The 227,321-nt window shown below is 41.7% G+C and overlaps 2 protein-coding genes across 2 annotated transcripts; one reads left to right on the top strand and one right to left on the bottom strand.

Moving 5' to 3' along the window:
- Positions 1-225: 225 nt before the first annotated feature.
- ASTE1 (asteroid structure-specific endonuclease 1) lies at positions 226-11,725 on the bottom strand. The gene is made up of 5 exons (XM_075271295.1): positions 11,514-11,725; positions 8,153-9,474; positions 7,145-7,355; positions 5,514-5,700; positions 226-1,741 (listed from the first exon to the last, which is right to left on the bottom strand). The coding sequence occupies exons 2-5, from the start codon at positions 9,449-9,451 to the stop codon at positions 1,441-1,443; spliced, it is 1,998 nt and encodes a 665-aa protein (XP_075127396.1). The 5' UTR covers positions 9,452-9,474; positions 11,514-11,725; the 3' UTR covers positions 226-1,440.
- Positions 11,726-11,830: 105 nt separating this feature from the next.
- On the top strand, positions 11,831-183,330 carry NEK11 (NIMA related kinase 11). The gene is made up of 16 exons (XM_075271296.1): positions 11,831-11,948; positions 22,114-22,359; positions 58,567-58,732; positions 75,103-75,221; positions 78,149-78,213; positions 83,291-83,417; positions 100,206-100,355; positions 101,333-101,411; positions 103,661-103,749; positions 106,962-107,081; positions 110,609-110,702; positions 116,920-117,052; positions 135,268-135,407; positions 142,402-142,462; positions 147,943-148,039; positions 182,866-183,330. Exons 2-16 carry the CDS (start codon positions 22,193-22,195, stop codon positions 183,068-183,070), a joined length of 1,812 nt encoding a protein of 603 aa, XP_075127397.1. The 5' UTR covers positions 11,831-11,948; positions 22,114-22,192; the 3' UTR covers positions 183,071-183,330.
- Positions 183,331-227,321: the final 43,991 nt, after the last annotated feature.

Raw genomic sequence — 227,321 nt, 5'->3', positions numbered from 1 at the left:
CCCCAGGGAGGGCGGCATTTTTGCTTCCCTAAGCCAGTCCAGGACAAGCTGTCCTGGACTGGCTTAGCACCGAGCGGTGGTTTGGGGAGGCCACTGGAGCAGCGCTGCTCCGGCAACCTCCCCTCATGCCCAGGCAGAGAGCAGGTCATCTCTGTGCCTGCGAACGGCGCTAAGCCACGCCCCCTCCTCCCGGGGGGGGGGGGGGCTTTCTGTAGTTCGCCTCGGGCTGCGAAAGGGGAAGGTTCACCCCTGCACATAGCCCCACCAGAAAATGCGTGTGAACTATAGACCTGACGCATCCTCCAGTGAAGCAGGTATTATGAAGTATGACATGCTAGAAACCCAATGTCTATGGTCACTTAATGAGGTAGACCATACAGCAGAGCATCTTTACTAACCCTGTCCAATTTTTACAGAATGTAAATTTAGACTAGACAGTCTTAGGCCAGGGCCCCACGTGTCAGAAACGCCGCAATTTTACCGACACCTGAAAAAATCGCAGCGTTTCACAGTAACTGCAAAGTGGATGGGATTCATGCCCACTTTTGAAATTTCTGTTTAAAGCGCTGCAGGAAGAACTGCGATGCGTTGCCGCCATGGTTTTTCCCCCAGCGCTTTATAGCTGCGTCCCATGGGGCCTTAGCATTAGACTTTATTCAGATCACGTTTTTTACATCAGTTTAATGGAAAATGCAAAAAATGGACATCAATGTTAAACACATACGATTTTTTTTTTTTTTAAAGACACAAAAATGTAGTACACCACACTTTTGTATCTGTCCCAAAAAAGAAGAGAGAGCAACTGATCAGTTTTTTTTTAAAAAAAACATTAATGTCTATGGAAACAGATGGCCATCTGTTTGCATCCATTTTTTATACATTTTTTGCAACCTTTAAACTGATGTAAAAATGTGATCTGAATAGAGCCTTACAATGCACCAAATTTCTCACCTTGGTTTATGCTGTATGATAATTCTAGAACACCTTCAGTTTAGTATAAGTTTATATTACCTATTAATTTTGCTTCAATTCTACTACATACTGTCACAGCTAAGCCGTACACCCATGGCAGGTAAGAAATGTGGCATAAGGCACGCAGGCCAGTTTTGTTTCCACAAATGAAGGCAGAATTCTGGGGCATTTCCCTTAGTAAATCTGTCCCGCTGTGTTACGTCTAGTGCTGGAATTGGTACATGGCACAAAAACTCTCCTTCAATCTTTGTCTCGCCACCTTGGACACTGCGTTCAATGTACATTTTCATATAGAGATTCTACATTCAGCTAATTGGTATTCTACATCCAGTGTGTCCAATGGGGACTCTGTACATATTGGGTGGCTGCTGGTAGCCAGATATCCGTAATAATTTAATTAAAAATACCCAAATAAAATATTACTTTGTTCTTTCCAAGTGTCTTTCCATCCCATTGCATGACAGTTGATCAGTCTTCCATTGACAGGCCAGCAAATCTATTGCTGAAATCACACTGGGGCTGGTTTTCCAATGTGCTGGCCAATATGAGGTTTAACCGTTTTTTGCTTGCGTTCCCTTTTTTCTTAGGCTTGGCTGATGGCGGCTTAGTCCTACTCTGGAAATAATTCTGAGGGATTGTAGACATTACAGCATGAATGGAGTCCTGATACAGCTTCTCAAGTGATGGACATGACGTAAACAAGGCTTCTGAAGAGGATGACGTCTTTAGCTTCTGAACCATATGATACACCAGAGAACCACTGTAAAGTCTAAAAAGAAAAAAAACCTGAAATGTCATATTTTAAGGCTAGGTTTTAAAAGTGGTCAAAATGGACAATTTCAACCAAAATATTTGTCCCTGAAGTAAAAAACTAACATTTTCGACCACTGATGATGAAAGACTTGCCCAATAGTTGACTGTATATGGTACAGTTACGTGAATGTTGAATGGACTAGAATGCTATCATTGGCTTAGTATCTATTTTAAAAAGAATGTGGTTGCAGGAAAGCTTGAACATGAAATTTTACAATTTTTTTTTTTTTTTAATAGTGGGCAATTCTTCCAACCATCAATTAACTTCAATCTAATGAATAAGGTTCTTGAAACGTACAAGCAGTTTACAGTATATACTCGAGTATAAGTCGACCCGAATATAAGCTGACCCCCCTAATTTTACCACAAAAACCGGGGAAAACTTATTGACTCGAGTATAAGCCGAGGGGGGAAAATGCATGACATTCTGTTTGTGCTCATGTTAATCCTAGCCGGCTTCAGGCCTATATGGTAATATCCTAGATGTCACGTGGTCTGCGATATTACAATATAGGCCCAAAGCCTGTGGTAGTAGTAATAGTCTGTTACTGCTCGCACAGGCTTTGGGCCTGTATGGCAACAGGCTGCTACTGCTACCATAATGCTTTGGGCCTGTATGATAATGCCCCAGACGTCAGTGAGCAGGCCGGGGAAAAACAAACATTAGGTTCTCATACTTACCGACCTCGCGCTGCTGCTCCCGCTGCCGCCACTGCTCATCTTCTCCCGCAGCTGCTCCTGCGTCTCAGCGTAGGGGGCGTGATGACGCCGCCTGTGCTGAGACGCAGTAAGACATCATCGACATACGCCGGGTGTGGGCCTGAGCTAACGTGGCCACGTCACCCGGTGTGTGTTGTAGCCGGGGGAGGGGGTCAGGACTGGAGCAGAGGCCCGCTGCAGCGAGTCAATACAGTCGAGTCAATTACCGTATTGACTGGAGTGGTAATTTCACTGGTCCGCAGTAAAAGACATCTGTGGGAGGCCGCTGGAACAGCGCTGCTGCCGATAGGTGGTTGGTGATGCAGCGCTGTCTCCAGGGCCGCCTTAAGATGTTTCCAAGGCAGAAAAGATGCTATGGAAACATCTTGGGGCGGTCCTGGAGGCAGCGCTGCCTCACCACTCACCTATCGCTGCTCCAGTGGCCTCCCACAGGTGTCTTTCACTGCAGACCAGTCATATGACATTTTCAATTACCGTATTTACGCGAGTATAAGCCTAGGCGCACTTTTTCAGCACAAAAACTGTGCTGAAAAACTCAGCTTATACTCGAGTATATACGGTATGTTTGTCTAATCTATGATGTTAGGGGGGAGTTCACACTACCGTTGTAAATGTCTGTTGCTGTCTTCAGTCATAGTATGACAGCAAAGGACATTAAGGCTGGTCTTACACGGCCGTAATGTAACTCCGTAAATGGTCTGCAATTGAGGGTTTTCAATTGCAGACACATTATATTCAATGTGGCCTTTTACACCACCGGATATTTTATCCGTGGTGTGGCCGGGCCACAACCGTGGTCCGCAATTTATACAACATGTCCGTAATGTCCATGAATTGCGGCACTGCACGGACTCGCCCATAGAACTCTATGGGCGAGTGCAGCAGGACACGGACATCTGCGAGCCTATGTTGCTGATCAGCAACTTGCGGACCATACATTCAATACAGTCGTGTAAGACCAGCCTAAATTGTTGCAGAGATAAGTCAATACACTGATCCTGTGTCTATTCCCATTGACACTAATGTAAACATCTTCCGTTACAAAGGTAAACAAACATGGCGGAAGCTAGCATGTTGTTTACATTAGTGTCAAAGGGAATAGACACAGATTCAGTTTGTGACTCTTCTAATGTCCGTTGCTGTCAACCTATGATGGAAGACAGCAATGGACATTTACAATTGTAGTGTCAACTCTTCCTTACACTGGAGCAAATCTACTAAAGTGTGCTAGAAATCTGACACACAATTCTGGAACAAAATATCACATCTAATATGTGGCATAAATTTCCAAGCAAATGACACAAATCTTGAGCATTTCAAAAGAATCACCCCAGGGTTGTGTCCCCCCCCCCCCCCCTCCTTGAAAAGTAGTCATGAACGTAGAATCAAAATCTACTACTGCCGATGCCGTCACCCATGTCATACTATATATCTGTCAGGACACTGTGAGGATGATGTCATGAAAGGTGTATGAACTGCTGTAGATAACATAGGGAAGGTAATTGGGTAGGCTCATTAGTGTCTGCAGGCAGTGTCTCCTGTTGGCCCAGCAATCCATGCTAGAGAAATGAGGTTACGCTGATCATGTGACCTATTGAAGAAAGTGAAAACAAGATAAGGAAAGACACTATGAGTAGACTATTATTATTATTTAGAGGATTATCTGAAAAGACAATATAATGGTAGTAGTATCTAACTACTGGACTAGTCAGTCTAAGTGCCTGATGCTGGTGTACTGTTACGGCCTCTTCACATGGCAGAATCTGCTGCTCAATCTAAGGCGGATTCTGCCCCCAAATCAGCAGCATATTCTGCCTCCCAAAGTATTGAACAGTAGGTACAGATCGCAGCAGGGCACGTAACAAAATAAGCATCCTGCTCAATCTTGCCATGGATTATACGGTTCCAAACTCCATGCTCATTAGACCCATTCACCTGGGCCTAAGCCGTGGCAGAACGAGGATGCTCTGCTTCAGTATCACGCTGCCTGGAGGTGGGAGATGAGGAGAAGATCCTCTTCATTCTCTTTAGTATGACTATACCCGTAGACGGTCTAGGTGTAGTATTGGCTTAGTAATTTCAGTGCATTTTTTGTAACATGACATCGCATCTTAAACACTGCCCTTTTTTTTTTATTTTTTATAAAAGTTGTAAAAGTATTAAACACTTGATAAACGTGGCACACAGCATGTTAGACAATTTTATGGTGCAAACTAGGACAGATTTTGTTTACTAAATCTCACCCAATAGAGTAAAAAAAATAAATCATTGGGGCTCTAGACCACGTTTATATAAATCTAAGGATTAGTAAATCTGCCTTGTGACGCTAGGACGTACTTGCACATTAGTTACGCTGGGTGTCTAGTTGGCAGTATAGTGTATTATAGCTTTAGGGGTGCTATGATGTCATTTTGTGGACCATTACTTGACTGTGAAGGCGATGTGATCAGCAAGCGGACATCATGACTAAGCTGAAGCTGCTCCCCCCACCGTGGCTACTGAGGTTACTTGGCATATGACTTCTTACACTGTCAAAGATTTATAACTTCACTTTGAAATATTACAGAAGGCACCAACGGAAAGAGAATTCCTTGATCCTATATTTGATGGAGCCAATTTATGGTGGAAAAACCACCTGACAGGTTGCCTTTAAACACTGCCAAATGCTTTGTAATGGCAGCTACCATGTCATGCCTGTAGAGTCTGACAGCTCTATAACTGTAGGATAAACTCTGAGATCTCTCCTGTGAAGCAAAGTTATATTATTAGGGCACTTTCACACTGTCACAGTTGAGGTGTAGTAAAATTGGACTGGAAAAAAAAAAAAATCACATGTATTTTTACTGCAATTTTTGCAGGTGAAACGTATAAAAAATGTGCTTCACCTGTAAAAGCTGCGACCACACAGCTTTTTTGTTCCCAGTTCTCAACCACACTGTGTAAACATACCCTTAGTGCATCAAATACCGAGCTTGGCCTATGTAATAGATTTATTCCTCTTATCTGACCTGGTAATATCAGGCTCTGGAAGAGGCCTAGACAGAAGCTGATTGAGGTGCATGAATATCTGTAAGCAGCACTGCCATTGGCACAATAGGTGGACGTCTTCCAGATTTAGTTTCCTGTGCTGGGCACCTTCAGTCCGCATTTTCCTGATCTGTTCGCACACTGATGTGAGGGCTTCTTCGTGTTCTTCTAAGGAAACAGAAATAAAGGAAAACATCTACTGTGAATTTACAAGTGACCATAAACTAGATCTCCTCCTCCTCCTCATCATCACAAAATTAAAGAATAGAGCCCTGTAAATGCATACACTTAGCTAGCAAAGCAAATCTTTAGCTGTTGCCCTGCTTCCCCCATGTAACAGTGTGGTACGGGCAGTCATAGTTGGTGAGTGACATTATCGCCTCCGGTTACCCAGACCACATGAGGAAAGTGGTAGTCTGAAGTTATGGGGACATGCATTGGCCTAGACTGCCATGTTTTGCCGATACCACAATATTCATAGTAGTATTCCTATGTAGACGTTAGCTTTGGATTGGCAAAAATTCCAAAACATGGCAGCTTTCTTGCAAAACAGCCCTACACCCGCATATGGATTTTGTCTGGCGTTGTAGATGGATTCTATCTACTAATTCAAGACACTGCTCTTCCGCCAGACACCAGCAATGCTTCTGTTTACTGACCTTTATGCTTATACATTTGGCCACATCTGTCCACACAACTTGGGAACAGATGTGGCATGGTTTTAGGAAGAAAGCAGCAATGCTTTTTTTAATCCAGGATAGGAACTTTAAAGGGATCCTATCATTGGATACCCTTTATTTCTCGACTGCACATGCCCGGGCCACAAGAAAATGGACGCTTACACTGTAAGCTATGTAAGTGGCCATTTTCTTGTGGCCCGAGCATGCGCAGTCGGCTCTGCCCGAGGCCTAGAAAATTGAAAACCCAGGATGGAAGAAGACGCATGAAGAGGCGTCGCTGGAGAGTTCTCTCGCATCATTGGGGATGCCTCCAGTGCTGTTTGAGCGCTGGGGCCCGCCCCCAGTACTGGGAGAGAACTCATTTGCATACCGAAGAAAACCTGGTTTTCTACTGAACGGCGGTGTAGAGAAGACATCTAAAGGTAGGAGACGAATAGCCTTTCTTAAGGCTATTCCGACGTGTTATCGAGAAAAAAAGGGTATCCAATGATAGGATCCCTTTAACATGAGAGCTGTGCTCAGCTATTTAATCCTAATTTATCTGGTTTCTCTGGCACGGTTCTGGCTCTCATGTCTCTAACTCCTTCTTCACATCTGTGTTTGTATTCCGTTCGGAGGAATCCCCATGCAGAATCCCATGAACGGAATACAAACGCAAATGTGAACGAGGGGTAAGACTTGCATTGAGGGTTGTTGGCCTTGGCAGAGGTGTGTAAACTTGGAACTTGAAATACATTATAATGGGTTGCATTGTTAGCAGTAACTACCGGCCCTGGACACTGAAAATGCCCCCAAAATCCTCCTGCCACATAAAATATACCACTATTGTAAATGGCACATGATAGATAAATTACAGATTTTGCATTGGGGCCCAGGAGCTTAAAGTTACGTCTCTATAAGGACACAACACATTTTTATACTTGAATATTTACCTGGTTTATTATCAATGTTAAAGGCTTCTCCGCATACAATTCCCATGATGAGAGCTTTTAGGTGATACAGTTTTACTTTTGGTTCTGCTTGTCGGATCCAATAAGACACTATAGCCAGTGTAAGCTTATAGGTAGGTGGCATCAAATCCAGATCAGTCATTTTCATATCAAGGCCCCGCAGCAACAGTCGGAAACGGGTTTCCAATGAAAGCTAAAAATGAAGGTCGTAGGTGTATATGCATTCTAAGCAAAGACATTATTGCTGCTATATTACTACATCTTTCATAGTGGGTATCCTAAATGAGCTGTCAGGATACTAGGTGTCTAACCCTGTCTGTTTTCAGCATGTAATTGTCATTTTCTTGCATTAGGAAAAGTTATGCAAATTTGCAATATACTGTGTATGAAAAGGATTATCAGCCTTGAATATTAAAGGCCTATCCTTAGGTTAGGCCATCAATATTACATCTGTAAGGAACCTACTGTGGGGCTACTGGAGACCAGACTCTTATTTGTTATCCTTTGGATAGAGGATAATTGACAAAAAGGGAAAAATTGTATAACTATTCAGTATATGAAGAGTAAAAATTGATTGCTAAAACCGGAGAATCCCTTTAGCTCATTGTGTGAGCAATATCAACATCATTATCTGTTATGCCACATATATTGCCTTTTATCTAGTCTAGGCTGATATATAAAGTTACTGCAGAACTGAATGCAACTTATAATTTAGGAAGATGCTACTTTCCATTAATAAGAACGTACGCTGAATCCCAGGGTGCTGCTTATTTGGGTATAGATAAATTCTAGAGATGAGCGAGTACTGTTTGGATCAGCCGATCCGAACAGCACGCTCGCATAGAAATGAATGGACGTAGCCGGCACGCACGTCCAAGCGGAAGTACCAGGTGCATCCATTCATTTCTATGGAGCGTGCTGTTCGGATCGGCTGATCCGAACAGTACTCGCTCATCTCTAATAAATTCACTTTTGTAATGACTGTCTTACCTGTGGAAGTTTTGAGAGGGAAAGGTCTTCACTGATATCATCAGAACTTATCTCTACTGTGGATCTTCTTAGGGTAGTCTCCAGTCTATCAAATTCATCAACCCGAAGTTCCTTGCTTCTTGGAGCCTCATGTTGTGGATCATGCGATGTATTTAGAAGCAGTGCATAAATCAATTTGCGGACAGGCCTTGTAATAAAATGTGCAGATGGCTTCCTAACATCCTCAACCTGAGAATGAAGAAACACTCTTCTCAAGACCAGAACATCACTAAGCAATGGAGACAGTTCACCTCTTGCTAAAGCAAACTGCACCCATTCAGGCACATTGAGCTTCACTGCAGTTGGTGAGATGTATAAACCTCCTACAAAATAGCTCTCAAGGTTTACAGTCTCACAAAGACTATATTCTTCCATTGCAGAATACAAGAGCTGCCTGACCATGTCCCGGTCCTTCAACCTAAGATAGTTCAGTACATTGTCCATGGCTTCTTCAACATCTGCAAACCCAGACAGCCAAATCAATAGGCCATTTATTCGAGTGTGTCTTCGTCCACCATGGCTGGTATTACCTACTGGTAAATGGACCTTACTGAAAAAGGTTTCTAAAGCCGGCAAGCTGATGTAGTCGTTCCCTGTCAGAACAGCAAAGAGTGGCAACAAAACCATGTTCATATTATTATAAAAATGGCACAATTTCTGAGCAGAGTAACATTTGGCTGGAATGTAGCACTGATGACCGTCCTTCATAGAGACAATGTTTTTCCACTGAAAGGAATTCAGAGGACAATATCCGACCTTTAAATCAAAAATGCAAAAGTCACTGTCAAAGGAGAGTATAGGACAATTCCAGAGATTCGCTAGCGCAACTATTTCTCTATCTGCTTCGAAGAAACACTGGACAAAGGGGATTTGGAGGTTTCTCAAGACCTGTATGCACACTTCTCTACTCAGCAGAGGAAGCACACTGCCACCTCTGCCCTCCGCAAGGCTTTGTGCCATGTTAATTTTGTCCCTGAAGCGTTGTTTTTGGGTTTCCAATTTCTTTTCTGATATGTCACAACCGCCATCAAACACAACATAGGCTTGTATGTTGCACACAGACAAACTTTGAAAGAATTTATTAAGGACATCAGTGAATTTGTCGTAGTCTCCACCATGCACAAGATCCAAGCCAGAATCAAAGTATAATTTGTGGTACAGATTGTTACCGTCTATAATTAATTTTGTGTCCTTCAACTTCAGTTCATGGAAGAAATTGCTATGAGAACACACAAAGCTCATAAATCCTTGAATTCCCATGTTGAGGACGAGGTCAGAGGGGTCTGTAATAGAAAGGATAAGAAGTGTTACTTTATGTTCACTTTCACCATGTATCCATAGAGATATATTAAAGGGGCTCTATCAGCAAAATCATGCTGCTAGAGCCCCACATATGCGTGGATAGCCTTTAAAAAGGCTATTCAGGCACCGTAAATGTTATATTAAACTACCCCCCCCCCCCCCCCCCCCGTTTTAAAATAAAACCCTAAAAAAGAATGTTATCTACTTACGGATCGTGCACGCTGGGCGGACATTCAGGGTCCGCCGTCTTCTTCATCCACGCCTCTTCTTCCTGCGATGTCCTCGGGTCCCGTCCTCCTCCGGCGCTCGCGAACTGACACTGATAAAAAAAAAAAATGGCCTGGGCGCCTGCGCAGTAGCTGTAGTAGAAGCCGCATGTTACTGCGCATGCGCCCAGGCCATTTTTTTTAATATCATTGTCAGTTCGCGAGCGTTGGAGGAGGACGAGACCGGAGGACATCGGAGGAAGAAGAGGCGTGGATGAAGATGAAGACAAACCCTGAATGCCCGCCCACAGTGCACGATGCGTAAGTAGATAACATTCTTTTTTAGGGTTTTATTTTAAAACGGAGGGGGGGGGAAGTAGTTTAATATAACATTTACGGTGCCTGAATAGCCTTTTTAAAGGCTATTCACGCATATGTGGGGCTCTATCAGCATGATTTTGCTGATAGAGCCCCTTTAATATTTGCCTTCCCCTGCAGACGCCGCTCTCATTTTAAAAAGGGATTTAGAGCAGGATTCTGACGGCTTTCTATGGAAAATTCTGTTCTTTTTTTTTCCTTGCACAATTTAGCATTAAAAGGGTTTTCTCATCAAAGCAACTTATGCTGTGGGTAAGTTGCAGATCGGTGGGGGGTGTCGTTGAAATGAACAGAGCGGGGGCAAACATTTATGTCTATTGTTCCACTGAAACTGGGGAGCATCTATGGTCTTGTGGCTGGTTGGACATCCATCGGTATGTAGATACGTTGCATGGGCGGGTAAACCAATTTGAACAGGTTTTTAGAAAATAATAATGATATATAGAGATGCTAGTGACCATTATGTTGTTTACATTAGTGTCAATGGGTACGGACACACAATCAGTGACAGTTTAATGTCTGTTGCCGTCATCCTATGACAAAAAACAGCAATAGAAATTAGTAACGGCAATGTGAACTCCCTCTATGAATATGCAGGACTATATAGTATACAGGACAAACTATGGTCATTTTAAAGGATTTAGTATCTAAATGTTTTTATACTATTTTCCACTTTTTGCAGCTGAAATAATAAAATCTTCTGAAGTTTATCTATCAACATTAGCTGAAGAAAGCCCGACAGGGTTGGTAGGCCTGCTCAAGATGACTTTGGGTATGTGATTTGCCAGGAGACCAGGGGTCTATCTGTATGGTAGCAGCAATATAAACAGAGAACAGATTGTACATTGGGGCTCAGGTAGATGGAGTGAAATCACTATACAACATTGGTGTGAGGCCAGGTTAACACATGACAAATTACTCTTCTGGAAATCTACAGTAATATCTATATTTGTATCAAAGATTTTGTTGCAGGTGCTACATTCAGAAAGTGACATGCTGCAGATTATATACAGCACACCAATGATCAGCTTGTTAATGTGATTTCTAAGATCTTCTCTGCTTGACTATTACTCAGGGGCGTAGCTCTAGGGCAGGGGTAGGGAATGTACGGCTCTCCAGCTGTTGCAAAACTACAACTCCCAGGATGCATACTGGCTCTGCTGTTCTGGGAACTCCCATGGAAGTGAATGGAGTATGCTGGGAGTTGTAGTTTCACAGCAGTTGGAGAGCCGAAGGTTCCCTACCCCTGCTCTAGGGGGGTGCAGTAGTGACAGTCCCTAAAATACTCCACAAGGTTGATCCCTTACAGATTATACATTACACCTCCATTGTATTCTACCTAAACCAATCTGCAACGTAACCCCGAAGGTAGGTTAGTAGCCATGTACTAGTCACACACATCACATCATAGTCACAGCCATCAGTGGTGATCTTACTATGTACTGTGCTGGAGAGAGGTGAACCTGTACTGTGAGATCACATACAAGGAGGAGGAGACGCTGTTACAGGACATGTCCCAATGGAGAGTGTACGAGAACCTGCAGAGCTTCAGGCCAAGCAGCGCTGACATCCAGGAAAGCTGACACAAGAGAACGCGGTAGGATCACATGACACCCAGCCGCCGCCGCCGCCGCCACCATGTATTACGATCAGTCAATTACCAGACCCGAGTCCCCAGCAAGAGAAGAAACATCCGTGCGCAGCTTGATGACGTCATGACAAAAGAACTCTATAGTCGCGTGTAGCAGCGGTCAGCTGACAAACGGTTTCCATGGATACTGAAGTGTAAACAAAGATCGGTGACAGCGAAGGAAACATTGCATGCTCAGGCGGAAAGTTGGCAGCTCCGGTATTACCGGGAGACTATAGAGGTAAAGCAGCTCTCTGATTATATCGCAATAGTACCCGATATTATCTGTCACAATAGACATATGTTGTTCGTCTATCTAATGGTAATCCTATTGAAGAGCCCCATAGCAAGGGTGGCTGATACCAGAGAACAATAGATTCTTCTCAACTGCATACCAAAATGGAGACATGTTATAAAGGTTCCCTATACACAAAGTAGTTTATTGTCAGATGTGCTGGGATGTCACAGCTGGAGGTTCAGCACCATATTATACTGGCTGCAATGGTGAAGCTAGCCCCTCTGCTGCCTGAGGCGACGCCCAAAAGACGCCCGTCCCCCCAGACTGAATAGCGATTGTCCGCCTCAGGCAGTGTGTGTGTGTGTGTAGGGTGGGGTGGTTGTGCTAGTGGTAACATTACAGTCAATACAATGCAGTAATATTATTTTGTGCAGTAATACTTACAGGAGACATCTTCTCACATTTCCAGGCTCCCTCATTTCCATATGTCTTCCTGTCTTCCTCTTGGACCGCCATGACTACTTCTTCCAGCTGTGACTTGAGTCTGTAAAGTTTGCAACACAGACATCTTTGACTCCTCACTTCTCCACGCGCCCAACCCAAATATATATATATATATATATATATATATATCCCACAGCGTCCCTCCACCCTATATTATGCCCCACAGTGGCAAAATAGATTGTGGGGCATAATAGAGGTTGTAGGGGGCCGCTGTGAGGCATAACAAAGGTTACAGGGGCCATAGACCCCCGAATATAATAATCAGAGACCCAGGGGAGGTGAGAGAACATAATAAACTGTTCTACTCTCCGGGATCTGATGTTACTCCCAGAAGGCCTCCGGTCTCTATGGAAATGTCCCAGACGTCATGTGGTCGTCAGATAGATAGGTTAGTGTCACAAGAATTCAGGATATCAACTCAGCCTTCAGATGTATAGGTTAGAGTCACCAGAAGCAGCATATCAACTCAGCCTGCAAATAGACAGGTTAGGGGGAGTTCACACGGAGTAACGTGCCGCATGATGTGTCACGTATACAGCGTGTGAGACTTTGAGTGCCGTATACGCTCCCATTGATTTCAATGGGAGCCTGGATTGTATACGCCGCATTATTTTGCGGCCGCAAAATCACGGCTGCAAAATAACGCGGCGTATACGATCCAGGCTCCCATTGAAATCAATGGGAGCGTATACGGCGCACAAAGTCTCACACGCCGTATACGTGCCACATCATGCGGCATGTTACTCCGTGTGAACTCCCCCTTAGAGTCACCAGAATGCAGCATATCAACTCAGCCTGCAGCCTGAAACAGATTGTTTTTGCTCCTTGTGAATCGGTGCCTAGATATCAGTATTTTTGTCAATATGCAAGTTAGCTCTTTGGAGCACTGAGGACATTTTTGCTTACTTCTTTAGAGCAATGACAATGCCCTTATTGCTCCAAAGAGTTAATTTTAATGTTGACAAAAATAGCAATATCTCAGATCTTACAAACCTTTGATTTTTGCAGAGCATAGGAGGGGACAGGAAGTCTCTTTATTTATCCTCTTCTGCGGGTGCTTTGGTTATCTGAGACGTCAGCAATTCCACTTTACTCTTGTTGCTTTTACTTAGAGTAGAGCGAGGTCGGTCATGTGACCACACTCTACAGATCTAACAATTAGAGGCGTCTTTGGCTCTCTTCTGTAGACTGTCATGTGTCGCACTGGGATGTCTAGGGCCCGACAGTGGAATTGATTCTAGGGGCCCAGCCTACCACTAGCATACCCCTGTCCCCATAATATACACTCACTTACAAAAGTATTTTTACCCCTTGAACTTTTTCATATTTTGTCACCTTACAACCACAAACTTAAATGTATTTAATTGAGATTTTAAGTGATAGACCAACACAAGGTAGCAGATAATTGTGAAGTGGAATGAAAATGATACATGGTTTTCAAAATTTTAATCAAATAAAAATCTGAAAAGGGTGAAGTGAAAAAGTATTGAGCCCCTGTACTCTGATACTCCTAAATAAAATCCAGTGCAATTAATTGCCTTCAGAAGTCACTTAAAGGGATCCTATCATTCAAACATATTTTTTTCTCACTAACACGTTAGAATAGCCTTAAGAAAGGCTATTCTTCTCCTACCTTTCGATGTCTTCTCCGCACCACCGTTCGCTTGAAATCACGTTTTTTGTCGGTACGCAAATGAGTTTTTTGCTGCACTGGGGGCGGGCCCCAGCACTCAAACAGCACTGGGGGCGTCCCCAATGCTGCGAGAGAACTCTCCAGCAACGCCTTCATCTTCCTCAGGAGCGTCTTCTTCCGGCGCAGGCGGTCAAACTTGTAGGCCTCGGGCAGAGCCGACTGCGCATACCCACAGGCCACAAGAAAATGGCCGCTTACTTACTGTGTAAGCGGCCATTTTTGTTGTGGCTGCGGGCATGTGTAGTCGGCTCTGCCAGTTTGACCGTCTGCGCCGGAAGAAGACGCATGAAGAGGATGTTCCTGAAGAAGATGGAGGCATCGCTGGAGAGTTCTCTCACAGCATTGGGGAAGCCCCCAGCGCTGTTTGAGTGCTGGGGCCCGCCCCCAGTGCTGCGAGAGAACTCATTTGCATACTGACAAAAAATGTGATTTCAAGCGGACGGTGGTGCGGAGAAGACATCGAAAGGTAGGAGAAGAATAGCCTTTCTTAAGGCTATTCCAACGTGTTAGTGAGAAAAAAATGTGTTTGAATGATAGGATCCCTTTAAGTAGTTAATAGCTGTGTGTGATTTAGTCTCAGTATAAATACATCTGTTCTGTGAAGGCCTCAGTGGTTTGTTATAGAACACTAGTGAATAAACAGCATCATGAAGACCAAGGAATTCACCAGACAGGACAGAGATAAAGTTGTAGAGAAGTTTAAAGCAGGGTTAGATTATAAAAACATATCCCAAGCTTTGAGCATCCCAAAATGGAAAAAGTATTATACAACTGCAAACCTACCAAGACATGACGTCCACCTAAACTAACAGATGGAGAAAAGAGAGCATTGGTCAGAAAAGCATCCAAGAGGCCCATGGTCATTTTGAAGGAGGAGCAGAAATCCACAGCTCATTTGGGAGAATCTGTCTACAGGACAACTATATGTTGTGCACTCCACAAATCTCTCCTTTATGGAATAGTGTCAAGAATAAGACCATTGTTGAAAGAAAGACATAAGAAGTGCCGTTTGCTGTTTGTCATAAGCCATATAGGGGACACAGCAAATATGGAAGAATGTGCTGTGGTCAGATGAGACTAAAGTTGAATATTTTTTGGCCTAAATGCAAAGCGCTATGTGTGGCAGAAAAGTAACATCACCCTGAACACAGATCATTTTTACCGAAACAGATCAGCAGTACCTAGCAGGAAAAAAAACCCCATTGAAGTCAATTGGAGGCTTTTTTTTTCAGCACTGAAATTCCACACCAAATTCCTCACCATTTTCCTTTGTGTGAATGGACCCTTAAACACAGAACACATGCATGCTTGACTATATCGAATGTTCATCTGTTGGTGAGATAGTAAGGAACAGTCATTTGCCCCACAGCTTTGGTATTTTTGAAGTAGTCATATATACACTGGACATAATAATAATACATTTTATTTATACACCGTCAAACTATTTCTGCAGCACTTTGCAATTTGTAGGGTTTAAGTACAGAAAAAAAGATACAATTACAGAGTAATAATTCACACAATGGGATTTAGGGTCCTGCTCGCAAGAGCTTACAATCTGTGAGGTAGAGGGGGTGACACAAGAGGTAGCAGGAGCGGCATCGGAGGTAGCATTGCTTATACAGTGGAGAAGACATTTTTGCAATAGAGGTTACTCTTATCACATGTAAATAAAGCTGTATGAGCCGTCACCAGTCGTGTCCTTTGATGTACAGATGGTACTTGGACATATGAAGTTACAGTCTGATACAGCATTATATCCTGTGGCGTAATGTAGGAGCGTAAACAGGGGAGAGTTTATTTTCAGGATTCTAATAGTGGAAGGGTTTACATTAGGAATTGTAATAGGCTTGTCTAAAAAGATGTGTCTTTAGTTTGCGCTTGAAATTGGGAGTTAATCTGATTGTCCAGGGTAAAGCATTCCAAAGAAGTGGTGCAACTCGGGAGAAATCTTGGATATGTGAGTGGGACGTTGTAATAATAGGGGATGCTAGTCTTTGGTCATTGAGTTAAGGGGAGCACGGCTTGGGCGATAGAGATGAGGGAGGAAGTGTAGGGAGGTGCAGCATTATGGAGAGCCTTGTGGATGATAAGTTTATATTGTAGTCTGTATTGAATCTGTAGTGACTGACACAAACCTGAGGCATTGCTGTAGCGTCTAGCCTGATAGATGAGCCTGGCTACTGAATTCAGAATAGATTGTAGAGGGGAGAGTTTAGTAAGGGACATAAAGTAGGTCTTTGGTCACGCGTCCTCACAGCAGACATATGGCTGAACCTGCCAGCTGTAACTTGCTAAAACTTTGGCCCTTTGTTTCTACTGTATGATTAGATAACCCATTGTGCTGATATCCGCGGGTTACTCATTATACAACAACCATTGTAACCCCGGGATGTAATTACAGAGCGCGCGTCTCTCCTTCGCTTCTTGTAAAATGATTTCTGAATTTACCAGTTTACCATTGTGACTCTGTAGGAGAGCGGGCGCTGACTACTTCTACTGTACAGTACAATTAATGTCACTTCATTCCATCTATAATTTACACATCTTACCCCCCGTAATGTTATTTCACCTCATTTCTGTTCTGTCACGCGCGCCAATGATTTATCTATGTAAACTCCTGTGCGTCATGGCTGCTATTAACATATCATAGAAAAAGAAGTGAAATACTTCATAAAACTCTTGTTAAAACATCAAGTTCTTTTGTCAGTTTGTAATAACTGGTTTCTGTGCTGCTCCCGTCTCTCCACAGAGTAAGTTCCTGTTAATGACTTTGTAATAGCATGCCATTAGTCTGTGACTAAATAAATCTAAACACAATGAGAGGTGCTTATTAGCCGGATAATCCAAGCATGTATTTGTGTTCAGCTGCAGCAGGATAAAACACATTTTAATAGTAAACGCCCAATACTTAACTTAATGATGTCCATGTGAACTGCGTTAATATATAGGAACATTAACGTATATAATACACTAGCAGGAGGACCCTACTTTGCACGGGTATATTTCATTTTTTGTTTGCATTAGCATCATGTGATCATGTGTATCCCAGTATGTATATCATTTAAAAACCTGCTATCAGTTGTTACCTGGAGTAAGGCTCTTCTACTTCTCTACATACACAGCTCTGCTACGTCTCTACATATGCACAGCATACCCAGCTTTGCTACATCTCTGCATAGGCACAGGATACCCAGCTCTGCTACATCTCTGCATAGGTACAGCATACCCAGCCCTGCTACTTCTATGGATAGGTACAGCATACCCAGCTCTGCTACACCTCTGCGTACGCACAGCATACCCACCTCTGCTACATCTCTGCATACTCACAGCATACCCTGCTCTGCTACATCTTTGCATATGCACAGTCTACACAGCTCTGCTACATTTCTGCAAACACACAGCATACCCAGCTCTGCTACATCTCTGCATACCCACATGGCCTTGCTACGGGTTGTGAGAGAGTGAAGGGTGTGGTCTGGGAGGACAAGTATATTCCAGCCAGGCACCTAAAGGGTGTTTGGTAAAGGCCCACACCAGGGAGGTCAGCTGGGTAATCAAGGCCTGATATAGTCTGTGTGTGAGGACTAGGAGTGTGGCACCACACTGACAGAGCTGATCTTTCCAGACCAAATCTACAAAGCAGGTACTGTGCCACCCGTTGTTGTTGCAGGAGACTGATAGCCAGGCTTCTGTATAGTCAGGAAAAAGTTTTGCAGTGTTTAAAAGTCAGTTTAGAATAGGGAAGAGGAGCAGGAAAACAGCCTAGTAAGAGCAGAAAGATGCTATTCTCTAGTTTTTATATAATCTCCTAAACTTTTCATATATGTGCAGAGTTTGTAAAAATTGTGTTCTGATCAAAGTTTGTTACTTCCATGTGGCTGCTGTTCACACTTCAAAGCAGCAGCTGAAGCAATATGGTAGCCCCTATAAACATAGAAAATAAGATTAAAAAAAATCTAAACACATTACAAAATAATCTACTGCCTTTAACAGTCATCTATTGCTCTTACATCGCATTGCTATCCCTTATAAACAATGCGCATGTCAACCCTAGTGCTGAGACAAATATCGAGTTACAGCCACAATGGGCAGGTCTGAAAAGCAACAATTTCTAGTTTGTCATTGTTTACTGCGCATGAATCTATATTTTTGCTGTTGTGTATGGGGGTGTTTGAAGAACATTTTTAATATACTTTATTAACCTACACTACTTCCTCTTACTAGAAAACGGGCTCTCAAATTCCCCCTAGCAACACTATAAATAATGTGTAGTCCATCACATATACACTACTAGCTTGTGCCCGCGACTTCATCTGCGGGTTGTTATTGGCGATGAGCTGCTTATAATTAGCCAAATGTGGTTGGCGGTGATCCGCCTGCGCCCGCGTGTCGGCTCTGCTACAACTGTGCATATGCGCAGCAGCCCCAGCTGTATTCACATACGTATGGAGAGCAGAGCAAGCTGTGGTACCGCGCTGCCTCAGTTCGGCTACATCGGGCAATTCTGTGTTAGACACAGCTGAATGGCTGCTGGTGAAATTTGATATAGTTTGCCCTTCCCCCCAGCACAGTCCGAAGACCACATGCCCCTGTGTTACGCACACAAACTGCTAGCGCGCTGTCTCAGCTCTGCTACATCTGCTGATTTAGAATACAGGCTTGTGTTGTGTGAAAGTGTCTGAGCAGCTTGTGTGTTAGACACGACTGAACGGATGTTGCTGAATTGTACAACAGTTCTCCCCCTTCTGAGGCAGAACAACAGATTCCCCGTCCTACTTACTGAAACTCTATAGCCGATATGCTCCTCTTGGCCACAAACAGCCTGCATGTTCTGTAGTCTCCTGATCTTCTATGAGACTCCATTGTGTTCAGCTTGCACACTATCCGCCTCCCTCCTGTTTAGCTCCACCCCCAAATTAGCGTGTAGCTCTGCCCACCTCATAGCATGAGCCTATGGGACGGCTGAAGGGCCTGTGATGTCATCAAAGGTCCTCAAACAGAGTGTGTGTGTAAATTCGTGCTTAACGGTCATGTAGTGACGTAATTTACCGGGATAAAAAGTAGCCTATATTTTAGTCGGGGTTCCTAATGTATGTGCCAAATTTCAGCCAAATCTGTTCAGCCGTTTTTGCGTGAATGAGGAACAAACATACAAACTTTCACATTTATAATATTAGTATAAGTATATTATATATATATATATATATATATATATATATATATATATATATCCTACTAATATTATAAATGTGAAAGTTTGTGTGTTTGGATGTTTGTGAGTTTGGATGTTTGTTCCTCAATCACGCTAAAACGCCTGGACGGATTTGCGTGCAATTTTCCACAAACATAGTTTTCCCTCAGGATTGAGTCACAGGCTACTTTTGGTGCCACTAAACAACATGGCTTCCTAGCAGGAGACTCACAAAAGCAGGACTCCTAGCCCCAGCTATAGACTCACACACACTGCCTGGCATTTCCTGCCTCAACCTGCCTGCACACTCCTTACTGTCACCTCAGGAGTAGCCCTCACTCTACTCACTCACATTTACATATAGCTTTCCACTATACATACACAATACAACACATCACATTGTAATTACATGTATCTCCTATCACTGCTATATACAGTACCTGATACATATATACTCCTGTACACAGGCTGTATATACTATATAATTACATGTATTACCTATCACTGCTATATACAGTGCCTGATACATATATACTCCTGTACACAGGCTGTATATACTATATAATTACATGTATCTCCTATCACTGCTATATACAGTACCTGATACATATATACTCCTGTACACAGGCTGTATATACTATATAATTACATGTATCTCCTATCACTGCTATATACAGTACCTGATACATATATACTCCTGTACACAGGCTGTATATACTATATATTACATGTATTACCTATCACTGCTATATACAGTGCCTGATACATATATACTCCTGTACACAAACTGTATATACTATATATTACATGTATCTCCTATCACTGCTATATACAGTACCTGATACATATATACTCCTGTACACAGGCTGTATATACTATATAATTACATGTATCTCCTATCACTGCTATATACAGTGCCTGATACATATATACTCCTGTACACAGGCTGTATATACTATATATTACATGTATCTCCTATCACTGCTATATACAGTACCTGATACATATATACTCCTGTACACAGGGTGTATATACTATATATTACATGTATCTCCTATCACTGCTATATACAGTACCTGATACATATATACTCCTGTACACAGGCTGTATATACTATATATTACATGTATCTCCTATCACTGCTATATACAGTACCTGATACATATATACTCCTGTACACAGGCTGTATATACTATATAATTACATGTATCTCCTATCACTGCTATATACAGTACCTGATACATATATACCCCTGTACACAGACTGTATATACTATATATTACATGTATTACCTATCACTGCTATATACAGTGCCTGATACATATATACTCCTGTACACAGGCTGTATATACTATATAATTACATGTATCTCCTATCACTGCTATATACAGTACCTGATACATATATACTCCTGTACACAGGCTGTATATACTATATATTACATGTATCTCCTATCACTGCTATATACAGTACCTGATACATATATACTCCTGTACACAGGCTGTATAACACATCACATTGTCTGTATCACAACATACACAATATAACACATCAAATCACATTTGCTAGCCCACCAAACTTTTTAAAGCACTTTTACAGTTTCACGTCTGTGTCCGCCCAACACTCAACTCACCGCAGACGAAGTCGCGGGTAAAAGCTAGTATATATATATATATATATATATATATATATATATATATATATATTAGTATAGTAGGAAGGGAAGGGAAGATTAGTAGGATAGGATGGATTGCCCATATGTGTAGATGCAGAAGTAACCAAAGGGGAGTCAATTTAAATTGTGTGTCATTTATATGACACCAGACCCGCTGTTCTAGTTGTGTAACACTTGAGATACAGCAATTTGAAGTGACCCAACTGCTACATCTGTAACAACAATGGCTGTAGCAGTTAAAAAAAGGGAAATAACGCTTACACTTTAACTTTTTGTTTTCTAAGGTTCATTCTTTGACATTACAGCTTTACGGTGCCCCAATCCTTGTTCCTGGCAGAGAAATTTTGATCCCACTGGTACTCTTAAGGTGATCCCTACTGCTCAACTCTGCATTGAACTCTTCCACCCTTCTCCACTCTGGTCTAGGTGATGGGTGTAGTGGTCTTCTGGGTGGGCGCTACAATATTACTAAGAGCAGAGTGGAGGATATTTGGGCAGCTCATTACACAGATCTGGGAGCACTTCAGTATTAGGAATCATCTCCAGGGCACTTACAGGAAAGGCCACGCCAGATTAAAACTTCATTCACAGTGGTGCTGATATTGAAACCATCCCCAAATGTATGCTTAAACAGCCTTCCACAACTCCTGTCTAGCACTGTCAGCAGTTTTGCAGGGTCATACCTGCTGACAGATTCCCTTCCAGCAAAAAATGTAATTTCCTTTGGCACCACTCACTACCCGGCCAATACATTTATTCATTGCTAATAGTTTGCAGTGTTATTCCCATATCAATCCGGTCTTACTCTCCATGGGTTTATCGATTTCATTGTTCTAACTATCTTATTAACCCTTGGATCGTTGCGGCCATACACTGTCCTAGGAGAGGAGGTCATCATTTTATGCTGTCGAGGACAAATAGGAAACTTCAACTTGTTTCTAATGTCTGCAAAGATTAGTGAAAGCTATAGATCCAGCAACATTCAGTGAAAGTACGTTCAGCTGACCAAGGGCTTGTGTGTGTTTTATGATACCTGTGTTCTGCCTTGCTCTATTATGCCCTTGTGCAATTCTGTAGACTCATTTAATATATTTTCTTGTCTAAGGGTCCACTCTCCTTGGAAAAAATGGACTGCACGCTGTTATAGAAATTTCCCAAAAGATTGTTTTATTAAACTTTCTATAATGCCAAACTACAAGGAATCTCAGGGGATGAATGATGCTCGACCCCTCTCCGCCTGCGCAGACACCATCATTGCAAAGAGATATTTGATACAGCAGCGGCTCGGCAGGGGAAGTTTTGGGACAGTTTATCTTGTGTTAGACAAGAAGGCAAAAGAAGAAGAACAACAGTAAGTAACTTGGAGATGCTCGTATAATGTTACTCATTGCACATGTAAAAATGTATATATGTTCTGGACCGTGCCATGTTAATAAATAATGCGTATAACCAGATATTGTCACACAGTGCCTAGGGTGAGACGGTGAAGGGAAAAGTGCTGGAGTCCCACTATATCAACCCCAGATTCCTGACTTATGTGTGGTCCAGTGCGGTTGTCCAGGATAAACCATTTATGGCAAGGAGGCCGAGGAAGGTGAAAAAAATAAACTTATACTTACCTGTCCAAGGTTCTCCGGTGTCTCTGACCGCGGTCTGGTCCTTCTGTTCTCGTTACTGCTTCTGGCGAAAGTCACCACCACATGTGACCACTGAGGCCAATCAGCGACCTAAGAAAAAGGCACGGGACATTGCAGGTGGTGTATGCGAGTGACATCCCGGTTCCTTTCCTGAGGCCAGTCAGTGGTCATGCGTGGCAGGGACTTCCACTGGAAGAAATATCGGGAGCAGCAAGACTAGACCACTGGTGAGTATGTTTTTGTTTTTTTTTCACCTTCCCCAGTTTCCTTGCCAAAAACTGTTTATCCTGAACAAACCCCTTTAATCTGCCCCATGTATTTTTTATTTTTTAATAATGTTTTAGATTTAATTTTTTTTAACAAACTTACTTTGAGGTGGCCATATCAGGGATGCACACCTCCCGATTGTCTGAGTATAGCTGGGTGGGTTTGTTTTGTGGCAGCTTAAATGCAGTAGAGAAATACATTAGACCAGTACTGTCTTCTAGAAGTGATTCTAGTCGCCTTTCCCAGAGACCAAGAAGTGACCGAGGAGATAAATACACAGTGTTATCTGTATGTGTAGTGCCCGGTGTTCTCCTTCTTTATCAACAAGAATTGCAAGGTAGGTTCTATCAGAAGTTCCTTACCATCAACAACCTACATATTGCATCGTGGCTTGCTTCAGTATTGTGTTCGCCTGGAGATTTACTTGAAACACCAATAGAACAAGATGTCTGGTTGCTCAGAATGATCTAGGTATTAGACACTAGGTAAGTGAAACATGGAAGAATTAGATGCCTGGTAACAATTAATGACAAGTATTAAGAATACATAGTAGAATATGAGAATGACTTGTACTGTACACTGCCAGATGACAGCATCTGTCTGCCCTCGGGAGTGTAATCCTGAATAAAGAATAGGAAGTTAATGCGCCACAGCCAGCTCTTCTAGCACTTCAGTGTCTACAAAGCGTTTGATTTGGTTTCCCATATGATCCATAATACATCATGCTCTTCTAATTCAGAGTCCTCTAAGCTCACAGACAGGTTTTGTTACTGGCTGCCATCTTAACTGAATACACAGCTGCTGACAGTGCCCGTTTTCCTAGAAGACTTCATTATTTCATTGTTGTTAGTCTTCAGGTTGGCAGTTTTGGATATTTCACACCAGAAATAGTCTGACTTACCTTGATCTGTTGTCCAGAAAAGAAAAGAGACTGTAGTGGGGCCAGGACCTTCAGTTTGCACCTACTTCTTCCCTCAACCTCTCACCATTTTAGGCTATAACATTCTTACTATCTCATTGACATTGATGCTTTGAAGATTATTTTTTGCTATCTTGATAGGCAGCTATGAGACATCTGAGAGTGGATGCAACTTCAGGATCAATAGTTGGAGAGTACAGTGAGGGCTTACCCTCTTAAATAGTACCCACCATGCTGCTGGGCTTGGAAAATCCTTAGTAGCCCTGTATACCTCAGAAAAAGAAGTTGAAAAAATCCACAACTATATACAAATTAGTACTCACGTGACTGCTGGGATGTGTACAGATCTTGCAAGTGTCCGGGTAAATCAGTGGTAAATCAGCTCCTCTTCCTTAGGCACCTTGCAGACGACCGTGTGTATTTTGCAATCCATAAAATACTGTTTAAAGGGGTATTCCCATGACGCTTGTTCACTAACCTGCAGGCTGTTGTGCTCTCTGCACTTCCTGCTTCTCTCGGCACATAGGTGGGCGGGGTTTCACTTGCATGGGATTGGTTGTAAATGAATTACCACAGTGTGAAGCTGATGTAGCAAAGCTGGATTTGAGTCAGTTTTCATTACATACAGAGGTAACGGACTCCCTATCTCAGCCCTTATCAGCCAAATTCAATTAAACCGACTGATAAGAGCTCAGAAATCCCGGAGCTCTCACCTCCCCTATCTGAGAAGCTCCGCTACTTATCAGACACAAACAGCTCAGAGCTGCTCCCAGCCCCTCCCTCCCCCCATGAGAGCAGGCAGCTACATCACTTGACAAATGAGCAGATAATCCCAAGGGCCATAGAAACGGAGTGTCAACAATGAAGTGAATAAATTAAGATAGCGGCCAAACAAAGCAGTTTTGATAAAGCAATGCATTTAGGAAAAGTCTTAAAGCCACATAAACTAGCAGTATAGATAGGATCCTTGTGATGGGACAACCCCATTAATGTTCAGTTTTTGTAGACTGTGTGTCATCAGTGTGTCTTCAACATCAATTCTGTATGTCATCCATATTTGCAGATTCAGAAAAATGGATGACACTCTGAAGCAAAAAAAATCCTGTGGGTAGCTAGGTAACTGTGCCACAAATACGGACGACACATGGAATACATCCGTGTGCCGTCAGTGGTTTTTACTCTGCCATGGGCTTCTATGGGCAAGTCCATGCCAAAAACACTGAACAGAATAGACTCTGGGCCCGCATACGGATCTGTGAAATACACGGTAGTGTGCTTGGGCCCATAGGAAATGAATGGTTCAATGTGCTATTCGGGAAAACATGGATAGCACCCTGAAATAGCACATGGTCGTCTGTAAGGGGCCTTAGATTGACGTGGGTGACCCTACATATGTCATCCTCAGGCTGAATATCACTCTTGTCAGTCCAGCCTAGTACAGGTACATGAGCAGTGCACTTGCTTCTGTTGCTTCTGCGCATGCCCAAGTTCTAATGTATGTCAAACATTGATGACCTGGATGTTTCATTTGGACTAGCGCTTGTGCAGAACAAGATTGATTCCTCTGTCAAGACTAGTTAAAGGGGTTGTCCACATCTTTACTATTGATATTCTATCCCTACAATAGGTCATAAATAGTAGATGATACCCCTATAGATGAATTGTTTGCCCGGGCTGCAGTGTAGCAGGACTACAGTATACAGCTCAGTACACTGTGTAGGGGCTCACCAAGTTACAGCAAGCTCATTCTCAGTTATTTGATTCTTTGGCCAGGTCATCAATCTACTATTGTAACCTATCTATCGTGAGTACAGATTAATTGTAGTAAAGTCATGGGCAACCCCTTTAACCATACTTATATGTCCCAATATGTCTACAGTCTGCAAATCAGTTGGGTGGGATCTTCATTCTTTTGTGAGAACTTGTCAAGTAGGATCTAATATCCACATTTTAATATGTCAAGAAATCTGTATTCTTAAAGTTTTGCCCAATATCCCACCATAGGCCTCCTGTGTATCATTGTAGCTTGTGCCTTACAGTGCATCCACCATAACATAACTAAGCCTTCTATCTCAGGATGGGAAGATCTAGAAACGACTAGGCACATTATCCAATATTCTCATTTCACACATTTATGGCATATGTACAGAATCCATTATTACCAGTAATAGTCATAGAGTAGCATCATTTCTGACTGGTTAACATGAGTTATTTCATATCATTCTACTACTTAGTGCCGTTCTCTGTGCCCAGAAAGCAGGTAGCTTCTTCTATGTAAAAGACAATCCTCCCATGTCCAGGCCTTGCCTATTCCAGTGATGATATGTTCACATTGTAGTGGTCTTGTGCTGAGGCGATACATGACCACTGTGAGCTCTGCAACCTGTTACTGGCTATAGAGTGACATGTCAACGCCACCAATGGTTACCGCTGCGGCCAGTGATTCCTTCCAGCCATGTCTATGTCATCAGAGGGACCCTGGAAGCTTAGTAACTGGAGCAGCAGGAGATCAGTAAGGTGTGACTTCCTAACATTATTTTATAGTATTTTGGTATTTTAGTAACCTGGGATTCGAATCCGACCAAAGACAACATCTTCAAGGCGTTTGCATATTCTCCCTGTGTTTGTGTGGGTGTCCTCCAGGTACTTCGGTTTCCTCCCACACTCCAAAGACATATTGATAGGGAATGTAGATTGTGAGCCCTATACGGGACAGTCTGTAAAGCGCTGCAGAATATGATGGCGCTATATAAGTAAGCTAAATAAAATAACATAAAAAGAATTATATAAATGAGGTGGCTGGACAATCCCTATAAGCTAAATCAGCTTGGATAGTAACTGGGGAGTTATTATATAAAAATATTTCATCTCCATGTTGTACTCGCACACCAATAATCTCATTTTCTACTGAGACCAGGATGTGTTCCTGTTCTATTGTAATCTTGCCTGTCAGAATACAGTATGTTGTATCATCGTTGGAATACAAATGCTCATTTTGTAACTGTTCTGGAAAAACCTGATTCATATAGAGTACATTTGGTTTGGAGTTAACTGGGCTAATACAGTTAGGGCCAGAAATATTTGGACAGTGACACAATTTTCGCGAGTTGGGCTCTGCATGCCACCACATTGGTTTTGAAATGAAACCTCTACAACAGAATTCAAGTGCAGATTGTAACGTTTAATTTGAAGGGTTGAACAAAAATATCTGATAGAAAATGTAGGAATTGTACACATTTCTTTACAAAGACTCCACATTTTAGGAGCTGAAAAGTAATTGGACAAATAAACATAACCCAAACAAAATATTTTTATTTTCAATATTTTGTTGCGAATCCTTTGGAGGCAATCACTGCCTTAAGTCTGGAACCCATGGACATCACCAAACGCTGGGTTTCCTCCTTCTTAATGCTTTGCCAGGCCTTTACAGCCGCAGCCTTCAGGTCTTGCTTGTTTGTGGGTCTTTCCGCCTTAAGTCTGGATTTGAGCAAGTGAAATGCATGCTCAATTGGGTTAAGATCTGGTGATTGACTTGGCCATTGCAGAATGTTCCACTTTTTTGCACTCATGAACTCCTGGGTAGCTTTGGCTGTATGCTTGGGGTCATTGTCCATCTGTACTATGAAGCGCCGTCCGATCAATTTGGCTGAATCTGGGCTGAAAGTATATCCCGGTACACTTCAGAATTCATCCGGCTACTCTTGTCTGCTGTTATGTCATCAATAAACACAAGTGACCCAGTGCCATTGAAAGCCATGCATGCCCATGCCATCACGTTGCCTCCACCATGTTTTACAGAGGATGTGGTGTGCCTTGGATCATGTGCCGTTCCCTTTCTTCTCCAAACTTTTTTCTTCCCATCATTCTGGTACAGGTTGATCTTTGTCTCATCTGTCCATAGAATACTTTTCCAGAACTGAGCTGGCTTCTTGAGGTGTTTTTCAGCAAATGTAACTCTGGCCTGTCTATTTTTGGAATTGATGAATGGTTTGCATCTAGATGTGAACCCTTTGTATTTACTTTCATGGAGTCTTCTCTTTATTGTTGACTAAGAGACAGATACACCTACTTCACTGAGAGTGTTCTGGACTTCAGTTGATGTTGTGAACGGGTTCTTCTTGACCAAAGAAAGTATTCGGCGATCATCCACCACTGTTGTCATCCGTGGACGCCCAGGCCTATTTGAGTTCCCAAGCTCACCAGTCAATTCCTTTTTTCTTAGAATGTACCCGACTGTTGATTTTGCTACTCCAAGCATGTCTGCTATCTCTCTGATGGATTTTTTCTTTTTTTTCAGCCTCAGGATGTTCTGCTTCACCTCAATTGAGAGTTCCTTTGACCGCATGTTGTCTGGTCACAGCAACAGCTTCCAAATGCAAAACCACACACCTGGAATCAACCCCAGACCTTTTAACTACTTCATTGATTACAGGTTTACGAGGGAGACGCCTTCAGAGTTAATTGCAGCCCTTAGAGTCCATTGTCCAATTACTTTTGGTCCCTTGAAAAAGAGGAGGCTATGCATTACAGAGCTATGATTCCTAAACCCTTTCTCCGATTTGGATGTGGAAACTCTCATATTGCAGCTGGGAGTGTGCACTTTCAGCCCATATTATATATATAATTGTATTTCTGAACATGTTTTAGTAAACAGCTAAAATAACAAAACTTGTGTCACTGTCCAAATATTTCTGGCCCTAACTGTACATTAAAGTCTATGCATACCTTTGTAGCATGTTTCATTATTCTACATTACCGTTCAAAGGTTATCACTCCGATTTTTCCTACGTGTAGGATTTAGCTGCCTGCTTGAAAAATCAGACATCTTTGGAAACGGACACTTAAGGACACCCACGGACAGTAAAGGACACTACATGATGTCCCATTTAAAATAATGCAAATTGTAACGGACACAGCTAGTGTCTGATGCTAAAATCTTGCGCGGACATTAGCATCGGACACTAGCTGTCGGACACCGATGCTAGTGTAAACGCCCCCTTACATGTATAATCACTGCCATATAAGCTGTAGTATACAATACAAGCTTTATTAGCTAATCTGTTAGACTGATTGCTTGGGGGCTACTTCTCCAGCCCTCCTCAGGCCCCTTCCAATTTACTTCTATGGGATGAGGCTGTAATGACATCACATGGCCACTATGAAAGAGAGGCGCTATGCAATGTAAACAGTGAAGACGTCACAGCGCTGCAGTCCCTTCATACTGGTGATAGATGACCCTCACTCATCCGAGATAACCTATCCTGAGGATGGGTTGTCACTAAAAAGGAGTTGGAAACCCCCATTACATTTTTTATAGCCCAAAATACAAAAAAAATTGTATGCAACCATGGAGAGGCCACTTTAGTTTTCAATCTGTTGTGGAGACTGGCATATTTTTCAGGCACTAGTCCCATAAAACATTGTATGTTTTATATTTCTCAGCATACCATTTTCTAGAGGGCAAAGTGTAATAATGACAAGTGATGTAAAAATAATTCATTGTAACTCACACTGGGAAATATTGCAGCAGGGCGGCAGTCACAATAAACCACTCAAACATGACTTTACCCCTATTATTGTGCAAGAATTGTTAAGGTGTCAATTCTAAGCAGCTGTAGCACTTTATGTATTTCATGAGATTAATATAAAGCTAGTGTGAGATGATGGTTGTAGCTCATGTTTTTGCCACTGGAGGGCAGTATTGTACCATTACTGAATAATGACTGGTTCTCATGTCTAAAAACCACTTTTTATCATCTTGATCAGTCCAAAATAATGTTATATTGTCCTAACACAAAACGTAATATATATATATCTATGTCTATATCTCTATCTATCTATCTATCTATCTATCTATCTATCTATCTATCTATCTATCTATCTATGCTGGTATTGTGCAAACCAACTAGATCAGGAACATTTGGCACAACCCCTGATATGTCATAGAGATGTGATCAGTGTAGTCGGGGGATTGTTGTGACTACTGTGACTGTGTACTCAGCCGGGCATACATGTGTGCTGCCACATATGAAATACCTCTCACCAAATATGTACGTGGAACTCACCCGGTGTAATGTGTACTAGGAACTCCACAGTTCATGTTGGGGGGGGGATGTACTAACATGGCAGGATATTAGCATGTGCACAGCTACAATTTGCACCAACAATTCTTGTCTTAATAAATTCCCCCATTAAAATTACAATATGCATTGGAGCAGGCAGCGGGACTTTTGTGGGTCATGTCATTTGCCCAACCTTGCCAAGTGCCAACCTGATCCTAATGTGGGATAGGGGTTAAACAGTCTTGCATTTTGTTCTTTTTTGTATGATAGTAATAGAAAACCAAACACAAAGGGATTGGCAACCTTTGGCATTCCAGCTGTTGTGAAACTTCTATTCCCATCATGCACGCTCGCTCAGCCGTTCTCGGGTAGTACCATAGAAGTGAATGGAGCATGCTGGGACTTGGCAAATAATACCATTAATAAAAATATTGCACCCACACAATGTATTTGCATAAACCAGCTGGGACAGGCTGCCAGAATACAGTTCTTATTTCTGATTCACACTTTTGGTTATTGTTGGAAATTTATATATATATATATATATATATATATATATATATATATATATATATATATATATACACACAGATACACACAGTATATACAGTAGACTACAGTCAATCTGCCGGCGTTCAAAGCTCCTCCGAACTCTCTAATCATCAGCAAATTTCTAAGACAACCTGTGAATTTGGGATCACAAAAGTGGCAGAGAAGAATTTCATGATCATAAGACAAACATTGCTTTGACTAAAATGTCAGGTTTGATGTGTTGCCTTTGAAAGTAACAACATGTTCCTACATCAATTCAGGAAAAGCAAATTAACACATGCGAAGAAACCCATTTTCTCCCCATCGCTCCTTGACTGAGCTCCTGATATTTGCCCTAGACTTCCCCCTTTAACTTTTTATTTTCCTGCTGTATTGTGCCCACTTGTGTTTAAAATGTATTATTTTTTCAGGTTTTTTTAAAATGTTTGAACCGTTTGATTTTAGCACTAAACGAATTGATTTTAGAGAAATCCTCCAAGACGATAACTATACAGAGGTATACTGTAGATGGCCACCATGTATTAGTGCCGATGGGGAGTGTGTGTGTGGGGGGGTACTATAGAAGAGAGGGAGAGGTCCTTAGCATATTGGGCACCTGTTTGATCCATTCAAAGTGAGACACTCTTCAGCAGTGTAACCCAAAGGTTTTTTCCAAAGGTCCATTCACACGGAGAAAAATGGTGCTGTATTTGGCACTGAATTTCCGCGCAGAAAAAAAAGCTTCCCATTGATTTCAACGGGTTCCACTAGCTTTTTTTTTTCACTCGTGGGGGCTATTATAAGGGTTAACTATTATTTATAATGGTGCTGTTATAAGGGAAGGACAATAATATAGGACTAATCTGAGGGGGGAACAATTACCATATTTTCCGGACTATAAGGCGCACATAAAATACTTCGATTTCCTCAGAAATCGAAAGTGCGCCTTATAGTCCGGTGCGCCTTATATAAGGCTTGAAGCGGCGGCACGCGAGGAGTTAAGCGGCGGCCGCCGGCAAAGTCTCCATGCCGCTTCCATACATTGCAATGGGAGCGCGCTATTCAAATAGTATTCGTTCATCTCTAACTATTTGAATAGCGCGCTCTCATTGTAATGTATGGAAGCGGCATGCAGACTTTGCCGGCGGCCGCTGCTTAAAGGGATTCTACTAGAGATGAGCGAGTACTGTTCGGATCAGCCGATCCGAACAGTACTCGCTCAACTCTAGATTCTACCATTAAAAGAACCTCTTCCCCCTGACCACGTCGGAATAGCCTTAAAAAGGCTATTCGTCTCTTACCTCTTCCATAGCCAGCGCCGCCTTCTCCCTGAGCTGTGTTCGCGCCTTCCGTGTCCCCGTCTGTGTTGTCGTCTTTGGGCCTCATGGATGACGCATGCGCAGTCGGCTCTGGCTGCGAGAGCCTGTTAGAGCCGACTGCGCATGCGTCATCCATGAGGCCCAAAGAAGACAGAGACGGAGCTGCGGAAGAAGGCGGCGCTGGTTATGGTAAAAAGGTAGGAGACTATTCCGACGTGATCAAGAAGGAAGAAGTTCTTTTAATGGTAGAATCCCTTTAACTCCTCGCGTGCCGAGCGCTTCCATTCATTTCAATGGAAGCGTGCCATTGAAATGAATAGAAGCGGCTGGCACGCGGGGGGTTAAGTCTGCCGGCCGCCGCTTTCAATCACATATAAGGCGCACCGGACAGCGCTGCGCCTTATAGTCCGGTGCGCCTTATATATGGACCTAGGCAGGACTATAAGGCGCTCATGGGCAATGCGCCTTATAGTCCGGTGCGCCTTATAGTCCGCAAAATACGGTATATACAATATATATATATATATATATATATATATAATATGTCATCTCTTATAATAACCCCATAAATATAGCATTTACTTCTTATATATAGTAGCCCCTTTATATATAACAGTTTCCCCTTATATATAGTAGCCCCCTTATGTATAACAGATACACCTTATAAATAATACTTCACCCTTATAATAGTCCCCCTTATATTTAGTTCCTCCGCTATAAGTATTAGCCCCCCTATAAATACTATAAATAATAATTTGCCCCCTTAGCAGGTAATCCCTTTCCCTTACAATACATCTTGTACTCACCTTACCGCGCTCCTGTGATGAGTGGAGCAGCCGAAGATTCTCCTATAGTAGCAGTACAGGTGGATCAATGCAGTGATGTCATCACACCACCTGTGCTATGGCGTCCTGCACATTTCTGTAGTTCTTCAATGACAGAGCAGGGACATTTCATCTCTCTGCTGTGTCATAGGATTAAACTGATACAACTCCCGGGATTCAAGACGTTTGGGAATGGGGGCCCTGAGCAATTGACCAATTTTACCCCCCCTGCCCCCCTAACTCCGGCCATGCATATCAGTAACATTTATGTAAAGCACTCAGAGGCCGTATTTTTCGGACTTTAAGACGCACTTTTTTTCACCAAAATTTTGGGGGAAAAGAAGGGTGCGTCTTATAGTCCGAATGTGGCGCCTGGCATCCACTGTAATAGAGAGACGGATGCCGGCAAGGGATAGATGCAGGTGCCGGGGCCTGAGACATCGCTACGCTCCTCTGCCCTGCATGAAGCCAGTAGCGGCATCGGCGATGCTATTCCGCTCCTCCGTCCCCCCGCCGCTGGCTTCATGCAGGGCAGAGGAGCGTAGCGATGTCTCAGGCCCCGGCACCTGTGCCAGCGTCTATCCCTCGCCAGCATCCGCCTCTCTAGTACAGCGGATGCCAGGTCTGTAGTCTGTACTGGCGGCCCTATCTCCCCCGGGGCCGGTCCCCACCGGCCCCGTACCTGTGAAGTTGCAGGCCGGCTCCTGCGCGACGATATCGCAAGAGCCGACCTGTTCGGGTGACAGCCGGGAGCCTAATGAGGCTCCCAGGCCTGTCACTGCTGTATTAGTATTGCGGCTGGGTCTATGACCAGCCGTAATACTAATAGACAGAATGTCCCATAGACGGCAATACAGTTGTATTGCCGTCTATGGGACTTGCAATCAAGTGACTGCAGGTTCAAGCCCCCGGGGGGGAATAAAATAGTAAAAAAAAAAAAAAAAAGCTTTAAAAATATATAATAAAAATATTAAATAAAAGTTCTAAATCACCTCCTTTCCCTAGAATATACAGTATATAACAGTAGAAAATCATATATCATAAACCGTCGGGTTTTTTTTTCAATACAAGGTGATCTAAGCAATAGATATTCCCCAAAATGGTAAACTAAAAAGTACATCTGGACCCGCAAAAAAAAAAAACACACTCTATGCGTCCCCGTACAGCTGCAGGGTCACCTGTCAATGTGGCCTTGCAGCTGTTGCAAAACTACAACTCCCATATATTAAATATTTTACCATTTTTTGCTTATAGTCTTATAGTCCGAAAAATACGGTAAATGTGATGGGCATGATGGGGTTAACTGCTATTAATATGAGGTACATGGAGTTGCTAAACTGTAATGCACGTGACCAGACTTTTTATCTGCAATTGTGGATAAAAGTACGGGCCTATACATTTCAATGTCCGGGACAAATTGAAGAGCTGCAAAATATACAGCAGGTCCTATATCTAACTACCTTATTTTGCGACATACCCATTATGTATTACATTTCCCTTTATTTAGCAGCATTACAAGGCTTAATCAGATTCTATTTGCAGGTAAAATCTGCTACGTGTGACCGTGCCTATAGAGAGCCAACACCATTTATAAGAGCCCTCCTAATAAATCCTCAGGGCTTATTCACATTGCGTTTTTGGCCTCCCTTGCCGGGATACGTTGGTAACGAGTCAGAATCAGCTGTCAACATATCCCTGCACAAAGAACTGGCCAATAAAAAAAGGGGGGCCTGCAGTTCTCCGTGCAGGGATAAGTGGGTAGCTGATTGTGACTGGTTACCAACGTATCCCGGCAAGGGAGGCCAAACACGCAATGTGAACACTCCTTTAAAGTGAAAGTCCCACCCCCAAACAGGCTGCTATTCTAGTAGCATAGCAGCCTACATCATTATTATTCTCCAGCTAAAAACTTATATATTATATATTATTGCCCCAGTTCCCTCTCTGCAGTGCCGCACACCCGATGCCCCAACAATCCCCCTTCCCCCCGTCCACCTTCTAACATCTTTCCACTGCCCCCTGTACCCATACCTTTCAACTTTTGAAGAACCAAAAGAGGGACAAAATGTGCGCCGCAGGAAATTTAGCCCCACCCACTGTTATGTTGACTCCACCCACTCATTAATTTTTCATGTGCCTGCACACTGTATAATCCTCCTACAGTCACCCGTAAATTATATGTCCCCCCTCTATCTCTCCCCCAGCTTCATATACACCCTTCATCTGCCCCCAGTTTCATGTCTCCCCCTCCATCTCTGCCCCCAGTTTCATGTCCCCTCCATCTCTGCCCCCAGTTTCATGTCCCTCCATCTCTGTGCCCAGATTCATGTCCCCCATTTCTGCCCACAGTTTCATGTCCCCCATCTCTTCCCACAGTTTCATGTCCCCCATCTCTACCCCCAGATTCATGCCCCCCATCTCTGCCCCCAGTTTCATGTCCCCATCTCTACCCCCAGATTCATGCCCCCCATCTCTTCCCCCAGATTCTTGTCTCTCCATCTCTGCCCCCAGTGTCATGCCGTCCTCTCCATCTCTGCCCACAGTGTCATGCCGTCCTCTCCATCTCTGCCCACAGTGTCATGCCGTCCTCTCCATCTCTGCCCCAGTGTCATGCCGTCCTCTCCATCTCTGCCCAAAGTGTCATGCCGTCCTCTCCATCTCTGCCCACAGTGTCATGCCGTCCTCTCCATCTCTGCCCCCTGTGTTATGCCCCCCATCTCTGCCCCCAGTTTCATGTCCCCCATCTCTACCCCCAGATTCATGCCCCCCATCTCTGCCCCCAGATTCATGTCTCTCCATCTCTGCCCCAGTGTCATGCCGTCCTCTCCATCTCTGCCCCCAGTGTCATTACATCCTCTCCATCTCTTCCCCCAGTGTCATGCCATCCTCTCCATCTCTGCCCACAGTGTCATGCCGTCCTCTCCATCTCTGCCCCCAGTGTCATGCCCCCCATCTCTGCCCCCAGTTTCATGTCCCCATCTCTACCCCCAGATTCATGCCCCCCATCTCTGCCCCCAGTTTCATGTCCCCCATCTCTACCCCCAGATTCATGCCCCCCATCTCTGCCCCCAGATTCATGTCTCTCCATCTCTGCCCCCGGGGTAATGCCGTCCTCTCCATCTCTGCCCCCAGTGTCATGCCGTCCTCTCCATCTCTGCCCCCAGTGTCATGCCGTCCTCTCCATCTCTGCCCCCAGTGTCATGCCGTCCTCTCCTTCATCTGCCCCCGGTTTCACGTTCCACATTACACTTACCTTCTCCTTCGTTCCCCCGCTGCTCTCTGCGCGCCTCTCTCTCTTACTGGCGCACAGTTGTAGACGCGATGTGACGTCATCACATCGCGTCTACACTGCCAGTAGGCGGCGTTCGCGCGCGAAGCAAGGAGCTGACCTGTGTCAGCTTCTTGCTTCAGCCGCGTATGTGATCAACTCAGATCTGCGTCCTTTGGACGCAGATCTGAGTTGAAATAGGACATATAATGACTGCTGCGGGCGCCAGGGGGCCGGCACATGGTGGCGGGCCAAAACCGGGCCCCCCCCATTTTTCAATTTGGCCGGGCCCCTGACGCCAGTAGCAGTAGTACTGGCCTATCGGTGGCCCTGCCTGTGACACCCATTAATTCCTGGCTTTGGTTTTGCTGTTGCCGCATCACCAGGAATTAAATGTGGCTGAAATTAATCCACATCACTTACAGAAAAATGAAAATACTGGCAGCCGGGGACGCGATGCAGTATCCAGGTATACAGTGTGTCACCATCCTACAGGTGTTACCTCTACCAGTCGCATACATTCACCACTAATTGCCAGGTACACATGTACTTACATCACTTCTAATGGAAAAGTACAAGTGTATCAAGGCAAATAGCGGTAAACGTATGTGGCTGGGAGCGCAGTATGACAGCACCTCTATGTTATGGTTTGTACTATATGACTTTAGTATAGGTGTTCGTTAGTATAAAAGTATTGCGCGGCACTCTGAGGACCTCATCTTTGATTTTTTAATTAAAATCAGCACACCAAACAAAAGGTTGCCTACCCCTTCTTTATGTCATTCACATTTACTTCATGTCTGTCATTACACACACACACACACGTATAATTTATATGGGTGAGGTGAGTGAGGTTATCTCCGCTTATGGGATGATAGGAACATAAAAGCCTTTCCCCACAATAGCTTACAGATGGTTTATTTATCAGGAAGCCACAATATATAAGGGAATTTACTGTTGTTTTGATGCTTTTCGTTCCCCATTGAAAAGGAGATGAGATGCAATCATTTATTGATGCCGCCACCTTGTCATTTGAGAGGAAAGGTAAATTGTGGGCGAGGTAATCGTATTTTACTAGCACAATTGGAGAAGCGACAGAAGTACACAGTGGGGACTTGTGCTTGATAAATATTCATGTCGTATTAATCTGTCCCTTAGTGGATGCCTCATGCCGAGGAGAGCTAAAACTCTTGCACTTAGGCTGCATGTGGTCATTGTGGGGTGTCAGCTCAGTTGATGTTGTGGTCCTGGGCTCAGGATGACTCCTTGGAAGCTCCTCTCATATCTACATTATTTATTGCTCGGGATTAATTATTTAGCTTATCTTATGGTAGCTAACTGCAAAAAAATTCAAGCTGGTTCAATTTATGCTTTTAAAATCTATCTATCTATCTATCTATCTATCTATCTATCTATCTATCTCCTATCTATCTATCTATCTATCTATCTATCTATCTATCCAACTATCTATCACTCTATCTATCGATAATCTATCTATCTATCTATCTATCGATTATCTATCTATCTATCTATCTATCTATCTATCTATCTATCCATCTGTCTGATATCTATCTATCCATTTATCTGATATCTATCTATCTATCTATCTATCTATCATCTATCCATCTATCTGATATCTATCTACATATTATCCATCATCTATCTACAAAATATCTATCATCTTTTTGTCTATCTATCTGCATATTATCAATCAAATCATCTGCATTTTATCTACATTCTCTCTGTCATATACAGTATGTACATATTATCTGTCATCTGTCTACAAAATATCTACTATTTATGTTTTTTTTTTTCTTTCTGTTATTGATGTATGGGTTATCTAATTTATCTAATCTATCTGTCATCTTTCCCTATATTGTGTATCTGTCATCTATCTACAAAACATCTGCCTTTCTTTCTTTCTTTCTTTCTTTCTTTCTTTCTTTCTTTCTTTCTTTCTTTCTTTCTTTCTTTCTTTCTTTCTCTGTTATCTGTCTATCTAATCTGTCATCTCTCTACATATTATTGGGAGGCACCTGGTAAAACCATTAAACTATATATTTTATTCTTCCTAACAACAAAACCGACTTATGCCTTTCAAAAACCTACCCTTGACTGTCAAATTTCAGTCTTGGATCCCCAGATATCATACCACGCCTCAGATTTGACTTCTTTACTAAACAGAACAATGCATTTTATTTATTTATTTAATTATTTAGCTAAAAAACCTCTCTAAAGTTCCCTCCAGTAGGTGTTTCTCTTCTAGCTAATTTGCTGTTCACTCACTGTTACTAGGGAAGGTCCATCTTTAGAAACAAACAGGCTCATGACAATGATGTGAAAGAGGAGGAGCAGAGCTCTCTTCACAGCCTCTACAAGTTTCCACATAGCTGTCCCTGCCTGTGGACGGCACAGAGATGAATCTGAAGCTTCTGACAGTGACTTTAAGGAAAGTTTAATGTATTTCTGTCTACTTCTGACTAGCTGCTAGTGTTTATTGCTAATGAGATGTTAGTCATAGACAGATTGTGCTTACAACTTTTTGTGTCAGTGATCTCTTTTTAGCTGCATTATTTGGAGCACAGAGTTCCTGGATCTCCTATATTGTGTTTCTTCATTAATTATTTGCTATTTTACAATTACTCCTGGCAGAATTACATGTAAAGAAACTAGTAGTAATAATGGATGTGGGAGGGGCGGGGGAAATCAGGCTCCTCCAAATTATACACTCCACCTGCCTCAAAGAGAAATCCACAATATTTTGCAGCCATAATGTGATTAAAACTGATAGAACATGATATATGAAGATTTATACAGCCAGAGAACAGACTGAAAATCAGCTACCATTTACGTCCAGTAAACCTTAGCGAGCTACCAAGCCAGGTAAAAAGCTGTGGCAACAATGCTACCCAGGGTTTATCCAGGTGTCAGTTAAATCATGTCACTTAAAGGGGATAAATCCAGTTCAAGTAAAATCTCTCTGTCAGTTTCCAAGTCTTACCCCTTCTCTGATATGACCAGATCCTGCCACATTAATTTTATCTAACACCAGTTCCAATGGACTTGTACCTAAATTTATATCAATGGAGAAGATAGGACACAGTGCAGACAGTCTGACTCAGTAATCTCCCTGCTATGGTATCTGCCCTTATTATACCTAATCATGTTCAAATACCCCTTCTTTCTATTATCCTGCCCCCACCTGCTATTATTATTTATTTTTTTTATTTTTTTTATGTAGATTGTGAGCCCCACATAGAGCTCACAATGTACATTTTTCCCTATCAGTATGTCTTTTGGAATATGAGATGAAAATCCATGCAAACATGGGGAGAACATACAAACTCCTTGCAGATGGTTTTTTGCCTTTGACGGGATTTGAACACCAGGACTCCAGCGCTGCAAGGCTGCAGTGCTAGCCACTTAGCCACCGTGTGGCCCCTACCCACCTGCTATTTGATGGCTTGTGTTGCTGGTAATCCAGTTTAGTAATTCTGTGTAATGGGGATAATGCTACTGAATGCCAATTGTTAATGGTTCTTTTATTCTACTGTTTATGTACAATTCACATTTATGATTTGCCGCTTGACTCTTTAGAAATGGGATTCCTTGTAGTGTATTCTTTTTTTTTTTATGACCATGAGCACTTTCTAGGATGTGGTCACACACGCTACACATGGAAAGACATTACATAATCCTTTACATGTGCTTGGATGTAACTGATAATAAGGAAACAGTCAGAAGCTGTCCATTCAGTATCAACAAGGAGGGACATCGGTTTTGCCACTACTCAGCATGGCCACTAGGTGGAGTAGGGGTATCACATTCTCTGTCTGATCTCCTTTAATTAGGACGGTATATGTATCTGCCCGGCAGTAGTTATATCAGGAGTTTGCCGTGTCATTTTTTTTAACTGATCAATTCATATTTATGTGTATGTGTTGTGTGAACTGTGTACAAACTCTAGATGGCGATAGTGTGCCACACACAGTCATATTCTAATATTTATGGATTGCACATTGTTTGTGCTGGGTTTACTAATCCTAATATTATCAGGTCATCCATTTAAATATGGACAGATGAAATACTCTTGCTGTGCAGTTTTATTGTGCCATTTCTCACATACACATGCATCGGAGGCTCTCTTTTCATAGTTTGATAGTTCTGCCTTCAATTTTCTCATTTATTTTCATCTTATGATTAAAAACTGAATTAGTCAAGTAAAGAATATTGAAGTAAAACAAGAACAAACTGAGCTGAAGCTGTTATAGGATGAGTGGGAGGGAGATGTTAGAGAAATAAATAGGTTACTGTCTGTAATTGACTATGTACAGTGATTTATGAAAGGCAATGGAGGAAGATGAAGGCCAAGAGGCCCGACTGTCTAAGATGGTCATTAGCAACAGAGGTGCTGCAACAACCAAGGGTGCCTTGTAAACCTGCCAAGGGGTTGCAACACTCTGGCTGGGATGATGCCCGCATACTTTCATGCAATGTTATCTGCATCCTTGTCTTTGTTAAAAATGATTTGATGCTCCTAGTAGAATATTTATTTACCAGTGTTGCCCTGAGCCCCTATTCACATCTGCGTTCAGGTTTCTGTTCGGGAAATACGTTTGGGGATCCCCCGAACGGAAACCTATGCACATTAAAAAGCGGTTACCTGAAGACACCTACAACCCCATAGACTATAATGGGGTCCGTGTGGTTTCTGCTCGTTTTCAACATGAAACATGCAGAGAGAAGTCCTGCAACTAGCACCTTTCTCTCTGCATGTTTTGTGCGGAAACCACACAGACCCCAGTACAGTCTATGGGCTCCACGGGTTTCCTTAGGTAACCATTTTCTTATGCACATAGGATTCTTTTCAGGGGGGTCCCCAAGCGAACTCCCCAAATGGAAACCCGAACGCAGATGTGAATAGGGCCTGAGTCTGAAACAGTTGGGACACACTGATCTAAGCTATGCCAGCAACCCATCACTAGTTAATAGGATAAGGCATACGTTTTAGATGGGAGGGAACCTCAACAATATACATAATAGGAGCGTGTAGCAATCTGTTTGAATGAAGCAGTGGACAGGAATGCCTATTGTACTTCATTCAGATCTATTGGCGTGGCAGAGATAGTCGAGAGCTGTTACATAACTCTCAATGGAAGACAATAGACATGCACGTCCATCAATCCATTCAGGGCAAGAGCTGCATGACACCAATAAGGGGATCCTAATAGTTGGAATCCCACTGATTTTACACTTGTCTCCCATTTATACTTCTAATTGTCAATAGTGGCACAACTTCATTAAAAGGCAGTCACTTGCCACTATAGCATGTAATGAGTTCATTTAGAAGTCACTGCTGATTGATGTGTGTTGTATGTATAATGATAATAACTCATTAAGATACAGTTTACGATTGGACTGGATGAATGTAAGGTGTAGATGAAAAGTAGGCCTGCAGAATGTTTTATCGTGAGCCCAGAAGCCCTATAGTGCCACTATAGATATGCGAATGCTTCATGCTTTTATACAAATCCAAAAATTAATTTAGTATTCTTAGAGCGATTCTATCATTGGCTCTAGTGATTTTAACCAAGCATATATTTGCATAGCCTTTAGAAAGGCTATTCCACACATACCTTGTGTTTAGTAATCCTACCAGCCGTTTTCGAATTAGCCCACTTTTATTGATATGCTGATTAGCGAGCATGGAGCACCAGAAGTTCACTGAGCACTGTCTGATGTGCTTAAACAGGGGGAGGTGAGAGCAGGGAAGGCTGATGAGTCATCAACAGCTGCAACAGCCTTCCCTGCTCTCACCTCTCCCTGTTTACACACAACACATAGTGCTCAGTGATCTTCTGGTTCTCTGGGCTAATTAAAAAACGGCTGAGAGAATTAGTAAATAAAGGCATGTGTGGAATAGCCTTTCTAAAGGCTATGCAAATACATGCTTAGTTAAAAATCACTAGAGACAATGATAGAATCCCTTTAAAAACTGTTTTATGTCTAAATGTAAGATTCTGTTCACGCAGGTACTATGATTCGTTTCCATCAGGGTTTCTAGCTTTTGCAAGGTAGCATACATGATGGACATAAATTAATGGACTTAAATCAGAAGAATCCCTGCTTAGAAGCTATAAAAAATGAATCAAAACCAAAACATACAGTATCTGTAAGGAATTCTGAAAAACTATGAGGGCAGTATTATTAAAAAATTGTCAGCGTTAGCTGCAAAATTGTGCTAATTTCAGTTACCAAAATGTCTTAGCTGTTTAATTATATTTTTAATAAATGTCAATCTAATTAATTAAAACTCTTAACAGTAAATGGTTTCTCTACTTTAGTAAATAGTGGGAAGTCCTCTGTCTTCTTTTATGGGGCAAGCAGAGAATACCTAGAAAGTTCATCTTTTGCTCTGGACAGGGGCAGATCACACAATCCACAAGGGGTTGGTGCTGAGTGGGTCAGATTCAGACAGTGAGAACCAAGCTGCATCACTGTCTGCCTCTGAGCCACATACTTCATATTTCTCCTAGTTCCTTCCCCTGCTGCCCCCACAGCATTAGAGTTGCCTTTGGACACCCCTCTCCTATGCTTGGAACTATAATTATGTGCAGTGGCGTAACTAGGAATGGCGTGGCCCCAAGGCGAATATTTGACCTGAACCCCCCTGCACAAACTGCATTCCTGCACACACAGTTATACCCCATACTGGCCCCTACACACAGTATTATGCCCCATAGTGGCTCCTGCACACACTTTTATGACCCATAGTGGCCCCTGCATACACTGTTATGCCCCATAGTGGCCCCTGAACACAGTATTATGCCCCATAGTGGCCCCAGTACACAGTATTATGGTCCATAGTGGCCCCAGCACATAGTATTATGCCCCATAGTGGCCCCTGAACATAGTATTATGCCCTATAGTGACCCCAGTACACAGTATTATGGCCCATAGTTGCCTCTGCACACAGTATTATGCCCCATAGTGGTCCCTGAACACAGTATTATGCCCCAATGTGGATCACCTATGAACAATTATTATACTCTGGGTTCTTTTCAGACTCCAGAGTATAATGATCGAGACCCAGAGGAGGATACAAACATAAAAAACAATGTTACTTAACTCTCCTGGGCTCCGGCGCACTCCTCATAGATCTCTTCAATGTTGGACCAGACATCACCTGACCCATCATTATGCATTGCAACACTGGCCTGGGCCACATGACGTCTGTGACGTCACCAAATAGGCCCAAAGCTTGTTAGCAGTATTTTGGGGGTTCGCATCTGCAGCCTTACTTACCAATCCCCGCTCTTGATCGTAGAAGGGGAAACGCAGGAGGCCAAGGGCAGGAGCAGGGATTGGTAAGTAAATAGGGCCTGTTACCTGCTGGGGTAAAAAAAAAACAGGGACTCGCTGGTTTCCTAATGTTCCGGGCCCTGTGCCAGTGGCTACCGATGCCACCCCAGTAGTTATGTCACTGATTTTATGGTACCTACAATTTACTTATTCTTCTAGTCTGCTCCTGGCTCCTAGCAGAATGGAATATGCACAAATCCTGTGTACCAGAACAAGGTCCAGGTGCTGCAATCGTGAACTGTACCAAATTCCATATAATTAATGGTTCAGACCACATTGAACAATATGTGAGGGGAGATGGGGACTAATATCTCTATTACACAGGTAATAGCATTACTTATATGGGAGGGCACTTTTACTGTATTAGTTCCCCCCCCCCCCCCAGTTCATAACATTACTTATGTAGGGGAGAGACTGTTACCTGTGCAGGCAAACTATTAGAGCTCTATTACAGTAAAAGTGCCCCCACCCAGGTAATAGCATTACTTATGTGGGATGGCACTAGTAGGGCATTTTTACTGTGGGGTGCAATTAGGACACTATTAATGTAATAGTTCCCATATTACCTGTAAGAGTATTATTAACCAATGTGAGAGGGACCTATTACGGCCCATTCACATAGTGAAAAATGAAGAATAATTCCCAAATTTACCTGACAAGTTCCCTTTAAGTATAGTTGATGATAATAGGCAGGCCATAATATAGTATAGACAATAATCTTGGGGTATATTCACATTACCATTATTACAATCTGTTGCTGTCATGGGATGGGAGCAATGGACATTTAGAGTAGTAGAGCAAATGACACAGACTTAGTGCCCTCTGTCTTCTTCCAATCCTATGAACTGTCACCCTTGCCAAAATGTAGACTCTCTCTTCAGGGATAACGTGGTTTGCGCACCTTGAAAATTTTCACATGACCATGCACAGGCTTTTCCTAAATATGGTGCACCATAAATGTAAATGCAGACAGAAAATAGTTGGGCTTCTACTAATAAATATAGACGTGGAGAATATTGTTGGTGCCCTTCTGTTATAGAAAGAAACACCCACAATGGTCACTGAAATAACTTAAAGCTGACAAAAGTCTTAGTAAATGAAAAGCAGACTACTTTATAAAACAAACTAAATAAGGGTCCATTCCAGCGATTTCTATAACTCTCAGGCTAAAGCCCCACGTTGCGGAAATGCAGTTTTTTTTGTTGCAGATTTTGTTGCAGTTTTTTGAGCCAAAGCCGGAAGTAGATTGAGCAGAAGGTAGAAGTATAAGAACTTCCTATATATTCCCCATTCCTTTTGTAGACATTCTTAGCTTTGGTTCAAAAAACCGCAACAAAATCTGCAACAAAAAAAAACTGCTTTTCCGCAACATGGGGCCTTAGCCTCAATGAGACATTTGCCCAGAAGCTTTGTGGCTTGTCAATGTGGATTTTGGCAAATTCAAGTCTTGCTTTCTTATGATTTGCTTTCAACAAATTGTCGTCTTCCGTTAAGTCCACTTTGGCAAAGACAGCACAGGATGGTGCAATCTGAGACTGATGTACCTTGACCTTGGACTTCACCTTTAATCTCTTTAGAAGTTGTTCTGAGTTCTTCGGTTACCGTTCATATTATCTTTCTCTTCAAATTGTCATCAATTTTCCTCTTGTGGCCACGTCCACAGATGTCGTCTACAATCCTGAATAATATGTACAACTATAGTAAGAGGAATATCAGGCTGTTTGGAGATGGTCTTATAAGCTTCACCTCTCCTGAGACAACTCTCTCCTTAGCTTTCCTTAGTCCATGTTGAGTGCGGTACAGGCCATGATACCAGACCGCCTGTGACTACTCTTCACCATGTAAATAGGCAGATTGACTGGTTAGAAGTGTGAAGACACCGGGGATACCACATGCAAGACACACCTTAGTTTAACATCTCTATGGCAAATTATTTTCAGTCTTTTCTAGGGGTAACATCATTCTTGTCCAGGCCACTTTATTTAGTTTTTTTTTACAATTATTCTGTTGAAATATAATTATAAAATAATGATTGATTTTATTAGTTGATTTTCAGTAAATTTTGATTACCGTATTTTTTGGACTATAAGACACATAGGACCATAAGACGCACCTAGGTTTTGGAAAATAAGAAAAAAAATCTGGATGCAAAAAAATGTGGTAAAATATTTAATACATGGTAGTTGTAGTTTTGCAACAGATGCAGGGCCACATTGACTGGAGATCCTGCAGCCGTATGGGGATGTCTTTTTTTGCGGGGCCAGATATACTTTTTCGTTATACCATTTTGGGGAATGTCTATTGCTTTGATAACTTTTTATTCAACTCGGAGGCGAAATAGCGAAAAAACAGCAGTTCTGCACTTTTGATTTTTTTTTTCCTGCTGCGATGTTCACCCTACAGGAAATTTTTTTTTTATAAGTTTGTAGATCGGGCATTTTCAGACACAGGGATACCTAATCTGTATGTGTTTCACAGTAATGTTCTACTTTTATATGTATTCTAGGGAAAGAGGGTGATTTAGAACTTTTATTTATTATTTATTTATTTTTTACTACTTTACAGCCTGCAACAAGAAAGGTACAGGACCGGTAGAGACTGGCCCCAGGGGGCTTCTTTCACACTTTAGTTGGCTCATAGGAGTGGCATTAGCTCAGGGTCTCCGCTGTACATTACAGTAGAGACCCGGCAGCTATGGCAACTGCTCTGCTGCAGTGCGGCAGCCGTAATAGCACGGCGGATGCCGGGAGTTACATACCGTAATAGCATGGCAGATGTTGGGAGGTAAACGCCACCAGGACCCTTTCAACCCAGGGCCCGCTGCATCGCCCCACTCCTCCTGCTGCCAGAACCCAGCAGTGGCAGGAGTGGGTGATGCTGCAACCCATCTCCTTCGCAACCCCTCACCCTGGCCAAAACACCCCATATTTGGACTATAAGACGCACACCCATTTTCCTCCTAAATTTTGGGGAAAAAAGTGCATTTTTATAGTCCGCAAAATATGGTAATATATATATATATATATATTTTTTATAATATTTTTATTGAAATTTTTAACAAGATTACAACATCTGGGTAAATAATACAGTAATGTAAAGAAAATAGGAAATACATTAATAAATGCATAGTAATAACAATCTACAAAATAAGAATAGCAGAGTTAACGAGTAAACAATAACGAGTAAAAATAGATAGTGGTAGGGTGAACAATAACAGTTTGCCCAGCGTTTGATTTTCCAGCAGGCCGAGCGATGCAGAGTAGGGTAAATGAAGTAAGGGGGGGGGGGGGGGGGGCCTGCCGAGCATCAATAATTAGGTAGGTAAATCCTTGTGCGCCTGGGCAAAAGAGGGATTGTGGCTCGGAACTTAAACATTAGATAAGTAAATAGGATGGAGTGGTGATGAGCAAACTTTGGAGTAATCGAGCCACTGTGAGTGTAAATGAAGGAGGAAACTGACTCTGTTAACTATTGTCAGGTACATAAATACAAATAGTAGGGGGGAGGGGGAGCAGGGGGGTAGGAAGGGGAGAGAAAAACAGGAGGGCAGGAGTGGGGGGGGGAAGGAAGCTAAGAACGTAGCGAAGCAGAGAGTATGTCAGGGGGAGAGAGGACAAAGAACCTGGGAAAGGCGGAGAGGAGGGTGGTGCGGGGTAAGGAGGGGGGGGGGGGGTGAAGGAGGGGATGTAAAGCTAGGTTGCGACCAGAGCAACCGCCATGGAGTCCAAATCTTTTCGAATTTGTGGTGGGATCTGTTTGTCCAGGACGTCAACTCCTCGAATCTGGAGATTTGATTGACTTTTCCTATCTAATCTGATGTAGTGGGAGGGTCAGGGGATAGCCACTTTAGCGGGATTAGAGAATTTGCTGCCAGTATCAGGAAGGAGAGAAGGTTAGTTCTTGAAGGTTTATAAGTGGAAGACGGAAGGGCCAGTAAGACCATAGTGTCTGCTAATTCAAATGAAGGGGAGGTGGGCTTGCGAATGACTTCTTGGATCGATAGCCAGTAAGTTTGTATCTTAGGACATGACCACCATATGTGGAGTACAGTAATACTTTTGTCCATTTTAATTTATTTCAGCAACCATTGTGGGTTTTTCTATCTTTAATGGAAGGTTACCAACAAGTTTGTCCATGTGCCTATGCCCCGTTATATGGAAAAATTGAAAATCCAGATCCCTGCAAAACATAAGCTGGAAAGCAAAGGCTTTACCTTGTTTATTCTTTGAATTGTGCGGTGCAGGGACATGACTTGTCAGAGGGCTTTCACTCTCATGATGCAACTTTGTAGTGTTTTGACAGGTCATGGTTCATGTGTTCTGGTCAGAAAGCTTTGAATTGTCCTTTCACATCTGAACAAAAAGGTGCCAAGTTAAAAGTTGAATTACGGTACATTATTCTGGATTTTACTGAGTGCAAAAACACCCAATGCTTATTATTTTCTTATAATAAACTGGACTTTAAAGACTATCACTCGAGTTTTGATCTTTAACATTTCTTTGTTTTAAATATAAAATATTTTTTAATATAATTTTTATAATTTTATGAAATATTGTTGACTCTGTTATTGAACTATGTTACATTTGCTACTGTTGATAAATTTGAAATAAACTAGGAGCAGTATATAGTAGTAGTATATACTGTATACCAAGAACGACAACAGGGATAGTAGATACATACTGTGTGAAAACTGAGAACATAGTAGCATAACACTGTTACCTTGTAGTATTGGGTTCTTGAATTTGGAAAACATCTGTATGGATTTTTTATGTTCTCCCTTTGTGTGTTTCCTTTCCTCATTCCAAAGACATACTGATAAGGAATAAAGATTGTGAGTGATACCAATATCTGTAAGGCTATGTAAAAAATAAAACAAATAAGTAATAAAAGGATATGTAATAAAGCTAACTATGGGGCTATAACATAACAAAATATCACTTACCTCTCCCTGACACTACTTTGGCCAATGACTGGCTAAGCGGGCATTTTTCTGTGAGTTAGAAGAAAGTGATGGTCAGGACATTGGAGATGGAGGTGTTGTGTAAAGATCACATGTTTAATCGTTTTAAGCCTATTTTATTCTCCCTGATAAAGGGTATTCCCATCCCAGACTTCTGGCAATGTAGATCTTTTATTACTCAGTGGCTCTCACATCCACTCACTATGCAGAGAATATCTGTTAAATGGCCACAGCTCCGTCATTATGTGGTTTGTTGGGGAGATCTTGGCAGTCGTATGACCACATCCAAGAGGTGATAGTACTGTATCCTAGTGATAAACTATCATTGTAATGGTGGGAAATCTCCTTTAATAATAAACAGGCTTTAAAGGGATCCTATCATTAAAACGCAATTTTTGGTGACTAATATGTAGGAATTATTATTATTATTATTGTTTATTTATATAGCACCATTAATTCCATGGTGCTTTACATTTGGAAGGCCTTAAGAAAGGCTATTCTCCTACCTTTGGATGTCTTCTCCACACCGCCATTCGGTAGAAATCCTGGTTTTCGTTGGTATGCAAATGAGTTCTCTCACAGCACTGGGGGCGGGCCCCAGCGCTGAAACAGTACATTCAGAAGTTTGACCCTCAGCTCCAGAAGAAGACTCATAAAGAGGCCGTTCCTGAAGAAGATGGAGGCAGTGCTGGAGAGTTCTCTCGCAACTTGGGAACACCCCCAGTGCTGTTTAAGCGCTTGGGCCCGCCCCCAGTGCTGCGAGAGTACTCATTTGCATACCGATGAAAACTGGGATTTCTACCAAACGGCAGCGTGGAGAAAACATCTAAAGGTAGGAGAAGAATAGCCTTTCTTAAGGCCATTCCTACTGGTTAGTCACAAAAAAATGCTTTTTAATGATAGGATCCCTTTAAGAGACAAAAGCAGACATAGGCTTTAACCACCAGCTAACAATTATCTACATCCAGCTGTGTTGGGAGGTCACAACTATATTACATAGTTCAAGTTGCGTCCCTCAACGCAATCCAACAGATACATTAGTTAGGGTCACCTGAAACAAACAGTGCTGGAGAGTTCTCTCGCAACTTGGGAACACCCCCAGTGCTGTTTAAGCGCTTGGGCCCGCCCCCAGTGCTGCGAGAGTACTCATTTGCATACCGATGAAAACTGGGATTTCTACCAAACGGCAGCGTGGAGAAAACATCTAAAGGTAGGAGAAGAATAGCTTTTCTTAAGGCCATTCCTACTGGTTAGTCACAAAAAAATGCTTTTTAATGATAGGATCCCTTTAAGAGACAAAAGCAGACATAGGCTTTAACCACCAGCTAACAATTATCTACATCCAGCTGTGTTGGGAGGTCACAACTATATTACATAGTTCAAGTTGCGTCCCTCAACGCAATCCAACAGATACATTAGTTAGGGTCACCTGAAACAAACAGTAGTTCCACGTATTGAATCGGTCTATTTGTTGACATGATTTCACTGTTTTTGTCACTATGTAAATGAGCTCTTTAGTATAACAAGGATGTTACATGTACACCAAAGAGGAAAATGGCAACACTCTCATTGCCCCAAAGAGTTAATTTGCATATTGACAAACACAGTGATATCTTGGCAAGTCCCAAGGGGAAAAACACTGGTAAATAGGTTAGGATTGCCTTTAATCTACCTTTTAGGACTTAAGTAACCCTGGCCTGTTACAATGCAATGAGCGCATCCCTGTTTTAATGGAAGCCCTTATTGTGGAACCAAGGCTTGCTGGGTGCTGATGCTGGCCATGTCCATTCTAGCATGTTTGGTGGCCATTACCATGCCTCTGTAGGGCAAGTATAATCTACTACATTAGATCAATAATTTGTTTATGAAAAATATCTGCAGTCGGTATTGAGTCCTCCAGTTCTTTGTAGACATTCTCCATTAACTCTTTGATAATTCTTCTAATTACTTTTATCAACCAGTTGCCCCCATATAACTCTTTATTTGTGGACAGGTCTTTCAGGATACAGAGACCGTCATGTTCCAGCACACAGCGGTGATGTACCTTTGCCTGTACACTATTGATTAATGTCATGAAATAAAATACTGTTGTTCCGACAGATTATTCTGAGAACCTTACATAGTACATTGTGCCCTCGGAGTCATTTGGTGAAATATGGTTTTAATAGTTCTATTTGTCTGCATTAAACCCTGCTCTGTACTTTTCCTGTCTTCTCTACATGCTCTTCACTAAAGAGAATGCCTTACAAATGTCAGGTACAAAAGTGGATTCATGGTCACCTTTGTTAAAAGGAACACAAGGTGATTCACTGATCACTTGAAGTATGCTCATTATTCTCCTTACAGAGGCATAGGAGGTATTCAGAGGATACGTGCCTAGTAACTGAGAATCCTGGCTCAGTAATGAAGGTATGTTATCTATCCTTTACACCACACTAGTGCATACTATACATTCCATAGGATAGCTTCACACTGCCATTATTCATGTATATTGCTCTCATCCAGGGCTGGCTTCAAGTTTGTGTTTGCCCTTGGACAACAGAGCCCCAATGGGACATCAAAGTAAAATGGAATTTAATGCTGACATATGCTTCAGATTCTTCTTTATTTTCTTCACCCAGCTCACTGTACAGAACATAACACACTGCTATATGCTCCGCAGTGGTCCCCAGACAGCATTATATGCTCCGCAGTGGCCCCCAGACAGCATTACATGCTCCACAGTGGCCCCCACACAGGATTATATGCTCTGCAGTGGCCCCCAGACAACATTATATGTTCCGCTGTAGCCCTCACACAGCATTACATGCTCCTCAGTGGCCCCCACACAGTATTTTATGCTCTGCAGTGGCCCCCATGCACATTATATGCTCCGCAGTGACCCCCTGCACAGTATTAGAGGCTGCACAGTCGCACCCGCACAGTATTATATGCCCACAGTGTCCCACACACAGTATTATATGCCCACAGTGGCCTCCACACAATATTATATGCCCACAGTGGTCCCCACACAGTATTATATGCCCACAGTGGTCCCCACACAGTATCATATGCCCGCAGTGGCTCTCACACAGTATTATATGATCCACAGTGTCTCCACACAGTATTATATGTTCCCAACCCCCCTTCCCCTTCCCTCAAAAGCTGGTGCTATTATTATACTCCAGAGTCTCCTCAGACCCCAGAGTATAATAATCAGAGGCCCAGGGGAAGTGATTAAAGATAAGAAACACTTATACTCACCTTACCTCACCTCTTCTGGGTATCCAGCAGTCTGCAGCGTCCTTCTCGCTCGTCTTCTTCCTTGCGACTGAGGTCCTGCTCCCCAGATGTCACTGCTGGGGCCTGTGATTGGGCCTCAGCGGTCACGTGGGGCGCGATGACGTCATTACACTGGCAGGCTCCACATGACGACCGGGGACCAATCACAGGCCCCACCAGTGAGGCCTGGGGAGCAACAAATCAGGGTTTTTTAAACATTGAGGTCTATGGAAGGCAGATAAAAATGGATTTCCAACAGTTAGTAATCTGTTTGTGTTTATTTTGCAATCCATTTTGCACTCTCCATTCTTCTTTGTGCATGCTCAGAATGAAGAAGGGGGCAAATTGGATTTGTAATAAACAGACACAAATGGACAATTTTGTTTTTGGACACCCGGTCACTACTCCACCAAAAAAGACAGACTATGATATGCGCTGTGTAACTGTTTTTGACTGTTTTTTTAGGTTCGTTTTTTTTTTTTTTTTTTTTTTTTTTTATACAGATTCGCAAGGAGTGAACACCAGTGACAAGTGTGAACCTGGCCTAAGTTATACTTGAAAACACAGTTGAGTTTGATTTAGATGCAGCTGCATCTGCTCCCAATCTCCATTGCGTTTTCAAGTGATGAAACGTCTGGATATAAAACATGTAGACCTGAGAATCTCCTCCTTCATACAACACCAGAATCACATTTCCACGTTTTATAATGCCCAACATGTCTTCTGCCTGAGAAACTGGACAGGAGACGGAAACAGGCAGTCAGTTTTCAAACTCATTCATTTGAATGGGTTTGCAAAGTGTCTGTCCATGAGCACCTGTGAGTGTCTTCTGGTCTCTGCGGCAAAACGTTTTTTTTTAACCGGACACAAAGGACTTTGTGTCCGGTTAAAAAAACCCGGTTTTGCCGCAGAGACCAGAAGACGCTCACGGGCACTCATGTGCGGACACTGACTGCCGGGTTTACGTCTCCTGTCGGCAGGAGAAAGCAAGGGAAAGTATAAAGAAATACAGGATTTCACAGAAAGGAGACAACATATATTAATAATAATAATAATAATAATAATAATATTATAGAATGTATTAATGACAAAAATTCTGCCATAAAAATCAGATGTTGTTTAAAAGTGTAGTTAGGCTTTAACAATGAGACAGTATGCAGCATCCCTCAGTCATCCCACTTGGGGTACTGCTGCTATCCAGGTATGGCTTGATAGCAGCAGTATAAATCAGTATTAATGCTATTTATTTGGGCCACAAATCTATGGCAATAAATTGACTCTGAGTGTGAAAAACCCTGGTCAGTTGTATTTCTCCATGATGCAGACTACTCATCCGTCAGCCATTAGCGGCGTGCTCAATACCCCTGTCAGTCTTCGGGAGCCGCTCTTGTTTTGACAGGAGAGCAGGTATCATTATTCCATTTAATCATTTCCAGGAAATCTCAGACAGACGGTCTCTGTAGCAATAATTCAAAGCCACAGTATGAAGTCTTCATATCTAGAGATGTAAAAATTACCGAGGTCATTGAGGAAAATATGGCATCCTAACAAGCCAAGCACCTGTCATATCACTAACATCATCAAAGTCAGTAACCGGCAAGGGCGACAAGCTACCCTGTCACGTCTACTTCCCCTTGCCATCCTCAGCCTGGGAAGAACACGCATTAAGTGATATTTAACAAAGGCCTCGGAGGGCTCTGCAGATGTATAAGTGACATGATCTGTGTGAAACAAGGAACAATAAAAGCCATGATATCACCCCAGATAAGGCAATCCCTGCAGATATTACCTCTTATAGCAGTATCGAAGTTGTGTATAGAAATGAATCGCTCAGCATGTTTTTCCTACATATCTGCAAATTGGCATTTTTTTCTTAAATTTGCGAAAACCTTATTTTTTTCTAGAGGAATTGGTAGTAGAAAGGAATTGTTGCTTGTTTTACCCATTTAATGGGAATCTATCAGCAATTTGTTTTTTCTAATTAAAACCAAATTCTGATGCATATTGTTTTCTTCTGATTTTATGTACAGTGGCCATATTGCCATATTAGTTACTGTGCGGGTAGGAGGTGACCTGTGACCATCACCAATTTTTAATGGTGGATCCTGTGTTATGTATATATGGGTAACATCTTCATTATAATTCATACTTGCCAACGCTCCATAAACAACTGTGAGGATGGCCTACCGAAGTCCCAGAAAAATATATCAATCTCCCGAACCCGGCTAATGCTTCTGCATCCATCAGGCTAGCTGTGTTTTCATATGTGAAGTGGCCTCTTTATGTGCCAGTCATGTCTCAAAAAAGAGACATGTCCAGCATTTTTTGTGTCCACAATCACAAAATGGAGACTTGTTGTGTCCCAAAAGGAAGCATGGCCTTGCCTATTGGGGCGTGGCCTCATCTAAAAATTTTGTGATCTGCTGTTCTTCCGGAGACTTACCTTAGTATGTGGCCAAGCATGTTGTTATCCTGTTTGTGATGATAATGACTTGACTATTGAGAAGTATTATCTACAGTAGTATTCTCTATGACCTATTATGGGACTTACTGACCAGAGTGAAAATTTCAAGATTTCAGATTTTTTTTTCTCTAACATATAGATGCCGCAAAGTGTAACTTGTTAAATACTCTGTTACAGCACATATTAACTTGACATTAACTTCATTGGCTTTTATTGAATTGCCAGTTTAAGGTTTGCTGAAACTGGCTTTGGCTCAAACAATGAAGCAAAAGTCCATAAGCAGCACTGAACATACAGGGTTTGTCTAGATATTGATGGCATATCCTTAGGATTTGACATCAATATCAGATCAGTGGTGGTCCAAGACTGTTTCTCTATCCTAAGGCCATCAGTATATAGTCTAGGACAACCCCTTTACAAGTCATGAACCTAAAATGTCTTCCTTATAGCTCATGCCACAACATTGTTATAACACAAAAACCGCCCACAGATGCTATTGAAGGACACACGGTGTCCCTGTGGATGTGTTAGGCAATGGTTGTGCCTTTGTATAGTACCTCCATGAGGCACGTGCACTCTCCATAGAAGCAATACCATTGTACAGATGTCCATCCTTACCATAGCTTGAATTTGCTATGTGTAAAGTAGATTGTAGATAAAATAAAGCATACATAAAATACATGTGCAGGTAAAGGAGCAGCTACTTCTCAGCATAGACTCCCTGTCCTGCTAGCATTACCTGCTTACCATAATACTCCGTGAAAATCATAAGACTGCTTAAAGCTATATGTGAGAACAATAATAAAACGTCTCAGACTGCTTATTGCCCCTCCTCTGGTATTTCATACTTTTCCAGACAATTGTTCTGATATTTTTCATTATAAGACCTGTTGTGCTGGAGGGTCATTGTTGCACCAATATTTTGTTGTGACGGGAAGGAATTTCTCAAAAAGTGATTACTTTACATTGCCTGCATTGAAATTCATGGGCGACTGTATGAAAAAGAGGAAAATTGATAGAACAATTCCCCATTGGTCAAATCCAATTATTGTGGTAGGATAAAAAAAATCCAGCCCAATCTTAACTATAACCATATATCAGCACATTAGAAGGTAAAGCAATAGCCAAAGTTTAGTTTCTGTAATTTCACTGAAGGCTGTAAAACATGATGGTTTAGCAGATTTGTATAGTTTGTTGTATATGGATAATTTTAAGGTTTATAAATATTTAAATCCCATTAATCTAAATGTTCTTTACATATGACCGTTGCATAGGTCAGTATCAGGGGTGTACAAAGAATCCATAGGGCCCCATAGTGAAATTCAGAATGTGTCCCACCACATATCTAGTTTTATTAGTAGGGCTCTGTTCATACCTGCGTTGACATTTTGTCAAAACCCCAGATGAATAAGTCGGGCAAGCATCACTTTTTTTTATCTGGGGACATGATGGACAGCATAGTGGAAACCTGGCGGACATCATTATAGTCTGTGAGATCTGGCACAGGACTCGTTATAGCACTCCTCTGTTCTTCTCTGGACAATCATTCTTCCAGAAGCCACATTTCTTCAAGGAAACATCAAGGACAGACTAACATGTTACAGGAGGTCTAGTGATATGAAGACCCTTCAGGCTGTTTGGGACATTTGGAATAATGGTTGTCTGGAGAAGAAAAGGTTATCGCTACCATGATCTTGTGTCATGTCAACAGTATCCTGGGACCATTTATGTGTGCAGTTGCTTTTCATCCAAGAGAGTGGTTTCACTCATAGTTTTACCTAAGACCACTGCCATGAATAAGCAATGGTATCTAAACGCAAATGCAACGTCTGCCAACCATCCAGGAACAATTTGGATGCAATGCTTTTTCCAGTATGATGGTGCAGCATGTCACAACACAGAAGTGATAACTAACTGGTTTGGTGAATAAAACATTGACATTTTGGGTCCATGGTCAGGAAATTCTCTTGACCTCCATCTCATGGAGAACCTGCCGTCAATTCTCAGAAAACAAGTAGACAAAGAAAAACATAGAAATTGCACTTTGTAGGCAACAATGGGTTATCGATCAGGATTTCGCCCAGAGGCTGACATTCTGCATGCCAGGGTGAATTACACAAGTCTTGAAAAATAAGGGTCAACACCGTAAATAAGAGTCTTTGCTTAAACTTTATGAATTAGTCAAAAAAAGTCTCAAAATGTATGAAATGCTTAGAAATGTAACATAGTGACTATGACTGAAAAAGCTAAAAACACTGAAGCAGCAAACTGAAAACCCAAATTTGTGTCAATCTTAGCTTTTGGCCGCAGCTGTACAATATACATTAAAAGAGTTGTCAGTCACATCAAGTATATGATCTCGTCTTAGGATAGCTGATATTGGGATCCATATCCACTACAGGTAGCACATTCACTATATTGTGTACTGGCCCTTCTTGGTTGATGTACAGAATGGTCTGGGGTTCTGAGTCGGCCCTCTGGACAGGATAGGGAGCTTCTGAGTTATTTGGGGAACATAATTAATATTAAAGTGGCACCAAGATAATATTGTTGATGCAACAACAATGTTGGGGATCCTTAGACCCCCAATGAGGATGACCCTGAGGGCCCCCTTTATTTATACATTATTTGTTGCTATCATTGTACATGCAGGACATACCATCTATAAGATCCGACACTGCTGAGGGAATTTCTTAATCATCCTATAAGAAGTAGAGCCTGGTGACAAGTGGTTGGTTCCAAGGTCAACTCTAAATGAGGTTGTGTCCTGCTGGATCATTGGGGTCCATTATTACATCCCATTATTGGGTCAGAGTTGGTGGACCAGTCAATCCCTTTGCAACAGTAGGATATTGATAACTCAATATAATTGAGTAATCTGAGACAAACATGAATGTGTTGCCTGAGGCCTGGTTTACATCTGCATCCGTTTGGGGAGTCTGTATGGGGACCCCCCGAACGTAAACCTATACTCATTAAAAATCAGTTAGTTAAGAAACCACACGGATCCCATATACTATAATGGGGGCCATGTGTTTTCCGCACTTTTCTCTCCGCATGATTTGTACGGACACCGCACAGAAAACATGGACCCCGTTTCTTAGGTATCCGCCTTTTAATGCGTATAGGTTTCCGTTCGAGGGGTCCCCATGCAGACTCCCCGAATGGAATACCGATCGCAGATGTGAACCAGGCATGACAACCACACAGAAAAGATTTTTGTTGTCGTCAGAAATCACTTGTCATTTGCATTTGCTTTGCACATAAAACAAAATATTTGAATAATTTCGATTTTTTCTTTCACTTTATACCTTTAGGTGGAGAACCTACAACATGCTATATTTTTGCTTGCTGTAATATAATACAGCTAATTTGCCGCTTTCTCTGGCTGCATGCTTTATTTTGATACTTTATTGACCTTTACTTTATGCTGATTTCCCAAATGAGGCATTTTACTTGGAGAAAATCCTTGTAAATATTTAAATGAATATGGGCCTTTTATCACCAGGGAAGAATGCCGCGTCTCCCTGGGTGTTTTATGCAGTCGCGCCGCTGGCTATTCCTTTCTCTCACAGAGATAACAGAACAATGCAGAACCGCGTTTCATAAATGAGACCTATTTTATAGACTTCAAGACAATTGTGCTCCCAAGTTCTACGGTGAATATATTATTCATGCCTTACATAATAGTTATGCAATTATATTTAACATTACTTTTAAGTGTTCCTCTGAATACGCCATTGACTTGCTAACAAAAGTCTGAGATTTATTTCAGGATCATTAAACATAAAATGCAATTTTCTTTATATAAAATAGAATCCGGACAATAGAAAAGTATCTTTTTTTAGTAACCTATAGCAAGCGTTTAGAGATTTGTTATAAGCCATTTCACAATAATCACTGGCCTGATAAAATAAGTTGTGAAGTTTGGTTTATCAGACTGTAAAGTAAAACCATGCAGAAAAGTTTTGATATTGGTTGATAGCAATATGACTAGGGTTGAGCGATCGGGATCGGAAAAGATCAGATTCTGATTCCTATCTTTTCCCGCGGGATCAAGGTTGGAGGTTATGTCCCACAATGCTTGGCTACTGGCCAATCATTATTAGCTTTTCCCACAATGATTGGCCAGTAGCCAAGCATTGTGGGAAATAACCCCCGACTTTGATACCGCGGGAAAAGATCGGAATGGGAATCCGATCTTCTCCGATCCTGATCGCTCAACCCTAAATATGACATAACTAATGACATCACAGTGACCTCAAAACAGGTTGGGGAGCAATGAATGGGTAAATGATCTGTAACAACCTATATCAGTAGACGTGTGTGTGACAAGGTTATCATGTTTATACCATTTAAGTCAAAAGATATAGCTAACAACATAGTGAAAAGAAATCCAACTGATATGGAGAATGTGTGGTTAAAGGGGTTGTGCACAACTCAAAAACATGGCTGATTTCTTCTTCTCAGGAAGTGACATCATGTCCATTGGTCACATGACAATGTCACATATCCATCCCATTAAAATGAATGAGACTGAGCTGCAGCATGGCCATATGACCAACGGACATAATGTCACTTCCTGATAAGATGAAAGCAGCCATTTTTTTGTCCCATGTTTCATGCTCATTTACTGTTTGTAGGGTCAGATTCCTGACTGAATCGTATCTATTTGTTGTTACAGAAAAGTTCTGAAGGAAATAGCTGTTGGGGAGCTGAACCCCAATGAAACTGTCCAAGCTAACCTAGAAGCTCAGCTACTGTCTAAGCTAGATCACCCCGCCATTGTCAAGTTTCACTCAAGCTTCCTAGAGAATGCCAGCTTCTGTATCATAACAGAATACTGTGAGGTAAGTCATCCCAATATAAACTTCACAAGAACATCTTATTACAGGTTTATTTTTACTATATGGTGCCATTTACTGTATAATTCTGTCAGATACTTCTTAGCAGCAGATGAAATACTACCAATAGCCCTAAAAGTACATGGAAAATGCCTGTCCAAATGGTCTTCTGAAGGGACTTAGCTGGGTGGGGGGAACTAGGGCATGTGGCCCAGGTGCTGTTTGATACGGAGGTAACAAAAAGCCTCTTTTATTTATTTTGATACAGACTAAGGCCTCGTTCACATCTGCGGTGGTATTCCGCTCGCGGAAATCTGCATGGGACCCCCCCCAAACGGAATACCAAACGCACTGGCAAGCGGTGTGCCAGTGAAAGCACACTACTCAATCTACTTTCCTGTCCTCATGATTCGTGCGGAGATCTCGCGGCAAGAACACAGACCCCATCATAGTCTACGTTGTCCGTGTGCTTTCAGTGCACATCGCTTGTAATTGTGTTCGGTAGTCCATTCGGGGAGTCCCCATATGAACTCCCCGAATGGATTACCAAACGCAGATGTGAATGAGGGGTAAGGCTAGTGAACTGAACCTTTACTCTGGGTGAAGAAAAGCCTAGCTATAACATTCTGATACATTATAGATACTTATAGTAAGATCCATTGGTGAAATCTGTGATCCTGAATCATAACTTATATCCAGAGCAAACAAGCTCTATATTGAGTGCGCTGCTGAGCCACTGCTCAGAAATATCATTGAAAATCTGACATAACCTTGTAGGCACAACACCACCGATTTGAGAAGCCATTTGGTTGGAAGATTGTCAGATTTTCAAAAACAGATAACCGGTGCCAAAGGGGTTCCAAAGAGCCTTTTAAGGGTACTCTATTTTGGTCCAAAAATTTAGATATCACCAATGTTCTGACATAAGTCTCTGACATAGTAAGAGAAGGTCATTTTTATTGGTATTCCGTTTTGTCATCCCGGTAAAAGTCCTTTACTCTGCATGTTTAAGATCGATAGGTGTTTATTCATCAAATTACTACACCTACTCTTACTACACCTAGAAACAGTAACCTGGTGTTTTCCTGCGGTGAAGTCCAGATCTCTGTATGGGACAGACAGAGGGTAAATGTGGTGGTGGTAAAACTCCAGAGGGCCAAAAGGGTATGCAATTAAATTCTGGGAAGAATACATTCTAACCCCTTTGGCCACCAGGTCTCTGATGTCACTTCTAACACAGAAGGGAGGGGGAACAGTTGTGCCGAAACACAGATGAAATACATGTCTGCTCATCAAGGCTGGGAAATTTTTAGGATAAATTACAAATTATAATCTTAATTTCTCAATTTCTAACTAATTTTATCTCTTTAGACAACTCCTTTAAGGCCTAAAGTTACAGCATACTTTGGTGTTCAGGCTAGCTATCGCGTGGTACAATGCACTGACATTGGTGAACAACTTTATTCATTTTATCAAGGATTTTACATTGTCTCATGTATGGCCTTGTTGACAAAAGATGACTGTGTCATAGCCTTTCCATTAACATATAAACCTTCCACTCATCACAGAAAACTAGGCATTGCCTATGAAACATAATATCAGAGGTCAGATCCATGACCACAGGAGTTATCAACAAACAATCTCACCATTTGCAGATATTCACCATCAAACTAAAAGTATGACCCGTAGCCTTCATGAAATATTAGAAGTTAGATCATATTCATGCTAATGTATCAAGGAAATAAAAATTCTAATGCAGCAAATATCCTACAATACAAAAGGCACAAACAAGTGTAAGATACATCAATGAAGGCAGCTATAGCTCATCGGGCGGAGGAGTCGCAGTGTTTGTCATTGAGCCTCTGTGCTATTTACTAAACTAGTTTATGGCTGTATGACTGCTACATTCTCACATAGTACTTTGCTCCATCTGATTAGTTTTTATTGCCTCCTCGTTCTAGTACTACATCAGCATTAACAATGTCTGAATATGGCGGCTTTACTGACTTCAAAGAGCATTGATATTTAGTGCTGCATATTGATGAGGCATTGTAAGGGTGAATTCACACTGAGTAAACACTAGCTTATTCTGAACGTAAAACACGTTCAGAATAAGCGGCGTCTAAAGCAGCTCCATTCATTTCTATGGGAGCGGGGATACGAGCGCTCCCCATAGAAATGAATGGGCTGCTTCTTTCACTCCGTGCAGTCCCATTGAAGTGAATGGGGAGTGCCGGCGTATACGGCAAGCTCTGCTCATGCCGGAGCGTACACGCCGGCACTCCCCATTCACTTCAATGGGACTGCACGGAGTGAAAGAAGCAGCCCATTCATTTCTATGGGGAGCGCTCGTATCCCCGCTCCCATAGAAATGAATGGAGCTGCTTTAGACGCCGCTTATTCTGAACGTGTTTTACATTCAGAATAAGCTAGCGTTTACTCAGTGTGAATGCACCCTAAGACTATATCTTCCATTGGAGAGCTGTAAACATTCTGCATTGCATCCAGACGTAACAGTAACTGGCTCTTGGCGAGCAAAGTGAACTGTACACATGTGCACAATGTTTGTTTGGCAGAATATTGAGTCCCTTTGGGCCTCTGGATACGGTTGGTGCTACTGTATGATTTGCCACCCCTGGCAGAATACCTGTTTAACAAGGCATGCAATGGCATATGGCACAATTTCAGCTCCTTATTGATTTTCACAGATGCTTTAAATCAGAAGCATAGAGAGATAACTTATGGGCTCAACAAGGCTGGGACCACCATAACATCGATCTGTACAGCCCTGCATGTACACTGTGGACTCAACACAGGCTGTGGGCTCGGCCGTTTTAACACATTGATTGGCCCAATGAAATGGTTTCATAAGTGCCCCCAGCCCCCTCATATGCCTCATATCTGAACCTGCCAAAAACTGGGATTTTATATGGTGACATTCAATGGGTGAAAATGTGACTGATGGAAATGTTTTATACCTTCATCTCTAGTAATAATCGTCATTGCTATTATTTTAGTGTGTAACGGATATCGCTAGAGAGGCAGTCGGAATCTTTTACTCTGTAAAGATCAGGTATGGATAGGACAGCAACAGTGAAAAAATGTAAACTTTATGATGACTTTGTGTATATGTTTGGCACAAATTTTTTGGTGATACAACATCGATGATGGTAAACGTATGAGTCACAGCGCTAATAACTTCCTGGTTATGTTTAGAGAAGTATTATATAAGAAGAATACCCCTGTGGTTAGGCTCAGAGGGGTATTACATTACCCCTCTATATGTCAATCAGATTGCAAAGGTATAGTATGCTCTCTGATTGATAGGAAAGGGTATAACATAGTCAGAAGTCCATGCTGCCCCCCTCCCCCAACCAGTCACATACAGGTTATGCAGGTTACAGCTCCTTCCTCATTCACTCAGCTCTAAGATGTTGACTGAGGCAGGAGTGAGGAAGACACTTTAGAGCCCCATATCTCAGGATCCATTAGGGCTATGACGATGACCTTGGATTCATTGTAAAGATGAGAATCCTCATGATAGCCATTAAAGATTTGGAGTGACTTGCTTTTAAAAGCGCTATCGGGAATCGAGATCTGCAATAGAATCTCAATATCGAACGTTGTTTTCATCAGCAAATTGCTTTGGATCTGTAAGTGCTATCATGATGATATTGGTAGTATTTTATAGATGAGACTCTCATCTTTAAAATTAATCCAATGTCATCTTCATAGCCCTAACTGAACCTGAGCTGTACTGATATTACATATGTCCTCTGCAACTAAAGTGTCAACCAGGGAGCTGCAGGCGCTATGTAAGTGGCGTCATCACATTGCACCTGCAACTCCCAGGGTACAGAGAATCAATGGTGAGGCAGGGAGTGGAGGCCTCCCTGTTTCATTGCTCTATGCAATTGGGGCAGCCTGGCAGGACAGCCTATGCAGGCTGTCCCAACGGGATCTCCGCTACCATAGAGCCCGATGCAAGTGCACATATGGTGCCCTGGCTGTGGGCACCATATTATCAATCTGTACAACTCTGTACATACAATATGGACTAAATACAGACTGTGCGCACCATATTATCAATCTTTTCTACACTGCACATACAATACAGACTGTGAGCACAATATTATCAAACTTTACTGCTGTGTACATACAATATGGACTCAATACAGACTGTGGGCACTAAAATATTGATTTGTATACCTCTGTACATATAATGCAGGCTCAATGCAGATTGTGGACATCATTTTATCAACCTGTGCAACTTTGAACATACAATATGGACTCAACACAGACTTTCGGCACAATATTATTGATCTGTACATACAATATGGGCTTAACACAGACTGTCAGTACCACATTATCAATCTGTATAACGCTGTGCATATAGTATGGACTAAACACAGACTGCAGGCACAATATTATTAATCTATACAGCTTTGTAATTTACAATATGGGATGAAGACAGAGGGTGGATATCATATTATTGATCCATTCAGCTCTGTACACACTGTGGGCACCATATTATCCATCTGTACAACACTGTACATACAATATGGGCTCAACACAGACTGAGGGCTTAACACAGAAACAAACAAAAAACAGGACACATAGATAAGCAACCGAAAATGTATAAAGGAATACATAGGTCCCCTAGCACCTCTGCAAGGCCCTAAATGATCAATGTCCTTACATGTACAAAATACCAACAAGCAAAAAAGTATGTATGTATGTATGTATGTATGTAAAAAAAGTTTTTTATTTCACACATATTATTTAAATACATTAGATCATATTTTATTAAATTACAAACCGTATTTAAAATTTGGACATAGAAGGAAAAATCTACATGTACAAAGAAAACTGGGTTGAGTGACGTGCAAAGATGGAAAATTGTCCCTATAGAGTCCTTTAATCTCACATAACACCAAATATACAATATTGAGGGTGTATAAATCAGCCTAAGGCTGAGTATCAACCAACATATATGATGCACACACTACAAGTATTTAGTAACCGCTTCTATAGTAAACACACAGCATGGGACTCTCACTAGGTGGGGATGTAATTACCCATACCATAGATAGCCTTGTAAGTACAGTGACATTACAGCTTACCGATTCTGGAGATGTAGATAGACTCTATCAGAGACAGACACTCACTCCCCAGTGCCCGACACTCGTGACAGCCTTCGTGAGGACTAGGGACACCACAGTATTGATCTGTTCAGCTCTGTACATACAGCATGGACTCAAGATTATGGACACCATAGTGTCTGTACAACGTGTGTCTATAATATAGGTATGTACAATAGGCCGTATCCTGTGTTCACACGAACGTTGTGGCTTCCTTTTGTTATATGGTTATGCCATGAAAAAAGTGTGTATCCCATATACATTTATTTTATTTTTTCAGCAATGGTAGTGCTACCATGAGTGGTGATGTAGATGTCAAAAACAACAGAAGCATCAATGGTGTCTCTAAGGGGCCATTTGGATTCATCAATTGACAGATTGATGTGGAACTTCCAATGCAGATGTGAAGAAGACCTAATAGTCCATGTTTCTTCCACAGTAAAGCAAGTGCACTTGATGGCAGATCCTAACCAGACATAGATCTTAATTGGAAGTCTATATTGATTAACATGATTGGAGAAATATTATAGGTAATTTGCAGGTGACACTACCAATAAGAAGTGTTTTTTAAGAAGGTAGTTTGCTATGGACACATATGATGTCATATTGATGCCACAATGATGCAAAAAATGCTAGTGATCACAATCTGTGTCTTGCCAGGTATTCGTTACATACTATATAGATCACCAAACCTGGTTGTCTGGATAAGTATGGGTACAAGAAAGTCATCTGTCATGAACACCCGTGCACTTTGTACACTCCCTTTAAAGATCACGTTATCCCATGCTTTCCTGCTTACCTTGGCTATCACGCTGAATAGTTGATCACACACAGTGACGCTTTGTTATGGATGCAAATGTTTGTAAGCATAACCAGTCAGAAAGGGTTAAATTTCCTTCATACATGAAAACATGATGTGATGGCCATTTCTATCATATCACATTTTACTATGACAGTAGTGGTATAAGTACTCATTAAGTTACTTGTGTTCATTAAAATGTATACTCTCTGGGCATTATTAACCATTCGATTCAGTGGGATTCCTCTAGCTCTGCAGATCTGTGGACTCCTTTGGCACCTATTTACTGCATCTTGCCTGAGACGTAGCATATAAGTATATTAATAGCTTTGTTAATAAAGGGCTGCCATGTAATATTGTTCTTTCTCTAAATGAATGTGTTCATTTTCAATATGTTAAACTTGTAAATAGTCTTAGCCCCATAGCAGGTAATTATTCCATAATACACAACCCTGACGCCAGAACGCGCTTTATCATGCAAATCATGCAATGTGGAACAAACAAAGAAAGTGGAACATAGTGGGGGTGTAAATATAAGGATTAATACAATGACTAAGGATATTTGGTTTGTATTGCTTTATTATAAACTAATGTGGGTAATATATATTGTATCTATAGATAGATTCAGGGGGTGAAATAAGTATTGAACACGTCATCAGTTTCCTAAGTACAAATATTTCTAAAGACGTTATTAAGATGAAATTCTCACCAGATGTTGGTAACAACCCATCTAATCCACAAAGACAAAGAAATCAATCCATAGATGTCCATATATCAAGTTATGTGTAATAATGAGAAATGACACAAGAAAAAAGTATTGAACACACTTACGCTAGGTTCACACTAGCCCCTGGAGTCCGTTCTGCATGCAGAAGACGGAAAGCTGTCAGACCGGGTCCAGCCGGTTTTTTAAAATCTTTTTTTTTTTTTTTTTTAAACCGGACATAGAGTACTGCATGTCCGACTCTGTGTCCGATTTTTTTAAAAAAACGGTTTCGCGGCGGAGAGCATAAAACACTCACCGGCGCTCACGGCCGGACATCTTTCAAACCCATTCAAATCAATGGGTTTGAAAGAGTCCTACAGCTTTCCGTCTTCTGCTCAGTTTTGTGCAGGAAATGGAAACCTGCATGAACGGAGACCGGGCACAGATGTGAACGAGCCCTTACTGACATTTATTTCATGCTTCGTTTGAAAACCTCAAGACGCTTCAAGACGTCTCCTATATGGCGAAACTAGTGGCTTGCATTGCTCAGGTGTGATTTTGGCTCAGTCTTCCACACAAACACTTTTCACACCCTTAGGGGGAGTTCACACGGAGTAACGTGCCGCGTGATGTGGCACGTATACGCCGTTTTAGATTTTGAGCGCCGTATACGCTTCCATTGATTTCAATGGGAGCCGGGATCGTATATGCGGTGCTATTTTGTGGCCGTGATTTTGCTGCTCACAACCATATTCCTGAGGTTTGGTGGCTGTCTGTAGCACAGGAGAGGGGGGTCTGGAAATATGGATTTTAGACGGTGGTCTTTTTGCAGTAGTGGATGTAATTTGCGTGTGATTCCTCTCAGCGTCTCCAGGTGTGGGTTATATGTGACAACCAGGGGCACCCCGTTGTTTTCCTGTTTGGTATTGTATTTTAATAAATCTGATCTAGGTATTCTGGTGACCCTGGTGATTTGGTTATCAATTGTTCTTGGATGGTAACCCTGCCTCAAGAATGTGTTTTTGAGGCCTCCAGGTGTTCGTCTCTATCTGCAGGGTTTGAACATATGCGATGATATCTGATAGCCTGGCTGTATACAATGGAGTTCTTTATGTGTTTAGGATGAAAGCTACCCCATCTTAGGTATGTAGGGCAGTCAATCGGCTTCCGATACAGTGATGTCTCAATTTTGTTGTCCTGTATCTTGATGACTGTGTCTAGGAAGTTTATTTCCAAGAAGGAGTAATTGAGCGTCAGGTTGATGGTGGGATGGAACTGGTTGAATTGTTCATGGAAGGTTTTCAGCTGTTGTTCAGACCCAGTCCAAATGATTAGGATATCGTCAATGAAACGGTAGTAGGCCAGAGGCCTGGTGGTGCAGGTGGATAGGAAGTCACTCTCAAGCTTGGCCATGAAGAGATTAGCGTACTGTGGCGCCATTTTGCTCCCCATTGCGGTGCCGGTCTGCTGTAGATAGATGCAGTCACCAAAAGAGAAGTAATTGTGGGTGAGGATGAATTTTGTGAGTTTCACCACCGATTCAGCGTTCATACCTCGCTTTTCCATGAAAAACTGGCAGGCATTTATACCGTCCTGGTGTGGGATGTTGGAGTATAAAGATTCTACATCCATGGTGGCCAAGATGGTTCCATCTGGAAGGGGACCTATAGTGGATAGTTTATTTAATAGGTCTGTAGTATCCTGGAGGTAGCTGGCTGTATCCTTCACTAAGGGTTTAAGAGTACCCTCCACCTATCCAGAAATCTGTTCAGTGGGAGTCCCAACACATGAAATGATCGGTCTCCCTGGCTTCTCAGATTTGTGCAGTTTTGGAAGCATATAAAAGGTTCCCGTTCTTGGACTTGCTGGTATGAGGCTGCTTAGGCCTTTGGCTCCATCAGATAGGCCAGAGATAACCTTTTTCAGTTTTTTGGAGTACTCCACTGTGGGGTCTGAATCCAATTTGGAGTAATAGTGTTTGTCAGTCAGTTGTCATTGTGCTTCCTGTATGTAGTCTGATGTGTTCATCATGACTATGGCACCACCTTTGTCGGCTGGCTTAATGATGATGTCTTTGTTATTTCTCAGGGATTGTATGGCCCTTCTTTCCTGGACACTGATGTTAGATGGCAGTCTTTTGTTTGTATCCGGTATAGTTGATTTGACCATGTGTCTGAAACAGTCCATGTAATTATCCAGATCAAAATTTCCAGTTGGAGGTGTCCAATCAGATGTCTCCTTTTTTTGTTAAGATTTGAACCTCTGAAGGGGTAGGTTGGGTCTCCTCTGTGTCATCTGTGTCATGAAAATATTCCCTCAGGCGCAGCCTCCTGAAAAAATCCTCCATGTCACTGCACAGCTCAATTTTATCCATGGTTTTAGAAGGACAAAATGAGAGTCCCCTGGAGAGTAATGTAATTCCCTGGGGGAATAAAAACATAAAAAACTACTGTCACTTACCTGACCCCCGGCTCCTACACGGTCTTCTCCGCTGCTTTCTCCGCTGTTGTCCTTGTTCAATGACGTTGGACGTCACATGACCCGGGACGCAGGCCGGGTTCATGTGATGTCAGAGACGTCAGAAAGGAAGTCAGGAACGAGGCCTGGCAGGATCGTGGAGAGGTAAGTAACATGTTTTTTATGTTTCTTACCTCTCCCGGTCCGCCAATCATTATACTTGGGGGTCCGAAAAGACCCCCGAGTATAATGATAGCAGCGGTAGCGGCTGTCACCGGGCCCCTAATGTCCCGGGCCCCGTGGCAGCTGCCTCCGCTGCTATGGCGGTAGTTACGCCACTGCTTTGATGTAATGGTGGACTAGTGTATATATTTATCACAGCATGCAAATCTCATATTAATCTATAACAATTTTTTAAAAAAAGACTAAAAAACTAACTAGGATCTTATCACTTACGTCAGTGAGGGATTATACCGTATATACTATCCTATATAATATAGCAGCTGACATACATGATTAATAGCATTCTTCAAGACCTCTGGTTTATATGCACAAGGGGCACATGGTCAAGCTGTTCTATTACAAGGTTACTGTATATCCCAAGCTGAATACAGATTGGATTCTTTATATTAATGGACTCACGGAAACTCTATTTCTATCATTTTATCAAGAGAAATAACAAGGATATATTTGTAGAACAAAGATTTCTATGGAAAAAAATGCAGAATGAAATATTTGCACTTTATTCATTTGAAGTGGATTCATATATCCTACTTTTTCTTTACACACAATACAATAGTGCTTAAACAACACTGCCAAGGCTAACTAGCGACTCAGAGGACACTTGTAATAGGGGAATTTTCTAGGCATACTCTGTGACTGGGGCAGAGGTCATTGTGTAGTGAGGGAAGTAGATAAGATGTTAAATAACCTATTGTGATTGGTGGATTCTGTGCCTTATCTATTTATACAGTACAGACCAAAAGTTTGGACACACCTTCTCATTCAAAGAGTTTTCTGTATTTTCATGACTATGAAAATTGTAGATTTACACTGAAGGCATCAAAACTATGAATTATCACATGTGGAATTATATACTTAACAAAAAAGTGTGAAACAACTGAAAATATGCCTTATATTCTCGGTTCTTCAAAGTAGCCACCTTTTGCTTTGATTCCTGCTTTGCACACTCTTGGCATTCTCTTGATCAGCTTCAAGAGGTAGTCACCTGAAATGGTTTTCACTTCACAGGCGTGCCCTGTCAGGTTTAATAAGTGGGATTTTTTGCCTTATAAATGGGGTTGGAACCATCAGTTGTGTTGTGCAGAAGTCAGGTGGATACACAGCTGATAGTCCTACTGAGTAGACTGTTAGAATTTGTATTATGGCAAGAAAAAAGCAGCTAAGTAAAGAAAAACGAGTGGCCATCATTTCTTTAAGAAATGAAGGTCAGTCAGTCCAAAAAATTGGGAAAACTTTGAAAGTGTCCCCAAGTGCAGTTGCAAAAACCATCAAGCGCTACAAAGAAACTGGCTCACATGAGGACCACCACAAGAAAGGAAGACCAAGAGTCACCTCTGCTGCGGAGGATAAGTTCATCCGGCCTCAGAAATCGCAGGTTAACAGCAGCTCAGATTAGAGATCAGGTCAATGCCACACAGAGTTCTAGCAGCAGACACATCTCTACAACAACTGTTAAGAGGAGACTTTGTGCAGCAGGCCTTCATGGTAAAATAGCTGCTAGAAAACCACTACTACGGACAGGCGACAAGCAGAAGAGACTTGTTTGGGCTAAAGAACACAAGGAATGGACATTAGAGTAGTGGAAATCTGTGCTTTGGTATGATGAGTCCAAATTTGAGATCTTTGGTTCCAACCACCGTGTCTTTGTGAGATGCAGAAAAGGTGAACCGATGGACTCTACATGCCTGGTTCCCACTGTGAAGCATGGAGGAGGAGGTGTGATGGTATGGGGGTGCTTTGCTGGTGACACTGTTGAGGATTTATTCAAAATTGAAGGAATACCGAACCAGCATGGCTACCACAGCATCTTGCCGCGGCATGCTATTCCATCTGGTTTGCGTTAAAGTTGAACCATCATTTATTTTTCAACAGGACAATGACCCCAAACACATCTCCAGGCTGTGTAAGGGCTATTTGACCAAGAAGGAGAGTGATGGGGTGCTATGCCATATGACCTGGTCTCCACAGTCATCAGACCTGAACCCAATAGAGATGGTTTGGGGTGAGCTGGACCTCAGAGTGAAGGCAAAAGGGCCAACAAGTTCTAAGCATCTCTGGGAACTCCTTCAAGACTCTTGGAAGACAATTTCAGGTGACTACCTCTTGGAGCTCATCAAGAGAATGCCAAGAGTGTGCAAAGCAGTAATCAAAGCAAAAGGTGGCTACTTTGAAGAACCGAGAATATAAGACAGATTTTCAGTTGTTTCACACTTTTTTGTTAAGTATATAAGTCCACATGTGTTAATTCATAGTTTTGATGCCTTCAGTGTGAATCTACAATTTCATAGTCATGAAAATACAGAAAACTCTTTGAATGAGAAGGTGTGTCCAAACTTTTGGTCTGTACTGTACGTGATAACTGTGGTCATCAGTGTACTGATAAGTAAAAGAGATGCTGCAAAGAAGTCTACAGAAAGCAAGAAGTCTCATCATATTATATAGCCTAGTGAGCACAGCCAGAACAGCAGGATTTTTGTGTTTATTTTTTTTTAATATAGCTAATAAAGGGATATTGTTGCCCACATAGAAATTTCTTCAGGTTACATAAGAGAAAGTAATGATTAGGAGCCAGGTCTGGACTGTAGCATAAATGGTTAAGCTTTATGAATCCGCATTCCTTGATCGCAGCTTGTGATTTGTGAGACTTGCTGGCGCATTGCCGTGAAGCAACAACACACCTATTCAACATACAACTTCGTACTGTGTTTCTCTTTGGTTGCCCCATGTAATGTCTTCAATGTTGAAGCATAGGTGTCTCCAGTAATTGTTGTCTTGTGTGGCATGAATTCTAGTAATAAAACACCTTCTGTATCCCAAAAACTGTTGCCGTGACCTTCTAGCTGAATGCTGCACACAAAAGTTTTTTGGAGCTGGAGACTCCTTGTGCTTTCATTACATGGACTCTTTTTTGGGTCTCAGGATCATGGTAGTGGGCCCATGTTTCATTACCTGTAACAACCTGAGAATAGAAGTCTCCTACTGTTGGACAACCCCTTAATGCTATCATCAAGCTGAACAGTAATGTCAAAAAGACAAATTAGTTTATAGGGCTATAGTTATCTAAAATGGAAACCTGTAGTATGTTATAGAGCAGGAGCAGCAGAGCGGATTCATGTACAACTCTGTAGAAAAAGATTTAGAATAACTTGTCATTTATCCATTGAAATCTCTGCTTTTTCTGTGTAGAGAAGTCATGGCGGTGGTCCTATAAGTCCGGCAGCCTCCCCTCTACGACTGTGCACACAGAAATAGCTGTTGTTGGCTGTCTATGAGACTATACAGTGTATTTCTGAAGCAGAAGGTTCTGTGCAATGAGCAGATTAGCTCCTATCTATTTTTACTTACCGTACATGGAAACAGAGCTGTGGCACTTCAGCGCGGCCACTACACAGCATACATAACCTTCTGCTTCCAGCTTACACCATACACTCACTGGCCACTTTATTAGGTACACCTGTCCAACTGCTCGTTAACACTTAATTTCTAATCAGCCAATCACATGGCGGCAACTCAGTGCATTTAGGCATGTAGACATGGTCAAGACAATCTCCTGCAGTTCAAACCGAGCATCAGTATGGGGAAGAAAGGTGATTTGAGTGCCTTTGAACGTGGCATGGTTGTTGGTGCCAGAAGGGCTGGTCTGAGTATTTCAGAAACTGCTGATCTACTGGGATTTTCACGCACAACCATCTCTAGGGTTTACAGAGAATGGTCCGAAAAAGAAAAAACATCCAGTGAGCGGCAGTTCTGTGGGCGGAAATGCCTTGTTGATGCCAGAGGTCAGAGGAGAATGGCCAGACTGGTTCGAGCTGATAGAAAGGCAACAGTGACTCAAATAGCCACCCGTTACAACCAAGGTAGCCAGAAGAGCATCTCTGAACGCACAGTACGTCTAACTTTGAGGCAGATGGGCTACAGCAGCAGAAGACCACACCGGGTGCCACTCCTTTCAGCTAAGAACAGGAAACTGAGGCTACAATTTGCACAAGCTCATCGAAATTGGACAATTGAAAATTGGAAAAACGTTGCCTGGTCTGATGAGTCTCGATTTCTGCTGCGACATTCGGATGGTAGGGTCAGAATTTGGCGTCAACAATATGAAAGCATGGATCCATCCTGCCTTGTATCAAAGGTTCAGGCTGGTGGTGGTGGTGTCATGGTGTGGGGAATATTTTCTTGGCACTCTTTGGGCCCCTTGGTACCAATTGAGCATCGTTTCAACGCCAAAGCCTACCTGAGTATTGTTGCTGACCATGTCCATCCCTTTATGACCACAATGTACCCAACATCTGATGGCTACTTTCAGCAGGATAATGCGCCATGTCATAAAGCTGGAATCATCTCAGACTGGTTTCTTGAACATGACAATGAGTTCACTGTACTCCAATGGCCTCCACAGTCACCAGATCTCAATCCAATAGAGCATCTTTGGGATGTGGTGGAACGGGAGATTCGCATCATGGATGTGCAGCCGACAAATCTGCGGCAACTGTGTGATGCCATCATGTCAATATGGACCAAAATCTCTGAGGAATGCTTCCAGCACCTTGTTGAATCTATGCCACGAAGAATTGAGGCAGTTCTGAAGGCAAAAGGGGGTCCAACCCGTTACTAGCGTGGTGTACCTAATAAAGTGGCCGGTGAGTGTATAGTTCCAATGCTGGAGGCAGCAGATGATTGGTTGCGGTCCCAGGTCTCAGACTCCCACTTATCTGATAATCAGATACTGATGATCTATCCTAAGGGGAGGTGATCAATAAAGTAATCAATTGTAAAGCTGTATTGCTCAGCAAATGATGGATGCCCCCCGGCCCACAGAACCTGAGGATAGGTCACCAACATCAAAAACCACCCCAAGCCCAGAAAACCCTTTTACAACTGTCAATATTCCTGTATTATAAGGTATATTTATTGTATTTTTGTTGCATTTGAATGAAATGTTTTTACCAGCACAAAGAGCCTTCATGTCTGCAATGTTTAATAGGTGTTTGCTGTCAGTAATTCATCAAATATAATAGTATATGTATCTGTATATGCCTTCTCAGCAAATAAATCCATGGTCTGAACTTTACAGAAGATGAGTATTGGGATGTCACAAATACACTGTCTACAAGTGACACTACAGCACATAAATAATGTACTATTGATAGGACACCTTCATGTTTTATACGTATTACTTGTAGGATATATCTATCATTTCACTGTCAGATTATAAAAGAGACCTTATTGGAGCCAAAATAGTCTTGTTTTCGTATCTATCTATCTATCTATCTATCTATCTATCTATCTATCTATCTATCTATCTTTACCATATAGCCCAAATTTCCTGGATAGATGGCCATCACAAATGTATTAGTCCTTATCTTTTGGATTACATATGCCATTGTGACCATGGAATACATTGGGGCTTTACATTCCCAGGCTTTACACACAAAGTAACACCAAGATGTCATCTGAACGAATCCTAAATAGCATAATGGGGCAGATTTTTTTTTTTTTCTAATATAAAGTAGATTGTAAGCCTCATATAGGGATCACAATGTACGTCCGACCCCCCCCCCCCCCATTCTGTAGATGGGAAAATCGTTTCCACTGATTTATCTTCATTTACTAACATTTTCTGTCTTAAATGATGACTAAAATGTATGCAAGCTATGAGATATTCTAGATTTCAGTATTGGCCCAGGACATACACAGTACATGGACAGGTGGATAATGCACTCGGTTATAAACCTTGTCATACATTGGGCACATTCTCCACGAACACCGACGTGGTAGACAATAGTTTTGATAAATCTCCCAATGTGTTTTTTGTATCTGTTTTATATGTGTGATTCCCATGTGGACACTGATCTTTTAAGATTTTTTACTTTCTCTCTTGAAGTCTGGTGTATTATTGAATAGGAGTGTTTTTCAGCTGTCAGACATCTGCTGTTGTCACTGCGCTAGTCAAGTATAGGAAATCTATATGTCCTTGTAGTATAGAATATAATTATAACTAATAATATTAGGATCAATGCACATCACATTTACAGTATACATTCCCAGTGCATACAGGTTTTTACCCTTACCTTAGCTTGAATTTCGCAATAAACCAATTCAATAAAATATTGCAATATGCTAGCAAAACCCTTGGCAGGCCGCAATTCATAACATAGTTACATCATATAGAGCAAACCTAGTATTAGGAATTCATGTCATATTGTAATATTGTAGTCGGTTACTTATGGCAAAACTTCACTTTTTGTTTCTTTTTTAAAAAAAACCCTGCTTATATGTGATGAGATGTATATATATATATATATATATATATATATATATATATATGGTCTTTATATACTATATCAGGGGTATCCATTGTTTTACCCTTGGTTCACATCTGCATTTAGTAATCCGTTCAGGGAGTCTGCATTGGGACCCCCCGAATGGACTACTGACCGCATTTTCAAGCAGTGTACAGTGAAAGCACATGGACCCCATAGACTATAAAGGGGTCCGTGTGCTTGCCGCGTACTGCCCAGGCGAATCATGCTGACAGGGAAGTAGATTGTGAAGTACTTTCCTGTCCGCATGTTCTGAGCGGACATCTCGCGGCAAGCACACAGACCCCTTTATAGTCTATGGGTCCGTGTGCTTTCACTGCACACCGCTTGCAAATGCCTTGGGTAGTCTGTTCGGATTCCCCCGAATGAATTACCAAATGCAGATGTGAACGAGGCCTCAGAGGAACCTAAACGTTTAACTTGATGTGACTTTACATTTAGTATACTAGTAATGACTAGGGCTTAATTCTTTAGGACTGAGTTTATGTCTTCCTTCGATATCCCTTTGATTGTAAGCTGTAGTGACAGTCCTCTTGCTTCTAAATAATTCCCTTGTACATCTCTACAATCTGATTCTAGGATTCATGGTACAGAGAAAGTCACAATGAAAATCTGGTTGTATTGGACTCTTCATCTTCATTTGTCGTGGTTCTCAGGAAGATTTATTGTCTCTGACTTCCTGATCTGTGTTTGTCATTACATTTTAGGGCAGAGACCTCGATTGTAAAATACAAGAAATCAAGAATAGTGGTGAAATAATCCCTGAAGATCAAGTGACAGAATGGTTTATTCAGCTACTTCTTGGTGTCCATTACATGCACGAGAGGTAAATGTGTTAGTTAGTTTGCATTGATACATGACCTCCTTTGTCATTTTTGGTATTTTGGTATTTGGTACTTATTATAGATTTATTTTTATTCAGACTATATTTATATTTATCCCAAAACACATAAGTTCATATATTATTCTGCGTATTGGAACACAAATGGTGCTGCTTTTTTCAGCTATCCACTTCAATACAATAACAGGGAGTCACATTTTATGCCTAAATGGACTGTGATGTAATGATGTGTCGTATATACTGTACACTTGTTTGTAGCTTTAACCGTTTCATTCAAAGGGGTGGTCTCATCAGAACATTTCATCTGCAGCAGCCTCTGTAGGGGAAAGGTGGTATTACAGGGCAGCCATTCAGATGAATGTACTTTTTTGTGGTATGGTATCACATTGAGTAAGTTAGCTGTTACCTGTACGCTGGAGTGAGTTGCGCCCAGTTTTCTGCACTTGCAGCTTCATAAATTTGTCTTAAAGCGTGCATAAGACTAGTTTCACAATGGATTAAAAACAGAGAGAAATAAAGCTCACACAGGGTTTTTTGGTCTGGATTTTGATACAGAGGCCGCCACAAAATCCGGTCTAAAAAACGGCTAGCCGCAACTGGATGCCGGTGCAGTGCAATGCTCCAGATTAGGCCCAAATGAATGAGCCTAGTCGGGAGGGAGTGTTGCGCCGCAGACGCTGTGGCAGAGTCAGCTGTGGAATCCGCATCAAGATAGGGCAGCTCACTTCTTTTTTCCGTGAGCGGCAAAACCGCTAGCAAAAAAAACGAAGTGAAGGGCTCCCATTGAAGTCAATGGGAGGCGTTTTTTTGAACCAGATTCTGAGGCGGATTCCGCGTCATAATCTGGACCAAAAAACCCAGTGTGAACTCAGCTTAAATGTTTCCCTAAAAAATTCCTCTCCCATCACTATCCACTACTTTCTTTGGCTTCTGAAATTCTAAAGCGATACATGAAACAGATGTGCAATTGCTGTAATATCAGTATACAGCTATTTAAGATATATTCACAGACAGTGACGGACACCAACAAATCTCCTGGGACCCCATAGACTTTTTCATCTGGCAATTCCTGACAAATCTGTGCTCCACAGACACCCAATGCAGATGTAAAAGTTGCCTAACTGTGCAGCAGTTTAGTGTTTCAGCACCATGGACAAGGGTATATTGTGTACGGATACTGTAAAGATACCCTTTCACTCCATCTCGTAATGGTGTAGACCTTTACATGTACACAGTCCCTTAGAAGATTCATTATTTCTTTTTTATGTATCGTTGCATTACAGATTAAAGAATACTAAAGCTTATGGACAATTCATCCCTGGCCATTGCTCTGATACTTGTGTAACTTATATATGGTATCAGGTCAACATGGTCTATGGTTATGTTGCCACCTACCTTCCCAAAGAACCTGAAAGACAAATTGGCCTAGCTGTATGGAGGAATTTACTGCTGCATAACTAGGTAGATTTAGTATTCAGCAGTTAACAATTCCTTCAGTGCTGTAATAAAGGCCACACTATGTAGATACATTGTCTACGTGCAATATATAGGATACTCGATATCTGCAGTATACCCACATTAGTTACCCTCACCATATATCTGTTGTCACCCGCTGCTATGTAGAGAACAGAATCAGAAGCAGATAGCGCCGGTTTCCATGCAGTGGCTGTGCTCAGTTACTACAACTTACCTCCTATACAAGTGAACAAGAGTTGGGCTGCAGTAACTCTGCACAGCCACTACATGGAGAACAGAGATCTCTGCTTCCAGCTCTGTTCTCCGTTTAGTGGCTGCTGAGAACTGATGGTTGGCGGAGGTCCCAGGATTTGAACACCCACCAATCAGATAAAGATAAGTCATCAATATTATTTGCCTGGAAAACCCCTTTACTGTACAGTCACACAGCAGAAAATGAAGAGGAATTCTTCTTTGTTTTCCGCTGCTGTAATCCATTGCAGTTTAACCACAATGGGACGCTGATGCAGGGCATTGGCATTTCATTGCAGCTTTCTACTACTGTTTAGGCCCAGATGAATGGGCCCAATCAGCAGGGAGCCTTGAGACATGGAATCTGTGGCAAGATAGAGCAGGACGCTTATTTTTTCAGCATCCTGCAGTGATTTCTGCCTCCTATTGAAAACAATAGGAGGTAGATTCTGGGCAGAATGTGCAACGGACTCAGGGATGGAATCCCTAAAGGGTTTCGACTGAATCAAATTAAACATGCACATTCTATATAGGATAAATATGATAATGCAGTGTATAGCACCATTATTTCAGCACTATATGTTGGTGTTATTTGGGCTACATCTATGTATGGCACTACTGTTATTAGGCCAATGATTAGCCCAAGAGCATCCACATATATTGGTTTGTCCTAGATCATATTATATAAACAGAGAACAATATTTTGTATGTGACATGAAAGTCACATCCATATTTAAATGAATGCAGCCTTAGTATTGATTTTGGATTAATTGTACGTGTTTTGGATTAGTTTTATCTTTGCATTTAAATGCTCCAAAGATTTTCTATAAATTGACATCAAACGTTAATCATCTCTGTATATATGGATTATATTGTGTTTCTCAAATCCACTACTTAGCTGTATCATGCAGCATGGGTTCCTTGGATTATATGTTAATTTTTTTTTTACACAGGGATCACAGAGATCACTTCTACTGGCTGCTTTTATCTTGTCCTTGTTTTCGGCTGTCTGCTTAATTATATAGATTTGTTTCCTATTCATCGTCTTCCTTGTGTTGTATTATGATGATCCTCTTGCCTGATTATTAGCTTGACAGATTTCCTGGCGCAAGTTCATGTGTACTTTAAACAGCGACCAAAGTGTTTAGTAAAACAGATTTGTGTTTGTAATTTTTCATTTGACCTCACTTTATTTGCATTTTTAGGAGAATACTTCACAGAGATTTAAAAGCAAAGAATATCTTTTTGAAGAATAATCTTCTTAAAATTGGTAAGTTTGTCTTATGATATATGATCCAGGTTATACGAATACCTGACAAACAACATCCCACCTCCTTCCTTTAACCCCAGCACCCTAGACTAAAATTAGGGTTGGGGTACAAAATAAATCTCAATTACTCCTTGTGAAGATGATGTATGTTAAATGTAGTACAGTCAGTAGTGTATATACTTGCATATTATGGATCTTCTTCCTTCCCACTGTTTGGTTTGTGTAAATGCACATTTCTCTTCCCATGCTTGCTCATTGAAGGGCTCTTTCCAGTAAAGTCAGAGTAATGCATTCTCTGAGCTAATAAGTTATTGCACCTCATGTCCCCCCTCCCCTCATAGTCATATTGTGGGAAAGAGACTGCAGCTGCATACCCTCCCGCTGTACCTTATCTTCTATGCACTGGGTTACAGCTATCTTAGGTCATGAAATACATGTGGATATGCTGTGGATTTTCTATGTAGATTTATTTAGATGGGTAAATTAGAATTTCAGGCATCTGAAAGTGAGGAAGAGGCCATGTTCCTCTTGTGGGCGATACTTCAGTTTTGCATATGCAATATTTACATTTACATACGTGTTATAACACTTTATGGTTGAGTTATTCAAGTCAGAAGTGAAGCCCTATAGTCTGTATTGTATGTTCCCTATCAGAAACAAGAACCTGGTATGACTACAAGCCCTGCATCTTCTTAAATAAATTGTTTGGTATTTTTTCCCTTTCATTATGCACTTCCAACATGTATATAATTCTGCTAATATTACCTTATGTTACCTTTGTTATTGCTTTCTATCTGAAAATTCATATGTCATTGTTCTCTCAAACGGGTTCACCATCTTAAACACCAGGTTTCCTATAGTATAAAACTGCATGGACTGCACCACATAGGCTATCACGGGGGCGGGGGGGGGGACTCCTATCACAGTTACTTTAGATAATTAACACGGTTATAATGAGGAAGATGACAATGCAGCCTTCTTTGTTGTATACTTATGGTCTCTAGATTATTTAGGAGAATGCGGAGGGAAGAATTACACTGTCCACGGCAGGCAGAGCTGGTACTGTCTCTTGCTGTCCATGTGATGCAGTGCTGAAGCGTTTCAGGTTGTATTAGAGCACAGAGAAAGCAGAATATAAAAATCAAGATAGTTTCTGATAAACAAACCAGAGAGGATTCTGAACTGCGGTGATATGAGCGCAGTAGATATATATAAATGACAAACACAGTGTGATAGACAGTCAGGCAAGGGGTGCAGGATGAAAAAAGTATTACCACTGGACTGGGTTTTTTGGAGGATACAGGACATTAATGGCCTACATCTTTTCAGACAGACCTATCACCATTTCTAATGTAAACCCTTCCATAGTTAGAATCCCTAAAACGAACCTTCCTCTGTTCACGCTCCCACATTACCCCACAGGATATGATGCCGTATCAGACTGTAACTTTATATGTCCAGACACCATCTGCACATAAAAAGACACTGACTGGTGACGGCTCATACAGTTTATTTATGTGTAATGAAAGGAACCTCTGTCTCCTGTACATTTTCTTGGGCAGAAGATGGAAACCTGTAAGCGGAGACCGGGCGCAGGTGTGAACCCGCCCTCACTCCGCATTGCAATCAGTTTTTCCCTCTGTGCATGCTCAAAATGAAGAAAGGGAAGGAAAAAACGGATTGGTCAAAAATGCACACAAACTGATTATAAACTGACACAAACGGTCAATTTTGTTTGAACTGGTACAGTGCTATGAAAAAGTTTGGGCACCCCTATTAATCTTAATCATTTTTAGTTCTAAATATTTTGGTGTTTGCAACAGCCATTTCAGTTTGATATATCTAATAACTGATGGACACAGTAATATTTCAGGATTGAAATGAGGTTTATTGTACTAACAGAAAATGCGCAATATGCATTAAACCAAAATTTGACCGGTGCAAAAATATGGGCACCTCAACAGAAAAGTGACATTAATATTTAGTACATCCTCCTTTTGCAAAGATAACAGCCTCTAGTCGCTTCCTGTAGCTTTTAATCAGTTCCTGGATCCTGGATGAAGGTATTTTGGACCATTTCTTTCTACAAAACAATTCAAGTTCAGTTAAGTTTGATGGTCGCCGAACATGGACAGCCCGCTCTCAAATGATCTGAAAACAAAGATTGTTCAACATAGTTGTTCAGGGGAAGGATACAAAACGTTGTCTCAGAGATTTAACCTGTCAGTTTCCACTGTGAGGAACATAGTAAGGAAATAGAAGACCACAGGGACAGTTCTTGTTAAGCCCAGAAGTGGCAGGCCAAGAAAAATATCAGAAAGGCAGAGAAGAAGAATGGTGAGAACAGTCAAGGACAATCCACAGACCACCTCCAAAGAGCTGCAGCATCATCTTGCTGCAGATGGTGTCACTGTGCATCGGTCAACTATACAGCGCACTTTGCACAAATAGAAGCTGTATGGGAGAGTGATGAGAAAGAAGCCGTTTCTGCACGTACGCCACAAATAGAGTTGCCTGAGGTATGAAAAAGCACATTTGGACAAGGCAGCTTCATTTTGGAAACAAAAATTGAGTTGTTTGGTTATAAAAAAAGGCGTTATGCATGGCGTCCAAAAAGAAACAGCATTCCAAGAAAAACACATGCTACCCACTGTAAAATTTGGTGGAGGTTCCATCATGCTTTGGGGCTGTGTGGCCAATGCCAGCATCGGGAATCTTGTTAAAGTTGAGAGTCGCATGGATTCCACTCAGTATCAGCAGATTCTTGAGAATAATGTTCAAGAATCAGTGACGAAGTTGAAGTTACGCCGGGGATGGATATTTCAGCAAGACAATGATCCAAAACACCGCTCCAAATCCTCAGGCATTCATGCAGAGGAACAATTACAATGTTCTGGAATGGCCATCCCAGTCCCCAGACCTGAATATCATTGAACATCTGTGGGATGATTTGAAGCGGGCTGTCCATGCTCGGCGACCATCTAACTTAACTGAACTTGAATTGTTTGTCCAAAATACCTTTATCCAGGATCCAGGAACGGATTAAAAGCTACAGGAAGCGACTAGAGGCTGTTATCTTTGCAAAAGGAGGATGTACTAAATATTAATGTCACTTTTCTGTTGAGGTGCCCATACTTTTGCACCGGTCAAATTTTGGTTTAATGCATATTGCACATTTTCTGTTAGTACAATAAACCTCATTTCAATCCTGAAATATTACTGTGTCCATCAGTTATTAGATATATCAAACTGAAATGGCTGTTGCAAATACCAAAATATTTAGAACTAAAAATGATTAAGATTAATAGGGGTGCCCAAACTTTTTCATAGGACTGTATGTATTGACTTAAGGGGGCATTCACACTTGCGCCTGCTGTCTGCCCGCTGTGATTCTGCTGAAATTGCACAAAAACAGATTGGGGATGGCTTGAATACAGTCAGTTTAAAAACCAATTGATTTCAATGGGTTTTTAAAGCAAACCGCAGTTGTCCATATGCAGCCTCTCCGACTTGAAACCGCTTTTTTGCACTTACACAAAGTCAGACATGCAGGACCGTATGCAAGCCATCCTCAGTTTGTTTTTGTGCAATTTCGGAGGACTCACGGCTGGCGGACAGCAGGCACAAGTGTGAACGCCCCCTAATCCATCTAAAAAAACTGATTCGGGTATCTGCTGTGTAACCATTTGGAATTCTTTTTGTACCAAACCATTTTTTTTCTTAAAACAGTTTTCAAGTGGACAGATACCAGATATAGATGTGAACCGAGCCTTACTCCACAAAAAAGATACCTTATGCATTCTAAATTTTATCCCAGCTTCCAACCACTTTTCCACTTCCAAGTGGAATATTAAATGGCACCATTATAAAGTACAATTTGTTCTGCAGAAATGAAGCTCTCCTACAGCTCTGTGAATGGAAACATAAAAATGTTATAGCTTCTGGAAAGCAGCAAGTAAAAAATAAAAATCGAAAAATGTCTGTCATAAGAAGGGGTTAAAGCAAAGCGTTGTTATTGTTTGTAGTTATTATGCCACAACTACACAATGATTAAGACCCCCCACCAAGAGCCAGGGGAGTATTGCATGCATAGAACTGTTTCTCTTCTCGGTATGACACTTCTTTGCTGATATACTCCCTTTATTGATGGGAACCATGCACTAAGATCACTGTTGCACTATCTATTTACAGATATATTAATGTTTAATGTGAATCTGATAACTAGAAGCAGCACAATACAGTCAAGTTAGATTTTGCTGTAAATGTAGACACCTGGCTGCTCTTTACTCTAGTCTGTATTTATGTGGGAGCATTTAGGGCTTAAGGGTAATTTTCCCAGGAATTTAAAGGAGTTGTCCAGTTTCAGACCAATATTGAGGGACAAATGTTATTGTTTGTATAATGAAAAGTTACACAATTTTCCAATATAGTTTCTGTATTAATTCCTCGCGGTTTCCAGATTTCTGCTTGCTGACATTCATTCTGCTTATTTCCAATGGAAAAAAATCAGTCCATGGTCACGTGATATACAGTCCATGGTCATGTGATATACAGTCCATGGTCATGTGATGACACACAGGTGCAGAGCTCGTTACCAGGAAGATGTTTGATTACTGTGCTGTGACTGTAACGATCTGTGCACCTGTGTGTCCATCATGTGACCATGGACTGATTTTTATCCATTGTTAGTAAGCAGAATGTCTAGAAAATCATGAGGAATTGACACAGAAAGTACAAAATAATAACATTTGTGTCTCAATATTGATCTGAAACTGGACATTGTATTCACCTGTATCTGCTTCCTGTAACTGCATATACAGTTGAAATCCGGACTCGCCTCCTGTCGCTTGGGATGGAGGGCAGCCTGACATCCAGACTGTCTCTCTGGATCTGGGATGGGTGAGAGTCACCATATATTAGAACCCCTATAAGAAACAATGAACCAAATATATTGAAATGTGTTTAATAATACAATGCTGATCTTATTACGCACAGATGAAACTACTATGTAGAATGTCAGACAGATTACGGCAACACATGTCTTCATTATTTATATATTTCTTCCAACTGCTTCTAGGGGATTTTGGGGTTTCACGTCTTTTGATGGGCTCATGTGACCTGGCAACAACATTTACTGGGACACCATACTATATGAGTCCTGAAGCCTTAAAGCACCAGGGATATGACTCAAAGTCTGACATTTGGTGAGTAGGCATCGTGATCATTCAGATACGCTGTAATTCTCCTGTGCATTGTATAACTGTCTTCTCTGACATATCTGGAACTAATGTATACGTAACCTAACCTTTCTTTATACTGAATGATGAACAATTGGTCCTTGTGTGTTAATTTATATGTGTGCATGTATAATATATCCTATTCTACTAATATTATAAATGTGAAAGTTTGTTTGTTTGGATGTTCGTTACTCAATCACGCAAAAACGGAATGAAATTTGTCACATAGATTGTAACCTCAATTAAAATATAGGCTACTTTATATCCCGGTAAATGACATAGCTTCACGACTGTTATGAATTTATGTTCATATACTATATTACACTGCTCTTATCTCAGCTTCTGAGACAGCCAGGGCTGTTATCTCTCTGTGTAAACACACACTAACCCCCAGTGTTCACACATTTGCATATTATCTGATCTGCTTCAGGCACTGATGACAAACTGACATGGGCAAACACCTTTAATCCAAATTGGCAGTTTGTCAATTTTCAACATGCCTGGAAAAAGAAAATCTAATTTGTTGCAAACAATGAGAGCTATGAAGTAGCCAGAAGTCACAGAGGTCTCCACAAGTGGAGCTGAGGGGGATCATCGACGCCAACAACAAACTCATTATATGGCGTCCCAGCGAGCTGCTGAGATACCAGAACAATCTCGGGCACAGCTCAAGGAATGAGTTTAGCGGCAGGCCAGCTTGACAACTGCCGAAACCCCGCAGCAGGCAGATCATCAACCCCAACAACACGCTCATTATATAGCGTCCCAGTGAGGTGCTTGAGATGCCAGAACAATCACGGGCACAGTGCAAGAAATAAGTTCAGCGGCCAGCCAGCTTGAGAGCTGCCAAAACCCCGAAGCATGCGGATCATCAACTCCAACACCACGCTCATTATATGGCGTCCCAGCGAGCTGCTGAGATACTGTAAAGATGTGTGTAAACGGTGTGAGGAAAAAGGTCAGCAAGCTGCTGGAAGACCCATGACCTCTGAGGGAGACCCAGCTTTCTAACACTGGGCCCTACATTATACTGCAAAATTTGTTGGTAGTCTTCAGACTTCATAATGCCATGCACACGGTCAGGCGGTCCAGTGCCAGAGGCAGCAAAGCAACCCCAAAACATCAGGGAACCTCCGCCATGTTTGACTGTAGGGACCGTGTTCTTTTCTTTGAAGGCCTCTTTTTTTTCCTGTAAACTCTATGTTGATGCCTTTTCCCCAAAAGATCTACTTTTGTCTCATCTGACCAGAGAACATTCTTCCAAAACGTTTTTGGCTTTCTCAGGTAAGTTTTGGCAAACTCCAGCCTGGCTTTTTTATGTCTCTGGGTAAGAAGTGGGGTCTTCCTGGGTATCCTACCTTACAGTCCCTTTTCATTCAGACGCCGACTGATATTACGGGTTGACACTGTTGTGCCCTCGGACTGCAGGGCAGCTTGAACTTGTTTGGATGTTAGTCGAGGTTCTTTATCCACCATCCAGACAATCTTGCATTGAAATCTCTTGTCAATTTTTCTTTTCCGTCCACATCTAGGGAGGTTAGCCACAGTGCCATGGGCTTTAAACTTCTTGATGACACTGCGCACGGTAGACACAGGAACATTCAGGTCTTTGGAGATGGACTTGTAGCCTTGAGATTGCTCATGCTTCCTGACAATTTTACTTCTCAAGTCCTCAGACAGTTCTTTGGTCTTCTTTCTTTTCTCCATGCTCAATGTAGTACACACAAGGACACAGGACAGAGGTTGAGCCAACTTTAATCCATTTCAACTGGCTGCAAGTATGATTTAGTTATTGCCACCGCCTGTTAGGTGCCTCAGGTAAGTAACAGGTGCTGTTAATTACACAAATTAGAGAAGCATCACATGATTTTTCAAACAGTGCCATTACTTTTGTCCACCCCCTTTTTTATGTTTGGTGTGGAATTATATCCAATTTGGCTATTTGACAATTCTTTTTGTGGTTTTCCATTGAAGACAAATTAAATGAAGATAACAATACCAAAGAATTTGTGATTGCAATCATTTTCTGGAAGAAAATGAGTATTATCTGACAGAATTGCAGGGGTGCCAGTACTTTTGGCCAACACTGTGTGTGTATATATATATATATATACAGTCCTATGAAAAAGTTTGGGCACCCCTATTAATCTTAATCATTTTTTGTTCTAAATATTTTGGTGTTTGCAACAGCCATTTCAGTTTGATATATCTAATAACTGATGGACACAGTAATATTTCAGGATTGAAATGAGGTTTATTGTACTAACAGAAAATGTGCAATATGCATTAAACCAAAATTTGACTGGTGCAAAAGTATGGGCACCCTTATCATTTTATTGATTTGAATACTCCTAACTACTTTTTACTGACTTACTGAAGCACAAAATTGGTTTTGTAACCTCACTGAGCTTTGAATTTCATAGCCAGGTGTATCCAATCATGAGAAAAGGTATTTAAGGTGGCCAATTGCAAGTTGTTCTCCTATTTGAATCTCCTCTGAAGAGTGGCATCATGGGCTACTCAAAACAACTCTCAAATGATCTGAAAACAAAGATTGTCCAACATAGTTGTTCAGGGGAAGGATACAAAAAGTTGTCTCAGAGATTTAACTTGTCAGTTTCCACTGTGAGGAACATAGTAAGGAAATGGAAGACCACAGGGACAGTTCTTGTTAAGCCCAGAAGTGGCAGGCCAAGAAAAATATCAGAAAGGCAGAGAAGAAGAATGGTGAGAACAGTCAAGGACAATCCACAGACCACCTCCAAAGAGCTGCAGCATCATCTTGCTGCAGATGGTGTCACTGTGCATCGGTCAAAAATACAGCGCACTTTGCACAAGGAGAAGCTGTATGGGAGAGTGATGAGAAAGAAGCCGTTTCTGCAAGCACACCACAAACAGAGTCGCCTGAGGTATGCAGAAGCACATTTGGACAAGCCAGCTTCATTTTGGAAGAAGTTCCTGTGGACTGATGAAACAAAGATTGAGTTGTTTGGTCATACAAAAAGGCATTATGCATGGTGTCCAAAAAAAACAGCATTACAAGAAAAACACATGCTACCCACTGTAAAATTTGGTGGAGGTTCCATCATGCTTTGGGGGTTGAGGGTCGCATGGATTCCACTCAGTATCAGCAGATTCTTCAGAATAATGTTCAAGAATCAGTGACGAAGTTGAAGTTACCCCGGGGATGGATATTTCAGCAAGACAATGATCCAAAACACCGCTCCAAATCGACTCAGGAATTCATGCAGAGGAACAATTACAATGTTCTGGAATGGCCATCCCAGTCCCCAGACCTGAATATCATTGAACATCTGTGGGATGATCTGAAGCGGGCTGTCCATGCTCGGCGACCATCTAACTTAACTGAACTTGAATTGTTTTGTAAAGAGGAATGGTCCAAAATACCTTCATCCAGGATCCAGGAACTGATTAAAAGCTACAGGAGGCGACTAGAGGCTGTTATCTTTGTAAAAGGAGGATCTACTAAATATTAATGTCACTTTTCTGTTGAGGTGCCCATACTTTTGCACCAGTCAAATTTTGGTTTAATGCATATTGCACATTTTCTGTTAGTACAATAAACCTCATTTCAATCCTGAAATATTACTGTGTCCATCAGTTATTAGATATATCAAACTGAAATGGCTGTTGCAAACACCAAAATATTTAGAACAAAAAATGATTAAAATTAATAGGGGTGCCCAAACTTTTTCATAGGACTGTATATATATATATATATATATATATATATATATATATATATATATATATACATATACATATACATTTATAATATATATATATATACATATATATATATATACAGTCCTATGAAAAAGTTTGGGCACCCCTATTAATCTTAATCATTTTTTGTTCTAAATATTTTGGTGTTTGCAACAGCCATTTCAGTTTGATATATCTAATAACTGATGGACACAGTAATATTTCAGGATTGAAATGAGGTTTATTGTACTAACAGAAAATGTGCAATATGCATTAAACCAAAATTTGACCGGTGCGAAAGTATGGGCACCCTTATCATTTTATTGATTTGAATTCCCCTAACTACTTTTTACTGACTTACTGAAGCAGAAAAATTGGTTTTGTAACCTCAGTGAGCTTTGACCTTCATAACTAGATGTATCCAATCATAAGAAAAGGTATTTAAGGTGGCCAATTGCAAGTTGTTCTCCTATTTGAATCTCCTCTGAAGAGTGGCATCATGGGCTACTCAAAACAACTCTCAAATGATCTGAAAACAAAGATTGTTCAACATAGTTGTTCAGGGGAAGGATACAAAACGTTGTCTCAGAGATTTAACCTGTCAGTTTCCACTTTGAGGAACATAGTAAGGAAATGGAAGACCACAGGGACAGTTCTTGTTAAGCCCAGAAGTGGCAGGCCAAGAAAAATATCAGAAAGGCAGAGAAGAAGAATGGTGAGAACAGTCAAGGACAATCCACAGACCACCTCCAAAGAGCTGCAGCATCATCTTGCTGCAGATGGTGTCACTGTGCATCGGTCAACTTTACAGCGCACTTTGCACAAATAGAAGCTGTATGGGAGAGTGATGAGAAAGAAGCCGTTTCTGCACGTACGCCACAAATAGAGTTGCCTGAGGTATGAAAAAGCACATTTGGACAAGGCAGCTTCATTTTGGAAACAAAAATTGAGTTGTTTGGTTATAAAAAAAGGCGTTATGCATGGCGTCCAAAAAGAAACAGCATTCCAAGAAAAACACATGCTACCCACTGTAAAATTTGGTGGAGGTTCCATCATGCTTTGGGGCTGTGTGGCCAATGCCGGCATCGGGAATCTTGTTAAAGTTGAGGGTCGCATGGATTCCACTCAGTATCAGCAGATTCTTGAGAATAATGTTCAAGAATCAGTGACGAAGTTGAAGTTACGCCGGGGATGGATATTTCAGCAAGACAATGATCCAAAACACCGCTCCAAATCCTCAGGCATTCATGCAGAGGAACAATAACAATGTTCTGGAATGGCCATCCCAGTCCCCAGACCTGAATATCATTGAACATCTGTGGGATGATTTGAAGCGGGCTGTCCATGCTCGGCGACCATCTAACTTAACTGAACTTGAATTGTTTGTCCAAAATACCTTTATCCAGGATCCAGGAACGGATTAAAAGCTACAGGAAGCGACTAGAGGCTGTTATCTTTGCAAAAGGAGGATGTACTAAATATTAATGTCACTTTTCTGTTGAGGTGCCCATACTTTTGCATCGGTCAAATTTTGGTTTAATGCATATTGCACATTTTCTGTTAGTACAATAAACCTCATTTCAATCCTGAAATATTACTGTGTCCATCAGTTATTAGATATATCAAACTGAAATGGCTGCTGCAAACACCAAAATATTTAGAACTAAAAATGATTAAGATTAATAGGGGTGCCCAAACTTTTTCATAGGACTGTATATATATAATGTTGTTTTTTTTTTTTTGTTTTTTTTTTTACTTTATTACTTAATTTACTCCTATTAAAACAATCAAACAAAACTCACAGTACTTTAAAGTGGCATAACAAAAAATTTTGTGCACACATTTGGTTGAATTTGTCACAAATAGTGTCATATCACTGGTGACCTATCTCAACTAGTAATTGTCTTAGCGGTGATTCCCAAAGAGGAACATGGGAATACAGTACATATACGTAGGTAAGGCTTAGGCGGGAGACGTAATGTCACCAGAAATAATAAACATATACGAGGAACTTGACAAAAAACTATTTACGTTTTGGTAGATAATTTAAAATTGCCAATATGCTAAAAATAATAAGAATAATATTACATTTTGTTTAGATAGTACCAACATATTTTGCATCACTTTACAGTACTACATATATATTAATTATTTCTTCCTTATATTTCAGGATTGATCCCTTTTTATTGGTTCTCAGTGTGTGTGTGTGTGTGTGTGTGTGTGTGTGTGTGTGTGTGTGTGTGTGTGTGTGTGTGTGTTGGTGGTGGTGGTGGTGGGGGGGGGTTAAGTCTGAAAAAACCCACACACCACAATGGCATTTTTATTTTTACATTCAGTTATTTAAAAATAATAAGTCAGCACACATTTATTTTTTCAGTACATATTGGAAAATCAAGTTCAGGTTCACTCAACTTGTGCTAGGATTGATGTCCCAGTTGCAGATGTAATTAATCATCATCCATGCGTCTTCGCTGCATGGAGCCTTAGGGTGATCCAGCAGATGGTGTGTCTGGAGTTCAGGTATACAGTACTCAAGTCCCTGTGCACCTGATGCTCTCTCATCCGCAGTTGTTTCCTGATCCATACAAGTTTGTTACGCTACTAATACCATTTGCTATTTGTAATACTAATATACAAATAATTGGTTGTTTGCATTTATTGCAATTTACATCTCTATAAATATTAATGATATTTGCTTTGTTAACTGGTTTAAAAGAAGGAATCCATGTGAAATTATCTTCTGAAATGTCACAGATATTTTTAACAAAATTACATTGTGAATTTGTGCTTTTGGACCACTGAGTTCTACAGAGTATTCAGACCCCTTTGGCAATGGTGGAAATCAGACACAATATTCTACACAAAGCTATACATATTAATGCAAATTTGGTGAGCATGGTGTGTCCAGAGACTAACTAGCAAAGACTAGGCCCCTTAGCAAACTTTTGACTTGGGCTTCCTCACCCCCACACAGCATAGCGCCCCCTTTCCTGGCCCCCATTAAGTACAATGCCTCATTTACACACCATATAATATCCCAAAGTGGCCTCCAGACAGTATAATATGTCATAGAATCCCCTCCACACAGTATACTATCACATAGCGGTTTCTCCACACAGTATAATGTCGCCTATTTTCATTGGAACAGAATGGATCATCAGACGCCCCCTGAGATGGCACACTCAGATGTGTGCATGGAGCCTAAATATACTTAGCTATGAGTAGTTTGTATTCTGTATGGCTCTGCAGATACAATAAATTGTAGAGGGGTAAAATAATACCTTCTTTAGAAATCAAGGTAGTTCAGTATGTCATATAAACTTTAGATTCAGAGTATTAGCAATTGCATTCTCGAATTGAGTTAAAAGGGTTATACAGGAATTGGAGCATCCTGTGAGGCAGAATCTAGTGAAAATGAGTTTTGCTCCATTATGTTTATTTTGGAAAAACAGAGAACGAAAATAAAGTCTTAATTTCAGGGAAAACACAAATCAAAACCTGCTCGTCTGAGCTCTAACTAATATAGAATACAGTCCTAACTATACATGTCGCTTGTTTCAACCACACAAACAAAATAAAATAGCATATATCTCTCACCAGACACTAGTCCTCCAGGACAGACCCAGATGCCTCCTCTCACTTCCAGGGTCTACATACTTTTCATTTGGGCCAGCCGTCTAACCTGGGCTGAGGCCTGCTCCCTAGCAGTACTGGACCATACCATCAACAGACATGTGTGAGGAACCTGAAGGATACATAATGTGATTCCAGCAACCCTGCCTTTCACCTACTCACACTATATAGGAATAAGGTCTTTTGTGTAGAGTCAATGAGACTTCATGCAAAAGACCCTCCTTTGGGCTGAAAAAGAGGAATCTAGGACCTATCCTGTTCTTCTGTACACTTCTGATTTCACATGGAGGCAAACAGAGGTGTCTTTTATCAGATCCTTAAAGGGGAAAAAATAATTGGCGTGTTCCATGGGTATTGTACTTTAGAGGCTTTGTTTCTAGGGAAGAATACCTTCACTTAAAGGGAACCTGATATAATTTGTACAATGACATACAGGGACTATCCAGCTCCATACTAAGCAGCTATGTGGACTATTTGCTGTGCCATTCAGACTTTGTACTTGTTTGCATGTGCTCAGAGCTAAGAAAGCCCTACTGACGCCATTGTCACAAATTGAACAGGTTGTGCAGTTGTGTCCCATTCAGACACATCTACTTTCCTAAGGAAGACACATGGCATGTTCATAAGAGCCAACATCTGCAACTGGTTAAACAGTACAGGTTTGCAGAAATGCTACTTCTAATATGAAACATTTACTACTCTTAGGATCTCACTTTTTAGCCATATTCTTACCTTACGAGTTGTGTTTCAGCTTTTCTTATTGTCTGGCACTTTTTATCTATGCATGTCAAGCTTTATTCATTTATCTTTATTTGGACAATGTAATTAGCCATAGTCAGAGCCATCGAAGAGCATTAATGTTGGTGATTTTTGTTTTTAATGGACTATTGATTAGTAGTTTTGTGTCGCTCTTACATCTGCTGCGTAAGCCATTCATTTTATCAAATTCTACATAATTATGAAGAAATTCTGGCATCTGCATACATAATTACAGGGGGCTGCGAAAAATAATATATGGAAATGAAGTGCATCTTCAAAAAGAGAAGTGTAGACTTGGTCACTCACACTTAGTTTAGGTCCACAGCCTCCTCCCAATCATCTTTTATGTTTCTAAATGTCAGTTTTAATTAGAAAACATCTCGGTAATGAAGGAACCTGATTACATGTTCAGCAAGGACTTAATGAATACATAGCTGTAATTTAGAAGTTTGCTTTAAATAACTGAGTGTTTTATAAAAGCAGATTGTAATAACATATGCATGATTAATTCTAGGATTTCCGAAATTGGGCTGCAGTGTGCATCTGTCTTTCTCTATATTATTTAGCTCTTAGTCTTGATATGTTTCAGGCATCAGTGCCAGTTTTTATAAGGTGATAGTTCCTTTCAGGACACTCGTGTGTTTTATAGGTCACTGAAGCCGTAAGTTTTAGGACTGTAAAGACATAAATTGTATTATTCTTATAAGCAAACTATGCACACTGATAAATGATTTGTATGGCCACTTCTTCAATATCCTTTGCTAACAAGTGCGTAAACATCCAGCATACAGGTAATCTCTATAGGCAAACTGTAGTAGTTAAAGGGGTTGTCCAGTTTGAGCAAATACATCTTGTTTATATAAAGAAATGTTATACGTTTTTTTCAATATAGTTTCTATATCAATTCCTTGTGGTTTTCTAGATCTCTGCTTGTTGTCAATTATCTTTACTTCCAGTGGATAAAAATCGGTCCATAGTCATGTAATGTACAGTCCATGGTCATGTAATGTACAGTTCATGGTCATGTGATGTACAGTTCATGGTCATGTGATATACAGTCCATGATCATGTGATGGATACACAGGTGCACAGCTCGTTAGAGTCATAGCACAGTAATCAGACATCTGCCTGGCAATGAGCTGTGCACTTGTGTGTTCATCACATGACCACGGACCACAAGTCACATGACCACGGACTGATTTTTACACACTGAAAATAAACAAAAAATTACATTCCCCCAGGCCTCATTCACAAGGGGCATGGGATTGAGTAATTTTGGTCCTGATTCTGATGCGGGAAGCCGCATCAGAATTGGACCAAAATGCGCCTGCCGTGACAGTCGTGGCTTACCGCTCCGGAGTAGACCCAAATGAATGGGCCTAGTCCGGAGGGTGATGTCGTGAGGCGGATGTCGGGGCTGACTCAGCCGCGGAATCCACCTGAAGAAAGGGCAGCTCGCTTCTTTTTACCTGTGAGCCGGAACATACCGCTCACGTTAAAAAGGAAGATAGCAATCTATGTAGACCTCTATTCTGAGATGGATTCGGCGCCAGAATCTGCCCCCTCTTGCCCCGTGTGAACGAGCCCTCACAGTTTAATGTCCCGATCAGCAGTGGCCGCACACATTTTAATGTTCCCCCAGTAGTGGCCTCACACATTTTAATGTCTATACTAGCAGTGACCCCACATAATAACGTCTGCACTGGATACTTGGATAACCCTCAGTAGACACGATATGTGTGGTCTTAGCCTCAAACAGCTTTTCGCTACCCTTCTTTCATACCATTTATTCCTACTGAATACTAAATATACATATGTGTGTGTATAGATAGATAGATAGATAGATAGATAGATAGATAGATAGATAGGCTTTTATATGTTTTTGTCCTTTGAGAAAAGTTTAGGTGACATACAGTTTTTTTTAGAAAATGTGTTAATAGGGTTACAACGGTTTTTTTTTTTTTAATGTACATTGTGAACTTCATATAGGGATCACAATGTACATTTTTTTTTCCTATCAGTATGTCTTTTTGTAGAATGAGAAATCCACGCAAACATGGGGAGAACATACAAACTCCTTGCAGATGTTGTTCCTGGTGGGATTCAAACCCAGGACTCCAGAGCTGCAAGGCTGCAATGCTAACCACTGAGCCAACGTGTTTCCCTTGTTAGGGTGCATGCACACTACGTAACGCCAGGCGTGTATGAGAGCCGTACACGCCGGCATTACGGCAGACTGCCGAACACTTCCCATTCACTTCAATGGGAGCGCTCGTAACAGCGGCGTTTACGAGCGCTCCCATTGAAGTGAATGGGAAGTGTTCGGCAGCCCTGCTGTAACGCCGGCGTGTACGGCTCTCATACACGCCCGGCGTTACGTAGTGTGCATGCACCCTAACAAAGGTTTTTTGACATGGATTTATCTTTATTTTTTAATTGTAAAACCTAGTTCAGCTATTTGAGATCTTTTCAGATATTGGTTAAATGCTCAGGCCTACTGGGATTTTCCAATCTTAGCTTTTTTTGCTTACACTGTAAATATATTGCAGATGCAGCAGTTTTTACAGCATTTCATAAATGTTTTGTTATTGTTTGTGCCAAGTAATTTTTCCATATTAATTAAAAAAAATGTTATACATTCCTAATTAAAGTGGATGCTATTCTTCCGAATTATTATTCTCCTGCAATGCTGCTTTGAACCTGAAAATTCTGACACATTTCTGAAGAGGAAGACATCCTCCAATCATAACTTTCCATCCAAGCCAAAAATACATTTTTGACAATAAGATGAAAAAATCTGAATCTATGAATGATAACACTAAAGGGGTTTTCCAATGAACATAACCATGTTTAGGTTTATAGATATACATTAAACATTTTTGCAGATATTATAATTAAAAATGTTGCAGAGTTTTAAAGATTTTCTCTAACCAACTTAGTGATAAGAATATGCAAATCTGTCTCCCAAGATGTAAACAGGGAACAGTGCCTCTGTTATGCTGCCCTCTATGGGAAGCAACCCTGAACAACATGCCCGACTTTCCCAGAAGTCTTTACTGCATAATGCGGGGTTATAACCAAATCAATTTCTCAGCTACGGTTGGCACCGTTTCTGTCTGGTTGGACTTCATCAGCGCAGCCTAGAGAGAATTGATTTGCTAGAAGTGAGAGGCTGAGAGATCAGATTATGGGGATAACGTCTATCCTTAGGGAGAGACCACCTTAGGGCGTTATCCCCATAATCAACTTAGTGGTGACAGTCTTTTGTTTTCATCGGCTGCTAACGAATACAACCATGAATACAGGAACTTTCTATGGCCTGGCACTTATCATCAACCCAGCCATGATTTCCTTATGGTGGCCAGGTTAGCACACACGGCCAGTGCATGCAGGGGAAAATAACCCTGCCGCAATAAGAAAATCATGGCTGGGTTTCAGGCAGGTCCGAGAGCATAGAATTTGTTCCTTCATGGGTCTTATCCATTGGCAACTGATCAAGTCAACCACTAAGATGGTTAGAAAAAAGCTTTAAAGTTCTGCAAGATTTTTAATTATATAGATTTCAAAAAAAATTTTTGCTTTTAATTGTCTGCAAAATTAAATATGGTTATATTTGAAACCCCTTTAACATCTATGTCTTGATATTTGGGGCAAATTACCGTATTTTTCGGACTATAAGACGCACTTTTTTTCCTCCCAATATGGGAGGAAAATGTGTGTGCGTCTTATAGTCCGAATGCAGCGTGTGCAGCATCTGTGTCCTGTCTATGAGGAGCAGCACGGAGAGCAGCACGGTGCCTGCCTGCTCTGCCTCTCCTTCCCTGTCTGTGTCGCGTGTTTGCAGGAGCGAGATATGAGAGGCAGGGAAGTAGGGGCGGGCCAGACAAGTAAAGGAAGCGTGGTTTCAAGCTTGCCGAGAAAACCACGCCTCCTTCTCCCGTCTGGCCCGCCCCTCCTTCACTGCCTCTCAGATCTGGCTCCGGCAATGATGCCACACAGACAGGGAAGGAGGGGCGGGCCAAACGGGAGGAGGAGGCGTGGTTTTCTCAGCAAGCTTGAAACCACGCCTCCTTCACCCGTCTGGCCCGCCCCTACTTCCCTGCCTGTGTGGCTTCATTGCAAGAGCCAGATCTGAGAGGCAGTGAAGGAGGGGCAAGCCAGATGGGTGAAAGAGGTGTGTTTTCAAGTTTGCTTAGAAAACCACACCTCCTTCACCCGTCTGGCCCGCCCCTTTTTCTCTTCTTGCATAGCTTCACTGCAGGGTGTCTCTTTCCATCCATGGATGAGATAGATTAGATATAGATAGATAGAAAGACAGACAGACACAGACAGATAGATGGATAGATAGATAGATAGATAGATAGATAGATAGATAGATAGATAGATAGATAGATAGATAGATAGGAGATAGATAGATAGATAGATAGAGAGACAGACACAGACAGATAGATGGATAGATAGATGGATAGATAGGAGATAGATAGAAAGACAGACACAGACAGATAGATGGATGGATAGATAGATGGATAGATAGATGGATAGATAGATGGATAGATAGATGGATAGATGGATAGATAGATGGATGGATAGATAGATAGATAGATAGATAGATAGATAGATAGATAGATAGATAGATAGATAGATAGATAGGAGATAGATAGAAAGACAGACAGACACAGACAGATAGATGGATGGATAGATGGATAGATAGATAGATAGATAGATAGATAGATAGATAGATAGATAGATAGATAGATAGATAGATAGATAGAGATATATGTTCAAATCACCCCCATATCCCTAGAATACATATAAAACAAAAACATTACTGTGAAACACATACACATTTGGTATCCCTGTGTCCGAAAGCCCCCGGTTCTATTTACATTGGTGAAATATTATATTATTAGGTTATTAAATATTTCACCAATTTTTTTTCCTTAAAATTTTTTTTTTCCCTATTTTCCTCCTCTAAAACCTTAGTGCGTCTTATGGTCCGGTGCGTCTTATAGTCCGAAAAATACGGTAGTTTTAGCTAAAGCAGTCAACTTTTATCCAAAGTCCTCTTGCTCATAGTATCACTGGTCTTACATGCTGATCATTGACCTGACTCCTAACATCTAGGGATTATGGAGCAATTTGGACAAATACTAACTTAGAGTATCCTGACTTTAACCATAAAAAGCCATATTTAAGATATTTTACTATAGTAGATTATGTATAGCTAAGGTTCTACTTTATTTCTTAGTAATATATCTTCATTTACTTGTCTATACTTGCTTTTATGGGAAAATATGACAACTTATTGCTTCAGGGCCTCCAAATCTCAGTGGCAATCCATTTTAATGCATACTTGAGAGCTATAAGAGGATATATATAATGAATGCACCATGTCCATCGATCAATATTACAGCAGCAGTGACAATTTAATTCATTATCAGATACCACATATTACAAAATTCTATTTAATATGATGTGTATTTTTTTGCACACAAGACCTTACAGTTACACTTTGCATGCCATTTTGGATTCATGGGGGTTCATTGCTCAGCCATTGATAAAGAAGAGAGTGACAACATCTCCTCTAGGGTCTCATTAAAATTGTTGTCATTTCTTCCATATCAACCTTGGAATCTCTATAGGGCAGTGTGTAATGTCTATTGTGTCAAGTGAAATCTTTTAGGCTATTTGAATGAATATATCGTCTTCCCAGTTTGTCTTAATGTTTATTCATGTATTACATTAACATACTATTTAAAAATGCAAATGCAGAGGATTTCAGATAATTGATTATTATTGTAACATCTAAATATGAAATAAAAAATATTATTATACAAATATTATTTGATAGTATTTCTTTCCATTTTGGGTCCACAACTCCTGTGCAGAGTTATGTTTCTCCATGGTTACATAACATGTGCACTCTGATCCTGGACTCATACATCCTACTCCTTGTCCAGTGGGTAAGTTAGGGAGAAGTAGGAAGAGACTGCCATTGCAGTATCAGACTACAGAGGGGTTTATTTGTAGTCTGTATCTATGGAGACACATACCTCTAAATAGAAGAAGAAGACACAAATAGTATGGAAATTTTTATGAAGACTTTTTATAAAGTTGCCTAATCTAAATACATTTTTTCCTTTAATATTTTATACCAGGGATACTCAGCTGGTGGACCTGAACCATGGCCGCCAGCTGTCTGGACCTCCCAAGTATTTCTTTAGGGTGGCAGCCGGAGAAACCTTCATTTACCCCACACTGACATCAAGCCCTGATCCCCTACCTGCTGTCTTCACACATGAGTGCTCTTGCCCAGGCAGCAGGGATGATTACCGATCTCTGCTACCACTAGTGTTAGGGATCGGGGCTTGGGGACAGTGGGCTGTTAATATTGATTATGTGTGGGAGGACTAAGGAGCTTTGTAAGTGGGTGGGGCACTAATTGACAATTATATTGCTGGGGAGGGGTACTAAGGACCAATATACTAATGCGCCATTAGTGCCCCCCACAGTATAATGCCACTTAATGCTCTCTCCCAGCTCCACAGTATAATGCTCCTTAGTGCTACCACCCACCGTACAATGCTCCTTAGTGCCACCAGCACAGTATAATGCCAAATTAGGTTGCCTAAGCCATCTTTTTTGGTGTGGCCTGCTGGGGGAGCAGTATATCAACCAGGGACAGAAATAGACATGACAGGCTGATCAGGAGGGCCAGCTCTGTCCTGGGGAGCCCCCTGGACCCAGTACAGGTGGTGGGTGAAAGAAGGATACTGTCCGTGGTGAACTCCATGCGGGAGAACAAATCCCACCCCATGTATGGGACCTTGATGGCACTTAGCAGCACTGTAAGTGACCGACTGCTTCACCCCAAATGTGAGAAGGAGCGCTATCGTAAGTCCTTCCTTCCAACCGCGACCAGGCTGTATAATCTACATCAGGCCAAGCGAAGATCACTCCGCACAGAAAACTAATGATTATGAATATGAAGTCTTCTTTCTTTCTTCTTCTGTTCCTTAGCTGCTATGGACTCCTAGTATATCTTCTCTTCTCAGCATATGTGTGTCTACGTCTGTAATATATTACTGTGTATTATCCTGTATCTGTATTACTATGCTGCTGTAACATACTGAAATTTCCCCACTGTGGGACTATTAAAGGACTATCTTATCTTATCTTATTATCTACGGTTGGTTCACTGCATTGCTTCCGATATGGCAGCGGTAATACAAATGCTAAAATTCCACTTTATTAGAGCAAAGTAAAAGCCTAATATTTGATATAGCTATAAACACTGTAGTCTTATTAAGTAACATAGGTTGATAATACTTATGATAGGGTTATAATTGAACACGAGTTAGTATAACCCTTCTTCTTCCTATAATTTTATTTCACACATGCATATTATTATTGCAGCCATACATTATTACTGATATGATATGTAGATGTCTTCCCACAATACTTTTTAGTATGGTATCATTTCATTACCTAAGGGTTTATGTTCAGCAGTTCTAGTTTATTCTCTGGTAAATCAATTATCTTTTTCTTCATTATGCATTGTCAGAAAAGAGACTAATATCAATTCATTACATTACAGGATTATTACAGCTTTATAGTATTACAAAATCACTTAATAACCTATTTACATATCTGGACATTGTATGATGGGCTACAATTCTATCCCCTATGACTGCAATAGCGATTCCTGTTGTACCTGAAGGTACAATTCTCTATTATCTCAAGGACTAGATTATTACGATAGCCTTATTGTCAGTATCCAGGATGGTAGTAAAGTATATAGTCCCAGGCTATGTAATCTCAGAGGAGTAATACAGGTATGCAAGCCTGCGTCGGTTAATGAAGCTTGCTATGTGTATAACATTAAGTAACTCAAAGCAAACATTAAAGAATATTGTAACAGTGGGTGAGCCGACATGAGCGCAGCGGGGTCCATAGCTTGCTTACGGTCCGGTGATTTGCTGTAGATCAATCCTTCTACTTTTAAAGGCCCAGTAACCTTTTAGGGCACTACCACCCTAGTATAGCAGAACTATCACCAACTAGTTTTCCTATTACTTCACTGCTATGAGCAAGTATTTTTAGAACATTGACCTTCTATTCATTTCTAAACCCTACATTTTATATTGGCCATCTGTGTGACGTATTGTAGGCAATATTGTTGGTCTTGAGATAATTCATTGTCTGATATGGTAGAGTGAAAATGCCAAAGCTTTTAATTAAAGCGAATATCCGGTTTTAGCACTTTTCAATATTAGCTCTTTGGGGTTCTGACACCTGTGACCCCCGCAGATCATCTATACTGAGAGTCACAGCATGTAGACCTTCGCTGTCTCAGTACAGGTTATATCTGGGGTTCTGGGTGTCAAACCTCCACAGTGCTAATATTCACGGCTTATCCTAAGGATAGAAAACCGGATAACCTCTCTAATAGCACTTCAAGCCGCCATAGACGTAGCGCAAAGATTGGAAATCCTTTAGACTCACACTGATTAAAATTTCCTATACCTCTCCCAAAGCAGCACAACAGATGATACCTTCTAATTATATATGGTAGCATAGAGACACAACAATGTAATGTGATTTTTAAAGCTGTAGTTAACGTTTTATATTTTGTAGGTCTGTGGGTTGCATCCTCCATGAAATGTGCTGCTTAGAGCATGCTTTTACTGGCTACAGTTTCTTAGCCGTTGTTCTGAAAATTGTAGAAGGTCCAACACCCTCTTTACCTGACCGTTACTCTAGTGATCTTAATTCACTCATGAACAGGTATGTCGCTTCTCACGTATTGTATGTATCACTTCATTTTGCGGCATAAGTTCTGTATCTGTAAATTCATATAGAATAAAATATAAAGTTATCACCCTCATCCACAAGGCTCTCCACAATGCTGCTACATTTCCTCCCTCATCTCTGTCTACCGCCCAATGACGTTCACTCAATGACCTAACACGTACATCCTCTATTATCAGAACCTCCCACGCTCGTATACAAGACTTCTCCCGAGTTGCACCACTTCTCTGGAATGCTCTACCCCGGACAATCAGATTAACTCCCAATTTCTACAGCTTCAAGCGCAAACTAAAGGCACATCTTTTCAGACAGGCCTATCACAATTCTTAATGTAAACCCTTCCGTACTGTCATTAGAATCCCCCAAATTTAACCCACCTCTGTTCCAGCTCCCACATTATTATTATTATTATTATTATTATTATTATTATTATTATTTTTATTATTTTTATTATTGTTTATTTATATAGCACCATTAATTCCATGGTGCTTTACATTTGGGGGTTTACATACAATACACAAAATATACAGGTAGATATAATACTAACAGTGACCGACTGGCACAGTGGGGTAGAGGGCCCTGCCCGCGAGGGCTTACCCCACATGATATGATGCCATTTCAGGCTAACTCAATATATCCAAGCACAATCTACCTGTTAAAGGACACGTCTGGTGACGGCTCATACAGCTTTATGTTTGTGTAATGACAGTCACCTCTATTATAAAATTGTCTGACCACTGCATAAGCAATGCCGCCCCTGCTACCTCTTGTGTCACCCCCTCTACCTCATAGATTGTAAGCTCCTGCGAGCAGAGCCCTCAGTCCCATTGTGTGAGGTGACTATTTCTTTGTAATGTATCTTTCTGTCTGTATTTGAACCCTACAAATTGTACAGCGCTGCGGAATATGTTGGCGCTATATAAATAAAATTTATTATTATATTATTATTTCAGGATGCTGAGTAAAGACCCCTCACATCGGCCAGGAGCCGGGGAAATATTGAAAGTTCCATATATAGCAGAACAACTCCAGGTCTGTCCTATATATATTGTTTGACTTATCTTATTTCTTTTTATTTTTGTTCTTTTTTCAATAAAGCATGGGTATACAGATACTGCATATACAGTATAACTTGCTGCTGTGTGATATCGCTTCAAAGAACACAACCATAGCCCTAGTTATATAGTTGTAAGAGGTATAAATATTAACATTTCCAAACCCCTTCTGACCTTCTAAAACCGTCACCTGTTAAAGGGGTTGGCCCGATCCTTAATATTTTCCCCTATCCATAGGATATCTGGCACTGCGATAGAAAATGAATAGTGCAGCAAGGTGCATGCCAGAGGAACACGAGCCCCCCCCCCCCCCCCCCCCAACATGTCATCCCCTATCCTGTGGTGAGGATATAACAGTAAAACTGGAGCCAACCCATGTAACAGTATAACTTTTTTCAGTCTTTCACATTGCTGCTGAGGAATGTAAGTTAAAAGGAAAGTTAAATATTCCTTACACTTATCTGCCAGTCCAGACGTACTTGTAGGTTTTCATGCTCCTTTCAGATTTGACTAAAATGTCTCTGTTGGATTTATGTCAGAATATTGGCACATTCAAAACTTCATAGTCTTCTAAGTTGTTCAATTGAAGACTTATTTTTGTTTTGGATCATTTCTTTTGTACATAAACCAGTTGTACTTCATCTTGAACTCAGAGACTTGAAAACTTTCCTGGGAATGGGGGAGGGGGTTTAGATACACATTTCCATCCTCTATTGTATATCTATAGACAGTACTGCAGGGTTTGCATACTTTAATTCAGCCACAATAATTAAGAGTCAGTTAACAGTGAAATATCACAGATTATTTCAGTCTTAAAGGGGGTTTCTACTCTGTTTTTATATATTTAGATGTTAGAAAGTCATGCAATGTTCTAGCACACAGGAGATCAATGGAGTAGCTAAATCAGGATCCAAAGGGAGGTCAGGTGGAAGCAAAAGGTTATACACAGGAAGTCAGGAAGGTGCCAAATCAGGATCACGGAGAAGAGATCTGTAAGCCAAGCCAGGTCAAACAATCCAGGGAATCCAAGAGTATGGACTGGAGGCAGAAGATAGGTGACAGGGATCAGGAAGGGAGCAGAGACTTTTAGCATGAGGGAGCTGATACCATGAGTGAACGAATAACCAGCGGCAGGCCTGAGCCAGAGTGAGGCCTAAATAGCCTCTGGCCCGCCGCTGACCCCCTAAACCCAGAAGTGCTGGTCCAACGCTAGGGAGAAACCGGAACCTCCGCACACTCAAGCGGAGGCCTCTGGCCTACCCCAGTGCCAGAACCAGCAGTGAAGTCAGGGAACTTCGAACATCTCACTGTTTGCTCATCTCTAGTCATTTCCTTTTTCTGTGAGCGGTTTGCTCCTGCTCGTGGAAAAAAGAAGCGAGCTGCCCTTTCTTCAGGCGGATTCTGCACTGCATCGGCATCCCATCACGGCAGCCTCGAGGGGAATGTGCACACGTGGAACCCCCTGTGAACTAGCCTTTAGAAAGATCACTTAGAATCTGTCAGTATTGTTATCATACATAGCCTTATCATAATTTTTTAGGGGTTTTTTTTTCTCTTTTTTTTTGTTCTTTTTTGTCGTCTGTGTTTTTTAAACAATATGGATGAAAATGTATTTTTTATTTTGACCTTGGAGAGATGCTGGCTTCTTATATGTAAAAAAAATAAAAGAAAAAGAATTAAAATTTGAATCACCCCTTTGCCTAGAATACATATGATGGCTTTAAGAAAAAGTTTTTGTTTGCAAAGTTTTGGATTATGTTAATGGGTTAAAATATGAATAAAACCATATAAATTTTATATCTCCTGAATCGTAAGGAAACATAGAATACAGGTGACATGTCATTTTGGCTGCAAAGTGAACACCAAAAAAGTGAAGCAAGTAAGAATGTTGTACAAACTCACCTTTTCTCCAGTTCCACCCCATTCTGACTTTTTAAAGCTTCTCAGCACAGTACTAAATAATACAGAATAATAAATGGTACCATTATGAAGAGCAATTTGTTTTGCAAACATTAAGCCATCGTATGGCTCTGTGAAAGGAAAAATAAAGAAGCTATGGGGTTTGGAAAGCGGGGGGGGGGGGGGTCAAAATAATGCAAAATGCCTTCAGAGGGAAGGGGTTAAAATAACGTTTATTATATGATCCTGATGCAATGAGATTTTCACATATTCTCTTACATATCTTTAGTATTTAAACTGAATTGCTGTATTGTGGTTTTCTTTTAGAAAGTAAAATTAAGGCTCTATGGTTCATTTCTACAAGATGACAAAACTATAATCTGCCAAAAAGAAGCCGACCAAATTAGAAGCGCTGTGTAAGTCAAAACTAGATAACGTTGTCATCTTTCTTACATGAAATGTAAAATTAGTATATAAAAAATTCTGACAATACAGTCCTATGAAAAAGTTTGGGCACCCCTATTAATCTTAATCATTTTTAGTTCTAAATATTTTGATATTTGCAACAGCCATTTCAGTTTGATATATCTAATAACTGATGGACACAGTAATATTTCAGGATTGAAATGAGGTTTATTGTACTAACAGAAAATGTGCAATATGCATTAAACCAAAATTTGACCGGTGCAAAAGTATGGGCACCTCAAAAGAAAAGTGACATTAATATTTAGTAGATCCTCCTTTTGCAAAGATAACAGCCTCTAGTCGCTTCCTGTAGCTTTTAATCAGTTCCTGGATCCTGGATAAAGGTATTTTGGACAAACAATTCAAGTTCAGTTAAGTTAGATGGTCGCCGAGCATGGACAGCCCGCTTCAAATCATCCCACAGATGTTCAATGATATTCAGGTCTGGGGACTGGGATGGCCATTCCAGAACATTGTAATTGTTCCTCTGCATGAATGCCTGAGGATTTGGAGCGGTGTTTTGGATCATTGTCTTGCTGAAATATCCATCCCCGGCGTAACTTCAACTTCGTCACTGATTCTTGAACATTATTCTCAAGAATCTGCTGATACTGAGTGGAATCCATGCGACCCTCAACTTTAACAAGATTCCCGATGCCGGCATTGGCCACACAGCCCCAAAGCATAATGGAACCTCCACCAAATTTTACAGTGGGTAGCATGTGTTTTTCTTGGAATGCTGTTTCTTTTTGGACGCCATGCATAACACCTTTTTTTATAACCAAACAACTCAATTTTTGTTTCCAAAATGAAGCTGCCTTGTCCAAATGTGCTTTTTCATACCTCAGGCAACTCTATTTGTGGCGTACGTGCAGAAACGGCTTCTTTCTCATCACTCTCCCATACAGCTTCTATTTGTGCAAAGTGCGCTGTATAGTTGACCGATGCACAGTGACACCATCTGCAGCAAGATGATGCTGCAGCTCTTTGGAGGTGGTCTGTGGATTGTCCTTGACTGTTCTCACCATTCTTCTTCTCTGCCTTTCTGATATTTTTCTTGGCCTGCCACTTCTGGGCTTAACAAGAACTGTCCCTGTGGTCTTCCATTTCCTTACTATGTTCCTCACAGTGGAAACTGACAGGTTAAATCTCTGAGACAACTTTTTGTATGCTTCCCCTGAACAACTATGTTGAACAATCTTTGTTTTCAGATCATTTGAGAGTTGTTTTGAGTAGCCCATGATGCCACTCTTCAGAGGAGATTCAAATAGGAGAACAACTTGCAATTGGCCACCTTAAATACCTTTTCTTATGATTGGATACATCTAGTTATGAAGGTCAAAGCTCACTGAGGTTACAAAACCAATTTTGTGCTTCAGTAAGTCAGTAAAAAGTAGTTAGGGGAATTCAAATCAATAAAATGATAAGGGTGCCCATACTTTCGCACCGGTCAAATTTTGGTTTAATGCATATTGCACATTTTCTGTTAGTACAATAAACCTCATTTCAATCCTGAAATATTACTGTGTCCATCAGTTATTAGATATATCAAACTGAAATGGCTGTTGCAAACACCAAAATATTTAGAACAAAAAATGATTAAGATTAATAGGGGTGCCCAAACTTTTTCATAGGACTGTATCTGGTTGAGGTCAGAACGCTGAAAAATGTCTAATCTCAATATGACTTCAGGAATGTTAAAGGGGTTGGCCACTTTCAGACCAATGTTGACAAACAAATGTACAATTAAAAGATATACAATTTTCCAATATACTTTCTGTATCAATTCCTCAGGGTTTTCTAGATCTCTGCTTGCTTTCATTCATTCTGTTACTTCTAGAGGATAAAAGTCTGACCATGGTCATGTGATTTACGGTCCGTGGTCATGTGATGAGCACACAGGTGCCTCTCGTTACAGTCACAGCACAATAATCAGACATCTGCCTGGTAATCAGCTGTGCACCTGTGTACTCATCACATGACCATGGACCGTAAATCACATGACCATGGTCAGACTTTTATCCTCTAGAAGTAACAGAATGAATGAAAGCAAGCCGAAATCTAGAAAACTAGGAGGAATTGATACAGAAAGTATATTGGAAAATTATATCTCTTTTAATTGTACATTTGTTTGTCAATATTGGTCTGAAGGTGACCAACCCCTTTAAGTACAATGATTATATACTGTTTGTCACATATTGAAATGTTCCTGATCACCTAAGTGGACTAGCATAGAGTGCTGTGGTATGGCTAGTTTTATAAAGGGCATACTTATCTTTTCACAGTTCACATATCAGAGTTAAAGAGGACCTTTCAAATCCTCATGCACTTGCGGTTTTATATATCACTTTCCCGGTATGAGCCCTTGGGCTGGAGATATCAGTGCCCTTAGTTTCGGCACTGATATCTTCCCACTGTCAGAAGGGCATTCCTCACAGTCTAGCGTTATTGTTAGGAGGAAGGCCCTACCCCAGCAGTACTTGTTCCTAGACATGTACTGGGGGGCATTCTTCACAGCTCAGCATCATCACAGGGCGAAAAGGAATGCCCCCTCTGACACTACAGGACTATGGACCAAAGACTCCCATTGACTTCAATGACATTTTACACGTGTATTTTGACATGTATTTTGACGTGTTTTTTTACACGTGTATTTTGCCAAAATACACGCGCGTTTACTCCATGTGAAGGGGCCCTCAGACTGAGCTGCATTAATACACACAACACATGGGCATTGATGACCCTGTTCTTGGAAGAAGGCAGCCATGTTGTATGTTTCCTGTATTGTAAGGAAATGGCTAACTTTAGTAAATGTGGGTTTGATGTTATAAGTAGGTCACAGGAAAGAGCTGATATTACATTTTAGTGACTTGTCATTTCTCTGTTATAACTTGTTTTTTCTGTAATTATTTTTACACAATGTGATTAGAATAAGATGTAAGTTCTTTAAGTAAATGATACTTACTATACTTATTATTCATGGTTCACCTGCAGAGTCGGAGCCAGTTAAGCTGGCATAATGTTCAGACTAAGCTGAGAAATAGGTTTTAATATTGTGGAGTGATGTGAGCAGTGACTTTAAGGAGGGTCTCACCAAGAATTGTTTGATCAGTAATTTGGAAAAGATTACATGTTTCTTTCTCTGTATTCCTATGTTTTTTAGTCAAAGAAAATTTCATCTTCAGACACTTCGAGAACTATCAGAAGTGCAGAAAATGACACCCAGAGAAAGAATGAGGCTAAGAAAGCTGAATGCTGCAGATGAGAAAGCAAAAAGACTAAAGTAAGGAAACAGTCGTAGATACGGGGTTGGAGCTTCTCAGATAGTCCATACAAAGACTTCTACAGGGGTGTATCTACAGGTATATATTCTATATGTAATAAAGGGGTTATCCAGCTTCCAAAAATTATCTGCAAATACATCGTCCACAGCAGTGCTCCATTCTTGGCTTTATTTTACTTGAGACTCCTTGTATTACTGTTATTTACATGAAGTGGCTCTGTGGACGAACTACATTTCCCATGATGCATCTCCCTGCTCTCCCCTCCAATGAAATCACAGGTGATAAATCACTCTGAGGTCACATGATGTTGTGATGTTTCATTTAGAATCTTCCCCCTTCCTCTATTCCTTCCTCACATAGAGCAGGGAGATGCATCATGGGAAATGTAGTTTTTTCACAGATTCACTACATGTAAATAACAGTGATACAAAAAGTCTCAAGTAAAATAAAGCCAAGAAAAGGGTATAAAAGTGAACAGTGAGTATTTAGCACTGCTGTGGATGTATTTGCAGGTAATGTTTGGAAGCCGGATAACCCATTTAGTACTAAATGCTGAGAGCCATTGAGAAAGAAATAGATCAGCCTGAATCTTCTAGATCATGTGCCTTTACATGGGACAATGAGCAGAAACTGACTTGTCCCATTTATATTTCAATTTACATAAGACACCTTCTATAAAAGTATTCTCACTTTGTATCTAGAGGTACAGTAAAATATGAGCCACAGATACACTTCCCTGTATTTCATCTCCCATTCTGTAAGTAATGCAGTAATACTTGTAGAAGCGTATTATTGTGCCTGTGACTTCTAAAATGGTTCCAAGTATAGAAGGTGCAGATTATATATAAAGCATGCTTGAGTGCTAGCTAGGAGGCATTCAGCCTATACTTATTAGGACCCCTGCCAGGCACTAAAAACCAAATTAATGGAACAAGTGTAAAAACGATTTCTGCTTACTGTACATGGCTGGAAATGTTATTTGGTTCTGACTATTTCAAGACTTGACATGGGCCCTTTATTTAGTCACTTTAAATAAAAGAAATCAGAATTTTCACAGATATCCATCATGCATGCTTCCTTACAAAAACTTAAAATAAAATAATGCTCTGCATTTCTATGTGCTGATGGGAACAGCGATGCAAGTGAATATACATTATAGTTATAGACACATAATATTACATCCTAGCCAATGGACTATGAGACCTTTGTTACAAAATCACTCCAGATATATAGTGGCTGCAATATTATCCACGATATTATTGTATAATATAATCTGTACATAACAAGTACATGAAACTGGACAATTATGTTCATTGTATACATGTAGATTTTGACATCTATATAAAATATATCTGGTAGATATCTAGCTATTCATATCTGTCTGGCTTTTCATTAGTTCCCCCTACACCATGCAGCATCTGGAAAGTATTCCACGACAGGCCCCCTACCCTAATTACACCCCTGCCTTGGATTCTGTGCCCTCCTCTTCCTTTTCATAGTGAAATACTCACTTGGCAAATTATCAAAGCTATTGTGACTCTCACATCCTCCTAGACAGGAGGGCAGAAGAGGCAAGCTGTATGGTCAAGAGGACTATGGCATGCAAAAAGGGAAGGCAAAAAATGTGAGTCACATGATCCTGCTCCTAGTGTCCAAGCAGACACTAAATCCCATACTGGAAAAGTATGCCCACTCCTGAATTCTTCTGTTTCTCTAAGGCTGTGTTCACATCTGAAACAGAGTCTTCGTGGCAGAAATCCTGGCCAAAAAAGTCTTGTATGACCCCCTTTTTTGTCTACCAATGTCTGTTAATATATAACGGACACCTGACCAACCCCATTTAAGTCAATGGGACCAATTGGGACCCGTTGCTGTTCCTCATTTGACAAACCATTTTTTCCATTTTCTCTTGGTTCTGCAATGGACCAGAAAATCGGATGCCCAGATGTAATGGTGAGTGTAGCATTACTATGCCTTCTCCTGCACTAAACCAAATCATCTCATTTTTAATACATTTTCAGCTTCAATATGGTGCTAACATATTACACAGTGTTGTACAGAGATAATTTTCAGTCTGCCTGTTTCACATAACTGCCACAGGAAATACCACGACTGGAAAATACTGATCCTTTTATTGTTTTATAGACACATCATTACAACTGAAGGTCTTCTTCTGCTTTTCTGCCTTGTTCTACCAAGTGGCATTTTGTCATATTTCCTGATGCTAAATCCTCTGTGGTTAATAATTGATCCATATGGACAAACGCTGTTCTCTACCATCTACTATAAATTGGCTGCCTTTACTCTTGTCACTTGTCACAAGTCAGGATGAATACATTTTTAACCTTTATGTGCCATCGGGTATACACATACGGGTGTTCAACAATAAAGTGATAGAATTAAAATGCCCTCTTTTCATGAATAAGGTTTATTCCTCACTATGGTATTAGTATTTGGTAACAATATTTGGTATCATTTTGTAAATTCATTATTAAACAAATGGTAAAAAGTAAGACTTTATATACCTACATAGCTCTGCAATTAGAAGTAGCAAAATTGTTTTGTGGTATACTTCACTATCTGCTTTTAATAAATAAAAACAGGGGCAATACAATACTCCTGAGGCTAGAGTCACATCCGTGCCAGGTCTCAGGCTGCAGAATGTAACAAACATGAATAGAGATGAGCGAACACTGTTCGGATCAGCCGATCCGAACAGCACGCTCCCATAGAAATGAATGGAAGCACCTGTGACGCTGACTTTGCCGGCGGCCGGCCGGCGTCACAGGTGCTTCCATTAATTTCTATGGGAGCGTGCTGTTCGGATCGGCTGATCTGAACAGTGTTTGCTCATCTCTAGACATGAACAGAGCCTGAGGAGCCCCCATACACTATAATAGGATCCGTCAGGTGTCCAACGAATGTCTGTTATTTTTAACTGAAATAGCCAGAATTTTTTCACCCAACGATTTACGACAGATCTCCATTGAATGGACACCTGGAACAGATGTGAACCCAGTATAAGTCACTATTTGTACCACTCATATTTGCTTATATGCCACATTTCACATTGTTTTTTTTTTTTTTTTATGTAGATTGTGAGCCCCACATAGAGCTCACAATGTACATTTTTCCCTATCAGTGTGTCTTTGGCATATGGGATGGAAATCCATGCAAACATGGGGAGAACATACAAACTCCTTGCAGATGGTTTTATGCCCTTGGCGGGATTTGAACACCAGGACTCCAGCGCTGCAAGGCTGCAGTGCTAACCACTGAGCCACCGTGTGGCCCCTGACATTTCACATAGTTACAGAGAGTGAGATACAGTTCTCAGATAGTCCAATTAAAGCTCATTGGATTGTTTTACTGGACCGAGGCTGGTCAGTAGCAGGTGCTCCCTATTCACATGTCGCCACATGCTGTCACATAACATGTGGCCCTGCTGTAGTGTTGCACTTTCACTATAAGTAATTGATGTCTGTAAATGGACATTTAACCGGTAATGTGTTATTATGCATTTTAGACAACTTGCAGAAGAAAAATATCAAGAAAATCAGAGACGAATGCAGGAACTGAGGTCTCGAAATTTTCAGCGACTTAGCATTGATGTCCTACATGTATGTACTATATTTTTCTTTCAAATCCTTTTTTTGCAAATCCATTTAAAGGGATTCTATCATTAGAATCCAGTTTTTGGCTAAACCCACGTTAGATATCCTGGTTTTCGTCCATATGCTAATTAGTTTTCTCGCAGGACTGGGGGCGATCTCCAGTGCTCAAACAGCACTGGGAGTGTCTCCAGTGCGGCAAGAAAACTATCCGGCGCTGCCTTCTTCTTGTTTGCCTCCTCTGCTTCTTCTTCCTTGTTCCATCATATCTTCTTCAAATAGCGCCGACTGCACATGTCCATTCCCATTTTCCTGTGTTTGTAGGGAGAAGCCACAGTAAAATGGCCATGGACATGTGCAGTGGGCACAGTCAGCCATTTTCTTGTGGCCAAACAGGAAGGCAGAGGTGGCGAACAGAAGACGTCAGTACCGGATAGTTTTCTCACAGCACTGGGGATGCCCCCAGTGCTGTTTCAGAGCTGGGGACCGCCCCCAGTGCTGGGAAAAAACTAATTAGCATATGGACGAAAACCGGGATATCTAAGGAACAGCGGTGCGGAGAAGACATCTAAAGGTAGAGGAAAAATATCCTTTCTTAAGGCTATTCCTATGTGGCTTTAGCTAAAAAACGGATTCTAATGATAGAATCCCTTTAAATTTATATTCTCAAAGGTCCCAGAACAAGTCCTTTTCAATCAATTGGTTGTAATAATCATTACTCAAGGCACAAATTGTCTTGTTTCACTTTTTAACTATTGTGTTTGTGGGGGGAGTGTGTTTGGGGGTTTCCCTATGGGTATAATTGAAGCAGAAAGTCCTCAAAGGAAAACTCTGCCAAATTTCTGCCAAAAGCGTTGCGGGAACAGGGAAAATGGCTCAGCCTTGAAATGGTTAAAACTCAAAATGCAAAACGGTTGTTTGTATTTGCAGAAATGTTTTACTTGTCTTCAAATTTAAATCTGGTTATGTTTCCGGAAAACCCCTTTAAATGACATTGTAACAGAAATGCAAATCTGTGTATTGATGCAGATCAGTTACTTATTGCACAATTTATCTTCACCAACATCAGATGGTATTGTATCTTCATCCATCAGACACGTTTAAATAAACCTGACCCAGGTCTCTAGGCAGCATGACACAAAGGCAACATGCAAATTGTTTTATAGATTCTTTCCTTTTGTGCAGCAGTAGGAATATTCCTAACAAATCTGTCATTCTTCTAGCCCTGACCTTTCAGTAAATGAATCCATTGGGTGCATATTGAGGTTTGCTAATGCATTGTGTCAGCATTGGGCTTCTAGTTCTTTAGAGCCCATCATACTGCAGGATATAATATATATTTTATAGTAGAAGGAACTACATTAAATGAATACACTGATGTCTTATTAAAGATATGGATTATTATAATGGATTAGTTAGTATATTGGTTCCTAGGGAAATTTACCAACCTTACATGCAAATATGTAATGATTTAAAAAGAAGAATTAATTCCATATTCTTATGCTTAATAAAACCAATACTAACAGCAACATGCTATTATCATTGTTCTCAATAGATTCTTTAAAAGCACAATTTTTTTCATTTACAAATGGTGATAGTAAATGACAAAATATTAATAATAAAAATATCTAATTATACCTATTACTCTCTAAGCAGTACTATGTCTAAAATATATGCTTATATTTGACATCACTTTCCAGTTTGAGTCTAAGGCTGTATTCACTCTGAGTAACGCTGGCGTTTTTTGTGCTTATTTTTGCACTTAACGCCGCGTAGTGCCGTGTTAACGCGGCGTGTACGCCGCATTAACGCCGCGCTATTCGTTAACGCGACGCTATGTGCAAAAATAAGCACAAAAAACGCCAGCGTTACTCAGTGTGAATACAGCCTAAGACAGGAGGAAACGCATCACATTTTTTCTATTATACCTATATGGAAAATGCCAGCGTTTCCATAGGTATAGTTGACATGCCCTTATTTGCATTTCTGCTGCAGATGTTTTCTGCATCTACTTTACAGGTAATGTAAAATGCAGCAATTTTTTGCGCAGTTTTTTTCCCCCGTCATGACCAAACATGGGGCCCTAGCCTATAGGGTTTTTCCCATCTTCCTGTCTCAGCAGATTTGTCTGCTGTCTCACCTTCTCAGGGGAAACCACAATTCGACCAATTGGAGTCACCAAGTCCACAATGACACCCCAGGAAATGATGCCAACACCTCTGGAATGCAACTGGGACAGCAGAGGAAGCATGTCTGGGGGGCATCTAACACGCCCAAGTCACAGTTTTACCCTACTGTCACAGCCTATCAACTAGACACTCCAAACTCATTATAACCTCTAAGAAAAGTGGAGAAATACTTGGAAACCTTCTTTCCTCTACATTAGTATGGACAGAAAGACAAATTTTAAGCTAAAGAAACATTAGCAAGCACCCCTTTAAATCATGTTCCCCATGACAACCACAGATGGAATAGGCAAGGGGGAAATCAAACAGCACCCACCCTTATCTGTCATTGTGTGTGTGTGTGTGTGTGTGTGTGTGTGTGTGTGTGTGTGTGTGTGTGTGTGATGTGGTGAGACCTCCAAAAATTACTTTTGTGGCCCTTGAGGTGAGCCCTTCCAAATTAAGCTGAGTATATACTGAGCTTAAAACATGTATATAACAGGAGATGGGAAAGGTATATTGGGGGAAAAGGTGGTATATAATTGGAGCCCTAACAAGGGCTTCTGTGGAAAATAATTTGCAAATAAAATAAATAAAGCTAATTACTAGCTAACCCTGGCAGAATGTCTATCCCTGTCTAATTCACAGTCGCATCTGAACCGAATATGACACTCACTATTCTTATAGAGTGGAGGTCACCTGATTTAGCTAGCCAATGACTGTATACGTTTTTTTCATATCCTACGTTTTTCTGCTTCCTGTCCCACCTCCCCTGCATAGTTATTGGTGTAAACAAAAGCGCTGGGGAAGGTGGGAGGGGAATCAAATTTTGACTGTGTTTACCACGTGGTATTTGTTTGAGTATGAATATTTTGAATACCGTAATATTTGATCGAATGCCTACTCGATCGAATGGTATTCGCTCATCTCTAATATACACCAATCTACCATAACTTTAAACTCACCTACTTAATATTGTGTAGGACCCTTGTGCTGCAGCAACGTCTCTGACCTATTAAGACATGGAATCCAAAAGACCTGTAAAGATTGCCACCATTTTGTATAAGTCGTGAGGTGGGGCTCCATGGCTCCAGCACATCCCATAAGCAGACTGAAACCTGAAAACGTTGTTGGCCAAGTCAATACCTTGAACTCGTCATATTCCTAATATCATTCCTGAACAATTTTTTGTGTGTGGATGCATTATTCTACCTAAAAAAGGACACTGCCTTAGAAAGTAGCCTTATCATGATGTGGTGTACATGGTCTGCAACAGTGTTTGCTGGGTTTGCTGGTGAGGTGGTACTTGTAAGGGAAACATGTACAGGACCCAAAGACTTCCAGCATCATATCGCCCAGAGCATCACACTGCCTCTGCTGACTTCTTTTATTACTAAAAGGAAGGTATTTTGTTTTGTTTTTTTACCCAGGTTAGTGATTCAGGAATTATTGGACAGGGTCACATTCTTTCATTGGTCCATGATTGCCTCTGTAGACATTTTTGTCAAGAGTCAACTTGGGCCCTCTGACCGGGCTACACAATCCAAGATGCAGAAAACTGCATTGTACTGTGTGTTTTTGCCTTTTTTCTATAGTCATTCACTTTTTCAGTTACTGCCTAATATACACTCACCGGCCACTTTATTAGGTACACCATGCTAGTAACGGGTTGGACCCCCTTTTGCCTTCAGAACTGCCTCAATTCTTCGTGGCATAAATTCAACAAGGTGCTGGAAGCATTCCTCAGAGACTTTGGTCCATATTGACATGATGGCATCACACAGTTGCCGCAGATTTGTCGGCTGCACATCCATGATGCGAATCTCCCGTTCCACCACATCCCAAAGATGCTCTATTGGATTGAGATCTGGTGACTGTGGAGGCCATTGGAGTACAGTGAACTCATTGTCATGTTCAAGAAACCAGTCTGAGATGATTCCAGCTTTATGACATGGCGCATTATCCTGCTGAAAGTAGCCATCAGATGTTGGGTACATTGTGGTCATAAAGGGATGGACATGGTCAGCAACAATACTCAGGTAGGCTTTGGCGTTGCAACGATGCTCAATTGGTACCAAGGGGCCCAAAGAGTGCCAAGAAAATATTCCCCACACCATGACACCACCACCACCAGCCTGAACCGTTGATACAAGGCAGGATGGATCCATGCTTTCATGTTGTTGACGCCAAATTCTGACCCTACCATCCGAATGTCGCAGCAGAAATCGAGACTCATCAGACCAGGCAACGTTTTTCCAATCTTCAATTGTCCAATTTCGATGAGCTTGTGTAAATTGTAGCCTCAGTTTCCTGTTCTTAGCTGAAAGGAGTGGCACCCGGTGTGGTCTTCTGCTGCTGTAGCCCATCTGCCTCAAAGTTCGACGTACTGTGCGTTCAGAGATGCTCTTCTGGCTACCTTGGTTGTAACGGGTGGCTATTTGAGTCACTGTTGCCTTTCTATCAGCTCGAACCAGTCTGGCCATTCTCCTCTGACCTCTGGCATCAACAACGCATTTCCGCCCACAGAACTGCCGCTCACTGGATGTTTTTTCTTTTTTGGACCATTCTCTGTAAACCCTAGAGATGGTTGTGCGTGAAAATCCCAGTAGATCAGCAGTTTCTGAAATACTCAGACCAGCCCTTCTGGCACCAACAACCATGCCACGTTCAAAGGCACTCAAATCACCTTTCTTCCCCATACTGATGCTCGGTTTGAACTGCAGGAGATTGTCTTGACCATGTCTACATGCCTAAATGCACTGAGTTGCCGCCATGTGATTGGCTGATTAGAAATTAAGTGTTAACGAGCAGTTGGACAGGTGTACCTAATAAAGTGGCCGGTAAGTGTATTCTACTCCTTGGTAGGTGCTGATCAAGTGAGTAATACATGTAAATGACTTGCCAGTGGTTTTAATGTTGTGGCTGATCAGTGGAAAACCATTGCAATACTGCATTTGTAATTCTGCAGGTAGTTACATGACACAAGCTTATTCACAGACTACCCTCAGAAGCCTGGCCACCTCTAATGGAATTAAAGTGATCCTATTTTTCAAACCCTTTTTTTTCTAACTAACACGTCGGAATAGCCTTAAGAAAGGCTGTTCCTCTCCTACCTTTCGTTGTCTTCTCTGCGCCACCGTTCGCTTGAAATTCCGGTTTTTCTCGATATGTAAATGAGTTCTTTCGCAGCACTGGGGGCATCCCCAACGCTGCCAGAGAACTCTCCAGCGCCACCTCCATCTTCTTCTGGAACGAGGTCTTCACCATGTCTTCTTCCGGTGGTGTCTTCTAATTTCTAGGCCTCGGGCCTAAGGCAAAGCCGACTTCGCATGCTCGCGGCCACAAGAAAAATGGCCGCTTGTAAAGTATTGTAAGCGGCCATTTTCTCGTGGCTGATGGGCATGCGCAGTCATCTTTCCCTAAGCCTGAGGCCTAGAAGTTAGAAGACAGCGCCAGAAGAAGACGCGGTGAAGACCTTGTCGCAGAAGAAGATGGAGGCGGCGCTGGAGAGCTCTCTGGCAGCATTGTGGACGCCCCCAGTGCTGTGAAAGAACTCATTTACATACCGGAAACGGAATTTCAAGCGAATGGCTGCGTGTAGAAGACAACAAAAAGTAGGAGAAGAATAGCCTTTCTTAAAGCTATTCTGACGTGTTAGTTAGAAAAAAAGGGTTTGAAAGATAGGATCCCTTTGAAAGATTTTGCCCACAAATGCCATGGATTAAGTTACAGATCTAAAATCTTCAATGTTGTGAAATCACTTCCGGACTTTAATGTAAGTTGTGGATTACAGTATAGGAAACTGTTATAAAACAATGTAGTTATTTTCTATATTACAGCATTTTCTTTAATAGAAACTGTAACATGTTAAAAGTGACTTACATTGGTTTTCCTCATCAGATACATTTATGGCAAAGTAATTGGATATGCCAGAATTATCTGACCTGAGGAATCTAACACCACGGCCTCCAGCACTCACGAAAATGTAATGGCAGTAGCAGTTTTCTAATTGTGTGGTTTATGTATATTAAAATATTTATTAATTTTTTTCATCACTTCAGGAAGACGATGAACCTCCAAAAAACCTTATACAATCAGAACCCGTCAGTGCAAGAAAATACAACTCTCATAGTCACTATAGTGACTCTCTTACAATACCAGATAGGCTTTGTGAATCAGAACCTTCATATCGTGGTAAGTGATCTATGTTTTCTGAGTAATGTATATGGTTAACGGATTCAACTTTCTAATAAGGTCCGTGTCCTGCAGGTGCTTTGGATTGTGGGACTTGGGGCTTGAATATTGACAAGTGATATGCTTATATAAAACACTATCTTCTATAGAGAACTTTCACTGGTATGCAATGCTATCTCCAGACAGTCAACAAATAATGCATATGTTAAGTGTTTTATTGTGCTAAGAAGGAGAAACTTTTCCGAAATACAAAGAAATCGCTATTTAAGACGCACATGACTTAATTGCATTTCTGGTTCAGACTAAATTCATTCCTGCTTTATAACAGCTGCTACTTTCGACGCTTCTGAATATAATGTTATGAAGCAGACTGATTTGAAGCTTACACAATGTGTCATTTATTGCCTCTAGAGATTGGGTTGCCGAAAAGATTTTCATGAAAAGACCTTGAATATTATAAAATTAACTTTTATAACTGCAATAAAGTAATATGCAGAGTCGCAGAGAGAAATGAAAAATGACTTTATGTCTCTATTGGCTAATAATGCTTTTTATTAAAAAAAAAAAAAGTTAAGAAGTAAAAACTAAGTTTATGGAATGACGACAAGTTATTATATTTATAAGTAATTGTATTCTAATTGGCAAAGCCTTGGAAGTGAGAAGCCATTGTAGATCTAGTATGCAGTATATTATAATGCCATTGCGGCAGAAGGCTGAACTCAGCTCCTGCTAAATCTGCTTGTTTATGGGTATAGATTCAATTTACTTATGAATTCTCAGCATTTCTTAAGAGAGGACGCTCAATAAAAGTTTTATCTTGTCTTACTCATAAGACCAATATCAAGACGCTGTAATCGTGGCTGATACTCTTTAGGCAAACTATACCTGAAGCACATTAAATATTAAATCTACCAGAGGAGAGAACAGAACAATCTGATTTCCTATAAACATCTAAATTCTTGACTAAATTGACACAGCAGTCTGGGGATAAAAGAAAAAAAGTGAATAACAGGAACAATACTAGAAGTATAAGAAATAAACTGCAGGTGCTTTGGATTGTGGGTCTTGGGGCTTGAATATTGACAAGTGATATGCTTATATAAGCCTTATTGGAACAACTGTGTGCTCATTACATTTCTATCACTTGGTTTTAACCGGTTAAGGACCAGGCCCAAAAGTATGTTAAAGACCAGGCCTCTTTTTTCAAAACTGACATGTGTCACTTTAAATGGCAATAACTTTGAGACGCTTTAACTTACACAAATGAATTTGAGATTGTTTTCTCGTAACACATTATACTTCATGTTAGTGGTAAACACTAATCAATATTTTTGCATTTATTTATAAAAAAGCTAGGAAATTTGATGGAAATTTGAAAAAAATTGCAATTTTCAAAATGTGAAATTCTCTGCTTTTCAGGCAGATAGTCATACCATCCAAATACATGAATAAATATTATCTCCCATATCTCTGCTTTATATCGGCATCATCTTTTGATTGTCTTTTAATTTATTTTGGACGTCACAAGGCTTACAAGTGTAACAGCGATTTTCCAGATTTACAAGAAAATTCTCCAAACCAATTTTTTAGGGACCACTTCAGTTCTGAAAGTAATTATAAAGGCCTGTATAATAGAAACCCCCATAAATTACCCCATTTTCAAAACTGCACCCCTCAAATTATTCAAAACAGCATTTGGGATGTTTGTTAACCCTTTAAGTATTTCATAAGAATAAAAATAATATGGCAGTGAAATTTAGACATTTCATTTTTTTTCACTAATACATTCATTTAGACCCATAATTAACACATTCACAAAGGGTTGAAGGAGAAAATGCATCTGACAGTTTATTGTGCAATTTCTCCCGTGCACAGAAATACCCCACATGTGGGTGTAAACTGATTTTTGGGCACACGGCAGTGCATGGAAGGGAAGGAGCGACACTGGGTGTTTGAACAGCAGATTTTGCTGGAATAATTTTCAGCGCCATGCCTTATTTGCAGAGACCCTAGAGTACCAAAACAATGGAAACCCCCCAAAAGTGACCCCATTTTAGAATCCACACCCCTCACAGAATTCATCAAGGGGTATAGTCAGCATTTAGACCCTACAGTTGTTTGACAGATTTTACTAACATTGGGATGTGTAAATGAAAAATTACTAAAATGTCACTTTATCTCCAAAGTTTTCATTTTCACAAGGGGTTAAAGGAGTAAAAGCCCCCCACAGTTTGTTAAACAATTTCTCCTGAACACGGCAATACCCCATATGTGGCTATATTCTGCTGTATGGGAACATGGCGGGGCTCAGAATGGAAGGAGCGCTATTTGGCTTTTGGATGGCAGATTTTGCTGGAATAATTTTAGGTGCCATGTCGCATTAGCAGAGCCCCTAGAGAACCAATACAGTGGAAACCCCCTAAAAGTGACCCCATTTGGGAAACTACACCCCCCACAGAACATATTAAAGGGTAGAGTGAGCATTTTGACCCTACAGCTGTTTCACAGATTTTATTAACATTGGGCCATGAAAATGAAAAATTACTTTTTTTCCAACAAACTGTCAATTTAGCCCCAAATTTTTAATTTTCACAAGAGGATAAAGGAGAAAAAGCTCCCTAAAGTTCGTTACACAAATTCTGCTGAACACAGAAATGCCCCATATGTAGTCATAATCTGCTGTATGGGAACATGGCGGGGCTCAGAATGGAAAGAGGGCTATTTGGCTTTTGGAGGGCAGATTTTGCTGGAATATTTTTCAGGTCCCATGTCGCATTTGCAGAGCCCCTAAAGTACCAATACAGTGGAAACCCCCTATAAGTGACCCCATTTTGGAAACTACACCCCTCATAGAATTTGTCTAGGGGTAGAGTGAGTATTTTGGCCTCACAGGTGTTTCACAGATTTTATTAACATTGGGACGTGAAAATGAAAAATTACTTTTTTTCCCAATGAATCGTCCATTTAGCGCCATAGTTTTAATTTTGCAAATAGTTTAAGAATTAAAAGCCCCCCACAGTTTGTTACACAATTTCTTCTGAACACGGCAATACCCCATATGTGGCCAAAATCTGCTGTATGGGTACATGGTGGGGCTCAGAATGGAAAGAGCGCTATTTGGATTTTGGAGGGCAGATGTTGCTGGAATAGTTTTCAGGGGCCATGTCGCATTTGCAGAGCCCCTAAAGTATCAATACAATGGAAACCCCTCAAAAGTGACCCCATTTTAGAAACTACACCTGTCAAGGAATGTATCAAGGGGTATTATCATTTTGAGCCTAAAATGCTTCCCAAAAATTAATGTACAAAATGAAAATTGAAATTTTTAAAAATATGCCATTTCGGTGCCCAATACGTTGCACCCACTTTGTGTTGTCAGAGACCTGCACTCCTAAAACTATTAAGTGGGCCATCCCGGGGGTCAAAAAATTATATATGTGGGTGTAAACTGCTGCTTGGGCACACAGCAGGGCTCAGAAGGGAAGGACCACTGTGCGTTTTAGCTTTTGGGGTACAGATTTAGAGGGACCCTCTGGGCGCCATGATGTTTTTGCAGAGCCCTGGAGGTTCCAGTAAACTGGAATTCACCAAGAAGTGACCCCATTTTGTAGGGGCAATTTTAGGGTCTCTGCAAATGTGACATGGTGTCCAAAAACGAAGAATCTAAATCTGCACTCCAAAAGCACATATTGCTCCTTCACATCTGGGTACCCAAATAGCAGTGTATGCCCACATGTATGACACTGGTGTACCCCGGATAACATACTTAATGCCATATGTGGGTAGAAATGGCTGTTTGGGCACAGCCGGGGACAGAAGGGAAGGAGCGCTATTTTGGTTTTTGGAGCACAGTTTGGTTTTTGGACGTCATGCCACTTTTGCAAAGCCCCTGAATTGCCAATAAAGTGGAATCCGCAGACATGTCACCCTATTTTGGACACTACCCCACTGATGGGATTTATCAAGTGGTGTAGCGAGAATTTTTAACCCTTGAGTGTTGCATTTATTTAGTTTCCAGAAATGAAATCGCAACTGATAGAGAAGTTAAAAATGAAAATTTTACAGATTTGCCATTTTAGTGTGCAACATGTTGTGCCCGACTTATGTCAGCAGAGACACTCCAAAAACTGTTAAACGGGTATCCCAGGCACAACAGCTTTTAGAGCGTTCATCTCTGATACAAGGTGGGCACAACATATTACGCACTGAAAGGACGTATTCCTGGAAAAATGGTCATTTTCACCTCTCACAATCCACTACAGTTATAGTTATATATATATATAAAGTTATAGCAACACTTGGGGGTTAAAAATGCTGTCTGTACCCCTGGATAAATCCTTCAGGGGTGTAGTTTCCAAAATAAGGTAATTTATCAGGGGATTCCAAATTACTGGCGTTTCAGCTCTACAAATGTGTCATGGCATCCAAAAACCAAACCGTCTGTGCTCCAAAAACCAAATGACCCTTCTTCCCTTCTGTGTCCGGCTGTGCCCTAATATCAGTTTATACCCACATATGACATTACGTGCATTATCCTGGGTACACCAGTGTCATACATGTGTCATACATGTGTCATAAACTGCAGTTTGGACGTACAGCAGGGCGCAGAAGGAACGGAGCGCTATGCGGCTTTTGGAGTACAGATTCAGATGTTTGGTATCTGGACGCCATGTCATGTTTGTAGAGCCTGTAAGGTACCAGAAAAGTGGATTCCATGGGGTACCAGGAGTGACCCCATTTTGAAAACTGCACCCCTCAAAGAATTTATCAGGGGGTGTAGTGAGTATTAGTATCCCGGACGTGACTGCACAGCGGATGGCGAAGAGGGAATATATAAGAGGTGCGGAGGACATTGCAGACACCAAATTCCCTACTATGTCCCCGTAGCTCCTATGATTGGGGGAGTCACTCTGGGGGTCACTTTAGGGGTCACTTCTGGTGTCTGTTCCCTCATAAGCTGTAAATCTGGGGTGTCCCCTGATATCCGCTCACACAGCTTATATATTCCCTACATGACGCACCCAGTTGTGTTTTAATAATTTGGCGATTTTTGAGGGTTTTTGTCTTCACATTGTGAGATGCTATATTTTCTTTATTTTTCTGGTGACGCGCCCATATAAGGGCTTATTCTTTGCGGGATGAGATGCATTTCGTAATGACACCATTTTTGGGTGTCTACATCTTATTGAATACATTTTATTAACCCTTTTTTGCTGGATTTAAAAAAAAAAAATCAATCCTGGCATTGAGTTTTACTTTTTTAATTTTACACCATGCAGCGTACAGTATAAGTAACATGTTCCCTTTATTCTGCAGGTCGGTACGGTTACGGCGATACCTCATTTATAGTATTTTTTTATGTGTTACTAGTTCTGCAGAGGAAAAACACATTTGGGGACATAAATCAATGTTTTTTGCATCGCATCTTCTAAGAGGCGTAACATTTTTATTTTTCGGTTGACAGAGTTGGTTGAGGGCTTGTTTTTTGCGGGACAACCTGCGCTTTTTATTGGTACTGTTGTCGGATGCATATGACTTTTTGATCACTTTTTATAGCATATTTTGTATGGTGAGATGGCGAAAAATCATTACTTCCAGCGAGTTTTTTCCGTTTTTTTTTTCCGGCGTTCGCCGTGTACATTAAATATTATTTCAGTTTTATTGTACAGATTGTTACGGACGCGACAATACCAAATATGCATTGTTTTTATTACTTTTTAGTTCTTTTTTTATATAATTCATTTTCTATTGAGAAAAAGGGATTTTTGGGCTTTATAACTTTATTAATTTTTTTCATACACTTCATTTTATTTTTTTTTTACATTTTTTTTTACTTTTTCATGTGTCCATTTAGGACACTTCAATCAGCAATACTTTGCTGATATAGAATGCCATGTGAGACACAGCATGCAGGTGTCCCACATGGCATTCCGTAGCAGGATGTCAGGATGTGTAGACGCACAGCCTGACATCAGAAGGTCCTGGCAGGATCACCAGGTATGTGGGGGCTCCGGGCAGTCTGGGGTCACTGGCCAGACCCCAGACTACCTTTTACTGCTATCGGCACCCTCCGATCTCGCCGCGGGGGGTGCCGATCAGATTCAATTGTCGGCGGATGCCTTTCGATCGCGCCGTGATGTTTCACGGCGCGATCGAAAGGGTTAAAACGTCCAGTCGGACTCAGTTCCGACTGGACGTTATTGAGGAAGGGGTTAGGTGTTAGTAACACCTAACCCCCGTCCTCCCCGCACCCATCCCCCCGCGAAATAGGTACCTAAAGACAGGACGTATTTTTACAATAGTCCGGTCTTTAGGTACCTGGACCGCAGGCTGTAAATTTACGTACGGCGGTCCTTAACCGGTTAAAGAGGACATGTCTGATTTTATTTTACTAAATAATGATAATCATCATGAACTAACAATTCTAGATAATAATTCTCTGTTCTTGAACTCATTTGCGCGGTTCCTCTTAGAGATGTATACATAAATGTACCACTAGATATCACAAAATAACTAAATACCGTATATACTCGAGTATAAGCCGAGTTTTTCAGCACAGTTTTTGTGCTGAAAAAGCCCCCCTCGGCTTATACTCGAGTCGAGCACAAAAAAATGTCCAACCGCAGTGGAGTGTATAGAATCTCCCATAAAATAGTGGGGGAAAAAAAGCTTTAAGAAAATAAGAAGAAAATAAAATAAATAAAAGTTCTAAATCACTCCTTTCCCTAGAATACATATAAAAGTAGAAAATGACTTTGAAACACATACACATTAGGTATCCCTGTGTCTGAAAGTGCCCGGTCTACTGAATATAGGGGATCTGCAGTGCTCCTGTTCCGTCGGGAAGGTGTTAATAGGAGCACTGCAGATACCCTATATTCAGCCATGCTGAATTCCAAGTGGGGGAATAAAAATCCCAGTCCTCAAGCTCAGGGAAGGGGCAGACAGACAACCAAAACATCCCCTCCCCTTCCCCAGCACCCAGCAACTACTTCACCCAAAAACTCCCACCATTTTAATTTTTGAAATTTTCCAGTAGCTGCTGCATTTCCCCCCTAGGCTTATACTCGAGTCAATAAGTTTTCCCAGTTTTTTGTGGTAAAATTAGGGGCCTCGGCTTATATTCGGGTGGGCTTATACTTGAGTATATACAGTAAATCACTAAAATAACAGTGAAATAAAATAGCAAACATATAAGCAAGAAAAGTCCGATAGAACATCATAAGTTGTGACCCCGATACAGAAAAAGCGAGATCTGAGTATAACCAGGAAAAGCTGTGAGATGTAGCTAGCATTATATAGAATGTCCTTACATTCATTGTAAGTCATTAGAAGCTACAGACTCATCTCTGTACAGTGTATAGGCAGGAAAAGCTATGTAGAAAGTTTAGGGGCTGTGAAGAGAGACCTACCCCTCCCCACTCCACTCACTCTGTTTCCCTCATGGGAAGAATATGCAAATCTGTCTCCCAAGATGTAAACAGGGAGACAGTGCCTCTGTTATGCTGCCCTCTATAGCAAGCAACCCTTGCATAACAGAGGCACTGTCTCCCTGTTTACATCTTGGGAGACAGATTTGCATATTCTTCCCATGTTCCTTTGCAGTGGAGCAACTATGGCTATAAGTCTCCACACACCTGAGAAGGTGGTCTCTCCCTAAGGATAGACGTTATCCCCACAATTTGTTTCCCTCTTGAGCCTTCTAGTTTCTTAAGCTGGACCTCCCCTATTGAACAGCAAATTATCAAGAATGAAGACATGTAATGGCAGGCAACTTTAAGGATAAAGCCATATGTTGCAGAAATGCTGCTTTTTTGTTGCACATTTTGTTGCGTTTTTCTGAGCCAGTGCTAGTAGTGGCTAGTGAAGGAATGGGAAATGTATAGGAAGCACTTATTCTTCTCTGTTCCGTTAAAGTCACTCCTGGCTTTGGTTCAGAACAAGTGTAGCAATAGCTGCAACAGCAAAAAAACTGATTTTCCACAACATGGGGCCTTAGCCATAGTTTAGTTTTTTGTATAGGTATAATAGGGGCAAATAAAAAATCTGTGAAATCACAATGAAAAATGCTGTGGTAAAAACATGATGCCTTTCCACGGCATTTTTTTGTTTTTTTGCTTTGCTATGCGGGGCCTTAGTCTAAAGAAAGTATTGAGACAGCATTTTGTATATAAAGTGCATGATATTTTGGTACAGAATCACATACACTATGAAATAAGACTGTTATCTGAAAAGCTAGTGATCTTTTCAAGTTTGCGGCAACTGTAAATTTAATACATTCCCAAGTTATCGTGTTTGGCAAACATGTTGAACTTACCTTTGTGTCTCCCAAAGACAGATTTTTTTGTGGATAAAATTTATTATTTAGTAATATGTAAATGAGGCTGGAAGTGCAACGTGGCGCTGCAAGTCTTTGGTTTCTCAGCATTACCTCCTCCCGGCGTCAGTCTAAAACCATCCATCTAGCCCAGGGGGTCAGACCTTTACCCCTTTCCCTGAGTCACCTCTCTGCATATGAGGCTAGGAGAGGGGTGATAGAGAGAGAGCAGGAATATCCAAACTCAGGCCAGTGTAGAGCGGAATTATTGCTGGGGAGACAGACCATCATGGCACTGAAGAGACATCCCATTGCACTTCCATCCTCCTTTGTATATTAATAGAAAGCAAATTTTGTCCATAATGAACACGCCCTTAGGGAATCAAAGGTATGTTTGACACAACCCTACACGGCAGATTGGGGATTGCTGACGACTAGAGATGAGCGAGTAGTACTCGATCGAGTAGGTATTCGATAGAATACTACGGTATTCGAAATACTCGTACTCGATCGAGTACCACTCGCTATTCGAATGTAAAAGTTCGATGCAGAACCAGCATTGATTGGCCGAATGCTATACAGTCGGCCAATCAACGCTGGATCTTCTCCTACCTTTAGAAGTCTTCTCCGTGCAGCTTCCCCGCGGCGTCTTCCAGCTTTTCATTCACTCTGACAGGCATCGGGCCTGGGCAGAGCCGACTGCGCATGTCCGCTTGTAGTGCGGGCATGCGCAGTCGGCTCTGCCCAGGCCCGATGCCTGGCAGAGTGACTGAAGAGCCGGAAGACGCCGCGGGAACGTTGCAAGGAGAAGACTACTCGTTGGATCCAGCCCGACCCTCACTTGTGGACTTGGTAAGTATAATTTGATCGAATGTTGCCTACCCCTGAAACGAGCATTTTCCCCCCATAGACTATAATAGGGTTCGATATTCGATTCGAGTAGTCGAATATTGAGGGGTTACTCGAAACGAATATCGAACCTCGAACATTTTACTGTTCGCTCATCTCTATTGACGACAGATTCCCTTTAAATTGTAAAAAAAATATATATTGAATTGAAATGGAAACAAATATATACAGCATGTGTACAAAACACTGTTCTTACTAAAGAATTTAGAACCATAACAAAGCCTGTTGGTTATGAAATATCGCGCAGTTGCCGTCTATATTTTAATGGTCTCTCTGTGTGAAAAGAAATCAGATCCTTGAGAAAAGTATATACGGTATTAACTTTATTACTGCAGAGCATCAGGGGGTAGCAGGTAAACTGCTTGTTCTGAAAGGGTTCGTAATCTTCCTGCCGTCCACAAATGACTGTTCATGATTATGTATGTAATGTGACTTACTTGTAATAAATGATTTACATACAGTTGTTTCTGGGAGAATCCTGGTGGAATACTATTACATACATTAAGTAAATGGGAAGAAATATTTATTCAGCATCTTAATGGCGTGCGAGACTGGCGACTACCCCCATGTGTGGGTTTACAGTTTCAGCCTTTGACATATGTGCTGTATTATATCCGCTGATTGCCAATTATCTGTTAGAAGAGATCAGGCTAAAAGAGAGAAAAGCCAGAGTACAGAACATGAATGAGAGTAAAAAGCAGTGTAGACACTAGAAATGAGAAGCCATTATCGCTAGAGTGGCTTTCTCCATTTCGGTAATCTTGTTGCTGTGTTTACTTGCAATGTAGACAGTACAACCGCCGAAGCCTCATTTTCTAGGCATGCACAACAAGCCATTCGTGACTAAATGTTCAATTTATTTATGCAACCATGCATAATTTCATTTAGACGCTCCAATATAAAGAAACAGAGAATAAAAAAAGGAAGAGAAATGCATTATGTAAAATCTACAGCTGACTTACTGTTAGAATCCGTTCTGAATTACAATGCGTTCTTCCTATTGCCAGATGTAGAATCTTACCACTGATTTCATTTCATTAGTCATTTAGAAAGCTTTGCAGCAAAGAGACGTCAAAATAAAGTGTTATAATGATAGAGGAATATCAGCCGTGCCTATAGATAGTGAAGTGGAATCCTGGCCTATTCATGTCAAGGAAATCATCCTCATTGGATTCATTTATGTTAACTGTACGATGAAAGATAGCTAGACTGCATTTTATAACTTTATTTCAGTGACTGTAATTGGCAGTATGGTTTATTATTCAGCACAAAACTGAGTTTTTTCCCCTGTTGGAGATATAATGTCTTTTAAAAAGTTGTACCATAGTGAAACAATGATATTTGCTTCCCATGATCTACCATTGTAAAAAAATGGACAGTCTAAAATATAAATATGTTTATCATGTACTCCTTAAAGAGGACCTTTCATGTCCTCGAGCACATGCGGTTTTATATGCCACTAGTAAGCCAAAAGTGCACTGAATTTGGCTTTTCCATTATGTTCCCCGGGGGCTTGAGATATCGGTGCCATTACCAATATCTGCTCACTGTCAGAAGGGCGTTTCTGACAGTCTAGTTGGGCTGTGAGGAACGCCTCCCTGATACTACTCATCCATAGCTCTGTACTGTCAGAGGAGGCGTTCCTTACTGCCCAGCGATGATGATAAACTGTGAGGAAGACCCCCTTTCCCTAACAGTACTTGTCCATAGATTAGTTCTGGGGGGCGTTCTTCATAACTCAGCGTCATCTCTGACAGTACAGGGCTATGGACGAGTACTATCTGGAGGGGCGTTCTTCACAGCCTAGCTAGACTGTCAGCTACGCCCTTCTGACAGTGTGCAGACAGCGGTAACGGCACCGATATCTCAAGCCATAGGGAACATAACTGGAAACCCGACAGTGCGCTGAATTCAGCTCAGCTTTGTAGCAATACATAAAACCGAATGTGCCTGAGGACATGGAAGGGCCACTTTAAATTCTGAATGTGCCCCTACAATGATATGCGAATAGACCCTTCAAAAAGGGTCCTCAATACAGGGCCAAACTTTCGACTCCAGCTCTGTCTCTGATTCTTATATTTTACTGCAATTTTTTCCTCCTATTGGAGATATAATATATGTTGTAATATAAGTTGTAATAATAATACAATGACATTTTCCTCCCATGAGCTACGATTGTTAAAAAAAAAAAAAAAAAGTACAGTATAGCGTGCAGTATATTTTCTTACCTAATTTATCAGTATGGGGAAATATAGTAGACAACACTTTACTTTACAGTCAAAATATCAATACTTTTGGCATGTATTCCTTAAATTCGGAATGTGCCCCACAATGATATGCGAACAGAACCTTCAAAAAGTTCTCCATACAGGGCTGTGGAGCTGGTAAGTCAAATTTTTGACTCTAGCTCTGTCTCTGATTTTTATATTTTACTGCACTGCAACTATGGCTCCAGTTTTAACTCTGACTCCTTCATAAATGGCTGGTTTTTTTTTATAAACTGTGTCTATGTCAAAGCAAGAAGTCTCTCACCAATTGCTTTGGGCTGAAATGGTGAGGAATGGGAGAGAATTTTTTTAGTTGAATTGAAAACAACAGTATCCAGAATCTGTGTCTGGAGCTTCAAGAAGAGGTAAAAAGAGGTGAACATCTGGTAGAGGTGGCAGCGCTTATTACACAGGACTGGTTGATGCTAATGAAGCAAGACCATGACTTAAAGAACATCTCTTGCGTTTGACAAGTGAAGACCAAGGAAAGGATAAGTCCAAAATTGGAACATCTGGTAGAGGTGGCAGCACTTATTACACAGGACTGGTTGATGCTAATGAAGCAAGACCATGACTTAAAGAACATCTCTTGCATTTGACAAGTGAAGACCAAGGCAAGGATAAGTCCAAATTTTGAAGCCATATTATAAAGATCACAGGCTTGAATGAGTTTTTGGCCTATTCCATAGTAGCGAGAAGGCATGGAACCCAGATCTACCTATTATAATCATTATTATTATTCATGTTCATATGTAATTCCCTCTGTATTTCCTACTCTTTTAGCCTCTATTCCACTGCAAAAGGCAGTACCAAAAGTTCATGTCAAAACACTGCTCAGCTGGTCTCATCCATCACCACAGTGACAACCAGCAACATGACGGGGTGCACGTAAAGGACTAACAAACAACACAGTACCAGAACTGAGTTGAGTGGAGGTGAACCAAACTGAGTTAACCCCCATGATTAAATTGGCTTATGTTATGGTCAACATGGTAGCTTAGTGGTGAGCACTGTTGCCTTGTAGCACAGAGGGCCTGGGTTTGAATTTGACCAAGGCCAACATCTGCATGTAGCTTATGGTATGTGGGTTTCCTCCAATATACTGATAGGGTAATTGACTTCCTATGCAACAACTGTTGGGGGTGAGCACCAGTAGGGCAGCCACTAACCCCAATTCTCCCTATACTTCAAGTCCCTTGGTGAGAAACGCATGTTGCAAATATGTGCCATTGTCATCATACTGAGAGTCAAACTTCTGTACTGTGCTTGGACCGCTGCTGTCTGTTTTATATACAGTACCTATACACGTTATCGTATTTGCTTCTCTGCTTTAAATTCTGGTTTACCTAAGGTCATAAAATGGCACATAATAAGTGATGTGATGGATGCTATAAACATCTTTTTTTTCTATTTTGTAGCTAAAAATGACAATAAAATAAGAAAACTTGTTTACGACTTAAGAGTAACCTATTTTAAAGGCATATAAAACAATCTTCAGAAAACAAATATTTAGTAAAATGTGATTTATGCTAAAAATAATTTTCTTCCTTCAGAGTCTCCTCAATAAGTGAATCTTTGAAATCCGCTCATCCTGCCACCCTGCAGTACATATCAAAGGCTTCTATCTGATTTAGGATGTGAAAAGTTGTTAATCTAAACTCTTGCAATTCTTTTACTTGACACATTTGATGGTTACCTACAGGCTGTGTGATCGTGAACAGATGCAAGTGCCGAATAATTCCTCAAATATATTCCACATTGCCATCTAGGTCTGTAGGAAGCTCAGTATATTACCACGTTTATTATGAGCCTGACTTAGGGGTAAAGGGGAAATTAAAGCTATTTATCACACAGTAATTCTATGTCACCTGCAGCTACTGCAAGAAAATCTACTTGATTCTGTCTATAGAGTGTATCTATGGCATAGAGCACACAGTAGCACAAAGTAATATACTGTATATTTCATCATATGTGGACCTTGCTCAATCAGTGTACAGTATGTAACTCTGTATGCAAAGACTAAAGAGCAGATACCATAGATAAAACTATATTTAAGTGTAGGATAACCATTCTATTCTCCCAGGACCTCTGGGGTTATTACATACAGCACAGGAGGAACGAACATATCCAAGTGGGCCCCCGACCCAGTTATATGGGTATTATCACTATAGTGTGAACATATAGTGGTAGGTATCGGTTCTATGCAGGGCTCTGCAGACTACATCAGTGAATATAGCGTAGGAGACATTTAGTCACTAACAGTCTCTAACTATAATCTTTCACATTTTCCCTTGTGGGAATGCAAAAATTGAACTTAGAAGAAAAAATAGTGTTTTCCATTTTCACGGCCGAATTCTGTAAAACACATGTAAGGATTCACTATACCCCTTGATAAACTCTTTGAGGGGGGCTACGTTCCAAAATAGGAGTCACATTTTGTGATTTTCCACGATTCTGGTACCTCATGGCAAATGGAGCATGGTACCTGAAAACTTATCTAATAACAATGAATTAATAGCAGTCACATGGGAAGATCTGAACAGACATTAATTACCCCTTCTCAGCTGCTAACTGGTTCAGTGTCTCAGAACTCTGAATAACTGAAGAGTTGATGAAAGCTTCACATGTGACCATGGCACCTTAAAGCAACAGTAGTGAGTCTTGCTGCAGTGAGAATACTTACTGAGCATTGTAACAGAAAAGGGCTTAGAGTGGTGCTGGAGCTACATTGGAGCTTTCTGCTCAGATCAGTACAAGTCAGTTCATCTCTGTGTATGTTCTGCATGATTCTGGGGCTATTTTCAAGTGAGAGAGCAGATTCTCTTCTACTTTCTGTTTGCACAATATGGCAGCAAAGCCCTACCCACCAGCTCATGGAGAGGTACAAATTCAAGATACAGCATGCAGAGGGAAAACCTTCAAAATAATAATTTATAAGTCATATAAGTCAAATGAAACAACAGGTGTCCATTTTTCTACTTTTCCTCACATACCTACATGTGCATATGTGTCCTTCTTTACCCATACCTCCCAACTTCTGAAGAACCGAAAGAGGGACAAAATGTGCGGTGCGCGTAGCGCGCCGCTGCAAATTTAGCCCCACCCACTTTTGTGTTGACTCCGCCCACTCGTTGATTTTTCATGTGCCCGCACCCAGTATAATCCTCCTACAGTCACCCGTAAATTATATGTCCCCCCTCTATCTCTCCCCCAGTTTCATATACACCCTTCATCTGCCCCCAGTTTCATGTCCCCCTTCCATCTCTGCCCCCAGATTCATGTCCCCATATCTCTGCCGCCAGTTTCATGTCCCCTCCATCTCTGTCCCCAGATTCATGTCCCTCCATCTCTGCCCCCAGATTCATGTCCCCCCTCCATCTCTGCCCCCAGATTCATGTCCCCCATCTCTGCCCCCAGATTCATGCCCCCCCATCTCTGCCCCCAGATTCATGCCCCCCTCCATCTCTGCCCCCAGATTCATGTCCCCCATATCTGCCCCCAGATTCATGTCCCCCATCTCTGCCCCCAGATTCATGTCCCCCATCTCTGCCCCCAGATTCATGTCCCCTCCATCTTTGCCCCCAGATTCATGTCCCTCCATCTCTGCCCCCAGATTCATGTCCCCCATCTCTGCCCCCAGATTCATGTCTCCACATCTCTGCCCCCAGATTCATGTCCCCCATCTCTGCCCCCAGATTCATGTCCCCCATCTCTGCCCCCAGATTCATGTCTCCACATCTCTGCCCCAGATTCATGTCCTCTCCATCTCTGCCCCCAGATTCATGTCCCCATATCTCTGCCCCCAGTGTCATGCCGTCCTCTCCTTCATCTGCCCCCAGATTCACGTTCCACCTCCACATTAAACTTACCTTCTCCTCCGCTCCCTCACCGCTCTCTGCGCCTCTCTTGCTGACACATGCGGTTGAAGGAAGGAGCTGACACAGGTCAGCTCCTCGCTTCGCCGCTGCGTGTCTCTCTCGCTGACACATGCGGCTGAAGGAAAGAGCTGACACAGGTCAGCTCCTCGCTTCGCCGCTGCGTGTCTCTCTCGCTGACACATATGCGGCTGAAGCGAGGAGCTGACCTGTGTCAGCTCCTTCCTTCAGCAGCATGTGTCAGCGAGAGAGGCGCCCAGCGGGGAGCTGACCTGTGTCAGCTCCTTGCTTCAGCCGCATATGTGTTCAACTCAGATCTGCTTCCTCTGGACGCAGATCTGAGTTGAAATCGGGACATACCTCCCTCCAACCGGGACCGCGGGACATGTCACCCAAATAGTGACTGTCCCGCGGAAATCGGGACGGTTGGGAGGTATGCTTTACCTGTCCCCTTAACACAACTTAAGAAGTTTTTCTAAAAATAACATTAAGATAACTCAAAGTGACTTACTGACCGGCCTAATTGTCTCTCTTTTATGGTCACTCTTTGGGGAAACATGTGAACTACTGCCTTTCAAGGATATTGTTAAGGATTAAGGATTTTGTCAAGCTTTGGTTAGCATACCTTAAAGGGATCCTATCATGTATACTCAATTTTATACTGTGTAAGTGGCCATTTACTTGTGGTCAGCGGGCATGCGCAGTAGGCTTTGTGCTAGGCCCGAGGCCTAGAAGTTTGAAGCCAACCCCCGGAAGAAGACACGTGAGGACCCCGTTCATGAAGAAGATGGAGGCGGAGCTAGAGAGTTCTCCTGTAGCATTGGGGACGCCCCCAGTGCTGTTTGAGCGCTGGAGACTGCCCCCAGTGCTGCGAGAAAACTCATTAGCATACCACCAAAAAACGGGATTTTAAAGGGGTTGTTCCATCTCAAGGATCCTATCTATACTGCTAATGTATGTGGATTTAAGACTTTTCCTAAATACATTGCTTCATCAAAACTGCTTTGTTTGGCTGCTATCTTAATTTATTCACTTAATTGTTTATACTGTATTACCATAATCACGGGCCTGGTGTTGATCTTATCTGCTCGGTCCACAAGTGACTTAGCTGCCTGCTTTCAGGGAGTGGGGGGGAGGAGCTGAGTCTGTTTTTCTGAGCTGTTTGTGTCTCTGCCACAGACAAGTAATGGAGCTCCTGCTCTCAGATAGGGGAGGAGGAAGGTGAGCACTCCTGCTAGTATTTCTGAGCTCATTATCTTTGGCTCTTCCCCAGTTATCAGTCAGTTTCATTGAATTTGGCTGATAAGGGCTGAGATAGGGAGTCCTTTACCTCTGTATGTAAACACAGACCTAAAACGAGTTTATTGCAATCAAATCCAGCTCCGCTACATCAGTTTACTGACTGCAAACATACTGCTATGAAGGAGAGGTAGCAGAGCAAGTGAAACTCCGCCCACCAATGCACCGAGAAAACCAGGAAGTGAAGAGAGCACACAGCATGCAGGTTGCTGAACAAGCCAGTTGGTAATACCCCTTTAACTGAATGGTGGCCCGGAGAAGACATCTAAAAGTAGGATAGGCAGAAAAAATTGAATTAAAATGATAGGATCCCTTTAAACAAACTGGAGAGAATTTGGGGATACATCTGTAATTCCAATATAACAGGAGCGGAATAAGACTACCATGGGCCCTGCAGTGTATAAGGATTCTTGGCCCTGACCAGGCAAAAGTTTTCTGAGTCTTTTTAAATAAGCTTATTATCAACTGAATGAACATTCATAGGAAAGTTCATTCTAAAAATTCCCAGTGTTAGGTTGGGTTTTTACATTGTTAATGAAAAACATACAACATGCACCCTGGGTTCTACCAAGCCCAGGAATCAGATGGGTGTAGCTATAGGCAACTTTATTTTTAATAGCCACCGGGTACTGCAGAAGGGACATCCCCATGAAACAGCATCAGGCTCCCTCTCACAGTGTGATGCTGCGCCTTGATTTATAGAGTAGTTGTAAGTTTATTTACAGGAACATGTAAAATTCTGCTGCCACTGTAGACAACTTGAAAGTGGCGTAGACTGGTTAAAGTTGGTGAGATATTTGGGTGACGTGGGCTACCCAGGAGCCTTGGGCCTGAGGTGGCTGCCAAACAGGCCATATTATAATCCACTACTGACTGCCTGTGATTTATTTTTTTTAACATAAATTTGTGTTTTCTGTGCAAAGAACAGACTGAAATTTTGCATAGTTTTGTGGAAATATATTTGTATACACATAAAGAATTCAAGGGGTCCTTGTGCTGTCTGATGGTACAAGGACAGAATCACTTATGTGTGAATAAGGCCTCATTCTGCCTCCACTCATATACCATTCTATGGTGAATATAAAATGTTGCTGCACCATAACCACAGTATGTGAGCTCAACCACCTCCAATAACTAAGACACCCCCGGAGCCATCAACAAAGGGGGACATGACTTTGGGATGGGGGAACCAATAACTCCCGCAGTTTCTTCTTTGTGCAGTATTTGTGTAGATTTATACAGACTGGTTCATCTTTAAGAGTATATCAGTGTATATTCTGCTTTAGGGGTATATAGTGCTTAGTGTGTTTCTGTAGGGAGGAGTTTAGGAATAGAAGTAATTTCCTGTCTCATCCATCTTCTTCCTCTTTGTATGTGAGCTCAACCACCTCCAATAACTAAGTGATCGGCAGGTTCAAGTGCAGTATGTCATGTACTGTATGAATTTACATATGCTATAATACATCTGTTAGTAACTATGCTTCCATTTATCATTATGGATATTTACTACCTCGTATATATTTTATAACATGTATTTTTATTTTGAAGATATTCCTGAAGACCCGCAAGTAGCAGAAGAGTATTACGAGGATGGCTTTGAATCTTGCTCAGAAGAGAGCGACGTAAATTCCATAGAGGAAGAAGACTATGACGAAGAGACACAGAGGACTCAGAAGACATATCAGCAGGTTTGAGTACATTTTTTTTTTTTGCTATGTAAGCTGAACAAATGCTCTAAATTCAGACTTCTGCTTGTTTCTACTTGGTATCAGACAGGGCACTGATGTTCAAACCCCTACCTTGCATCAAAGTGCATGAGAATTTACCATACCTTATCTATGTACTGGAAAAATTCTGTGTGCTGCAGATTTTATATTCTCAGCAAGTCAATACATACTAAGTATTTCTACTTTTTTAGTGAGCAAGGTAAAATCTGTGACAAATCTGCTTTGAACTCATTCTGATAGCGCTGCTGATTATTTTCTGGTAGATTTATGTCCCATGTGGATGTGCTCTTTAGTGTCACCCGTGTACTGGTGATATAACAGATCTACTTTAATATAATACAGTACAGTATATTGTTATATTGTGTACGTGATGATTACAATAAACTTTGTTTAGTTGAAAAAAAAATTAAAAAGATCACTGGAAATCCCACTTTATATTGTGCATGTGTGTTCAGTGTCCAGGCATAGACTTTGAGCAAGCAGACTTTTTTTGTAGACCTGGGCTGGCAGTATAGGTTTGATGATCAAGAACAGGCTGGGGTCAGGACTAGGTGTCACATCAGAGTAAATGTCAGAAGACAGGACAAGTTCAGGTAACACTCCGAGGTTAGAACCCAGTAGAAGCCGTCAGCATACAGTAATACTTTAGCGGGGTGCTAGGAAACAAAGTTTGCCTAGTAAGACTCTATTATATACAAACTGACAGATCGGCTGTGGAAAGATTACTGGAGCTCCCGCAGGCCATGTTGGTACATGTACACATCCCATGGTTAGATCCAGCAGCTGTATCCACAGGAAGTAATGGTAGTGTGGAGAAGTGCAAACCACACAGTGTGTACTGAAGGTAACCTTGTGGGAGAGGCAATATGTTGGCAGGCACATACCACTGGCATTACAGTATAACTAAAGATACTTGCTACAAAGTATAATCCTATTATATTATTAGATCTTGCTGTGAAATGGGCAAGCTGATTGTGGGGGCAACTACTACTTCAACCCATAGGAGAACTACTCTTTAAAGAGGTATTCCCATCACACTTGTTCACCAACCTGCAGGCTGTGTGCTCTCTTCACTTCCTGGTTTTCTCAGCGCATTGGTGGGCAGGATTTCACTTGCTCTGCTATCTGCTATGTCTGCAGTCAGTAATAAGGGATTGGTTGTAAATGAATTACCACAGTATGAAGCTGATGTAGAGGCTGATGTAGCAGAGCTGGATTTGAGTCAGTTTGTAATACATACAGAGGTACTGGACTCCCTATCTCAGCCCTTATCAGCCAAAATCAATTAAACCAACTGATAAGTGGAAGAGCAGGAGATAAGAGCTCAGAAATACTGGAGCACTCACCTCCTCCTTCCTCTAAATGAGGAGCTCCGCTGCTTGTCTCTGGCAGAGACATACACAGCTCAGAGCTGCTGCCGTGCACTCAGCCCCTCCCTCCCCCCCTGAGAGCAGGCAGCTACATCACTTGGGGACTGAGCAGATAAGCTCAGAATGGCCCTGTGGTCATAGAAACGCATGTAAACAATGAAGTGAATAAATTAAGATAGCAGCCAAACCAAGCAGTTTTGATAAAGCAATGTATTTAGGAAAAGTCCACATATATCCACATAACCTAGCAGTATAGATAGGATCCTTGTTATGGAACAACCCCTTTAAGAGCTTCGGTGAATCTGCTGTTCAAGTGACACAGCCATGGTTCTGTGATGTTTTATTTGATATCTGCATTTTGCAGGGTCAAGGCCTGCATAGAAGGAGTACAATCCCTATGTTCACACTAAACAGAGCGCTCTGGAAAGGAAAGAATAAAACATTCATTAAACCCTGTCATTGAAAACTGCATCATTTCTAGCTCCAAACAGCTTAAAAAACAACAGTGGGTATCACTATACATAAAGGAATATAATTGACCTGTCCTTGGGTTGTGTCTGGTAATGAGGCTTAGCTTTAGTAACGTGAATGTGGCTGAGATGCGATACACACACAACCCGTGGACAGGCGCTGTTTTTGGATGACCTTACAACTCCCCATATCTGTTTCATGTTAATACCATTCCTCCAGTCATTGTCTTCTGCCTCCAGAAACACATTTCTCAGACTCTCATCCTGAGTTGAAATAGGAAGCTTTAGTACAACCTTCAATGAGTAATTGAAGCCCATTGTATGTACCTTTCCATACGTCTCTTCCCCCAGAGCCAGACCCTACACAATAGGTAAATAAACTGCACATATAATTGTGCAACATATTTTCTTCTCAGATGTCTTTTGTTGAGTATGGAGGTGGGTCACGTTCAGATGGATATTGGAATTACAAATCTTTGTCAATATACATACAGGACAATACATGTGGAGGGGGTTTTCAAAACCTCATGCTCAGAAACTATTAAAGAATGGATATAGGATTTTCCCTGCTGGGTCCCCTCTGATCTTCTACCATCAGTGCAGAAATCTGTTAAAATGTGTTCAGTTTTTTTAAATCATTGGACTGTATAATGTGTAGACGTGTTAGGACCTCCAGAGTAACTAATGGTGCTATTGTAGTCACAGTCCACTTTGGTCCTCTAATAAAGTCTAAAGTATGTGAGATGTGTTCTTAAAAATGAGAGAATCCCTTTAAATGTCCCTTCCACAATCTGTTAAGTTTTGCCAGTTGTAGGGAATGGGTAGCTGCATTATTGATTGAATGATGATCATAATAATGGATATAAGGTGCAGAAGCCAGTAAGACCCAGAGCTTAGTGTGAATATAATGGGAGTCTATGTGATATATATTTAGTACTGCTACTATATTCTAAAATACTAAATATTAAACATCTTTTGCATCTCTCCTGCCAAATGACTGGCGTTTTGTAGCAGTACCCCTTATACCTCCCATATGGTAACCTTAAATGTGCATAAGTAAGAATGGCCGTAGTCCAGGTGCTGCTAACAATAATAAAATCATGCTAAGAAATAGGTCAGACTGTACAACCGTGAACAGATATTACCATAGTGATACGCTTACATGGACTGACACCAACAGAGGTTGCTTATATTTACATCTCTGCTGATATAAAAGCTATCTCTTGTCTATTCTGTCCTGATAAATGTGACTGCTGACTGTTAGACATAAAACTAAAATAGATTGTCAGATGAGTGATGTCACCAAGCATACTGTAAAGTAGTGTATTGGGATGGCAGCTAGAAGGGGAGAATCTTGACCATGACCTATTTATGTCCTCTGAATATATTGCTTGTGCTAGAATAAGAAAGATAGATGACACAAGATGCTTGAAACACTTGGATAGTCCACTGAATCATGCCTTATGCCCCATACATACCTTGCTGTGAAAAATATTAACCCCCTCCAGACATCATCTGTTATAGCATATTTATCACATTGAATGGTTTGCAACTTGTTAGCCAAAATTCTAATAGTAGACATAAAAATACGGTACTATTCCGTTATCGGGCCAGCAGCAGCGCATTTCAGCACCAGCTTTCGGGACAGCAGTTCAGTTCAGCAGCGGGAATTACAATGACATCCGAGGACTGCTGGCCCGATGCTTGTGCCCAGTAGCCAGTACATCAATGACCCCCCCTCCATCTCCTCCTCCTTCCAGTGCTGCCCCCCAGCTCTCCTTACATCTACCCCGTACCCTCTCCCCGCCACATGACTAAGCCGATGCTGGCCCGATGATAGAGGCCGTGCTTGTGTGTAGTAGGCAGTACATCGATCGATGCCCTCATCCTCCTCTTCCTTCCAGTGCTGCCCCCCAGCTCTTCTTACATCTGCCCCGTACCCTCTCCCTGTAATAGGCCTCACCGTAAATCTTGAGCAATGAATGCTACTAGATAGCCGCCGGACGCTGCAGAAAGTTTGTCCCTCCGGCTCGCTGTAGCTCACCGTTCCTATAGTCGGCGTGTTTCTTGTCAGGGCCTGGATTGAGCCCCGGTGTCTTTCCTTTCGGTCTCGGTACTAGCGCTGAGGTGAGGCCTAGTCGTGTGGCGGGGAGAGGGTACGGGGAAGATGTAAGGAGAGCTGGGGGGCAGCACTGGCAGGAGGAGAAGGATGGGGGAGGGGGGTCATCGATGTACTGGTTACTGGGCACAAGCATCGGGCCAGCAGTCCTCGGATGTCATTGTAATTCCCGCTGCTGAACTGCTGTCCCGAAAGCTGCTGCTGAACTGCGCTGCTGCTGGCCCGATAACGGAATAGTACCAAAAATACTATTAATAGAGATAATAGTTTGTACATTTATTGGAAAACAGACCGTCCATATGTCCCACATAAATGTAATAACAAGTTTTATCACCCGTAGCATAATAAAATTCAACATAACTTTTTGCTTACTGCTTAAAAATGTTAAGTACACTGTACTGTGCAAAACTGCCTTGTAAAAACGAGTTCCCACCCTGCTGGTCAGTGTCTCCCGCTGTCCATGCATTTCAAATGAATGTCACAGTGTAAAGATTTGTCCTTCCTTACATTTCCCCTTGGCTTGACATATCACAATGTCACAGCAGTGGATTGTGGGACCACCGTGCTACCAAACTGGTTTGCTTTAGGACCACCTCTAAGGGCAATATCCCAGCAGACTCCCCATTCTTCACCTTTTAACCCTGATACGGAGATCTGGGAGTCCACCAAACTGCTACCTCTTGAGGTGGTAAAGACTAAAATCAGGATAGACAAGTGAAAAGTCTAAAATTAGATAGGGAACAGAAAGCAGGAGACAGACAGCCACAGATAAAACACACCTGGCCGGAAAAAACATAAAAACAGGACAAGGACTCTGGCATAAAACTACTGAGCAGCATGCATGTACACAGATAAAACTCAAAACTGATAAACAGGACAAACAGACAACAAAATAAAAATATGAGAAATTGGAGCATTGGGGCGCAGATGTAAACCTGCCCTGAGAGACCATATGTATAATGTCAGGAAGGCTGCTCAACCACTGTTGTTACATCCTCACCTATTTCAACTCCTGTGCCATCCTCTGTCCTCATTGTACGGCATAGGAGGTGTGTCCACTCATGATTACCTGCTCCCGGATTCATGTCATTCTGTTTTGGCACTGTTAAGGTTAACATTTGTGTGCTTGTGATTGACAGCTTATCTGCCAGTCAAACCTGGGGCGGGTTCTGGACTTAATTAAACTAGCCATAAGCCCACACATGGTTGTTGGCTATTGTATTGTGCGTTTCCCTTGCTCTTATATTGTATTTTATATTTTTAACGCTGCTTTTTGGCTTTTTTGACTGTTCTTTTGGATTGTGATTTGGTACTGCTTTGTCTCTCTGGTTTGACCTTTGGCTTGATGACTCATCTTCTGTTGTGAGTTGTCATGTCCTGTTCTGTGTCTCACTTATCTAGAGTAGGGTTTGTTGTCCAGTTGTCCCTGTCATTAGGACTGTTGCGGCAAATAGGTAGGGACACGAACTGGGCCTAGGTTTAGGGCTCACTGTCTCTGTCTTCCCTTCCAACAGCTGTTATTGGGAATTACCTTTAGGCAATTCTAAGAACCGTTTTCTTTATTATAACTGTGTGATAAAAGCTGTCTATTCCCCGTTGTGGAAGTCATGTGTGGTACTATCCATCTCCTAGAGGGCACTTTCCTCTTATCTGGAGATGTCATCTGTATTGTTATCTGTATATTAATCTGGTCGCTCTGGTTATCAACACCCAATAGGAGCCATGAGTTATGAGTAGACACTATATCACAACAACCCTGTATGGAATCATTTTGATTAGTGATGTGATGGCTTGTTCCTGTAGAAGGACATAAACCCATGTAACAGATTCAAGCCCCCATGCAGTGTGTCAAATTCATTATCTTATATTCATACATTTTTCTGTTGTTTTTGGATTTGAAGTTTCCCCTTAAAACCAAAATGTTCATGTAATTGATGATGTTATGATCTTTATTGCAAAAGTGTTCTGGAATGGGGAGGTCCATTCTCTGCTCTGTAATCGCGTTGCGGTGTGAATTCATCCGCATTCTAAGTTTCTGACCAGTTTGTTTGACATACTCCAGGGGGTCTTGAAACTGTCACACGGGTTTATGTCCTTCTACAGGAACAAGCCATCACATCACTAATCAAAGTTAGCCATAAAGACCACTCTTTGAACTGATAAGGTCCTTGTGAACTGATGATTTGTCTACTTGTTTGTACCAATTACCATCTACTCTCCCACCAAACATTCTATTCCTATGTGTCTCTTTTTGCATAAATATGCATCCTTCACAAATTGTGTTTACACTATGCCTGAGGAAGAGGCCTAGAGCCTCAAAAGCTTGCAATCCGTCATCTTTTAAGTTAGCCATTAAAAAAGGTATCAACTACTGAAGACTCTCAATTTTTTATATTTCATATCCACTGGCTAACATGGTACAAAGATATATTTCCTTATGCATACATATATTTATATAGATTTCTTTTTGTTTAATACTATCTGTATACTGAAGATCCATATGAGATTAGCTACCCTGCATATAGTCATATCATCTATTAAGAGGGCTGCCCTATACAAATAAATGTTAAAATTAAGTTGTACAGAACTGTAGACCTAAACATTCAATGGTGGATATTACATAGCACTTTTATTGCTTGGGCCCTGAGTTTTGCTTTGGGCATCTATGATCTCTCAGTACACCCTTGGGTCCATGCATAGATAGAATGCAGACAAGGTTTAGGGTGAGGCCACATGTTGCGGTAAAGCTGCATTTTTTTCTTGCACATTTTGCTGTGAGCTAAAGCCAAGAGTGGATATAACAGACAGGAGATAGAAATATAAAACTATAAGGGTTTGCTTTGTATTTCCCATTTCTTTTGAAGCCTCTTTTGGCTTTGGCTTAAGTGAGCACTGCAAAATCTGCAACAAAAAACACAAAAGTTTTCTGCGACTCCTGGAGTGACATCATGTTTGCAGAACTGACCTCTTTTTTCCATGTTTCTGGCAATCCACAGGATACTGACATGATGGACATGATGCTTCATCTAGAGAAAGTCCTGGCTACCAGTTGTTTGGGTAAGACAGTATTTTCTAGTGTGTATATTGTCATTACACTGGACTTTGTTCCTGGACTCAAGATAGGGATCAAGATGTCATAAAAGTTTAATAAAATTGTGAGTGAGAATAACAATAAGAAAACTAGAACAAGAGGTATCTTCTAGGCCATAGCGTTTCCTCCGCGGCAGTTCACCTAATGTATTATATAAGATATAAGATGTACTTAGAAAATGTAATACAAATTAAGTTAGGAAGGAATTACTTGGGAGATTCCAAGGTAAGTGCTGGTGGCATAAATGGGAAAATGAGATAAAATCTATAATGAAATACTTATAATCTAATAATGGGAATTTATCGGAATCATATGGTAGAGAACGACTTTGTAGTAGTCTGATAAAGTTTTAATGCATTTGTGGTTAGCTTTAAACTCTTATATTGTAATTTTCCAGTTATACAAACTTACTACGAGTATGAGAATATTCTGTCATGCTACTAGCGTCATCCCCCACAAAAAGCAGAGTAGTAATAAATCCACGCTGAAAAGAACCAGTGTTGGCGGACATTTTCTATGCATTAATTTGCAAAACAACAACAACTACTTGTAAAACTGATATAGCTTATCGGTATACGTGGCATGCCTGTGGCTTCTTGATCTCTTCTGGACATTAGCTTTATTGAAGATTAAATGAATGCAGTTTTAGACTGAGGTCCCACATCGTGGAAAAGGAGCTTTTTTTGTTGCAGATTTTGCTGTGTCTGTTTAGGGTCCATTCACACTGAGTTTTTTGGCGAGGATTTTGGCGCTGAATCTGTGTCAGCATCCACATGGAGAAAACACCTCCCCATAGAGTTCTATGGGTTCTGTTAGCTTTATTTTTTCGCTAGTGGAAAAAAAGCTTCCATAGGCTGAGGCCCCACATTGCGGGAACGCACCTTTTTTATTGCAGATTTTGTTGCAGTTTTTTGAGCCAAAGCCAGGAGTGGATTGAGTAGAAGTATAAGAACTTTCTATAAATTTCTCATTTACTTTGTAGCCATCCTTGGCTTTGGCTCAAAAAACCACAGCAAAATCTGCAACAAAAAAAAGCTGCGTTTCCGCAATGTGGGGCCTTAGCCTAAGGGTCCATTCACATGGAGGAAAATGGAATTTCAGTGCTGAAAAAAAGCCTATTAACTTCAATGGGTTACTTTTTCTGCTAACAGAAAAAGGAACCCATTGCGTTCACACAGAGTTTTTTGGTTAGGAATTTGGTCAGGAAACTGACTCAAATTCCTCCTCCTAAAAACGCCTCACCATAGGACTGTATGGTGAGGCGTTTTTTGGAGGAAGAATTTGAGTCAGTTTCCTGACCAAATTCCTGACCAGAAAACTCCGTGTGAATGCAGTGTCAAGGGAAGGCTTTTTTTTCAGCGCTGAAATTTCATACCAAATTCCTCACCATTTTCCTGAAAGGACCCTTCAGGCGGAATTTGCCTGCAAAAACCAACGTAGTCAATGGGAGGCGGAAAATCCACGTGGAATTGGCATTTTTTCCTTGTCAAATTCCTCGCCAAAAAACTCAGTGTGAATGGACCCTTTGGGAGTCTCTGTAGTGGGACCTCTACCAATTTACAAATCATATAATCTTCTTGAAATATGGAGCCTGGGAAACCTCATTAACCCTTGTACACTAAATAATGCAGGTCTCTAATATAGTTTGTGTTTCAGTTTAACCACATTTTCAAGGCTAGTGTTTACACACAGAGATTCAACCTGATGCTTGGGAATAGAAATTTCTAGGAGTGCTTGTTCCCAATCGTTACCATGACTTTACTGCATTTAGATGGAGCAGATTCTTGCTCTGGTATGACAATGAGCAAACTGTCCCTCCTCATACATTTGCTTTTGTAGGTAACACATTATCCTGTTTACATAGGGAGATGTTGCGACAAAGATGGAGGTACAGTTTTACATTATGTTCAACCATTTCATTAAAATGTTTTCCGAGTTCCTATAAAACTATGTCAGTGGGAGGGAATGGTATAAAAGAGTAAAATAACCCATACTCATCTCTTAACTTTTTTGCCACTCTGGTGCTCCCTCTTAGTCCTTGTTTACTAGGCTGTAGTAATGACATGACTATCTATCCAGCAGCTGATGGGGAGTGCCAGGGTGGCAGTACAGCGGGTGACTTAACAGGTGAGTGTGGTTTCACTTATTATTGTATATCACTCCCTCCTGCCAGCCTAATTGTATAGGAACTCTGGGTGAAAAATCCTAATAGTAGTTATTACAATGTCCATATAAGTTGTCTCCCAGCGCTAGTGTACTATGGATTTTATAGAATGTTACTCTACACAGTGACATTCAGTACACTAGCTACATAGTAAGGTAAAGCTATAAAGAGACATGATTGTTGCCAAAAATCCTTCCCAAATTTAAAAATGGCATTGAAAATATATCGCTGGATCTAGTCCTAATCTACTAACTTACTAGTTACCCTTTAGAGATTTTCTTCATCTTATACATTCAAGATGTATCCCATAAACACCATTAAGTGCATTTAGGCTGATCTTTCTGGATTCTGTCATTATCTTCATAACTTTTATAGTCAACCCCTAAAACTGACACAGGTTAGTTTATGTCAGTACAAATACAGAATATTGTATACGTGATCTGACGGGTGATTTGTAGAAAAATAAAACAGCATAGGTAGCAATGAATAAAGGTACGGATAAAATTGTCACATATCTGAGAACCCATATAGTGCTACTAAATTGTAGAAAACACAATAAAAAAATAAATATTAAAGTTGTCGGTGCAATGGGATGACAATCTGATTCCCACCTTTCATATAAAATGTATAACAAAATTAGTCTCGGAGCTCTGGAATTAAGTTGTCCTAAATTGTAGAAAACCACAAACGTATACAACGGGGCAGGTTTATTAACAATTTATGACACTTGTGTGGCATTAAAAAGTTTCAAACTTTTTGTTTACACTTTTGCATCAAAAATTGACGCAAGTGCCATTTTTGCTCCTCCCCTGACATGTTTCGAAAACGGGGTATGATGAGGACTTGCTGTGGGCAGGGCCATAGACCTTGCCAGATTCATCATCATTTATGGAAGAAATCTTGTATAAATGATATCTGAAATCTACGACAGCTACCAGCTAATTTAGAGTTTAGTCAGTATATGGTCCACCAGAAGATGCACCTAATTTATCAGGCTACTCCTCCAGTGCGTAGGGATCAAAACTAGAGTGAAATATGTCAGTGTTGATGAATCCTCCTTCCAATATTTTTTCACCTGAGCAAGATCCCCCCAACCTCTAGACCCCCTAAAAGCAGCAAAGACTGCTACTGCTATAATTACACCTATAAATGATTATGTATCCTATGATTTTATTTAACATATTAGCTGCTGCCAGGTACTGTTTGCTGAAACTCATTCATTCAAGTTATTTTCCATATTGGTTTTGCCCAAATTTTATTCCATGCCCTGCAGCATCAATCCCTATTAGTACTTTAAAGAGGCTCTTTCACCAAATAGTTCAAGATCTGAACATCAGTTAATATGTCATTCTCCTCTAACACAAGCACAATTGGAATTTTTCACTAGCCACCACCATTCCTAAGCAACAAGCACAGTTCGTTTTGGTGCCTGATGTGCTATTTAAGTTCTGTAATGCCATAAGGGCGGTGTCAGGCTGGGGGTGTGATTCAGAGCTCCAATCAGAGGCAGCCAGTGTCAGACCTCAGAATCACATCCCTTGCCTGCTTCAGCTTGACACCGCCCATCTGACAGTAAAGAACCTAAATAGCATATCAGGCACCAGAGACAACAGCATTGATTGCTTGGGAATGGTGGGGGCTAGAGAAAAAATTCCATCTGTGCCAGAATCAGCGGAGCAGCAGAATTTAATTCATGTAAAGAGTTGGACTTGTTTGAGGTTTTTATACTGACTCCCAGATTGGAGTTGGGAAAGCATTTTTTCCCCTGAAATGGAGCAATTGTCATGAGCCTCATGGGGTTTTTTGCCTTCCCCTGGATCAACACTGTAGGGACTGTAGGGTTATAGGTTGGACTTGATGGACTGATGTCTTCATCCAACCTCATCTACTATGTAACTATGAGGTGGTGAAATGTGGTTAATGGCTGTTAAAGGGGGTTTCCCAAAAACATATTTAAAAAACATAGTAATTACATTTGTAAACTTTTAATAGTTTTGTAAATATAAGTATCTTGTTAGTGGTGACATTGTTTTGTCTTGATCAGTTGCAGAATCTTTTTAAGGTCTAGGACCTGTCTATAACCCAATGATAGGTGATTCCTCAGGCAAGCCCAACAGGAGTGGAGGGGTAGGGAGTAAGCGCGCACACCAAAGTATGATCTTGAACAGTTTATTAAACACAACGCATTTTGGGCACCTGCCCTTTCTCAAGTGTGATACAAACATTGTTCTGGTGAATACCAGTATGCTGTTTCGCTTCTGCGCAGAAGCAGAACGCAGAAGCGAAACAGCATACTGGTATTCACCACTACACAGTTTGTGTCACACTTGAGAAAGGGCAGGTGCCCGAAATGCGTCGTGTTTAATAAACTGTTCACTTTGGTGTGCACGCTTACTCCCTACCCCTCCACTTCTGTCGGGCTTGCCTGAGGAATCACCTATCATTGTATCACGCTGTTTCACAGTGTAAGGGAAAGAGCTGCTGCTATAACACCTTTTATATGCTCATATGGAGTTGTGAATATTTCACAACACCAATAGGTAAGAGACTAACTACATATCATCACCAAGAGTGTTTATAATTACTACACTATATTGGCGCTTGATGTCTCTCCCATTTTATCTTTTTACTGTCTATAACCCAGTCTTGATTTCCTTATTGTGGACAGATTATCAGGCAGGGGCATCACATACATGAGAAGATAACCTAGCCACAATAAGGAAATTATGGCTGGGCTTCTGACAAGCGCCAGACCACCTATGGTCCTATCCATTGGCAACTCCTCAAGACAAAGGACTGCTATCACTAAGAAGGTTAGAGAAAACCTTCAAAACTCTCCAAAATGGTTCATTACTTATATTTGCCAAAATATTTAACGTTTAATTATGTGCATGGATTGTCACCCATGTGTAATAGTGAGTTAATTCAGGAACAAGTAAGACTTTGCCAAAGTGGACAGCTCAGATATTCAGATATTTCACTGTTTTTATAGTTTTCCTTTTTTTAAGATTTACATTGCTTATGGTACATATGTTTCTACCATATATGTCCCTTTCCATTTCCACATCTTAACCTAGCGCTCACGTTTTCCCTCTTGGATGAATGTACATCTAGTAGTGGAATTCCTGTCCTCCAGACACATCACATGTTGCCTCTAATCCGTTTTATGCAGTGTTCTAACAAGGCAATTTCTCATTATATTTTCTGTGTGGCTTCCAGTGTTCTATAATGCCATTAAAATGAACATTGAATTGCATTGTCTCTCCACTCATTGATTTGTAGATACTCAGACTGCCACCAAAGTGTCTCCAGCAATTCCCAGGCCATCAAGTGATATCAACGACACTATGGCACAGACTAAGCTGAAGCGCATGAGAGAGTAAGTGCTATTACCATCTTGTAGGGATAATTGGAAAACCAAGGTATATGTGAGCCTGAATTCTTTGAGGCTGATTTTGTGTTGTGTGTGAGTCAGATTATTGTAGTCTATTCCAATTCACCCTTCATTGTCTTCTATAATACAAAGTAAGACGTGCAGACGGCAGAAATCTTATGCGGCTGGATGATGAAAGCTCCATTTTGCATTAGAAGAATAATTGCAAAATAATTTAATTTTTGGGTAACATTTTAAATTGTCTTCACTTCACGTGTTTATGACTCTTTCAAGGTTATGAGTTTTCTCCATTAGTCATCAGTCATGTCCCAATGATATAACTATTATTTTTTTACCTTATGGCAGGCCTTATGATATACAGCTAAATAAATGTTTGGCATTACTGAATTGAATTTACAATTGAAATGAGATTGGACAGATATAGTAGATATAAGAAGTCATTCATTTTTGGATTATATTTGTATAGTAATAGTAGTACCATAACATTGTTAAAGGGGTTTTCTTTTAAAGACACTCCTGTCCATACATTCTATGAGTGTAAAGGAAGGTGCTTCCTAGGGTAATGTTTAGACCAGTAAGATCTTACAAGAAAAGGAGAGACTCTCACCCAGGTAATGTAAATTAGGTCTACGGAGAAGATATACAGTAGATGAGCCTCAGCAGGGGAATGAAACCAGATCCTTCGGAATCAGTAATGGAAAGATAATACTGAAGATGAAAGACAGCTGGGGTGCTGATCTTATATTACTAAAACTGTATATTATCAGGCAGTACATTGCAACGAGTGAATATTATTTATTTGCTAATAATTAGTTATACTATAGTATATGATCAGCGCCCCAGTAGCCTCTCATTTCTATCTCTGATTTATGAGCCAGAATGGAGAGCGACTACCTAAGGCCCGGTTCACATCTGCGCATGGGTTTCCGTTCTGTGAGTCCTCTTGGGTACCCCCCGAACGGAAACTTAATCTGCATAAAAAAACAGCTACCTAAGGAAAATACTATATGTATGAAAGCTGAATGATGTGGCTCACAAGCTCTTGTAGGTTTCAGGTCTCTTTCAAATATGACAGATGGTATTAAGCCTCACTAAATTCTAAAAGTAACAATCTTTTTAGATTTATGACCCCAGTTAGAGGTCAATGATATAGTTTACACCCCAGGACCCCAGTTATAATGCTTTGACATACAGTATCTGATGCCACTTGTACACTGTAGTTTCTAGAGCTGCCATCAGATGGAGAGCCACATGAAGAGCACTGAAGAGTGACATGTGCGCCCTGAGCCGCTTATGGGGAACATTGATGTTGTGTATGGACGGAGCAGCTTCTGATACATGAGGCAGACTCTTTAATCCTACCTCTGTATACTAAGGCTGAGTTCAGGTGGAGTTTTTAGTCAGGATTTTGAGGCGGAATCTGCCTCAAAATCCTGACCAACGAAACGGTTCCCATTGAATTCAATGGGAGCCGATCATTTCTTTTTTCCGCCAGTGGTCTGTTCAGGCTCCCAGAAAAAAAGAAGCAGCATGCTCATTCTTCAGGCAGATGCCGGTTCAGCTGCAGACATCCGCCTGAAGACACTCCCTCCCGACTAGACACATTCAGCTACCGTTTTCTTGGTGCGGAATCTGAAGCGGCCTCCGCTTCAAATTCTGGGCCAAAGACCTCTGTGTGAACTCAGCCTAATCCAAAAGTGCAGCTTCTAGGAATAAAAAAGTTAAGTACAAATATAAAATTCAGCGGAAGTTTTCTAATTTTAATAATAATAAAAATAATAATAATAATAAGTTTTATTTATATAGTACTAACATATTCCAAAGCATGTTACAGTTTATAGGGTTCAGGTACAGACAAAATGAGACATTACAGTGTAATAAATCAATTCACACATTGGGAGTGAGGGCTGTGCTCGCAGGAGCTTACAATTTATGATGTAGAAGGAGTTGACGCAAAAGATAGAACAACAGGTGGAAGAGTCCTTATATTAATAGAAAATACAAGCTTTCTAGTTCAGTAGACTATGAGGTAACTGAAGTTATTTGTGGGGCTCATGCCTGTAACCATATTATGGATCTGTGATGTAATGATACAGTGCCTATAGTCTAATAGGTTTTATGTGATTCATAGAAGCAAAGCCTCTCAATGTTTTCCCTTCAAAGGTGGAATAGGGTGCCTTACAGAAAAGCTTGCCTACAGGTTCATAATGCCTGCAGCCATATTGGGTCTAGGGTCCTTACATGGGGTTTATCAGGTTCACGCTGTTGATGGCCTGTCCTTAGAATAGGTTTTGAAAATCCATACTACATCCATGCTATATCCATAGCATCTGACTGGTGTGGTGCTAAGTACAGGACCCCTACTGATCTGATTTTGCGTACCTACCCTAAAGATGGCCTAGGAGTCACATGTGGCACCAAAGATACTCATTGGGGATCATTGATAAATATTGAAAACTCCTTTAAGTGTCCCTGAAGCCAGTGAATATGACTTTCAAGTGAAGCAAAGAGTGAGTAATTGCCTCATCTCTATTTAAGTAGTGCCACAATTTTCAGCTACAAAGCAAAGGCAAAGAAATGTAACATGTTTGTCTCAGTTCTCTGGAAATCACAGCAGAACATGCAGACAAGACCTGACCCTTTAATCTTGCAGTTATTGCTTTGCTACACGACATTGTCACCATCTGCTGCAATAAACTTTTTTACAATATCTTTAGAACTAAGTGATTTTATTCGCAGTCAAATGACCCCCATTTTGTTTTTGTTCTTTTTTTTTTTATTAAAATGATGTTGACTTTTCCTTCCTCCTCGCCGACCTGTGGCGATGTCCCTCCGTCATGGCGAAATTAGGGTCATAATTAATTCACCAGGCAGGAGCTTTATACAGGCGGATTATTACATTTCTTGGTTTGCCGAGATGTAGAGACAATATCTCGGTATACATGTACGGTTGTAATGTAATTAAATCATAGCACATATTTCAGATTTCAATTGCTTCTTATCATTTCTCTGCCCTGGAGTGTTGTTTTGTTAACTAAAAGCTACAAACAGCATGCAAATGACTGGATTGTTTATGAAGCCAATAACCGTAAAGCGTGATAAATGTGAGTGAAGTGTACAGGCTGAGGTTATTACATTGCATACAACACATACAAGTAACGTCTGTAATGCTATATAGTAGAGAAATTAGTTCTGGTCACATTCTCTTTAACGTCTTGAAACCAAGGCATAATAAACATATGGAAGTTCATATACCTTGGCAGAATGTATCTGCTCTGTCTTTGCCTTGCTTACAACTCTGTCAAACATTTGTCTCTGCGTTATAATTCCGCTTTTACACGTTAGTTTATATCTAATATGGTGTTTTGATCGTTTCCACTATCAAATGGTTTGCCTTGAAGTTTTTCTATTGCTGCTATTCTAGAAGTTGCTACATACCCAATAAAAACGTATTTATAGAAATAACACTTGGGAAAGGTCTACAACATTTTCTACATTGGAGTTATACCAAGATAAATGCACCAATATTCTGGCTTGTACTACATCTATATTTTAGAAATTTTTAGCCCTCACTCAACATGGCTATATATCGATCCCTTTGTGTTTTAGTTCCTCAATGTTTTACAATATGTGTTTGCTGTCTGCGAATGAGAAGACTGATATTTATGTCTAGAGCTGTACATAGCTAGTCTTAGGCCTGGTTCACATCTGCATTCAGTATTCTGTTCAGGGAGTCTGCTTGGGGACCCCTTGAACGGAATACCGAACGCATTAAAAAGCGGTGAGCAATGAAAGCATATGTGTGGTGTCATGAGTCATGTGGAGAGAAATGTACTTCAAGCACTACTTTTCTCTCTGCTTCATTTGTGCGGACACCGCGCGGAAAACACACGGACCCCATTATAGTCTATAGGGTCCATGTGCTTTCATTGCTCACTGCTTTTTAATGCGTTTGGTATTCCGTTTGAGGGATCCCCAAGCAGACTTCCCGAACGGAATACCAAACGCAGATGTGAACCAGGCCTTAGTCTTAGCCTTGTATCTGTTTTAGGCAAATCATCAACATGTCTCTACAATGTATCAGTCTGTAGCCCAGGAATAAGTATTGTAGTGGGTATTTGCTCACAGAATCGCCATCTTCTGGGTCACATGGTTGGTACATGAACAAATTTTAGTTCAACAAAGTGGAGAGAATTTATTAAGACTGACCCATTATGTAACTTTAAATAAATTCCTCCAGTGTTTTGTTTTGTTTTTTTAAACTGGCCACATGTAATGTACAACAGAATACAATAGTCAAATTTTATGTTGTGTAACCTCTAACTCAACACTTACCGTTTCCCCTACTATGAAACCTTGGGCCTATTTTCCATTATCTCTAAAACTGTGTTCATGCTAACATCATGGTGGTGGTAGATCCCACAGACCACCCAAGCCTGTTTCCCAACCTGATCTGAGACCTGATTCCAGCTGGCTACTAATGGGGCTGGTCACACAGCCCAGACCCTGGACTGTCTGTATGAAGTGAATGAAATGGGAGCTTGATGTCCTCTCTACCAACCCGACCCTAATTTGTGTTCTAAACTCCTGCCAAATGCAGAAGAAAATTTCTTTTTCTACTTCACACCATTGATATTGTCTGAGATGACACTGTTAGTGCCAAAAACAAGGGTGTAACTTGAGGGCTACAGACACTCCGGGGCCCAGGAGCCTTTGAGGACCCATAAACAATAGCATCAATATTGAGATTTCAGCTTCCATCTGGCCCATAAACCAAGTAGACCCACAGATTACCCTAACCACACTCAGGTTGATTAAACTCCTTAGCAAATGTAACCATCACTATCAAGAATTCACTGTAGGGATGAAGTAGGGGAACCCCTGACAAAAGATTGCATCGGGGCCCACTTTTCCATGTGGTGTCATGTGGAGAGAAATGTACTTCAAGCACTGGGCACAAATACTCCACTTCTACAGCCGTCCTGCTCCATTATGAATGTGTTTACTGTCTCTGAACCAGGGGATTGTCATTCACACATCAAACACATTTTTTGTAGTGTAGATCAATATATTTATATAAAACATTTAATTTTCCATTTTTATTATACATACTGCAGTATTTTTGTCTATATACTGTGTGGCCCATCTTTTAGAGATTTAGATTTTAAATCTTTACTGGAAAAAGAAGCCATTACTACTAGAGATGAGCGAACAGTGTTCTATCGAACTCATGTTCGATCGGATATTAGGCTGTTCGGCATGTTCGAATCGAATCGAACACCGCGTGGTAAAGTGCGCCATTACTCGATTCCCCTCCCACCTTCCCTGGCGCCTTTTTTGCTCCAATAACAGCGCAGGGTAGGTGGGACAGGAACTACGACACCGGTGACGTTGAAAAAAGTAGGCAAAACCCATTGGCTGCCGAAAACATGTGACCTCTAATTTAAAAGAACAGCGCCGCCCAGCTTCGCGTCATTCTGAGCTTGCAATTCACCGGGGACGGAGGTTTCCGTCCAGCTAGCTAGGGCTTAGATTCTGGGTAGGCAGGGACAGGCTAGGATAGGAAGGAGAAGACAACCAACAGCTCTTATAAGAGCTAAATTCCAGGGAGAAGCTTGTCAGTGTAACGTGGCACTGACGGGCTCAATCGCCGCAACCCAGCTTTCCCAGGATCCTGAATGGAATACACTGTCAGTGTATTCCCGTATACCCGATATATACCCCCGATACCCGTTCCAACGGTGTGCCCCCCCACCTTCACCCCAGAAATACCCTGCAAGTCCCCTAGCAATAGGATTGGGGCTATATACACCCACTATTTTTGCTACTGCCATATAGTGCCATTGTCTCACTGGGAATTCAAAGAATATATTGGGCTTACATATAACTTCAATTCCAGGGAGAAGCTTGTCAGTGTAACGTGGCACTGACGGGCTCAATCGCCGCAACCCAGCTTTCCCAGGATCCTGAATGGAACACACTGACAGTGTATTCCCGTATACCCCATATATACACCCCAAATCCCCGTTCCAACGGTGTGCCCCCCCACCTTCACCTCAGAAATACCCTGCAAGTCCCCTAGCAATAGAATTGGGGCTATATACACCCACAATTTTTGCTACTGGTATATAGTGCCATTGTCTGACTGGGAATTCAAAGAATATATTGGGGTGACGTGCACCCACAATTTTTGCTACTGCTATACAGTGCCATTGTCTCACTGGGAATTCAAAGAATATATTGGGGTTATGTGCACCCACAATTTTTACTACTGGTATACAGTGCCATTGTCTGACTGGGAATTCAAAGAATATATGGGGGTTACGTGCACCCACAATTTTTGCTACTGCTATACAGTTCCATTGTCTCACTGGGAATTCAAAGAATATATGGGGGTTATGTGCACCCACAATTTTTAATACTGGTATACAGTGCCATTGTCTGACTGGGAATTCAAAGAATATATGGGGGTTATGTGCACCCACAATTTTTACTACTGGTATATAGTGCCATTGTCTCACTGGGAATTCAAAGAATATATTGGGGTTATGTGCACCCACAATTTTTACTACTGGTATATAGTGCCATTGTCTGACTGGGAATTCAAAGAATATATGGGGGTTACGTGCACCCACAATTTTTGCTACTGCTATACAGTGCCATTGTCTCACTGGGAATTCAAAGAATATATTGGGGTTATGTGCACCCACAATTTTTACTACTGGTATACAGTGCCATTGTCTGACTGGGAATTCAAAGAATATATGGGGGTTATGTGCACCCACAATTTTTAATACTGGTATACAGTGCCATTGTCTGACTGGGAATTCAAAGAATATATTGGGGTTATGTGCACCCACAATTTTTACTACTGGTATACAGTGCCATTGTCTGACTGGGAATTCAAAGAATATATGGGGGTTCTGTGCACCCACAATTTTTAATACTGGTATACAGTGCCATTGTCTCACTGGGAATTCAAAGAATATATTGGGGTTATGTGCACCCACAATTTTTACTACTGGTATACAGTGCCATTGTCTGACTGGGAATTCAAAGAATATATGGGGGTTATGTGCACCCACAATTTTTAATACTGGTATACAGTGCCATTGTCTGACTGGGAATTCAAAGAATATATGGGGGTTACGTGCACCCACAATTTTTACTACTGGTATACAGTGCCATTGTCTGACTGGGAATTCAAAGAATATATGGGGGTTACGTGCACCCACAATTTTTGCTACTGCTATACAGTTCCATTGTCTCACTGGGAATTCAAAGAATATATGGGGGTTATGTGCACCCACAATTTTTACTACTGGTATACAGTGCCATTGTCTGACTGGGAATTCAAAGAATATATTGGGGTTATGTGCACCCACAATTTTTACTACTGGTATACAGTGCCATTGTCTGACTGGGAATTCAAAGAATATATGGGGGTTATGTGCACCCACAATTTTTAATACTGGTATACAGTGCCATTGTCTGACTGGGAATTCAAAGAATATATTGGGGTTATGTGCACCCACAATTTTTACTACTGGTATACAGTGCCATTGTCTGACTGGGAATTCAAAGAATATATGGGGGTTACGTGCACCCACAATTTTTGCTACTGCTATACAGTTCCATTGTCTCACTGGGAATTCAAAGAATATATGGGGGCTATGTGCACCCACAATTTTTACTACTGGTATACAGTGCCATTGTCTGACTGGGAATTCAAAGAATATATGGGGGTTACGTGCACCCACAATTTTTGCTACTGCTATACAGTGCCATTGTCTCACTGGGAATTCAAAGAATATATGGGGGTTATGTGCACCCACAATTTTTAATACTGGTATACAGTGCCATTGTCTGACTGGGAATTCAAAGAATATATTGGGGTTATGTGCACCCACAATTTTTACTACTGGTATACAGTGCCATTGTCTGACTGGGAATTCAAAGAATATATGGGGGTTATGTGCACCCACAATTTTTAATACTGGTATACAGTGCCATTGTCTGACTGGGAATTCAAAGAATATATGGGGGTTATGTGCACCCACAATTTTTACTACTGGTATATAGTGCCATTGTCTGACTGGGAATTCAAAGAATATATGGGGGTTATGTGCACCCACAATTTTTAATACTGGTATACAGTGCCATTGTCTGACTGGGAATTCAAAGAATATATTGGGGTTATGTGCACCCACAATTTTTACTACTGGTATACAGTGCCATTGTCTGACTGGGAATTCAAAGAATATATGGGGGTTATGTGCACCCACAATTTTTAATACTGGTATACAGTGCCATTGTCTCACTGGGAATTCAAAGAATATATTGGGGTTATGTGCACCCACAATTTTTACTACTGGTATACAGTGCCATTGTCTGACTGGGAATTCAAAGAATATATGGGGGTTATGTGCACCCACAATTTTTAATACTGGTATACAGTGCCATTGTCTGACTGGGAATTCAAAGAATATATGGGGGTTATGTGCACCCACAATTTTTACTACTGGTATATAGTGCCATTGTCTGACTGGGAATTCAAAGAATATATGGGGGTTATGTGCACCCACAATTTTTAATACTGGTATACAGTGCCATTGTCTGACTGGGAATTCAAAGAATATATTGGGGTTATGTGCACCCACAATTTTTACTACTGGTATACAGTGCCATTGTCTGACTGGGAATTCAAAGAATATATGGGGGTTACGTGCACCCACAATTTTTAATACTGGTATACAGTGCCATTGTCTCACTGGGAATTCAAAGAATATATTGGGGTTATGTGCACCCACAATTTTTACTACTGGTATACAGTGCCATTGTCTGACTGGGAATTCAAAGAATATATGGGGGTTATGTGCACCCACAATTTTTAATACTGGTATACAGTGCCATTGTCTGACTGGGAATTCAAAGAATATATTGGGGTTATGTGCACCCACAATTTTTACTACTGGTATACAGTGCCATTGTCTGACTGGGAATTCAAAGAATATATGGGGGTTGCGTGCACCCACAATTTTTGCTACTGCTATACAGTGCCATTGTCTGACTGGGAATTCAAAGAATATATGGGGGTTATGTGCACCCACAATTTTTAATACTGGTATACAGTGCCATTGTCTGACTGGGAATTCAAAGAATATATTGGGGTTATGTGCACCCACAATTTTTAATACTGGTATACAGTGCCATTGTCTCACTGGGAATTCCACAAATAATTTGGGGATTCATTCACCCTACATCTCAGGCTCTTGCCATATTCACCCAGGTTGTCAGTGCTGCACCAGCTCGTTCCCAGACAGCTCGGCCCGAAAAACACGTTACCTATATAGAGGATTTGGACAATGAAGACAACATGTTCTAAATCTAATGTCTGCACCTTCTCCAGAATTAAAATAAAGGCAGCGTTTAACTTTCAAATAGCACTGCACAAAGGAAGAGCTTATCAGCTTGTCTCATGACATGCTACTGAAAAGTTTCATTTGTGTATCTTAATGTAAATATAGTTGTATAAGCTTTTTGGGTTTTAGGCACTGCCAAGTTATTTATTACCACCCGCTCCCTTATAATGATGATGACGCCAAAGTCACTGTGGGTGTTCAGAGCTCACAGCTTTGGGTGACATTTGTCTTGCTCTCTGTCGGTACCAGCTGTCTTTTTGGATACCGTAAAGTTATGTTGACTTTATTAACAGCTATAGAAGCTTTAGCCAGGTTGTGACGGTGTGTAACCCTAACAACACTAAGTGGGATACACATTAATAGTCAGTCTATGTACGCTAAACGTATCACTGAAGTAATTTTTTTTCCCTCTCCCCTAATATAAGAAAGGAACAGACATTAGACCTAGACCGGGGTTCGAGGCTTGAAAAAATCCAGTATTATTTGTTCTTCATGATGTGAAATATGTGTTGAAAAGCAACCCAAGATGAAGTCAGCCATGTGTGCCAGTGTGTTACTTGGCATGCCTTTGCTGGCCCCAACTGTAAGGGTCACTCTCCATTTCCTCCATTTTCCACTCCCCTTCACACCATTTGTGGTGAAGCAATGGGATGCACTGAAGTGCACCCTCTAGCCTCGTGTGGGATAGGGACATCAGATGCCACTCCAACCCCCTCGTCTTCCTCCGCCAGCCAACGGTGCGAAGATGAGAGGAGTGTGCTCTGAATGTTTTCTGCCTAGCAGAGGCTAGTTCTCACTTACGAAAATGGCCCCACTTTGACCTGTATATCAGGCACAATGGTGTAGGTTTCAAAGAAACATGGCACCAACAAGTTGGAAAACGTGGGCCATGCGTGGACCGTGTTTGAGTCTGGCAAGCTCCAGATCTGCTACCAGGTTCCAGCCATTATCACAGGCGCAAAAATGCCAGGCCCCAGGTGTAGCAGGGAAAAAAAAAAGCCATCTCAGCCAGGATGGCATCCCTGACCTCGGAGGCACTGTGCTGTCTGTCCCCCAAGCTGATCAGTTTCAGCACGGCCTGCTGACATCTCCCCATGCCAGTGTTACAGTGTTTTCCGCTAGTAGCTGGGGTGGAGGTTGCAGCTTCGTAGGGTTTCAGTCTACTCCTGCCATGAATTTTGGTCTGGGAGAGGAGATAGGCCACCCCAGTTTGCACCCGGGGAACAGACTCCACCACATTCACCCTGCCTGTCATTAAAGATAAGCACTGCAGCATCCCTGACCACAGGCGCTTGTCCATGTGTCGGTGGTCAAGTGGACCTTGCAGCAAAGCGCAGAGCTCTGGGCCCGACTGATGTTATGGGACACATGCAGGCGCAAGGCAGAGACAGCACACCAAGAGAAGTAGTAACGGCTAGGCCCAGCATAGGGAGGTGCCCCAGCTGCCATCTGCTGACGGAAGGCCTGGGTCTCCAGAAGCATAAACAAACACCAACATCTCCAGGGCCAGCAGTTTATCGATGAGGCTGTTACAGGCTTGGGCATGGGGGTGGGTTGTATTGTACTTCTGCCTGCAATGAAAAGCTTGGGAAATGTGGAGTGGCTGGGAAGAGGCGCATGATGGTGCAGGCCAAAAGGGCGCATGAGGGTGAACTCCCCAATGTGTCAGAGATAGGTGTGTAGGTGTCCTTGCATCATATACTTGCACCATATTTGGCTTTGGAAGTTAATTTTGTGCCAAAAAGTGGTTAAGACAGCGATCCCTCAGCTGCTCCCGTTACACTGTCTATTGAAGTTACCATCTGTGGAAGTGGACCACCATTTCTAAGATCCCAAAGGAAGCAGGCAAGAGATGTGCAGTTCAGAAAAAAAGATGAGAAAATAAGTTTAGGCTGTAGAGCACAGAGGGATCGGAGAGGACAGAGCTGGTGTCGGCCAGGTATTCCCACAACATGCGCCTATACTTGTCCCTCCTGGTGACACTAGGCCCCTGAGTGGCAGTAATTTGTCCAGGGGGGCCATTAACGTGTTCCAGACCTAGGAATAAGTCTTCCAACAGGGTAGAGTTTTGCATGCCTTTGCTTCTACCCACTGTTTTTGCTGCTTAGCTTCCCTCCACATCTACTCTGCTTTCACCCCTAAACATCACCCCAGTTTATGCCTTTGCTTCTACCCAGGTTTTTTGTTGATTTAGCTTCCCTCTACATCTACACTGCTTTAGCCCCTAGACATCACCCCTGTCCATGTGGGGTCGGTGGCCTCGTCATCCACCAACTCCTCTTCCAATTGCGCACTGCCCCCTTACTGCAAACCGCACATGACCACAGCTTGCCTTGATGGCAACTGTGTCTCATGATCCCCACTTAGGTCCAGACAAGTCGGTGGCGGGTCCAAAACCCCAAAATTGGAAGGAAATGGCAGATGCTGCAGTATTTCTAACACCTGTTCCTGGTGCTCGGGCCTGGTCTGTGTTGTACCCTGCACCCTGCTTAACGCATCTGCCATATCCGAAGTTGTGCTGAGCGCATGCTAATGTTTCGTGTCCAGTGCAATGGATGGGATGGGATTTCACATAAGTCTGCCACCCATGGCCACTCATGGTTGAGCAACTGAGGGAGTTGACTTTGACGAACCCGAGGGTTTTGGAGTTGGAACTACATCAAAGGTCTGTGCTGCTCACACACTCTGCTCAACACATGATATGTTTAGTGCCAGCAGTGTGGAGACGTCGCACAACAGCCGTTGTTCCAGCAGGTACAGGCGTTGTAGGAGTGCATAGAGGCTAGCAGCGGCAACTATACACTTTAAAAACTATCCGCACAAGCGCCACACTTTCACCAGTAGCTCAGGAACATTGGGGTACCTTTTTCAAAAGATTAGCAGCAATGAGTTAAAAACGTGGCCCAGGCATGGAATATGTTGCAGGCTGCCAAGCTACAGAGCCAATCCCAGGTTACGGCCATTATCACACATGACAACATGCCTGGGCCCAGGTGCAGTGGCAAAAACCACATTGCCGTCTCATCGAGGATGGCATGACTCACTTTGTAGGCAGTGTGCTGTCTGGCCCCCAAGCTGATGAGCTTCAGCACGGCCCGCTGACGTCTCCCCACACCAGTGTTGCAGCGTTTCCAGCTCGTAGCTGGGGTCAATTTAACAGCGGAGGAGGGTGGTGTTTCAGCCCTCCTCCCAGGAATGTTGTGTGGGGAGACAAGTCAGGCCACCACATTTTGCGACCCGGTCCACGCCTCAACTACATTCAACCACTGTGCCCAAATTGAAAGGTAGCGTCCCTGTCCGCATGCACTTGTCCATTCGTAACTGGTCACATGGAACTTTAGGGCTAAGCGCTGAATTTAGGGACCGCCTCATGTTTGGGGGAAAGTGCTGGTGTGGACGGCACAGTGCGGTGGCGCAGTAGACACTCTGCCCAAAAAGGGCAGAGTGTCCCCCAGCCGGGATTCCAACATCTCCTGGGCCAGATTTCTTGAGATGAGGCCGTTGAAGCCTTGGGCATGTGGGTGGGTTGCGCTGTACTTTAGCATGAAATGAAAGGCTTGGGAGATGGGGAGTTGCTGGGAAGAGGCGCATGATGGCGCGGGCAAAAGGAGAAATGGCAGGAAAAGGTGAGGATAAGGGTGAACTCCCCAAAGTGTCAGAGGCAGATGTGGAGGTGTCCTGGCTCCTGGTCTGGACTGCAGCGCCAGCCCTGTCAACAGTGGAAGAGGCAGTGGCCGCCAGGCCAAACGACGATTATCCTGCGCTTGCTCTCACCCACTGAGCCCAGGGCTTGCCTTCCAAATGATGGCACCCGCAAGAGGTGGTGAGATTCCTCTCCGCAGATCTCCAAACCATCTTGGACTTGCAAATTGCACTAAATTTGTCATGTAACTGACATGTATATGATGAGTCTATCCATTGTCTGTTCATTTTGGTGAAAGTCAGCCTGTCAGCTGACAGACAGCTGTGCTTGTCAGTGATGATGTCACCGGCTGCTTGTACCCCCAGTTTTTGCTGCTTAGCTTGCCTCCACATCCACACTGCTTTTGCCCCTACACATCACCCCTATCCATGCCTGTGCCTCTAGCCATAAGTCTGCCACCCATGGAAACTCATGGTGCAGAAAGTGAGGGAGCTGACTCTGAGGAACCCTTGGGTTTTGTAGCTGGTACTCCATCAAAGGTCTCTGCTGCTCACACACCCTGCTGAACATACGGTATCTAGGGTTAGAGCGTGTGGTGACCTCGCACAACAGTAGGTGCTTCAGGCAGATGTAGGCCTTGCTGGAGTGTATTTCGGCTAGCTCCAGGTACTGTAGACTTGGGAAAGTGGGTGTCCAAGTGCCGCACTTTCACCCTTAGCTCAGCTAATTTGGGGTATGTTTTTAAAAATCATTGCACCACTACATTGAACATGTGGGCCAGGCATGGAACGTGTTGGAGGCTGGCAAGCTCCAGAGCCCTCCAACAAGCTAAAAAACCTGGCCCCAGGGGCAGCGGGGATAAACAAATTGCCATCTCATCCAGGATGGCATCCCTGACCTCAGAGGCAGTGTGCTGTCCGTCTCCCAAGCTGATGAGCTTCAGCCCAGCCTGCTGACGTCTCCCCACACCAGTGTTGCAGCGTTTTCAGCTCGTAGCTTGGGTCAATCTAACAGCGGAGGAGGAGGAGGGTCGTGTTTCAGCCCTCCTCCCAGGAATGTTTTGTGGGGAAACAAGTCAGGAAAATTCTTGAAACGGGAGAGTTTTGCATCTTTGCCCTTGCTGCCTATGGACATCCCTTTGTCTCTAGCCACCATTTTCCCTGCTTTGCTTGCCTCCACATCCACACTGCTTTTGCCCCTAGACATCACCCCAGTCCATGCCTTAGCTTGTACCCCCAGTTTTTCCTGCTTAGCTTGCCTCCACATCCACACTGCTTTTGCCCCTAGACATCACTCCAGTCCATGCCTTAGCTTGTACCCCCAGTTTTTCCTGCTTAGCTTGCCTCCACATCCACACTGCTTTTGCCCCTAGACATCACCCCAGTCCATGCCTTAGCTTGTACCCCCAGTTTTTCCTGCTTAGCTTGCCTCCACATCCACACTGCTTTTGCCCCTAGACATCATCCCTATCCATGCCTCTTCCCCTAGCCATAACTCTGCCACCCCTGGAAACTCATGGTGCAGAAACTTTGGTTGCTGACTTTGAGGAACCCTTGGGTTTTGTAGATGGAACTCCATCAAAGGTCTGTGCAGCTCACACACCCTGCTCAAGATATGGTATTGTAGGGTTTCAGCGTGTGTGAATGACGGACAACAGCCTGTGTTTGGACAGATGTAGGCCTTGCTAGAGTGTTTTTAGGCTAGCAGCGACTCCTGTGCACTTGCAAAAGTGGGCGCACAAGCGCCGCATTTTCAACAGTAGCTTCGGTACATTTGGGTATGTTTTTAAAAAACTTTGCACCACTAGGTTAGACGTGGGCCAAACATGGAACGTGTTGGAGGCTGGCAAGCTCCAGAGCCGCTACCAGGTTCCAGCCATTATCACAGGCGTAAAAATGCCAGGCCCCAGGTGTAGCAGGGAAAAAAAAATGCCATCTCAGCCAGGATGGCATCCCTGACCTCGGAGGCACTGTGCTGTCTGTCCCCCAAGCTGATGAGCTTCAGCACCGCCTGCTGACGTCTCCCCACACCAGTGTTTTAGCGTTTGCCGCTAGTAGCTGTGGTGGAGGTTGCAGCGTCGTAGGGTTTCAGTCTACTCCTGCCATGAATTTTGGCCTGGGAGAGGAGATAGGCCACCCCAGTTTGCACCCGGGGAACAGACTCCACCACATTCACCCTGCCTGTCATTAAAGATAAGCACTGCAGCATCCCTGACCACAGGCGCTTGTCCAAGTGTCGGTGGTCAAGTGGACCTTGCAGCAAAGCGCGGAACTAAGGGCCCACCTGATGTTGAGTGACACGTGCTGGTGCAAGGCGGGGACGCCACACCGGGAGAAGTTGAGACGGCTAGGGACGGCATAGTGAGGTGCCACAGTTGCCATCAGGTCCGGGAAGGCGGGAGTTTCAACAAGCCGGAACGCCAACCTCTCCTGGGCCAGCAGTTTAGCGATGTTGGCGTTCTAGGCTTGCGTGGGTGGGTGGTTAGCGGTGTATTTCTGCCGGCGCTCCAATGTCTGAGAGATGGTGGGTTGTTGTAAAGAAGCGCCTGATGGTGCCTTTGATGGTGCAGGAGAAGGAGATAAGACAGAAACAGGGGAGGATGAGGGAGAAGTCAACAAAGTGGCGGAGGCAGATGAAGTGATGTCCTGGCTCGTCCTCTGGAGTGCATCGCCAGCACTGTGAGCAGAGGCAGTGGCATGAACGGCGGGCGACGTTTGTCCTGCCGTTGCTGCCTGCCACTGATTCCATTGCTTGGATTCCAAATGACGGTGCATTGAAGTGGTGGACAGGTTGCTCTTCTCAGGGCCCCTACTCGATTTCGAGAGGCAAATTGTGTAGACGACACTATATCTGTCCTCGGCGCATTCCTTGAAAAAACTCTACACCTTCAAGAAACGTGCCCTCGATGGGGGAGTTTTTCTGGGCTGGGTACAAAAGGGAACATCTTCGGACATTCCGGGTCTGGCCTGGCTTCGGCAAAGCAGCTGACCTCTGCCTCTGGACATGTCTCTGCCTCTAGCTACCCTTTTTGGTGCTGCACCTGCCTCAACATCCACACTACTTTCCCAGCTTGACATCTGCCTTGTCCAGGTGGGGTCGGTGTCCTCGTCGTCCACCACCTCCTCTTCCAACTCCTGTCTCGCCTCCTCCTCCTGCACAATGCGCATGTCAACTGGCTGCCCTGACAGCAACTGCGTCTCATCGTCGTCGATGAGGGTGGGTTGCTGGTCATCCGCCACCAAATCGACCGGAGATGGAATGGAGGAGACTCTAGTGTTTGAGCATCTGGACACAGATACTCGTCTGTTAGGTCCGTGGAATCGCGAAATGGAGGGGCAGGTTGCGGTACAGTCAAAGGAAGGGAGAACAGCTCTGGGGAGCAGGGACAGTTGGGGTTATTGTTCTGGGAAGATTGGGAATTTTGGGTGGAAGGAGGACAAGACTGTTGGGTAAGAGGAGGTAGAGGCTGACTGGCTGGTGGACAATGTGCTTTAAGCGTTATCCGACAGCCATTGCAAGACCTGTTCCTGGTTCTCGGGCCTACTAATCTTTGTACCATTCAGCCTAGTTAATGTGGAACTTTTGTGCAAAGCGCAGAACTTAGGGCCCGCCTGATGTTAAGGGACACACGCTGGTACAAGGCTCAACTCACCCTAAGTGCCAAAAACACTGCTGGTGCAAGGCTCTACTCATGACAAGGGCCTCAATCTCTGCTGGTAGCTCAGCTTAAGGTCATGTAACTTTGTTTGGAAGGGCTCATGTTAAGGGCTAGAAAAGTGAATTTTGGAAGGTCTTACCACATCACACACACACACACACACACACACACACACACACACACACACTCAAAATGACAGTTAAGGGTGAGGGCTTTTGGAATTCCCATTGCCTATTCCATTTGTGGTTGTCATGGGGAACGTGATTTAAAGGGGTGGTTGTTACTGTTTGTTGAGCTTAAATTGGGGTTTGTGTCCATCCATTTGGGGAGTAAAGAAGGTTTCCAGGTATTTTCCCACTTTGATAGAGGTTTTTTTGAATGTGGAAAGTGTGTAGTTGTTAGGCAGTGATGTTGGGGTAATAGAGGGTCTTTGGTGTGTTAGATGCCCCCAGACATGCTTCCCCTGCTGTCCCAGTGTCATTCCAGAGGTGTTGGCATCATTTCCTGGGGTGTCATAGTGGACTTGGTGACCCTCCAGACACGGATTTGGGTTTCCCCCTTAACGAGTATCTGTTCCCCATAGACTATAATGGGGTTCGAAACCCGTTCGAACACACGAACATTGAGCGGCTGTTCGAATCGAATTTCGAACCTCGAACATTTTAGTGTTCGCTCATCTCTAATTACTACACCTTTCGAAATAAGAATGCAAGCAGTATAGATCAGTATTAGGCCGCCTGAAAAATCATTAGAGCGTTCCTGTGGTTTGTTTAATAGTGATGGCGATAAGCTAGACGCCACATTCGCAGAATGTAGGGAGTTGGAGTGGTTTATTGATGCTGTCAAACAAAGGAAAATAGTTCTGAAATTAATTGCTGAGAAAGCTTCAAGGAAAAGAATAATGACAAAATCTTGTGTGGTTGACTCATTTCATCAAGGCTACAGCCCACAATCTGATACATTCGCTATCTGCTGCGGATTTCATAAAACCTTCCTGCATGTCTATTAATCTTACTTTATGGTCGAAATCAGTGACACATTGTTTTTTTTTTTATTAATGTTTTTCTTATTCAGAGGTATGGGGCATTTCCAGAATGGGAAGCCATAGGTTAGAAAATGTAATCCTAGATAATATTAAAAACATTAGAAACCTTTATATTTGTGTCACCAACCACATAAAAAATTGGAATTGTACATTTTCATAACAGGACACTATAAATGCATTAGTGGTGTCATAATGCTAAGGGTCATAAGGCGCAAAAACTAGACATTTGACCTTTCCTTAAATGCATTAAATTGGAAAACATTATGTAAGGGCAGATTCACATCTGTGCCCAGTCCCCGCTTTAGGCAATCCGGCGGGTTTCTGTCTTCTGTCCGAAAAACTGGACAGGAGACGGAAACCCGGCGGTCAGTTCTGAAACATATTTACTTGAATGTGTTTGCAAAGTGACGGCCTGTGAGTGTCTTGTGCCTCTCCACGGCAAAACCATTTTTTTTAACCGGACACAAAGTCCTGCATTTCTTACTTTGTGTCCGGTTAAAAAAAAACGGTTTCGCTGCGGAGAGGCACAAGACGCTCACGGGCAGTCACTTTGCAAACCCATTCAAGTGAATGGGTTTGAAAACTGACTGCCGGGTTTCCGTCTCCTGTCCAGTTTCTTGGGCAGAAGATGGAAACCCGCAAAGAGGAGACCGTGCACTGGTGTGAACCCGCTCTTATACATTTGTTGCCACTCAAAATATTAGATTTACAGATACCGCCTCATGCCGACCATCTAACTTGCAGTACAAATGTTTTTTGTCCCTTCGTTAGGGCAACTGTACAAATTTTTTTATTAGTTAGACAATATGGTCTTAGATCAGACAGCCAGAAGATGCCCAAATTTATCACAATGGATTATACTGGCTGGCACATCTTAGACTTTTTTTAGACTGACTTTTTTTGGGGCTTTTTCTAAGATACTGGAAAATCCCGGAAACCCCTTTAACATTATAGACAATACAGAAAGATATCCAGTAATGGACAGGCCCTTGACAATTGGCCTCCTTGAATTTAATGTTAACTTATTTGTGGTCTGTGCGTTAGTATTCTTTTATATCTCAGAATCACTATTTAATAAAACAAAACCATAGCAGCATAACTAATGCAATTTTAGTCCTCTTACTGTAATAATAGCCGCCTGTTTCATTCACAATGTTAATCTTATTCGGGTTGTTATCATGTCACTAAGGCCTCACTATTCAGTATATTTTAATTACTTTTTGCTCTGTGTTGGATTGACAGAAAATTATAAAAATAAAAGAAAAATCCAATTGATGCAAATCAGGATTTGTTTTACAGCAGCTTCCTGCAAAAATGTCTTAAGGGCCCCTTAACACGGAGTATACGCTCACTGATTCTGAACGTGTAACACGTTCCGAATCAGCGGCGTTTAAACAGATCCCGGCATACGTGTGCTCCCCATAGAAATGAATGGGCTGCTTTTTTCCCTATTTTTTCCCTATTGCTTTCAATGTGTACTGCCAGGTAGGCAGTGTCAGGCAAGGATTATGAGTCCGAGCTCTAACACTGGCTGCCTCTGATTGAATCTGTGTCGGTATCACGCCTTCCTGCCTGACACTGCACACCTGACATAAGAGAGCCAAAATAGTACATCAGGCACCCAAACTAACAGCACTGATTGCTCAGGAATGGTAGGGACTAGAGAAAAATATTCCAACTGAGCTGGAATCAGTGATGCTGTGCCTAATAACACATGCTAAGAACTGGTGTTGGTAGAGATGGTGAAAGGTACTCTTTAACCCCTTCCCGACATTCGCCGTAATAGTACGGCGCTGCAGGGAAGGGCTTCCCGCAAACTGCCGTACTATTACTGCGGATGCATGGTGCGCACACAGAAACTGTGTGCGCACCATGCACAGCTGGTGTCAGCCGTAATACACGGCTGACAATGCCCCGTAACACCCGCGGTCGGAACCGGGTCCGATCGCGGGTGTTAACCCCTGAGATGCCGGTGATCAACATGACCACCGGCACCTCCGGGGTTACAACGTCATATGGTGCCGATCGGCACCCCCCGCGCCGGTTTCGGGGGGGTGCCGGTGTTCGTAGGGGGCAGCCCGGGGTCTGATCAGTGACCCTGGGTCTGCCCCTTCACTTACCCCGTCCTCGCGCCTGGCCGATCCTGCCGTAAATGAAGCTGTCAGCCTGTGCGTCTACACAGGCTGACAGCTTCCTATACTCTGCAATACACGTGTAACACGTGTATTGCAGCGTATATCTATTGAAGCAGTGATCAGCCGATCACTGCTTCAATCCCCCATGGGGACAGAAAAAAAAAAGTGAAAAAAAAGTCAAAATAAAAAAGTTTAAATAAGTTTAAAATAAATTATAAATAAATAAAGCCCCAAAAATCCCTTTTTCCCCATATAAAATGTTTTATTATGTAAAATAAAGAAAAATAGAAAAAAACATTACATATTTGGTATCGCCGCGTCCGTAATAACCTGAACAATAAAATTAAAACATTATTTAACCCGAACGGCGAATGTCGTAAAAAAAAAAAGTAGAAAACCGCACAAAATAATGATTATTCACCACCTTTCCCTTACAAAATGTTCAATAAAAAGTAATCAAATGGTCGGATGAAAACCAAAATGGTACCAATAAAAAGAAGAGGTCTTCCCGCAAAAAATAAGCCCTCAACCAGCTCTGTCTAGCGAAAAATAAAAACGTTATGCCTTTCAGAAGATGGCGATGCAAAAATAGATTTTTTTCCCTGAATTGAATTCTATTCTGCACAAATAGCAACGCATTAAAAAATAATATAAATGAGATATCGCTGTAACCGTACCGACCCGCAGAATAAAGGTAACATGTTACTTATGCTGTACGCTGCACGGGGAAAAAAAAAAAAATGCTAAAAAGCAATGCCAGAATTGATGTTTCCTTTTACATCCCACCCAGAAAGAGTTAATAAAATGTAATCAATAAGTTACACGCCCCAAAATGGTGGCATTGAAAAGTACATCTAATACCACAAACACCAAGCCCTCATATGGCCACATTGCCAGAAAATAAAAATAAAAATCTACCTTGTACAATGTGAAGACAAAAACCCCAAAAGTCGCCAAATCATTAGGACATAAGTGGCTGCGACTAGAAGGAAATGTGTAAGCGGTGCGAGCGTTTTCAGGGGACACCCCATATTTAGAGCTTATGAGAGAGCATACACCAGCGCTGACCCCCCAGAATGCCCCTCTTCCCCATCCGCGTCATAGGAGCTGGTGGGAAAATAGAATGGGATTTGGTGTACCCAATTTACTCCGCACAGCTTACACATTCACTTCGGGGTTACTAATGCTACTACATCACTTGATAAATACTTTGAGGGGTGCGGTTTTCAAAATGAGGTCACTTTCTAGAGGTTTCCACTGTTTTGACTCCTCAAGGGCTTTGTAAATGCGACATGATTCCTGAAACTGATCACAGCCAGATCTGCCCTCTAAAAGCTCTTTGGCGCGCCTTCCCTCCTGCGGCTCGCTGTGCGTCCATATATTAGTTTACACCCACAAGTGGGGTACTATGGTAGTCGGGAGAACTTGCCTAACAAATTGTGGGATGCGGTTTCTCCTTTAACCCCTTGTGAATGTGCAAATTCTAGGGCTAAACGAAAATATTAGTAAAATAAATTCAAATTTGAAAATTTCACCTCCATTTTGTATTAATTCCTGTTAAGCACTTATAGGGTTAAATTACTAGGTATATGTTGTTTTGGCTTATTTAAGGGGTGCAGTTTTGAAAATGGGGTGATTTATGGGGGGCTTTAATACAAGGGTCTTTCAAAACCCCTTCATAACTGGATTAGGCCCTTTAAAAAATGGGTTTTGGAAATTTCTTGAAAATTTTGAATATTGTTGTTTCACTTGTAAATCTTATAATGTTCGTAAAAATTAAAAGGGTGACTAAAGTTTGATGCCGACATAAAGCAGAGATCTGGGACATGAGATTTATGATATAATTTTGGCGGTCTGACTATCTGTATGTAATGTACATCATTTCAAACTTTATAAAATGCATATTTTTCAAAATTTCCACCAAATTTCCAATTTTTTTATAATTAAACACAAAACATATCAACCAAAATTTACCACTAACATGAAGTACAATGTGTTACGAAAAAACAATCTTAAAATCACTTTGGTAAGTTAAAGCGTTCCAAAGTTATTGCCACATAAAGTGACACATGTCAGTTTTGAAAAATCGAGCTTGGTCAGGAAGTCAAAAAGTGCCATCGGCGGGAAGGGGTTAAGTTCCTCAGATTTTCTAACACAACCCCCCTCCAACCCCCCCCCCCCCAAACAATTAGAGTATTCTACAGAAAATCTGCAGTAAAATCCATGTTTATTGTAAGCTAATTTGTATGCTTATGTAAGAAGTTGTAATGCATAGGGTGATAAAAACTTTGGCAAATCCATGAATAATTGAACATGCTGGGGATTGGAGAATGTGCTTATTTTTTCCAATGTGCATTGTACTGTGATCTGCTGTGGTCTGACAAATTAAAGGGAATTTATCGTTGCAATATGAGATGCTCAAATAATATATTATGCTAAATTGACAAAATGACACATTTTAGTGACAGATTGTACAAAAACGAGCTTTCGGGTGCCACTCAGATAACATATCTTATAGTAATAAAATGTTAGATTTGTAATATAAATGCAATAATTACATGTTAACAGGCATAAAAGATACTGCATGTTCTTCTAGTTCACTAAAATATGACCAGATTTTGGTTTAACATGGAAATCCTTTTAGGCTAAGGCCCCACATTTCAGATTTTGCTGCAGTTTCTTGAAGTCAGGAGCGGATTTGACAGATGGGAAACATGCAAGAGCTTCTTTTATATTGCTCATTCCTTTTCAAGCCACTTACTGATTATGACTTTAATAAAAATCACAGCAAAATCTGCAACAAAAAACACCGCATTTCTGCATTGTGGGGACTTGTCCTAAAAGGGTTCTTCATGTCTCGATATTAATGGCCTGCCCTTAGCATAAGTCATCAATCTCAGATCAGTGGGGTCCAGACATCAGGGGCACTGACATCAAATCCATCAGTAATGTGAATGTTCTGTATTGAGATATACCATGCATAGCTACTATGCTGTATACACGGCTGTGTCTTGTATACACTGAAAAGGCCATAGCGCTGACTCATGCAACATGGCCCATTCAATGAGCTGGAGTATTTGGAGTTCCTGGTGTCAGACTCCAGTTCTACCTACCTGATATTGATGACCTATCCTAACAATAGACCATCAGTATGAAAATCCCAGAATACCCCTTTAAGTATTTACTTTTAAAGGCATATGGTATTTTTTTTAATGTCACTACCTAAAAATTAAACAATATTTTGACCCTTCCTGTTTGTAAAGAAAACAAAGTAACGCTCCCTTGAAAGAAGGCGATGGTCACGTCCTCCCTGTCACGTCACAGTCATTTCTTCACATATATTACACATCATGCTCACATCATTCTCTGAAAGAAGCCACTGAGACTTTTTTGACCAAGGTAGCCTTCTGTAAAACAAACCTGTGGAACATCTGTAGCAATAGCTCAAGCACAAGACGGTATCACAGCATGACCATCAGGTTATATGGGTTTGTATAAGGAAACCCATAGATCTTTAGGGCCCTACTGTACTTTCGAAACACTGATTTTCTATAAAGGGAAAAGATGATCTTTTACCCTTGGACCGTTGCTTTTATAGGAGAAAATGTTTTGCACCATATGGCAGCATATAGACTTCCTATGACACCAAAGTACCATCAGGTAGGCACTTCCACATGGCTCTTGCCAAGGGCATAACGATTGCAGTTGAAGGGGGGTGACCGGGACTGGGCCTGCAGGGGTACTGGGCCTGTGGCCAAGTGGAGATGGCAGGGGCCCCACTGTACTATGATAGCAGCCAGGGAAAGTCTGGTTTCCCGACCACTATACATTTCCTTAATGGAAAGAAGTCCGGTGTTATGTGATATCTGTACATGCTGCTGGGCCCCTTACCAATAGATGCCTGCTCAGGGAAGGTGATTAAAAATATCTAACACTTATAATCACCTCTTCTGGCCTTCTGAGGGTCTCCATCATCCTCTTTGGGGCTCTTTCAGTCTGTGACTAAGATCAGGCTGCTGGGGCCTGTAACTGGACCTTATCAGTAACGTGGGGCGTGCAAATGTAATGACATCAGCATGCCTTACTTGACTGCTGATACCCAATCACAGTCTTCAGCAGAGACCTCTGGGGAGTGTGGCCTCAGTTGCCGACAGAAGAGGATGCTGGAGAGACTCAGATGGAGTGAGGATGCCTAGAAGAGGTGAGGCAAGATGAGCATAAGTGTTTGTTATTTTTCATTACCTCTCCTGGGCTCTACTTATAATACTCTGCGGTCTGAGTAGACCCCAGAGTATAATAATAGCACTGAAACAAACCAGAGTGATGAACCTTACAAATATTTGTCGAAATTCATGGTGTTCGACTGAAGCGGCTCAAGGGGGCTCTTGGATGCATTTTATTCTTTGTGGAACCACTCTGGAGAGCATATTATACTGTGTGGGGTTACTGTGGAGCATATTGTACTGTGTGTGGGTCACTATGGAGCATATTATACCATGTGGGAGCAACTGTGGAGCATATGATACCATGTGGGGCCATTGCAGAGCATGATGGCCTGGTGAGCCTGTTCACTATTCACATGACATGCCATCTGTTTTATAGCAGTGGTGCGCTATTATTGCAGGCTGTAATTACATTGTATGGTCACTATAAAACAAATACTGTGCAATTTAAGTAGAGAAGAGGTTATGGCGCTTTCAAAAGCAACACAGTACCTTTAAACAGTTGATCAGCAGGGACCCTGGATATTGGACCCCAACGATCTCATATATGCCTTAGACTGTTAGCACCCCTGCAGATTGACTGTTTCTCGGAGCACACAGCTCCCAGTATCATTTACATACTGGGTACTGCACTGCTTACCTACCATATTCTTGATAACAGAAGTTGTGGGTACTATAGTTGTATCCCTTTTCAAGTACAGTCTTATGAAAAAGTTTGGGCACCCCTATTAATCTTAATCATTTTTAGTTCTAAATATTTTGGTATTTGCAACAGCCATTTCAGTTTGATATATCTAATAACTGATGGACACAGTAATATTTCAGGATTGAAATGAGGTTTATTGTACTAACAGAAAATGTGCAATATGCATTAAACCAAAATTTGACCGGTGCAAAAGTATGGGCACCTCAACAGAAAAGTGACATTAATATTTAGTAGATCCTCCTTTTGCAAAGATAACAGCCTCTAGTCGCTTCCTGTAGCTTTTAATCAGTTCCTGGATCCTGGATAAAGGTATTTTGGACAAACAATTCAAGTTCAGTTAAGTTAGATGGTCGCCGAGCATGGACAGCCCGCTTCAAATCATCCCACAGATGTTCAATGATATTCAGGTCTGGGGATTGGGATGGCCATTCCAGAACATTGTAATTGTTCCTCTGCATGAATGCCTGAGTCGATTTGGAGCGGTGTTTTGGATCATTGTCTTGCTGAAATATCCATCCCCGGCGTAACTTCAACTTCGTCACTGATTCTTGAACATTATTCTCAAGAATCTGCTGATACTGAGTGGAATCCATGCGACCCTCAACTTTAACAAGATTCCCGGTGCCGGCATTGGCCACACAGCCCCAAAGCATGATGGAACCTCCACCAAATTTTACAGTGGGTAGCATGTGTTTTTCTTGGAATGCTGTTTCTTTTTGGACGCCATGCATAACGCCTTTTTTTATAACCAAACAACTCAATCTTTGTTTCCAAAATGAAGTTGGCTTCTCCAAATGTGCTTTTTCATACCTCAGGTGACTCTGTTTGTGGCGTGCTTGCAGAAACGGCTTCTTTCTCATCACTCTCCCATACAGCTTCTCCTTGTGCAAAGTGCGCTGTATTGCTGACTGATGCACAGTGACACCATCTGCAGCAAGATGATGCTGCAGCTCTTTGGAGGTGGTCTGTGGATTGTCCTTGACTGTTCTCACCATTCTTCTTCTCTGCCTATTTGATATTTTTCTTGGCCTGCCACTTCTGGGCTTAACAAGAACTGTCCCTGTGGTCTTCCATTTCCTTACTATGTTCCTCACAGTGGAAACTGACAGGTTAAATCTCTGAGACAACTTTTTGTATCCTTCCCCTGAACAACTATGTTGAACAATCTTTGTTTTCAGATCATTTGAGAGCGGGCTGTCCATGTTCGGCGACCATCAAACTTACCTGAACTTGAATTGTTTTGTAGAAAGAAATGGTCCAAAATACCTTCATCCAGGATCCAGGAACTGATTAAAAGCTACAGGAAGCGACTAGAGGCTGTTATCTTTGCAAAAGGAGGATGTACTAAATATTAATGTCACTTTTCTGTTGAGGTGCCCATATTTTTGCACCGGTCAAATTTTGGTTTAATGCATATTGCGCATTTTCTGTTAGTACAATAAACCTCATTTCAATCCTGAAATATTACTGTGTCCATCAGTTATTAGATAGATCAAACTGAAATGGCTGTTGCAAACACCAAAATATTTAGAACTAAAAATGATTAAGATTAATAGGGGTGCCCAAACTTTTTCATAGGACTGTATCTGAGATACTGCTGCAGCCCCTTAACCATCACTATCAAGAATACGCTGTAGGCAGGTGGTAGGGGGCCGGTCAAAGTTTGCACCAGGGCCCACTAAACTTTAGTTATGCCACTGGCTCTTGCCTCCTAATTTTCTCATTATATGTTCTGTGCCTCTCTTACTTTTTAGGGTATGTTCACATCATTTGAGGCTCTATTAGGAGTCCAGTTGGAAAAGTCTTGCCTACAAAACTTTTTAGTCTGGCAAAATGACTGGATACCATAATGGATCCATCATGACCATTCTTTCTGTTCTTCTGTTACTGTGATGGAATAAAAAAGCAGTAAAGTGTCACAGATGTGAACTTACCTTTATTCTAGCTTTTAAACAAGTCATATAGAAGAAGATAATCCTCTTACCGACTGTATTTTTCTACTTTAACATATCTTTGTATCTATTGGTTGGGGTTTTTATGTTAGTTTATTTTACCTTTGTTCTTTATGCATATAGTCCTACTATGCACAAGCCAGGTTTCTTCCACTATTCCCCATAGGTATTCTAAAAAGGACAATAAAATATGTTATCTAGGTTCTATGAAGACATTTTAAGACTCCAGGTATATTTGACCTATATCCTAATCCCTTTAGGGATACTTAAATGATATGCAAGTTGTATTTTTATGTTAATATATGTAAAATAAAGCAGGAACGGAATTAAAATGGGTCTGATCATAATTCTCATTCCCTTTGTTACCCTATTTTTTATATAATTTACTTTACATACCCTTTTATGTTTTCTCAAAGAGATATAATGGAAGGCCCTAATGCTTCGTAGAGATGTGAGGCTAATAGATATTCTAGAACACTGCACAGTTTATTAGGGACTGTAAAATAGACCAAGCAGGAAAGTGTGATCAGTTTAGATGTGGCCTACTTTTCCTTGACAGCTTCCATTACTTAAACAGGGATACCAGTTTGTCTGCAGAATTAATATACGGACTTTGAGTGCAAGTATCAGCTTTACTCATGGCTTCTACTATATGACTAAAATGAACTTTAGCTTCTTTCATTTGATATTTATTTCTGTGTTATGATATTTTGCTGAACAAATGTAAAAGCTTAAGTTAAGACCTACAATGATGTATTTGTGGTGAATTAAATATCATTGATATCTGTACATATTATCCATTATGTATATAAGGACAGCAAATGTCTTAGCCTTGTGCACACCTGTAATCACATTATTCCTGGTTCCCAAAGGGCCAATATTATTATTTACGTATCTTACAATTTCGAAGGTCAATGTAAAAGGAAGCCTGGTAACCTATGACTGTTTATGCAGTCTAGAAAGAAGCTGGAAAACCAAGAGGTAAAACATAAAAAGAACCAAAAAAGTGTCTTGTTTTTGGGCAGATCCACTAGACATTGCTAAAAGATACCTCTCCCTCTACGTCCTGAGATTTGCTTATGCTAGGTTCACACTAGCATTCGGGTCTCCGTTCTGTGGTTTCCGTCTTCTGCATGCAGAAGACGGAAACCTGTCAGATTGGTCCGGCTGTGAGCAGCGGTGAGCGTTTTATGTTCTCCACCGCGAAACTGTTTTTTTTTAAACTGGACACAGAGTACTGCATGTCCGACTCTGTGTCCGATTTTAAAAAAACGGTTTCACGGTGGACAGCATAAAACGCTCACCGCCACTCAAGGCCGGACAGCTTTCAAACCCATTAAAATGATAGAGTCCTGCAGGTTTCTGTCTCCTGCCTCTATTTTGTGCAGGAAATGGAAACCTGCAGAACGGAGACCGGGAGCAGATATGAACGAGTCCTTACAGTATCACATTGTAAGGGGACACATCTATCACTCTATTACCATGTGACATCCTTGCATTTATTATGTATATTTTTTTATGCCCTGAAATGGGGCAATTGGCATAAGCCTCAGGGTTTGTTTGTTTTTTTGCCTTCCTCTGAATAAACACTGTAGGGTTATAGGTTGGACATGATGCACTGATGTAAGGTTACTATGCACATCATCCCTACTCTGTGACATCTCTGCCAGTATTATTCTTGTATTTTTACTTTAGCTTGGTCAGCCCCCATGTACTGTGACTTTACTGTTCCTGACATCTCTGCACAGGAATAAAGGAAAAACCCAAATGGGATATCATTGTATTTTTATACATTTCATAAAATGACTCTAAGGTCAGGCTCCAGGTGACGGAAACGCCGCAGTCTGGCTTGCTTGAAAACGCCACGGAAAAGACCACAGCATTTTACAGTCCCTGCAAAGTGGATAGGATTCTAGTGAATCCCATCCACACATTGTGGGAAAATACATGCAGTGGACACAGCATGTGAATTATACCTGGCGGTTTCCCTATAGGTATAATTGAAGCAGAAAGTCTGCAGAGGAAACCTTAGGGGCCTTAGGATAAAGCTGGATTTAGCAGGCTGCAAGGACAGGACATGTGGATTGCAAACAATTAGAGATAGGAGTTCCTCTAGGGTGGAGTTTGGCCGACTCTCCCAATCACAAGCCACCTCAGTCTACAAAACAAATCTGTAATATTGTATTTACAGGTGCTGATTGGCATTTATGTTAAAAACTTTTATGTTAAAACAGTCATGGAAATAATTAGTACATTTATTAGTTTATAGTATATATTTCCAAAATAAATCATTTTTCCTGATCATGTATCCAGATTGCCTACAACATCCTCTGCATTTTAAGAGAACAAGGTCTTTGTAGCCCAAGTGTCACTTCTAGTACCAATATGGCAGATGTTTATATTCCTAGCACCTGCGTTGCTGCTGGTTGCTGTTGGGCCTGGGCGTCTCTTGGCACTGATTAGCTGTCAGAATTGTAATTTCCGTGCGCATATTAAATCAACATTTGCCTCTGAGGTCACAGCTTAATTACTGGCTGTGAAAGTGACTTTAAAGGGAAGCAGATAATCTCCGAATGTTTATAGAAATAACAGTGCGGACCCTAATATTAAGACACCGCATAATGTCTGTGATTTACTTGTAACTATATCCATATATTAGTTATTGCTATGATAGACTTACACTTCAGTCCCACTGAGCCTTCCATTGTTATGTTGTCCCTCAGATTTTGTGTCATCCACTAATTCCTGGTTTGCAACTTTGTCGTAGTTGGAATACAGATATGTCAGGGGTAATGTCAAGTAGTATTCTAAAAGATCATTTTGGTTTAAGATGGATGCATTTAAAGGGGTTGTAATAATGTTCTCTAGCCTTAGGATGGGCCATCAATATTAGATTTGTGGTAGCCCAACACCCAGGATCCCGCACATAAACTTTACCAGGGTACTGTAGCTCCCGGCCTATTTTATATACTAAGAGTTATACTGCTCACTCACTAGACAAAGTTTAACGTATATAGGTACTACTGAGGTCTATACGGCAGCACTGGATAAGTCATCAATATGGCAAAATGTGCAAGGAAAAACTCTAATATTGGAACAAAGATATAGAGATTCCTTGGAGGGTATCTGAGGACAGTAGTTAAAATCCAGTATAAACCAGGAAAAGATATGGATTAATGCATTAATAATAGAATAAAGAGATGAGTTGCTGTATAGTCAATATATTTTATTAGTGGGAAACATCTACAGATGAAGGGGTTATACCCATAGAATGTGTTAGCAGATTAAATTAAATACAGCTGCCATATTAGAGCTTAAAGGGATCCTATCATTAAAACTCATTTTTTTTTCTGCCTAACACATAGGAATAGCCTTAAGAAAGGCTATTCTTCTCCTACCTTTAGATGTCTTCTCTGCATCGCAGTTCGGTATATAATCCGGTTTTCGTCGGTATGCAAATGAGTTTTCTTGCAGCACTGGGGGCGTCCTCAGTGCTGCGAGAAAACTCTCCAGCGCCGCCTCCATCTTCTTCAAGAACGGATCTTCTTCGCGTCTTCTTCCGGGGGTTGGCTTCAGACTTCTAGGCCTCAGACCTAGGGCAAAGCCAACTGCGAATGCCCACAGGCCACAAGAAAATGGTCGCTTACACAGTATTTTAAGTGGCCATTTTCTTGTGACTGGCAGGCATGCGCAGTCGGCTGCCCGAGGCCTAGAAGTTTGAAGCCACCGCTGAAAGAAGACACAAAGAAGACCCCTTCCTGAAGAAGATGGAGGCGGCGCTGGAGAGTTCTCTCACAGCATTGGGGACGCCCCCAGTGCTGTTTGAGCGCTGGGGCCTGCCCCCAGTGCTGCAAAAGAACTCATTTGCATACATACGAAAATCAGATTATATACTGAACGGCGGTGCGGGGAAGACATCTAAAGGTAGGAGACGAATAGCCCTTTTCTAAGGCTATTCCGACGTGGTAAGCAGAAAAAAATGAGTTTTAATGATAGGATTCCTTTAAGAATGACTTTTAATCCTAAAACATGTTAACAGTAGATGTTTATCCTGTAATAAAATATTGGATCTGCATCAATTAATTTCTTCCTCCATCTGAATATTGATGCATTCGGGTAGTGCAATCCTTATGGTAATTCTTTTATATGTTTCTTCCATCATAACTATTCTATACTCGATGACCTGTGTGGAAGAAAACTGCGATAGTTCATTGTTTTTTAATATAATAGGAAACATAGAAGATAAATAATACTTGGTCTGACAATGACGGTATGTCATAGCTTATTGTCTGCATGTGACATATTATCTATTATATGTTACTACATTTTATACAGATGCTGTCATATCACTCTGTCGGGGGTTCTGGGGTGTGCGGCAAAGGAATTAAACCGATGATTCTCTTTATATTCTATAATGATTCCGTGTCCTGACTTTCACTGCTGTCTAATTTCATGTCTTTGCAGTACATAGCATATGCTCATTATGTGCGTACAATCTGCTGCTTAGTGTCCTTTGGGAATTAAATATCTTCATGATTTTGGACATTTCTTGCATAATTCCTTCTTTATAGGGTTGGTGATCTGCATTTACCTTTTTAACTTTCTAGTTCATCAGATACATCATAGCTGCCAACTGCTCTTGGCTTGTAGAGTGACTGTAGTTACTTAGTGAAAGAGAACATAATTCGCCTAAGGTATGCTTAGGGCAGAACAACGATTCTTAAGGGCTTTACCAGCTCAGCTCTGACAAATGTGAATGAAACTGCTTCTAACACAAGTCCTAACAAACATATTTTATAGGCACGTGCCATATGTCTTGCTTGTATTCACAGACACATACAGTAAATGAGCATCTACATTTGGAGCTTATGTCATCTTGTTGTTCCAGAATACAGTATGTCTCCATTGCAAAGACATAATGCATGCAACATTGCAATTATGAAGGCTTTTCTATGTATATATGCAGGGCACTGATCCAATACTGGGACTGGGACGTGTTACTTTCATGTTTATAAAGACAAACCTGATTTTTTTCAAAAAGAATAAAGTATTTTCTTTGCAATGCATTTTATAAATTTTTTAATGTAGATTGTGAGCCTTATATAGGGCTACATTTTTCCCTATCAGTATGTCTTTAAAGTATGGGAAGAAATCAACACAGGGTGAGAACATACAAACTCCATGCAGATGTTGTCCTTGGTAGTATTCAAACCCAGGACTCTAGCGCTGCAATGCTAACCACTGAGCCACCGTGCTGCCCCACGTTTTATTAATTCTTTAACAGAGAGATGACAAAAAAAAAAACTAAAACACACTCCTGCTCTTTCTTGCCCCCACTGCCAAAATGGAAGCTAGCTGCCATTTGGCATTTTAACCCTTTGATGTACTAATTAGAGATGAGTGAATATGCTCGATCGAATACCTCCTACACATAGCTCCTACGCCACGGAAGGTGGGAGGGGCAGTAAAAATTTGACGCGCCGGAAGTGTTTATACATCGGGAGCTATGCGGCAGAGGTATTTGAGTATGTTCACTCATCTCTAGTACTGATATGATAGTGGTAATGTAGCCTAATAGGTAGCACTGACAAGTGTAGGGGGTTCAGCTCACACGGTTGGGAACGGCAATGACACCATGCAGACAAGTAGTGGGATAAACAAGTCCAGAGTGTTTTATTTGGGATTTCGTCATAAAACAGGGTGCCAGCAAAGAAACAAAACAACAAAAACCTAAGCCTTGTCCGGCTCTACCTAAACAGCAGGTTACCTCTCTGATCTAGAGCAGGTTGAGTCCCCACATTAACAGGTCAAAGTCCGCACTATACCTGTTGGTCTCAGGAGTGTGTATCAGGTGCCCATAACTGAGCTTCCTTCCCCAGTAAATAGCCCTAAGGAAGCTTCACCTGTGAATGCCCCGGACTCAGGGCAAAACCCGTGGTGGAGTAAGGGTGTGGACTGGAAGGCTCCCACTACCAACCTGCCCTCCAGTCCAGAAAATCCAGCCCATAATATGGAACAAGAGCTCAAGCAGACTATGTTCTGCTAGAACATGATTGCTCTGGCTTTCCTTTATCTCGCCTGGCTGAGGAAACCAGGTGAGATATATACTCCGTCCACCACCTTACCGTACACCTTACCACACAAGCAATAATGTTTTGGGATATTATTATACTATACAATGAAACAATTGCAGTAAAATGAGTTTACAGAATAGTCCCTTTCTCACCTAGCACTACAAAAAGGTTAAAAAAAAGATAAAAGGATCACAATGAAAGAAAGACATATAGGGTACCAACTCAATCATAACTACCTTAAGAGTAATATAATAATATAATATAATATTTATATTATACTTCCCGTTTCATATTCTTCTCTATTTCTAGGCCCCAGTTAATAGTTTTCTTTAAAATACACTTTCAATTTTCAATAGTACTAAAATGTAAAAACCCAAAAACTAATCTACACAAAGTATTTGGTGTCACCTGACCAGTAGAATAAAGGTAACTTGTTATTTTTACTGCACGTTAAAAAGCCGACTAAACACAAAAACAGTGATTTCATTGCCATTTTTTCGTTTTCTCTCCCAAAGCAACGTTTCTTTCTACAAATATCTTAATATAAAAGATAAAACAACTGACAAAAGCTCTTTTTTAATGAAAGTCTGGAGTGTATTGACTGGATAAAGCAGTTAGCTATGAGGTTTGAGTACAAAAAAAATGAAAAATCGAAATCTTGCACACCCTATAGATTACTGTCAGGATGCTCATATAGCTCATGGAAACTTTCTATATTAATAGAATGTAGGGTAATGGTTACTTCTGCAGGGCCCTAATATTTTCCTGAAAACAGTAAGGAGTGGAAATCTCAATCTTACATTGGCTATACAATAATAAAGTGTCTTTACAGAGTTCTCTTGTTTTACTTTGTGTATTATACAAAACTGGTTTCTAAATGGTAACACTAACCAGAGTTGGACAGTTTCACTACAATTGTGATACTTTATACGTCTTATACATTTATGGCAACTCACAGGTCTCACCTTTGGGACCCGCACTTATTTCAAATACAGGGGTCTGGCGACTCATGTTCAATGTGACTGGAAAGTTTCAAAAATAGTTACACACAGAGACTGTGAGATTTGGATCAGCAGGACTCCTACTCAGGTTTTACTGGTGTGCATATCCTTGTGATATGTAATACATTTTAAGGTGGAAATACTCCTTAAGGCTAAGGCCCCACAGGCCGTAATTGCAGCGCTAATGCGCTACGGAAAGAACCGCTGCGTGAACACACTGTGGTTCTTTCCACAGCGCTTTTAAGAGAAATTTCACAGAGTTTTCCTCTGCGGCCTTTCTCTTAACATTATATCTACGGGAAAGCTGCCGGCTTTGCAAATTGCAGCGTGTTCGCGCTGCGATCTTTTCTGCAAAGTGGGGATGGGATTCACATGAATCCCATCCACTTTGCCTGCACTGTACATCGCCCCGTCCTTAAGCCTGTCTGTACTAGGTTTGAAGAAGTTACTTTGACCAGCATTCTTCAGAGAATGTTACTCCTTTGTAAAGATGTGTCCTTCATTACCTTTTCTCTTGACAGAAGTGGTTCAGACATGGGTATTGGACGATGACCAGCTTTTCAAGACAACATGATTCCGTGATATACCATATGTGTCTATGAGTGGCCAACTAGTGATTTTATTGTGGATTAAAAGTTGGTCAAGGGTTTTGTTAGCATGAGTTGCAGTATTGTATCGATTTCATAAGAAATTGAAGTCTTTTACCAAATTCAAGGTAAAGTAACAATGGACACAAGTGCAAAACTTAATCCATAATAAATAAAGCTATAGCAATACTACTTGTTGCTTGTTTCTATTTAATAAATGGGTATTTGTCGACAGAAGTACAAGGTCTGACAATAAACATTTCAGGAAAAAATGAAGAGAATGATACAACGATGCTGGATTTCAGTTTTGACTATAAACTGTTAAATATACAGTACCATAATGTGATTTTCTTTATATTTCATAGGTCTGCTGTACAAAACATGGGAGCAAAATCCTTTGAAACAGTTTACAATTACCTCAAGACGGCACGGCAAAATAAAACCAGTGAAAAAGAAGTGAAGAGGCATCTGGAGACTCTTGTATCCAGGGCTAGCGAGTGTTTTCTGGTGGACCAGATTCTGTACTTTGAGGAAGAGCTCTCAGCAACATCAAGACAAGTGAAATCCTGATATTAATAGCCCCTGGAGGAATAAAGTCATCTACCGGCATGTCTTACTACAATCCATCTCAACATGCTACAGATTGGAAGGCAGATTCCAGCTGCGTGTCTTTCGCTGCCAGATACTCTTCCATTCACAAGAGAATTCAGAAGAAAGATATTTCTATCTATGATATATATTGCTTTGGTTGGCTATGACAGTATTACATAACATCGCAGTTAATTATAGTATGTTAAGAAGGTAATGGGGACCTGTCAATGGTTTTCCATAGCAGCATTTATAGAGATTGTGGAAACTTTTCAGTTCTCCCTTGACTGTTGTTTTCTACATTCTTATCTCCAGTCCAGTAGATCTGAATATTACAATGTCCTCAAGAGTCCATCAGTCTTGGATCCACTAAACTTCCATGTGAATTTCAATAGGCGAGAAGGATAAACTGCTGCCAGACATCTCTGAGAATATCCAAATATAATATGACAAATTTGTCTTTCTTATAAGGCATAATGGAGACGTTCCTCAGAAATACATTATATTGGCAGGTTCACCATCATTTATCTGATGGTATAGCCAGTATTTTGTTCTTTTTACACCAATTTCTAGCAAAACATGCTAAAACCCCCTTTTTTAGGTTGCACTTCATAACACTTGGTGGCCAAACATAAACACATATCTGTCATTTTGTGGTGAAATCATGAAATCATGTTTTTTTTCTGAAGCTGTCACATCTTGTGATATACTGAGCCAATAGGAAAGTAAGGAAGAACACATCGATACACCAGAAGGACCTGTCAACATACAGTACAGACCAAAAGTTTGGACACACCTTCTCATTCAAAGAGTTTTCTGTATTTTCATGACTATGAAAATTGTAGTTTCACACTGAAGGAATTAACACATGTGGAATTATATACTTAACAAAAAAGTGTGAAACAACTAAAAATATGTCTTATATTCTCGGTTCTTCAAAGTAGCCACCTTTTGCTTTGATTCCTGCTTTGCACACTCTTGGCATTCCCTTGATGAGCTTCAAGAGGTAGTCACTGGAAATGGTTTTCACTTCACAGGTGTGCCCTGTCAGGTTTAATAAGTGAAATTTATTGCCTTATAAATGGGGTTGGGACCATCAGTTGTGTTGTGCAGAAGTCAGGTGGATACACAGCTGATAGTCCTACTGAATAGACTGTTAGAATTTGTATTATGGCAAGAAAAAAACAGCTAAGTAAAGAAAAATAAGTGGCCATCATTACTTTAAGAAATGAAGGTCAGTAAGTCTGAAAAATTGGGAAAACTTTGGAAGTGTCCCCAAGTACAGTTGCAAAAACCATCAAGCGCTACAAAGAAACTGGCTCACATGAGGACCGCCCCAGGAAAGGAAGACCAAGAGTCACCTCTGCTGCGGAGGATAAGTTCATCCGAGTCACCAGCCTCAGAAATCGCAGGTTAACAGCAGCTCAGATTAGAGACCAGGTCAATGCCACACAGAGTTCTAGCAGCAGATACATCTCTACAACAACTGTTAAGAGGAGACTGTGCAGCAGGCCTTCATGGTAAAATAGCTGCTGGAAAACCACTGCTAAGGACAGGCAACAAGCAGAAGAGACTTGTTTGGGCTAAAGAACACAAGGAATGGACATTAGACCAGTGGAAATCTGTGCTTTGGTCTGATGAGTCCAAATTTGAGATCTTTGGTTCCAACCACCGTGTCTTTGTGTGATGCAGAAAAGGTGACCGGATGGACTCTACATGCCTGGTTCCCACCGGAAGCATGGAGGAGGAGGTGTGATGGTGTGGGAGTGCTTTGCTGGTGACACTGTTGGAGATTTATTCAAAATTGAAGGCATATTAAACCAGCATGGCTACCACAGCATCTTGCAGCGACATGCTATTCTGGTTTGGGTTTAGTTGGACCATCATTTATTTTTCAACAGGACAAACACACCTCCAGGCTGTGTAAGGGCTATTTGACCAAGAAGGAGAGTGATGGGGTGCTACGCCAGATGACCTGGCCTCCACAGTCACCAGACCTGAACCCAATAGAGATGGTTTGAGGTGAGAGTGAAGGCAAAAGGCCGGCAAGTGCTAAGCATCTCTGGGAACTTCTTCAAAACTGCTGGAAGACCATTTCAGGCGACTACCTCTTGAAGCTCATCAAGAGAATGCCAAAGCAGGAATCAAAGCAAAAGGTGGCTACTTTGAAGAACCGAGAATATAAGACATATTTTCAGTTGTTTCACATTTTTTTGTTAAGTATATAATTCCACATGTGTTAATTCATAGTTTTGATGCCTTCAGTGTGAATCTACAATTTTCATAGTCATGAAAACACAGAAAACTCTTTGAATGAGAAGGTGTGTCCAAACTTTGGGTCTGTACTGTATACGCCGAAAGCTTCGCCCTGTTACTGTATGTGTGGATATATTGTTACTTTATTCATGTTAATCTTGTTTGTCTGTTAGACTTTACGTGGGTTTGTATTGTATCGTATTATCTGGAGAGTTGTGTGAATATGTTTATAAACAGTTAAAAAAAAACTGAACCATTTTATAACCAATTTAGTGAAAGTATTGCATCAATGTGAATAACAGTGCACATATAGTATAAAACATTTTGGCTTTTCTGTATGAAGTCCCTTCAAGTGTGAAATGCTTTGTAACATGATGATATGTTGTCAAGATTACATCAGTCTAATATTACAATTATCCTCGATGACATTTGGTTATTTTTTGTTCAATATATTATTTATTTTAGATTAGGATTATTATTCTATTTTAGCACTATTTTTCTGATTTCTGTCCTTCAGGATCCCATTTAGCCTCCCTTTCCTATAAAGCGTGTATTCTTCCAGGAAATCATTCAACTGTAGGACTTAAATATCTACTCAGCTTATGAAACCAGGTCATATATGAATAGAAATCATCTTCCTAGTTGATACATAGACTTATTTCTTAGGGCCTATTCACACGGAGTAAACGGGCGCGCAATGTGCCGCGTTTATGGGACGTTAGTGCCGCGATTTTGACGGTGCATGTTTGTGGTTGCGTTAACGCCGCGTTTATGCGGCGCTAACGCGACCGCACACATGCACCGTCAAAATCGTGACGCAAACGTCCCGTAAACGCAGCGCATTGCGCGCCCGTTTACTCCGTGTGAATAGGCCCTTAATGTGCTGAAATGTCAGAGGGTCCCTCCTCTTTCCAAGTAGCCTGAGACTACTGTTATTTTAAGAACGGGGCCCCACGGATAGGGTTGAGCCGATCTTGAGATTTCAGGATCGTTTTTAAAATCCAATTTCCGATCATTTTCCATCTGAACCCGATCTCAATCCCATTTCCGATCCTAATGCAAGTCAATGGGATTTTTTAATGATCGAAGATTGGATTTTAAAAATGATCCTATTCACTACACAGCATGGAGCCCAAAAATTGAACGCTTCAATTTTTGTACTCCACGCTGTGTAGTGATTAGAAAATCCCCCAGCTACTTAGTCCCCCCCTGCTGTCAACTTACCTGCACAGAATTGCTGCCGCTCCAGGGGCCACACGGTGGCTCAGTGGTTAGCACTGCAGCCTTGCAGCGCTGGAGTCCTTGGTTCGAATCCCGCCAAGGGCAAAAAACCATCTGCAAGGAGTTTGTATGTTCTCCCCGTGTTTGCGTGGATTTCCATCCCATACTCCAAAGACATACTGATAGGGAAAAATGTACATTGTGAGCTCTATGTGGGATCACAATCTACATTTAAAAAAAAAAAAGAATTGCTGCCGCTCCCTGTTGTTGTCGCTCCTCTTCTCTCTACTTCACATGTCTATAGAGCGCCGTGCACGCCCCCGCCTCCCAGGCTAGAGTTACTGCTGCTGGGAGTAGGCGAGGCTTGTTGTGGCTTAGGAGAGTGTGGGCGGGCACAGGGCGGGGAGACGATTGTGATAGTGAAATTTACTCGATCGCCGATCGGGATCCGATCTTTTCCGATCCCGATCGCTCAGCCCTACCCACAAGACATAAACGGAGAAAATCGCAGTGTTTTACAGTCAAAGCAAAGTGGATGTTCACTTTTCAGTTAAAACCGTGCTGCAGACACGCCATGATTTCCACATCTGGCACAGTTTTGCAAATCGCAGCATTTCAATTATACCCACAGAAACACCGGCGGTTTCCCCATATAATTGAAAGAGAAAGTCTGCAAGAAAGTCTGGGATGCCCTGAACCGTATAGGGAAAGGGCTCTGGACTTGCTGGCTGGGTTTAGAAGATGTTTGTAAATATTTTGAAAAGGTGACGAATGAATGAAAGGTAGAGGAGGAGTTGTTTTAAGGGTCTATTTAAGAAGGGGGCACGTAGGTGGGTGCTAACCTTCTGCTTAGCCTAGGCTGGTGAGAGGAACACCCACCCACCCTGCCCTTCTGGTTTAGTGTTTGACCCGTTTTTGTTTGTCTTGGTTATTTTTCTTTTCTAGGATTTTGTTGTCACAGCATGGCGGGTTACCATGCCCAGGAAGCTGACAGAAAGTACTACATGCCTGCTGTTAGAGCAGGGCATTCAGGTTAAAGTGATCCGGATTTGAAGATTGGGCATGGTTGGTCTAATTTTGGTTTATTTTGATTTACAATGTTTACTAAATAAATAAAGCTGTGGCCTTCCCACATATACCACGTACTTTATGGTTTAGTGTGTTTTCTTTGAAAGGGTTAATATTCTAGTCACCTAATTTCTACGGGGTATATATATATATATATACATGCGTCCAGCAAGTCTGTCTAAAGTGCTGCGAAAAGAACCGTTGGCGCCGTGTTTTTTCCCTCAGCGCTTTTTTGCCGCGTGACGCTGCATGGGGCCTAAGCCTAAAGGGCTTTAGGAAAGGTTGACAATTGAAGATTTGTTTGGGACCCCCCTGAGTGATGTTTTCTGCCTTACAGGCCATGTGGCATCACATTTACCAGTCACATGGCATGATTGCATCACAGTCTCAGTACAGTGAATAGTCTGAGCTGTGGTACAAAGAACAGCGCCCACACAAATGTATGGCACTGTGCAGGACCCAGCTAAAAAATGTTGTGGAAAAAACTATTGCTGTGTTTTCTGTGGTTTTTCTTCTCTTACTATATCTATAGGGCATATTTCAGACAACCACGTCTCAGCCATGAACTTAGAATTGCACCTCCTTGCACTGCAAAGAATTGAACATACGCTATGTGAATCAAGTTTTATTTTTGGAACTTTGATGTAAATAAGTCAATTAAAAATATGTGTTTTTCTTTTTCAGTTTGGCGTCCACTGATTAAGTTCATATATACATGTGGATATAGATATATTTTATGGTTTTTTTTTATTTATGTATAACATGTTTAGCTGAAGTTTCTATATGTACGGTATTGCACAAGGTACTAGTTGTACAAAAATGTGTCATCCTACTTATTTATAGACTACAAGAATAAAAAGAATTGAAGATAAAGATCCTTGCAACAGACTGGCAGCAAAAGATAATGGAACAAGAGAAGGGGCAGAAAAACCTGATCATGTTATAAGGATAAACATATGGAAACTGACGCTTTTCATCCATTTTTTTTTTTTGGCGGACCAAATAAAAAAAAACTTAAGCATCCATTAGCATCCATTTTTTTTTCTCATCCATTATTAACCCCTGTCTACCACAACCAATTTTTTGGTTTTGCAATTTTACCAGACCCCCCCTTCCAAAAGTAATAACTTTTTTATTTGCCTGTTCACGGAGATGTAGGAAGGCATATTTATGTGGAGCAAATTAAACTGCATAATGGTTCCATGTATGATGTACTGGAAGCTGGAAAAAAAAATCTGAATTTGGAAAAGTTATAAAAAAAACTGCATTTGTACTATTTTCTTATGGGTTTTATTAATTCATGCATTCATTATGCATTGTGACGTGTTCACAGGCCACATATATATATATATATATATATATATATATATATATATATATATATATATATATATAATCATTGGAGTTCCATGTTCTGATACAGAGCACCAGGTCCATAGACTAAAACCTAAAAAGCATAGGCCCTGTGGCTAAAATAGCAAAACATACAACATAAAGCAGGGTGCACAAAATAACAGAAGCCAAAGTTTCCGACTGTTCTGACAGTATTACCATTGTCATCATAGTTGTAAATGGAGTTTGTCACCAGAAGCCAGCATATCATTGCAGCCCCCCTGGTAGATAGGTTAGGATTAGAGATGAGCGAATAGTATTCGAATATGCAGTTTTGAATACCTCGCTTCATAGGAATGAATGGTAGCTTAATGGCACTTAATCCCTTGCAGTTCGCCCGCTCCCATTCACTCCTATGGGAGCAAGGAATAGTATTCGTCTCATCTCTAGTTAGGATCCCTTGAATCAAATGGTGTATACTCCTTGTGAATTGGTGCCTCCATTGCTGAGATATTGCAATGTAGATCTTTGGAGCAATGATGGTGTTGCCACTTCCCTCTTTGGAGCAATGGCAATTCCCTTATTGCTTAAAGGATCTGATTTATAGCTGAGGTCCCTGATTCACAGGAGGAAAAACATCATTTGATTCCAGTGACTCTAAACTATATTCTGTGTGCGGGGGTGCGTTATTATTCAGGATTCTAGTGACAGACTCTCTTTATACCTTTGCTGGTAATTCTCACTTATGGCAGTCCCTATCCGCAAAGAGGCTCACAATGTATTACAGACAAATTTAATAGTAAGCCACTTTTTTTTTAATTTGGTGGGTGGAAAGAAACTGAAGTACCCAGAGGAAATCCACATGGCTATGGAAGAGCATACAGTACTGTTATGAAACTCATCCAAAAACCATGGTCTCACAAGGGTATAAAAGCAGATGAAAGTTTATTTAGAAGTAAGCTTATAGCAAAAAGAGATTTAGAGATAGAGGAATGGAGCAGATATAATGAAATAGAATAACCTGGGTAACCAGAGGTTTCTGAAAGAGGCAGAGATGCATGACTAAAATCCCCAAAACAGGGATTCAAACAAGCATCAGAACATCCCCTTACAGTCCCTGTTACTGTCATAGGAGAATTAGCCTAATTATACATGTGACATACAGGAGAAATATCTGCTCTAAACAATAGGATTGCCACTCTTCAAGGTCTTACTAGTTAATCTCTGTACAACTTCTAGGTTTGGTTGTTCCAAAACAGACCTCAACCAAAGTCCCTGTGGTACGATACACAGAGGAGAGACTAAATAAATATATCATAAGAGAACATGGCAACCATGCCAGATGTGAAAATATCAGCAATATAGCAAGTAGAAATAAGCAGTATATCTATGTACCATGAGAATAAAATTTATCAGCAAAATGGGTTAAAACTTTGAAAAGACTATGTAAATTTTGTATCCCCAGAATCGTTCCGACCCACTGAATACAGGTGACGTAATTGTGACTGTACAGGTAATGCTGTAAAACAAAGCCTATAGGAAAGTCACACAACGCAGTTTATCTCCAATTCCACCCCATTCAGAATAATTTTTCCATCTTCCCAGAACATCCTACAGAATGTTCCATGGTACCAATACAAAATAACAATTTGTCCCGCAAACATTAATCCTTCATATGGCTCTGTGAACGGAAAAATAACCAAGTTATGGGGTTTGGAAAAGTCAAAAATGAAAATCCAAAAATGCCTGCAGCTGGAATGGGTTAAGGAAAGAACCAAGTACCACTTAACCAGGAGATTCTCCCTCCTAAGGATCCTGGGCCCAGCTTCCACTGCACCCACCAAAATTTACACCCCTGCTCCTTTACCTTTTCTAGATGACCTTTTAGTACATCAAAGCCATGCAAAATAAAAGAGCAATATTCATTCATTCACACACATACCCACATGATAAAAACAAAAAAAATCCACGGATCTAGTCTACAAAATTACTCTGCATCTCTGCTGACTCTAAAGAGATCTCTGCAAGAGCAGCAGAAGTTTCATTTGTGGTCTGTTATGTTGGTGTATCGATGTAACTTTCTCATAATATGAAACTATCCAGTCTGGATCCATTGTGTAGGTCATTTCACTATTCCGAAAAAAATGTCTCTATATAAAGGGATTCTACCATTAAAACTTTTTTTTGTGGATAAGACGTCGGAATAGCCTTTAGAAAGGCTATTCATCTCTTACCTTTAGACGTGGTCTCCACGCTGTTCCTCAGAAATGCCGTTTTTTACGGGTATGCAAATGAGTTCTCGTGACGTCATGGATGTCACACAACTAGGCCCGAAGCCTGCCCGGAGAGGTAAGTAACAGTATTTTTCATGTTCCCTTACCTCCTCTGGTCTGAAAAGACCTCCCCAAGTATAATAATAGTGTTTGTGGGCCCCGCAGTGTCACTTACAGATCCCGGCCCCTGCCAGGATCGGTAAGTAAGTAGGGCCTGTTACCGGCTGGAGTAAGTCCATTCGGTAACGGCCTATTAAGAAAAAAAATGCAGTGGTTTCGGCTGTCGCTGGACCTGTAATGTCCCGCACCCTGTGGCAGCCGCTACCCCTGCTACCCTGGTAGTTACGCCCTTGGGTACAACCACTTGTAATAGGATGAAAGTGTCCACTGTAAACTTGCCATAAGGAGTAGAGATGAGCGAACACCCAAATGTTCGAAGTTCGAAATCCGATTTGAACAGCCGCTCACTGTTCGAGTGTTCGAACGGGTTTCGAACCCCATTATAGTCTATGGGGAACATATACTCGTTAAGGGGGAAACCCAAATCCGTGTCTGGAGGGTCACCAAGTCCACTATGACACCCCAGGAAATGATGCCAACACCTCTGGAATGACACTGGGACAGCAGGGGAAGCATGTCTCGGGGCATAAAAGTCACTTTATTACATGGAAATCCCTGTCAGCTTGCGATTTTCGCAAGCTAACTTTTTCCCATAGGAATGCATTGGCCAGCGTTGATTGGCCAGTCTTCAGAATTCGGCCAATCAGCGCTGACTCTGCCGGAGGAGGCGGAGTCTAAGATCGCTCTACACCAGTCTCCATTCAGGTCCGACCTTAGACTCCGCCTCCTCCGGCAGAGCCAGCGCTGATTGGCTGGAGACTGGACAATGCATTCCTATGGGTATGCGGTGATGCAGTCGAGCTGAGCGAGTGCACACACTCACCACTGCTGTGCAGAGACTCAGCAGTGTTGCGCCAGTTCTGCTCAACTACACCGTGTGCCGGTCAGCACTGCTGTGCGAGCTCGGCACACACTCAGCTCTGCATCACTGCTGGCATTGGCCAGCGTTGATTGGCCAGTATACAGAATCAGTATACAGAATCAGTGTGTGTGTGCCGAGCTCGCACAGCAGAGCCGACCAGCACACGGTGTAGTTGAGCAGAACTGGCTCAACACTGCTGAGTCTCTGCACGTCTTCTGTATCTCATTCGGCCAATCAACGCTGCTCAATGCATTCCTATGGGAAAAAGTTTATCTCACAAAAAACACATTTACACACCCGATAGAGCCCCAAAAAGTTATTTTTAATAACATTCCCACATAAATAAAGGTTATCCCTAGCTATCCCTGCCTGTACAGCTATCCCTGTCTCATAGTCACAAAATTCACATTCTCATATGACCTGGATTTGAAATCCACTATTCGTCTAAAATGGGGGTCACCTGATTTCGGCAGCCAATGACTTTTTCAGATTTTTTTCAATGCCTCCGTTGTCGTAGTTCCTGTCCCACCTCCACTGCGCTGTTATTGGTGCAAAAAAAGCGCCAGGGAAGGTGGGAGGGGAATCAAATTTTTTTGGAGTTTGCCACGTGGTGTCCGTATGGAATCGAACATCTCGAACAGCCTGATATCCGATCGAACATGTGTTCGATAGAACACTGTTCGCTCATCTCTAATAAGAAGCTTTATTAACTTTCCTGTGATGTTTCCTTGTTACCGATCTGTTACCTCCCAAATCTCCAGATAATTCCCAATAGTAGTTTCTTGACTATAGCTCTACCCACCGAAGGAAACATATACACATATAAGCACATATCCGTACAGTTCACACTTGGATACTTGTATGAGATCAATTTGTAACCTCTGTAATGGATACAGAGCTTTTGGCAAATGTCTTTGAGGTGCATTTATAGCAATGCGTTATAAACCCATTAAACATGATTGACAAAAACTATTTGAGAATAATGTAAATCAAGGAGCATATCAATGGTATTAACCCATTCATCCCTCCTTTTCAGACATGTCACTCCATGAAACATAGCAGCCAGGTAGGGAAAGAAGGAACTGGGACTGCGACTGGAACAGGATGCCCATATGTCTCCATATTGAGATCCTGAACAAAGTTGAGGACAAACACCCCCCTCCTTCCATGATCTGGGAATAAAGGAATAATGTGTTACATACTGTATACCGAGGGGTAGACAAAGTGTCTCCTCCGATGGTATGAGAGCAATACTCTTTGCTAAATCAGCAGCAAACACAATGCAAATAGTATAATTTTATGGCTTCCATAAGAGCTATCAACTCAGGAACTTGAGCTAAATGCTGACTATTTGTCCATCCAGAAAGCCTGTTATTTCAGCATCAGCTATAAGATCAGTTGAGAGGTGTGGGAAAAGGAAGGGACATGTAAATAATCTTTTAGGTATAAAATTAATACAAAAAAAATAAGTGAAATAAATGAAGAGAAAACAAAGATCACAAAACTTATTCACTCATTTTTACTACTTGTCTGATTTAATAACTACCAAAGATTTTTCTAATCCATCCTATAAACCCATATTTAGTCCACTCAGTAGACCCAGTCTATTTCTTCTTTCTTAAATAAGTCTGTGTCACCCCGCTATTCCTGTTATATTTCTCATACAGGTCGCCGCCACTCTCCCCCAATACACTTATACAGTGACGTAACTAGGAATGGCGGGGCCCCGTGGCGAATTTTGACATGGCCCCTCCCCTCGACCGACACTGAAGACCTCAACTGCCCCCCTCCTCCGCATTCCTTCACGCTCTATTATGCCCCATAGTGGCCCCTGCACACAGTATTATACCCCATAGTGGCCCCTATAGTATATTGCTAATGTTTTATTGGGGCCCACGGCGTCACTTACCGATCCCAGCCCTGCCTGGATCGGTAAGTAAATAGGGCCCGTTACCAGCTGGAGTAACTCCAGCCAGTAACGGCCTATTAAAATTTTTTTAAAAAGTGCAGCAGTAGCGGCTGTCGCTGGGCCGCTAATGTCCTGGGCCCTGTGGCAGCTGCTTCCGCTGCTACGGCGGTAGTTACGCCACTGCACTTATAGCTGTATACTCCTTACTAAGCTCCGACCTGAGACCCAGAAGGCCAAGCTGTATTCTTTACCTCTTTATTTTCACTTTCCTCTGGGCCCAATAAACATATAAGTGGACACCAATCCAAACAAAGCATTTATTATTTATTTATTATGCTTCCTTGTATAACACCATCATATTCCGCAGCACTTTACAGACATTGACAGTCACTGTCCCTTATAAGGCTCACAATCTACACTCCCTATCAGTATGTCTTTGGCGCATGTCTCAGAACTCAGTATTTCTCAAACCAGGTGATATTTAAGCATAAACAAACCATGAGTCAATGTTACTTTCCATTCTACTTGCAAATACAAGCCTTAATTATAAGCTATTAACATACAATTAACTTACAATTAAAGTGTTCTAAAGTCTCTCTCACTAGAAATCTTCTATACTCACTGTCATACATTTCACACCGGGAGGGGTCCCTGGAAAAAAATCCACCTCTAGATAGATTATAATTGTCTTAGTTGTAACCAAACACGAAGCGCAGTAATAAATGACAGATTAGAATGTCTGAACAAAAGGAAGATATTCACTCTTTGTTTCTGGCTGCCCTCAACTTACCATTGAAGACGGTTTTCACAGGGAACAAATGATCCTACAGAGACTCTCTCCATACATATGATCCATGACAATACTCAAAAATAACAGTTCAATGATGTTCACTGTTATCCTCGATTCTATATGTAGCTAAAACTGATGTATACATTAGCACTTTAACTACACACAGATAGGTATACCGTAGAGATGAGCGAACAATGTTCGGATCAGCCGGCGGCCAGCGTCACAGGTGCTTCCATTCATTTCTATGGGTGCGTGCTGTTCGGATCGGCTGATCCGAACAGTGTTCGCTCATCTCTAGTATACAGGTATGGGAGCCCCTGGCTAGCTGGCTATAACCTTAGAGAGATAAAAAACCTTATTAAAGAGGACCTTTCATGTCCTCAGCATATGCGGTTTTATATACCGCTAGAAAGCTGGCAGTGCGCAGAATTCAGCGCACTGTTGGCTTTCTCGTTTATGTGCTCCGGGGGAAGAACACATCAAATATCACCAGATGATTTACCAAGACAATTTTTCATCTCATTTTCAACATTAGAAGTTTTATTGAAAGTTTTTAATTTTTTTTTTACAAAACCGGAGGAGAAAAAGAAAAGGGGGGGGAAATAATGTACAGAAGTATCAAATAATGGCAAAACTTGGGGGGGGGGGGGAAGAAGGGGGTGGAGAGGGGGGGAGGGGGGAGGTGAAGGGTGGGAGATGGGCAAAGAACAGATAAATGCTCTGGCGCAGCAGAGCTGAGAAGCAAAACATATGCGAAAACCTCAGAACATATAAATATCAGTAGACAGAGGAAATAAGGAAAAATTTGACAGACAAACCGCACAGGGGGACATTACACAGGGGACACAGAAGGAAAGAGGGAACGGAAGTCGGCAGAATAATAAAAATGATTCCAAATAAGCCAGGTCTGTTGATGCTTGGTATCATCTTGACGGAGCTCAGCTACCAGGGTCTCCATAGTTCGCAAGGCAAGAACCTCATTCAGCCAACAAATGAGCGAGGGAGGGGTCGTGGACTTCCATAACCTGGGAATGACAGAGCGAGCTGCCACCAATAAAAATCCAAGAAGTCTACGGGTGGGTTTACGGAACATCCGGGAGAATAGGGAAAGAAGTAGCGGGGCCGGGTCATCTTCCAAGTCAATCCCCGTCACCTGCCGAATAACCTGTCTGACCCCAGTCCAAAAAGGACGAAGGAGAGGACATCCCCACCAAATGTGGGCCATCGTGCCGCGGTCGGAGAGACATCTCCAGCATCTATCAGAGGTGGAGGGATAAATATCATGTAGGAGGGCCGGAACCCTATACCATCTGGAAAGTATCTTAAAGTTGGTCTCCTGCGCCCGACATGATATGGAGAAAGTATGACACGTACGAAAGGCCGATGACCACACACCAGGAGGGAACGAGACCCCCAATTCCCTCTCCCACCCGTTAGTAAATGACGGAAGCGAATCCTCAGCCCCAACCAGTAAAAGACCATAGAGAAGGGAGACAGTGTGAGAGGGAGGGGAGGGAGAGATACAGAGATGTTCGAACGGCGACAGGGGCCTATGAAGGTCCTGGGAGGACCATGAAGAGGAGTAAAAATGGGAGAGCTGGGAGTATTGCCAAGAAAAGAGTGGCGTATCTGAACATGAGGTTTGGGTCAGAATCTCAGTGCGGGAGAGAAGCGAGGAAGATGAAGTGACCTGCTTAAAGCGGAGGGTGGGAGAACCCACACGGTGAGACAGAAAGGGAGAGCCCAGGGCTGCAGGAAAGTCCGGGTTACCCGATACGGGGGTCATGGGGCCATCATTCGTGTAGAGAAGGCGCATGACACTATACCTGCGACACACTCCCATAGTCTGGCGCGCTACGTAGGGAAGCGGATACCGTTTATCGTCGGACCAGTATTTCTCATGGAGCCAGGGAAGTGCAGTGAGGGGGATGGGGCTCGACGAGTCTTCTAGGGAAACCCAGAGCTTAGTCTGAGCTGAGTGGTGCCAGTCAAGGATGCGTGTAGCGACCGCCGCCAAATAGTATTTGGCGCAGTCCGGGGCTGCCAGGCCTCCTCTCCGTTTGGATCGTGTCAACGTGTTGTGGGCAACACGATGGGGTTTCGAGGCCCAGATAAATTTGGTAAAGGCTTTGTTAACCACCGAGAAAAAACACGAGGGCATGACCACCGGGACGGTTTGAAAGAGATACAGCAACCTAGGAAGAACATTCATCTTCAATAAATTGATGCGTCCCAGCCACGAAAGGCCCTTGGTGTCCCATCGCTCAAGATCAGACCGCAAGGTGCGCAGTATTGGAAGAAAATTCAGAGTATACGTGTCACCCAAGTTACGGGGTAGTTGCACTCCCAGATACTTAATAGATCTAGGGGACCACGAAAATGGAAAGGAAGAGCGCAAGGAACCAAGGGTCGATGGCAGCAGCGAAACATCTAGGGCTGTGCTTTTCGTCAGATTGATTCATCTCATTTTCACCTCACTATGGATCACAAGTCAGGAGAACTAATACGACACATGGACAGGAGTGGTTACCTGTCACTTTAGAATGAGCTACTTATTATCTGACTCCAGTGGACTTGGGGATCAGGGGTCATAAGGAAGACCTCAGATTTACCACATAGTGCTATTGTGGTCTTTATTTTGGTATTCCATGTCTTGGTGTCACAACAAAAGTGTTCCTACCATAGACACTTCATCCACTTCATCTATTCGAAAACAAGCAAAGAAACGTAAAACAAAACAATGAAACGAAAGAATAAAAGTCACCAATGAGAGACCAAACGTCCTTGAGGCAAGACCCAAAAGTAGGAGGAAATTCTTGTAGGAAAAATCTTAGCTGTGGCTGCTTTTTGTACATCCTAGAGAACCAAAGCTCCTGGACATGCCTGCCAATATCTCCACCACCTGGAACACACCCAAAAAACACCATCTTACAGGTGAATAAAAGCAAATAAGAATTTATTTAGCTCTGCCTCTGATCCTAAAACAGGGATTCTTAATCCAACATTCTGGAAAACAGACATCAGAACGTCCCCTATCAGTCAACGTTAATCTTGAGGAGAATTAGCATAATTATACATGTGACTACATATAGCAATATGTAATCTAAACAATAGGCAAGTGCTTGGGATCTAATATCTGTACATCCTCTAGGCCTAGTTGTTCCAAAATAGGCCTTGCAGATCTCTCATGTCCTCATGAATTGCGGTTTTATATACCGCTAGAAAGCTGACAGTGCGCAGAATTCAGCGCACTGTCGGCTTTCCAAGTAAGTGCCCCAGTGGTGGAGATAGCGGTGCCATTACTTTCAGCATCGATATCTCCCCACTATCAGCTTAGCGCCATCACAGAGCTGTGAGGAAGGTCCCCCTGACAGTACCCTAACATAGCCTTGTACTGTCAGAGGGGGCATTGCTTACTGCCCAGCAATGCACTGAGCTATATGAAATGCCCTTCTGATAATGGGGAGACATCTCTAGCATCAGGGCAAATACTGGGTAAGCCAACAGTGCGCTTCATTCAGTGCACTGTTGGCTAACTAGCAGCATATAAAACCGCACTTTGATGAGGACATGAAAGGTCCTTTTTAACCAAAGCCTTTGTGGTGTGATCCAGAGAGGAGATTCTAAGTAAATAAATTATAAGTGGAGATTCCTACATGAAACATAGTACTTTGGAAAACCACATATAAAGAAGGATCCGCAACATCTTGGGTACGTATAAAATTTAACCTTTAATCCATGAATTAAAAATTAGCCCCGATGGGCAAACAAACAAAATAACTAATACATAGTACAGTGCAGAAAAAAGTCAGAAAGGTGGATAAAAAACCGCAACTTTAGTTGCGGTTTTTTATCCACCTTTCTGACTTTTTTCTGCACTGTACTATGTATTAGTTATTTTGTTTGTTTGCCCATCGGGGCTAATTTTTAATTCATGGATTAAAGGTTAAATTTTATACGTACCCAAGATGTTGCGGATCCTTCTTTATATGTGGTTTTCCAAAGGATTTTGAAGCTCCTAGGAGTCAGGAGACAGGGTCGTGCACCTGGGACGTCTATTTCAGGGTGAGCTAACCTCTTGCATTTTTTCTTTTATGAAACATAGTAGCAAGGCCACATGTTAGTACTGTAGCAAGTAGCAATACATATATATATTACACCATGAATACAATATACTAGCAATTCATTATTAGCACTGGCTTACAATGATCATTTTTCTTTATCAGTTACACCAGTTTACAAAATGGTACAAAGTATATAGTCATAAGTATTAGAGATGAGCGAGTAGTATTCGATCGAGTAGATATTTGATTGAATACTACGGTATTTGAAATACTCGTACTCAATCGAGTACCACTCACTATTCGAATGGAAAAATTTGATGCAGAACCAGCATTGATTGGCCAAATGCTATACAGTCGGCCAATCAACGCTGGTTCTTCTCCTACCTTTAGAAGTCTTCTCCATGCAGCTTCCCCGCGGCGTCTTCCGGCTCTGAATTCACTCTGCCAGGCATCGGGCCTGGGCAGAGCCGACCGCGCATGCCCGCTTGTAGTGCGGACATGCGCAGTCGGCTCTGCCCAGGCCCGATGCCTGGCAGAGTGAATTCAGAGCCGGAAGACGCCGCGGGGATGCTACATGGAGAAGACTTCTCGGAGTATCCAGCCCGACCCTCACTCGTGGACTTGGTAAGTATAATTTGATCGAACGGGTTATAGGGTTCGATATTCGATTCCAGTAGTCGAATATTGAGGGGCTACTCGAAATGAATATCGAATCTCGAACATTTTACTGTTCGCTCATCTCTAATAAGTATATGATCATAAAACAGTCTACAGTCTTATGGACTAGGAAAGAAACCAATAGACTGTCAGTAAACGTGATGGTCATCAGACCACACAAACCTTTAACTTACAGCATACTGTATCATTGATGTAATTATAGAGAAATATACAAAGGACCATTAAATTATATATATATATATATATATATATATATATATATATATATGTACAGTCCTATGAAAAAGTTTGGGCACCCCTATTAATCTTAATCATTTTTTGTTCTAAATATTTTGGTGTTTGCAACAGCCATTTCAGTTTGATATATCTAATAACTGATGGACACAGTAATATTTCAGGATTGAAATGAGGTTTATTGTACTAACAGAAAATGTGCAATATGCATTAAACCAAAATTTGACCGGTGCAAAAGTATGGGCACCCTTATCATTTTATTGATTTGAATTCCCCTAACTACTTTTTACTGACTTACTGAAGCACAAAATTAGTTTTGTAACCTCAGTGAGCTTTGAACTTCATAGCCAGGTGTATCCAATCATAAGAAAAGGTATTTAAGGTGGCCAATTGCAAGTTGATCTCCTATTTGAATCTCCTCTGAAGAGTGGCATCATGGGCTACTCAAAACAACTCTCAAATGATCTGAAAACAAAGATTGTTCAACATAGTTGTTCAGGGGAAGGATACAAAAAGTTGTCTCAGAGATTTAACCTGTCAGTTTCCACTGTGAGGAACATAGTAAGGAAATGGAAGACCACAGGGACAGTTCTTGTTAAGCCCAGAAGTGGCAGGCCAAGAAAAATATCAGAAAGGCAGAGAAGAAGAATGGTGAGAACAGTCAAGGACAATCCACAGACCACCTCCAAAGAGCTGCAGCATCATCTTGCTGCAGATGGTGTCACTGTGCATCGGTCAACTATACAGCGCACTTTGCACAAATAGAAGCTGTATGGGAGAGTGATGAGAAAGAAGCCGTTTCTGCACGTACGCCACAAATAGAGTTGCCTGAGTTATGAAAAAGCACATTTGGACAAGGCAGCTTCATTTTGGAAACAAAAATTGAGTTGTTTGGTTATAAAAAAAGGCGTTATGCATGGCGTCCAAAAAGAAACAGCATTCCAAGAAAAACACATGCTACCCACTGTAAAATTTGGTGGAGGTTCCATCATGCTTTGGGGCTGTGTGGCCAATGCCGGCATCGGGAATCTTGTTAAAGTTGAGAGTCGCATGGATTCCACTCAGTATCAGCAGATTCTTGAGAATAATGTTCAAGAATCAGTGACGAAGTTGAAGTTACGCCGGGGATGGATATTTCAGCAAGACAATGATCCAAAACACCGCTCCAAATCCTCAGGCATTCATGCAGAGGAACAATGACAATGTTCTGGAAAGGCCATCCCAGTCCCCAGACCTGAATATCATTGAACATCTGTGGGATGATTTGAAGCGGGCTGTCCATGCTCGGCGACCATCTAACTTAACTGAACTTGAATTGTTTGTCCAAAATACCTTTATCCAGGATCCAGGAACTGATTAAAAGCTACAGGAAGCGACTAGAGGCTGTTATCTTTGCAAAAGGAGGATCTACTAAATATTAATGTCACTTTTCTGTTGAGGTGCCCATACTTTTGCACCGGTCAAATTTTGGTTTAATGCATATTGCACATTTTCTGTTAGTACAATAAACCTCATTTCAATCCTGAAATATTACTGTGTCCATCAGTTATTAGATATATCAAACTGAAATGGCTGTTGCAAATACCAAAATATTTAGAACTAAAAATGATTAAGATTAATAGGGGTGCCCAAACTTTTTCATAGGACTGTATATATATATATATATATATATATATATATATATATATATATATATATATACGCTTATTATGTGTGATGAAGTTACTGAACACACTCAAAACAAGCAGCAGCCATCTGTATACCGTAGGGTTAGGCATGTTGAAGGTTTCCTCACACTGTGTAATATGGAAATATATCATTATATAATCGTCCTAAAGAAACAGCTTGCTCTGAAATAAGACTAATTAGAAATGTAAGGGGTCGGTTTATCAAAGCTTTTAGTCCTTGATAGCTAGTCAATAGAAACAACATCAGCATCAATGAGCATTATGTGGCTTCTGTGCCGCCCGGCTTTAGTGGATCAATGACATTCATGAATAACACATGACCATAGGTCATTCATTATTTGGCCAGATATATTTAAGGTCAAGCTGTATTTGTTCTGTGCTTCATGGTCTTTTCCAACCTGTGCCCCCCTCCCCCCAGCATTATCAAGGCAGGCTGAGAGTTGTTTCTTTCAAGGGTTGTAGCCACAGATTGTAGACCATTGCTAGAGCGGAGTATGTAAGTGTCAATTTCTACATGTGGATACAATTGTTAGAGCGATTTTCTGGTCTTTTGAGACTGAGAACCTATTCTATTAATCGAAGTTGGGGGGGACCAACATCCACTGATCAACTGTTGTAGTGACAGAGACTATGCAGGTCATGTGGCATCACATTCATCTAAAAAAAAAAAAAAAACTTGATAGTCTTCAGTAGTGGATACCTTTTTTAATGGCTAACTAATAATGATGACAGATTACAAGTTTTTGGGATCAGAGTTATCCCGAGCACTTGCAATCTGTCATCATTATTAGTTGGCCATTAAAAAAGGTATCCACTACTGAAGACTCTCAAGTATTTTGTCTTTATTATTTCATACCCACTGGCTAACACGGTACAAAAACATACTTTTTCCTTATACTGAAACACTGAGTAACTCAATCCTATTGAAATGAAACGGGCTATGCTGCAAAACCAAGCACAACATTGATTGCCAACATTGATGACCTATATACACGGATAGATAATCAATATTCTAGGGCTGGAAAACAACTTAACGAGTTAAACTCAACAACATAGACATAAGAGATTTACCCTGCAAGGTGTAGCTATAGGAGGTAGCAGGAGATTTCAGGGTTACAGATTTTGTTCTAGAACCAAAGAACTTTAAATAACCTCTCTGGGTACAAGAACAAGGATTTCCAGGCACACAAGAGCGTTGCTAATTTTCTAGAATGTCTTCTATGTAATGCCATTCATCACAACAAACCAACCTCAAGGGCAGCTTGTGAGGGCAAAAATATCTGTGTAAAGAGAGAGAGAGATTAGTTTTCCACCATCTTGGTCTGAATACTCAATTTTCTTCTATATCCTCCTTTATATTAGAAGATGTTATTCACGTATCTATTACTCTCCTTGAAAGAAAGTGCTATTCTGTTATTTTGTTCCGAATGTTCCTAACTTTATCATGTCCTATAACAAGACACGGAATGTACACAAGATATGAAGTCAGTCTAAACCAGTTCCAATAGATCAAGTACAGACCATCCATCTTAGCAGTCTGTGAAAATACTTTCATAAGACTAAAATGGTGGGCACGGACAATCATGTGTTAACTCATGGATTATGTATGAACTTATTTATCATTTGTAAACGCCCATTCTATACTCTGACCAATGATAATTCATATACCTATGTGATGTAGTTTGTTCTGCCTAAATTAACATAAAGCCATTATTCCTCTATACAAGCTAGATAGCATAAAATACATTTTAGAACACTTTGATACATCTGAGTATGCGAATCTTTGTGTCCTCCGAGCTCATTATTTATCTTTCTTTAATTTGGAACCGACAGCATCCATTCCCTGGGTGTTCCCCCAACACAGCTATACCCGCAAATCATATCTTAGTAGTAATAATGTTAAGCAGCCAGAAATGTTTGGATTTGACCAGATAATACATTGTATGGAAATAGTCCTCAGGTCATTGCCTGGAGCTCCGTCCGGGTTATGTGCATCTTTAATAATGCAGATCATTGTGTCTCATGAAATATGGAGAAATTACATTCACAGAAAAGCTACGAGAAGCCATGTGAATTTATAGACCATATCCTAGATTTTATACAGTCGTGTGCTAAATATTTTTAGAACTACAAGGAGTTTTTTTTTTACCTGCATTAGTCGTCATTTCTACTTGGTACAGAATTCATTTATATAACTCGAGCGTGTTTTCATGTGATAAAAAAATCAAGATCATGGTTCACACAGCCGTGAATGCAGCGAGTCGCTTCTCTATCTTGTTTGTGTCATCATTCGAAAACATGGAGTCAAGCAGAATTGTATGTTGTATGTAGAATGTTACCGTGTTATTTCTATACCCTCTGCATAGCCAACATTGTATTAGCATTTTCATTGAAATCTGCAGACAATTGAGATGAAACTGCTGGTTATTTCTTGCTATCAGGGATTTAGTTTGCCCTACCGGCTATGTGGATTTATTAGCCCTTTCCCCTGCTGAGATACAGCTTAGTTATTGTATACTTGCACTGGATAAATGTTTATGCCAAACATATCCAGGGGGCTACACTGATTTCAGATAGTAAAAGTCTGTTTTTTCCCCTTACTTGTTATCATTGGTTAGGTTTGGTTTTACTAGTTATATAAACATATATAACAATTTCTTCTGGGTATAAATAATAAGATATCATATAAAAAGGACGCAAACACATAAAACAGTGTTCTATTCACAATACCTGACAATCTGATGAAAGAGTAATTTATCATAGAAGGACAATTTCCAAATACCTACCACCATAGATGTAATACCAGTCCATAGAAGTGATACTAGTCCATAGAAGTGATATTAGTCCATAGAAGTGATACTATGCTATAGAAGTAATACCAGACCATAGAAGTAATACTAGTCCATAGAAGTAATACCAGACCATAGAAGTAATACTAGTCCATAGAAATAATACCAGTCCACAGAAGTAATACCAGACCATAGAAGTGATACTAGTCCATAGAAGTAATACTAGTCCATAGAAGTGATACTAGGCTATAGAAGTGATACTAGACCATAGAAGTAATACCAGTCCATAGAAGTAATACCAGTCCATAGAAGTAATACCAGTCCATAGAATAAATACTAGACCTTAGAATTGATACCAATCCATAGAAGTAATACCAGTCCATAGAAGTAATACCAGTCCATAGAAGTAATACCAGATCATAGAAGTGATACCAGACCATAGAAGTGATACCATTCCATAGAAGTGATACTAGACCATAGATGTAATACCAGTCCATAGAATAAATACTAGTCCTTAGAATTGATACCAATCCATAGAATTAATACCAGTCCATAGAAGTAATACCAGACCATAGAAGTGATGCTACTCCATAGAAGTAATACTAGTCCATAGAAGTGATACTAGGCTATAGAAGTGATACCAGTCCATAGAAGTGATACCAGTCCATAGAAGTGATACCAGTCCATAGAAGTGATACCAGTCCATAGAAATAATACTAGTCCATAGAAGTGATACTAGGCCATAGAAGTGATACCAGTCCATAGAAGTAATACCAGTCCATAGAAATAATACCAGTCCATAGAAGTAATACTAGGTCATAGAAGTGATACCAGTTCATAGAAGTGATAAAAGTCTATAGAAGTAATACCAGTCCATAGAAGTAATACCAGTCCATAGAAATAATACCAGTCCATAGAAGTGATACCAGTCCATAGAAGTAATACCAGTCCATAGAAGTGATACCAGGCCATAGAAGTGATATTAGTCCAAAGAAGTAATACTAGTCCATAGAAGTGATACTAGGCTATAGAAGTGATACCAGTCCATAGAAGTGATACCAGTCCATAGAAGTGATACCAGTCCATAGAAGTGATACCAGTCCATAGAAATAATACTAGTCCATAGAAGTGATACTAGGCCATAGAAGTGATACCAGTCCATAGAAGTAATACCAGTCCATAGAAATAATACCAGTCCATAGAAGTAATACTAGGTCATAGAAGTGATACCAGTTCATAGAAGTGATAAAAGTCTATAGAAGTAATACCAGTCCATAGAAGTAATACCAGTCCATAGAAATAATACCAGTCCATAGAAGTGATACCAGTCCATAGAAGTAATACCAGTCCATAGAAGTGATACCAGGCCATAGAAGTGATATTAGTCCAAAGAAGTGATATTAGGCCATAGAAGTGATACTAGACCATAGAAGTGATACCAGGCCATAGAAGTGATACCAGTCCATAGAAGTGGTACTAGGCCATATAAGTGATACTGGGCCATAGAAGTGATACCAGTCCATAGAAGTGATACCAGGCCATAGAATTGATACCAGTCCATAGAAGTGATACCAGTCCATAGAAGTGATACTAGGCCATATAAGTGATACTAGGCCATAGAAGTGATACCAGTCCATAGAAGTGATACCAGGCCATAGAAGTGATACCAGTCCATAGAAGTGATACTAGGCCATAGAAGTGATACTAGGCCATATAAGTGATAGTAGGCCATAGAAGTAATACCAGTCCATAGAAATAATACTTTGTTTATTTGTACTCAACTTTGTTGCTCTGTATCTTGATGACTGTGTCCAGGAAGTTTATTTCAGTAAAGGAGTAGTTGATCGTCAGGTTGATGGTGGGATGAAACTGATTGAAATGTTCATGGAAGGTTTTCAGCTGTTGTTCAGACCCAGTGCAAAGGATTAAGATATCGTCAATGAAGTGATAGTAGGCCAGAGGCCTGGTGGTGCAGGTGGATAGGAAGTCACTCTCAAGCTTGGCCATGAAAATATTAGCGTACTGTGGTGCCATTTTGCTCCCCATTGCTGTGCCGGTCTGTTGTAAATAGATGCAGTCACCAAAGGAAAAGTAATTATGGGTGAGGATGAAATTTGTGAGTTTCACCACAGCTTCAGCGTTCATACCTCACTTTTCCATGAAGGCCTGACAGGCATTTACACTGCACTGGTGTAGGATGTTGAACTACAAGGATTCTACATCCGTCGTGGCCAGGATGGTTCCCTCCAGAAGGGGACCTATGGTTAACAGTTTATTCAATAGGTCTGTTGTATCCTGAAGGTATCTGACTGTATCCTTCACTAAGGGTTTAATAATACCCTCCACCCTTCCAGAAATTTGCTCAGTGAAGATGCCCACACATGAAATAATTGGTCTCCCTGGATTCCCAGGCTTGTGCAATTTTGGAAGCATGTAAAAAGTTCCTGCCCTTGGACTTGCTGATATGAGGCTACTTAGGCTTTTGGCTCCATCAGATAGGTTAGAGATGATCATTTTTAGTTCTCTGGCGTATTCTTCTAAGGGGTCTGAATCCAATTTCGAGTAATAGTGCATATCAGTCAGCTATCTATGTGCTTTCCTGTATGTAGTCAGATGTGTTCATCATCATGACTATTGCACCACCTTTGTCCACTGGTTTAATGATGATGTCTTTGTTATTTCTCAGGGATTGCATGGCCCTCCTCTCCTGGGCACTGATGTTAGACAGTAGTCTTTTGTCTTTGTCCAGGATAGTGGATTTGACCATGTGTCTGTATGTAATTATCCATATGGTTATTACGTCCAGTTGGAGGTGTCCAATCAGATGTCTTCTTTTTTGCTAAGATTAGACCCTCTATAGGAGTAGGTTGCGTTTCCTCTGTGTCATGAAAATATTCCGTTAGGCGCAGTCTCCTGAAGTATTCCTTCATGTCACTGCACAGTTCTATTTTATCCAGGGCTTTAGAAGGACAAAATGAAAGTCCTCTAGAGAGCACCCCAAGTTCCGCTTTGGTGGGTTCATAAGCAGAGAGATTGACACAGTTTGATGTTTCCAAACCTGCGTGTGAGCGATTGTCCAGGTTGTTAGGTTTTGACTCTGCTTTGTGTATATACATATCGAGTCCTGAAGCAGGTCTCAGTCTGTGCAGTTTCTTCTCTTTATTGTGGATTAGAAATATCCGCAGTTTGTTGTGGTCTTGTTGCAGCGTTCTTTGTGCTTTCTTCGATATTGTTCCATTCTGTTTTAATCTCCATTTGGACTTTATTCTTCATCCTGTGGGAGACATGTAAAAGGCGGTTTCTCATTCTCTCAGAGGTTCTGTAACACAAGTTCTGTACATAGCGAGAATTGTAGATGTGTAAGATTGGATTTGTGCACCAGAGTCCTTTGGGAATTAATTTCTCTTTTTTTACATTTGGATAGGAAGAAAATGTCGCTGTCCAGCTGTGCCTGTTTCTTCAGATGTGTCTTTAGTTCCATAAAAATGCGGTAGATTCTGCTATCTTCTATTTTGTATAAGGAAAAATATATCATTGTACCATGTTAGCCAGTGGATATGAAATATAGAAATTGAGAGTCTTCAGTGGTTGATACATTTTTAATGGCTAACAAAAATGCTGACAGATTGCGAGCTTTTGAGACTACTAGGTCTCTTCATCAGGCATGGTATAACACAATTTCTGAAGGCATGCATATTTATACACAAAAGGACATAGGAGTATACCATGCCTGATGAAGAGACCTGAGTAGTCTCGAAAGCTTGCAATCAGTCATCATTGTGAGCAGGGCCTTCTATCCCCCTACCAGAGGGCAAGTTCTGGCATGGTAAAGTTGGATTCACACGTGGTGTCATTTTTGGATAAATCTTCCGTAAATACATCAGTGTTGTGGCCACAATTCACTGACAACCTATTGAGATAAAAGGGCAATTTCTTAAGATTTGAGTGGCACAGCTAATACCAGTCCATTATTTATCTCTAGCCTTTCATTTCATGCCTCGGAATGGGCACACAATTTTTCATTAGATGCCATATGAGACCATTGTCTTTCTGTGAAAGGTAGATGGAAAGTACAAAGATTATTTCTGAATAGTTATAGAAGTAAAGATAACACACATATAGCCTTTTCCTTGACTGGAAACAATGAAGTCTCATGGGAATCTCCAGATGGTAACAAATCTCATTTGTGAAATAAATAAGAATGTAGGACCATGACAAATGTATCTGGCAGATTTCTCACCTGCATTTTTGCTTCAACAATGCTGGAAATGAGAAACACTTGACTTGAAAAAAATGTGTTACATGAAATCCTGGTGCAGGTGGAGCTTCATGTGATATATACATAATACTGCAGCTATTTAATGTAATGTATCTCCCCATCATACACATACAATGATCCAGTTGTCAGTGGACACTTCAGATCTGCATTGCCGTGTAATAGGTGTGTCTGTCCTCAGTTCCACTGTAGAGATGAGCGAGTAGTATTCGATAGAGTAGGTATGCTATCGAATACTACGGTATTCGAAATACTCGTACTCGATCGAGTACCACTTGCTATTCGAATGGAAAAATTTGTTGCAGAACCAGCGTTGATTGGCTGAATGCTATACAGTCGGCCAATCAACGCTGGTTCTTCTCCTACCTTTAGAAGTCTTCTCCGCACAGCGTCCCCGCGGCGTCTTCCGGCTCTGAATTCACTCTGCCAGGCATCGGGCCTGGGCAGAGCCGACTGCGCATGCCCACGCTACAAGAAAATGGCCCCTTTAACTGTAAGCGGCCATTTTCTTGTAGTGCGGGCATGCGCAGTCGGCTCAGCCCAGGCCCAATGCCTGGAGGCCTCACCAACCCCAGGCCTCACCCTGAACGACCGGGAGGTGAAGTTCCTGCTATATGCCAATGACCTCCTACTCCTGGCCCCCACTGAGAAAGACCTCCAAGAAAGCCTGTCAGTGCTGGAAAAATTCAGCACCACATGGGCTCTACCCATCAACCAGAAGAAGACCAAAGTCATGGTATTTCAGAAGAAGGGCCACAATAAAGCCTCCACCCCACAATTCACACTAAACGGCTCCACACTGGAGAAAACCAACAGCTACACCTACCTGGGGCTGGAGCTCAGCCAATCAGGAAGCTTCAAAGCAGCAATAGAAACCCTGAAAGCAAAAGCCTGCAGAACCTTCTACGCCATCAGAAGACAACTGTACCACCTCAATCCACTGGTGAGGGTCTGGCTGAAGATATTTGACGCAGTCATCTCCCCGATCCTTCTCTATGGCAGTGAGGTTTGGGGCCCAGACTCCTACCCAGACCAGTCAAAGTGGGATTCCAGCCCAACAGAGAACTTCCACCTGGAGTTCTGCAAATACCTGCTCCATGTCCATCGCAACACCACCAACATGGACTGCAGGGCAGAGCTAGGCAGACTCCCCCTATGGCTCACCATACAGAAGAGGGTGCTAGCTTTCCAGGCACACATCCAGGGGAGCAAGTCCGACTCCTACCACCACCAAGCCTGGCTAAGCCACCTGAGCAAACAAGACACCCACCAACCGAACAACAGCCAACCACCAAACCAAAAACACCAACAGATGATAACCAAGGCCGAAATAAAGGCGACCACAGAGGCAAACAGAGAGCGGTACATTGAAGAATGGAGAAACGAAATAAATAACTCCAAGAAACTCACCGTGTACCAATCCCTACAAAGGGACTACACCATGGCCACCTACCTGGAGAGATTACGCCACCCCAAACACAGACAGACCCTGAGCCGGTACAGACTGAGCGCCCACAACCTAGAGATAGAGACGGGGCGATACAGGCAGACGTACAAGCCACGGGAGAACAGACTGTGCCAGCACTGCGACCAGGGCTACACTGCACCAAATACTCAGCTGTGAGGGCCAAAGACTCTCTGCCCACATCCCAGATTTCATATCTGCAGACGAGAAGAGGAAACTCTACATCCTACTGGGAGAAGAAGAGACCACTGTTGAGATCGCTGCCCAATACGTGTCCAGCTGTCACCAAATAAAAGGAAGATGAGACTCCACGGACTATTATATTTATCCCAATACACCCGCCCCACCCCACCCCCATCTCCCCATATAGCAGTCACCAACGAAGAGGAAGATGAGACTCCACGGACTGTTATATTTATCCCTGTTATATATATCCCAATACACCCGCCCCACCCCACCTCCAACCCCACCTCCCCATATAGCGGTCACCAACGAAGAGGAAGATGAGACTCCATGGACTGTTATAACCCAAACCACCACCCCCACCCCCCCATACCCACCACTCACCCACCCGAATCCAACTTCCCCCCCCCACACCGCCCACTTTACTAGCTTTGGCAATGCCAAATACCTATTCGGACGTGCCAATAAAGCTTTTTTGATTTGATTTGATTTGAATTCAGAGCCGGAAGATGCCGCGGGGACGCTGCACGGAGAAGACTTCTCGGAGAATCCAGCCCGACCCTCACTCGTGGACTTGGTAAGTATAATTTGATCGAATGTTGCCTACCCCTGAAACGAGCATTTTTCCCCCATACAGTATAATAGGATTCGATATTCGATTCGAGTAGTCGAATATTGAGGGGCTACTCGAAACGAATATCGAATCTCGAACATTTTACTGTTTGCTCATCTCTATTCCACTGAAATCCTCTCTGATATATCAGGGTAAGAATAATCTTATAGATCTAATAATTTAATAGATTACAGACTGCAGAAATTTTCATTAAAGGCCATGTTCATTTAAGCTACTTGCACACAATTGTACACATAGGAATACAGTGAGTTGCAAGTAAGTGTGACTTTTCTGAAATTTTCATACAAATGCCATACAATAAAATACTTCAAGTAAGTCTGTCGCCAGAACTCAGCATATGAACCTATCGATCAGCCACACAGATAGATAGGTTAGGATCATCTGAATCAAACAGTGATTTCCCATCGTAAATCGTTACAGCTGTTGCTCACATATCTGTTTTTGTGAATATGGCAATGAGCTCTTCGGAGCAACGTGGGCTTCACCATTACTGCAGAAAGATAAAGCAGCAACATCCTTGTTACTCCAAACAGCTTATATGTATATTGACAAAAATAGCAATACCAGCGGTGGCACCAGACTACAATGGGAAAATTGTTTGATTCAGGTTACCTCAACCTATCTATCTGTGTGGCTGAGTTGATATTCTTGGTTCTGGTGGCAAACTTCCTTTAAAAGGATATATAACAAGGCCTACAGGACATACAGTACCACAGGATTGCTAACAGCGTTAAACCAAACAGTGATGTCTAAAATATTCTTGAATCCCCATAAGGCGGTGTAAACTTTATTCTGGGAATTGCCAAGTATTTGTCCTTTAACAGGCTCGGAGTTGGGCGCTGAGGTCCCGGTATTGTCTGTTTATGGCCAGATTAAGTCAATACAGGATAGCAAACCATATAAACGGGCGGATCCAGGGCCGGGCGAGCCGGGCAAAGCTTAGCGGGGCCCCGCGGCTGGCCCTAACAAAATGGTCCCGGTCAGCTCGGCATAGTCGGGCAAGTGCCGGGGCCCACAGAGCCTCTGGGGCCCCCCGGCACTTGCCTGTCACGATTTCAGCTCATCGGCGTCCGTCCGCCGATGAGCTGAATCGCAATTAAAGCAGGAGCTGTGAGTTCAGCTCCTGCTTTAAAGCTCCGGCCCGGCTTGTGTGTGTCATCACATCACGCTTACACACGCAAGCCAGGCCGCAGCTAAGCAGGAGCTGAGGTCACAGCTCCTGCATCGCGTATGTGACTGGAGTGAGAGAGAGGAGCGTCGGGGGAACGATGGAAGGTGAGTGATGGAAGGTGAGTGTGTTTGTTTTGTATTAAATATTAAGGTGGAACATAATGAAGGGGGCCCATGAAACTGGGGGGCAAATGAAGGGGAGGGGGGGAACGGCATGACACTGGGGAAGATGAAGGGGGTGGGGAGAGAACGGCATGAAACTGGGGACAGAGATGGAGGGGGCCCAAAGAAACTGGGGGGCAAATGAAGGGGAGGGGGGAACGGCATGACACTGGGGAAGATGAAGGGGGTGGGGAGAGAACGGCATGAAACTGGGGACAGAGATGGAGGGGGCCCAAAGAAACTGGGGGGCAAATGAAGGGGAGGGGGGAACAGCATGACACTGGGGCAGAGACGGGGGACATTAAACTGTGGGCAGATGAAGGGGGAGAACGTGATGAAACTGGGGACAGAGATGGAGGGGGGGACATGAAACTGGGGGCAGAGTAAGGGTGTATATGAAACTGGGGGAGAGATGGAGGAGGGGCATATAATTTATGGGTGACTGTAGGAGGATTATACTGTGTGGGAGCACATGATAAATGAATGAGACTGGGTGGAATCAACATAAAAGTGGGTGGAGCCAAATTTGCCGCGGCGCGCTCTGCATTTTACCCCTCTTTCTACTCTTTAAAAATTGGGAGGTATGGCGTTAGTGACGCCACACTCCTGCATGACATCACTCGCTTCATCTGCGACGCACAGTGTCTCGACTCCCCCCGCCTCCTTTACAAGGGGGCCCACTGAGGCTCTGTCGCCCAAGGGCCCATAAAAACCTGGAGGCGGTCCTGGGTCAGCATGTCCCGATTTCAACTCATCGGCGTCCTACGGACGCCGATGAGCTGAATACATAGGCGTTTAAAGCAGGAGCTGTCACAGCTCAGCTCCTGTTTTAACGCTGAGCTCCGGCATTTGTAGTCGCGATGTGATGACGTCACATCGTGCCTACAATATGTGTATGAGGGAGAGAGCTGCGGGGGAACGAGGAAAGGTGAGTGTGTGTGAGAACAGTATGACGCTGGGGCAGATGGAGGGGGAGAGAACAGTATGACACTGGGGCAGATGAAGGGGGGAGAACAGCATGACACTGGGGCAGATGAAGGGGGGAGAACAGCATGACACTGGGGCAGATGAAGGGGGGAGAACAGCATGACACTGGGGCAGATGGAGGGGGGGAGAACAGCATGACACTGGGGCAGATGGAGGGGGGAGAACAGCATGACACTGGGGCAGATGAAGGGGGGGAGAACGGCATGACACTGAGGCAGATGAAGGGGGGAGAATAGCATGACACTGGGGTGGATGGAGGGGGGAGAACAGCATGACACTGGGGCAGATGAAGGGGCGAGAACGGCATGACACTGGGGTGGATGGAGGGGGGAGAACAGCATGACACTGGGGCAGATGAAGGGGTGAGAACGGCATGACACTGAGGCAGATGAAGGGGCGAGAACAGCATGACACTGGGGCAAATGAAGGGGGAGAGAACGGCATGACACTGGGGCAAATGAAGGGGGGGAGAACGGCATGACACTGAGGCAGATGAAGGGGGGAGAATGGCATGATACTGGGGCAGATGAAGGGGGGATGGCATGACACTGGGGCAGATGAAGGGGGGGGAGAATGGCATGACACTGGGGCAAATGAGGGGGGGAGAATGGCATGACATTGGGGCAGATAAAGGGGGGAGAACGGCATGACACTGGGGCAGAGACGGGGGGGACATGAAACTGTGGCCAGATAAAGGGGGAGAATGGCATGAAACTGGGGACAGAGATAGAGGGGGGGACATGAAACTAGGGGTAGATGAAGGGTATATATATGAAAATGGGGAGAGATGGAGGGGGGACATATAATTTACGGGTGACTGTAGGAGGATTATACTGTGTGGAATCACATGAAAAATGAATGAGAATGGGCGGAGTCAACATAAAAGTGGGCGGGGTCTAATTTGCTGCGGCGCGCTGCGCGTAGGGCCCCGCCAAAGTCAATTGCCCAGGGCCCCACAAACCCTGGATCCGCCACTGCATATAAACATGACAATAAAAGCAAAGTAGCATCAATGAGCTTATGATATCATATCTAGGTAGAAGGAATAATAATAGGTTAATACTGCAAGAAAACTTCTGAGGCTAAATTTGAGTGTGAAAGACAGTAAATAGAGTCAGGACCACATGGGACAATGTGCAGTAATGGCCAGCTTAGCAGCCAACAGCCCATATAATAATTTGTGTTGCTTTTGGAGTACATGTATCCAAAGAAACGTATGTATATACAGTTAACCTGAACAGAGTTGGCCCGAAATGATCCATTTAACAGGAACTAAATTGATGTTTCATTTGATATTCTTGGCATGTTCCATGCTATTCTATACTCCTGTAACTTCTTTCACGATGACTAGATCTCTGTAAAGTTTGGCAGGCATAGTGTCAGAAATTGTCATTTACAAAGATTTGTTTTTTTATTTAGTTACAATTACACACCAGACAACTGACTGACATTTCAATGAGCAGTGTAATCTATGAGATTGTGAAGGATGGGGACTTAAGATCAGTGGTAAGAAGGGGCAACCAGTGGTAGAGAACGTTGACTATTCAGGTATCTGGGCAGTGCTTGAGAGTTCGTGGTTAATGGGATTCAATCATTAAAGAGCAATTTTTTGTCCCTAATACGTAGGAATAGCCTTAAGAAAGGCTATTCTTCTCCTACCTTTAGATGTCTTCTCCATACCGCCGTTTGGTAGAAATCCCGGTTTTCTTCTGTATGCAAATGAGTTGTCTTGCAGCACTGAGAGCATCCCCAATATGCAAAAGAACTCTCCAGCGCCGCTTCTATCTTTCTCCGACGGCAGAGCCGACTGCGCATGCTTAGAAGCTTGAAGCCAGTGCCGGAAGAAAACGCAGGAAGAGGCCGTTCCAGGCGAAGATGGAGGCGGTGCTGGAGATTTCAGATTTGAGAACTCATCTGCATACAGAAGAAAACTGGGATTTCAACCGAATGGCGGCATAGAGAAGACATCTAAAGGTAGGAGAAGAATAGCCTTTCTTAAGGCTATTCCTACGTGTTAGGGACAAAAAAATTGCTTTTTAATTATTGAATCCATGTAAATCCATAGTTTCTTAACCTTGCCATACATATTAGATTATTGTCAGCTGACTCCATCATTTTTGGCAGATTGGCTAATGTGAACCATGGTGTTTGACTCTACCCATGTCAGGATAGAGGAGGACAGGACTGTTTAATTTCAACACACCTGATCCTTTTTTTCTCCAAAAGAAAATATGCCGTTGCCTAAGGTATCTAATAGCAGCTGTCTACTTCCCATTGAAAAAGCAAATGGAGTCCATTAAGATGTGACAGTATCTGGCATAGCTCTGTTCTAAATAATAACCACAACTCAAATGTCAACAAAGTCTCATGCAGGTTCTACTCATTAGATTAATGTTGCTTTGTCAATCTTGCAAGTATATGGGGGAGTGAGGAAAAAGGTGTTCAACCAACAGGTATCTAAAGTGTATGTCCAGCCTTAGTCAAATGTGGCCTCTGTTACAGTATGTAAGGAAAGCAGCAATACTGTGTCATCTTAAGTAGACTACGTAGGCCCCCTTTCAGTGTATCATCTTACAGACTTTACATGCTCTAAGAATTCTAGTGAAAGAACATAGAATTATCCTTAAAAAGGGAAAACTTGCTCTAGTGCCATCATGGCCTTTGATAAACCTAAATGTGAAGTGAGATTAAATCCAAACCAGAATATCTCTACCAAAAGGAAGAGAGACCCATTCACAAACAGATTGAGGGTTATTGCCCCTCATCAGTGTAGTACTGTTGGGCTAGTAGAGGGCCCATAGATATGGGTCAAAAGTGCTACTATGTCTCTTTAGGTGCTCGCCTGAGTAGTGTTGCCTGTGATCTGTGAAAAAGTGGGGCACTGTTTTTCTGGAGCCGACTTTCCCGTTGAAAGTCAATTGGTCTGTGAAAAGGGAAGCCACATTGGTGGAAACTGAGCTGTGACAAAATACAGCAGGCAATCAGCAGGGTGGTGTGAATATACTCTTAAGGAAACTGTCCTTGTAGACCACCTTTTGGTAAACAGATTCTTATAGACAGAATTCTGGGGAAAGAATATGCAAATAAGTTCTCCTTGATAGAAAAAGGAGGATTCACTCTAGCCAAGTACAATGGTACAGCTGCACCAACAGGCCCTATGGTTGCGGGGGTTCCCTCCTCCACCCTGGATTGAGCGGGACAGTCCCACATTTTGGGTGCTGTCCTGGGTGGCAGGCAGTAATTTCACCTATGTGTCCTTAGAACACAGATAGAGGCTGAATACTAGAGTGGAGAACAGAGTGTCATAGTTGTAAGTTGTCTTACCCCAGGTAGATTGTACAGTCAGATTGTTACCGGTAGCAATCACATAATGGACACCTGATGTATGGTTGTATGGTCCGGGCAGAGCTCTGCAGGGTTCCACCAAGAAACCATTTATTTTATCAGCTCAGACAAAACACGTCCATCAAAATACGGCTGACCATTGGTATCACTTTAAGCTACATGAATAACCATTTTGGGAAATTAAGCAAAAATACGCGTCACTTCTGGGATGAACCAATACTGTGGGTCTGTATAACCATCTTTGGGTTCTGCGGGCTAGTCACATTGTATGAAAATGATAACATCTAGTTTCCTAATGGGACACGAATGTCTTTTATCTAAGAACAGAACAAAAGGTCCATATATGGATGAGAAGACACTCTGCAAAGTTACACAATCTGATGGTGTTACATAATCCATAGCAAAATGGATTCTGAGACTCAGTCTGGTTCAGAAAGGGATAGACCTCTGTATAAGAAAAGAGAATTACTCTAACAAGAGCTATCAGCTCCGTGCTCCATTATTCAGCCTTCAGCTGATAATGTCTATGGCAGGGAAGCGCAATGAGCGCCAAGCCGCAGACATTACAGTTGGATTCCGCAGGTCTGCGGTTCGATGAATATTCATTTATTTATTATTTTTAAATTTAACATTGGTGACTGAGGAGGGCAGGGGGATTAAGTTATGGGAGGTATTGGGGGGTCAACTTTCAAAACGTTTGCACAGGGCCCCCCAATGCATAAGACGTCCCTGACTCTAGCTCCTTCTTTTGGACGGTAGCTCTCTATAGGATTTAGGGAAAGGCTTGCAAAAATGCATTAGAGATAAATAGCACAGATGCGGATTGAGTGTGGATGGTAAGACGCCCAAGACTGTTATTGACTCACACTTGATATACTAGATGGTTTCCTGAAAATCCTGACTTTTTGGATTTAAAGTGTATTATTTTTATGTTATATAGGGAATAAGTTATATTTATATAGGCAAATTGCAATATGATTTGTATCCATGGGTAGTCAAGTCAATGTAAAATCTCACTTTAGGTTCCGCTGAACTAATTTTTACAAAGTTTATTTTGCAATATTGAAAAAGCATCAATCTTAAACCTCGAGTCGGCTTGAAGAGAATAAACTTAATCACGTAACTACTGTAATGTGTTTTTGCCTTCAGGGAGAAGAGTATATGAGAGCAGGGCCCAAAGGATAACTACTTGTAACTGACTGATCATGTAGACATCCTGTTTCACATAATTCAGTCAGCAGAAAACACATTACATAATCATTTAAATCAAATAAACTGGCAGGGAATTGATACTAGTTTCCACATCGCGCTCATGCTAGGAGTGGAATTACTGTCAGCAGATGTTAGAATCTTGGCTTTGAAATGAGCGGCTGAAACTTTCCTTTTTGTCTTACTTTTTATACTGTTATTTCCTATCAACTCTTTGATTGTGGTCTAAAATAAAAAAGGCGAAAACTTTTAATAAAGTGCGAGACAAAAGAAGTTGAAAGGCTTAAACGGTAAAATCACATATCCTTACATCTTTCCATATGGTGGAGTTAAAAATACCCTGTGGAGCATCAGATCAGAATGATAATGGATTTCTCTTGATACACAGGCAATGCACTGGCAATAAACTACTTTTATGTATCTGACAGTATGGATCGAGCCGTTTTACATTATAATCAGCTAGATTATTATTATGGATAAAAAAAAAAAGTAATTTTTTTCTGGCTATTAAAAGGCAGTCCATTAGGATTTGGTTAGTTTTGCAATCCATTATTCCCTCTGTGCATGCTCAGAATGAAGAGGGGGGAAACGGATTAGTCAAAAACAGGCACAAAGATGGAATCAGGTATCCGCCGTACATCCGTTTGGAATCCCTTTTGTACCAAACTGTTATGGTTTTTTTTCGGTTTGCCAGTGGACGGATACCACTACTAGCTGGGCGGCAGATCAGTTATCCTCTCTAGACAGAGCTGTGATCTCCTTTATTATAACTGTCTGACTGAAACGATCTGTTGATAATTAATCTGTTATAACCAGGATTATTACAATATCATACCAATTATCAACACGCAACCACTTTTAGGTGTGTTCTCTCCAGACAGTGTCTTCCTGAAGCAAGATTGTCGCAAAGTAAGGTCCCAAGTAATAAACCCTTTATGACTCCTGCCAGGGTCTTTGTCTGCCCTACCTTTCTAGTATAAAATAGGCCTCCTTCCCCCATGTCATATGCTACTGAATACTGGGGCTACCTCCATCAGCCAGTTATTATCATTTATTTCACCCTGTATAATACATATTGTGGCTGCTACTTGTTAGCATCTACACTCACCGGCCACTTTATTAGGTACACCTGTCCAACTGCTCGTTAACACTTAATTTCTAATCAGCCAATCACATGGCGGCAACTCAGTGCATTTAGGCATGTAGACATGGTCAAGACAATCTCCTGCAGTTCAAACCGAGCATCAGTATGGGGAAGAAAGGTGATTTGAGTGCCTTTGAACGTGGCATGGTTGTTGGTGCCAGAAGGGCTGGTCTGAGTATTTCAGAAACTGCTGATCTACTGGGATTTTCACGCACAACCATCTCTAGGGTTTACAGAGAATGGTCCGAAAAAGAAAAAACATCCAGTGAGCGGCAGTTCTGTGGGCGGAAATGCGTTGTTGATGCCAGAGGTCAGAGGAGAATGGCCAGACTGGTTCGAGCTGATAGAAAGGCAACAGTGACTCAAATAGCCACCCGTTACAACCAAGGTATCCAGAAGAGCATCTCTGAACGCACAGTACGTCGAACTTTGAGGCAGATGGGCTACAGCAGCAGAAGACCACACCGGGTGCCACTCCTTTCAGCTAAGAACAGGAAACTGAGGCTACAATTTGCACAAGCTCATCGAAATTGGACAATTGAAGATTGGAAAAACGTTGCCTGGTCTGATGAGTCTCGATTTCTGCTGCGACATTCGGATGGTAGGGTCAGAATTTGGCGTCAAAAACATGAAAGCATGGATCCATCCTGCCTTGTATCAACGGTTCAGGCTGGTGGTGGTGGTGTCATGGTGTGGGGAATATTTTCTTGGCACTCTTTGGGCCCCTTGGTACCAATTGAGCATCGTTGCAACGCCAAAGCCTACCTGAGTATTGTTGCTGACCATGTCCATCCCTTTATGACCACAATGTACCCAACATCTGATGGCTACTTTCAGCAGGATAATGCGCCATGTCATAAAGCTGGAATCATCTCAGACTGGTTTCTTGAACATGACAATGAGTTCACTGTACTCCAATGGCCTCCACAGTCACCAGATCTCAATCCAATAGAGCATCTTTGGGATGTTGTGGAACGGGAGATTCGCATCATGGATATGCAGCCGACAAATCTGCGGCAACTGTGTGATGCCATCATGTCAATATGAACCAAAATCTCTGAGGAATGCTTCCAGCACCTTGTTGAATCTATGCCACGAAGAATTGAGGCAGTTCTGAAGGCAAAAGGGGGTCCAACCCGTTACTAGCATGGTGTACCTAATAAAGTGGCCGGTGAGTGTATAAGGCCTCGTTCACATCTGCGTCAGTAACCAGTTGGGGGAGTCTGCATGGGGGACACCCACCCCGAATTGACTTCCAAACGCATTTGCAAGTGGTGTGCAGTGCAAGCACGCGAACACCATAGACTATAATGGGGTCTGTGTGCTTGCCGCGAGATCTCCGCAGCGAACATGCAGACAGGAAAGTAGTTCACAATCTACTTTCCTGCCCGAATGATTCATGCAGGCAGCGCGCAGCAAGCACACAGACCCCATTATAATGTATGTGCTTGCACTGCACACCACTTGCAAATGTAAATTTGGTAATCTGTTTGGGGAGTCTGCATGGGGACCCCCTGAATGAACTACCTAATGCAGATGTGAACCAAGGGTAAGGGTCCTATTGAGGGGAGTCTTAGTGGAAAATACAAGATTTAGGTTTGTGATCCTAAATCTTTACAAACCCGTATTTCTTGATTTGAATTAAGTACTTAAAATATTTACATCAGAAATGTTCACATATATAATATATCGAGTTACCAGTGGACTTGGAAAATAATAGCCAACCAGTTCCCTTTAATCAGTTATGATGGAGTGACAAATACAAGTGTCTGTAGCAGGAAGGGGGTAAAACTAAGTTACCATTGAGACAAGTGAATGATAAACCCAAACAAAGCAGTATGCACACATGTATACATGGAGTGAACAAGCTGCAAACAATGGACAGCCAGCCGGGAATTTGCCTTACAATGGGAACAAATTCACTTACTATGGTCTAGGTGTTTGGGGAAAATAAATTCTAAATTGACTGTTAGTCAGGCTAAAAAAAAACTAAGAGGCTTCTTAAAAATACATTAAAATATTAAGGCCCTTACATTATATTTTTCCCATGCAGGAAACACTAGATATTTAATGTATATCTAATATCCCTCTCCTTCCCATGGCAGGATCCTTCTGTAATTCGCCATTGTTTCATTATTTTTTTTTGTCTCTGGTGTCTTTTCGCATAATCTCTAAATATGGGGTGTACCCTGATCATAAACTCAGCTTATACTTTTCCCTTTTTACAGCAGCTAGTGTGTGTGTGTGTGTGTGTGTGTGTGTGTGTGTGTGTTTTTTTTCTAGTAATTTAGCCAAGGAGAGCTACTTTTTTGGGGGATGAAACGCATTTTGACGGTCTACTTTTAACTTTTTTTGGTTAATTAAAAGTCAATTCTGGCATCAGCTATTGACGAAGTTGTGCAGTTCAGCGTACAGCATAAGTAACACGTTATGCATAAAATATGAAATGGGCAGTGTTATAATTGTACTGACCCATAGAATAAATGTAACTAAATTGGCAGAACAAAATCCATTTGGTGTCGGCTACATATTAGTGTGAGTTGGTTGTGTAATCACTTTACCATACGAGGTGAGATGGAAAAAAAACAGTAGAGGTAATATATATCTCTATTAGATGCTGCAGCCAGAGGCAAAGTAACTCTGAAACTCTCTCTATAGGTAGGAAGATAATACCAGGGGTTATCTGTATTTTTTACAGAAAGTTTTCAGTAGAGATGGGCAGGGGTGTAGCTCTAGGAGGAGCAAGATATTAATCACTGCTGAGTCCTGAAGCCTAAAGGCCTCTTTACAATATAAGGCATCTGTATTCCATATAACACATGGCGACACCAGGTTCACACCTGCGCCCCGTTCTCCGCTTTCAGTTTCCATCTTCTACAGACAGAAGACGGAAACCCGGAAGACCGTGTCCGGCCATGAGCCTTTTGTCCTCTCTGCGGCGAAACTGGGTTTTTTTTTTAACTGGACACAAAGTCCTGCATGTTCAACTTTGTGTCTGGTTAAAAAAAAAATGGTTTTGAATCTTGTGCGGGCAGTGACATTAATTCAATATATCAGAATATAGACATAACCACAATGTGATAGAAAAGGGTCTTTTATTTCTAGTCACAGCAGAGAGGTAAAGCGAGAGACTGGTTGTTCCAGGTCAGCTGTTATGGTGGGACTCATCGGCTGCCCCAATTTTCAGGTGACTTGATAGAATTTCTTCTCTCTGTAAGATATGATGAGGAAAATGTGGTCATAAAACAGAAGGTTGGATGAAGGAGGACATGTGTTATATAAAGATACAGGACATAAAAAGCAGATTTACTAAAAAAGTAGAAATTTTTGACTCATTTTAAAATCCACAAAGTCAGCGGTGGAGTTCGGAATCTCTAACCTAACATTATACCACTTACTCTAGGTTCACACCTGTGCCTGGGTTCCAATCTTTGGGTCCTCTAGAGGACCCAAAAAACCCACAAACCCATGTACTTAAAAAGTGGTTACCTGCGGACCCCATGGACTATGATGGCCTGCCGGGTTTTCCCCTTATAAAATGCAGAGAGAAAGATTCTGCTTGCAGAACTTGTCTGAATTTTAAGCAGAGTGGGAGAATTTAGACACAAGTGTGAATCTAGTCTTACTAGTTGGCCTGACATTGTGTGCTACATTTATTTAGAGATTGACCAGGCCCCTGTCACCACCTCACATATCTGATGTTACATTATGTAGCACTGCTACAATCTTCCCACTATTAATTCTGGCATATGCTTCTAGAATACCTGACTGCAGCATCTCCTGAGGTCCGAGTCTCCTTGACGTCTTCATCCAGTGGGCTTCCATGATCTCAGCACATGTACCGGCATGGTGGCTTCTCCATCTGGTTGAGCTTTTCAGCTACAGTATCAGTGAAAATTCAGAGCTTCTGTGGCCGACCAAACCACTAAGAAAGAAGGAATGAATGGAGAAATATATGAACCCCCAACACTGAGCAGTTATATCCAGGAGACTAATGTGTTGTGGTTGTCTCCCACTACACAATATGATATATTTATATATATTTTCCTGCCACTAGGAAAGAGGGCATATGGTAGAGTTTTGAAACCACTATCATGCACCACACCAATATTTGGAATGTACTATATGTGAATGGCTGGGATCAAAACCCAGAGCTCACCTTTTTAGTTTGGCTGGTCGCTTGTATAGGAGAACCCATAAAATAGCATCTGCTCCTGCAATGATAATGGGCTCTCCTTTTGGTCCTCCACAGACAGCACGTCATCCAGGGGAATTCTCTCTTTCTTTTCTATTGGGGCCTAGGAGAGAAGACACAAGTCAGATGGATTATATGAACTGGTCCTTTATGTAGGTTGTATCTGTGCATGGTCATAGCTTTTGTGTGTCCTTACTGGCATGGAGTAGATACAAAACCTTATATGACAGCTAGAAATATCACCATGGAGAGTCCCATCTCAATCCACTCTTGGCTTCAACCTAATGTTGTGTTGTCACTGCGTCTGTGGGGGCTTCAGCTGAACACCTTGTGTATGTAAGGCAGACAGTTGTATTTGTTTCCATGTATAATGGACTGGTATATAAGATATCTGTTTATTGTAGGTTTAAATTTTGTCAGTACATTGTATGCTACAGAGATGTCACCACGTATTAATACATTATGTATGGAAATAAATCTATTGAAACTTATTAGAAAAGCTTTGTTTTTAGTGTTGGTCTCTCCCACTTTTGTCACAATCTGCCATTTGCAAGGTGCTCTGTGAAAGGTTCACTGTTGTCTCAGTATACTTACGGTCTTTATGGTATACGGAGGCTGTGTTCTTCCTTCCTCCAGTGCGGTCCAGTCTATCCCCTCAAATAATGATTTTTTGTGCATTTTCAGACTGAACCTCTGCCGATCACTGGGGGAAGTGCTGAAGAGCTGTGAAAATAGGAAATTGTAGTCAGTTGATGGCAGATGAGCTCACACTCCTTCAGCATGTACTAATAGAAAGCATATACTTAGTCAGCACATACTAATAGTCAGGCCCCTCTTGCAAAATATGCTGCATTTGCTATGTGAAAGAATAGGATACCAAGTAAGTAGCTCAGTAAGTAGCGCACGCGCTCGGGTCACACAGGGTACGGCACCCTTGCAGTTTCTTAGGGGCCTATTGGGCTGTGTTTACATATTCAGATTTGACATAAAATAACTGTATCCAAATCTAAGTGGACTAAAAAAAGAGCCTTCCGTTCTTTCCATGTTCACTTCCTTTGATCTGCACCTGGATTTGGCTTCAGACACAGCAATAGACGTGAAAATGTGAACACAGCCTTACAGCGTCTATCAGGCCAGTTATGGGAAACAAATACTACAGAGCAATGTATTGACGATTATATAATATTTAGTCTCCTTTGAGCTATAATGGTGTCTATACTCACCCCCTCTAGGATGTCTCGTATATGAGGGTGCAGGGTGTCCGAGTATCTCACACGGCGGATGGAGCGTAGGACTTTCTTGTCGGGTCCATCAACAAATGGCATTTCTTTAGTGGCCATTTGATAGATAATGGCCCCGAAAGAGAAATAATCCACCGCTGTGCCGTATGGTCTACCAGACAGGATCTGTAGAAATATAATGGAGGATTAATCATATGGTAAAGGAATACAATGGATGTATCATGGGCCGTACTGAGGACACAGGACTTGTATTTCTTACCTCCGGAGCCATGTATCCAGGAGTCCCTGCACGCCCTGTGACCTCAGATTCACAAATAACTGACAGGCCAAAGTCAGCTATTTTTATATGACCTGAGCAGTCTAGGAGAACATTTTCTGGCTTCAGGTCTCTGCAAGAAAAAGTCAGTTTGATAGATTAGTCCTGGAAGGGTTTTACATGAAGTAAGTAGATCATGAAGCTCTGCATTACCATTCTTCAAGATGGAAGAGTCATGTAGCTGTCTAAGGCCTCACACACTGAGCTGAAGCCTGTCCAGCAGTGTAATGCTGTGTATGGAGATGTTCTCCTTACTAGCAATACTTCCTTATACCTCCAGACAGTCCGATGGCACATACTACACCTCCATAAAACAGCTGGCATACAGTGGTACAGGAGAGGACTCATGATCCTCTATGGAAGGCCTATTATAGTCTATACAAAGCTCTAATATGGTGTGTATGAGCCCCAAACAGTAACCATCTATAGAATATTAGCATTTAGGGTTTTAATACTTCTACAATCTTATCTAGATACCTGTGGATAACGCTCCTCTCGTGCAGATACCTTAAAGCGCAGAAAATTTCAGCCGCAATGAATCTAGTGGGAAAACAAAAAAACCTTTATCATCAAAGCAACGGCTAAAAATTAAACATCTACAAGACAATGAGGACGAATAGATCACGTAATAGACAGTGTCCAGGGTACCTTATGGTGGCCATATCACATGGGGCTCGCTCCTCTATGAAGTACCAGAGGTCTCCTCCACTGACGTACTCCATGAAATAAAACAAGTATTTCTGTGGAAAAGACAAAGATTATAATGCAAGACATGACGGAGACTCCTTCAGATATGAGAAAATCTAGGGGCCACTAGGGGCACTGTAGCCTTGCAGCGCTGGAGTCCTTGTGTTCAAATCCTGCCAAGGGCAAAAAAACATCTGCAAGGAGTTTGTATGTTCTCCCTGGGTTTGCATGGATTTCCATCCCATATTCCAAAGACATACTGATAGGGAAAAATGTACATTGTGAGCTCTATGTGGGGCTCACAATCTACATTAAACAAAAAAAAAAAATTATATGAGCAAATCTAGAAAATCACCACAAGCTGCCAAGGAGGAGTCTATAGACATCTATAACACGTTCACCTCTCCAGCTCTTATAAAACTACTATTCCCAGCATGTATATTTGCCTTCTTCTTGGATCTCCCATATTGGAGAATAGAGCATGTTGGGAGCAGTAGTTTGTGTGCTGAAGGTTTCTGATGTCACCCTTGGTCTTTGATATGTAAAAGACTTACTTTTTAGAATACATCTACTGGTGAGTGTGACCATTGGGAATAGTAGAAGTTCTTACCTTATTGTGGCAAGTCCCATAACAATGTGTAAAAAGATGGCTGCTCTGAGTGACCTCCAGGACCTGCCGTTCAATAAAAATGGAGTCCCTGGAGCCCTCAAGCAGCTTGTTCTTCTTTACCATCTTTACAGCAACTAGTCGGTTTGTGGAAAGATGGGAAGCGAGCATCACCTAGAAGAGACAAAAGGTTAGGGCACGTTTGTGATGACAGACAATACTGGTGTGAATAGAGCTCTAGTGTATGATCAGCAAATTGTGAAGTGAACATTTACCTTTCCAAAACCACCAGCCCCAAGTTCCTGATGGAAGGACAGGCCGGCCAATGTGATCCGCTCTGGTTGTCTAATCATTGGCCAGGCCACATATTCCCCTGAAATACAAGACCGTGTTAGGAATCCTAGTAAACCATATAGAGGAAGATTTTTAGAATTGTTGCCCATAACATCCAATCTGAGGGCAGCTTTCACTTTGTATTCTGCTCTTGGTAAGTGAAAGCTGCATTGTGATTGGTTGCTTTGGACACCAGAAAGTTCTATAAATTCTTCAAATATATTTCTATTTTCTATACAGGTGTAATACCAGACACAACAATGGATAGGGCTGTTTTTGGAAGAAAGCGGCTATGTGGCCATCACTTGTACTTTTCTGCATTTTCTGACCGCTCTTACCCGCTTCAGAAAAATGGTTCGGTCTCTTCGCAGTCCAGCACGGCTCCTCATCTTCCTCTCTACCTCGCTTCATGTTGTTTGAATTCTTGACCAGTGGAACATAGCGAAAATTTTTGGCATTCATAGTGACATCCATTGGTAATCTATTAAGACAAAACAGTCAATACATAGATGGTTAGAGACTACGTACAACTTTGAATGACCTGTTTGCAAAATTATTTTATAGTGTTAAAGATTTTCTATAGTTTTCTTAGCAGTCTTGTCTTTATTGGTTGTCAATGGATCTGATCATGAATGCAGGAACGTTCTATGGTCTGGGACTCGTCACAAATCCAGCTATGATTATCTTATTGTCAACAGGTTATCAGGAGGACACTACAGGTATGAGAAGATAACCTGACCACAATAAGGGCATCATGTCAGGTTATCAGGAGGACACTACATGGATGAGAAGATAACCTGACCACAATAAGGACATTATGTCAGGTTATCAGGAGGACACTATATGTATGAGAAGATCACCTGACCACAATAAGGACATCATGGCTGGTTATCAGGAGGACACTATATGTATGAGAAGATCACCTGACCACAATAAGGACATCATGGCTGGTTATCAGGAGGACACTATATGTATGAGAAGATCACCTGACCACA

The sequence above is a fragment of the Leptodactylus fuscus genome, chromosome 4 (genome assembly GCF_031893055.1).
Source record: "Leptodactylus fuscus isolate aLepFus1 chromosome 4, aLepFus1.hap2, whole genome shotgun sequence".
Taxonomy (NCBI): Eukaryota; Metazoa; Chordata; class Amphibia; order Anura; family Leptodactylidae; genus Leptodactylus; species Leptodactylus fuscus.
This window is presented reverse-complemented; position numbering and strand designations above follow the sequence as displayed.

Bases quoted from the DNA above. Each gene is read 5' to 3' on its own strand.
- NEK11 (XM_075271296.1), top strand. From the start codon at position 22,193: ATGCCAAACTACAAGGAATCTCAGGGGATGAATGATGCTCGACCCCTC. The intron at 58,733-75,102 runs GTAAGTCATCCC...ATTACATTTTAG, and splicing joins TCATAACAGAATACTGTGAG to GGCAGAGACCTCGATTGTAA. The intron at 78,214-83,290 runs GTAAGTTTGTCT...AACTGCTTCTAG, and splicing joins GAATAATCTTCTTAAAATTG to GGGATTTTGGGGTTTCACGT.
- ASTE1 (XM_075271295.1), bottom strand. From the start codon at position 9,451: ATGGGAATTCAAGGATTTATGAGCTTTGTGTGTTCTCATAGCAATTTC. The intron at 5,701-7,144 runs GTAAATATTCAA...CTGTTTCCTTAG, and splicing joins TAACATTGATAATAAACCAG to AAGAACACGAAGAAGCCCTC. The intron at 1,742-5,513 runs GTCAGATAAGAG...TTTTCTTTTTAG, and splicing joins CCAGAGCCTGATATTACCAG to ACTTTACAGTGGTTCTCTGG.